Genomic DNA, 279,207 nt, shown 5'->3' on the forward strand with positions numbered 1-279,207 from the left:
AAGCAGGAAGCAGCTTTATGGAATGTGACCTCTTTGCTTCTGAGATGGAGGGGGAAGTTCTCTCCATCTCCTCTCCATTGTGTCATGGTATCTTGCATAAGAATCACTTACCTAGTAGGAGAGACACCATATCCAGTAGGAAACACACACACACACACACACACACACACACACACACACACACACGTAGTCAGAGACAAGAAATAGTTTCAAGGATCATGAGCTTTGCTAGTGGGGAGTCTGCTATCAGTTCAGGTTAAAAGTAGTCCTGAGAGTTGAGAATTGAGGTGTGAAGGGAAAAGGATCCAAGAAGTCCAGCTAAGGCTCTGTGCCCAAGAAGAAGCATGACGGATACCATAAGAAAAAAGAAACTGTAAGAGGTGTGAAGATTAAATTTAACTCTCCTCTGATTGTGAAAATGAAATTAATTAATTCTCCCTTGATTGTGAAGATTAAATTGTAACCATTGCCCATTTTTAGATTTAATCACCAAAAGTGTAAACATCCTATTCACACTTGAGTGGGGGAGGTCTGTAACTCATGTGTGCAAGAGTGGGTGATGAATCAGAATGAAACTGACTGCCCCTGGACAGTCCTAAAGCAAAGCTTCAACTGTGATTGGGACATAAAATTAGGGGAAGGCACAGAAAGTGGCACAAAAGAAAGTGTCTTTAAGAGGGAATTACAACTTCCTGAGTGATTTTTACTTGGAGTTCTGAGTTTGAGTTGAGACTGGAGAAGAATCTGCTGATTGGACCTGAGGTCCTGTTTCTGGCGAGGCTGTTCTTAAAATCTCTTCCTTTTGGACTGACATGTATTGAGTGAAAAGGCTGACTCCTTTCCTGGATATTTTCTGAAGAAACTAGCCTCAGGAGAGACCTACCTCTTGAGAGAGTTTTCCCCACGTCCTTGGCTTTGCCAAGGCTGGTTGAAACTAACTCTCCCTGCCTGGGTTGATCCAAGGGCCAGGAGTAAATTACTTAGTGCTTAGGCTAGATATCTTACCCTATCCTCTCTCTGATTTTCTTACTTCACTCTTTCTATATTTTGCAAGTAAACTGGAAATAAATCTCTTTGTAATAAATTCAATTCCTGGTGACCCTATTTCAAATATAATCCATGCCCACCTTTTTATATAATTAACCCCCTTTTTTCCCCTTGCAAGAGGTCTTATAGTGCTGGAAGTATGAATTATCTCAGCCAAATATATTACTGAAATATCTGTCTCACCACTTAATGTAACTCTAAGTTTATACCTACACATCAGGGCAAGTCACTTCATTTTGTTTGCCTCAGCCAGAGAAGGAAATGGGAAACCACTCTGGTATCTTTGCCAAGAAAACTCCAAATGGGATCATGAAGAGTGCAACATGACTGAAAGAAGTGAAAAGCAACAACAAAGTTATTGTAAAATGCTTTCCATACAGTATCTCATTTGAACCTCATCATTCTCCTTATTTTAGAGATAAGGAAATACTCCAAGATATTACATGACTTGCCCAGTCAAACAGAGTAGCATAGGTAGGAGACAGGATTTGAACCTATTTATCATGCTGACAATTCTAGCCCTATCCTATTGTGAGGGTTAAAATTAAATGGGTTGGACTAAATATATAAAAATGTGGTCACCAGAAATGATTACTCAAGTCAGAATGGCTTTATAGCAATTTATTTATAAAATAGAGGGAAAGAGTGAAAGTAAGGAAATGAGAGAGAGTAGATATTGACTACGGCCCAGGCCGAATCAGGTAGGGCTTCAGACGCCCCAGCAAAGGGGCTCGGAAGTAAATTAAACAAGGCTTCTAGCCATGAGGCCTCCTCCAAGATAAGGGGACCTCCAGAAAAGCCAGGAAAGGGAGTCAGCCTTTTTTACTCAACCACGTTGCAGTTCTAGGGGAAAATGGAAGAGCAGTCAGAGGTGCCAAGCCAGAGCTCCTTCAAGGTCAAGTTCCAAGACGTCACAGGAAGTTCTTGCCACTTTTAAAGACTCTTCCTTTTGTCACTTCCTGTGCCTTCCTTCCACTTTACGTAAACCAATTGCAGCTATAACTTTGCTTAGGATTTCCCAGGAGGAAGTCAGTGGGTTCTGATTCATCACCCACTATAGCACACATGGGTCACAGACCTCCCCCCATACGTAAGGAAAAGTGGGGTGTATACGTTTCTGGTGATTAAATCTAAAAATGGGCAGGGGAGAGTCATCCCATCTTCACACCATACTGCCTGGCTCTGTGTTTTTGCAGAGGAATGAATCTCAGGTCTTGTAGAGGGATGTTTTTTCCTTTGTCATCTTAGTAAATGCCTTTGCTTTGAATTAACTGTATCCACTGGCTGACTATCAAAGTCTCAGTGGAGTCTCATGAATTGGTTTTTAGGACCACAGACCCACAGGGTCACTTGGAACCTGTGAGAATGTCACTTCAGGGGGATTCACTGTAAATCTACTCAGGTGGTTAGAGAGGTGGTCCAGAGGGGGTACTATAGCACCAAGGCAATAATACATATTCCATATTGTGTGTCACTTTAGGATGATGAATAAAACCTGTTCTAAAAAACTTTTTCAGAGGAGCAGACCACTTTCTTTGATGAAGAGATAGCCCTCAGTGCAAGGCAGTATGGGATAATGCTAGACTTGGCAGCATGATTCATAGGTTCAAATCCTATCTCTTACATATGCTACTCTGTGTAATTTTTTGAAAATCGTGGAATTTGAGCATTTCTTTATCTTTAAATAAGGATAATGATGGGGCTCAAATGAGATAATGTATAGGAAACATTTTATAAATTTTGTTGTGGTCACTCAGTTGTTTCAGGTGGATCCCTTTCTTTATGACCCTATTTGGGGTTTTCTGGGCAAAGATATTAGAATGGTTTGCTACTTTCTTTTTCAATTTATTTTACAGATGTGGAAACTGAGGTAAACAAAGTCAACTGACTTGCCCAGAGTCACACAGCTAGTAAGTGTCTGACGTCAGATTTGAACTCAGGAAGATAAATCTTCCTTACTTTGGGTCTGGTATGCTATATCCACTGTACTACTTCGCTGCCCTGAAGCTTACAAACTTTAAAGTGCTCTAAAATGTCAAGTATTACTAAGGATCCATTTAACTGATAAATGAATAAATAGATATTTAGCAGGTACCTTTGATATGCAAAAAACTGAGGGTAAAAAGACAGAAATGAAACTGTCCCTGCCCTCAAGGAGTTTACATTCTATTGGGGAAACACATACAGATGAACAATATATTCAAAGTAAATTATTGCAAGATAACTTCAGGGGAGAGAGCTAGGGTGTCCCAAAAGCCTTACTTCAGTTTTAAGCTTTTAAGTTTTAAAAAACTTAAATATATATATATATATATATATATATATACATATATATGTACTTGGTTTATAATGTGCTTTTATATGCACATATATATGGCATATAATGAGGCAGCAGTGTACAGAGTGCCAAGCCTGGCGTCAGGAAGACATTAGTTCAAATACTAGTTGTGTGACCTTGGGCAAATTACTTAGCTCTGTTTGCCTCAGTTTCCTCATCTGTAAAATGAGCTGGAGAAGGGAGTGGAAAACCACTCCAGTTATCTTTGCCAAGAAAACTCCAAATGGGGTCACAAAGAGTTGGACACAACTGAAATAACTAAACAATATGGCATATATATACCCAGTTTTTAAACTTTATAAAGGTTTAAACTGAATCAAGACTTTTGAGAAACCATGTAAAAGAGGTTATATTTGTCTTTAGCTTTGAAGGCAATTTTGGAATTCTAAGAGGAAGAGGAAAGGAATGTATTCCAGGTATAAAAGACTGACAGAGAAATGGGACACCAAGATAGGAAATGGAACTTGCCTCTCCTATGTCATCCTCTGGAATTTTTTTAGTGGAAAGTTATCCAGACTTCCAGTTCCTTTTGTAGTTTATGCTAAAATTCCAATACCCCTTAAATGGCTTCTGAAACTATAATTGTTCTCTTGGACTTATTAAATCCCCTGTGCTCTACTCTCAGTTCTGGTTATTGTTGGCGTGAATTATTGATATATCCTTTCTAGTTTACGATGTTTGAGTGTGTTTTCAATATTTCATAGGGCTGTTCTCTGAATTGGCTATGGCGACCCAAGAGGGATTTTACTTTGTTAATGCTGTTCCTTGTATATTTGTGGTATTAATTTTGCTTGTCTCATTTAAGCCTCTTTTGAGTGAAACACCTTATTAAAAAACCTCTCTAGTCGGGCACAATATTTCCTCTTGCTCTCATCTTTGACTCTTCTTAGGGAGAAAAAGAATCTCTTTCAGGGAGCTAGCAGTACTCCATTCACCATCCATTACTTTTCTTCCTCCTCTAATAGCCAAAGGGATTTTATCTGGTGATATTTTGTAAGAACAATAGCTCTTTTTTGGTTGCAACCAAAATGTTGTTTATGGCTTAGAAAAGTGGGAATAAGATTTCCAAAATGGAAGGGCTGAACTCACCTAAATTATGCAAAAGGAAAAAAAGCCTTTCTGTTTGGTTTTGGTTTTTCAAATGAGGGATATGGGGCAAACTCCTTTCTCAGAAAAGAGCAGTGTGGAAAATTAGAGTGGTTATTGATGGGGTCCTGGGCATTTTACCTAGAATGGAGGCTCCTTTGGTTAATTCTTGTTATTGACTTCCAAGGCAACAGGGAGTGTGATCGGGACTCTACCTAAATTTTAATTAGCATTAGGAACTCCTAAATAAGGAAATTCCTTGTAACAAAACAGTTCAACACCTTCTTTAGGACAGTGTTAGAGACTTGCTTAGATCAGTGATGGGGAACCTTTTAGAAACTTTTAAACACATCTGATAAAAGGCAGTATAGACAATGAGGAAATATCAGTACTCAACATGTATGCACCAAATGGCATAGCATCCAAATTTCTAAAGAAGAAACTAGTGGAGCTCAAGGAAGAAATAGATAGAAAAACTATACTAGTGGGAGATCTGAACCTTCCTCTATCAGAAATAGATAAATCAAACCAAAAAATAAATAAGAGGTAAGAGAAGTGAATGAAATCATTGAAAAATTAGATGTGTGGAGAAAAACAAATAGGGACAAAAAGGAATACCTTCTTTTTCAGTAGTACATGGTACATTCACAAAGATTGACCATGTACTAGGGCATAAAAACATTGCAAACAAGCGCAAAAGAGTAGAAACTTTTAGACACCATGTGCCATACCCCACCCCCCAGACTGGCTGCTATGCCCTCCCCACCCCCAGAGACAGAGTGCCCTCCTCTTACTCCAGACAGGGATGGGGAAAAGGGAGGGAGTGGCCCGGTGCTCTGCTCAGGGGTTGGAGTAAAGGCTCCCGGGTAGAGGAGTGGGAAGGAGAGGTGGAGAGCAGTAAGGGAGCAGCTCCGTGCAAGTCCCTCTGCCTTTCTAGTAACTAATTCCAGTGGGCAACAGTACAGAGTGCCCATAGAGAGGTCTCTGTGTGCCATCTTTGGCATATGTGCCATAGGTTCACCATCATGGGCTTAGCCCATGGAGAGAATCACTGAATTGGCAGGAGTCCCACAGTCAATGTGTGACAGAGGCAAAATCTGAACCCAGGCCTTCCTGCTTCCAAATCTCATTCTTTATCTGCTAGACCATGATGCCTCTGTAAGGCAAAACAAAAGGAAAATCAGTCACCTCACTGTGGAAGGTAAAGGCTCTCTCTCTTTTTTTTTTCATGTTACCCCTTTTTATATCTGCAGTGATACTATCAGATTGGTAAAAAGGAAGATTGAGGATGCCTCAAAGCACATAGTTTCTAAACCATTTGTAAATATTTTTTAGTTGCATATATGTGGATTTTTTAAAAACTATTTTATTTTTCCCAATTACATATAAAAGCAATTTTTAACATTTATTTTCTAAAATTTCAAGTTCTAGATTCTATCCCTCCCCCTTTCCTTGAAATGGTAGGCAATTTGATATAGGTTATACATGTGCAATCCTACAAAACATATTTCATATTAGTCATGTTGTGGAAGAAGACATATATTTTTTAAACCCATGAAGAAAATAAAGTGAAAAAACAGTATGCTTTAAATTAGCATTTATACCCCATCAATTCTTTTTCTGGCACTGGATAACATTTTTCTTCATGAGTCCTTTGGATTAGTCTTGGATCATTGTATTGCTGAAAATAGCTGTCATTCACAGTTGGTCATAGAATATTATTGCTGTTGCTGTGTACAGTGTTCTCCTGGTTCTGCTCACTTCACTCTGCATCAATTCACCCAAGTCTTTCCTGGCTTTTCTGAAATCATTCTGCTTGTCATTTCTTATTGCATGATATTCTATTGCAATCATATACCACAACTTGTTCAGCCATTCCCTAATTAATGTATATCCCCCATGTCCAATTCTCTGCCATTGCAAAAAGGTGTTATAAATATTTTTTTTTACAAATAGTCCCTCTGCCTTCTCTTTATAAATCTCCTTAAGATACAGACCTAGCAGTCCTGTTACTGGATCAAAGGGTATACAGAGTTTTATATCCCTTTGGGTATAAAGACAAAGGCGCTTACATCTTTAGTGCTCACTCTTGGCACTCTGTGGAATGAGAGACAGTATGGAGTAAAAGAATGGAATATTGAACCTAGAGAATCAGGGTTCAAATCCTACCTCACTCATTTTACAAGGCATGTATCTCTCAGATTCTCTGAATCCTCTATAAAATAAGGAATATACTACATGGAATAAAAACCTCACAGGTGAATGAAGCCCAACTAAGATACAGAATAGATCCAAAGTAATCTTAGAGGGAAAGGATCAGATCAAATAGTGTATTGTGAATTTTAAAACTACCCCACCCTACTCAGACCTACTTTAGAAAGTTTGATTTAGCTATTTCCTGATTATAACAATGGAGATACTTGATCAGGAATGTCTGGGAACTTTACATTGCTCCACCCTACTTAAACCTTACTTTAGGGGAAAATAGAGTTGTAATCTCCTGATTGAACAATGAAGGTACTTAGTCCTCACCTTATAGTGAAGCTAGAACTTTAAACTATTTTTAGTATCCTAATACAAAAAGGTGTTAAATAACCTTTATAGGTTAAATTAATCAATAAAAGGTCAAGTAACAAAAGGTGAACTTAACAAAAGTGTTAAGTAACTCAAAAATCTAATCAAAGAAGGTGAGAACTAAAAATATGGGCAGCTCTGGAAAAAGCCTTTGATGTGATTGGTAGATGTGAAAATTTAGAGGAGGAGACACAAGGGTGAAAGGTCTATATATTTGGCTCCCTTGCTGTCTCCAAGGAGTTCTTGATTGAGAACATTCTCTTTCCCGGGAGAGGTGGATTTGGCTGATCATTTCCTGTGAGCAGCCTAGGCGCCAGTTCGATCCTAGAACTCAGCCTGGAGGAGCTCACTCAGACAGCTTCATTGAGACAGTCACATGATGAGTGATAAGACTGACTTCCTTTTCCCCTGGGCTCAAGGAGGCTCCCTTGGCCAAGACCTTTAACTCCTGCCTGGCTCAGCCTGAGCTGGAGCAGTTTAAGTTAACTCTTTCCTCTCTCTCTCTCTTCTCCTTAATTCCTTCTCTCTATATTAATTAAAATCACCATAATTTCCAGCTGACTTGGGTATTTTATTATTTGGGATTTTTCCTGGCAACCAATTAAATATAGTTTAGGTCACAATGCTAAAATTATCCTTTACAGTATGCAAACCACAGCATTATCTGAAAAAACTACACGATTTAGAATAGGTGGATGTATCGTTATATCCTGATTATCATTACAAAGTAAATACATTAATCCTGGGTTTGCTTTTTTGAAAAAAAGTATTTGTTAATTTAGAATATTTTTCTGTGGTTCCATGATTCATGACCCCTGCCCTCCTCCCCCCCAACTCTTTCCTCCCCTCTCCCAGAGCTGACATGCAGTTCCACTGGGTTATACATGTATCATTGTTCAAAATCTATTTCCATATTATTCATATTTCAATAGAATAATCATTTAAAATCAACATCCCCAATCATATCCCCACTGAACCATGTGATCAATCAGATGTTTTTCTTCCGAGTTTCTACTGTAGGTTTGTTTTGTAAAAAAAAACAAAGCACTGTTTTTTCTTAGATTTTTTTAGATTTCACTACTTACATTTTATTTTATTTTTAAAAATATTTATCCAAAGCCTTTATTGAGAATATAGAGTTTCATAACAAATGAGTATAAATCATAGATATAACTAGAATAGGTGATTAAAATTATGCAGGGAAAATATAAAGGATATATGGAATCTTTTGTCATTAGGTTACTAATTTCATTCTAACATTTGACAGCAGTGGCAGAGAATTATGTTCAGGGTGTAGATGTGTGTGCATGTGTATGTATGTGTCTGTGTTTGCTAGCTTATTTCATTTTTCTTTTTTTTTTTTACCAATTATATGTAATAAAAAATTTATAGATAAGTTTTACAAAGTTATATGATCCAAATTGTTTCTCTCTCCCCCTTTCCTCTCCCCTCCAAGAGCTGGCAAGTAATTCGATCTGGTTATAAATATATTATCCTGCAAAATATATTTCCATATTGTTCATTTTTCTAAGAGAATAATCTTATAAAACCAAAACCCCCAAATAAAAACCCAAATAAGCAGGTGAAAAATCATATGCTTTCATCTGACTACAACAGTTATTTTTCTGGAGAGTGGATAGCCACTACCTATATTATTGATTCTTTTGACTTTTTCTTAGGTTTTCTTAGATTTTAAATTATATACATTAATCCTATGTTTGAAACAATGATTTTCTTTAGATTAACATTTCTTAGTCAGGAAATTCACTGATGGTTGGTAACTTATAGCATCTGCTTTCTGAAGATTAGACTAAGTATAGAAAGGATCACAACCTATAGATTTCATAACAACTTCTTTAACCATGTAATCTATGACCAAAAAATAGGCAAAAATATCATGAGACAATCAGAATCACAATAATAATTAGTAACTCTATAGTGTTTTAAGGTTTTCTAAGCACTTCATAATTATTATCTCACTTCATCTTCACAACTCTGGCCAGAAGGTATCGTTATTATTCTCATTTTATAGATTAGGAAACTGAAGTGTATAAGGGCTAAAAATTAGGATTGGATTAAATTGGACTAAAATATGGTCACTGAAATTAATTACTCATCAGAATGACTTTTTACAGTAGTTTATTTACAAAAGGAGAGAGAGTGAAAGTAAAGGAAACATGAAAGAGGATAGAGTAAGATATCTAACCTAACACACTAAATATTTTGCTCAGGCCCCTGGATCAACTCAGGCAGGACTAATTAGTGCTCAGTTGGTGGGCCCTGTAAACCTCAAATTTCCTTAGACTTATAAATGTTGGAAATTTCACCATTGGGATATTTCATACTTGGAAAATTTCTTACTGATAGTCTTGTGGAATGGGAACTCCATTGGCATGGGAGGTTCCTTCTCTTCCCTTCTTCAGATTACTTTAGGACAGAAACCCTTTGCTGAACAATGGAAAGGACTTTGACCTATGCTTAAGCATAGAACAGGAATTTCTTTGAGTCTTGATTGATTTTAGAATTGATACAATGGAGATACTTGGAATAAATCTCCACCCTATTCAGTCCTAATAGGATTGAGTAAGGGCTGCAGCCTAGATCAAAATTTAATTATTCCAATCTCTACCATACTCAAGTTAACAGGATTTAGAAAGGGCTGTAACAAAGGAGTAAAGATTTAATCATTTGAAAAATATGACCTTCAACAGACATGTGCAAAAGCCAGAAACCTCTGGGCAGTCCTGGGTTAAGCGAGAGCCTCCATTGACAGGGAAATTGATGAAGAGTGATTGGTAGATGTGAGGACTGAGGGGAGGCAACTTGGATGGTTTCCTTAAAGATAGGAGGGTCTGGAGACTGAAGGGAGGTGGAGTTTTTGGTCGGTGTGGTTCCTGGGCTCTGAGGAAGCTTGCTCTGAAGGAAGCTGAAGGTGGGGGCCTCTGAGACTGTTTCTCCATTTTGGACACGTGAGTAATAGGGACTGATCTCTTTTCTTTGCCCCAGCTATCTAAGGGCTTGGGCCTTTTGGCCCAGCCTAAACAGAAGGGGTATTTAAGCCCTATTCCCTTCTCTCCCCTTTCTCTCTCTATATATATCTCTAATTCCTTTCTTGCTCCTATTGTAATTAAACTCCAAAAAAGGCTGACGGCTGACTTGAGTTTTTCATTTAGGAATTACATAGCTGATTCCTTGGCGACCTTAAATTAATATATATCAGTCTTTTAAAGTGATTCCCTTGTAACATTGTGGCTGACCACACGGGAGTCTAAAGAATCCTCTCAATAAAACTTTTGAAATTCCTTGCCTTTTTACTATACCGTCTCACCACTTAGTCCTTTTTCTTTTTAACAAAAAACTTGGCTTAAAGACACAGCTGCTAGAACACGTGAGTATAAAAAACTTTTTCTCTTTTCTCCTTAAGTTAAATTGGAATCAGCAGGTTTTTTTTCTTTTTCTTCCCTTTAATCTTAAGGGACAGCTGGGTAGCTCAGCGGATTGAGAGCCAGGCCTAGAGACAGAAGGTCCTGGGTTCAAATCGGACCTCAGATACTTCCCAGCTGTGTGACTCTGATAGACAGAAAACAGCTGTTTTAAATCTCAGCAACAGGACTCTAAAGTCCTGGCTGGAAGAACTGTTTCTAAATATCCTTTCCCTTAAGGAACAACTTCCTGGATTAGAAAAAAAAAAAACCCTGTGGAAAGTTTGTTGCTTTGCCCTGCTCCCCACGTGTTTTGTGAAATTACAAAATATACATATAAAAATGAGTACTACATTCTTTGACAATTATATGGCAGCTGAAGAAGTAGGGGCATTGAGGAATGAAGGATACCTCCAAATTTTTATATTAATAGGTACTGTCATTTTTGTACTCCTCAATACTATATTTAGAGATGAAAAAATAAAAAATATTGAGGATAAAATAAAACAAAATGAGGATAAAATAAAACAAAATGAGGATAAAATAAAACAAAATGAGGATAAAATAAAACAAAATGAGGATAAAATAGAAAATATTGAGGATAAAATAGAAAATGTTGAGGATAAAATAGAAAATATTGAGGATAAAATAGAAAAAATTGAGGATAAAATAGAAAAAATTGAGGATACAATAGAAAAAATTGAGGATAAAATAGGAAATATTGAGAATAAAATAGAAAAACTTGAGGATAAAATAGGAAATATTGAGAATAAAATAGGAAATATTGAGGATAAAATGGGAGATATGGAAGATAAAATAGGAAAAATTGAGGATAAAATGCAAGCCCAATTAGAAGATCTAAAAAGTTTCTTACAGGATCAATTGGCAAAAAACCACTCTACCAGAAACAGACCTGTTTCTGAACCTTTGAATGAGGAAATTTCCTTCCCTGAAATAGAGATGGAAAACACCTTCCCTATAGCCCAGTTAACAGACTGCTTCTCTCGTGTAGTGCAAATCTTGTCTGAATTTAATCCCCAAAACCCTTCCCCTGCAATCCCAGCTTCTCATGTTCCTTCTCCTACAGAAAACCAAATTCCAATGCAAGGGAGATCTTGTCCTCCTAGAGAAACCTGTCCTTGTCAAACTGACCCACAGGTGCAAAATTCAACTAGAGGCCTGTTTCCTCTAAGAGAAGTACCTGAAATAGGACGAAATGGGGATGTGGTGACTTTAAGACATAGGATACCGTTTACTCCCCAAGAAATAAATGAATTTACACGAAATATCCCCACATATGAACAAGATCCTTTTCTAGTAACAAAAAAGATGGGAGACATATTTTTTCAGTATAATCCATCTTACAAGGACGTTGAGAGCTTACTACAGGCTTTTTTAAGTGAACGTGAAAAAAATAAAATAATTGCTCATGTCAACAAAACCCGGGGGCGTAATGCAGCACATTGGCCATCTCAGGATCCCGAATGGGACTATAATAATCCTGAGGACTATCTACAACTATACCGTTGTAGAGAGGCCATCCTCACGGCCATGAAGGAATGTGCGGACAGTACAGATAAGTGGATGGAACTGGAAAAAATTAAGCAAAAGGAAAACGAAACACCCTCCAGATTTATGGACAGAATTATCGAGTTTGGGGACAGATACTTAGATTGGGACTTAAATAAAGAGAATAGTTTAAGACAAGTTAGAAGAATCTTTGTAAACAATTCTTGCAAAGTAATTAAAAATTATTTTAAAACACAATGCCCAAGATGGTCAGATATGGACCTTGAAGAATTGCGAAAAACAGCTATATATGTTTTTAAGGGAAACGAAGAAAAGGAGAAAGAGAATAATGATGACATGGAGGAAATGAAGAAAAAAATGAGATGTGTAATAGATAGGATAACTAAATTAGAAAGTGGGCATGATAATGAACCAACGACAATTGCCCCTCTCCAGAAATCCAATTATCAATCCATTACTTGCCACTTCTGTGAGAAGAAGGGCCACAAAATGATGGAATGTAGAACCTTTCTTAAGATGTTTGGAAGGAATACACAGTTTAATAATGGTTTTAGAAATAATAACTATAGAAATTATGATAATGGTTATAGAAACCAGAATTCTAGAAATTATAATAATGACTATGGAAATAACTATAATGAATATAGAAATAAGAACTTTAGAAACCAGAATTATAGAAATAGGAATTGGGAATTTAATGACAATGCTCAAATTGAAGAAAATTTTAATGATAATACTCAACAATATATGAGAAATGGCGCTCGTCCAAAAATTACTCGAGGTACTAATGACCCTCAGAGAGGTGCCCTTCAGGGGGGTGCCCAAGGAATATCCCAAACACAATGATGGTGCCCGGGGGGGGGCTGGGGCACAGGAATCAGAGGATACAACCTTTGATTTCCCAGACCCTGATGTCCTACTACCCGTTGTCCCTATCCACTGCCCTCCCCATACTAATGAACCCCATGTTACCTTAAAGGTGGGTAACACCTATTATGATTGTCTATTAGACACCGGAACTTCCTGGTCTGTATTAAAGAGAACACCTGATTTACAATGTTATTCTATTGGCTCAGAGAATGTAATGGGAGTATCAGGAATAACCCAAAGAGTTAAAAGACTTCCTCCTAGAATGGTGTCTGTAGGACCCCTAGAGGTACAACACTCCTACCTGGCTCGCCACAGCCCTCAGCCTTCAGCCAAGGGCTTGGTGATGAATAAAGCAAGGGCTCCAGCCACTAAGCCTCTTCCAAGATGGGGTCCTCTCCAGAAGCTAATCCCTCTAAGAAGCCAGGAAAGGAGTCAGCCTTTTCACTCACCCATGTGGTAATCCTAAAGGAAGGTCCAAGAGCTACCTCACCAATGTCAGAGTCTCAGGTCCAGGAAGCAAATCCTTCACCAGTCTCTAACTCAAACTCCAATTGGAATTCAAACTCCAAACTCCAGAGAACTCTCCCTTACAGGAAGTTACAACTACTTTTATTTTTTTATTTTTGTTTTTTGAAATTTTTATTTAATTAGTCAGTTTAGAACATTATTCCTTGGTTACAAGAATCATATTCTTTCCCTTCCCTCCCCCCAACCCTTCCCATAGCCAACACACAATTCCACTGGGTTTTACATGTGTCCTTGATCAAATCCTATTTTCATATTGTTGACATTTGCTTTAAGATGATCATTTACAGTCTACATTCCCAATCATATCCCCCTTGACCCATGTAATCAAGCAGTTGTTTTTCTTCTGTGTTTCTGCTCCCACAGTTTTTCCTCTTTCTCGTAAATCCCTCTGAGTTACAACTGCTTTTAAAGATGTTTCTTTGCATCACTTCCTATGCCTTCCTCCACTTTACATGGACCAATCACAGTCTTAGAATTTTCTTAGGACTGCCCAGGGGGCAGTCAGTTGTTTCTGATTTGTCACTCACTTTTAGCACACCTATGTTATAGACCTACCCCCCCCAAGTGTAAAGTGGGGTGTATATGCTTTTGGTGGTTAATTCTAAAAGAAGGTAGGGGAGAGTTAATCCCATTTTCACAAGTGACTTGTCCAGGGTCACACAGCTAGTAAGTATCTAGTGGTGGATCTGAACTTAGGACTTAAGGGGGAAAAAAAACGTTTTAGCACCTATGTACCAGACAGACTAGACTGGGTAGAGACTTGAAGCAAGAAGACCACTCAGGAAGTTAATGTAATTGTCTAAGAGAGGTGGTGATGATCTGAACCAGGAGGGTGTGAATAGAGGGAAGGGATTAGATGTGATGGAGATAACTGATTAAATCTGGGAGATCAGAGAGAGTAAAGAATCAACAGCATTAGAGGTCCACATCTGGGACACTAGAAGATTGGTTTTAAATTTAGGAAGAAGGATGGTTTTGGGATGGGGCACGCGTCCCATTGAGATGTGTCCGGTATGTACAATCTGAGATGTTCAGGAGGCAATTAATGATATAGTACTAACACTCAAGGGTCAAACTGGGGTTGAATATATACATTTCTAAGTCATCTGCATTTGTATGATGGTAAGACCTGTGGGAACTGATGAGAGAGGAAAATGGGGAAAGAAGAGGGGAAAATGGAGAGAGAGAGGAGAAGGGAGAGGGAGAGGGTGGAATATGATACTGGTGATGAGCCAGGAATGGTCAGGCAAGTCAGAGGAGAACTGAGCAAATAGAGTATCACAAGCACTCAGAGAGGAGGGAGGATCCAGGAAAAGATGGTGATCAACAAAATGGTCAAAGGTAAGGATGGGGGAAAACCTATTCAGATTTGGCAATGGGATTTTTCATACCTTTGGGGTGAGCAGTTTTAGCTAAGTGATGAGGTAGGAAACCAGATCTCAAAGGCTGAAGAGTAAGTGTGAGGGGAAGAAGGGGAAATCATGAGTACAGACAGATTTTTCTAGCCTATTCTTTTTCTATAACTGATTCTAGTCGTTGTAATGTTAGACACAGAATGAGCCTGTTAGCTCTACAGTGTAAGCCCAATGGTTTCAGTGTAAAGTAATTTCTTTAAACCTCTAAAAAAAGAAGCAGCAATCTAGGAAAAGAGTTTGAGGGGATGGTAGCATCTGAGGAATGGGGAGATTTTGACACGATTTGGAGGCAGCAAGGAAGAAAACAGTAGATAGGGAGAAGTTGAAGATTGAGGGGGAAATCTATTGGAGAAGACAGGAGGAGATGAAATCAAGTACACTTGCTGGTTGTGGCCAGGAGAAGGGCCATCTTAATTGCAGACTAGAGGTAAGAGCAACTGTGGGGCAGCTTGGTGGAAAAGTGGATAGACCATTGTCCTTGGAATCAGAAAGATTCAACTTCATGAATTTGAATCTGGCTTCAGACACGTACTGTGTGACCCTGGGCAAGTCACTTAATTCTGTTTGCTTCGGTCCCTCAAATATAAAATGAAATGGAGAAGGAAACAGCAATCCACTCTAGTAATCTTTACCAAGAAAATCCCAAAATGGAGCCACTGTGCCACCTAGCTGTCCCCTTTTTGTACTGCTATCAAGTCACAATTATTATTCTGTTCCCTCAGTTATTTACACTTTGAACATCCCAGATACTTCCAGGAAGATCTGAGCAGCCTGGATTGGGGAAGGAAGTAAAGGGGAGGAAAGGAGGGAGGTGTCACCAGTAGTGGTAAAAGAGAGCAGAATACACTGTGGATTGTGGCAAATTTTATTGGGGAATAAGACATCTAATTGGACATTCAAAGTGGTTATTACTAACAGTGATCAGACCTGTTAAACAGGCTGTCATTTAATGAATACAGTCAGAGAGAGCTGCCTACCTACAATTACAATTGTTTTCAGAAGATTTTGCCCATATTTGGGCTTGCCTTTGGGGAATTGTGAAGTATTTTAATGTTTGTCCCCTGAAACAAAGTCCAAAGAAGATAATAATATTCGCTAACATTTATATGGAGAATTTTAAAACTTGTAAAGCACTTTATACACATGATCTCATTTTAACTTTATAATCATCCTTAATTTTTTATTATGTTTTATTGGTTTATTTTTATGAGGAATTTTTTAAATTGATTTTTTTATTGATGAGGAAACTGAGCTGGATAGATGTTAAGTGACTTGCCCAGGGTCACACTGTTTGAACTCAGGTCTTGACCACAGCTCCAGCACTTTGTCCATTGAATTACCAGCAACCAGTCAGATGGAATTATACCAGTTTAGGCACATGCTCTTCAAGGATTCCTGGTGCTCCTACCAATATTCAACAAATTATGGGGAAAGAGGCTAGTGTTATAATCTAGCTAGAAATGTTGGTTTATCTAGATCTCATCATTTTGGGAAAGAAATTGAAAGAGGATGAGAGGAAAGATTAACAAAGTATTATTAGTGTGACTGCTCTAAAGTGGTTGATCTAAAAATATCAGTTTTACAGAACCTCTGTCAGGTTCATGGGTCACCTAATATCTCAGCAGGAAGTAAATATGAACTCTGAGAAAACAGGACTTTGTCTCCTGGTCATGTCTAAAGAATTCTTGGCAGTACAAGATATAGCTAGGGCTCAGTGGCTATTATTTGGAGATTTTTGAAAGTGAGAGCAGAGGAGGCAGGAAAGGAGTGGAGGAAGGAATGGATGAATTATTGGACAGATGGATAAATGGCTGTGATTGCAAACCATGTGGTTGAAAAGAATTCAAAGCAAAAGGGCAAAAGGGACAATCTGGCCATCTGTACTTGCCAGAAAGGAGAAGAAACACAAGGGATCAGGAGTTAAACATAAAAGGAACAGTGGAAAGTCATCTAATATTGCTCTCTAACAGGACATTTAAAAATGAAGAGCATCACCTGATTTAGGAGAATTTTTTCAGAAGATGAAATGAAGAAAAGACACTAGAAGAAAACTGGGTGGCTCAGTGGATAGTGTGTGAGAGAGAAATGCTGAAGGAAATGCAAGGACTGTATTTGCTGTGTTATCTCATGAAAAAAAGGAGATAGAACTCTGGCTGCCAATGAGGGATGGGAATGGAACCTCCAGCTAAGAAAAGCAGGAAGAGCAGTTGAGGATTCTTCTTCTTCCCTTTTTAACTGAGAAGAGGAAGGAGCAATTTCCACTGACCATATCTAGCTACCAATCCCTCTTGTCAACAAGAAAGATCCAGACTAACCATCTGTCTCATTGTGATTAGATACAGTCTTTTCTCCCTTCGGGGAAAGCAATAGTCTATCCTTCAGAAGATTCCTTCAAAGCTATATCTCTGTGCCAAGAAATACAATCATCTTGTACCTACAAAGATACTAAGATCATCTGGGACTTAGTCCCTAGACTTGAGCTTCAAACCCCTGAAGAAACTATAGGAGGAAGATAGTTCAGGGATTTCCTGTTCCCTCTTTGCTAACCTATTATACCAAACCCTTTATCTAATAAATAGATATTTTACCTAACTGATAAATCAGATATCTTCAATGTACTAAAGGGGATCATAAATACTATCAACTAAAGAAGAAAATAGGAGAAGAGATTGAAGGGGATTTTCTCTTGCCCTTCAGCTCTAGTTAGATCCAACTCCATTTCTCTAGACAGCTCTGCTTCGGAAGGAAGTGGTGTTCCTCTTTATCTGTTCCCTCCCTCTCAGCTACCTGTATAACTTTCGTTCATGATCCCCCACTAGTACAATAGGGAGACAAGAGGTCCTGGGTTCCAATCTGGCCTTAGATACTTCCTAGCTGTGTGACCCTGAACAAGTCACTTAACCCCCAATTCCTAGCCCTTACCACTCTTCTGCTGTGGAACCAATACATGATATTGATTCCAAGGTTTAAAAAACAACAACTGACTCTCAGAAGGAGGGGGTGGAGTACATTCAATACTTTTAAGTTTATCAACTGCATTATCAACATTTTCTCCATTATTTTCTTAAGTCTAGACAATCAATAAAACAATAAATGAAGTCCTTAGTGTAGTACTTGCCAGTTTCTGAGAAGTAAAGGCTCCCATTGAAAATTTTACAACCAGTTCTTACAAGCTGGGATAAACTGGCTCCACAACACCCCCTGGATATGCCAATAAGTTATCTACACTAAATTGACTCTTAGTCCATGGAATGGGAGTCACCAGGTTGTCTAAACAGGGATGAACTAAACCTGGTTGGAAATAGAGTGGGTCAAAGTTTCCTTGACAATTAGTAGCAGGATCAGGCCTGTGAGTAGCCCTCTCATTTCCAGCCTAGTCCAAATGGGGCTACTTATTAAAAAATGGATAATCCAATGACACATGTAAAAACCCAGTGGAATCACTCATTGGCTATGGGAGGGGGTGGAAGGAGGGGAGGGAAAGAGCATGAATCATGTAACCTTAGAAAAATATTCTAAAATAATTAAATAAGTTTTTTCCATTAAAAAATTGATAATCCAGATGTGATAGGTCCCATACAAGTCAAATATAATAGATGGCAGGAGCATGCATAGACTCCATCAATGTGCTTGGCTGATGTAACTTCTCCATGTGGAGGATGCTGGGGACACAATTTGGGGAGAATTGTGACAACATGTGAAGGAAGTGCCTTGGAGAGACTTCATAGATATTCCACAACTGGTTCCAGTTGGCTAATTATATGGTTGGAAGAAAACTTTTTTCAATTGGCTGCATAGCAAGAATGGTTAGCATCTTCCTAAAAGGCCTGAATCAGTTCTGTCCTTCTCTACACTTCCTCTGCATCTGGGGAGCTCAGTGATTCTTGTACTTGCAATATTTTTCCTATCCTCCAGTAAAGATGTTAGGGTCTTCTTTCCCCACTGAGGCCCCAAATAGCCTCCAAGAAACAGTCCTGAATCCTTGACTTCCTTTTTTTTCTCCTCCTTTCCTTGCTAGATGCAGGGAGTAGAATCTCCAAACTTGACGTTGCAAGAGTAAACAATAGGAATCTAAGAATCAGAATCCAGTACAAGGATTCTGAGCAGCTCAGCATCAATGCCCCAAGGATCACAGCGTGACCTTCCGGACCCATGTCAGCCAAAGCTGAAAAGAGGAATCCACTGGTCACAATGCTGCCTTTGGAAAGAAACTTGGGACCAAAGTTTTATAGGAATTCAGTTAAATAATGAGCCGACGTCCCCAGAGACCAAGGTGGTACAAGGAAGAGCATACTTCAGAGGGATTAGGGAAAATGTTTGTAATTTGTTGTTGTTTTTTCTGTATCTTTGAAGCAAATATCTCTTTGTAAAAAGAAAAAAGACCTACCTGATAGTAAATGGCTAAATGAAATTGGGTACCAGGCACTGGATCCTCATAAATGGATCCTATGAAAACACAGCTGGTATGGGCTCAAGACAAGGACGTTAGAAAAAAGAAGAACCCCCCTCACAAACACACACACACACAAAATCTGAGGGAGGTCCAGTCCTGAGAGAGTGTGGTCAGACTGCAAATGGGTTACGATTATCATAGTCTAGACAGAGAACCTCAGTGGGGCACTAAAAGAAGTTTGCTGGGAAATCCAGACCAATCTGTTTTGAAATATGCAGGGTTGTGTATGTTATATGTTATAGGCAACTGGTGGTTTAGTGGATAGACCAATGGTCCTAGAGTCAGGAATCTCAGGTTTGGCTTCAGACACTTACTAGCTGTATGATCCTGGACAAGTCACTTAACCTCTGTCTGTAAAATGGAGATAATAATAGCATCTCCCTTACCGGGTTGTTGTGAGAATCAAATGAGATAATATTTGCAGAAAGCATTTAGCACCTAGCAATACCATTTCTGGGATTGTTTCCCAGAGGAGTTTTTTAGATTGTTTTCCAAGGAAATTGTGGGGAAAAAAAGAAAATAACCTATATGTTTCAAAATATTTATAGCACCTCCCTTTGCAATGGCAAAGAACTGGAAATCGAGGGAATGTCCATCAATTGTGTAAACAAATTATGATATATGATTGTGATGGAATACTATTGTGCAATAAGAAATGATGAGCAGGCCTATTTATTTTATTTTATTTTTTTAAACCCTTACCTTCTGTTTTAGAATCAACACTGTACATTGGTTCCAAAGCAAAAGAAGAGTAAGGCCCACAGTCATTGGTGGTTAAATGACTTGCCCAAGGTCACACAGCTAGGAAGGGTCTGAGGCCACATTTGAACTCAGCCTAGTTCTCAATTCACTGAGTCTCCTAGCTGTTCCCCAACAGGCTAATTTAGAAAAACTTGGAAAGAACTACAAGGGACAATGAATAACAAAATAAGAGGCACCAAGAGAACATTATATACAGTTACAGATTTAATACTTGGAGAATAACTTGTGAATGTCACCTCTAGAGAATGAACTGAGAAGTGGAAACACTAAAGACACAATCTATATATTTTTCTAGATGATGCCTTCTATGGTGTGGGGAGGGGAAGGGATGAATAAACAAACAAATTAATGAATAAATAAATGAATTGAAAATAATAATAAATGCTTATTCTGTTCCTTATTTCCCTCATTCCCACTATGAGTGGCCTTCAAACCACTATCCTGTGGTCTTTTATTTTTTTTTCCTCTTTATCCTTTCACTTGGTGATCTCATCAACTCCCAAGGGTTTCAATATCATCTCTATGGAGAGGATTCTCAGATTTATTTATCCACGTCCTAATTTTTCTTCTGAGCTCTAGTTTGGAATCATCAACTGCCTCTTGGATACTTTGAACTGGATGTCTCATAAATATCTCAAACCCAACATGGACAAATTTGGAACTCATTGTTTCCCCCTTCAACCCTTTTCTTCTCCAGAATTTCTTTATTACTGTCAAGGGCACCACCACCTTTCCACTCATGTAGGGTCAAAAATCTTGTGTCATCCTTGACTTCCCACTTCCACTCATCCCACAAAGTCAGTTGGTTGCCAAATTGGGTCATTTCTTTCTCCACATTGACCTCTCTCAGACAGGTCCCTTTCTCACTAGTTAGTTGTTGTCCTTCATACTCAAAGAGGACCAAAAATGACATCCCAATGTTGGAGTCAATGTATGGTGTGTCCAGTTGTGGCCGATCAGACCAATACAAACTCAGAAGGCTCTACCAGAAGTTGGGCACAAAGAGTACATAGGAGCATTTAGGATGGAGATGTCTTTAAATCTGCTCATTTTGAGCAGAACCAGAGGAACATTGTACATAGAAAGTAAAACATTGTGGAACAATCCAATATGATGGACTTTGTTACTAGTAGCAATGCAACAAGCCAGGACACTCCTGAAGGACTTACAGGAAAGAACGCTATCCACATTTAGAGAAAGAACTGTGGGAGTGGAAATGCAAAAGCAAAACATCTGGCATCGCTTATCACATGTATACATGGGTATGTGATTTGAGGGTTAGGCCTTAAAAAAAAAATCGCTCTATAGCAAAAATGAACAATACAGAAATAGGCATCAAGTGACAACATTTGTACAACCCAGTGGACTTTTTGTCGGTTCTGGGAGCAGGGAAGGAAAGGGGGAGGGAGAGAAAATGAATCATGGAAATCTGGAAAAATATTTTAAAATAAGTAAAAAATTTAAAATAACAATAAATAAATAAACCTGCTCATTTCATGTTTCTTTTGAACTCTTACAATTCTGTTTTGCTCACAAAATATGGCACCTTCTTTGATGCAGGCAAGCCATGGTGGACAGTCTTGTGCCAGTTCTCCCATGTCTCACAGTCAATGCTAAAGTTCAGAGAGACCTTGAGAGTGTACTTATGCTGCTTCTTCTGACCTCTTTGTGAACATTCTGCTGGTGTGAGTTCTCTGTAAAATCATCTTTTAGATTTATAAACCTATGTGTGGAATTCTCCCCTCTGTAGCAGAATCTAAATGCTTGCTTGTTCAACTGGAGGAAGAACCTGTGCCTGGGGTGGTTTGTCATTTCCTTCTCCATCTCACTTTACAGATGAGAAAACTGAGGTAAACAGGGTTAAGTGACTTGTCCAGGGTCACACAGCCAGGAAGTATCTGAGGTCAGAGTTGAACCCAGGACTTCCCATCTTTAGGCAGGGCTCTCAATCCACTAAGCCACCCAGCTGCCCCCCAACTCATGTCTTTTCCAGACTCAGCACTCTATCCATGCATCTGGCACATAACAAGGGCTTAAAAAGCCCTCATTGATCAACTGATAAAATAAAGTTCAACATGACGTCTAAAGTCCCTTCCAGGTCTCGTGTTTTTGAATTCACTTATAATAGGTCAGATCCAAAGAAATGCATTGTAAAACTGGAAATGCTTGAACCCAGAAAAATACACTCACATGCTACAATCGCAGCAAGAAGCTATTGACGTGAAAAATATTTGCAGGTGGCAATTATATGACCCAAGAACGTTTGTTAATGGATCACAGCAATTTCTTACTCTGTGAGTCTGGGAAATTTGGTTAGTAAAAGATTAACTTGTCAATAAAAAGATGAGTCTGTTGAGAGGCATTATTTTATTTTACTTAATCTGGAGCACAGAAGGAGCATTCAAAATAGAAAAGAAATCAAAAGCCTAAGGTGGTTTTGGCTCCTCTGATGATTTGGGGGGGCCAAGGAGAATCTGGGTGGAAGTCAGGGACTTATATTTTATGTCTGGTCCTGACTTCCTGACCTTAAGCAAATCATTCTTTTTTTTTTTTTAACTCTCACTTTCTGTCTTAGAATCAATCTTAAGGATTGTGTGAATTTCAAAACTACTCCACCCTATTAAGACCGTTCTTTAGAAGATTAGATTTAGCTATTTCCAGATCAATAACAATAGAGATACTTGGAATAGCAGAATCAGGTCTTTGAAACTACAATCTCCACCCTACTCAGTGTAACAAGATTAGGAAGGGCTGCAGCAAACTCAAGATTTAATTATTTGAGAATATGGCCTTCAACAGACATGTGCAAAAAAAGGACAGACCTCTGGGCAGTCCTAGGTCAAGCTAGAGCCACCATTGGCACATGTGAGATGCAGGAAGTGAGGTAGACAACAGCCTCTGGAGTTCTCGGGACTTCCTGTGAGGAGGGCTAGAGGCAGTTGGAGGCTGGTGCTTGTTGTTGGAGGAGCCCCGTGGACTGTTTTTCTCCAGATTGGTCACATGAGTGATAAGGACTGATCTCTTTCCTTGTCTTGGCTATCCAAGGTCTTAAAGCCTGCTTCGGCTCAGCCTGAGCAGAGTGGGTATTTATAATGTCTGGAATAATGTTCTAAATTAACTAAAGTAATTTAAATTTAAAAAAAGAAAAAAATGTTATGTTTATGGCAGCTGGGTGATTCAGTCATAGAGAGGCAGACCTAGAGTCAGGAGGATGTGGGTTCAAATCTGCCTGAGACACTGTTTAGCTGTGTGTGTGTGACCCTAGGCAAGTCACTTAACCCTCATTACTTAGCCCTTACTGTTCTTCTGGAAGGTCAGAGTTTATGAAAAATTAAAAAAAATTAAATACAAATATTTATTATGTGGATCTGCATTCTAAAGGAAGTTTCTTGATCTGGAGTTCCCTAGCTAGAGGTGTCAAGTATTCTGCAGCCCTTAAGGTAACAGGTCACCTACAAATCTCCCCAGTGAACCAGATAAAAATGTAATTGGAAAATATTTAAAATAAGTAAATAAATAAAAATATAATGAAACACAGATAAATAAAATATAATAAAACATAGATAATGGTAATATGTGGCCTTCTCTATCAATATGTAGCCAGCAGGGATTCCCCATTTCTAGTCACTGATCTACACCAATGATCCTATTGTTGTTGTTTAGTCCTGTGCAACTCCTCTTGATCCCATTTGAGATTCTTCTTATTTTTAAATCCTGACCTTCCATCTTAGAATCAATACTGTGTATTGTTTCCAAGGCAGAAGAGCAGTAAGGGCTAGGCAATGGTGATGAAGTGACTTGCCCAGGGTCACACAGCTAGAAAGTGTTTAAGGCTAGATTTGAACCCAAGACTTCATGTTTCTGGGCCTGGCTTCTAGCTCAAGCTTGTTATTTTACAGATGAGGAAACTGAGGCTCAGAAAGATTGTGACTTGCCCAAAGTTGCCTGGGTGTTACCATAGGATCATAGCTTTATAGCTAGAAGAAACCTCCATTTTATAGATCAGGAAACTAAAACCCATAAAAATTAAAAAGAATTTAAATTAAATGATTTGGTCCAACATTACACAGTAACAGCTAGTATTTGAACCCAGATCCTTGGACTCCAAGTCTAGAACCCTTTCTACAGTCAAAATAATGAACACAAAAATAAATAATGTGAGGTGGCAGTTTCTTCAATCAAGGTCTCATATCAAATATATAGAGAATTTTGTAAAATCTATAAGAATATGAGCCATTTCCCAATTGATAAATGGTCAAAGGATATGAACAGTTTTTAGATAAAGAAATTAAAGCTATATATAACCATATGAAAAATGCTCTAAATCACTCACTAGAGAAATGCAAATCAAAACAACTCTGAGATACACCTCTCAGATGGACTAAACACAATAAAAAGGCAAACCAAGAAATATTGGAGGGGATTTGGGAAAATGCTGACACTAATATACTGTTGGTGGAATTGTGAACTGATCCAATCATTTTGAAGAGGAATCTGGAATTATGCCCAAATCGTTACAAAAACTATGTACATTGGTTATAAAATTGTGTAGAACCAGCAATACCACTATTCGGTCTATTCCCAAGGTGAACAAGAAAAAAAGAAAAGAACGTATATGGTCTAAAATATTTATAGCAGCTCTCTTTGTGGTGGTGAAGAACTGAAAATAGAGGGGATGCCCATCATTCAGGAAGTGGCTAAAGAAATTGTGGTCTAGGATTGTGATGGAATACTAATGGAATGCGCTGTAAGGAATGATAAGCAGGTTAATTTTGGAGAAATGTAGAAAGACCTACTTGAAACTATGAAGAGTGAAATGAACAGAACCAAGAGAACAGCAGCAGAAATTTTGTTTGAAGAGTAATTTGTAAATGCCCATCTCCAGAGAAAGAACTAATAAACAAGACATAGTTTATATATATACACAATCTGTCAAATGATGCCTTCTCTAGTTCTGGAAGAGAGGTGAGGACTTACATGTAACAAACTAATTTTGTTTTTATCTGAAGTGGCAGCAATCCCTATTATTAGGGGATAAGACTGGAAATAGAGATACAATGAATATTTTAATAAGTCCACTCTTTGTTGGGGGGGGGGGGGCAGCTCGATGGCTCAGTAGATTGAGAGCCAGGTCTAAAGATGGGAAGTCTGGGATTCAAATCTGATTTCAGAACTTCCCAGCTGTGTGACCCTGGGCAAGTCCCTTCACCCCCATTGCTTAGCCCTTACCACACTTCTGCCTCAGAACCAATACACAATATTCTAAGATGGAAGGGAAGAGTTTTTTTTAAACTCTTAAAAAATAAAAAATAATAGTAAATTCACTCTTTCCCAGAAGCAGTAGCTTTTCTCTCTCTCTGAATATCTAACTAGGCAATTTAGACTTCTCCCTGGGGTGCAGCCTATGCAGTAAGGTGGATACTTAACTGGAGGATGATTATGTCCAAGGGAAGAACTGGGGACCCCAAGAAAAGAGGATCTGGTTAATTTTTCAATGCACTTGAATGCTTTAACAAAATTCTTTCCCTTCTCCTGTTTTAATCCTCACAGTAATCCTTACTTATCTGTGAAGTAGATAAGATAGATTTTATTATCCACTAAAATGGAAAATTGTAAAATGGGCAAATAAGGCCGCTAGGGGGCGGAGTGGGGAAGAACTTTGGATGGTTCAAATCTCACTTCATTTATTAGCTGGGTGAGCAAATCACTTAATTCTCTTTGAGCCTCAGTTTTCTCATCTGCCAAATAGGTATAATCTGAGCGCCAACTACATGTTTGGTGAGGCTCTCAAATGAGGTAACATCTTTACATTAAACGTTGAAAATACTTTGGAGGGAGGGAGATCTGTCTGTGGGTGGGAACAGATCTCTGATAACTTCAAGGAGTTGGAATTTCTAGAATAATTTATTTCCATGGGAGTGTCCTGCTGTTTTGGCACCCTGGTACTGTGGCAGAGGCAGTGACATGGGACTCAGAAGCTTTCAAATCTTTGCTCTGAGATATACTGTGACCTTGAACAAGTCCTTGGGCAAGCTGTTTAACCCATTTGTCTCAGTTTCCTCATCTGTAAAATGGGTCTAATAATAGCATCTACCTCCCAGGGTAGTGGTGAGGATCAAGTGAAATAATAATTGTGAAGTGCTTAGCACATAGTCAGCATCATATCAATGTTAGTGATTCTTATTACTATCAAACATCACTGGGCTTTGTTTCCAGACTAGATGACCCCTCATGTCCCTTTCAGATCTAAATCGCACACACGGTTCTCTTCCCTGCTGCTGGTCTATGAAGCTGCCCAGTGGGCAGAAATTGCCCAGAAAAGTTTTCCCATCAGTAACTATGGATATCGCCATTTTTGGGGGTGGGGGGAGAGGGATGGGAAGGCTCCAGGAGCTTGGAAACAGTCTTTTAGGACCAGAGTTCCGAGACTTTATTTCTACAAACCCCATCTCAAGCTGAGGTCTGAGCTGTGGCTTTTACCCCCTGACTGGGTCACTCCAGCAGAAGCAACTGGCTTATTTATATGTTCATTTTGGCGGGGTTCGGGTGAAGGAAGGGAGAGGGGTGGGAGGCATTTGTTTGACCATCTCAAAAACAGTTTTCTGGGACTGCTCCCTTCCCCTCTAGGAAGAGTACCCAAGGGTAGGTTTTCTGTTCCCTGGCCAGTGCCCTGTTCCTGGGCGCCCCAGGTCACTGCAGCTGCCGAGGGCAGAGTGCTGGCCTGCGCGGACCCGAAGGGGCAGGTGGGGTCCAGGCCCCCGCCCGGGCGGCGGGGCAGAAGGCGCCGCTGGGGGCCGCCCGTGCGCCAGCTTGGCCGGCCCAGGGCTGAGCCGTGAGCTCCCGGCTCCGCACTCCGAGACACCGACACCGGCGGCGGCTGCGGCGGCGGCGGCAGCAGCAGCAGCAGTCTCCTCCGCTGTGAATAGGAATGCGGAACCAGCGCCCGAGCCGAGGCCGCCGGAGCCCGGGCGCCGGGGCTGCGACGATGGAAGGCGCGCCGTTCCGGCGGACGATGGCATAGTGCCTGGGTCCCCGCCCTGGCTACCTCGCGCTGCAGCCTGGAGCCTCCCCGCGCATCGGCCCCCGCCCCCGCGCCCCCCATGCCGCACCAGCGGCAGGCAATTAGGTAGCCCTTCGTCCCACCCCCACCTCTCCGTCCCCCCTCCCCCCACCCCCACCCCAAGAAGATTATTTAGAGAAGCGGTGGCGGGGGCAGCAGCGGCGGCGGCAGCAGCAGCAGCAGAAGAGACAGCGGGAGACGCCGGAGCGAGCGCCCGGCTCCAGCACCACCCATGGCGAAGGAGAAGAAGAGGGCTCTACTCGAGCTCCTGCACCGAGACGGCAACCAGCTGTGCGCGGACTGCGGGGCACCGGGTGAGCGAAGTGGAGGGGGGCCAGGGGCGGGCTGGGGTTAGGGGGGGGGGGCTCTGGGTCCCAGCCATCCCTTTCTGTCAGCCCTCCGGATACCTACCTGTATGTTTGTGTGCGCCCTCCCCTGCCCGGATGGGAGACCACCTGGGACTCCCCCCACCCCCACTCCACTGGGATCTGGGGACCAGTTGTCATGGGGGAAGGGGGAGCTCTTTGCCTTCCCCACAAGGGGAAAGTGGGTGGGTGCCTCGGGTGGATCTCTCCTAGTCCCCGCCCTTGTCCCCCCCCCCCCCCCCCCCCGCTACCTTTCTTTCTCCTCCTCACTGCGGGGGTCCCAACCTCCTCACCTTTCTCTTTCCCGTACGGGCTGAGGGACCTTCGTGCTGCCCCCTAGAGGAGAAGGTCACGTCCTGGGAACGCTGCACCTGTTTGCCCCCTTCGCAGCTTTGGGGGAGGGATGGGGTAGCCTAGGTGTGTGCACCTTCCCATCTCCCATGCAGTTCGTCTCTCTGCGTCTTGAACCAGTCTCCTCTTGGAAGTTTCTCCTCTTTCGGGCATGGAAGTTATCCTTATGGGTGGGGGCTGGGGAAAGGGAGAGCGGCCACCTCACCGCCGTCCTTAATGGAATTCCCAGAGACCCCGTCCCTTCCTCGCCTTCCTTCTTCCTCCTTCCCTTCTCCCCCACCCCCTCCTCCTCCCCTGTGTGTTTTGCTTTCACCCACTGCCCCATTGCAAAACAGCTCCACTGAAAAGAGGAAATCGTGGCGGGGTGATTAGGGAGGAGGGTGTCTGAGTCCCATGAACGTCCAGCTCCGAGAGGAAGAAAGGGTGTAGCCAACTCCTGGCCATCCTTCCCACCGCGAGCCCGAGGCTGAGCCCGGGATGACCTCTTTGGGAAAGGGTGGGGGAGAAAAAAGAGAGCTCCCTGCCACGCTCGTTTCGAAGAACTGCAAGGATGAAATCTAGAGCAGCATGGAGGCAGCTAGGGTTTACCTGTATCCCCGGGCCTACCAGCACGTGTCATTGGAAGGGACCGTCCCCGTTCTGGGCTGCTCACTAAGACCCAGTGAACTTGTTTTCCATCAGCTGGAGCAGAGGAAGCAGCGTGTTCTGGTGGGAAGAGCCCTAAATGTCAGGAAAGCTGAGCTCCCAGTCCCTCCGCCATTTACTAGCTGGGGAATCAGGCAAGGTGCTTTGCCCACAGGTGCTTGGGTTTCCCACCCACAACCTGAGATGAGTTGATCTCTCTTCCAGCTCAAACATTCTACGGGATTCTGTAGAAGAAGAGAGCTGAGTCTCAGGGCTAGAATGGGCCTTTGGAGGTCATTAATCAGTTAGGGTGGTGCAGTGTATAGAGGACTGAGCCTAGAGGCAGGAAGACCTGAGTTCAAGTCCAACCTCAGGCCTTTATTTCCTAGCTATGTGACCCTGGGTAATTCACTTACCGCTATCTGCCTCAGTTTCTTTAACTGTTAAATAGGGGTGATACTAATGGCGCTGACCTGATGGGGTTGTTGTGAGGATCAAATGAGACATTTGTAAAGCAACTGGAGAGAGTCAACAGAGGGAAGTCACTGGCATATTACCTCAGAGCTGCTTTACCCACCAGGGCCCATCTTAATTAAGAAGAGGAGCCTCTTTAGCCTTCTCCCCCATCCCCCTCCTTCTGCCATGACCTATAGGAGCCTGTACTCTGGGGCTATAGTGTGGAGCTGGACCACTTACAACCTTGCCCGCATATCCGCCCTGCTTTGGAGGATGGAGGCGGTGACTGGACTCCTTTGGGAGACATTCACCCACCAGCTCTGCTACTTGCTATGGTTTCCAGAGAAACCTTCCCTGTACGTTCCATGTTACTGAATTGGCAGCTTTCCCCGTCTTCCTTGGGCCCCCCTGCCAGGCTCCTGGCCCTAGCTTAGCGGGCCACTGGATAGGGGAATGCTGAAGGTGAGGGGCAGGCGGTTTAGGTTGCGGTCTGTTAATATGGGCCCTCTGAATGGGAGCATAAAGCGCCCAGTGCCTTTGTAGCACGACCAGCCCAGCTCTTCATACCATGGAGTGGAGGAGGAGGAAGAGTAGGAAGTGATGGGAAAAAGCAGAACCACATTCTGGGCCACATTAATATAGCAGAAATGACAGAAGTGGTTTTTTAATCCCTCCTCTTTCTCCCCAAAGAAGGCTCATTTCACTTGGCTGGCTTTGTTCTATGGTCCAGACCTAATTTCATCAGCGTGGGGAACTCTTCCTTTGGACTTTCCTTCTACTGATTCAGAGCTTTTGTTACTTAGTGTCTTAAGAAAGTGAGAAGAAGAGGAGCAGCTGGGTGACTCAGTGACTAGAAAGCCAGGCCTGGAGATGGAAGGTCTTGGGTTCAAATCTGGCCTCAGATACTTCCTAGCTATGCGACCCTGGGCAAGTCACTTACCCCCATGGCCTAGCTCTTCCTAGCTTCTTCCATGAAACCGATAGTATCAATTCTAAGATAGAAGGTAAGGGCTATAAGAAGGAAGAAAGGAAGACGGAAGGAAATAGAGAGAGAGGAAGGAAGGAAAGAAAGGGAGAAAGAAAGGAAAAGAGAAAGGAAGGAAGAGAGTTTCCCATGCTCACAGAGCCAAAATATGTCAGAAGCAGTGTTCAAACTCAGGTCGGCTTGACTCCCAGGACAGCCCTTTAAGCTACCATTATATACCATGTTAGGGGCATGTATGTTGGCCCAATGGATAGAGTATCTGGCCTCAGATCTTTATTAGCTGTATGACCTTGGGCAAGTCACTTAACCTTGTTTGCCTCAGTTTCCTCATCTGTAAAATGAACTGGAGAAAAATGGCAAATCACCCCAGTATCTTTGCCAAGAAAACCCCAACTAGAGTCATGAAGAGTAGACACTGAACAATATATCAGCCTCCTTTTCTCATGGCAATGTGGTATATAGTACTTTACATATAAAATCTCATTTTGATCTTCACAACAGCTGTGGCAGTTAGGTGCTATTATTATCCCCATTTTGCAGATGAGGATACCGAAGGAGAAAAGGGCTAAGTAATTTGACCAGAGTCACAGAGCTAGTAACTGATGGAGGCAGGAATCTAAACTCAGATCTTCTTGACGCCAAGTACAGAATTCTGTCTACTTTGCCATCTGGCTGCCTCTGTGTATAGTTCTGTGTGTGTGTATATATACAGACCCCTAAGCGTCTATATGTGTGTGTTCACACATGTTTACTTTTGTGCCTATATGTGTATGTTCACACTTGCAAGTAAGCTGAGGGATACAAGCAAGCTCCTTGCTATCTGCCTGCACACTGCTCGGGATTATATGAGCACACCTATCTTCATACACATAAATAATGCATTGCACACCTGCCTGTAGATACAGACATTTATCACATTTTTATTGAACATATTTTATCCATATTTACCTATTCCTACATCCATCTATAAATAGACTCGTCATCTTATCAGCACACCACGCAGAGGTCCCTCCAGTCTTTCTGTAAACCCTCCACAGAGAGTGAGCCCAAAGTCCTGGAGGCTTCCCCGAGTTCTTTTAATATTCCGCGGCTATCCCTGAAACCTTGAGGCTGTTCCTCTTTTATTCCTTCCTCTTGTGATATGCACAGCCCACCCCTTTATCTAGTCATGCGTGGCCTTCGTCTTCTGCCTCACTAGGTAAGTCAGGCATCCTCTCTAAAACAATGCTGCTCTGGGCTGCTTTCACCCACCGCAGCTGAGGCAAAGGACCAGAGTCCCCACCAGCCCTTGGATGCTTACTGCCTGTGGGGTGACTTTTCCTCAGTTGGACTCCATGGCCTCAAGCTTCTTCTAGCTTAACTTCCTTATCATTGTCACCCTCAAACCTACCTTACAGAGGTATTGTGGGAACCCATGATCCCTTTTTTTGTTTTTTAAACCCTTCTGTCTCCGTATCAATTCAAAGATGGAAGAGCAGCAAGGCAGAGGCAATTGGGACTAAGTGACTCGCTCAGGGTCACCCAGCTAGGAAGTGTTTGAGGCCAGATTTGAACCTCCTCCTCCATGCCTGTCGCTCTATCCACTGTGCCACCTAGTAGCCCTGGAATACATGATCTTTTTTTTTTTTCCAATTACACATAGAAAATTTTTGACAATTGTTTTCTGACATTTTATGATTCAGATTTTCTCCCTCTCTCTGTCCCCACCTCCCCAAGGCAGTCAAGAGTCTGAGGTAGGTTATACCAGTGCTTTCATGCAATATATATTTTCATATTCCCCATTCAGTGACTGGACATATATCACAAATACAATAAACTCATGAAGTCAATAAAGTGAAAGATGGCGTGCTTCGATTGCTATAAGATTACAATAGTTCCTTTTTTGGCTGTGGATAGCATTTTTTTATCATGCGTCCCTTGGATTTATCTTGGAACTTTGTTTTGCTGATCATAGTTTAGTCCTTCACAGTAATATTTCTGTTACCATATGCACTGTTCTCCTGGTTCTGCTCACTTTGCATCACTTCCTATAAGTCTTTCCAGATTTTTCTGACCTCATCCTGTTCTTCATTTCTTATGGAGTAACCGTAGTCCGTGACAACGAAATACCACAACTTCTTCAGCCATTCCTCCATTGATGGGCACCCTCTCTGTTTCCAGTTCTTTGCCACTACAAAAAGAGCTGCTAAAGATGTTTGTGTACAAGTAGCCCCCTTTCCCCTATCCCTGATCTCTTGGGGATATGGACCCCCGTACTGATTTTGCTGAGACAAAGAGCATGCATAGCTGTATAGCATGGTTCCAGATTGCTTTCCAGAACACCAACAGCGTATGAGAGTCCCAATTTTCCCACATCTCCTCCAACATTTGTTATTTTCCTTTTTTGGTCATATTAGCCAATCTGATAGAGATGAGGTGGTATCTCAGAGTTGTTTTAATGTGCATTTCTTTAATCAATAGTGATTTGGGGCATTTTTCCATTTGACTGAGGATAGTTTTAATTTCCTTGTCTGTGAACTGCCTGCACCTATCAGGACCCAGGAGCCTGGAGCCAGGAGGCTGGTTGTAAAGCCAGGGGGATGACCTTCCTTGGAATGAGGGGAGGATGTGCCCCTCCCCAGCAGGAGAAATCCTCTCTAGCACTCTGTTAGGTGATTATTCCAGCTGTAGGTCTGTGATCCGATGAGCCCAACAGCTGTAAGTCTGGTCTTGAGGGCAGAAGTATTGGGATCTGGGTGGGTAGAGGAAATAATGGGTGCAATCACCTGGATGCGTCTTAAGGAAATGTATTTTAAAATTAAATGTTCTGTTTCATTAATGTGTCTATCCAGAGAAACACAAATGTGCCATTCCAAAAGTAGTCGTGATTATTATTATTTTAAGCTTTGATTACTTATACCTACTTTCAAAGTCAAATCTTTACGTCCAGGAAAATCACACCTTCTATTGAAAAAAAAAAAGAACAAGATTTCCCCTTAGGTAATGGAGTCTTCACCCTGCCAGTCCTCTTCTCCTTAGAAATCCTGCACTCTTCCTGCCTCTCAGAGACAGAGGGAGACTTTAAGAAAATCCCTTTAACACTACACTGAGACTTTGGGGACATTCTGCATATAGCAATAACCCTGTCGGGGGTAACCTTGGGAACGGCATTTATCGTGACAAAACAGCTGTTAAAAGGGAATCGTCCAGGCAGGACAGGGTCTCAAGGGGTGCTTGTGGAAAGCTGGGGCCCCATATGTTACAGCCCCAGACTGAGGAGATGTGGACGGAGGCCTGTGAGAGGAGGGGAAGGAGATGCCCGTTGGTCATTCCCTTGTTTCCATCACACCCGACTCTTCAGGGCCCCAGTTAGGAGGATCTTTCCAGAGGTACCCCAGTGGTTTGTCATTTCCTTCTCCAGTGGAGAGCCCCAAGTGGGACCCTTCCTTAAACATCCCTGCCCTTCCTGGAACGGGTACAAATTGAGTGTGTTCTGGACCGAGGAGCCCCGAGAAAGTGAAGCGGGGAGCCAAACAAAGTCTTGGAAGCAGGTGGATTTTTCAGGGCTCCTGGGCCCAGCTCACCTGGGTGTTGGTGAGGCCTGAGGCCAGGCCCTCATCAGGGATGACATAGTGCCCAGGAACAAATTCACCACAAATTCTTACTTCCCTATTTCTTCTGACCGCCCCTCCAGACCTGGATTCTCTTGGTCCAAAGAGTGGGAGATGGGGAGAGGGGAAGCTGGGAGGCCAGGACTGCTATTTTGTGTTCTCTACCTGTGAAGATGAGGGCGTGTATGTTTGCTGTTAGGAAGCTGTTCCCTCTGTGTTCTGTGTGCAGTCACTGGGCCCGTTCCCTTTCTCCATAAGGAGGGGCCTGGTGGCTGCACGTTGGAGTTGTTTTGGGGTTTTTTTGCCCGGAAAGATACAAAGTTCACCTTTTGTGCCCCTCCCCCTGGCAGTGGTGGCGATCATGGCGAGGAAACCCAGCCCTTGATACTTTGGTTGATGCAGTAAACTGGGCTGACTCATGGCATGAGCTGCACTGTGCGTCAGCAAAAGAATGCATCCCGGTGCCTACCCAAGGCTGGCCCCGAGGCCTCGTGCCTGCTTCTCTGTCTGTGTCGAGGCGCTCCGAAGGAGGCCCCGTCTGGGCAAACCCAGGGAAGGGCCCTGGACTCGAGTGTAGACAATGTAGACCTCCACACATGTGCATGGACACCCGTGTATATCCACACAAGTGCAGAGTTAAGGTAGGGCTGGTTATAGTTCAGCCTCTGTGTTTTTGCTGCTGGATTCTCTCCTCATATCTATTCTTTAAAAAAAAAAAAATTAAACCCTTAGCTTCTGTCTTAGAATCAATGCTCTGTATTGGATCCCAGATAGAAGGGCTAGGCAATGGGGGTCAAGTGACTTGCCCAGGGTCACCCAGCTAGGAGGTATCTGAGGCCAGATTTGAACCTGGGACCTCCCGTCTCTAATTTTTAACTGCATAACATAAATAGGATTACAAAGGAAACCAATTCCATGGAAACAAAGATGTGATGTTGTTCCCCTCGAGTCAGAAACTCCTGAAATCTACCCACAGTCCTCAGGCTTTAGGGCACAGCTTAGGTGCGATATCAATAAAAATGAAGCTTCCCTCACCCAGGTGCCATTCACTACCAGAGCCCTTTACTGGTTCCAGCCTAAGCAGGGATTCTTTTATTCCTCAATCACAAGAGACACCCCAGACTTGAAGAGAAGATCTCTTCTGAGAGTTATTGGGGCAACTCCAATCTGAGCAGATCTTGGGGTGAGGAAGAAAGTGAGCATTAACTGTGACTTTCCACCCATGCCCCCCAACCCCAACCATGCCATAGTTTTACTTGTATATCTGTATCCTTGGCTCCTGGCACATAGTAGGTGCTTGACATCTATAATCCACCCAGTGATTTCTCTTCCTCTTAAGATTTTCTGTTGTTCTGTTGCTTTTTAGCCCTGCCCAACTCTTCATGGCCCCACTTGGGGTTTTCCTTTCGGGTCCTGGAGTGGTTGGCCATTTCCTTTTCTATCTCATTTGACAGATGAGGAAAGTGAGGCAAACAGGGTTAAGTGACTTGCCCAGGATCTCACAGCTGATAAGTGTTTGAGGTTAGATTTGAACTCAAAAAGAGGAGGCGTACTTTTTTTTTTTAACCCTTACCTTCTAGCTTTGAATCAATTCTAAGTATTAGTTCCAAGGCAGAGGAGGGGTATGGGCCAGGCAATTTGGGTTAAGTGACTTGTCCAGGGTCACACAGCTAGAAAGTATCTGAGGCTGGATTTAAAGAGTAGTCTTTAGACTCCAGGCCCTGACACTCTTTCCACTTTGCCACCTAGCTGCCCCATCTTAGAGTTACTTCGTATTAATTTGTATATTGCTTCTATTGACTTTTCCAGGTGCAAGTTCCATTCTCCCACTAAAAGCATAAGCTACTTAAAGATAGGGCAATTTTGCTTTTGCTTTATTTCTTCATTAGCCAGCCCAGAGCACAGTGTCTAGCCCATAATGGATGTGTAATAAATATTTATTTGAATTGAATTTATTTAAGTGTATCCCCTGAAATATGTTGATATTATTACAACACCATTCAGTTAGGGGTTGGAAGTGATGCCAATGAAGAGAAAGCAGCATGGGGCAGTGGGAAGAGAGCTGAATGAGACCTGTACCCCAGTTTTGGCTCTGTTACTAATTTACTATGTGACCCAGGGCTACTGATTTTTTCTTTGGACTTTGGTTTCCTCCTCGATAAAATGATATTAGGTAATTTCTTTTTTCTTTTAAAACATTTTCCATGGTTTTATGATTCATGTTTTCTCCCTCCCCTCATTCCCTCCCTCCCACCAGACTTGACAAGCAATTCCACTGGGTTATATATATATATATATATATATATATATAATCATTCAAACCCATTTTTATATTATTCATTTTTGTAAAAGAGCAGTCCTTTAAAACCAAAACCCCAAATCATATATCGGGCAATTTCTAAGTCTCCCTTTCAACTCTCAATACTCAAAGATTAGGGTAGCTAGATATCATAATGGAAAGAGTGCCAGAAGGGTCTGAGTTCAAATTTGGCTTGAGACACTAACTAGCTGTGTAATCCTGAGCAAGTCATTTAATCCTAAAGATCGAAGGATTTCCAGATTCTCATTTAAAAGCCTCTGGAACTTCACTCCCTTTGGAGAGACTGGAGGATCCTGCTGGCTGAGAGCTTCCCGGGAGGGTCTGAAAATAGAGAGATTTTCTGCCTATTATCTGTCTCTCCATATTGAATTACCATTTCAGTAATAGCTTCATCTCTAGCTCCCAGCTTGTGTGGCACCCTATCAAACTGGGTGGCCTTTTCTAAATCATGTGCCTGGCATGTTAGGAGGCCTCTTGGTGTCCCTGGAAAACACTTTCCAGCCCAGATCCATCGGATAGGCGTTGCAGCTTCTGATGAATCCATCTGATTGGAAACTGAATCTGCTGCTGCAAATACTGGGATCTGGTGTAAGGCAGGGGGATGGGAGGAGGAAATGTGCTATTCTCTGAGTTTTCTTACTAGAAAAGGAATGAATATAGATCCATTCCCCACCTCCACCTTCCATGTACACACACATACCTTGGATTTTTAGCAGTAGATATATGCGCTGCCCAGTTCTTTTGTAGGGAAAGAAAAGGGGTGGATTGTAATTTTTCTGGTAACAGCTTTGTTGAGTTACCCAGTTGCTTTAGGATTTTAACTGAAATAGCTTCTGAAATTTTTGATCTGGTCTGATCCCCTTAAACTAGACTCCAAGCTAGATCAAAATCTTGCTTGGGGAGGGGGGCTCAAACTAGCTAGGCTAGGCTCCCCTACTGAGAGGCAGGAAAGGGAGGTACCTCTAGCGAAAGGCAGGCCTGGAGTGACAGCAGTAAATGAGAACAGAGCTGAAGATGGAAGAAAAAAGGAACTAGGAGGGTTTTTCCCAGAACACACCCTTTTACCATACTCTAATGTTAGTGCCCTCTCCCTCTTCCACTTCCAATCTCTCTCTTTCCCCCCTCTTTTTCTCACACTTTCCTTCTCTCCTTTCTTCCCCTCCCTCTGCCTCTCTCTCTCTCTCTCTCTCTCTCTCTCTCTCTCTCTCTCTCTCTCTCTCTCTCTCTCTCTCTCTCTCTCTCTCTCTCCATCTCTTTCCCTTCGCCTCCCTCTCCTCATCCCTTTTCATCCTCTTCTCTCCTCCCATCCCTTCTTCTCTCTTCCCTCCCCTTCCCTTCCCTGGCTGTCTCTGCATCCTCTTCTCCCCAGACCCTAGCTTTGTACCTCAGCTACCATTTTGGAGGATGGAGAGAGGAAGGAATCCTGGAAGTGTACAGTAGAAGGAGTCTCCCATATGGGTCATTTCCTGGCAACAAATAAGATGCAGTAAGACCCCGGAGTGTCAGGATAGACATTCCAGATAAAGGGCTGCTTAGCAGATGGAGGCTCCTGTGTTTCCTGTAAGGGTGGCTGTCAGTACAGTTCTGTGATCTCAGTGCTTGCCGAAGGTGTTCTCCTATTGTGTCCTCGTCTCCCAAGAAACATGTGCCTTGGCACCTCCTGGTACAGTGGAAAAGACGCTGGCTTTGGAGTCAGAAACTATGGTTCACGTCCCTCCTCTGACCCTTTTTACAAGTCAGTCAACCAGACATTCTGCTAAGTGTTGACTAACACTACCTACATGACCTTGGGCAAATGACAGAGGCTTTTCCTGGACCTCAGTTTCCTCATCTGTTAAATAAACGGATGGAATTAGGTGGCAGTTGAAGTCCCTTCTAAACCTCAATGATTCCTTATGCTCCACATGGAACCACAGAGTAGAATGAAGTTTATTCATTCCTATCTCCCGCTCTTTTCTTTGTATTCCCAGCACTTAGCACAATGCCTGGCATATAGGAAGAGCTTATTAAATCTTTGTTGACTGATTGCTCTCTCTCTTCTGCTCCGACTATTGACCTCCCTAGCTTCCTACTAAAATCCTACTTTCTACAGGAGGACTTCCCCAATCCCTCTTACTTCAAATGCCTTCCTTCTGTTAATTCCTATTGATTATCTCTAGTTCTTTTGTACTTGTTTTGCATGATTGTGCACTCCATGGGACAGCTAGGTGACTCCATGGATAAAGAGCCAGGCCTAGGGATAGGAAGTCTTGGGTTCAAATTTGACCTCAGGTACTTTCTAGCTGTATGACCCTGGGAAAGTCACTTAACCTCAGTTGCCTTTCCACCCTTCTGCTTTGGAACCAAAACTTTTTCAAATATATTTTATTTTCACGATTACATGTAATAACAATTTTCAGCATGCATTTTCTGAAATTATAAGATCCAAATGGTCTCCCTCCCTCTCTTACTTCCTGTCCTCAGAGATGGTAAGCAATTTGATCTGGGGCATACATGTATTAACATACAAAACATACTTGTATATTATAGGCCAAGAGGATTTTCATATAAAACCAAAACCCCAGAAAAAAAACATAAATAAACTAATGTGAAAAGCAATGCTTTGATCTGCATTCCTACTCCAACATTTCTGTCTCTGGAGGTGGATAGAATTATTTACTAAAAGTCCTTCAGAATTGTCCTGGATCATTCAGTAACTTGGTCTTTCACAGTTGATCATCCTACAATATTGCTGTTACTGTGTACCATGTTCTCCTGGTTCTGCTTATTTCTCTCTGCATCAGTTCAGGTAGATCTTTCCAGCTTTTTCTGAAATCGTCCTGCTTAACGTTTGTTATAGGACAATATCTCATGATTTGTTCAGCCATTCCCCAATAGATGGATAAGAAGTGATACTTATTCTAAGACAGAAAGAAGGTGAGGATTTAAAAAACAAACAGGTTGTGAGGTCCTCCGGGGCAGGGACTGTCTTCTGCCCCTTTTTATGTCCCTGGTACTTTTTATGTCCATAGTACATAGCTGGTACATAACACTTAATAAATATTGATTGATTGAATAGAGATTGATTGGTCAGCTTAATGTTAGGTTGTCATCCCCTGAGGACTGGAGACCTGTTAAGTAGTGAGGGGCAGGGATAGGAGGGAATGAGCTCTTCCAAGTAAATGAATTTTTCCACATAATGGAAGCTCATCCCTTGAAGCACTAACAATTTTTGAGTTTTAGTCGTTTAAATGGAAATCTTTCTACGTATTTCCCTGTGTGCTAGGAAATATCTATTTGGTAAAGAAAGTTTATTGAAGCTGAGTTTTTGGCCACAACAACTCATCGAACAAAGCGTGCTAAACATAATTTAACCTTTTCCTCATGACTCAGGACTACCATTATGAATACCACTGCTTCCTGAAGTACTACTGTGGTTGAGTCTCTCCCCTGCTAAAAAAAAAATAGCAGTCATTGGCTACACATGGCCTGATGAATAGAGAGCCCTGACTCTCTTTTGGCATCAGCTCTCCATATTTTGGCTCCAGACCAGTCTTTCTAGTCTGATCTCCTACTAGCACCTGAACACTCCTTCAGTCTCCTGCAGCCAAACTGAACTATTTCCTGTTTCCTGAACTTGCATTCTATGTGATACAGTAGACAGGTGTTCTGACTCTACAGTCAGGTCTAGTTCAGATTCTGCCTCTGATGCCTTTGCCAGTGTGATAGTGGGTAAGTCACTAATTTCCCTGGTTATTAGTTTCATCTGTAAAATGAAAGTGTTGAACAAAATGCTTGCGCTCTCTCTCTGTGTCTCTCTGTGTCTCTCTGTGTCTCTCTGTGTCTCTCTGTGTCTCTCTGTGTGTGTCTGTGTGTGTCTGTGTGTGTCTGTGTGTGTCTGTGTGTGTCTGTGTGTGTCTGTGTGTGTCTGTGTGTGTCTGTGTGTGTCTGTGTGTGTCTCTCTGTCTCTCTGTCTCTCTGTCTCTCTGTCTCTCTGTCTCTCTGTCTCTCTGTCTGTCTCTCTCCCTTACCTTCTGTCTTGGAATTTATACCAAGTAGCAAGAGCTAAGCAAATGGGGTTAAATGATCTACCCAGGGTCACACAGCTAGTTGGAGGCCAGATTTGAACCAAGATCCTCTCATCCCTAGACCTGGCATTCTATCCACTGTGCCATCTAGCTTTTTTTTTTTGCCTGAATCAGTTATCCTTCCTGAGGCAACCTGGTGGTCCTCCACTTTAGAGGTCTCTACTTAGTTGTGGGACTTAGTGAAGACACTCATTTGGCTTTAGCTCTATCATAGCTCAGGACTCCTGAGTTCAAACTCTCCACCAACCTCAGACTCCTCAACAGCAGGTCTATAGGTACATACCAACATACCTATGAGTGAGCTTGTCAGTTTCATGGTTTAATCATTGTTTTTCATTATACAACTAGGTCTCAATTAGTGCAACATAATGAATCCCTGACATGGTCACATTATTTGAATTTAAACTACTGTAGTGTAATAATTAAAATGAGTTTGACAAATATAAGAATTTTTATAAGTCATTTATAAAAACTAACAAGTCATGAGACTGTTAGTGGCTTTAATAGCTTTATTACAGCAAGGTAGAGATAGTAAAGGGGGAAGTACAGGAAGGAGGTAGAAAATATTGACTAGCTTAAATACCCTATAATTGCCAATCCAAAGAAATCCATGACAACTCTGACAAAGGTTCCCTCAAGGTTCCGATCTCCAACCAGAAGAGCAGGAGATCAGCCTCTAGGTTCTAATCTCCAGGTGGAAGTCCACAAGAGTCTCTTCAGCCTGGGTCACCAACCCAGAATCTCCAATGCAGAGACACCCTCACAGCAGAATCCCTCTTTCAGTAAGAGCCACCAAGGCAGAAATCCAACTCAGAGACACCAACACCAAAGTAGTCCAAAGCAGAAGAATCCCTCCACCGCAGAAGACCCTCCAACACAGAAGTCCTTCCTCAGTAAGAGCCACCAAGGCAGCAGAATGAATCAGAATATCCAGGGCTGGCATTTATAAGCAGTTTTCTCCCCATCACTTCCTGTCTCTCTGGTTTCTAGTTCCTTTCACTGTGGGTCTATCACATCTCAGGAACCAATCATAGTCTCCCAATTTGCCTAGCACTGCGGGGGTGGGGGGGGGTGGAGGTGGGGATGTGTGTGAAAGGACTCCAAGTTCTTGGTTGATTAAGTTAAAATAAACAAAGAGTTTAAATTCTCTTTCACAGTAGGTTGTAATTATGGCTAAAATATGGTCCCTGACTCCAGCCTAGTGGAACTATTCAATGACAATTCACGTAATGCATCTACATCACAAGATTTATTAGTCACTCTCTCTTTAACTGAGTGAGACATCTTTAACTGATCTGAGACCTCTCTTTAACTGGTTTACTTTCCTCTGTATCTTATTTATGCATTTAAAAGCATTCTTCTAAGAAGGAATCTGTAGGCTTCCCTAGATGGCCAGAGGAGTCCATAACACAAAAAAATCCCTCTGACCCAGTTACTCAAGCTCAGTGAGACAGCTGAGTATGTGGTGGTGGGAGAGGGGGCAGATCAGGAGTGATTAAAAAAAAAAGAAAAAAGATTGCACAGGAGCTAAATAATTGATCTTAGATTTAGAAAGAATTTTAAGAAATTCAATTTAACAAGCATTTAAAAAATTTTTATCTTTAAAAATATTTTTTCATGATTCATTTTCTCTCCCTCCTCTCTTCCCTTCCCCCCTTCCCCCAGAGCCAGCAAGGAGTTTCACTGGGTTGTACAAATGTTATTAATTGATACCTATTTTTTTATTATTCATTTTTGCAGTAGAACTGTCTTTTAAAGTCAAAGCCCCAAATCATATACCCATATAAATAAGTGATAAGTCATATGTTCTTCTGCATTTCTACTCCCACGGTTCTTTCTCTGGATGTGGATAGTGTCCTTTCTCATACATCCTTCAGAATTGTCCTGGATCATTGTATTGTTGATAGTAGAGAAGTCCATTACGTTCGATTGTACCACAGTGTATCAGTCTCTGTGTACAATGTTTTCCTGGTTCTGCTCCTCTCACTCTGCGTCAGTTCATGGAGGTTCTTCCAGTTCACATAGAAACCCTCCAGTTTTACAGCACAATATTATTCCTTCACCATCAGATACCACAGTTCAGCCATTCCCCAATCGATGGACATCCCCTCATTTTCCAATATATTGCCACCATATAGAGTGTAACTATGAATTTTTTGCCCCTTTTTATTATCTCTTTGGGGCACAAACTATGGCTGGATCAAAGGGCAGGCAGTCATTTAAAGTCCTTTGGGCAGAATTCCAAATTGCCTTCCAGAATGGTTCAACCAATTCACAACTCCACCAGCAGTGTATTAGTTAACAAGCATTTATCAAGGACTCACTAGGTATGACAGCCACTGTGCTAGGCACTGGCCACACAGAGGCAAAGAAAAATAGCTCCTGCCCTCCAAGGGCTCCTGTTCTGGCATTAATTGGAAAACTGCAATGTAAGAACTAATACAGATCTCATGCCTCCGAGTGCCATCTTCCACACTTCCTTTGAAACCACAAAAGAGGGTACCTGCCTGGGCAACCTTTTTACATTAATATCTAGTGATCTAGAGTTAAGTAAACTAGATTTTGGAACAGGGACACAGTATCCTTTGTGGCTGACTATAAATCTAATCAAACCATGCAGTACCTAGCCTGTGTCACACATCAAATCCAGGACCCTGACATATAACTAGGGGAGTAGAGGGAAGGATATACTCCCTTGTATTCTGGCCATGAAGCCTGATGGATAGAATAATGGATTGACTGAAGCTGATTATTCAGTTGAACAATTTAACAAACAATTATTAAATTATTATATATATATATAAATAAATAATATAAATATATATATTTATTATATATATTATATATAAATATAAATAAATAAATTAAATAATAAATAAATAAATTAAATAAAAAAACGTGCAAGATCCCGGAGATAGAGGTGAAAAGAAGTAGTCCGTGGCAGCTAGGTGGCTCAGTGGATAGAGAGCCGGGCCTGGAGTTGTGGGGGAACCAGGGTTCAAAGCTAGCCTCAGGTACTTCTTAGCTGGGTGACCTTGGGCAAATCACTTAATCCCAGTTGCCTTGCTTTCACCATTCTTCTGCCTTGGAAACAATACTTAACGTAGATTCTGAGACAGAAGGTAAGGCTTTTTAATGTTAGGGGAGAAAAATAAAAGAAAAAGAAATAGGCCCTGATATCAAAGAGCTTACATTCTACTGGGCACATGCAACTTGTATGCCTGATCAAGAATTATAATGTATATTATTGCTCAGACATTTCTCGGTTGTATCCAACTCTTAATAATCCCATTTGGTTTTGAGGTGGGTTGTTTGTTGTTTTTTTTTTTTTTTTGTAAGTAGATACTGGCTTGCCATTTCCTTCTCCAGCTCATTTGACAGATGAGGAAAGGGAGGCAAACAGGATTAAGTGACTTGCCCAGGGTCACACAGCTAGTGTCTGAGGCTGAATTTGAACTGAAATTTTCCCAGACCTGGCACTCTGGTCACTATATCCACTAGCTGCCCACAATGTATATGTAAAGCATAAGGTAATTTCCAAAAGTATCTAACTGGGCACCAATGAGTAGAAGGCTTGGAAAGGGCTTTGGGATTATGAATGTTTCTGCCATCCACACCTTCAGTGTAGTTTCCATTCCTGACCTCCCCTAAAGGGAAGCAGGCGTGACACAGTACAAAGTACACTAGATTTGGAATAGAGGGATCTGGGTTTGAATCCTGATTGCCACTTTCTAGCAGAATGACCCTAGGCAAATCATCTCATCTCTTTGGATCTCAGTTTCCTTCTCTATACAATGAGAGGGTTGGATAGATGGCCTTCAAAATTCTTCCCTAGCTTTAAGTCTTCAATCCTTGCAGCTACCAAGCTCATACCCTATTTCTGTAGGCTTTGTTGTCCATTCTTTGCCACTAAGATTTTTAAGACTCTCTCTCTCAGGACTATTTAGATTTTAATGGGGAGCTCTTAAAGGTTGAAAATCCTTCTGAAAGCGAAGAAATGCATCTCTTAGAGGGAATGTCAGGCCCCATAAAAGGCAGCATAGGCACCATTTAGGGGATAAAGTGACATCTCAAAGCAGACCCACAGTGGCCTCCCCTCTCCACCTGTAAGCAGGTCCCAAAGCCTGAGATTTATGCCGCCTAACACTTGTCATTCGTTCTCTTTCCCTGGCACCACTGTGGTTAGAAATTCCACTCTAGTCCACTGGTTCCTTTTTTCTTAACCTCTTACTTTCTGTTTTAGTAACAGTTCTAAGGCAGAAGGGCAAGGACTAGACAAATGGAGTTAAGTGACTTGCCCAGGGTCACACAGCTAGTCAGTGTCTAGGGCCATATTGAACCCATGTCCTCCTGACTCCAGGCCCGATGGTCTATCTACTGTGCCACCTAGCTGTCTTATTCCAGTGGTTCTTAACCTTCATATATGTCGTCCATCCTTTGGACAGTCTGTTGAAGCCTCTGGACATATTCTCAAAATAGTGTTTTGAAGTGAATAAAATTTTAAAAAAAATCATAGGATTAGAAAGAAAACCAGTGGGGGAAGCTAGGTGGCTCATTGGATAGAAAGTCAGGCCCTGAGACAGTTGCTGGGTTTAAATCTGACATCAGACATTTCCTAGCTGTGTGGCCCTGAGCAAGTCACTTCACCCCCATTGCTCAGCCCTTACTGCTCTTCTCCTTGGAACCAATACACAATATTCATTCTAAAATTGAAGGTAAAGGATTAAAAAAAAAGAAGAAAGGAAGGAAGGGAGGGAGGATTGGAAGGGAGGGAAGGAAGAAAGGAAGGAAGGAAAGAGGGAGAGAGGGAGGAAAGAGGGAAGGAAGGAAAGAGGGAAAGAGGGAAGAAAGAAGGAAGGAAGGGAAGGAGGGAAGAAGGAAGGAAGGAAGGAAGGAAAAAACCCAATTATATTCAAATAAAGATGAATTTTTTTCCCTATCCAAGTTCAAGGATATGAGTCTACAGTCTCATAGACCTCAGGTTAAGAATCCTTGACTCTACTCAAATCCCCTTTATTTGTGGGTCCTAGAACAGGGCTTCAGATTAATCAGGCTTAATTGCTATTAAATGCATTCTGCCTTTTTCCTTTTTTCACTATTTGGATTTTCATGGGCATTTGAAGGAGGTGGCACATAGGCAGGTACCTCTGTGCTCATTGCAGAGGAGGTCAGGTGTGATTTCAGAGAGCAAAAACTGCAGAGCCTGGCATTTCCCTTCTGATATATGCTGCGTCACCCTCAGGTCTCTGCTGAGCATGCTTGGTCCCAGTGGCCCTGTCTGGCAAGGAGACCATGCCCTGAGCAGGTCTGCATGGCCATGGATAGGCCCATTGTTCAGGTGGAACCCTTGTTTCAGAATTGGTTGCTCTTGTCAGATGAGAGGCAATCTTTGGCCAGATCCTTTTGTTATGACAGGGCCGTGTCAACAGCATAACCTGGACAGAGGAATCCCTGCCTGCCTAAGTGCCACTTTCTTCACATCCCCAGGGAAACCTCAAGAGTAAATGTGTGTGTGTGTGTGTGTTTAAAGGCAAGGTAGACTCAGTGAGGAGAGGAGAAAATATTCTTCCTTCTCTTCCTTACAGAAGTAGGAAACTCTGGGTGTGGAACAATGCATTCGGCATCAAATCCAGTCGATGTATTGGTCAGTTTGGCTGAACTACTTTTTTCTCCCTCTTTATTGTTTATCATCCCAAGGGATGGCTAGCTGGTTAGGGGAGTAAGAGGGAGGATACATTCAGAAATGACAGCGATGTGAAAACAAATAATATAAAATTTAAAATTCTTTTTTAAAGAAAGCAAGGCAGAATTTCATAGTTATTAGGAAATGCGTCTTATAGTCTAGGTTTAATTCTGACTCATTGCTTATTGTGTGTAATCCTCTCTAAACCTCTGTTTCCATATTGGGGAAACATGCAGGGTACCCTGAGAGGGAATTGACCCCCCCTTTTTTTCTAAAACCCTTACCTTCTGTCTCAGTATCAGTTCTAAGACAGAAGAGCAGTAAGGACTAAGCATTCAGGATTAAATGACTTGCCCAGGGTCACACAGCTAAGAAGTATCTGAGGCCAGATTTGAAACTAGGTCCTCTAGACTCCAGATACACTATCCTGAGCTACCTAGGTGCTCCAAATTGACCACTTTCAAAGTGTCTCCAGGTCTCAGATTGAAAGATGTTGCAGGACCATTACAAGATCCTTGAGGGCAGGAAATAGTTTCTTATTTATCTTTGTCTCTGGCTCACTCCACTTCTAACCCTATCAGTGCATGGGGATGCTTAAGAAGTGTTTGTTGAATGAAAGAATGTGAGAATCGTACATAAAAGTACCAGAATGTTGCATTTTGGTTTAAGAATCTCTCACTCCTTTTTCCTTCCTTTCAATCTCCCCCTCCTCCCCTCAATCCCACCCCATATACATGTGCACACACATATGTATGTTGATATGGAGAGAGAGAGAGAGGGAGATAGGGAGAAAGGGGAGAAAGGGGAGAGGGGGGGAGAGAGAAATAGAGAGAGAGAGAGAGAGAGAGAGAGAGAGAGAGAGAGAGAGTCTTAAACCAAAAAATGCTTATGTGTATGGAGAGAGAGAGAGATAGAGGAGAGACAGGCAGGCAGGCAGACAACCCAGAGGGAGATAGAAATATGGAGACAGAGAGAGAAATAAAGAGACAGAGAGGAGAGAGAGACAAGGAGGTAGAAAGGGAGAGAGAGAGAGAGAGAGAGAGAGAGAGAGAGAGAGAGAGAGAGAGAAATAGAAAGGAGAGAGTCTTAGAAAGAGACAGACCCAAAGGGAGGTAGAAACAGAGAGACAGAGAAAGAGACTAACATTCAGAGAGAGGGAGAGGCAGATACGGAAGGAGGTAGAAATACACAGAAACAGAGATAGAGATAGAGATGGAGACGGAGAGAGAGAGGGAGAGAGAGAGAGAGAGAGAGGGCTTTCAGCTAAGTGTCTCCTGGGACAGTCTGGAAGGACCACTTCCTCTTCCAGTACCTTGAATACAGCTCAGACTTCAGATGCATCAGCAAAAGCATCAGTCATCACCCTGCCTCCCAGACGTCAGCTCAGGTTGATGCTCTGTGGAGAAGACGTGATTGATCTGAATCTGAAGAGGGTATCTCTTTGAGCCACAAGTGACTCATCATCAGATTTGATCACCAGACAGCATTTATTAAAGGAGAACCAAAGAAAGAGGGCACTATTTAATCTAAAAGGATGAATCACTAATGGTAGAATTTAAGGAACTGATAGAGTAGAAATATTAGGGTAAAAGAACTGAGAACAGGATTGGAAGGGACCTTAGAAGCCATGTAGTCCAATATCCTCATTTTACAGAGGGGGAAACTGAGGCCCAGAGAGGTCCAAGTGGTGCCCTAGAGAGCACACAGATAGTAAGTGGAGCAAAGCCAGGATTTTTACCCAATCCTTTGACTTCACCCTATCATGCTTACTGCTTCTTCGAATCATACCATATAGACAATCCTTTAGTCTCATGCCCTGATGAAAACCTGCTGAATTTTGGGGGCAGCTGGGTAGCACAGTGGATAGAGCACCAGGCCTATCATTGGGAGGACCTGGGTTCAAATGTGACTTCAGACACTTCTAGCTATGTGACTAGACAAGTCACCTAACCCCAGATTTTCTGCCAAACCTATCAGACTTTTGACAACTGAAACATTCTCTCTGGACTGCTGAGAGAAATTTACTCTAACCAGGGTCTAGGTGGACGTGTACTTAGTAAATTGTACCTTTGTCTCACACCATTGATACTGTTGACTTTGACCCCATGCTTGGCCAGATGTCTGGCGTCTCAGACCAGAGTGACTGTGTCAGTTGGCTTCCTGAAAGTGAGTCTGGCTTCCTCCTGCTCGTACCTCTAATTGAAGCATGGATGCCAAGGGTTGCCACAGCTGCACTTTCCCTGGAAGTCAGACGAGAGCTAAGAAGTCTAAATATTTGCCTCAGTTTACAGCCCAGGCCACCAAGGTCCCCATCACAGCAAGTGGCAAAGGATGGGTGCTGAACTTCTATAATCCAGTAGCAAAGAAAGGCATCACTTTGACATGACCGACGCTGCTGTTCTAGTAGTACAAAGAATTGAGAACTGACTTATTTCTAGATTCAATTTCCATTCATTCTTTGCCTAGGGTCTCTGGGTGTCTACCCTTCAGATAGGGTCCTGTGAAATGAGGAGGGACATTAGGACCTGGTGTAGTTCCAAGTCACTGGGGATAGAGAGCTTTGACTTGGAAGTCTAGGTTCAAATGCTGGTGCTGCCTTTTACTGGGAATGTGACACCGGAAAATTATTTGACTTTCCTGGTCCTCTGCTTCCTCATCAGTAAAATGAGAGGTTTGGGCTAGATGGCCTGTGAGGTTCCTTTAAGCTATAGGCTTATGATCCATTTTACAGGGAAGAAAACTAAGATGCAGGGAGGACAAATGACTTACCCAAAGTCACACAGATAATCTGTTAGCTCAGCAGGATACCATCATACCACACTGGGAGGAAGAGGAACAAGTGAAGATAAGAGTGGACTTTCATCTTTAACATCATCACTAGTGGAATTTTATGTATGAATTTGAGAATAAGTTGCATAGTCTGGGAAGGCACATAAATATCATTATTATTTTTTTTAAACCCTTACCTTCTTAGAATTGATACTATCTATTGTAAGGCAGAAGAGCTATAAGGGCCAGGCAATTGGAATTAAATGACTTGCCCGGGGTCTCATAGGTAGGAAATATCTGAAGCCAGATTTAAACTTAGGACTTCCTGTCTTCAGACCTGGCTCTCTATTTATTAAACCACCTAGATGTCCCTACCTTTACTATTCCTTACATTATTTATTCCTGTGTTTATTATTTATATATTATATTCATTATTATTTTATTACATTTATTTTTATACATCTATATTATATTTATTAGAAAATTCAAGACTATTTTATCACATTTTTATTTATCATTGTTTTGTTATATTTTATTCTATATTATTTTTCTTATATTATCATTTCATTATTATATTTGTTTATTATTATCTATCACCTTAATGGAGAGTAGAAAGAGTGTTAAGAGTCTCAGAAGATATTGCATGAGAAGCATGGTGGTATAGTGGATAATAATAGCAAATACAGTACTTATATAGGCTTTGAAGTTTGCAGAATCTTTTATGCATTTTATCTCATTTGTCCTCACAACAACCCTAGAAGTTAGGTTCTATTATTATCCCCCTTTTACAGATCAGGCAACAGAGGCTAAGAGGCGTTAATTGACTTGCCTGGGGATTACACAGCCAGTAAGTATCTGAAGTGGAATTTGAATTCAGGTCTTCCTGACTCCAAATTGAGCTTTCAATGCTTAGCATAGTACCTATTACATCATAGGTGTTTTCTTAAATATTTATTGACTGACCATACCCTCTGCCATTTAGTTGCTTGAAAGAAATGCTGAACTTGGAGTCAGAAAGATTTAACTTTTCAGTTCTGCCTCAGACACTTATCTGAGGCCCTGGATAAGTCATTTGAACTTCTTTGGGTCTCAACTTCCTCATCTATAAAATGGGTATAATAATAGCACCTGCCTCACAGGGTTGTTGGGAGGTTCCATGGAGATAATAGATGAAAAGCCTTTGCAGACATTAATGTTCTTTGTTCATGTGAAGTACTGCTCTTATTTCTTTGGCAACAGATTTACCTTCCTAATTGGGTTTTGTGAAAATGTATTTGAATTTCTGAGCCCACAGTGGCCAGGCAGTCTGGGGGATGGCTGAGAAATCTGCCTACTATTAAAAAAAAAAATTGGCAGCAGGCCCTGCACAGAGAAGATTTCCCCACCCCGCAGTTATATAAAAAAAAATAATGGCCCCAAGAGATACTGTCTTTGAAATCATATTGGAGTCGCTATAAGGGAGTGGAGGGTAAGTTGGAGGAGCTCTTGCCCATCCTGGCCTTAGATGAAACTTTTATCCCTGGCCCAGGGGCCTGTGACCGTTTTGTGCTTAACCTTGAAATACTTCCTGAATTGAAAGCAGGTACAGAAAGCAGGTGGAAATGCCATCTGCCTCTCCATAGTGCTTCCGTGATAGGGTGAGATCCCCAGAGTCCCACGTGTGCTTGGTAGATTTTGGTGGTTGGCATTCTGGTGTGTGCCTTGCTTTTCACTCCAAAAAGAACATTCCTTCTTGAGGACAGAGAGAGCCTAGATTTTTCATTCTATGCCCTCCACAGGCTGCCTCTTACAATGCATTGATGCTCTTTCCACCGTAGGGTAGAAATGATTGAGTCTCCACTATTTCATTTGATTTTATTATTGTGTTTATTTTGATATGCATATTATCATTTTTTGTTTTGAGACTTAGTTTCCCTATTTTGCTAAGACTGGAAGGGCAGTAACGTTCTGTGGACCTGATCCTAGTTCTGATCAACAAGGAAGATGAAAACTGCTCTGTTTTTCAGACTTAGACTGGCTCATCCCTCTTTAAGCAGCCCAGTTGTCCTCCACTCTCTGGGGCTCAACATATTAGTACCAGTCAGTAAAGACATCCACTCCCTAGGGCTCACTCCACCAGTTGGTGAGGGCTTCCTTCCCTGAGGCTCACCCTATTGGTGCCAATCAATGAGGACCTCTACTTCTTGGGACTTGCCATACTGGTACCAATAATTGAGGACCTCCACTCCCTTGTGGTCACCATATTGGTCCCAATCACTGAGGACCTCCACTTCCTTGGACTCATCCCATTGGTGCCAATCAGTGAGGACCTCCACTTCCTGGGGCTCACCATATTCGTACCAATAGTTGAGGACCTCCATTTCCTAAAGGTCACCATATCAGTGGAGACCTCCACTTCTTGGTGGTCACTGTATTGGTCCCAATCAGTGTGAAACCTCCACTTCCTTGGACTCATCATTGTAAAAATTAAAATTAATATACAATAATTTCAAATATCATATTTTATAAGATTTATTAATGATCACTAGAAGTAACAAAATAAAAAGGTAACAAAATAAAACCATGTGCCCATGGCTAATCTACCTTTTCAAATAGCCTGCTCCACCACAGTCGCTGACAGGAAGCAAAGAGGCCTAGACATGGAACTCCTCCCAATTTATCTTCTGTCCACTTCAGCATGTAATGACAGGAAGTCAGTGGGCTCCTGGGAAATGTAGTTCAAAGGCACAAGATTTCTAATTTCACACTATATTGGTGCCAATCAATGAGGACCTCCACTTCTTAGTGGTCGCCATATTGGTCCCAATCAGTGGGGACCTTCACTTCCTTGGACGCACCATATTAGTGCCAATCAATGAGGACCTCCACTCCCTGGGGTTCCCCATATCTTCTTTTTTAAAGCCCTCACTTTCCTTCTTAGAATCAATGCTATGTATTGGTTCTAAAGCAGAAGAGTGGTAAGGGCTAGGTAACTGGGGTTAAGTGACTTGCCCAGGGTCACACAGCTAGGAAGTGTCTGAGGCTAGATTGAACCCAGGACCTCCCATCTCTAGGCCTGGCTCTCAATCTATCAAACCACCCAGCTGCCCCTGGGGCTCACCATATTGGTAGCCATCAATGAGGACACCTGATGGGCTTTAGCTCCACTACTATTCAGAACTCCCAAACTCAAGTGATTCATCAGCCTTGGGATCTAAAGGGATTGGCCACCAGCCAGGTCCTCTGGCAGGTCAGAGCAGGGGAATCCCTTAGAGATGACCTAGTTCAGGCCCCTCACTTCACAGAGGAGGAACCAAAGCCCTAGAAAAATGAAATTACTGAGATAATGAGGGGAAGATCTAAATATAGGAACCCAGGCCTACCAGTTCAAAGTTTATTTCATGATGCTGGATGATGTGTTCATTTGATCAGAGCCAAAATCCCTAAGGTGAGCAATGAGAAATTAAATCCAGGTCTGTATATTGGGCATTATCCAATGAGCAGAGTGGGGAGGGCCTCCTCCGGTCAGGCAGAGGTTCCTGTAGCTCAGTGGTTGGGGGATATACCTACTTCTAATTGACTCTGTAAAGGCCTGAGAGGACAAAGAGGGTGAACCCTTTGGCTAAAATGCTTTCTGTGAATTTCACTTGCTCATCCACTCTTTTCTCTCCATTAAGTTGTCTGTAATTTTCTAACTTTTATGCCACCTCGTTTTTTTTTCTGTAACAAAAAAGGCACCTCCCCCACTTTAAAGAAAGGTTTTTTAGCTCACCAAGCATGAGCTATCAGTGTTTTCTAAAGAAGTGGTAACCTTAATGGAGAATGACCTTTTAGAAGGAGTTGGGTGACTCAGTGGATAAAGAGCCAGGCTTGAAGACAGGAGGTCCTGGGTTCAAATTTGACCACAGGTACTTCCTACCTTGGACAAGTCACGTAACCCCAATTGGCTAGCCTTTACTGCTCTTCTGCCTTAGAACCAATACTTAGTATTGATTCTAGAACAGAAGGTAAGGGTTAAAAAAAAAAAAGATAAAGACCTTTTGGATATTCCCTGGAGATGGGCATTCTGAGGAATTAAGGCTGGCACAGCCTGAGCTGCTGGGTTCTTCAGAGTTCAAGTTGAATCCAATACTTATGAAAGACACTTCAGGTTTCCTTCTTCCTCAGCCTTTGGCTGACCTCAGGATGGCTAGTGTCTGGCAACTTCCCTCAGGGATGGGGACTGGACCTGGGCTTTTGTTGCTCTAAGGAACTCCTATCAATGCAGGTTGGCACCTAAAGCACTTGCTATTTGTCAGACTCAGTCAGTCAGCACTGGTCAGAAGTGGAGCTTTTGAACCTAGAGCTCTCCAGGAGGCTCTGATGCCATCTCTTTATCTGGTACTCCAGAAATGGCTCTATACCTTCATTTTATTGTTTAGTTGTTTCAGTTGCTTCTATCTCTTTGGGACCCCATTTGGAGTTGTCTTGGCAAAATTACTGGTGTGGTTTACCATTTCCTTCTCCAGCTCATTTGACAGAGGAGGAAACTGAGGCAATGGGAGTTAAGTGACTTACCCAGGGTCACACAGCTAGTAAATATCTGAGGCTAGATTTGAACTAAGGAAGATGAGTCTTCCCTTTGCCACAAGCTGCCCTGATTTTACTCCTTCCCCTCCATGGAAATACTTGCATCTACCAGTGGATTCAAAGTAACAAGGCATACTGGGACTGTGATGCATTGTACTTGTGTTTGGGCTTTATCGTTCCCTCTCTGGTTACTTTCCCTCAGCCCTGCTGATCTTTGGTTTATGTTGGATCAGCATTTAGTGGAGAGAAAGCCTTCCGATGAGTGGCTCAGCCAGAGACATCAGCACCAGCCCTGCAAGGCCAAAGCTGGCACTGGCCATTGAGATCCCACAGAGGCAGGGAGTGGAGGCCAATGTTTGGAATCCAAACAGGCAGCTCAAGCTGGGCACAATTAGGGCCAGGTGGGACTGTAGCCAGGCATGATGGGCCTCAGGACTCCAGCCTGGACAATCTTGAGCCACCTGGTAAGAGATTTGACTTTGGAAGTAAATTGAGTGGGTGAGAGTAGATACAGTTTAGCAAGTGTCTCTGTAGAGCCCCCTGTGTAGTTTCTTAGAAGTTCTCATGAGTAACAAGATAATTTCCAGCCTTTTATCTTATTCTGAACTCTGTTTCAGCCAGGCAGATGTAGTTGTGAGAGAAGAAAGGTAGGAAGGAAGAGAGGGAAAGAGGGAAGGAGGAAGGAATGAAAAGAGGAAAGAGGGAAAGAGAGGGAGGGAGGAAAGAAGGGAGAAAAGGGGGAAAGAAGATGGAAGGAAGGAAGGAAGAGAGAGAAAGAGGGAAGGAGGAAAGAAAAGAAGAACGGGGCAAGAGGAAAGAAGGAAGAGAGGGAAAGAAGGGAAGGAGAAAGGAATGAAAAGAGGAAGGAGGGAAAGAGAGGGAGGAAAGGAAGGAAGGGAGGAAAGAAGGAGGGAAAGAGGGAATGAGGAAGAAAAGGGAACAAAGGAAAAAGGAAGGAGGGAGAGGGAAGGAAGGGAGGGAGGAAAGAAGGGAGAAAAGGGGGAAAAGAAGATGGAAGGAAGGGGAAAAGAAGAAGAAAGGGGGAAAAAAGCACAGAAGGCACTAGGTACTGTGTTAAGTTCTTTTTATAAATATTATCCCATTCAATCTTCACAACAATTCTGGGAGGTGATTGCTATTTTTGTTCTCATTTTACAGTTGAGGAAATGAAGGCAGACAGAGATTAAGAGGACAGGTCAGGGTCCCATGGTTAGTAAGCGTCCATGACTGGATTTGAACTTGCGGCTTCCTAACTCCATACTTGGTGCTCTTATCCACCGTGTCACCTAGCAGCCAGTATAAGGACTTGCACTTTTTGCCATTTAGGTTCTGGCACATTCCTCTCTTTCTGCCAATTCATGGCTCTAACACAGTCCTCCAGGAAGTCCACTGAGATTGCTTGTTCACACTGTCACAACTTTAGATTTAGAGCTGAAAGAGATTTTAAATGCCTCTAATCCAAGCCAGCTGAGGAACTTGGACCCACAGAGATTGTGTCTTGCCCAAGGTACCCCAGGTAAAGGGTCTTGCTAGAAGGCTTTTAAAACAGCCAGGTCCAACTCCTTCCTTTTCCAGGTGAGGAAACTGAGGCCCAGAGAGAGAGACTTAAGTGTCTTGCCCAGAGTTCCCTAGCCAGGCAGTTAACGATGGAGCCAGGATTCCACCATGCATCTTCCCTCTGATTCCAAATCTGGTTCTCCTTCCCGTCGCCCCAGGATGCTCTCTGGCTGCATGGCAGTGTACACCCTTGGGCTGTGCTGCATTTGAAGCAGCCTGGTGTCATTTGTCTGGGGCCAGCTTCTGCTCCGGGGAAGAGACAAGCTCCTTGAGGAAAGGGAGAGTTCCTCTGGCTCGGCAGCCACTGAGGGCTGTTCTGGGTGCCCTGATTGTTGTCTAAGCGCCCTGAACTCTTTCTAACCTGGCCTGGCCCAGCCCTCCTGTGGGGGCAGGTGGAGAAGGCGGAGAGCCGGAGGTGCTGCGATGTGCCTCCGGCCCAGAGTTGAGTCAGGGCCAGGCTCCTCACTTCCTGAAGCACTTGCTTGGGCATTTCACTTTCCCAGGACCTGGTGAACCTTGCACTTGGTTCAGGATTCTCCAGGGTCTGGCTACCTGCCTGGTTAGTGGTAGCAGCAAGGATTAGTTTACCTTCCTGGGGCTCGGGCTGAGGAGGGACTTGGAATGAATCCCGGGAGCTGTCATTTTTACAGATGAGGAAACTGAGGCACGCTCACAGTGACTTAAGTAGTGCGTGTCAGAGGCAGGATTAATTCCAGGTTTCTGTTTTTATTCTTCTTTTTTAACTTTGCCTTTTGTCTTAGTATCAATTCTAAGACCCAAGAGTGGGAAGGGCTAGGCAATGGGGGTTAAGTGACTTGCTCAGGGTCCTACAGCTAGGAAGTATCTGAGGCTAGATTGGAACTCAGGACCTCCCATCTCCAAGTTTAGAGTTCTGTCCACTACCTAACTGCCCCCCCACCCCCAGCCAGTATTCTTCCCAGTCTGGGTTCCAGTCTTCTACCTCTGGTATGCATTTAGGTGTGTGCAGCCTTGGACAATTCATGAATCCTTTCAATGACCCCCAGCAATTCTCTGAAACTAAAGGAAGCAATTATAGGAGCTTAAATCTAGATTAGGAACCTCAGGGTCCTCTAGGACAACCCCCCTCATTTTACAGATAAGGAAACTGAGGTCTAGAGAGGTGATGTGATCAAGTCACACAATTACCTGAAGTAGGACTCGAACCCAAACCTTTGGACTCCAAATTTAATATGCTTCCTGCTGGCACCACAGTGCCTCTGTGGTCATTGCCATGCCAGAAGGGAAGGGAATATATATATCTTTATGTATATATATATATACACATACATACATATATATTCACATAGATATGTATATAACCTGTTGTGTGCTAGGTTGGGAAGTTAGGCGGTATAGTGGATAGAACACTGGGCTGGAGTCAGGGAGACCTGAGTTCAAATATGGCCTCAGATACTTACTAGCAGTGAGACCTTGGGCAAGTCATCTGCCCTGATCTAAATACTGGGTGAATAGAACGTTGGGGAGGTGGAAAATCATAGATTTCAGTCAAATTGCTTACTGTTTGCTTGGAGAAACAGAAACAAAAAGGAGAGACAGCAAGGAAATCCTAAAGAGTGAAGGAATAGGGCTGGCCTGGCCTGGGAATGAAGCGAATGATATCTCCTGGCAGAGAACCATTGGGAAGGTTCTCCCAGGAGGGGGAAAGAATGTGAGTGCAGGGACAGGGGCATGAATGAACAAGGCAAGTTGGGGGGGGAGGTGCTGAGGAGATGAGCTTTGCTAGCTGGAGTTCCAGGTGAGTTGGAATGAACACCAGAGGGCTGCCATCTTGGATGCTAGCCATAGAGGTGTAGTTCTTGTGTGGGGGCCCTATGCCAAAAGGAGACAGGAAACTATGAATCAGGGATTGGGTTTTCTCTTAATTCTGTGTCTCTGCCAGCACCTAACTTAACAAGTGTTTGTTGAATTGACTTAGTTTAATTTGATCCAGCTTCTGATGGGGAGTCACTTGTTGGTTTCCACCTTGGTTTTATCAGAGAATTTCTTGGGACAGAGGGAGACCTAGGTGGCTCAGTGGATTGAAAGCCAGGTCTAGAGACAGGAGGTCCTGGCGTCAGACCCTTCCTAGCTGTGTGACCCTGGGCAAGTCACTTAATCTCCATTGCTTACCCCTGACTGCTCTTCTGCCTTGGAACCAATACACAGTATTGATTCTAAGAAAAAAGGATTTTTAAAAAAGCATTTCTTGGCTTTAAAGAGCTAGATTCAAATCCTCCTTTTGATCATTACTGTGTGTGTGGTGGGAATAGGGACAGACCCTGTTATTTCATTGGGTTAGAGAACATCAATTCAAGGAAACTCCCTGACCCAATGAAAACATTTTCTCCGCAGCTCAGTCTTACAGAGTAGCCTGGAGCAGAGATGTCAAAGTTTTGCCAGCAACACTCTTGAGTGTTGCCAGGAACAAGATTAAAATGTAATTAGGAAATATTTAACAGATTAAACAAAAAGACAATAGAATACAGTGTGTAAATATGGGGGGGGGTTAGAAGTTATTATGAGGTGAGCAGGAATCCTTATATGACACTTAGTGGCCCCCAGTTTCTATTTGGGGTAGCTAGGAGTCAGGAAGACTTTCATTTTCCTGGGTTCAAATTTAGCCTCAGACTATGTGTGTGTAGCTGTGTGACCCTGGATAAGCCATTTGACCCTGCTTTCCTCAGTTTCCACATCTGTAAAATGAGCTGGAGAAGGAAATGGCAAACCACTTTAGTATCTTTGCCAAGAAAACTCCACCTGGGGTCATGAAGAGTGAAAAGTGACTTGACAACCAACCAACAGTTTCTATTTGAGTTTGACATCACTGCCCTGGGGTAGGGAAAGGTTCATTGATTTGCCCAGGGTCCAGAATGTGTCAGAATCTGGACTTGTACTCTAGTTTTCCTGGCTTTTGAAATCAATTCCCTATCCATTATACTCCACTGGTATTCCCTAGACATGAAGTTTCATTTCCCAATTCCAAGCATTTTCTTTTCTTTTCTTTTCTTTTTTTTAACCTTTGCCTTCTGTCCTAGTAAAAACTCTAAGATGGAAGAGCAGGGGCTAGGCAATCTGGGTTAAGTGACTTGTCCAGGGTCACACAGTTAGGAAATGTCTGTGGCTAGATTTGAATCTATGTCCTCCTGACTCCAGGCCTGATTCTCTATCCACTGAGCCCCTTTGCTGTCCCAACTTTCAGCATTTTCAATGACTGTTCCTGATGCCTGGACTTCTCTCCCTTCTCATCTCTGCCTCCTAGCTTCCCTGACTTCCTTCACATCCCAGCTAAAGTTCCACCTTCTATAAGAAGTCTTTCCTGCTCACCCTTAGTGTCTACCCTCTGAGATTACTCCCTGTTTATCCTGTCTCTTTGCATACTGTCTGACTCCCTTGAGGGAAGGACTGGCTTTTGCCTTTTTTTGTATTCCCAGATCCTAGCACAGTGCCTGGCCCACAGTAGGCACTTTCATAAATGATAGTTGACTGACTGATAGCCTGCCTTCTCACTCTGTGTGACCTTAGTCAACTCACTGTTTCTCTGCTTCATTTTGCTCATCTGTAAAATGAAGGGAGGGAGTAAATGACCTTTGAGTTCCTTTCCAGTTTTTGATTCTACAGAATGGCGTATCTAAGTTTCATTCCAACTTGAAATCCTCTGATTTTATAGGTTTCTGAGTGACAGAAAAAAAAGTAGTATTGTCAGAGGACTAGTTTGGTAGTGTTGTCTGGGAGAGACAGACAGAGACAGAGAGGAAGGAAGAAGGAAAGAAGGGAAAGAAAGGAAGGAAAAAAGAAAGGAGAGAGAGGGAGGGAAGGAAGGGCGGGAGGGAGAAAGGGAGGGAGGAAGGAAGGAAAGAAGGAAGGAAGTGAAGTTAGTCTGGGTGTCAAATGATGACAGAGGAGACAGAGTAGTGGGAATGGGAGGAAGGGGTGAGTAGTCTGGGAGGATGGGGGTGGAGACAAACATTTGTTAAACATCTACTATGGTCCAGCAGTGTTTTACAAATATTACCTCATTTGACCTTCTCGATGACCCTGGGAAGTTGGTGCTATTATTATTCTCATTTTACAGGAAAACTGAGGCAGATAGAGGCTAAATGACTTGCCCTGGGTCACACAGCTAGCTTGTTTCCTTTTTTCTTTTCTTTTCTTTTAAACTTTACCTTCCATCTTACAATGAATACTGTGTATTGGTGCCAAGGCAGAAGAGTGGTAAAGGCTAAGCAGTGGGGGTTAAATGACTTACCCAGGGTCACACAACTAGACTGAGTATGTTTCTGAGCTGGGGTTTGAACTACAGACTTCTTGACTCTGGCCTCAGACACTAACTTTGTGACAATTCACCTAATCATGTTGGCCTTAGTGGCCTTATCTGTCCATTGAGCTGGAGAAGGAAGTGGCAAGATCTTTGCTAAGAAAGTCCCAGTGGAGTCACAAAGAGTCAAACACGACTGAACGACAAGGTCCAGCGCTCCATCCCCTGAACCCACCTAGGAAAGCAGAGTGGAAGGCTGGAGCTAGTTTTGTGTACACTGGCAGGACCTGAGAGCTCAGTTACTCAGAAGCCACAAATAATCCCAACTGTTCCTTTTGGTCTAGGCCCTTTTCCTCTGCCCTGCCTTTCCCTGGAGCAGCTGACCTTGGTCTTCTCTCCCTGCCTTTTAGAAGAGAAAATCAAGAAGTCTGGCAATAGAAACCACTAACCAGGGAGCCAGTAGGACCTTGGGCAAGTCACACTTCTGGTTTCTTTCTCAAGGCTTCCTTTGACTCTCCGGGGTGCATTGGGCACGGAAGCCCCTGATCTTCTTGTGCTGCTCCCATACTTAACTTTTTGTGTGTGCATTGAATCCCTCCCAGCAAGAAATATGTGGATTCTTTTTCAAAAGAATGTTTTGAAATGCATAAAATAAAGTAGGGAGACTTACAAAGCAAAGCAATTATATTCAAATACACTTACCGAAATATGTTTTTTTTAAATGAAGTTCTGTAACCTCAGAACCTGAAAGTCATCCACTAAGAAGAAGCACATCCACAAACATGTACAAAGAAGTCCAGACTTTATTGTCCTTCCACATTTAATACTTTGCTTTACAAAAAGAATCTGTGATTTTGCCAATTTAGGGAACTCCCTTGACTAATACTGATTACAACCTTTTGTGAGGTCAGAGATAGCCCTTTGGGAGTTGCCTATGGCACACAGAGATGAAAAAACTTGCTCTGGGCTGCACTACTTAGAAGTGTCCAAAGTTGGGCTTGAACTTGGGCCTTCCAGACTCCAAACACTCTATCCACTACCCCTAGGTTGTTTCCAGGCCTTACAAATGGCAGGTATTTAATAAATGTTGGATTGAATTGAATTAGCTCTGATAGGTACAGAGTGGGCCCGGCATTTTCTCAAAATGAGAGTGCATCTGTTACTTTTCCTGTAGGAAACTCATGCACCAGACCTGGAGGAGGAGGACCTAAGTATAAATTTGAACTCAGACACTTTCTAGCTGTATGACCCTGGGAAAGTCACTTAACCTCTATTGCCTAGCCCTTACCACTCTTCTGTCTTCTGTTTGGTTTTAAAAAAAGAAGAAAGGAAGAGGGAGGGAGAGAGAGAGGGAGGTAGAGAGACAGGGAGGTAGAGAGACAGGGAGGGAGAGAGAGACAGGGAGGGAGAGAGAGACAGGGAGGGAGAGAGAGACAGGGAGGGAGAGAGAGACAGGGAGGGAGAGAGAGAGAGAGAGGGAGAGAGAGAGAGAGAGAGAGAGAGAGAGAGAGGGAGAGAGGGAGAGAGGGAGAGAGAGAGAGAGAGAGAGAGAGGGAGGGAGAGAGAGAGAGAGGGAGGGAGAGAGAGAGAGAGGGAGGGAGAGAGAGAGAGGGAGGGAGAGAGACAGGGAGAGGGAGAGGGAGAGGGAGAGGAAAGAAAGAAGGAAAGAAATCTTCCATGAGGGTGGAATAGAGGGACATAGTTCACTGAGACCTGTTTGCTGGGGCTTAGCCAGAATTGCCAGGAGACTCACTCTTTGCCTCTTCCTGGTCTGCAGGTTCTGGGCAGAGTTCCAATGAAGTTTTGGTTTAGGTATTATTTTGGTGTTCTTGTTTCAAAGCTTTGGAAAGTACATCGATTTGAATTCAGGTCAAACTGGTTTGTTTACTGGATGCTCTTCAGAGAAGCTTAGTTTGGTCTGCATCTCAGCAAATCGGAGATTTAGGGGCAGCTGGGTAGCTAAGTCTGGTTCGATCCAGATTAGGCAACAATGGTACTCAAAGCACTCACCTATGAGTATAGCCAGGTCTAGAGATGGGAGGTCCAGTTAAACTCTGTCCTCCATGTGACCCTGGGCAAGTCCCTTAACCCCTATTGCCTAGCTTGTCATGTCTTTCTGCCTTAGGACCCATATGTAGGGTTGACTGTAATACAGAAGGTAAAGGTTTAAGAAAAAAGATCAGAGATTTAGAGCTTTGTTATTTTTCTTAGCTTTCCCTGGCTTCACCTTTCCTGATCCCTATGTACCCAGATTTTTTTTTTAATTGGACAGTTATTTCAGTCATGTCCGACTCTTCATGACTCCATTTGGGGCTTTCTTGGCAAAGATCCTGGAATGGTTCACTATTTCCTTCTCCAGCTCATTTGACAGGCAAGGAAACTGAGACCAACAGGGTAAAGTGACTAACCCAAAGTCACTCAGCTAGTGTCTAAGGTTGAATTTGAATTCAGGTCTTCCTGATTTCAGAGCCAGAACTTTATCTACCGCTCTAAGAGCTTTAGAAGTCATCTAGCTCAGCTCCCTCATTTTGTAAAAGATAGAGAAGGCTAAAACCCAGAAAGATTTCTCCCTGTGCTATTTGAGAGCCTCCTGGTTGGCCTCCCTGCTTGTAGGCTCTCCCCACTCAGCCCATTCTCTACTCAGCTGTCAGTGATCTTCCTAACAAGTCTAACTATATTACCTCCCTACTCAATACACTCCAGTGGCTCCCTATTATCTCCAGGATCAAATATAAAATAATTTGTTTGACTTTTTTTAACATAATTTTTTTTATTTGGTCAATTTCAAACATTATTCCTTGGTTACAAAACTAATTTTCTATTCCTCCCTCCCTTCCCCCCACCTTTCCCATAGCTGACATGCAATTCCACTGAGTATTACTTGTGTCCTTGATCAGAACCTATTTCCATGCTGGAACTAGGATGTTCCTTTAGAGTTTATATCCCTAACCATATCCCTCGACCCATGTATTCAAGCAGTTGTTTTCCTTCGGTGTTTCTACTCCCACAGTTTTTCCTCTGAATGTGGATAGTATTCTTTCTCATAGATCTTTCTGGGTTGTTCATGACCACTGATGGAGAAGTTCATTACGTTCGATTGTACCACAGTGTATCAGTCTCTGTGTACAATGTTCTCCTGATTCTGCTCCTTTCACTCTGCATCAATTCCTGGAGGTTGTTCCAGTTCACATGGAATTCCTCCAGTTCATCATTCCTTTGAGCACAATAGTTTTCCATCACCAACATATACCACAATTTGTTCAGCCATTCCCCAATTGAAGGGCATCCCCTCATTTTCCAATTTTTGGCCACCACAAAGAGCACAGCTATGAATATTCTTGTACAAGTCTTTTTCCTTATTATCTCTTTGGGGTACAAACCCAGCAGTGCTATGGCTGGGTCAAAGGGCAGAGTCTTTTAGCACCCTTTGGGCATAGTTCCAAATTGCCCTCCAGAGTGGTTGGATCAGTTCACAACCCCACCAGCAGTGCATTAATGTCCTGACTTTGCCACATCCCTTCCAGCATTCATTACTTTCCTTAGCTGTCATGTTAGCCAATCTGCTAGGTGTGAAGTGATACCTCAGAGTTGTTTTGATTTGCATTTCTCTGATTATAAGAGATTTAGAACACTTTTTCATTTGCTTATTAATAGTTTTGATTTCTTTGACTGAAAATTGCTTATTCATGTCCCTTGCTCATTTATCAATTGGAGAATGGCTTGATTTTTTGTACAATTGATTTAGCTCTTTGTAAATTTGAGTAATTAGGCCTTTGTCAGAGGTTTTTGTTATGAAGATTGTTTCCCAGTTTGTTGCTTTCCTTCTAATTTTGGTTACATTGGTTTTGTTTGTACAAAAACTTTTTAATTTGATGTAGTCAAAATTATTTATTTTACATTTTGTGACTTTCTAACTCTTGCTTGGTTTTAAAATCGTTCCTTTACCAAAGGTCTGGCATGTATACTATTCAGTGTTCACATAATTTACTTATAGTTTCCTTCTTTATGTTCAAGTCATTCACCCATTCTGAGTTTATCTTGGGATAGGGTGTGAGGTGTTGATCCAAGCCTAATCACTCCCACACTGTCTTCTAATTTTCCCAGCAGTTTTTTTTTTTAATCAAATAGTGGGTTTTGGTCCCAAAAGCTGGGATCTTTGGGCTTGTCATAGACTGTCTTGCTGAGGTCATTTACCCCAAGTCTATTCCACTGATCCTCCTTTCTGTCTCTTAGCCAGTACCATATTGTTTTGATGACTACTGCTTTATAGTATAGTTTGAGATCTGGGACTTCAAGGAGAGCCTGACATCTTTTATATGAACAGACAACCAAAAAATGTCAGAAGGAAGTTAGTGGGGCAGTATGGCCTGGGAAAGTCTGCTGGCAGAAGGTGAGATTTAGTTGTCTCTTGTAGGAAGCCAGGGAAAGCTAAGAAGTGGAAATGAGAAGAGAGAGTATTCCAAGGATGGTGTTGAGCCAATAGAAATAGTCAGGAGATGGAGTATGAGTATGGTGGGTTTGAGTGGCTTCAAGGAAGTCAGGGCAGCTGAATCATAGATTGCGTGCAGTGAGGCAGTAACAATTTCTTAAGCACCTACTACTACATGCCCAGCACTGTACTTAGTGCTCTGAATTCAGAAAGTGGAAAAAGACAGTCTCTGCCCTCAAGGAACTCAAAATCTAATGGAGGAGCCAACCATGCAAATAAATATGTATGAACAAAAGCTTTATATGGAATAAGTAGGAAATAATTAATAGGGGGAAAGCAGTAAAATGAGGAAGGATTGAGGGAGGGCTTCTTGTAGGAGACAGGATTTTAGCAAGGGCTTAGTAGAGAACCAGGATAGCTAATCAGTGGGAATGAAGAAAAAGAATGCTCCAGATGGGAAGGATAGCCAGTGGAAATGCCCCAGAGCCAAGAGATGAAGGGAAATGAAGTGGATGAAGCTTAGGAAGCCAAGAAAGGGCAAGGTTGAGAAGAACTTTAAATGCCAAATGGGGGACTTTATATTTGATCCTAGAGCAGTGATGGCGAATCTATGGCATGGGTGCCAAAAATGGCATGCAGAGGGTCTTGGGCGGAGCTGCTCCTGGCCCCCTCTCCACCATGCTTCAGGACATTTTTTCACATTTCCCCCACCCCTCCATCCAGCAGCCCAATGGGAGTGAGTTCTTTCTCCCTAGTGTTTGGTATGGGGGGGGGGGTGGGCATACCCAGCATGTGGTGGTGGGGAGGGGCACGGCACTCAGTCTGGGGAGGAGGGTGAGGGCGGAACCCAGCACTCCATCTCTAAAAGGTTTGCTATCACTGTTCTAGAGTGTATTGGGGTGGGGTGGGGGAGCAGAAGTGGTCAAGTCTACAGTTTAGGAAAATTGCTTTGATAACTGAGGGGAGAGATGAAAAAGGAAGGGAGCACCAATTAGAAGGCTTGTTCCAGTTTGAGACATGGTTCAAATTTGGAAGGATTGCAAGTCCTGGGTTGGGGACTGTCCAACTTTGTGGCTTGTAGTTATATCTTTTGGGTGCAGTTAGGTCCCTAAGGAACATGGTCAATATTGGTGAGAGGCAAGGAGAAAAAGTAGTGGAAAAAAATCCCAATTCTAGATTTAGAACTATAGATGGGTTTTTCTTCTCTCTCCTCTCCTTGCCTCTTTCCTTTCTTGGCTAGGGGTAAATCAATTAACCTCCCTGAGCTTCTGTTTTCTCCAATGTAAAATAAGCTGAGGTTGGACCACTTTATTGCCAAGATTTCTTCTACCTCTATATTATATGATCCTATAATCATCACTTCTAAACCTTGGAAAGTATCATAGAGGTCTCCTAGTCTAACCTCTCTCTAGAACAGGAAGCTCATCTTTATTATTCCTGACAGATGGGCTGCAATCTCTGCCTGAATGCTTCTAGTGATAGAGAATTAACTACTTTGTCTTGGAGCTTTTGTCTTGGAACCAATACTTAGTATGAGTCTGAGAGAGAGAGAGAGAGAGAGAGAGAGAGGAGAGAGAGAGAGAGAGAGAGAGAGAGAGAGAGAGAGAGAGAGAGAGAGAGAGAGAGAGAGAGAGAGAGAGAGAGAGAGAGAGGAGGAGAAGAAGGTGAAGGGGGAGGAGGAGGAGGGAGCACTGTGAAGAGCCACTGGGGTACAGTAGAAAGAGCAGTATTTTGTGGTCAAAGGACTTGAGGTCAAATCCTACCCCAACTATTTGTTACTTACGTGGCCTTGGGCAAGTTTTGTTCATCTATAAAGTATAGACTAAATAACATTCAAGGTTCTTTCCATCTAGGAAGCTCTGATCCTATGAAATAGCTCTTTCTGAGCAATTCTTTTTTTTTTTTAATCCTTACCTTCCATCTTAGAACCAATACTAAGAACTGATTTCAAGGCAGAAGAGCAGTAAGGGCTAGGTAATGGAGGTTAAATGACTTGTTCATGGCCACACAGCTAGGAAGTGTCTGCGGTCAAATTTGAACCCAGGACCTCTTATCTCTAGGCCTGGCTCTCCATCCACCAAGCCTTCTGAGCCTCCTTTTCCTTACCTGGGAAATGAGGAGAATGCCAGCTATATAAATGTGAGCTGTTAATACCTCCCCTTGCTTCTATTCTCTTCTTTTCTGCTCCTCACATCCAGGAGTAGCATGAATCAATCAGCTGGTATTTTTAAGCTCCTTCTCTGTGCCAGGGATTAGGGATAGTTGTACAGACGGGAGAGTGTGGCATGGCTGGGCTTGGGTATTACTAGGTGGGGTGTTGATGGAGAGTCATTGATGGTCCGCATTTGCCCTCTTCACCTTAGGTTTGCTCAGAGGGAGCTGCTCTCCCTTATGAATGGATCAGGGTGGCTGACCCTTCAGTTCCTCCTTCATCAGATCCTTGCTTCCTTCCCATAATTCCTGGGTGCTAATTGCAACCCAAACCATCCATTAAATATGTATAAAGAAAGTGAGAACAGGCTCTTGACTCCTCATAAATAATGACTACTCTGTGTAGTGTAAATGTTTAGCATAATGACTAGAACAGAATAAACAAATTATGACATCTCTGCTAGAAAGAGGATTGAAGGGGGAGTGTGCTAAGTGAGAGAGACCCAGAGCCAAGATGCTGTGTGTTTGGGGAGGAGGAACATGCTCCTCAGAAGATAATGTCTTTAAAAAAACAAACCCAAAACCAAAACCCTTACTTTCTGTCTTAGAATTGATTATAATGATCATTTCCAAGGGAGAAGAGCGGTAAGGGCTAGGTAATGAAAGTTAAGTGACTTGCTCAGGGTCACAAAGCCAAGAAGTATCTTGGAGTCCAAATTTGAACCCAAGACTTCCATCTCTAGGCCTGGCACTCTGTTCAGTCAGCCACCTAGCTTCCCCCTCTCTATGTTTTTTTTAAACCCCTACCTTCTGTTTTAGAATCAATACTGTGTATTGGTTCCAATGCAGAAGAGTGGTAAGTACTAGGCAATGGGGATTAAGTGACTTGCCCAGGGTCACACAGCTAGGAGGTGTCTGAGGCCAGATTTGAATCCAGGACCTCCCATTTCTAGGCCTGGTTCTCAATCCACTGAGCCACCCAGCTGTCCCCTCTCCCTATGCTTTTAAGGCCTTCTGCCCAGCCCCCATTCTATCTTCTACTACTATCTGATATTGATGTTTACAAATCTGTTAGACCATGAACAAATTGCTTAGCCTTCTTGGGTCTCAGTTTCTTCATCTCTAAGATAATGAGTCTGTACTAGATAGCCTCTGAGCTATGAACCTATGAAAATTTGCTCTCTGGTCCATTCATTTCAGTCACATCCTGACTCTTTGTGACCCCATTTGGGATTTTCTTGGCAGAGATACCAAAGTGGTTTGCCTCCTCCAGCTCATTTTACAGATGACGAAACTGAGGCAAGCCATGACTTGCCCAGGGTCACACAGTTAGTAAGTGACCAAGGCTGGATTTGAACCTAGGGCTCCCTGACTCTAGCCTCAGCTCTCTATCCACTGAGCCACCCAGCTGCCCTATTTCCAAATTGGGTGACATGTATTCACTGGGTCATTGGATCCTACTTCTGTATCTATTTATCCCCAGACCTTTGTCTGTCCTGCGTTACTTTGAGTGCTGCCCACTTGTGCCACCAACTCCAAATCATAGAATTGAAAAGAGTTGGAAGGGCCTGGAGACCCAGTCTGGTTCACCCTTCTCCAAACCAGAATGCACCCCATAACAAGCACACCAGACGAGCAAGCATCTCTTTTGCAACACACACTAAGAAGGAGACTGTCTGTCTCGTGCTCCTTCACCCAGGGCAGGTCATCACTCAATGACCATGAAAGACTTGTTCCTTCAACCTAGAGCCCTCATTTAGTGCTTGCAGTCACTGAGGCTCAGGATGGAGTGACGTGGGCATGTGGGAACACAAGGAGAAGCAGAGCCCAGGAACTGTGCTCATTCTCTACAGTAGCTCCTGATAGGGCTCTGAGGCATCCACAGCTGGCCTAGCTTTGGTTAGAGGAGAAGTCGAGATGCTCTCAACTGGTTTGCCTGGGAGGGAATCTGCCTGAGACAAAATAGGTGGAAATAAAAGGTTTCCTTGCATCTGGCCAACTGACCAATGAGGCCGATGGACCTTCTTCTATTTGTGGGTGCCCTGGAAATGCCCCTAAAGCAAGGGGTCTTTTTCAGCCTTAGCTAAAGGAGAGGTTGCAGGAATTGAGGCAAATCCTGCTTTAAACAGGTCTCACACATGGGAAACCTTTAAACAAATCTCATACATGGAAATCCTTATTTACACCAAAATAAAGATTTAGGGATAGTGATTATTTGTCTTAAAGGATCTTTACAAAAAGATTTATGGGGGGGCAGCTGGGAACCAATTCTAAGAAGTAAGAGGTTTTTTATAAAATATAAAATAAAGTTAGGCAAATCACTTAACCTTCTTGGGCTTCATTCAGTTCACTGAGTTAGATGTGGATAGACTACTGGACCTGGAGTCAGAAAGACCCGAGTTCAAATAGAGCCTGAGAGCACTTACTAAGAGTGTGAAATTAAGCAAGTCACTTAACCTCCACTTGCCTCAGTTTCCTCATTTGTAAAATGGAGATGATGAAAGCATCACCTCCTAGAGTTGTTGTGAGGATGAAATAATATTTCTAAATGTTTTGCATACCTTAAAGTGCTATATAAATGTTAACTGTGCCTTTTATGATCTATAAACCAAGAAGGTAGGTTTCAGCCTCTGAGGTCCCATTTCAGCACTGGATCTATGATTGTATGATCCTTATAGTCATTATTTTCACCACTGCATGCCAAGTATGAACACTTGTATTTATTTCAAATGTGAATTCAGAGAATTATGGTTAGCTTTATAAAAGGATTATCGATTTTATAAAAGAATTCACAATAGAGTTCTTTTAAATCATCAGCTTCCCCTTTGCATTTGAAATAGGATTCATTTAGCAAAAGTTTTGAGTTATGGGCAACATTGTTGGCACAATTTCAAAATCATTTATTAGAAAATGAAGGTTAAGCATCAATGTAACCAATTAAATGTGCATTGCAACTTGCACTGAAATAAATGGATCTCAGCATATAAAATTCAGTTGTGATTTTTCACTCCCCCTCCATTATTTTTCTTGGTTCATTCATTCTGTTATTCCTTTGATGATAGTTAACATGTGTGTTCTGCTTCTGCTTCTGCCTTTTTTCCTTTGCATCATCCCAGAAGTCTTTTCATTTCTTTTCTTTTCATTCCTCATTCTTATCAATCATAATGGCATTGTAGCATCCTATTGCATTTGTTGTTCAGTTGTTTCAGTTGTGTCTGACTTCAGGACTCCATTTGAGGTTTTCTTGGCAAAGATACTGGAGTGGTTCGCCATTTCCTTCTCCAGTTCATTTTACAGATGAGGAAATTTAGTCAAAAAGGGTTAAATGACTTGCCCAGGTTCACATAACTATTAAATATCTGAAGCTAGACTTGAACCCGTCTTCCTGACTCTAGTTCCAGTGCTCCATCCACTCTGCCACCTGACCTCCCTATTGCATGAATGTGGGACAATTTATTTAACTATTCCCCCCACTCCCATCTCACTTCTGCTTCTTTGTTCCCCTCGCACCCTTCATGGCTCAAGTCAAGTGCCATTTCTTTAAAAAGTTTTCCTGAGTGCTTCCCACCTCATGTCAGAGAAATCATGCACTAATATGCAGAAGAAGAAATGAATTTTGGACGTGACCAATGTGGGAATGTTTTACTTGACTGTGCTTAAATGATATAGCCCTTCCTTGCTTCCTTCCTCTTCTTTCATTTCTTTGTCCTTAGTTGTTTTCACATTTGCAAAAATATTAAGCAAATGATTACTATAAAAAATTGAGGTCTATCTTTAATAATTATATGATTGACATCAATGAGATCATAGATCTAGACCAGGGAGGGACTTTTTAGGCCACATAGTCCAATACTGTTCCCCTTTCTCCTTTTGCAAATAAGCAGGCTGAGGCCTAGGAAAATCACCCATCCAAGATCACACAGCTAGATAGCATCACAGTCCAGGTCTCCTGACCATGAGTCTCCTTCTCTTTTAAGTGTACCATCTTTGTCTTTGTTTTCATATTGACTGATACAGTTAGCTAATCTGCCTCAGTTTCTTCATCTGTAAAATGAGGATAATGATAGCAACTGTCTTCTAGACTTGTTAGAAGGATAGAAGATAATATTTGTAGAGATAATACTTATAAAGGTAATATTTGTCTATTTTAAAAGGCTATATAAAGGTGAGCTATTATTAATATTATTATCATTATCATCACTTTCATCACTTTTTATTTTTTGGCTTCTTAGATCCAGACTGGGCCTCGTACACCCTTGGAGTATTCATTTGCCTGAGCTGTTCAGGAATACATCGCAACATCCCCCATGTCAGCAAAGTGAAGTCGGTCCGTTTGGATGCTTGGGATGAAGCACAAGTGGAGGTATGAGGCCTGCCTGCCTGGCTGGATGTTGGGAAGAACACTGATACCAATCCCAGGGCTCTTCTTGGAGTTGAGGCAGGGTCAGAAAGAGCATCAAAGTCTCTTGGCTCCAGTATGGTCTAAATAACATGCTGCCTAGGGCTATGGAAGGCTTCCTATCTCCTATATACATCCTAGTGCACCCCCCAACCCCATACTCATGACTGAAACACTCTCACAACTCACCTCTGCTTCCCTGTCCTCCTAGCCCTTTTCATGACTCAGATCAAGTGCCACCTCTTTAAGAGGTTTTCCTGAAGCCCACTTCATGACAGAGAAAAGCTGCACTAATATGCAGAAGAAGAAATGAATTTTAGACATGACCACTGTGGGAATATTTTATTTGACTGTGCTTAAAATGATAAAAGACTTCCTCCCTCTCCTTCCTCCCTCTCCTTCCTCCCTCTCCTTCCTCCCTCTCCTTCCTCCCTCTCCTTCCTCCCTCTCCTTCCTCCCTCTCCTTCCTTCGGGCAGAGGTGGAAAAAAGAAAATGAATAATTGATCATTGAAAAAATAGTAATAAACTTTTTTTATTGGATCCAAGGCAGATGAGCAGTAAAGGTTAGGCAGTTGGGGTTAAGTGACTTGCTCAGGGTCATCCAGCTAGAAAGTGTCTGAAGCTAGATTGGAACCCAGGATCTCCTGTCTCCAGGCCTGGCTCTTTTTTTTTTTAAACATTATTTTATTTGGTCATTTCCAAACATTATTCATTGGAGACAAAGATCATTTTCTTTTCCTCCCCCCCTCCCCCTTCCCACCACCTCTCCCATAGCCGACACGCGATTCCACTGGGTATCACATGTGTTCTTGATTCAAACCCATTTCCATATTGTTGGTATTTGCATTAGATTGTTCATTTAGAGTCTCTCCTCAGACATGTCCCCTCAACCCCTGTAGTCAAGCAGTTGCTTTTCCTCGGTATTTTTACTCCCACAGTTTGTCCTCTGCTTATGGATAGTGTTTTTTCTCCTAGATCCCTACAAATTGTTCAGGGACATTGCATTGACACTAATGGAGAATTCCATTACGTTCGATTATACTACACTGTATTAGTCTCTGTATACAATGTTTTCCTGGTTCTACTCCTTTAGCTCTGCATCACTTCTTGGAGGTTGTTCCAGTCTCCATGGAATTCATCCACTTTATTATTCCTTTTACCACAATAGTATTCCATCACCAACATATACCACAATTTGTTCAGCCATTCCCCAATTGAAGGGCATCCCCTCATTTTCCAATTTTTGGCCATCACAAAGAGCACAGCTATTGAATATTCTTGTACAAGTCTTTTTCCTTATTATCTCTTTGGGGTACAAACCCAGCAGTGCTATGGCTGGATCAAAGGGCAGAGTCTTTTAGCACCCTTTGGGCATAGTTCCAAATTGCCTTCCAGAATGGTTGGATCAGTTCACAGCCCCACCAGCAATGAATTAATGCCCTACTTTGCCACATCCCCTCCAGCATTCATTACTTTCCTTTGCTGTCATGTTGAACAATCTGCTAGGTGTGAGGTGATACCTCAAAGTTGTTCTGATTTGCATCTCTCTGATTATAAGAGATTTAGAACACTTTTTCATGTGCCTGTTGTGAGATTTAAAATGGTTGAGGTCTTAAACTATAGTGATTAAAATAGTGGAAGATATAAATTGTGATAGATATAAGAGAGGGTGAGAAAATTTGACCGCAGAAATATGTTTCACTACAGTGTCTTGGGTTTTAAAATCAAATATAAGGTGGTCGCCAGGGAAATATTCCCAATTATTCAAATACCCAAGTCAATTGGGTTTTATAGAGATTTTTAATTAACAATACAATGAGTAATCAAAGAAAGAGAGAGAGAGTAAGAAAGGAATAAGTATGAAGGGCCTCAAAGCCAATATGGCTTAGACCTGAGTCTTAAAAGAGAAATCAGTCAGTTTTTTAACACTCACCATAAGATCTAAGTAAGGATTTCTAATGACACCAGGCCAGCAGCATCTCAGCTGCTTTCACCAGCTCCCTCCTCCATCTGAAAGTTTCAGAATCAGTCTCCTCAGAATGAGTCTCTCCAATCTGAATGTTTCAGAATGACTTTCCAGCTCTTCTCTGAGATCTTATTTTTAAGGTCAAAATCTTCTCTGTCACCTCCCCTAAGTCCTTACATCTACCAATCACTGTAGATGTTTCTAAAGGACCGCCCATTTTGAATTCATAGCTGAGTAGTTTTAATCTCTTTAGTAAGTCAGGAAAAAAATGCTGCTGTGTCGACAAATTTCATTAGAAAAAACCTCTGAATAAGTTATCACCCTTTTAGGTTTAAGTAGTTTACAAGTTGCCCCACCTTTATAGGTACTTAGTATCCCATTGTATCAATTCTAAAACAGTCATGACTCAAAGAACTTCCTGTCCCTTCCATAAGCATGGATCAAAGTACTTTTCATTGTTCTCAAGGAGCTCTCTGTCCTAAAGCAGTCCTAAGTAGGGTGGAGTAGTGATATTCCCAAGGCAAGGAGCCCTCACATTCAAGTAGAATTCTCACTATCTGCTAGGGAATTTTTTTAAGTAGAAGATTCCCCAATGGGGAAATTTCCAACATTCATAAGTCTGAGAAATTTTGAGGTTTACACTATTAATAGCTTTAATTTCTTTATCTGAAAACTGCCTATTCATGTCCCTTGCCCATTTATCAAATGGAGAATGGCTTGATTTTTTGTACAATTGATTTAGCTCTTTGTAAATTTGAGTAATTAAACCTTTGTCAGAGGTTTTTATAAAGATTGTTTCCCAATTTGTTGCTTCCCTTCTGATTTTATATTGGTTTTGTTTGTACAAAAGCTTTTTAATTTGATGTAGGCGAAATTATTTATATTACATTTTGTGACTCTTTCTATGTCTTGCTTGCTTTTAAAGTCTTTCCCTTCCCAAAGGTCTGACATGTATACTATTCTGTTTTTGCCTAATTTACTTATAGTTTCCTTCTTTATGTTCAAGTCACTCACCCATTTTGAATTTATCTTGGTGTAGGGTGTGAGGTGTTGATCAATTCCTAATCTCTCCCACACTGTCTTCCAATTTTCCCAGCAGTTTTTATCAAATAGTGGATTTTTGTCCCCAAAGCTGGGATCTTTCGGTTTATCATAGACTGTCTTGCAGAGGTCACTTGCCCCAAGTCTATTCCACTGATCCTCCTTTCTGTCTCTTAGCCAGTACCAAATTGTTTTGATGACCACTGCTTTGTAATATAGTTTGAGATCTGGGACTGCAAGGCCACCTTCCTTTGTATTTTTTTTTTCATTATTTCCCTGGATATCCTTGATCCTTTGTTCTTCCAAATGAACTTTGTTATGGTTTTCTCTAATTCAGCAAAAAAGTTTTTTGGTAGTTCAATGGGTATGGCACTAAATAGATAGATAAGTTTGGGTAGGATGGTCATTTTTACTATATTGGCTCGTCCTACCCATGAGCAGTTAATGTTTTTCCAATTGCTCAAGTCTAGTTTTAGTTGTGTGGAGAGTGTTTTGTAGTTGTGTTCATATAGTTCCTGTGTTTGTCTCAGGAGATAGATTCCTAGGTATTTTATTTTGTCTAAGGTGATTTTGAATGGGATTTCTCTTTCTAGTTCTTGCTGCTGAGCTGTGTGGGACATATATAGAAATGCTGATGACTTATGTGGGTTTATTTTGTATCCTGCAACTTTGCTAAAGTTGTTGATTATTTCGATTAGCTTTTTGGTTGAATCTCTAGGATTCTTTAAGTAGACCATCATGTCATCTGCAAAGAGTGATAGGTCTCCTCCTTGCCTATTTTGATGCCTTCAATTTCTTTTTCTTCTCTAATTGCTACTGCTAGTGTTTCTAGTACAATGTCAAATAGTAGAGGTGATAATGGGCATCCTTGTTTCACTCCTGATCTTATTGGGAATGCATCTAGTTTATCCCCATTGCAGATGATATTAGCTGATGGTTTTAGATATATAATGTTTATTGTTTTTAGGAACAACCCTTCTATTCCTATGCTTTCTAGTGTTTTTAATAGGAATGGGTATTGTATTTTATCAAAGGCTTTTTCTGCGTCTATTGAGATAATCATGTGGTTCTTGTTGGTTTGCTTGTTGATGTGGTCAATTATGTGGACGGTTTTCCTAATATTGAACCATCCCTGCATCCCTGGTATAAATCCTACTTGATCATGGTGGATGACCCTTCTGATCACTTGCTGGAGTCTTTTTGCTAGTGTCCTATTTAAGATTTTGCATCTATATTCATTAGGGAGATTGGCCTATAGTTTTCTTTCTCTGTTTTTGACCTGCCTGGTTTTGGAATCAGTACCATGTTTGTGTCATAAAAGGAGTTTGGTAGAACTCCCTTTTTGCTTATTATGTCAAATAGTTTGTATAGTATTGGGGTTAACTATTCTCTGAATGTTTGATAGAATTCCCTGGTGAACCCATCAGGCCCTGGGGATTTTTTCTTAGGAAGTTCTTTGATGGCTTGTTGGATTTCATTTTCTGATATGGGATTATTTAAGAATTCTATTTCTTCTTCTGTTAGTTTAGGCAGTTTGTATTTTTGTATATATTCATCCATATCACCTAAATTGGTGTATTTATTGCCATATAATTGGGCAAAGTAGTTTTTAATGATTGCCTTAATTTCCTTTGGAGGTGATGTCCCCCTTTTCGTCTTTGATACTGTTAATTTGCTTTTCTTCCTTCCTTTTTTTAATTAGATTGACCAGTACTTTGTCTATTTTGTTTGTTTTTTCAAAGTACCAGCTTCTTGTCTTATTTATTAAATCAATAGTTCTATCACTTTCGATTTTATTAATTTCTCCCTTAATTTTTAGGATTTCTAGTTTGGTTTTCTGCTGGGGGGTTTTAATTTGATCGCTTTCGAGTTTTTTCATTTGCATTTCCAATTGATTGATCTCTGCTCTCCCTAATTTGTTAATATAAGCATTCAGGGATATGAATTTACCTCTGATTACCGCTTTGGCTGCATCCCAAAAGGTTTGAAAGGATGTCTCGCCATTGTCATTTTCCTCGATGAAATTATTAATTGTTTCTATGATTTCTTCTTTAACTAAACGGTTTTGGAGTATCATATTGTTTAATTTCCAATTGGTTTTAGATTTGGTTTTCCATGTACCATTACTAATCATTATTTTTATTGCCTTGTGATCTGAGAAGGCTGCATTCATTATTTCTGCTTTTCTGCATTTGTGTGCTATGTTTCTGTGACCTAATGTATGGTCAATTTTTGTGAATGTGCCATGTGGTGCTGAGAAGAAGGTGTATTCCTTTTTATCCCTATTTATTTTTCTCCACATGTCTATTAATTCTAATTTTTCTAAGATTTCATTCACTTCTTTTACCTCTTTCTTATTTATTTTTTGATTTGATTTATCTAAATTTGATAATGGTTGGTTTAAGTCTCCCACTAATATGGTTTTACTGTCTATTTCTTCCTTCAATTCTCCTAGTTTCTCCATTAGAAATTTGGGTGCTATATTATTTGATGCATACATGTTGATTAATGATATTTCCTCATTGTCTAAAGTTCCTTTTAACAAAATATAATTACCTTCCCTATCCCTTTTGATCAGGTCTGTTTTTGCTTTGGCTTTATCAGATATCATGATTGCCACTCCTGCCTTCTTTCTGTCAGTTGAGGCCCAGAAGGTCTTACTCCATCCTTTAATTCTGACCTTGTGGGTGTCAACCCGCCTCATGTGTATTTCTTGAAGACAACATATGGTAGGGTTTTGGATTCTAATCCATTCTGCTATTCATCTACGTTTTATGGGTGAGTTCATCCCATTCACGTTCAAAGTTATGATTGTCACTTATGAACTCCCTGGCATTTTGATATCCTCCCCTAATTCTGACCTTTCTTCTTTAGCTATAATCTTTTAATCCAGTGATTTACTTTAAATCAGTCCCCCTAGTCCCCTCCCTTGATATGTTTCCCTTTCTAGCCCTTCCCTTTTTGTTCCCTTCCCATCCCCCCCCTCTCCTTCCCTCCCTTTTCATGTTCCCTCCCCCCCTACCCCCCTTGGTTTTCCCTTCTCCCTTATCCTGTTGGATAAGATAAAATTCAAGATCCCAATGGATCTGGATGCTCTTCCCTCTCAGAGTTGATTTCACTGAGAGTAAGGTTTAAGTAAAAACTCTCTTCCTCTCCTTCTTATAGGAGAATTCTTCCCCTCCCCTTTCCATGTGTATCTTTGTGTGAGAAAGATTATTCTATTTAGTTTTTTTCTATTTCTTAAAGTATATCTTAGTACCATCAATGATTCCCCCCTCCCTTTTTCTTTCTATCCCCCCTTTCTCCATGTCATCTTGATGCCCCAAAGTTTCCCTATGCATGATTCTTCTTACTACTCTAATGATTTATACAATTTTGAGAGTTACACATTACATTTTCCCCACATATTAATATATATAATTTGATATAAATGTAGTCCTTATAGAAGAGAGTTTGAATAAAAGAAAAAGATAACATTTTTCTCCTTTTCCCTTTCCTTCATATTTACCTTTTCATGTTTCTCTTGGTCTTTGTGTTTGATTATCAAACTTTCCACAGAGCTCTGGTCTTTTCTTTACAAACACTTGGAAATATTGTATTTTGTTGAATGCCCATACTTTCCCCTGGAGGTATATAGTCAGTTTTGATGGATAGCTGATTCTTGGTTGAAGACCTAGCTCTCTTGCTTTTCTGAATATCATGTTCTGTGCCTTATGGTCATTCAGAGTGGAAATTGCTAGGTACTGTGTAACCCTGTTTGGTGTTCCTTTATATCTAAATTGTCTTTTTCTGGCTTCTTGTAAGATTTTTTCTTTTGCTTGGAAGCTTTGGAATTTGGCAGTTACATTCCTGGGAGTTGTCTTTTGGGGATTTAGTGTAGAGGGTGTTCTGTGGACTCTTTCAATGCATATTTTGTCCCCTTGTTCTAGAATCTCTGGGCAGTTTTCTTTGATGATATCATGTATTATGATATCAAGATTACTATTTATTTCTGGCTTTTCTGGTAGACCAATGATTCTCAGATTGTCTCTCCTTCCTCTGTTTTCCAGGTCTGTCACCCTGTCAGTGAGATATTTTATGTTATTCTAATTCTTTAGTCCTTTGACTTTGCCTTATTAATTCTTGCTCTTTTGCAAGATCATTGTCTTCCAGTTGCCTGATTCTGACCTTTAAAGACTGGTTTTCCTTTTCAATTTGGTCTGACCTGTTTTTTGAGGCTTCGAGCTGTTTCTGCATTTGCATATTTTGGTCTCTCAGATTGCTGAGTTCCTTTTGCATTGTTTCCCATTTTTCCTGCCAAGGCTTCCATCATTTTGATAATTTCTGATTTGAATTCTTCAAGAGTTTGTGGAGAATTTCCATTTTCTTTGGAATTTTTTGGAGCATTTGTTTGTGTTTCCTCTTATATCTCCTCTGTATTTTGTATTTTTGCTCCATAAAATGTGTCCAAAGTCACCCCCTTCTTCTTGCTTTTCTTGTTGTTTGGAGGCTTTTGCACTTCTGTATTGTTTTCCATCTCTGTGGTTTTTCTTCCCCTTTCCAGTCAGAAATCTGAGTGAGGGGGGGACTGGCTCTTAGTGTATCTGTCTGATGGTCCCAGGCTTTAGCCCCAGGCAAATTGTCCATTCTCCTCAGCTGTACTGTCTTCTGCGTTTCCAGTGTTACTGCTCTCAGTTCCCTCCAGTTGCTTCTCCGCTGACTTACTTACACGCTCCAAGCCTGGCACAGCACTGTCCGCAAGGTACCTCAGTGCCTTTGCTGGCCCTGAGGTCCCTGTCCTTTCAGAAGGCCCTGCACTCTAAGGGGGGAGGGGTCTTGACCTCCCTGAGCTCTGAGGACTCCTGATGGGATTGGGTTCAGCTGGGTTGGTCTGGATGTACCCTGAGGCAAAAACCTCATGTGAGCCTCAGATGGAAGGACCCAGCCAGGGGGCTACAGGCTCCCCCCATCTCTCTCAGGCTGCTTCCCTGCCATCTGTATTGGACGCTCTGAGACTGACCCAGGTTGCTTTCAAGGTACGCCCTTCAAAACAACACCTTTGCAGGCCCTGAGGTTCCCGCTGCTGCTCTTGTGGGCTCAGCGCTCTGGGTTGGGGGGGAGGGGTCCTGCGACCTTCTTTCTGCCTTTCCCTTAGACCTGAGTGACCTAGGATTCTGGCTTTTGGGGGGCGTATGTTTTTATTTGAGTCCAGAAGGAGGATTCCCTGGCTCTGTCCTGTTGTTAAGTTTGAATTTCAGTCCCCTAAGAGCATTCAGTTTGTGATCGGTAAGGAAGAGTTTTCAGAGGTCTGAACTTTTGCTGCTTCTAAGCCACCATCTTGACAGGAAGTCGGGCCTGGCTCTTAATAATAATTTTTTTAAAATAATAAATCTCTCCTGATTTCCTCAGCTGTTAGTACTGCCCTTCCTCTTTATCACTGCACTTTAAACAAACAGTGGCTTACTTCTGCATCTGTGAACAATTGCTTTCCTTAGTAATAAATATAAGCTTCTTGAGGCCAAAGCCATCCCATGTTTGAATGTGTATCCTGGTATCTATCATGGTACCTGGAACATAGTCAACACTTAATAAAATATTGTACTTCCTGGTTGATTTTCCCTGAGAAAATCCTGAGGAGTTAGATGGGGAATAGAGAATGGCAGCTACTTACAGATTCCTGGAAGTTCCCCTTTTTGTGTACATCACCAGCATCTGACCACAGCAGTATCCCCTGTTTGGAAAAACCAAACCAGAACCCTGCTTCTACTTGATCTTTCCTTCTTGAAAAGAGAAGAGCCAGCAATATGCCTTTGGATTTTTAGATCCCTGGCAATTGTACTGGATCAAAAAAGGACCCTCCAAGAGCCTTCCAATAAGAACATCCTTGGAGGCGGCTAGGTAGCACAGGTGGATAGAGCATCAGTCCTGGAGTTGGGAAGACCTGGGTTCAAATCCAACCTCAGACATTTCCCAGCTGTGTGACTCTGAGTAAGTCACTTAACCTTGATTGCCAATCCCTTGACACTCTTCTGTTTTAGAATTGATACTAAGATTTAAAGGGAGAAAAAAAGGACATCCCTGCTTCTTAAGAGTTAAATCCCATCCTAGTGAAGAGATCCCTAGCAAGAAGTACAGAGAAGCAGTTCTTTTTCAGATATTCCTTTCTTCTGCTTTCTAGCTTGAGTACCCCTGTTCCTTTCTGCCATGGCGATCTGAGAATAAGACCACCAATGGCAGCTAGAAGGGTACTAGAACCAGCTGAGCCAGCTCGCAGATTTTTAAATCTTCCGTGTAAGCAGAAATGCCTTGGAAATCAGCAAATGCTACAAACTAGGACGTGATTTCTTGTTTTGTTGACTGTCTAGGCTAGTGGTATTACACTACAATAAGGGCTCAGTGGATAAAGAGCCAGGACTAGAAGTGGAAAGTCCTGGGTTCAAATCTGGTTTCAGACACTTCCTAGCTCTGTGACCCTGGACAAGGCATGAATTCCAACTGCCCAGCCTTTACTACTGTTCTGCCCCAGAACCAATACTTAGAATTGATTCTAAGATGGAAAGTAAAGATTTTTTTGAAAAAAACTCCAGTAGAAATAGGGACTACCAAGCTGTATACAAGGATCCCATTAGCTGCATGTTGATGATAGAAAAGTATATATTAACATTATCTAAATGACTCAGTGGATAGAGTGCTGGCCTTGAGTCAGAAAGACCTGAGTTCAAATTCAATCTGACTCTTACTAGCTGTGTGATCCTGGGCAAGTCACTTCATCCTAATTTGCCTCATTTTTCTCATGTATAAAATGGGCTGGAGAAGGAAATGGCAAACTTCTCTAGTATCTTTGCCAAGAAAGCCCCAAATGGAGTCATAAAGAGTCAAACACAACTGAAACAGCTGGATGCCATGATATTTTATTTTATTTTTATTTATTTTGTTAAATATTTCTCACTTAAATTTTAACCTGTTTCTGCTGCATGAATTTGGCAGCAGTTCTGCTGAGTATTTGATATCTCTGGTCTAAGTTAAAGTGATGAGAAAATATTAATAACACAAATTATACTTAAAAATATGTTATGGATACCTCTCCCCTGGTCCCATCAGCCAGTTGTTAAGCTTTGACAGCTCTTGATACCAGCTCCCGATAATATAGCCCTCTGTGATTTACAAAGCATTTGCATGTTTATCTCATTTGATCCTCAGAACTATACTACCCACTGGGTGTTTTGTTTTATTATCTGTTATCCAGATGGGAAATCTGGAGCAGAGGGAGGTTCAAGTGATTTATCCAAGGTTACCTAATCTGTAATAGAGGTAGGATTCAAACTCAGACCAAGCTAGGAATTGTATTTTATTTAGGTATTTGTTTGTTTGGTAAGGGCTAGGCAATGGGCGTCAAGTGACCTGCCCAGGATCACAAAGCTGAGAAGTGTCTGAGGTCTCTAGGCCTGGCTCTCAATCCAAGATAGAGTGCCTGAGTTCAAATGTAGCCTCATAATTTTACTATCTTTGTGACCCTAGACAAGTCACTTAACTCTATTTGTCTCAGTTTCCTCATTTTGTAAAATGAACTAGAGAAGGAAATGGCAAACCTCTCTAAAATCTTTGCCAAGAAAACCCTAAGTAGTATTGCATAAATAAGTTATGAGGGAGGGAGGAAGAAAGAGGGAAAGGGATGAAGGGAAAAAATCTGAATCTCAGAAAACAATTGTCAAAAATTGTTTCTATATATAACTGAAATAAATAAATGAATGAATAATCTGGGGAGGGGGGAAGAAAACTCCAAACTGGGTTACAAAGAGTCAGACAAAGCTGAAAAGATGGAACAGCATGATACTTTTTTTTGTATTTTTATTTATTTTGTCAGATATTTCTTAACATTTTAATGGCATCATGAAGAGTAAGACTTGACTGAAAAAAAAAGCTTCAGTCAGTAAACACTTAGGAAGCATCTGCTGTATGCCATGTACTTTGCTAAGTGCTAGGGATACAAACAGAAAAAAGATAGTTCCTACCCTCAAGGAGCTTGTAGTCTAATGGAGAAGTTTCCAATCCATTGTACAAGGTGCTAAGAGCTCAAAATATAGAGTCAAAAAAGGAAATGGCTTCTGTCTCATAGTAGCTGACCTAGACCAAGATCTAGCCCTCGCATCAGATAGAAATGAACAACAAGGCCATCTCACCCTCTTAATCCCTGTGGATGCCCTCTGGTTTTGTTTTGCTCTGGAGAATGAAGGAGGGAGGGAGGGTCCTAGCTGGAAGTCCCAGGGGATGTTTTTCTCAGGACTGGCTCAGCCAACCAACTAGACCAAAGTTGAATGTCCTGTCCGGTATTCCAAGGGTTCAGTCTGAATGCAGTTCTCATCCAGGCCAAACAAGGTGTCCTGTTTTGGCAGGAATAAATGAACAAATAAATAAACACTTGTCAGTTATTATGTGTCAAGTGTGTAATGAGAATCTGCTCCCCAGGACTCTAAATCCCAGCATCCCAGTTTTGTTCTCACATTACATCCTTACGTTTTGGAGATAAAGTTGGTGTGTGACTCTGCCCCTCTCTCTTTTCTCAGGATCACAGCTGGGAAAACTTTTCTTTACTCAGGCTTTTACTTTTGTTCTTTTATTTCTTCTATTTCAAGTGATTATTAATAAATCTTATAAAATATAATACTTGGAGTTATTGGACATTAATTTAAATCTTACACAAGCACTGGCCTAAATGCTGGGGATACAAATACAAAAGGAAAGGCATTCCCTGCCCTTAGCCTATAGTCTAAGAATCTATAATCTAAGAGAGGAGAGAAAACAGTGTGCTGGTCATCGAGTGGTGACCAGAGAGAGGAACTCTGATATAGAAAGTTACCAGAGATTGTCAATAGGGCTAAAGGGAAGTAGAATGACATACCCTATCCAGGAAGAGTGGTAGTGTTGACATGATTGTACATAGGTCATGGTTCCAGAAATGAAGGAGAAGGGGGACAGGGAGGGAAGAAAATACTCACAGGAGAGTGTCAGAAAATAGGGAATGAAAAATGGTGGCTGAAAGAGTGGCCTCGTCTTTCTTGAGAATCTTGAACAGAACATATCCAGCTCTGAGCTAGGTACCGTGGGGGCTTCAGGAAAGATCTTAAAAATGCCACTTTCAGAACTGCAATGCAGAATAGAAAAATTTGGAAACCAGGAAGCCTGGTACTTGGGAGAGGCAATGAGGTGGGAGTTGGGGGATACTGGAAGCCAGTTTGTAATTCTGGGAACTTATGGACTCACACCAAGCCCACAACTTGGAAGGAGTGGACATGAGCAGTTTTCACCTATCTGGATAGATGCCATTCCTCTCACCAGCCCTTTACCACTAGAAATATCTCTCTCTACTGTTTCCTTCAACCCACTCTGGCAGTTTATTCCCTCCCTGCTATTTTTTTTTAATGGGATGCTGAACTGGTTAGCAGCTTTTCAGAATCCTAATGCACCAGAGAATGATTCCTTATCTCTCTGCTTGTGAAAACTCATTTCTTTAGGAGAGGACACTAGTTGAATTTTGTAGACTGCCTCCATGCTACCCCTATCCCAAAGAGACATCAAAGATGGGGGCCTTGGAGAAGATTTAACACTATGGTGTCTGCTTGCCTTGGTGAAGTGGTCCAATTGACCAATATAGAATGTGCTATGGTTCTAGGTTGGAAGATGTCGTGCCTAGCGGATAGATGTTGCCATTATGGTTACTTCTGTTGTTAAAATTGATGGTTTGTGTGTTGTTTTCACTGAAGATGTTAGGATATGGGGTTAGCTTGTGTGTCATCACTGCTGGAGGACTTAGAAAATGGAATGGCTTGTGTGTCATGCCAACTCCTTTGAAGGAATTAGAATTAGGATAGATCTCCTATTGGAGGAGGTAAGGAATGAAATAGCCCATGTGCCATTTCTATTGGAGGAGGTAAGAATGAAATAGCCCATGTGCCATTTCTATTGGAGGAGGTAAGAATGAAATAGCCCATGTGCCATTTCTATTGGAGGAGGTAAGAATGAAATAGCCCATGTGCCATTTCTATTGGAGGAGGTAAGAATGAAATAGCCCATGTGCCATTTCTATTGGAGGAGGTAAGAATGAAATAGCCCATGTGCCATTTCTATTGGAGGAGGTAAGAATGAAATAGCCCATGTGCCATTTCTATTGGAGGAGGTAAGAATGAAATAACCCATGTGCCATTTCTATTGGAGGAGGTATGAATGAAATAGCCCATGCGCCATTTCTATTGGAGGAGGTAAGGAGTGGGATAACTTGTTTCAGAGTATTAAAGCAAGAGAGAAAAGGCAACAAAATGGTTCTTTGACATTCTGAAAAGAATTCCCTTCACATCGGCAAGAATGTCCTAGGCACTTTATTTGGTGATAAGAACACAAAGATTAGCTATGACATGAAATTTGTAAGCTAGTGGCTCTGTCTTTGGCATTCTTGTGATCTGTTCATTTAGAAATCATGTCAAAATAATAATAACAGCAATAATACTATAATCAAGCATTTACATAGCACTTTTAGGTTTTTCAAAGAGCTCTGCAAATATTATTTCATTAGATCCTCACAACAACCTTGGGAGGTAGGAACTGCTGTTACCCCATTTTACAGATGAAGGCTTGACCAGATCCACCCTGCTAGTAAGTGTCTGAGACCAGATTTGAACATTCAGTCCAGGTCCAGCTCTCTATCTACTATATTACCTGAATTTTTAGGCACATAAAACACGTGAATGAGCATGTCTGGCATCCACACCCTTGATGCATCACAGTCAGATCATATGTTTATTGCCAAATGAAACCTTGTAGAGGAAATGAGCATTTAAAAACATGTTTCCCATTCATGCCCCATGGCTAGCGAAATTGAGCCAAATGATTTTATAGACTCCTTAATATGTCTTAGAACAGTTTACAACATGAATCTACATTTGTATTCATGAGGTAGGGATAAGAGCCCTATAAAGACTGGACCAATGATTTCTCTGAAAAAGAAAACTCAGAGATAAGGAGACAGCCTCCCCCCAGTGCACTCCTGGGCATTTTATTATTCCTGAGAGGTACTTAGAACAATGAGAATTAAAGTGAATGACTCAGGGTCACACAGCTAATATGGATGAGAGAAACAGGGCTTGAACCCAGATCTGGCCAGCCTTGAGACCAGCTCTGTCTGCATTATGCCTTGATAACTCTTGTACATTGTCAGAGCAGTTGTATAATGATCCTAACACAGGGCTATGTGTATAATAGATACTCAGTAGATATTTGGTGATTTGGTTGTTTAAACTTTGGGATCGTCAGCAAATGATGCACCATCCGTTTTATTGTAGTAACATTGGGAATTTTTAAAAGCTACTAAAATTTTCATCCCTATAACACCTAAATGGTCACCTATATGCACTATAACCAACACTGGGGCTGGTACTGCTATGGCGTGGAAGTGAGGCGATGGGAATGTTATAGTGATCCTCTTGAGATTCCTTTTAGCCCATTGACTCAGTGCTATCTGGAAACCACTAATAATTCCCTGAACAAAGCCATAATGTTTAATCAGCCAGACATTACTGTAAGACCTTAATTATGACCCACAAATCAAGGGAATATTTCTCTCCCTCTCCCTCTCCTTCTCTCTCTCTCCCCCCTCCCCTTCTCCTTTCTGTCTCTGTCTGTCTGTCTGTCTGTCTGTCTCTCTCTCTCCGCCTCTCCTTTCTGTCTTTCTCTTTCTCTCTTTCCCTTTCTTTTTCTTTCTTTCTCTCTATTTCTGCCGTTCTTAGTATAGTATATTTTACACACATTCTTGCTCTCTATATAGAGAAAATTAAATTCATATATGTATATGTGTATATATACATTTATAATCACATGTATATGTGGAGAGTCAAATATGTATATGAATATACTGTCTATATATGTGTGTGTATATATACACACACATACAGATAAATAGATGCATAGAGATATAGATATAGAGATGGATAGGTAGGTAGAAAGAAAGGTAGGTGGGTGGATGAATGGATAGACAGATGGATACACAGATATATAGAAAGACAGATAGACAGATCGATTGATCAATATACAGACAGAGGTACACACGAACATACACACATAACCATTATATAGTAAATTCTTGGGTCTTGAAGCTACCTAGAGATAAAACCAACTAGTGGCCAGAGACAATGAATTCTGATAGCCCTCAACCTCCACATTTGACTAATTTTCTCCCGTTTTCTGCTGCTTTTCCCATTCATTTCCCTCAGAGAGAACTTTCCATCCAAGGGTATGCTGGAAAATGTTGAACAACCAGGGCCGCATGACACACTTTGAAATTTAATCTGTATTTTTAACATTTCCTCCATCACTTTCTTAACTCTAAACTATCAGTGTAAAACAATCCAGCCCTGACTTGTAGTGTTTGCAGTTTCTGAGGTATAAATACACCAAATCCAACAATCAGCTCTGCTCCCAGATGTAACTGTCCATATCTTGGAGGTGCCTCATTAAATACAGGTTATCCCTCCCCTCCCCTCCCCTTTCCTCTATTAAGATGTAAGTCCCTTAAGGAGACTATTTTTTCTTTCTTCGTATTCTCAGTGTTTCAAACAGTGACTGGCGTAATGCAGGATGACTGACTAACAGGCTGACTTCTACCAGAGGCTACCCCGTTCTTGGGAAGTCTCTACAACGTCCACACTGCCCCTCCTCCTCCCCCTTTTTATTGGGTTTATGAAATGGTAGGCTATGTGGTCTATGGTCCAGAAAGCATTTGTTTTCTTTCTCTCTCTTTTTTAAATGTCATTAGTGTGCAGTAGAAAAGAGAAAAGGACAGGATGTAAAGTTTCATAAATGTCTGTTGTTTTCCTTCTTTTGCAGTTTATGGCTTGCAATGGAAATAATGCAGGAAGGGCCAAGTATGAATTGAAAATGCCATCATTTTACTACAAGCCAACGTTTTCCGACTGTCAGTAAGTAACAAAGGGTTGGCTTTGTTTTCTTTTGCTGGGAAATGGAATTCATTTACCCTTGCAGCTGGAGCCTGTGTAATTGTACTATTGGGCTTATGCCTTAGAAAAAAAAACAAACCAACAACAAACCCTGGGTAGATTCAATTAGAAAGGGCTCTCCAAAGCTAGCTTTCTCTGGATTTATGTAGGTGGTCTATACCATGCATGAGATTTTATTTAATAACTCCGAGTGGATGTTGCTGGGAAAAGTCAATAGGGTCTGAATTCCCCAGGACCCCAAGTTATTAAGACTATAAAAATGTCAATTGTTAACTATTGTTTTCATTCTCTTTTTGGTTTCTTCTTTTGGGGGGGATGGGAGAAGAGTTAACAACCATGTAGGTCTATGGGAGCAGGTATGTGTGTATTTGTTATGTCAGATGAATGAATGAATGAATGAAAAAGAATTTATTAAACACTATGTGCTAAATACAAAAAAAGAAAAAGTTCTTGCCAGCCTTCAAATTGCTTCACACTCAAGTGGCAAAATGTGTAGTACCTATTATACCAGTAGTTTCTTTATGGACTTTGGGAGGCTCCTATGGGCCGGTGAGACCATCATCCAAGGGAGGGATCAGTGAAGAGATGATCCTTATTTATTTATTTGTTTGTTTGTTTTCTTTAAAGCCCTTACTGTCCATCTTAGAATCAATACTGTGTTTTGGTTCTAAGACAGAAGACCCCTAAGGCCTAGGCAATGGGGATGAAGTGACTTGCCCAGAGTCACACAGCTAGGAAGTGTCTGAGGCCAGATGTGAACCCAGGATCTCCTGTCTCTGGACCTGGTTCTCAATCCACTGAGCTACCCAGCTACCCCTGAAGAGGTGATCTTTTAAAAGAGACCTACTGTGTTTACTCCACAGAGGCTGCCCCTATGCATTGCACTATGGGTTCACCAAAGTTGCAAGAAGCAACCTCTGGGCAAGGACTTAGGAGAGAATCTGCCTTCCCTACATCTGAATTCTTGCAGTATTTCATGCCTTGCATGGCAATGACCAATTTCTAACTGGAATTGCAATTATTTTTGTAGCTTAATTAGACTACATCATCCTTGAAGGCTGTGGCTGTGACTTATTCCTCTTTGTGATACCCACAGTGCTTTGCAAATAATAGATGCTTAATACATATACAATGGAGGATAGAAAAAAGATTTTCTCAGAATAGAAGCATTTGGATTCTTAGATGTGAAGTGAGGATGGGGAGAAGATGAAGCTTTGCCCAACTTTCTGTCTTTAGTTCCAGAAAGTAGGTCTTAAAAAAGCTTAGTAGGGGCAGCTAGGTAGCACAGCAGATAGAGAGCCAGGTCTGGAGATGGGAGGTCCTGGGTTTAAATCTGGGCTCAAACACTTTCTAAGTGGGAGACTCTGGGAAAGTCACTTAACCCCCATTGCCTGGCCTTTACCACTCTTCTGCCTTGGAACCAATACTTTGTATTAATTCCAAGATGGAAGGTGAGAGTTACAAAAAAACAAAAGCCTTAATAAACTGATGACTGGGATACTGTATTTTAATGTATCCTTGTCACATGCTGACATTGTGGCCGCTTAGGGATCCTTTCTCCTTGCTCACTTCCTCTTCCTAAAGCCTTCCTCATGCATTACAATTTTTTGGTCGGTTACCAAGTCATGTCCTGCCTCACAGTAAACTAGATGATTTAAGTGTCTGAAAATGATGGCTTTCATTGGGATACATTTATGCCATTGCTTCCTACTGACCAAGATGAATCAAGAGCATCGATTAGTGATTGGTCACATTCTTCTCTTGAAAGTGAATGTCAGGGGGGTGGCTGGGTGGCTCAGTGGATTGAGAGCCAGGCCTGGAGACAGGAAGTACTGGATTCAAATCTGGCCTCAGACACTTCCTAGCTGTGTGACCCTGGGCAAGTCACTTAACCTCTTGTGCCTAGTTCTTGCCCTTCTATCTTAGAGTTGTTATTAAGAGAGAGAGTATATTATATCTGTTTAGTATGTTATATAAAATATGCCTTTATTATACCTAAAAGTATATAAAATATATATAATGTATGGACACATAATAAAATATATTATATATTGTATGAATTATGTTTATTATATATGATATATGAAAATGCATAAATGATACAGACTATATAAAATACATACAATATATTAATATATTGTATATAATATATAAAACCTTAAAATACTATATACATATAAAATATATATTCTATGAATTATGTTTATTATATATGTGAAATGGCATAAATGATATCAATAATATAAAATATATTGCATACAATATATAAATATATTGTATATAATATATAAAACCTTAAAATAGTATATACATATAAATATATATTATACATATTTTTTAAAGATATCTATACATACACACACATACATCAAGCAAAACAAATTCCTTCACTGACCAGATCCAGAAAAATATGTCTCCTTCTGCCCCATGACTCCATCCCCTCTCTGTCAGGAAGTGGGTGCCATGCTTTCTTGTGGGTCCCCTAAAACCACAGTTAGACATCAGAGAGTTCTTAAGTCCATAAAGTTGTTTGTCTCATCCAGCTGCCCCATTTTTCAGGTGAGGAAACTGAGGCCCAGGAGTTTGAGTGCTTTGCCCTTGGTCAGAGAGCTCAGAAGTACCATGAAAGTCTGTGATCGTTGTACCATACCGTGATACCCGTCCCTCAGTGACAGACCAGGTTTTGTACTTCCCCTAAAAACAAAAGCACGATGCTTGCACAGTGGGTTCTCTCAAGTTGGTCTCTTGTCCGTTATCTCTCACTCCTGGTCCTTCAAGAGCCAACGCAAGTCCTGCTCCTCCGTGAAGTCTTCCCTGACCACTCCAAGTCGCATCGGTCTCCCTGGCCTTATAAGCACCTCCTGTGTGCTACATATGGTGCTAGGCACTGCCGGGGAAGGGAGCACAAAAACAAAATTAAAATAGTCCCTGCCTAAGCAGCTCACATTCTATTGGAATAGGGCATCCGTAGTTTCCTAGAAGTGACTTGGCCTTCCCCCACTAGGTCTGTGGGTCTGATTTGCACAGAGATCCCCAAAGGAGAGTCCTTTTTTTTTTCTTCCCTGTAGGATAAAGCTCAGAGAGGTCCCAGTGTCTAGTAAAGGGAGCACAGCTCTGGAAATGAAGAACGCTGGGTCAGAGACTAGATCTGTATATAACTTCCAATCCCAGCAGTCCTCAAAATTCAGGTCTCCTGGACTCCCCTTTTTTAAAAAATTTTATTGAGTCAATTTAGAACATTATTCCTTGGTTACAAGAATCCTATTTTTTCCCTCCCTCCCCTCCCCCACCCTTCCCTCAGCCAACGCTCAATTTCATTGGGTATTACATGTGTCCTGGATATTTCCATGCTGTTGGTGTTTGCGCCAGGGTGTTCCTTTAGTTGACTCCACTTTTCATTCCACTTCCCTGGGAGTCGCCACAGAGCATCAGCCCCTGGGACAGCTACTGCAAAGTACAGGACAGTGTGTAATGAAGGGCTCAGGGTGGCAGGGATTCAGGACGAAGGAGGTCAAAACGGGGGAAAGCTTCCAAAAAGGAGGAGAGAATGGGTGCTAAGTCTGCCTGGGACTCAGGATGGTGGAAAGGAGAAGATTCCAGGTTGGGCAGTGGCCGGGAGCGCCCAGAGGCTCCCCTGGAGGTGGGAGAGGAGAAGGGAGTCCTGCAAGGTCCAGAAGGGGCTCGTGCAAGCTTTGTGGGCCAGAGAGAAGTCGTGTAGGCTGGTGATGGCAAAAATCAGTTTCAAAAATAGCATGGCGCTCGGGCTGAGGGCTCATCTTGATACATAACTGGAACACCCGCATGGAGAGAGCTCTATGCAAATCAAACCCACATCAGATTCTGCTTTTCCACAAGTGGGGGGGGGGGGAGTGGGGGAAGGCTTGTGGTTGGTGGCTGCTGAATCGACTTCAGCCTGGAACTGAAGACATTTTATTTTCGTCTCTTGAAGCCAAACCACCACGAGAAGTTGTTAGAATGTTCATCGTCATCGTTTGTCTCTGAATAATGGCTTGGAGTTACAGAATACATTCATAGCTCTGTTTGGCTTTGGAAACTGAGCACCTGGGTTTAAATCCTCTCTCCTACATTTACTGCTTGTGTGACTTGGAGCAAATCTCTCCTCCATGTGTCTGAGTCTCCTCTTTTTTGCTCCTACCTCTCTGGGCTTTTGGGAGGATCAGATGAGATCATATTTGAAAAGTGCTTCACACAGAGCCTGGCACATAGTAGGCACTTAATGGCTGCTGGTTCTCCTTCCTTCCCCCTTACCCAGTGGATTAGATGGCCCTCTAGGACCCTTCTGAATCTAGATCTATGATATCATCAAATGCTCACAACTAGTCTGAGTCAGGCAAGACAGGGGTTTATCATCACCCCCCTTTTTTTTTTCAGGCTAGATTTTCCATCTCACTTTAGCTGAAAGTGAACTCCCAATCCTAGTCTGACTGGCACAGGAATTTTGGCCTGCTTGGTTTTCCAGGCTGAGTTGGCTCATCTTTCTTTTTGGGGATCTCCTATTGTGAGGGGTTTCCCACATTAAGACTAAAACTTAGTGGGAGGACCTGGGTGGCTCTGTGGATGGAGAACCAGGCCTAGAGAGGGGAGGTCCTGGGTTCAAATCTGGCCTCAGACACTTCCTGGCTGCATGACCCTGGGCAAGTCACTTAACCCCCATTGCCTAGCCCTTATGACTCTTCTGCCTTAGAACCAATACACAGTATTGATTCTAAGGTGAAAGGTAAGGGTTTAAAAAAACAAAAAAACTGAAACCTAGGGGCAGCTTGGTAGCACGATGGATAGAGAGCCAGGATTAGAGTTAGGAGGACCTGGGTTCAAATTTGATCTCAGATACTTCCTAGCTGTATAACCCTGGGCAAGTCACTTAACCCCCATTGCCTAGTTCTAGCCCTTTTGTCTTAGAGATATTACTAGATCAGAAAATAAGGGGAATGGAGGGAGACCTGAATTCAGTTATGACCTCAGATACTCACTAGCTGGGTGACCTTGGGCAAACTTCTGCCTCAGTTTCTTCAACAATAAAATGGAGATCATAACAGCATCTACCTTTCAGGGTTGTCGTGAGGATAAAATGAGATTATAATTGTAAAGTACTTAGTACATAGTAGGTGCTCCATCAATGCTAGCTACTTACTATTATTATAATTATTATTCGATAATAATGATATATTAATATAGAGTTGGTTCTCTCAGGAAACACTTGGTGGCTGCTAGGCTAAATGATTTCTCCTGCTTGCGCGTAAAGAAAAAACAAACTCCTAACTGCCCAGAGAGAGTGCTTCCCTCCCCTGTTCCCCTTGTCCTAGATACAGATTCCAATAAAAATCAAACAAAAAGAAGAGTAATCTAATAAATGTCAGGCTAGGTATCTGTTGCCTGATTTCTTTAGGCCTGCCTTACATGGTAGATATTTGTGTATTAGAAAGAGAGAGAGAGAAAGAAAGAGACAGACAGAAGCAGAGACACAGAGAGGGATTGAGGGAGATCTGGAGCCTTCCCTTCCCTCTCCCACTCTCCTAACCTTCCACCTTGCCCCTTTAGGGCAGGGACTATGGTTCCACCAAATGCTACCTGTATGACCTCAGGCAAACTGCAAAATCTGTCTGGGCTCAAGACCTTATGGGTAGTATGAGTCCCACTCGGTGACCTCCAAGAGCCTTTCTTGTTCTAAGTCTGTGATTCTGTGGTTCTTTCATCTTCCTATCGCCCATAAGGCCTAGGATGAGGCATCTTACACAGTAGATGCTCCATTAACATTTGTTGTAGAGATGAGCTTCTGCCCTGGGCGCTTCGGCCCATCTTTATTCTTGACCCAGTGTTGCAGATGGATGTTTCACTTACATCTATGACCTTCAGAATCTTGGCTAGGGAAGAAAAATCTGAGAGCCCCCTGGTGGCCAGAAACCCTTTGTCTTCCTTTCCCAGAAGGGCTAAGGGGAGAATTAAATATGTGTGGACCAGCTGATGGCCTCACTTTGGATGACAGAGATTCAGACCAGCATGATGAAGGAAGGAGAATAGGATCCCCAAAGATGCCATTCAGCTGAACATTTACAGGCATACCTTAGAGCTATTGTGAATTTGGTTCCAGACTACCACAGTAAAACAAATATATTTTTTTTAACCTTTCCTTCTTAGAATCGATGCTTTGAATTGCTTCCAATGCAGAAGAGTGATAAGGATTAGGCAATTGGGATTAAGTCCAGAATATAGCTAGGAAGTGTCTGAGGCAAGTTTTGAACCCAGGACCTCCCATCTCCAGGCCTGGCTCCCCATCCACTGAGACACCCAGCTGCCTCTGCCAAGAGGGCAATTAATTGTATCCATAACTACTTCTGATACTAGGCAGGGACAGTGGATATAGGACAAGAATTGGAGTCAAGACAACCTTAGTCCAAATTCTGCCTCTAACATAACACTTAACTAACTGTGATTCTGGGCATAACCTTTCTCTACCTCAGTTTCCTCATCTGTAAATTGAGGATAATGAGAGCACCTCCCCCCCCAGGCTGTTGTGAGGATCAAACCAGTTCCTCCATTTGTAGTGTATTTTGCAAACCATAAAGCCCGTTGACATTTTAGCTAGTCATGGTAGGACTTGTTTAGAAAGGTTGCTCACTTGTTCTTAGTTTGACCTGAGACCAGGTCAAGAGTTAGCACCTGTGTACTTGTGAACTCTCAAGCTTATGAGTAACTGGTTTCTCTGGCACAGTGTTGTGTGCTGGTCTCCTCCTTAAAGTGCCATTCTTCCAAAGATCATTTTCATTCCTCAGGGGCAGAGTCTTCTGATCCATGTTCCATCTATTTCACACCCTATTTCATCATCATATCCACCACTAAATTTTCATCAACTATCCCACTCTACAGCTAAATCACAGAAACCTGGTCCCAGTTTTCTGGGAACCAGCAATCTTAAAAAACAAAAACAAAAACAACCCTTTATTGTTTTGTTATTGAGTCATTTTCAGTCGTGTCCAACTCTTCATAATCTGATTTGGCGTTTTCTTGGCAAAGATATTGGAATGGTGTGCCACTTTCTTCTCCAGCTCATTTTACAGATGAGGAAACTGAGGCAAACAAGGTTAAGTGACTTGCTGGGGATAGCACAGGCAGTAAGTGTCTGGGGTCAGATTTGAACTCAGATCTGGCACTCTAATCTCTGTGCCACCTCGCTGTCCCCAAACTTCATTCAAACCAAAGAAACAGCTTGGCATAGGGGGTTGAGAGCTGTTCTTAAAGCCAAGAGAACTGAGTTCAAGTGTGGCTATTGTTCTGTACCAGCCAAATGACCCTGGGCAAATCGTTTTAACTTCTCACAGCTCTAGGACAATACTGTCATAGAAACAATGATAGTGACAATGATGATTTACAGCATTTGCATAGTGTCTGTGTGCCAGGAACTATGGCAAACACTTGACAACGATCATCTTGTTCCATCCTCACAACCTTGGGTGGCAGAATGGTCCCTGTTTCACAATTGAAGGACCCAAGGCAGACAGAAGAAGGTAACTTCTTTAGGCTCCAACAGCCAGCAAGTATAAGATGTGAAGTCATGTCTTGCTGACTCCAGACACACCTCTGAGAAAATAAGATGCTGAGAAAGTACCCACCTTCATTAGGAGAAGCAGCTTCCTCCCCTATAGTTTCATTTTCCAATCAAATGACATCATTAGGCCTAACTAGCATCCTCCTGCATCACTCCATGCCTTAGTGGCTATTTTGGTTCCCTGCATAGTTCTCCAGGATTTCCAAGACTAGTTTTCCATCCCCGACTTCTTCCAAAGATTCGTTTCCCTGGCTCACTTGGCCGCAGAAGCTGCTCTTCCTCCTAGATGCTAACTGCTTGCCAGTTTGAACTCCTTTCTCTTGCCAGCTACTGACCTCCCCAGCTTACTCCCCAGTGTACTCGGATCTCCTAGAGCCCCAGAGGTGGATGGAACTGTGGAGAGCATCCAAGATACAACCCTTTTCTGAATTAGCATCTACTCTTCTCCAGCGTGTTCACTTCCATCGTCTGATGGAATTCCACCACCTTGGAGCCCTTGTTTCAAACTCAAAAGCCTTTTCCACTGATTAGGTAGCTTTCCATACAGCCAGCTGAAATGTGTCACCCTGTACCGTCCATACCCTTCTTGTATGTTTTGGCTCTCAGACCCAAGCGAAATCAATCTGATCTTGCTCCCATGCTACAATACATTTGAAGGCTTCTTCAGATATTTGAAGACATTGGTCACTGTCTCACGAAGTTTCCTCTTTTTAAGCTCAATGTCCTCTGTTTCCTTAACAGATCCTCTTATCAAATTAGAAATTGAATGACTTGCCCATCAATTGGAGAGTAGCTGGACAAGTTGTGGTATGTGATTGTGATGGAATACTATTTCTTTCTTTTTCTTTCTTTCTTTCTTAGAAAAATAATTTTTTTTCTTTATAAGAAATATAAAGAAATAAAATTCTTTATAAGAAATAGAAAGAAATAAAGTTCTTTATAAGAAAGAAATAAAATTATAAGAAAGAAATAAAATTCTTTATAAGAAAGAAATTTTATAAGAAATGAAATTCTTTATAAGAAATAGAAATAAAATTCTTTATAAGAAATAAAATTCTTTATAAGAAAGGAATAAGTCTTTATAAGAAAGAAATAAAATTCTTTATAAGAAAAAAACTTTCTTTATAAGAAATATAAAGAAATAAAGTTCTTTATAAGAAAGAAATAAAATTCTTTCTTTATATAAGAAATAATGAGAAAAACAGGCTCAGAAAAACCTAGAAGAGTTGTATAAACTGATGCAAAGTGAAGTAAGTAGAACCAAGAGAAAGAACATTGTACACAATAACAGCAATATGGTAATAATAATCAACTGTGAAAGGCTTAATTGCTCAGATCAGTATAGTACAGTACAATTTAGAAGGACTCCTGATTAAAAAAAAAAAAGTTACCCATCTCCAGAGAGAGCACTAGTGAACTCTTGAGTGCAGGTTGAAGCATTGTTTTACTTTATTTTTCTTTTCTCTTTTTAAAAAAAAATTATTTATTTGATTAATTTAGAGTATTTTTCCAGGATTACAAAAATCATGTTCTTTTCCTCCCCTGTGTCATTGGTCAAGACCTATTTCCATATTGTTGATGTTTGCACTAGGGTGATCATTTAGAGTCTATATCCCCAGCCATATCCCCATCGACTCTTGTGATCAAGCAGTTGTTTTTCTTCTGTGTTTCTACTCCCACAGATTTTCCTCTGAATGTGGATAGTGTTCTTTCTCATAAACCTACTTTATTTTCCTTGTCTTTTTTTTTTTTGGCAGCATGACTAACATAGAAATATGTTTTGCATGACTTCTCCTGTATTGTAGGTATTACTTGCCTTCTCAATGAGCAGGAGAAGGACCGGAGAGAGGCAGAAAATTTAGAACTAAATAGTATATGAAAAAATGAATTTTTAAAAAATCTTCTTATAGCATACTTTGGAATCTCTGCATAGCCTCCCTTTGAAACATTTCTGTCTGACAGTGTCCTTCCTATAATGTGGAAATAAATTCTAACTCAGGCAGGACTCACACCTCCCTCCCTTGTTCTGGATTCCAGGGCTATAGGACAGGAATCTGGGAATTAATTAACTTACTTGTCATGCTGCTGACTCATGTAGATCTTGCATCTTGCTAAAACCCCTCAGGTGTTAGGGTTTTTGTTTTTAGTCTGTTTGGTTTTTTTCCATGTGCATTGTTGTCTAGCCACATTTCTTCTTATCCTGTCTTTACATAATTCATTTTTTGAGCCCCAGGACTTGACTTTACATTTATTCCTCTTCAGTTTCATCTTATTAGATTCAGGTCATTTGTTCTGGCTGTGTGATAAATTCTCCAGGATATTAAGTACCCTTCAGCAAATTTGATAAGCATGCCACCTAGGCAGCTAGAAAAGCAGTAATGGGGTCTGAACCTGGAATCTGGAAGATGTGAGTTCAAATCCAGCCTTAGGCACCCTGGGAAAATCACTTAATATATGTATGTTTCAGTTTCCTCAATTATGATATGATTTGTTCAAATATAATAATTACATATATTATAAAATAATAATAATATGAGCAATAATTATAATATAATAATTAACAATATTAATCTTCCGGGGTTTTTATAAGTCTCAAACAAGAAAATAATTGTGAAGTGCTTAGCATAGTACCTGGCACATAGTAGGCACTTTAAAAATACTTGTTCTCTGGAAACATGAGGTCCTGGGTTCAAATGTGGCATTAGATACATACTAGCTGTGTGACTCTGGACAAGTCACTTAATCCAGTTGTCTATCCCTTACTGTTCTTCTGCCTTGCAACCCACATAGTATAGATTCTAAGAAGAAGGTAAAGGATTTCAATAATAATAATAAATGCTTGTTCCCTTTCCACTATGTTTTCATTCAATCCGTCGATTTAAAAGTTGAATAGAATGAGCTAAGCCCCTCTCTGTGTCCTCCTTCCCCACCGTTGAGTCCTTCCTGGATCACCTGCCTCATCCCTCTGTCTACCTGGACTCTGGCCATCCCCAGCCAGGCATGTTCTGCTACTAGCCAAACCCTGGCTGATTTTTGACAGTTCTGAACCATTCAAGTGATGTGGGCAAGACCCATAGAAGGTCCTACAGGCAAACTAAGATCTGAACAAATGAAGAAAAACCAAAATTGCTCCGTAGCGTCTAAGTAACATTTCTTTTTAAATAGAAGGTTTATGTGGCTGAGAGGAGTCCTATCCAGCCAAAAATGAAAATTTAGCCTGATTCCTACATGACCCAGATCAAGTCCTCGGATACCCAGGCAAGGGGTACGTGGGTAGCAGGCTTTTCTCCACGTGTTATTCTTTTAAAACATTCATTTGTATGTTGAGCTTCACATCTGGGAAAGGAAACAGTTGGTAACAGCCTTTTCTCACTTTTATTATTTGATGGAAACCAACGTCTTTGTTCATAGCTTCCTGTGAGATGTAGGGGCAAGTGTAATGCATTTTGAAGCTGCTTCCCAAGAGCTTCTGAGAGTAGATTCAGTTTTTATAGCTAGAAATGAGTAGTTTTGCTCCCAACCAGGGCACTGGCCTCCCCAGCCGAGGCTTTGGCAGCCTCTTTGGCATGGTGCTCCTGAATCTCTCCGTGGTTCTGCTTGCGATTTGGCTGTGGCCTGTCTGCTGTGAAGTTATTCACTATATCAGGCAGAAATCTGAGAGCTGTAAAGGACCATAGAGATCATCCAGGTCAACTTTGGTACTTTACAGAAAAAGGAATTCAGGCTCAGAGGCCCCAAGTTCTCCTAGTCACAGGAGCTGGAACTCAGGTCCTCTGATGCCGCTTCAGAATTCATATTTGCAATTCTAGGGTTGTTGTGCAGTAGAGTAAGAGAAAAAAATGTTCATCTTCAAGTCCCATCTCTGTCATTGATGACCTTGGTCAAGTCATTTGCCGGCTCCAAGATCTAGTTTCTTTCTCTGTAAAATGAAGAAATTAGATTAAATAATCTTTTTTTTTTTTCCTTTTCATTCTACACTGAGTATTGGTTCCAAGGCAGAAGAGCAGTAAAGGCTAGTCAATGGGGATTAAGTGACTTGGCTGGGATCACACAGCTAGGAAGTATCTAAAGCCAGACTTGAACCCAGGATCTCCTGCCTCTAGGCCATGCACTCAATCCACTGAGCTACTGAGCTGCCCCCAATAAAATTATTTTTTAAGATCCCCTCAAAATCTGTGAGTTTTGTTTCAGAGCTTTATGTGTATTTCATAGGGTCACAGATTTAGAAATGGAAGAGGCCTTAGAGGCCATTGAATCCAACCTCCTCACATTTCAGAAGAGAAAACTGAAGCAGAGAGGTTCAACCCCTTTGTTTTATAGTTTGGGAAACTGAGGCAGAGAGGTCCAACTCCCTTGTTTTACAACTGTGGAAACCAAATCAATATTGAGTCATATAGCTAGTAAGTGGCTGAAGCAAAATCTGAATCCATGTCTTCTTGGCTCCAAGTCTACTGCCCCATGCACATTAAATCACCTCTCATTTGATTCTTACAACAAACCTGTAAGGTAGATGACATGAGTGTTATTATATCTGAGAGGGTGTAATGTGGATACGGCCAGTTGGCTAAAGTGAAGGAGCTTCAGCTTCATTTTTTGAACATTGGCTGTATGCTCGGCCCCATTACTGGCACTGGGAAAGGAGGAGGAGATATAGAGTCCCTGCTTTGATGGAAGTCACCATCTCTCCAGGGAGGCTGGATTCACACACAGAATGCTAAGTCACAAACTAAGGTGCCAGAGAAATACTGAAATGAGTGTGGCACAGACCATATGCGTCCATGTCATAGGAAGGAGTTCAGAGGAGGGACAACACATCCCTTTAGGGCAGAGGGAAGTGCTTTTAGGTAGATGGAGAAGTAAATGAGTTTATCCAGGAGTAAAACAAAGCTGTTTGGGAGCAGTCTGGCAGGAGCAGCTGCCATCTCCATCATTCTTCAGCCTCTATCTCCATTGGGTTGAAATCTTCAGAGGTGGAAGAGTAATTAGCTATGGGAATCCAGCTATATCGTCACCAAGAATGCACCTGGTCCTCAAATTCCCCCAACACTGACCTCTTGCTAACTGCCCAGATTAACTGGTCAGGTCCCTTTGGAAATAAGATTGCCCTAAATCAGGAGAGGTTTACATTGGATTTAAGGAAGAATTGCTAAGTCCGTGGTGTAGTAAAGCAGTTTTCTAGCTGGGAAAGGGATCTATGTATAGAATTCAGAGGTTTTTACTTTCACTAGCCCCTTACTGGGATTTAGCATTTCCTTCAATTATTTAAAGACAAGGAAGGAAGGAAGGAAAGACAGAAGGAGGGAAGGAAGGGAGGAAGGAAAGACAGAAGGAGGGAAGGAAGGGAGGAAGGAAAGACAGAAGGAGGGAAGGAAGGGAGGAAGAAGAGAGAAGGAGGGAAGGGAGGAAGGAAGAAGAAAGGAAGAAAGAAAGAAAGAAAGAAAGAAAGGGAGAAGGGAGGGAGGAAGAAGAGAGAGGGAGGGAATGAGGGGAGGAAGGAAGGAAGAAAGAGAGAAAAAGAAAGGCATTGTTCTAAGAATGGGGTCCATAGGCTTTAGCCCCAAAGGGTTCTATGACTCAAGAGCATGATGGTTCTTGAAGGAGGAAAAAAGTTGAAGTTCTTGTAGAATTTGGTTTGAACTCTGACTTTGCTAGTTGCTGTCCGAGTAAAATCACTTCCCCTCCTCAGTGGGTCTCATTTTCTTCATCTGCAAATTGAAAGATTTGGACTAGATAGATGGTTAAAAGTCCCTTTGTAACTGGAAATCTATGAACCTAATAGAACCCCAAGGATTCTTTCTATAATTTATATATATATATATATATATATATATATATATATATATAGGTGCCATTTCTCTGGCACCTTATATATATATATTTTTTTTCTATATATATATATAATTTCTATAATTCTAAAATTATAGGATGAGTAACCAGTTGTAAATAAGGGAGTCCCTTTCTCGAGAGGGGCAGCAAGATGGGGCAGTGGGCAGAGCACTGGACTTAGAATCAAGAAGACTCATCTTCATGAGTTCAAATCTGACCTCAGACACTTATGAATTGTGTAACCCTGGGCAATTCACTTGGACCGACATGCCTCAGTTCCTCATCTGTCAAATAAGCTGGAGAAGGAAATGGTAAACCATTCTAGTTTCTTTGCCAAGAAAATCTCAAATGGTGACACAGAGTCAGACATGACTAAAATGATGGAACAAGAAGTTTCTCTTGAGCCTTTGAAGAAGAGAATACTCAAACCACTGGTCCTGAGTAGTTTAGGCCTGACCCAGATGACCTCGTGGGACCTCTCAGGATTCCCTGATCCAATTACAGATCCTGCTTCAGAAAGCAGCAGGGAAGCATCTATGTCCAGACTAAAGCAAACCAGGGCTGACTGATGTAAGAACCACATCGCAATTCATCATGTTCCAAGGTCTCTGGTCCTGCTAACTCAGGTTTTATAGAGCAGTGCGGACAGCTGACCTCCCCATGGAAAATGCTAATTGGAGCATCAGAGTCAGTTACTAATGAATATTTATAGGCAGTTTTCAACTCTATCCTCCCTGAACCTAAATAATAGCCCAGGCGTGTCTTGCCCTTGTGTGAGTATTTGTGAGCTTTTGTATCATGTGGCTGTCAGAGGAGGTAGATATGTGCTCAGAAGTGGTAGCTGGGAACTCAAGCACAGAGTATTTCCTGGGGAATTCTGCATAATACCATCATTATTGTGGATGCTGTTTGAGGGTTGCTTCCAATAATTTTCCCCCTCCAAAGCATTCATTTATATATACATGTGTACATGTAATATATAATAAATACAAATGTATATATAAACCCAGTTGAATAAACCCTTTAAAACACCTACTCTGTGCAAGACACCTTGTTCTGAGAATTTAAAGATAGAAATAACATGACTTCTCCCCTTAAGAAGCTTCCATTTGAGAGTGTCCACAGTATTGCACATTAAACAGGTTTAGCCCTTTTTCAGAATGCTGGATTGTCTGTGCTATTTCCACTTTTTCTTTTCTTTTTCTCCCAAAAGATACTAGTTGTTATATGGGGATGGCTCTTGGAGAGAGAGAAACTACGACAATGAAAAATATAGAATACCTTGCTAAAAGCTTACTTTCCATTAGCTGATATAAGTATAATAAGAGGAAAGTGCAGACTGAAGGGCATGAAGGAGAGAGCTAGACAGAGGCTTTTAGGAAAATTGGAGGTGGGAGAGGATGCGTTCCGTGGGGAAGATCTGGAAAGGAAGGCATGGAGCCTTGGAGTAGGGGAAAGACACTGGAAGTAGAAATTAAATGCATTCCAGGCATCAGGGATGATCCTTGCCAAGGTATAGAGGTGAGATGGTGGATCAAGTTCAAAGGAGAACAAGTGTGCAACGGAGAGCAACTCAAACTAAAACTGGAAAAGTAAATAGGAGCCAGAATGTGGAGTTAAGAGCCCATGTCACTCCTGACCTGAAACTAAAACTGAAATTATGGGGACTGGAATCATGGATTTTGACTCTTTTTGCTTCCATTCTGGACTTGCCCAAGGATCATCAGAATTGATCTCATGTCTAGGTCTCTAAAATCAATCTATCAGTCAAACAGGGAGGGGGCCTTCAGTTCCATGCAAGTAGTTGGGTTAAGAAAAGATTGAAGGGGACAGCTGGGTAGCTGGTGTAAGAAATTAATATTTCTGCCCAAATATAAATTTTATAAAGTTTATTAGAAAAGGTAGACAATCATAGTTTTAAATCTCATCATTCCTCTGAGTAACCTGACCATGCCTAGCCCGCCAGTCCCTTCCTCTTTCCCTCTTACTTGCCTGTTTTGTTCTGGTGTTCATTCAAAAAGCCCCAGTCAGTCACTGCCCCCTCACTTTTATTGATGCAAATCTGGTATAACTGTGTTATGTGAAGAATGTTGATGGACAGGTCAAGCTACTGGCGGGGGAGAGATAAAATCCCCTCGGCACACTGGGTAGCTCAGTGGATTGAGAACCAGGTCTAGAGACAGGAGGTCCTGGGTTCAAATGTGGCCTCAGATAATTCCCAGCTGTGTGACCCTGGGCAGGTCACTTAACCCCCATTGCCTAGCCCTTACCATTCTTCTGTCTTGGAACCAATACACAGTATTGATTCCAAGATGGAAGGTAAGTGTTTAAAAAGAAAAGACAAGATTGAACTTAAGACTGGTTTGATTGAGCCTATTAAAAAACACAAAGAGCTTGAACCTCAAGCCTATAAACAGTCAAGGCAACTCCCTTTCCTCTCTGTTAAGCTCCATTTCCCTAAAGGGACCTATGTAATCTCTAGGTCTTCTCTCTTCCTCCACTCCCCACCCCAAACCATCCCTTCAATGAGCAAGAATTTGAAGTGACTAGAGAATCTGCCTCCTTTCTTGGACCTACACAGTCCCCATAACTCACAGTACTAGTAAAGGCTAAAATCTAGAGTTTTCTCCATTGCTGTTACTTTGCTTTTTTTTTTAACCCTTACCTTCCATCTTGGAATCAATACTGTGTACTGGTTCCAAGGCAGAAGAGTGGTAAGGGCTAGGCAATGGGGGTCAAGTGACTTGTCCAGTGTCACACGGCTAGGAAGTGTCTGAGACCAGATTTGAACCCAGGACTTCCCATCTCTAGGCCTGGCTCTCAGTCCACCAAGCCACCCAGCTGCCCCCTATTCCTTCGCTTTGGCTCCTGTGTCTGGAGCTGCGCACGTGGGTGGGCATCTTCTAGAGAGCTGAATCCAAGCCTCAGTGCCACCTTCCTCTCTTCGGGTTTCTCTTTATAGTTCCTGTTCTCTGTGTCCCTAGTCTCCTTTTAAGATGCAAATCACAAAGATGTAGCTCAGATGAATTAGCTAGTCATGAATCAGCTGTTCTCCATAAGTTGTTAAAAGGGCAAAAGATGCACTCTGACCCAGCACTGGTCATGCCTTAGGAAAGAGAAAGAGAATTTAACTGACGAGAGAGACTCAGGAGGACCCCTGACAGGCTTCTCCTGAATCTCTCATTTGACCTCAAAAGCGGGGCGAAAAAAGGAAAGAGTCCTGTACTTGAAGTAGGGAGACATGAGTCTGAATGCTATGGATGCCTTTTATAAATTCTGTGGTCTTGGGCAAGTCTCTTTACCTGGAACACAATCGAATTATCGTTAAAATGGGAATACTAGCAGTAGTTCTTCCCTCCGGTTTGCTCTAAGAAAAGTCGTTGTGAGCCTTCAAGCACTATAAATATGTGGGTTGTCGGGATTATCCCCATTTTACAGATGGGCTTGGCCAAAATCATATAGCAAATTAGTGGCAGAGCTTCCAGATCCCTGCTCTTCACTGGCCTGCAAAAGAGAATTATTTGAAATGTTTTCCATGGGGCTTCCTGAAGCTAGACTGTTGTGATAATGGGTGGTTGCCCTCTTCGTCCACTCCCCCTCCTCCAAACCCCAGAGAATGTTTGTCAAAGCCTCGTGCCCTTTGAATCCCAGCATGCTGCACAGCAGAGGAAGCGTTGCCCTTGTCCTTGGAGACAGGGAGGCAGAGGGGTTACACAGGGGATGCTGCTTCTGGAAGGATGGCTTCCGGCTCTTTCTGCAGGTGGAGGCTCAGAGTGGTTCCTCATTCTGGGTTTTGCCTTGATGTCAGGTCACCCATCAAATTTTTTAATTTTAATTTAACTTAATCTGACCAAAAAAATACCATGTGGTCCTTTGGGAGACGTGTAGGTTATCAAATCCAACTAACAAGAGGGTGCTGGTACTCCAGAAACACCGAACTTCTGTGGCATGCACCATGTAAGCCTGGTGGTTGTCCAGCTTGTTTCCAAACTTCCCTTAGCACCCTGTCTGTGTCCCTACAACTAGGAGCTAGGAAGTTCTTCCCAGAGTCTGGTCTCTGTCCTTTAGGCTCATCCAGTTCTTCATTCCACAAGTATTCAATAGGTGAAGAAGAAGCTCTGTGAGCTGGGATGGCCCAGGAAGGCTTCCTGGGAAGGCTGAGATTCCTTTGAAGGGGAAAGAGTCAGAAATTGGATAAATGGAGAGAGTGGGTCAGTCTTCATTCCTCTAGGAAGATAGGGAACTGCTTAGAATCATAGAAAGTCAGACCTTAGATTGATCAGTGACACATGTTCAACCCAGTGAAATTGCTTGTTGGCTACGGGAGGGGGGTGGGAGGATGGGAGGGAAAGAACGTGAATCATGTAACCATGGGAAAATATTCGTAATTAATTAAATAAAATGTACAGATTACAAAAAAAAAAATGCCAATAAAAAAAAAAGAAAGTCAGACCTTAGAAATCATTTAATCCAGGGGTTGCCAACCATTTTTGGTTCCTGTATCCTTCAGCAAACTTTCCCATGCTCCATCTTCAATATGGAAGGAAATAAATTATAGAATTTACCCATATGGATGCCCATAAAAATAAAATACAGAAATTAATTTCAATAGGATTATGTCATTATTTACTTTGGCTAGAACACTAGACTTGGAATCAGGAATCTTGAGTTCAAATCCTATCTCAGAAACTTACTTGCTGTATGACCGAGCAAAATCATTTAACTTTTATCTGCCTAGTTTCCTCATCTGTAAAATGAAAGGAGTTGGCCTGATGGACTCCGTGGTCCCTTGTTGCTCTAAACCTATGAACTATGATCCCTAACCAAATATTCCTCTACCCTTTGGACAAGCTTCTCATTCCCCTGGGGGGTACATGTACCCCCACTCTGGGAAATTTGATTTAACTCAACCTTTTTTTTTTCAATAGGTGAAGAAACTGAGTCATCACTCTTTATATATCTACCTTTTATGTGTCTTTTCTTCTCTGGATCACATAGCACATAGGTTGGGGCAGCTAGGTGGCACAGTGGATAGAATGCCAGACCTGAAGTCAGGAGGACCTGGGTTCAAATCTGGCCTCAAGGGATAGCCAGGGGACACAGTGGATAGGGAGGGAGGCCTGGAGATGGGAAATCCTGGGTTCAAACTTGGCCTTAGACGCTTCCTAGTTGTAACCCAACGGCAAATACTTAATCCCAATTGCCTAGCCCTTGCCACTCTTCTTTCTTAGAACCAATTCTTAGTAGTATTGGCTCTAAGACAAAAGATAAGGGTTTTGTTTTTGTTTTTGTTTCTAAATCTGACCTCAGATACTTCCTAGTTGTGTGACCCTGGGCAAGTCACTTAAGTTCATTTGGTGAGCCCTTGCTTTCCTTTCTGTCTTCAAGTTGTTACTAAGATGGAAAAGTAAGGGTTTGGGGGGGAAAAACCCATAGAGGTTATTTAACTTTCCCTCATAAATCTTGCCTGTCATGGTATTAATCATTTCCATTTTTGCTTTGTTGGGTCTTTGCCCAAAGTTTCTCAACATCCCTCTTAAAATGGCCTAAAGGATATTGTACATGGCGGCGGGTAATCTACTTATTCTGAAAGTTGGCAGGAAGAAAAACTTAAAGTCCACTGGGAATTCCCTCTTCTATGGAGACAGTAGACACCCATTGGGGTTCCCTAGCCTCCCTCATCATATTAAGCGGCCCTGGAGAGAGAGCTTTTTCTCTAGCAGCTTTTGTGCTTATCCCCACACCTCAAGCGTGCTCTCAGAACAACTTGGTGAAAGCTCATTTCCTCTGGCACCAATTTAGGATGTGTAATCAGAAGGAGGGAAGGAACCACATTCCTCAGAGACGACAAATGGAGTTAGCTCCTGGCCGAGCTCTGATGCCTTCTTTTCAACTGCCCAGATGCTGGTGACAAGGACAGGAACTTAATAAATGTTTGTTGACTTGATTTATAACAATCTTCCTCACTTGTATGAGGAAGAGGACCTGACCTAGAGTCAAGAAGGACCTGGATTCAGATTCTGCCTATGACATTTACTAAACTCCATGGCCATAAGCAAGTGATTAAATTTTTCTGGGCCTCGGGTTCCTCATCTGTAAGGAAAATGATGCATTTGGACGCCTCTGAGATTCTTTCTTTTTTCTCTCATCCTTTTTTATTTTTTAAAATTTATTTATTAGATTAATTTAGAATATTTTCCATAGTTACATGATTCATAATCTTTCCCTTTCCTCCTCCCTTCTCCCCCATAGCATGTGTCATTGATCAAGATCTATTTCCATATTGTTATGTTTGCACTAGGGAGATCATGTAGAGTCTACATCCCCAATCATATCCCCATCAACCCATGTGATCAAGCAGTTGTTTTTCTTCTGTATTTCTACTCCCACAGTTCTTTTTCTGAGTGTGGATAGTGTTCTTTCTCCTAAGTCTCTGAGGTTCTTTCTAGCTCTAATTCTATGATCCAATACTTCTGTAATTGTGGGAAGGTTTTGGGGGAAGATACAGTTAAGAATCACACAGGATTCTCTTTTTTTTTTTTTTAAATTGGTGTGGCTTCCTAATGATTCATTTCCTCACCTTGATAGAAACCTCCCTTGAAACAAAAGCATGTGGTCAAGGGGCAGCTAGATAGCCCAGTGGATAGAGCACCAGGCCTGGAGTCGGGAAGAGCTGGGTTCAAATTTGGCCTCAGACACTTCCTAACTGTGTGGACCTTGGGCAAGTCACTTAACCCCTATTGCCAGGCCTTTACCACTCTTCTACCTTACCACTGATACTTGGTTCTAAGACAGAAGGTAAGGATTTAAAGAAAAAAAACATGCTTCTAACTGATTATCTAGGGCTGTGGTAGCAAACCCCATTGTCTAGTCCTTGCAATCTTCTGCCTCAGAATTGATACTAAAACAGAAGGTAAGGGTTTTTTAAAAAATCATACAGGATAAAAAGGCAGGGATGGGGTACCGTCTGCATCACCAGAAAAAATATTGCTGTGGAAGAGCTCACAGGTCCGTTGGAGTGTGAATGGTGTGGGCTGACATGGGTAAAAAAGAGCTGGGAGCTGATCTAACACTCGCTATCCTCTGCCAGACCTTCAAAGATCATAAACATCTCATCTCCATGTACCAATGTCTTAAAAATTACTACTTCAGGCATTCAAGTGAGAAACTGCTCATAAATCTTGAATAAAAGGGCAAAAATCCATTAACATGCAAAATCCTGGGCTCGCCCAACCCGTGCCTTTTGTCTCAGCTGCTGACTTGGTCATCCCAGGGACCTTCTCTCCCTTCTCAGCATCTATTCCCTTCTGCTTAATAATTCTGCTCTTGTGCACTGGGGCTGTGTCATTTTGAGCCTAATTGTTTAGAATCAAAAAATATTTGCATGGGGAAGCCCTAAACACAGCCATGGGCATTTTGCAGAGAGTCACTCACTCTCTGCTTAGTGTGTTCTGGGAGTGGCTGAGGTTGTTCAAACAACTTCTGATTAAGGCTCCTTTTTCCCATATGGTTTTTACAGCCCTGGTTTTGTTGGTACTCAAAAGGCAGCATCTCCGAGTCTTTTTGAGGTCAGGGGGCTTCCTGAGAGCCACTGACCTGCCAATTCATTTTCCAGGAACTTGTGCACTCAGCTGCCATCTTCCTTGTCCAATTAATGATCATGGCTTTCCTTTCAGCACCCAGACCTTGCCTCTTCTCTCTCTGTCTTCCAGACTCCTCCGAGAACAGTGGATCCGAGCCAAGTATGAAAGGAAGGAATTCATTTACACGGAGAAGCAGGAGCCCTATTCTGCAGGTAAGGAATGAAGTTCTCAACTGGAAATCATCTCCTCTGCTGGCAGGATGTTCTGTTGCCCGGGGGTTTCCCTCATCTTGCTGCAGTTAGTTAGATAAAGGGGGCGGGGGGTGGGGGGGGGGGGTGGGGGTGGGGGTGGGGAGGAATGTCACTGTGTGGTTTTATATTCCCATCTCCCTCTCTGCTGTCTTCTCCCTTTAAAAAGGAATGTCTCTTTTTACCACTTTGCGTTATTACGTCGCTAATTGGTTTGACATTGGTGTCATCTGGCTGCCTTTTGCTTCTGACCTGGATTGCTACCTGTGTTCAAAGTTCTGGGTTCAAATGTGGCCTCAGACATTTCTTAGCTATGTGGACCTTGGGCAAGTCACTCAACCCCTATTGCCTTGCCTTTACCACTCTTCTCCCTTAGAACTGATACTTAGTTCTAAGACAGAAGGTAAGAGTTTAAAGAAAAAAAAATGTTTCTAACTGATTATCTAGGGTCATGGTAGCAAACGTATGGCACGTGTGCCAGAGGAGAGGCACTCAAAGCCCTCTCTTTATTGGCACGTGGACCTTTGTCCCAGCAAAGAGTTTGCCAGGATTTGTTACTAGAAAGCCAAAGGGCCAGGGTCGTGCTGCTCCCCTCCCCCTCTCCACAAGATTGTGGACTAGTAGATTGGATCTCAGGAGATCTGTCCTGGATGAGTCTACCTTGGACCTTACTCTGGCCTGTGGCCCTTCATTTCTCCCACTTACAAAATGAGTGGATTTGTCAAGAGGATATCCAAGGGCACTTTAGGTCAAGGAAAATTCTGGGATCGTATATCTAGAGCTCAGAGTCTAAGCCATCTAGCCTGATGATAAGGAAACTAAGGCTTGGGTTCTATCTTTTGATCTTCTCATCCTTCTCCATAAGGTAAGGATCAGGATTGCTTTTTTTTTCTTTTTTTAAACCCTCTAAACTACTAAGTATTCGTTCCAAGCCAGAAGAGTGGTAAGGGCTAAGTAATGAGGGGTAAGTGACTTGCCTGGGGTCACATAGCTAGGAAGTGTCTGAGGCCACATTTAAAGCCAGATCCTCTTCACTCCAGGCTAGGCTCTCTATCCACTGAGCCACCCAACTGTCCTGGTCTGGTTACCATTTAAGGTAATCCTTAAGAGCCTTTGGACTCACAAATATTTCAACTTCTAGGTAGATGTGTCTACCCTAACCCTTATTAAATAAGGTTTGGGAAATGCCTTTGGATCTTCCCCATCTAGTGTACATTTCTGATGGGCTTCCTCTTCCAAAGAGTTCATTCCCCAGAGTAGTTTGTGATGATTTAATGTGAGACAGCTCTTCAAAGGGTTTCTGTGTTAGGGAAAGTCACTTGAACTTCAGTGCCAGATCCTACCCAGGGGGAATTTGTTCATTTGAATGAATCAACTGATGACAGGAGTTGAACAGATTCTCTACCTGCCCTCTGGGACAGATATCATTAAGAGCTTTGCTTTATGTGTTCCCAGATGCCCATAGAAAACAAGCAGCCCTGCTTAGGATGCTAATTGGCCTGAGGTTTGTGCAAGTGGATTCTGCAGCATGTAGAGACCACCATGTTTTGCTACTCATGCTTCAATAAAATTGTGCTCTCAGTTGCCCATAGAGGCACATTCTCCCAAGGGAGCTTAAACTCTTAGTTCCCTCAGAAAACACTAAGACTAGAAGTTATATAGGACTTTCCATTTGCATTTGAAGGGGGTTTCCACACTGAGAGTTTTCTTTGCCAATGGAATCCCAAGCCTAGCTGTCAAAACTGTAAGAATATAAAAATTTAGGTTTTTATGCCAATATAAAAGTTCTAAAGTAATATTGTGGTCACTGATTTAAAGATATAACTTAAGTCAAAAATGACTTTTAGTAGCTTTATTTACAAAGAGGTAGAAAGAATGAAAATGGAAAAGGTAGCTAAAGAGACAGATTTTAACAAGCCTACTAGTCCTTCTCCAATGAAGTGAGACTCAGGTCCACTGGGGCTTCCCCACATCCAGTTGGTGTCTTCAGCTAAAGTTCCACCAATGCAGCCTCCTCCAAAGACACAGCAGGGATCTCCGAAAACAATCTCTCCAAAAGCCAGGAAAGGAAGGCCAGCTACTCACCCACCCAAGAGGAACTCCAAAGGAGAAGACCAAAGGCCAAGACCCAAGGCGAAGTCCTCCAACACTGAAGTCCAAAGGAGAAGATCCAGGAGCAGTCCTCCAAGAAGCAGTCCAAGAGCCAAGGTGGAAGGTCCCTTGGACAGGAAGTTCAGAATGTTTTATAGTCCTTTTTCCATATCACTTCCTGTCCCTTCCTCTACTATATGGGAACCAATTGCAGTCTTCAATTTACCTAGCACTGCCCAGTGAATTCTCTTACTTAGTGTTAAGTAAGGGTATCTTAGTTATTGACTGATTAATTTAAAAATTGATGATTTATAGACAAAGAAAGTTTGATTCACTCTTCACAAAACCAAAACAACAGCCAAAAAGAGCTTTAGTTCAGAAGTCTTTAGTTTCCGTTTAATCACCAACCCTGAAGGTGAATGTATTTTAGTAAAGAGATTGGTCTAGATCAATGACTAATTTCCCCTCCCCCCCCCAACCCTTACAGCTTCTGTCTGTCTATCTATCAAGTCTAAGCCAGAAGAGCAGCAGGGGCTAGACAGTTGGGGTTTAGTGACTTGCCCAGGGTCACACAGCTAGGAAGTTTCTGAGGCCAACTTTCAACTGAGGTCTCTAGACCTGATTCTCTATCTACCATGCTACTTGACTGCCCTAAGTGGATATGTTTTGAAGCTAGGGTTTCCACTAGAATCCAGACCAAAGAGGATCAATGGAAAGGGGAGATGCAGATTTTCTCAGAGGGATGATATCTTGGGCTCTTGCAGGCCTCCAATTTAATGACTGAATCCTTCAACAAGTACAAGGTGTGCCAGCAGTCTTAGTGCAGAGTAACGCTATCAAAGAACAGTTTTTAGCTTTGCACTGCCCTCAGACTTTTGGGATAGCCTATATAAATGTGAGTTGTTTTGTTGCTAGCATGGAAAGTCCAGTGTTCTTGTAGCCTGGCTAGTGTGCTTCCAGCAAAGATATCCCCTGCTGCCTGGGAGTATGGGAAAAATAACAAGACTGTGTTAATAGCCTTTTACCCCCATGACACTAAACAGAATCTCCCTCTGGGGGATGCCCCTTCTGGTCCTACTAGCTGTTTGTTCTTACCCCATCTGAGCCTGGCACTATTCCTTGAGTCCTTGGAGCAGCGAGTTTAAGGGCACAGGGGCAAAGAAAGATGGAAAGCTAAAATATTATGGTGGACAGAGATATCAGCCCTGCTTCTTCATGGCTGTGCTATTATTGATCATCTGGAATGTTTGTGTACGTACACATGGAGCCTGACATATAATAGCCACTTAATAAATGTTATTAACAGATTAATTGCCTCTGGGAAAACCTAATTTTTAGGTAAAACAATATTATGGGATCTGGTATTCTATCCTGGAGTCAAGAAGACTTGAGTGACCTCATGCTCTTATTAACTATGTGACCCTGGGCAAGTCACTTAGCTCTGTTTGCCTCAGTTTCCCCATCTGTTAAACGAGCTAGAGGAGGGAATGGCAAACTTCAAAAGGAGTCACCAAGTGTGGGAACTACTGAATGACAACTTTCTGACTCCAGGCTCGTGGCTCTGTCCACTGCATCCCCAGAAAGTATAAAAAGAGATAGTCAAATAGGTAGAAAGTAGCAAAAATAGGATTTGAATTTAGCTTCTTGGACTTTTAAGCTGTGTTCTTGAATTTCCCATCATACCCACACTACTTCGTAATATAGCCCTGGTGACTAGTAAGGGGAAGTATGGCCCAACTCACCCCAACCAATACACAGAAAGTGGGGAAATTGGGGCCAAGCTTGGCTAGAAATTCCCTATACTCCCACACAGGGAGGAAGAGTCTTTCATGTCATCAAGGACTGGCTGTCCCTCCAGTGCCTCTAGAGTTGCTGGATATATCCAATTTTCTGGCCTTCAAATCCCATCAAACTCCTCCAGCAGGCCTGCTCCTTTTCAGAGGGCTTGATCCTGATTCAGAAAAGCCAAATTCTGTTCTGAGCAGAGAAAAGATGAATTTAAATGATGGCAAAGTGCCTCAGCGATCGACCATTGATCCTACATAATACCTTGATTCCTCTTGAGCCAGTCTAGCATTAAAAGATGAATAATGGGGTTACCACCATCTGAATTCAATGACACAAAAATACCATTGCCCTAGTAATTTAGGTAACTGTGAGGTGGCCCACTGGTGGGTTTATTACTGGCCTCAAATGAAGCTTCCTTTGCAATCAGGTTTTAATTTTTTCCTCTTCTCAGGACTCATCCTCTCCCCTTCCCCTGGCCCTGCAATCAGGATGTATCTTTTAAATTAAATTACCATTCATCCACAGCCCCTATTTCCTGTTATTATTTTTAATGTTCCTTAATGAATCAGGAGCAATATACTTGTGTACTTGGTCAAAACACAGATAATTTCCGGCTGTAGAAAGATTCTTAATTAGTTGCTGAATGATCACATTTCTAAAGATGCTTTTTTATCTAAAGAACTGTGCTAGATGGCCATTTAGCTGCATTAGCTTGCTTGGAGAGTAGGGGAAAATAGACCTCAGAGCTTCCTTTGGCTTTGTTTAGGAATAGAGACTTGCACCTGTGATTTCAGAGGTACAGCTGAGGAAATTCCTTTTACTAATGCAAGTTGGCACCTTTTTCTGCTAAGTCTTAGAGAACTGCCTAGGACACTTTGAGGTTAGGTGACTTATCCAGGGTCACACAGCCATTATTAGTCAGAGGGGAGACTTGAGCCTACATCTTTCTGACTCCAGGACCAATTCTCTGTCATTACACCATGATGCCTTTCATATGTTTTTTGTTGTTGTTGTTTTTTTTAATCTGGGAAATTCTAGGTGTTGTCAGGGAGATTTGGTTTTTCTTGATTCTTTTTCCTCAACCCAACTTCCCACCAAGAAATTCTACTAGAGATTAAAGGTGGTTGTGATATAATTGTCCCAATATAGAAGCATTCCTGAGTGGTGTTGTATTAATCAATGCTTAGCAAGCGCTTGACACATAGTAAGCATTTAATAACATTTTTACAATATTGAATAGTCGTGATGATAATGGACATCCTTGCTTAACCCCTGATCTTATTGGAAAGGCTTCTAGTTTATCTTTATTGCAAATAAAGTTTGCTGATTGTCTTAGGTAGATGCTAGTTGTCATTTTTGAGGAATGTTCCATTTATTCCAATATTCTCTGGTGTTTTTAATAGGAATGAGTATTGAATTTTGTCAAAAAGCTTTTTCTGCATCTATTAAGATACCTATATGGTTTCTTTTGGTTTTGTTATTGATGTGGTCAATTATGCTGACGGTTTTCCTAATGTTGAACCATCCCGACATTCCTAGTATAAAACCCACCAGAAATAAATAAATGCTTGTTTACTTGGCTCATTTTTCTTTGAGCTCTTAAAAGATTGTAATGTTTTGGAGCAAGAAAGAACCCTTAGAAGACAGCCAGTCTTTTACTCTTGATCTAAGGCAAAATGCAGTGACATTTTAAAAAATTAATGAGCATTCATTTTCTTGTCCTTCCATCATTCCCTTCCCTCAAAGAAAATCAAAACCCTTGTGATAAATATGCATCATTAAGCAAAACAAATTCCCATGTTGGGCATGTCCCACAAGGTACATATGATTCTCTATCCAGAGTTTCTCAGCTTTCTGTTAGGAAGTTGGTATCACCTTCTCCTAAGTCTTTCGGAATCATAGATGGTCATTGCATTGATGAGAGTTGTTGTCTTTCAAAGTTGATTATTTTTTGTAATGTTATTGTTATGGTGTATATTATTCTCCTGGTTCTTCTCCCTGTATTCCACCTCATTTCATACAGGTTTTCCCAGGCTTCTCCAAAACCATTCCTTTCTTGATCTCTTATGGTAAAATAAGATTCCATTACATTCATATACCATAATTTGTTCTGTCATTCTCCAATACCCTCATACTCTAAAGTTCTTTGGCACTACCAAAAGAAAAATCTACCTCTCTGTCTCTGTCTCTCTTTCCCTCCCTGCCTCCTTCTCTGTATCTCTCTCCATATCTCTCTCCCTCCTCCCCACCAGTAGTGCTATAAATGGGTCAAAGAGTATGTATAGTTCATTAATTTTTTGAGTGTAGCTCCAAATTAATTTTCAGAATGACTAGACCAAAAATTCACCAACAATGCATTATTGTGCCTATTTTCCCACAGCCCCTCCAACATGTCATTTCTCCTTTTTATCGGTTTTGCCAATCAGCTAGGTATGTGGAGTTATCTAGTCTGAGATGGAAAAAATCGAGGACCCGTGATAGAAGGGGCTTAACCATGAGTTGGTAGGTGGCAAAACTGGGACTAGAACTCATCTCAAGTCAACAAATTTAAACATTTAATAAGTACCAGTTATGTAAAGGGTAGTGTGCGAGGCACTGGTCTTCAGATTTCTAGCTCCTTGATCCATTCTGTACAGATTTCTTCTCTGTTCACGATTGGTCATTTTTTCATTTGGAGGATATTTGTTTCTATTTAAGCATGTAACCTAAAGATTAAGGGTTCTGTGTGCTAAGCAAGCGTAGTCACTCTTGAAACTTGATGTCAGAAGGTTCTGGAAAGTCCCCTTCCCAAGAGAAATCCCCCACCTCCTCCCTCTAAATTCTGCCATTACATTAACTAAATCCTTGACCAGATATTTTGTTCTTTGTATCCCCATTTGTGCAATTTTTAAACCCCTTCCTTCTGTCTTAGAAGGAATACTAAGTAGCCATTACAAGACAGAAAAGGTAAGGGCTAGTCAATTGGAGTTAAGTGATTTGCCCAGGGTCACACAGCTTGGAAATATCTGAGGCCAGATTTGAACCCAGGAGCTCCTGTCTCCAGTCCTGGATTACTATCTTCAGCCACTTAGCTGCCCCCTCTCTGCTAGTTATTATAATCCACATGATTGTCTTCCAGTTTGCCTGTCCTGGAATGGAACCTGAAACCTTAGTATCATATTTTTGTTGTTCAGTTGTTTTTCAGTCACGTCTGCCCTTTTGGGGTTTTCTTGGCAAAGATACTGGAGTGGTTTACCATCTCCTTCTCCAGCTCATTTTACAGATGAGAAAACTGAGGCAAACTGGATGAAGTGATTTGCCCAAGGTCACACAACTAGGAAGTGTCTGAGGCCAGTATTGAACCCATGAAGTTGTACACATCTTCCTCATGCCAAGTCCAGTACATTCTCCACCACACCACCTAGCTGCCCTAGTTGTGGATTTGGTTGTCACCTAGGACTTTTGTCTCTGGCTATGAAGTTAGAGTGGGAGTAAGAGACTTCCAACAAGTGTCTGTTCTCCAGGTTCCCTCTGTTTGGCCTCTGGATATTTGTGGGTTGAAATGAGGAAGTGAAATTGGTGACTAGCCCCTAGGGAACAAAACTGGAGTATTGAGTGGGTGTTGAAGAGTCAGATTTCAGCTCAAAGAAAAAACTTCCTAAAAAGCGAGGTCCCTAGAGAAAAAAAGGGAGAAGAAGAGGTGAAACCAATTAATGGCCAGCAATTGAGAGCCCCCTGTGTGGCCCTCAAAGTAGCAAAAGGCGTACTTCTCTGTCCCAAGGAGTTTACAAGGACAGAAGGCTAATGTCCACAAGCAGAGATTGTTAGAGATAGAAGGTACCTTAGAAATGATCTGTCCCATCCCTCTTATTTTTACAGATGAAGAGATTAAGGGTCAGAGAGGTCACATAGTGGCAAAATAAAGAAGAGAATCCAGATTGTCTTTCTGTCCACAGTGTTCTTTGCACATGATGCAATGGAAGAGGAGCTGGTTTTGAAGTCTGGGTTCAGGTCCTGGCTTTACCACTTGCTAGCCATGGGTTCTATGTTAAATCACCCAACTTCCCTATGCTTCCATGTCCTCATCTGTAAACTAACAGGGTTGGATTCAAGGTCCCTTTGCGATCTAAATCTGTGATATTTCCATTAAGGATAAACAAGATTCATCTAAACGGACAATTGAATTACTGTATTCCAATATGGGATAATGTGGTTTCATCAAAATTGTTTTTCTTTATGTTTTTGATGGATCAGGTGAGAGGAGCAAGCCTTAAATTAAAGCAGGAACATTTCAGGTGGCATAAGTAAGATCTTGATTGTCAAAGGAACAAAAGGTGATCAAGGGCCTTGAGCTGATTTCATACAAGGACCAAATGAAGTAAATGGAGGTGTTTAGCCTGGTAAAGAGAAGACTCAGGAGGGGAATGATAGCTATCTTCTGATATTAGAAGAGCTGTTCCGAAGAAGAAGGAGGATTAGATTTGTTCCATAGGGCCTAACTTGGGGGTGGGGGCAATAAATAGAAAATTAAGATGATGGCAGCTAGTAGCACAATAGATAGGTAGCCAGTCCTGGAGTTGGGAGGACCTAGGTTCAAATTTGGCTTCAGACACTTCCTAACTATGTGACTGAGTAATTCGCTTAACTCTGATTGCCTTTCTGTCATAGACCTGTTACTAAGACAGAAAGTAAAGGTAAGAAGGAAGGAAAGAAAGAGAGAGAGAAAGACAGGAAAAACAGAAAGAAAAGAAGGGAGAGAAAAAGGACAGAAAGGATGGAAGAAAAGAAGGAAGAGAGAGAGACAGAAACAAAAAGACAAGAAGGAAGGGAGAGGAAGGAAGAAACAAAGGAAAGACAGACAGACAGGAAGGAGAAGAGAGAGACAAAAAAGAAAGGAGGGGAAGAAGGAAGAGAGAGAAAAAAGACAGAAAGGAAGGATGGAAGAGAGAAAGACAGGAAGGAAGGAAGGAAGGAAATAAAATTAATTGAAGATGGACAAATTTAGGCAAGATATCAGGAAAAAGTATCCAACATTCCCAAAGTGGAAGGTGCTGCTGAGAAAGGTGGTGGGTTTCCCTCCTTGGAGACCTTTAAGCAGAAATTGAACAGCCTCTTGTTAGGCATGTTATAGTGGACATTCCTTTCTTGTTGAACCAGAGGACCACTGAGTTCCCTTCCACCTCTTAGATTCGGTGATTTGAAGGGGAGGATATGGCGTCTTCATTCCTAGAGATTATTCAGAAGAGAAGAGACAAGAGTTTTGAGTGTTGTCCGTGTTTAACTGGTTGAAGAAAGGACATCCAGTGAGATGACCTCTACTCTTCCCTTCTGTCTCCTCCAAGCTATGAGCCCCAAGTTTTCATTTCCATCATAGTTGAGACTTACTGTGTGACCTTCAGAGACTCACTTGTCCTCTTCCATGGCTGCTTCCTTATCTTTCAAATACCCACAGCTCCTTCTAAAGGACTCAGTGATGAAACGAGCCTTGGAGATTACAAATTGCTCATTAACTCACCCTAAGCTGTTGGTTTTTCCTTTAAGTGCAGAAGGTGGCCCATGCCCCCCATGCCTCCCTCCCCCATTTCATTCTGAGCTAGGCCTCCAAAGGAAAAGGGCTGGGGATGCTAATCTCTGGACCTTCTGGAAGGAACCAAAGGCTGTGGTATGGATTAATTACAGAGATGTTTAATTATGTATTTATATTCCATTCCTATTCCTTTTAAACCATTTCTAACTAGAATAATAATGCGTCTTCCACGTGAACCCATGCTAATGCCATCTCTGTCCCCGCTCTCATGAATATTCATGCCTGTAACTCTTTCCCTCACACATCTTGCAAGATAATGACATGGGGACTAATAAGCATCTGAGTCTTCGAGATTCAGAAACCATTAATTGTCCCATATTTTATGGCACACACAAATAATTTCCAAGCAAAGCAATTACTGTTTACTGAGTTGCATGGGTATAGAGTTTGCCCCAGAAAGGGACCCACATTGGTGATATATGGTCCATTCCCTGGCCTTTAGGCAGGTCCACATCCAAACCCATCTTGAACAGATGGGCCTCTGCTCATCTTAAAAGCATCCTACACTGTAGAAGGCCTTGGTATCCTCTAAATTCTCTTAAGCCAAGAAGTCTAAAAACTAAATTGAAGGGCAGCTAAGTAGCATAGGGGATAGAGCACTGGGCTTAGAATCAGGAAAACTCCTCTTCCTGAGTTCAAATCTGGCTTTGGACACTTACTAGCTGTATGACCTTAGACAAATCACTTCACCCTGTTTGCCTCAGTTTCCTCATCTATAAAATGTGCTGGAAAAGGAAATGGCAAACCATGGTAGTGTCTTTGCCAAGAAATCCCTAAACAGGATCATGGACAGTTGGACGCAATTGAAAATGGCTAGGTACATTTATTGTAAAAATAAATTCATTATTATTATTTTTAAAAACTTAAATTGAGTTCTACTTATTCTGACCTTAGTGGAGATAAGAACAGGATCACAGATCTCGAACTGGAAGCAACCTTAAAGGCCATCTGGTCTATCTTCCTTAAATAGCCAGTAAGTGGGAGAGCCAGGATTTAAACACATGTTCTGGGACTTCAAGTTCAGTTCTATTTCCACTGAACCACAGTGAATAGTGGCTTCCATCCCATCTAAAATTCTTTCAGAAACTTGACTATAAATAAGTTGCCCCTCAGAGGTACCCTTAAACTCCTTATTAATTGATTAAGGAGGCAGCTAGTGTTGCAGTGGATTTAGGGCCATACCTAAAGTCAGGAAGACCTGAGTTCAAATCCAGTCTTAAGCACTTGCTAGCTGTGTGACCATGAGTAAGTCATTGAACCTGTTTCCTCAACTATAAAATGGGGATAATAATAACACCAACCTCCCATAGCTGTTGTGAGGATCAAATAAGATAATATTAGTAAAGCACTTAGCACACTGCCTAGTACATAGTGGGTACTATATAAATGCTTATTCCTTTCTCCTCCCACAGGCATAAACCAAATTGTCAGCTGCATTTTTCTGAAGGTAGGAAAGATCTGTCATGGATTGTCTCAGCCTGGAGGAAGTGATTATCATTTTGGAGATGAGGGTTGTCCTGGCCACACTTCAGGGATTTCTTGCTAGAGGACTCCAACTTCAATTGTTCCTCTTAGGAGCCAATGCTGCTTTGACTATAACTACATCTTTGTCCTTTTGATGGGATCAGAGATGTATATCTTTGTCATTTCCTACTCTCTGACTGGTCATGAGGACAAAACTAAGAGCTAAAGTGAGGGGAGATTAGATACCTGGATTCTCTACTTCTAGATTTTCCCCATGGAATGGTCTTGGTTCTATCCTTATACTTCTGACCTTGACAAAAAGATTTTATAATTCAATTGCTAAAATAGAGATTATAGGGGGAAGGGAGAAATGTCCCTCTTTAGCAACTGTTATTAGAAATATAGAGAGGCGAAGGGGTGTTGTTTTAGGACAGAAAAATTCTAATATATTGAGGTAATATGGCAACAAAAAACACCTCTGGGTTTTCAGCCCTGAAGCTATCAGAATATTCTTTATTTCCAGTCTTCTTATCTGGAAAATGCTTAGCACAGTGACTGGCATGAAAGAGTAATAGTGGTAGTAGTAGTAGTCATCATAGTAGTTGCAGTAGTCATAGTACATGTTTATTTTATTCCCTTCTAATCGCCCCTCTATGGAAAAAAGTCTCCAAACAATTTGACATAGTCCCTGCACCCATGGACAAAGGTCCAAAGTGTCTAACATGAATAATGAGCCTTTCCCTTGTGTCTAACCCAAGTGCTTCATGCTATAGTCTGAAAACAGTCCTGCCTCTTCTGGGTTTAAAAGAGGTGATCACAGTACTATTTCCTATATAATGACCCTTCAGAGAGGCAGAGTGGTATAGTGGAGTTGGCCTTGGAACTAGGAAGACCAGAGGTTGGACAAGTCACTTAATGTCTCAGTGCTTTAGTCCTGTAAGATTTAGAATTGGTTTGACTAAATATAAGAGTTAAAAAACATAAGATTGTGGTCACCATTTATAAAATTAACTCTAAGTCATGAGTCTGTTAGCTGCTCTTAACAATTTAGTTTAATAGAGATATAGTAAAAGAGAGAAATGTAGGAAGGAAGTAGAAAGTATTGCCTAGCTAGTCCAAAGAAGTCCAGCTCACCACCTGGCAAGGACTCCTTTCCTCAAGTCCCAGGCTCCATGTGGAGTCATAGTAGTCTCTTAAGCCAGAAGTCCTGGTGGTGTCTTCAACAAGGTTTCCACTAATGCAAGCTTCTTCCTTCAGCTTCAGTCACTCACCCAGGAAGCCTCTCCAGTGCAGCAATCTCCAACTGAGAACAGGTCCAGGAAAAAGGTCTCTCTCAAAAAGACCAGAAATCAATCCACAAGAAAGTTCTCTCCCAAAAGACCAAGAATGACTGAATCTTCTTTTTGTGTCTTGCCTTTTATACCCCTTTTTCCACATCACTTCCTGTCTCTCCCCCTCTTCACAGGAACCAATCACAGCTTCCCAATTTGCTTAGCACTGGGGGGGGGGGGGGGAGGGGGCACAGTGCTTGTGGCCTTTGCTTTTTTCTACTAAGTGATTTGTAAACTCTCTGACCTACCAAGTGCTAAGTAGGGGCACTTCAAATATTGCTGATTAAAGATTGCTGATTGATTACATTAAAAATAAGCAAAGAGAGTTTAATTCTCTCTTCACACCAACGGTGTTAAACTCAGATAGAAATGGGGTGTTCACTAAACCATACAGAAGCATCCCTGGGGGCTGCTTATCGACCTGGAAAACTATATAATATGGGCAGCTTGGTAGCACCATGGATAGAGCACCAAGTCTGGAGTCAGAAGGACCTGGGTTCAGATCTGCCCTCAAACATTTCTTGACTATGTGACCCTGGACAAGTCACTTAACCCTGATTGCCTAGCCTTTGCTATTTTTCTCTCTTAGAATTATTACTAAGACAGAAGATATTGATCAATGACGCATGTAAAACCCAGTGGAATTGAGCGTTGGCGTAGGAGGAAGGAAGGGAAAGAACATGAATCACGTAACCATGGAAAAATGTTCTTAATCAATTAAATAATTTTTTTAAAGTCAGAAGGTAAGGAGAGAGAGAGGGAAAGAGAGAGAGAAGAAAACCACACAATGTTTATATGGATCCTTTTTACTTTAGTTCGTTAACTGTCTCATATACATTTTCTTCTGGTTCAGGCTGCACTTGGGAATGTGGGGTCTCATGCACCTGTATGTTTGACATCTCCTCTCTAATTGCAAAAAAGGTGCAGCCCTGCATTGGTAAAAGTCATTCCCTCATCCTAGAGTTCCCTATATGCATGAAATCACAGATCTAACTCCTGCTGACCCTATTGGAGGTTTGAAGGCAACAGGTGGTCCAAATAGACCTTCTCTGGGGTCTGGGAATGGAGCTTAGCAGCTAAAGGTCACATAAATAGCTCTCCTGAAGTTGTGATACAGGTCACTGCTTAGATTCCCCACTTTTGAAGTATACTCTGAATCCTAGGAACAGAGTACTGACCACCCGCCTCTTCCAGGGGCTTAGCAGCCAGAGTAGAGAGGGAAACTCCGAGGAACCCCAGACTACTACAGTTCCATTCCTCCACTGTGCCTCCAATAGGCCTTTGTACCCATGGTCTCCCTCCTACGGAACAAAAAGTAAATATTTCCCAAGGTTAGCCAGTGTGACATTGGCATTCCAGCTCTGTTCAAATCTCTAAATACATTGGCTAATGGTAGACCCTGGTGGAAGTGCTATTGCAGTTGTCCCAAGCCTCTACTCTGCAGAGCATCAAGGCAAAAAAAAATCTCCTGTGGCACCCCAATAGGCACACAAACCATCCACCCTTCTGGCAGTGCACCCCAGTGTGTTTTTCTCTAGTCCTCAATCTGAGCTTGAAGACTGGTTGGTACAAAGAAAGTATTTTTTCCTCCCATTCATTTATTCATTCAAGAGAGACATCAGTAGATTGAGAACCAGATTCACAGACCACTAGATCAAGAGCCATATCTAGAGATGGGAGGTCCTGGGTTCAAATCTGGCCTCAGACACTTCCCAACTGTGTGACCCTGGGCAAATCACTTAACTCCCATTGCCTAGCCCTTACCACTCTTCTGCCTTGGAACCCATACACAGTATTGATTCTAAGACAGAAAGTCAGGGTTTAAAAAAGAGAGAGAGAGGGAAGCATCATGTAAAATAGACACCTGGTCTCAAAGAGAGGCAGATCAAGGTTCAAATCCTGTCTCAGACTCATGCTGTTTGTGGAAACCTGGCCAAGTCACTTAACCTCTTAGGCTGCTCTTTAAGTTGCTGAGGATGTGCTGACTAGCAGGTAAAGAGGCAGGCAGCTAGTGATGATCAGTGAGCAGATAGAGAGCACTGGGCAGAGTCAAGAAGACTTCAAATCTAGCCTCAGACACTAGTTGTGGGTCTTTGGCAAAATCACTGAACAGCTATCTGCCTCATTTCCCCCAGGGGGAATCATAATAGCAACTCTTGGGTTTGTTGTGAGGATTAAATGAGAAAACATCTGCAAAGCACCTAGCATGGTGCCTGACACATAGAAGACATTCTGTAAATGTTAACAATTATTCTGGTTATTATTGATATCCTCACCTGGCATTCTCATTACCAATGGAATCTCAGGTTCAGTCCCTCTCCCGTTCATTCACAGGCAATTCTAGTTGCTAGATCTTGTTTTTGGTGGATAACTTTGGAAAGAGGAAGGATCACGGCATTTGAGCTGACAGGGCTAATTTGGCTTCCCAGATTTTGGAGGGAATCAGTTTCCTATACTACCTTGGAGCCCAAGGGAGAGGTTCTGGTCACTGTCCATTTAATCTTTGATAAGGATGTTGTGAACTTTAGATTACTACACCCTACTTAGTCTAACAAAATCAGGAATGTCTACACCCATACTTAAGGATTAAGTATCTAGGAGGATGGCCTTTGATAGACATATGCTAGCAAATGACTAATCAGAAACAACTGACAGACCCCTGGGCTGTCCTAAGTCAAGCCCAAGATATCATTGGTACATGTGAGATGCAGGAAAGTGATGTAAAACCATCTATATATTTCACGTGACTTCCTCTCTCTGGCTTTTTTGACGGTGGAGAGGTGGATGGCGGCAGCTTGCTGAGCGTGGTGGCATCTTGGCGTGGCGGCTGCTATTGTCCGGGTTTAGCGGTCAGTTTTCCTTGATACCATACTGGAGGAAGCCTAGTAACCTAGTTCAGGTGAGGCTCTTTTCTGAGATCTCTCAGAGTTTAGGCTGATTTTTCTCTCCTTTACATTCCAAACACTATCCTCTTAGAGAAAGCCTCTAATCTTCAAGGACCTTGTGGCAGAGGACTTTGAACTCACCTGGCACAGGCCAGGCAGGAGAAATCCTATACCTTTCCCTTTCTCTTCTCCTTGATTTCTTCCCTATATATTGATTAAACCACCATAGATTTCCAAACTGACTTGGGTATTTTATTTGGGATGTCCCCTGACGACCAAAAATCAAACTTAGATTAGGTCACAACCCTAAATTATCCTTACAATGTCTGGTTGCCAGGGTGGGGAAGGAGGTGCCTCTACTTAGTGGAAAGATCCTAGCAACATAGCGTTACAGCTGGAAAGTGCCTCAAATGCCAATGCCCTTATTTTACAGATAAAGAAATCAGAGTCCAAGGAGGTTAAGTAACTTCTCCAAGGTCACACAGGTTGTATGCATCAGAGATGGGATTTGAACCCAGGTCCTGTGGCTACAGAGTCTTGTAATAGCACTTTCTTCTCCAAAGAGAAAACTCCTTACCTTTCTTGATTTCAGAAATAGGAATGAACAGAAAGCAAGAAACAGGAACATGGATTACACCTTAACTCTGTTACAGAGGATTTGGAGAGAAACTAGAATTGTCAAGTCTTAGGAATCCAGATATTAAGACCCATGGACATACGATAAGTTGGTTTGTGCTATTTTGTGCACATATGCACAGGATCAAGTGTCTTCTCCAAAAGAGATTGGGCAAATCTACTTGCCAGGTAGGACAAGGATTCTTAATTTAGGGTCCATGGATAGATTTAGAAGGGTTTGGTTTGTATACTTGAATAGGAAAAAATTACATCAATGTAACTGGTTTCCTCTGTAATCCTATGATTTCTATTTCAATCATATGTGTTAAAAATATTCTCTCGAGGAATCCATTGGCTTCTCCAGTTTGACAAGGGAGTCCCTAATGCAAAAAAGGTTAAGGACCTGCATGTTAGAGCTTCCAGCCCACTACTGATCCCCTTCTCCCTTCCCTCCCCACTGCTGGGTCCAAAGGAGGGGTTCCTTCACAGGCCACCTGGGATATACCCTACTGTCTCGTGAGATTCTGACTGCACAGGCTTAGTAGTTTGTCCTTCATTGCTCAAGCTTTTGGCCTTTCTGTGTGGACCTTGACACTCTTCTCCCTTCCCCCTAAACATCCAGGGCCTCAATAGCCTCCTTTCACTGGGAGCCCCCAAACAATGCATTGTTGTCAGGGGGTAGGCAGTGGGTGGGAGGTGGGTGGGACTGGAAATGCCACAGCTGGAGGCCTGGGCCACTGCTCTATTAGCAAAAACACTGGGTCCTTCTTATAGGACAAGCCAATAAAAGCCTCCAGCTCTATAGAATGGGTTTGTGTCGCTGTTGTTGTTGTTTGGATTTTTTTTTGTTTCTGGTTTTCCTTTGAGGGAGTTTATAAAGTCTTCTCCTGGCTTAAAAATAGATCCTCATTATGGTACCCTGTTGTACAAGGCAAAACTTGTTTCTGGAAATACCATTTCTCCTTTTTTCCTTTCCTTCAACCCTTGTTTTGTTCTAAAAGACAACCAAACAGTAGGTACTCTCACTGGGAGAAGATGCAGAAATTGCAAGTGTTGTGGTGGTCACAGGTAACTAGAAATCAGTTTTAGATGGAAAAAAGTGGTAGCCATCATGGAGCCCCTCTCTGCTCCTGACAAGAGTAAGACTTCATGCCTAGTTTAAACGAGTTGGCTCCATTTAAGTAATTCATTCTTGGTATTCCTTTCTAGAGGGTGCCCTTGTTGGTGGCACTTCTTGGATCCTTTTGGATTAGTCTCTTCTATACAACCAGTTAGGTATCGCTATGTACTGTTCCTTAAAAAATTCTTAGCCAAACTGAAGCACAGTATCAATTCTAAGACAGAAGACAGAGGTTTTTTGGTGGTGGTTGAATAGGGATTAAATTGATTGGAGAAAACATTTTATACAAGTTCAGTCATTTATGAGAATATTGAGATTATATTAGGTCTTCCTTTGAACACAGAGATAAACATAAAAGAAGATGACAAGCCAATAACATTGAGTGTGTATGGGGATGAGTTTACTATGGTTGTCCTTGAGTACACCTGCTAAGAAGATAAGTGTTTAAAAGAGTTAATGCAATTATAAGAAACAAAAAAGAAAATTACAGGACAAACCTATGTAGAATAAAAAGCACACTGTATATAAGAGGCCTGTAACTTCATTTACTCTTTTTTCCATTCTACTAGGCATATGAAAATGCCCATTTTAGTTGGTGGTTAAGTTTGGATCAAAAATCATTTTTGTTTGTTTTAAAAACAATAAATTAATAAATCAGAAAAAAAAAGAATCCTAATCAACATCTACCTAGGTGGAGTGAAGGGAGTGGAGTGCACTTTTCTAACTATATTGGCGCTAAATATAGACTAGAGTCTGGGTATTTTTTATAATAAGTGAACAATTGTAATAAGTGAACAAATAGGACTTCCCAACATCTTTAGCATATGAAAGTATGTTTGCATTTCATGCTTTACATCCGATCACATTACCCAAAGCCAGGCTCTGAAAAGGAATTTTGTGTGGGAAAAGCCTTACTTAGATAAGCCTTATAAACAGAAGAATAAACCAAAGCATAAGAGACAAATTTGCTAATAGTCTTACTTCACCTGAGACACCTTGGTGTACCCTTTCGTCCCTACTTCCATTAGCAAAAGAATTTGGTGTACCAGGAAGCTGATGGATTAGAACAAGCAGCAGCACTAGCTAAGAGTCCAGCTACAGTTGTGCTTAGGTAATTCTAGAGAAATTGGTCTAATCTGTGGTTATAGCCAGGTTTCTGGGGGTAGGGAAATGCCCAGCTAGATCCCCATCCTGGGCTCATTCTGGATCAGGGTAATAAAATCTGAATGAGGGGGCAGCTGGGTGGCTCAGTGAACTGAGAGCCAGGCCAAAAGATGGGAGGTTCTGAGTTCAAATCTGACCTCAGACACTTCCTAGCTGTGTGACCCTGGACAAGTCACTTAACCTCCATTGCCTAGCCCTTACCACTCTTCTGCCTTGGAACCAACACAGAACATTGATTCTAAGATGGAAGGTAAGGGTTTAAAAAAAATCGAATCTGAATGAATCCCAGATTGTCTTGCCATTAGAACACTAAGGCAGCAGAGAAGAACCTAGAGTGATAGACTATAGGGTTTATGTCTTACCCAAACTTTCTAACTCTCCAAAGGGTATGCTAAGCATTGAGCTCAGCACACAGGCACTTATTATAAATGACTTGCTGACAGGTCACACAGCTAGGAAGTGTCTGAGGCCAAATTTGAACCCAGGACCTCCCGTCTCCTGGCCTGAATCTCAATCCATTGTGCTACCTAGCTGCCCCTGGAAAGATTTTTTTAAGTGTGCCAGGCAGTATGCCAAGAACTTAACAAATATTTGTAATAATAAAAATAGTGGAAGACATAAACTGTTGCAGATAAGAGTTGGAGCCTTAAATTGTGACCGCAGAAATATGGTTTCAAGACAGTGTCTTGTTTTAAATAAAAATATAAGGTGGTCACCAGGGAAAAATTCCCAATTATTAAATATATCCAAGTCAGCTGGGTTTTATAGAGATTTTAATTAATACAAGTGAGGAATTAAAAGGAGAGAGAGAGAAAAAGGAAATAATGAGAAAAAGATAGGCTGGTCCAGGCCAGCCCTGGCCAGCCCAGGCCCAAGCCCTAAGAGAGAGATCAGTCAGTCTTTTATCCACTCACCACAAGATTTGTCCAAGCAAGGATTCTAGCGTTCAGAGAGACACCAGTTCAGTTTTGGCCAGCTGCCATCTCCAGAGAGAATTCTTTGAGAGAGAGTCCCTCAAGGCAGCTTTTCCTCTCCTTTTAAAGGGAATTTTCTCCTATGTCACCTCCCCTAAGTTCTCACATCTACCAATCACAGTAGACGTTTTCCAAAGGACAGACCATTCTGAATTCACACCTAAGAAGGCTAAACTTTTGAGTAATTCACTCCTGAGTAAGTTCTCACCTCTTTACCTTTTGCAAGTTCACAAGTTGCCTGACCTTTATAGGTACTTAGCACCCTTTTGTATTAGATCTAAAAATAGGCACAGCTTAAGAACTTTTGCCTTACTATAAGTATGGGTTTAAGTAATTTTCATTGTTCAGCAAGGAGTTTCTTCCCCTAAAGCAGGCTTAAGTAGAGGTGGAGTAGAGATCTCACATTCCTGATCTAAGTTCCTTCATTGTTTAAAATGGGGAATGGTCTTAACCAAATCTTATGAAGTAGGGTCTGAGAATTTTTAAGATTCACATATTATTTTATTTGATAATTAAATAGATAAATCATCACATAAAATTTGATTAATTAATTTGATAAATATGAAAGTAGGTGCTATTATTATCCCCATTTTATAGATGAGGACATTGAAGCAGTTAGTGATTAAATGACTTGCTCAGGATCACTGAGTTACTAAGTGCCGAGGCAGGATTTGAACTCACCGAGGGCAGCACTTTCTCCCGCTGATTCCTCTAGCAGACTTTCAGAGGTGAGTGATGGTCAAAGCTCAGTGATGTAGTTCTTCCAAGAGGTAGCAGAGCAGCAGGACAGATAGCAAGAAGAAGGCCGGGGGAAACGTGATGAGGCTAGAGATCCCTCACTAATCAGGACAGCATGGTGATTGTCTGCCAGGGCTGTAAGGAGGAGATTGACCAGGCTGGAGCCCACCGAGTCTATGAAAAGCAGTAGGACAGCTCGTATGTTGTATGCAATTACCTCTTTTGTAGGTGCCTAGATATTTATATATAAACGCCTTGGGGACAAGAATCATTTTTGCCTTTTTTGGTAATCCCAGTGCTTTGTCAGTCAATAAACATTTCTAAAGTGTCTACCTGGTGCCAGGCATTCTGCAGAGCACCAGAAGCACACAGAGACAAGCCTGGTGATTTGTACATTGTTGTTCAGTTGTGTCCAACTCTGCATGAGCCCATATGGGATTTCCTTGGCAAAGAGTTGCCATTTCCTTTTTTTTTAAATTTAATTTTTTCCAAATTACACATAGATACCCCCCCTTTTTTTTTCTTAAACCCTTACCTTCCGTCTTGGAATCGATACTGTGTATTGGCTCCAAGGCAGAAGAGTGGTAAGGGCTAGGCAATGGGGGTCAAGTGACTTGCCCAGGGTCACACAGCTGGGAAGTGTCTGAGGCCAGATTTGAACCTAGGACCTCTCGTCTCTAGGTCTGGCTCTCCATCCACTGAGCTACCCAGCTGCCCCCATAGATACCCTTTTAATAATGTTTTCTGTTGTTTTGTGATCATGTTTTCGCACTTCATCCAACTTCTTCCTCAGACGTAAGGCCATGTGATCTAGATTGTACATGTGCTGTCACACTATGTATATTTCCATGTCAGTCACGTTGTGAAATAAGACACGTCCCTCAGAGAAAAGGGACTAATGGCATGCATCGGTGCGCGTTCAGACCCATCCGCTCCTTCTATGGAGGTGGAGAGCCTTCTCCATCCTGAATCCTTGGAATTGTCCCAGATCCTTGCCTTGTGATAATCATTAAGCCCTTCACAGTTGCTCATCCTACTTTGTTGCTGTCATTACATATACAATGTATATACAATGTGCCGCTCCCTTCATTCTGCCTCCGTTCAGAGAAGTCTTTCCAGGCTTTTCTGAGCTCGTCCCGTTTATCTTCTCTCCTGTTGGGATCATATTCCATGACAACCAGACAGAGCAGTCTATTCATCCGTTCCCCAATTGATCGGTGTTGTGGGGTGCTAGAGGGGAACCCCTGGGGTCCGGGAAGGGTGCCTTTGGCAAGAACGCAGGACTCGGAAACTTCGCTTAAAAAGAAAAAGAGACATTTATTCGTGTGGAAGGTAATGTGGAACCTGGCCGGGAGGACAGCATAGGTAGAGGCCTGCCTCCTAGATGAAACAGCATGGATGGAGAGCTGTTATACTCTTTACAGCAATGACCAAGAGACTCTGTAGCCAGGGGCTGGGGAGGAGGTGGGCCTAAAGGCATGGGGGTGGTTCTGATTTGGAGGACAGATGGCTGAGGTGTGTGGCCGTCCATCTCAGATCTATGGGAGGACAGTCCAAGGAGGGTAACCCTCAGGGTCCGGTGTTTGGGTTGGGAGTCAGGAGGGCCTAAGGGAGCAGAGGAATTTCCCTGAGTTTCTGGGGGTGCAATGCCCATGCCAATGGACCTTCCTTCAGTTTCTAGTTCTTTGCCACCACAAAAAGAGCTGCTCTACCTACTTGTGTACACGTAGGTCCTTTTTAAAAGATCTCTTTGGGATCTAGATGTAGTTGTGGTATTCTGTACCAGCGGGTGTGTGCAGCTTTAGAGCCCTTGGAGCACTGGGCCCAATGCCCGTCAGAACAGTCACATCAGTGTATCTGCGTCCCTGTTTTCTCTCATCCCTCCAACATGCATCATTTTGACTTCTTGTTGTATGCGCCAGTGGGAGATGGGACCCCATGCTTATTTTAATTTGCATTTCTCTGATTTGGAGCATTTCATGTGACTAAAGACAGTTTTCATACAAGAACTGCCTGTTTGTGTCCTCTGACCATTTGTCCATTGGGAATGGTTTGCCATTTCAATCTCCAGTGGATTAAGGCAAACAGAGGTTAAATGGCTTACCCAAGGCCATACAAGTAGTGCGTGTGTGTGTGATTCCACATCTGAATTCAGCCCTTTCTGACTCCAGGCCTGGAACACTTTATCTATGGAACCATCCAGCTACCTCTGTGGCCTCACACTCATAAGAGTTCATTGAATGCTTGTTGACTGATTGACTAGATAGTTTGTCTGGAGTCAAACTATGAAAGGCAGGAAGTTTGTCCTTTATCTTGAAGACCTTTGGAATTGGGGGGGGGGGGTCAGGGGTAGGGAAGATTGTTAGGGACTTTTGAGAAGGGAATAACAAGTCCAGATCATGAGAGCATCTTTGTGGGTACAAGAAAGGACAGAGAGAGGAACATAGGAGTAAGTCATCCTCATGGACCATTTTTCAGATTCTGGATTTTTCTCTAACAGAGAACGCTCTGCTTCTTCTCCACTCCCATCCAGGAGCTCATTGTACAGAAGCAGTTCAGTGGGACTGAGTCCAGACCAGGCTAGGAAGACCACAACTGGCCTTTCTCAGCTTTAGCCGAGTACTTACTGTAGGTGGGAGGGATGCACAGTGCATCTCCGTAGAAAGGCAGGGAGGATGGCTTCTCCACTTTCAGTATGTCTTGTTTAAACTCTAACCAGATCCTTTCCGATACAGACTACTCGGACAGCAAAAAACATTCAAGGTCTTCATTAGAAATGATTCCAAACCATTTCCTGCCTTTGGCTTTCATAAAAGAAAGTACTTTTAACACCCTAGGTAAAACTCACGCTGGAGGTTGAAAGCTGCAGAAAGCAGTTGCTTTATTTGATAGTACAAATGTTGTTGTTTTAGCCTCTTCAGATCACAGGATTAGAGGATGTTTTAGTCTCAGGGGACCTTGCAATGCAAATCAGGTTGATGAGCATTTATTAAGTGCCTACTGTGTGCCCAGCATTGTGCTAAGCTCTGGGACTACAGAGACAGTTTTACCATTAAAATCATCTCTCAAGACACTGATTTCTTCATTTTAAAATAATTTATTAAGCCAGGATCATAATTATGGTCAAAAGATTCTCTTGAGGGACAGCTGGGTGGCTTAGTTGATCGAGAGCCAGGCCTAGAGATGGGAGATCCTGAGTTCAAATCTGACCTCAGATGCTTTCTAGCTGGGTAAATCACTTAACCCCATTGCCCAGCCCTTAGCACTCTTCTGCCTTAGAACCAATACATAGTATTGATTCTAAGATGGAAGATGAGGGTTTTTAAATAAATAAATAAAAATAAAGATTCTCCTAAATTCTCCAAAGACCCAGGAAACTCCTTGTTCAGGTACCTATATACACTCTGGAGACCTTCTTCCTTGAGCATCCCAAGACATCTGTAATTGGTAACCAGCTAATTAGGAGGGTGTCCATCAAACCCTCAGCCCTTCCCCACCCCAGAGATGAACAGGTGATTTATTTGTCACTTACACAGGGAAAAGAATCATTGCAAAACTTTCCTGTTAGCCAGAACCTGTGAAAGGCCCACATTCCTACAGACAGAGAGAATACAGAAGGCAGCAGATTGGATATAGTCTCCCACCCAGACCCTAGAGACAAGAATACACAGTCATTCTCCCCAATATACAGGAATTGGGACCTTCCTCCTCCAAGGCCAAGGCCCTGATATAAGATTTAATACAGCATATGAAAAACAAATTCTCACAAAAGACAAAAAATTAGTCTGCTCTCAAGGATCTCACAGTCGAGTTTTAGAGCTGAAAGTAACCTAAGAAGCCAACTGGTCCAATTACCTTGTTTTGCAAGTGAGGATATTGGAAGGATAGTGGCTTACCTAAAATCATATCAATACTACTACTACTACTACTAATAGTATTTATATCTGGTGCTTTAAAGTTTGTAAAGAGTTTTTTTGGTAACATTTTACTTCCCCCACCCGTTATACATAGAAGCAATTGATAACATTCATTTTCTCACCTTTTGAGTTCCAAATTCTTTGCTTCCCTCCCTCTTCCCTGAGAAGGTAAGCAATATGATAAAGGTTATACATGTGTCCTCATATAATGCACATTTCTATATCTATCATATTGTGGAAGAAGATGCATCACTACAAAAACAAACAACTCTCAAAAAAAAAATAAAGCCTGCTTCGATCTGCATTCAGACTCCATCAGTTCTTTCTCTGGAGGCAGACAGTATTTCTCATCATGAATCCTTTGGAATGATGCTGGATCGTTGTATTGCTGAGATTAGCCAACTTGATCCCAGTTGATCATCATACATTATTTCTGTTACTGCATATAATGTTTTTTTGGTTCTGCTCACTTCACTTTGCATCAGTTTAGGTAAGATTTTCCAGATTTTTTTTCTGAAATCCTCCTGCTCATCATTTCTTATTACACAAAAGTATTCTATTACAATCATATACCATAGCTTATTCAGCCACCCCCCCCCACCCCAGCCAATTGATGGACATCCCTTCAATTTCCAATTCTTGCTTGCAAAGTATTTTACAAATATTATCTCATTTTATCTCCATAACAGCTGGGGGGGGCAGGTAGGTGCCATTATCACCCCCATTTTATGGATGAAGAAAATGAGGTAGATAAGGGTCAAGCGACTGGTCCAAGGTCACATAGCTAATAAATATTTAAGACAGGATGGGAATTCAAGTCTTATAAAACAAACGAATGAACCAAAAAACCTTACCTGCTATCTAAGACTCAGTATTGTTCCAAGGAAAAGAGGCAATGGGGGTTAAGTGACTTGCCCAAGATCACAAGGCCATATTTGAACCTTCTGAAGAAAGAAAGGAAGAAAAATGAAAAAGGAGAGAGAGAGAGAGAGAGAGAGAGAGAGAGAGGAGACAGAAATATCTTATTATGTTGTTATTTGTCCTTCATATTCTTTTTTACCAATTTGTCCTTCATTTTCTAAGAGGTCCAAATCACATCACAGGATGATATCTTGACTTGCTGGTGAACTGGATTTAAGTGACTTTGCACAGAGTTGCACAAAGTCCTCAGCCTCATTCTCTCTTCCAGTCATTGAAGTCCAGTGGCAAGACAAAAGTCAGGATGACTGGTGATAACTTGGGATGCAGTGGGTGATCCTGGCACCTCTAGTGTCTGACCAAGCAGAGTTCAAAGATGCCTCCTTGTAGAGACCCTTGTTAAGGTCATTTCCTGCTAAAAGAAGTCTTTTAGGGGCAGCTAGCTGGCTCAGTGGTGAGAGGACCAGGTCTGGAGACAAGAGGCCCTGGGTTCAAATCTGGACTCAGATCCTTCCCAGCTGTGTGACCCTGGGCAAGTCACTTCAAACCCATGACCTAGCCCTTGCCACTCTTTTGCCTTGGAACCGATATTTAATATCAATTCTAAAACAGAAGGTAAAGGGTTTTTTTAAAAAAGAAAAGAAGTCTTTTAGAGGAGGACTTTGCTTAACACAAAGGAACATTTCTCTCGTGGGAGAATTCCTGGCAGCAATGGGAAGAATATATTTGTTGTAGAGAATGATATTCCCAGCATCCCTTGAACCACACCACGATGTTAACTGCCTATTTTATGCCCATTCGAAAGAGCCTTTCTTTACTCTGGTCTTTAGATCTTGCCTTGAATTGGGTCTAGCTGCTTTTAGGGGTAGAACTGTATTCCTGAGCCCCCTACTCTGAGGAATTAGGCTCCGTCACTAGACACATCTCCAGTCCCAGGGGCTGAAGACATATTAAACTGCTTTTCCTTGAGAGGAGCTCAGGAGGAAGCCTTGCCCACAGTTAAAAACCCCACCCTGCTTTTCAACCGAGGGGTGAGCTACACTGGCCACATCTTTAGTGCAGCCCAAGCATTCAGTCCCCTGAACTTCTAGTCAATGTGTCTGTGGTTAACATCTGCCTTTGTCATGCAATGGATGAATTGTTCTCTCTCTGCCTTTGTGAATCTGTAGAAGGGCCCCTGAGGTACCTACCTCAGTCAACAGGATGTAGAAGGAGACCCAGTTCCAATACTACCAAAAGTTTGCCAAACTAGAGGCAGGATGATCCACTGGGAAGCGCACTGAACTGGAGCTCAGGAAATCTTGGGTCTAATCTCAGTTTTGCCATTAACCAGCAGAATGATCTTAAGTAAATCTCTTGACCTATTCCACTCTCAGTTTTCTTATCTGCAAAATGGGAATAATAATCCCATTCCTGTTTATTTCACATGACTGGTTCTGAGGATCAGTCTAGAAACTAAATGCAAGTGCAAACACCCTGGCAAGTTTAAAATGCTATGTGAATGTCAGATTATTATGATTATTATATTATAACACAATTATATTATGTATACACACAGTGTACATGCATATGTATATAATTAACCAAGTCTTTTCTTTCCAAAGTTCTAAACATACATGTGTACATGTGTGTCTGTATGGGGAAAACTGTGGTACCCTGGATCTGCAGTTTACTACCAGAATGACTTGGGACAAGCTACTTAAAAACTTTGGGTGCGGCTTGCCTCAGACAATTCCTAGCTGTGTGACCCTGGACAAGTCACTTGACCCCCATTGCCTAGCCCTTACCACTCTTCTGCCTTGGAACCAATACACAGTATTGATTCCAACACGGAAGGTAAGGGTATTAAATAAAAAATAAAATAAAATAAAAAACTTTGGGGCTCAGTGAATTGAGAAGGTCCTGGGTTCAAATCTGGCCTCGGCCACTTCCCAGCTGTGTGACCCTGGACAAGTCACTTAACCCCCATTGTCTAATCCTTACCACTATTCTGCCTTAGAAACAATACAGAGCATTGATTCCAAGATGGAAGGTAAGAGTTAAAAAAAAAACAACAACAAAAAACAACTTTGGGGCTAAGTTGCTCTATTTTTAAAATGATGGGGGTTAAGGGAAGCTGGGTAGCACAGAGGATACAGTGCCAGGCTTAGAGACAGGAGGTCCTGCGTTCAAATGTGGCTTTAGATACTTCCTAGCTGTGTGACTCTGGGTAAGTCACTTAACCTAAGTAGCCCTTACTGCCCTTCTGCTTTGGAAGCAATACTTAGTATCAATTTCAAAACAGAAGGTAAGGATGTTAAAAAATAAAATAAAATGTCAGGAGTTGGACTAAGTCACCTATAAAGTCCCTTGAAGTTCTCAGTCTGTGATCCCCTAATCCTGTAGCTGCTGAAAGTAGGACCAACATAGTTGCAGTCATGGGTTTAAAAACTGGATGGGGCGAGACTTTCTCAGTTTATGCCCTTTTCTGATGCCTCCTGAAAGGTGGAGTCTTTGAAGACTTTGGCAAGCCAGTCAACAAACATGTAAGTGCCCACTATGCACAAGGAAACGTGCTATACACACACTGGGGATTTTTATCCAAAAATAAGGATGGTTGTTGTTCAGCCATGTCCACTCATTGTGACGCCCTTTTAGGTTTTCTTGGCAAAGATTTGCCACTTCCTTTTCCATCTCACTAGACAGATGAGGAAACTGAGGCAAACAGGAGTAAGTGACTTGCCCAGGGTCACCATCCTAGGAAGTGCTCTCACTAACTGGTTGGCTTTGAGGCCAGATTTGAACTCAGGAAGATGCTGTGCCACCCAACAACCCAAAAATAGCGCTCCAAAAGAACAAGGATTCTTTTTTATTTTTCAATCTATCTAGGAGACTGGCTAACTTGACAGATAAATTGAACTCCAGATTTGTCTCCACTTTACAGCACGAAATCCTTATTAGAAGCCCCCAAGGCCTGGGGGCAGTGTCGGGAATTGGCTAGCAGCCAGCGTCTCCCACTCGCTGAGCTCCAAAAACAGCCTCAGTGACAATACAAGCAGCTTGGGAACCTGCTCCGTGCTGCAGGCTGGGGATCTGGCTGGAGAGTGCTCTGTGTTCTAAAGTCAATTACATCATTCTCTTGGGGGTGGGGGAGAAGGGCAATGATTCATCTGAAAAGCTGATTTGAAAGTCTTTGGAAGGAAAGAACTGGTACAGCTACCAAATTACCCTGCTCAGATGCTGGAAAGGGGGTGGGAGAACTTGAATTGTTTCCAGGTGGGGAAATTTTTAATCTATTCAGTATACTTTTTTCCTTCCTTCCTTTCTTCCTGACTTCCTTCCTTTCTTTCTCTTCCTTTCTCCCTCCCTCCCTTTCTTTCTTTCATCCTTTCTTTCTTTCATCCTTTCTTTCTTTTATCCTTTCTTTCATCCTTTCTTTCATCCTTTCTTTCTTTCGTCCTTTCTTTCTTTTGTCCTTTCTTTCATCCTTTCTTTTGTCCTTTCTTTCATCCTTTCTTTTGTCCTTTCTTTCATCCTTTCTTTTATCCTTTCTTTCTTTCATCCTTTCTTTCTTTTGTCCTTTCTTTCATCCTTTCTTTTATCCTTTCTTTCTCTTTCTTTCATCCTTTCTTTCTCTCTCTTTCTTTTGTCCTTTCTTTCCTCTTCCTTTCTTCATTTCTTCCTTCCTCTTTCTTCCTTTTCCTTCTCTTTCTTTTTTCTTCCCTCCCTTCCTTCCTTTCACTTAAAAAAAAAAAAACAATGGAATCACACGTCGGCTATGGGGGAGGAAAAGAAAATGATCTATGTCTTTAACGAATAATGCTTGGAAATGATCAAATAAAATATATTTTAAAAAAAAAACCTCAGCTTCCATCTTAGAATCAATACTATATATTGTTTCCAAGGCAGAAGAGCAGTAAGGGCTAACATTGGGATGTTAAGTGACTTGCCCAGGGTCACACATCTAGGCAGTGTCCAATTTGAATCCATATCCTCCTGACTCCTGGGCTGGAGCTCTATCCAGTGTGCTACCCAGCTGTCCTTACATCTGTGGCCTTTTAAAGTGATTGGGTTTGGCTTAAGTAACCGCTGAGGTCCCTTGAAGGTCTAATCTCATTGTATGTGCTGAAGGTGAGACCAAGGTAGGGGGCAGCCAGGTGAGTTCCGGACCTGAAGTCAGGAAGACTCACTGTTCCAAGTTCAAATCCAGCTTCAGACACATACTTGCTGTGTGGCCCGACGAGTCATTTAATCTTGCTTGCCTCAGTTTCCTTATCTGTAAAATGATCTGGAGAAGGAAATGGCCAACCACCCCAGTGTCTTTCCCAAGAAAACCCCAGATGAGGTCATGAAGAGTGTGAAATGACTGGACAACAACAGTCGGGGGTTTCAGAGCTGGGTGGAACCAGACTTTCTCAGGGCCTCCTGGGATGCCTTACTGAGGGTGGAGGTGGAGGGAAGGAAGCGGGAGGCCCCCGGGGCAAACATCTCCCAACATCTGGGTTTCCCGAGCCGCAGCCTTTGGTATCTGGAAAGGATCATTCTGCCCAGCCTGTGCTTGGGAGTAAGCGTTAGCGCTTTGTGGGCCCAGATTTGGTGAGAAGATGCCTGCGGTGGAGGCCACAGGCCAGGCGTAGGTGCTGAATGGATGCACTATATTTAGAGGCAGGCAGTAAATAGCAGACACTTTGAAGGCTGTCAGCTGCCGCCCCTCTCCTTCTTTGTGGCCTTTTTCCTCCCAGCAGCCAGATTCTCCAGCTTCTGATCTGGGGAGATGACCAAAGGAGGAGCAGGCCTGGTTTGAGCCTGGCCTGAATGCGGGTCACCCCAGCCCCCATCCGCTCCCCTGGCCTTGGGCTAGGAGGACCGGCTACATCAAGAGAAAGGCACCCCGGCTCTCCTGAACTCCAGGAGGAAGCCGAAAGACTCAAGACCCAGGAGTCCCGGAAGTGTTTGTTGTTAGCCCTGGCCTTGTGTCTCCGCCTCCGCTTAGGGCCAGGCTGTCCCCTGAAGTGACATGCCTAGGGTTACAGTTAGGAACTATCTGAAGGCAGATTGGAACCCAGAACCTCCCAAGTCCAGGCCTGGTGCTCCATCCGCTGTGCAGGTTGGCTGTCCCAAGTCACGGAAATCGTCCCAGAGACCAAGTCACCCAGGGCCACGATGGATGCTAGAGGGAAAGCAGAGGTCCCAGAGTCCAATCCCGGCTTTGCAGATAAAGCAAACGAGGCCCAGAGAGATGTAAAGACTTGGGGGGTTTGTTGTTGTTTCATTGAAAAACTTTATTTAATTTGGAATATTTTTCCATGATTACATGATTCATGCTCTTTCCCCGCCCTCCCAGCCGACCCACAATTCCACTGGGTTTTGCATGTGTCATTGGAGATGCAGAGATTTGTGCCAGGGCATACTAGCTTGTTTAAAAAATAAACAACAGATTTGAATGCAGGCCCTCCCATGACCAATCCAGCTCTCTCCTCATGGCATTCTAATTAGAAAGCATTTATTAAGCGCTGCTAGTGAAAAGGGGGAAGGCCTTGCCCTAATGGGGGCGGGTGTAGAAGAAACATGGAAAGCATTTGGGTCATAAAAGGTCATCGTAGAGCCCATGGAACCCTTGTTGGGGCCGGGAATGGCTCCTTGCAGGCAGGGAAAGGCAGGAAAAAACACCGAACTGGTAAATGGTCAGAAAAACCAAGGCTTTAATTGGGAGAGGGAGAGTGTTGGGCTTCCACACAGAGCTCAAGGCCCTGGCACTCTGGTACTCTGGCTCCAGGGAACAATAGAATTTGGGAATCTGAGGACGGGAAATATGGCTGACCATGGCCCCAAGCTAATGGATACTATAGGGCTGGACTACCTGGGGATGGACTGTGATACCCAGGGAGAAAAGAGCACTTAGCATTTGATTAGGTCAGCTAGCTCCCCCTAACTAGGGCCTTTAGGTATCATAGGTCTATAGTTAGTCTGAAACTCCAGTGTCTGGGATCTCCCTCCAGGAGAAACTTCTCTGGGGACCAGGTCAAACTTGGGATTTCTAGATTTCAAGTTGCCCAAGCAAAGGTGCAGATGAAGAGCATTCTAGACATGAGGGACAGCCAGTGCAAAGGCTTGGAGGTGGGAAATTGGGTGTCATATTCAAGGAAGAGCAAGGAAGCCAGGGTGACTGGATCTTAGAGTGACAAGCAACATATAAAGTCAAACTTGGAAACCATCTAGGTCAGCCTCCTCATGTAAGAGCTAAGTAAACTGAGGCCCAGTGTCAGAACCAGGATTTGAACCCAATTCCTCTGACTCCCAATCATACCATTGTTAAACTGGGAAAAAAACCACAACTATTAAATAGTTGGGAAAACCACATCTTTAATTAAGGAGAGGGGTTTGGCATAATTCCTCAAGGCCTCCACGCAGAGCCCCAAGACTCTGGCTGCTCTGGCCACTGACCTCTGGGAGTGCCAAGCGAGGTAGATTGGCAGCTCCAAAGAATAAAAGAATTTGTGGAGCATTTTCTTTTTAGGGGCAAGAAGTATAGTTGATTGGCTTTATAACAGCTACAAAAAAGATGGGGAGTCCTAGCAGGATTATCAGGGAGAGGCTGGTGCTTTACAATGGACACAAAAGGGAAAGGCTCAGCAAGGGCTGAGCCACCTTGGTTAAGGACTTTGACACAAAGGAGGAAGCTACTGAAACAAAAATCAGATTTAACACTTGATTGGATTAGCTAGCTCCACCTAAACTACTTTAAAGTCTAATGTTCATCTGAGATTGGGCTTTCCCTCCAGGAGAAAGTCTCATGAGACAAGGTCTCTGACTTCTTGCTGCTACAAACTTGGGGTTCCCAAGATCTCAAGATTGAGGTTTCTAGGAGGCAGCTGGGTAGCTCAGTGGATTGAGAGACAGATCTAGAGATGGGAGATCCTGGGTTCAAATTTGGCCTCTGACACTTCCCAGCTTTGTGACCCTGGACGAGTCATTTAACCTTCTCTTACCACTCTTCTGCCTTAGAACCAATACAAAGTAATGATTCTAAGACAGAAGGTAAGGCTTAAAAAAAAAAAAGATTGATGTTTCTAGATTCCAAGTTGACACCATATTGCCTTTCCTTTTATCTCTCTCCCTGCCCCTTCCTCTCTCTTTTTCCTTCTCTTTCCCACTTACCCTTTTCCTTGTCCTCCTCCCCCTCCTCTCTCCCCTCCCTTTCTCTCCCTTTCTCCTCCACCCTTCATCCAACTCCTTATCTTTCTCCCCTTCTCCTCACTCCCTCCTTGTCCCTCTCCCTCCCTGCTCTCTCTTTCTCTCTCTCTTTCTCTCCCCCTTTCCTCCTGCCCCACCCACCCCATTGCACCCCAGCCTAGTAGTTTTCAAACTCAGCTCTTTGCCAGAAGAAAAATGGGTCCTATCACTAGTTACTATTTGAAACTAGTCAGTAAGAAACCCGACCACAACTTATGGTTTCCATCTTTGTAACCAAGAGGCAAAGTAGTTCTTTGGAAAAACCATTAATCTTGGAGTCAGAAAACCCAAGACCGAATCAAATTCTAATTCTGATTCGTAGTGACCACTTAGTCATCACTCTAAGCCTTAGTTTTCCTGATCTAAAAGTGGGAGAAATAATCTACTTACAGACTAATGGGGAAATTGCTTTTAAAAAAAAAACAAACAAACAAAAGGTAAGTAGCAATTATTGTTGAGCTCAATAGCTTATTGGGCACTTAAGCTTTAGAGATAGCCTTGGCAAGGAGTAGGTTAAAGTAAGGGCTGAACGGGAGGGAAAGAGCATGAATCATGGAACCATGGAAAAATATTCTTAATTAATTAATTTGATTAATTGATTTTTTGAAAAGAAGAAAACAGGGTCATGAATCAAGATCAGGCTAAAGCTTGAACAACAATACACCGCAGCCTTAGGCAGAGCTAGAATCTGACCAGCTCCTCCTTTTACAATGGAAACTGCTGCTTCCAAAGGAGAGATGTTTGAGTTACTCTCCCTGATAAATTATCTAAGGAGACCCATTAATGTCAGGGTGAATATTTTCCTGGTAGATCATTGTGGCTACAGACACCTATCTGGAAGTCACTGTGAAAAATGGCCCATTTTAACACTCATGACTAAGAAGTTGTATCTTTATCTTAAATTACCTTAAATTTTTTTAAACCCTCACCTTCTGCCTTCAAATCAATCCTGTGTTTTGGTTCCAAGGCAGGGGAGTGGTAAGGGCTAGGCAATGGGGCTTAAGTGACTTGCCCAGGATCACATAGCTGAGAAGTATCTGAGGTTCAAATCTGTTTGAACCCAGGACCTCCTATCTCTAGGCCTGGCTCTCAACCCACTGAGCTACCCAGCTTCCCTTTACCTTAAACTTTTTAAAAAAGGCAAAAAGAGTAAGATTTTTTTTTAAATAAAAATCATCTAACTCTATGGCCTTAGGCAAGTCACTTATCCTCTCTAGACCTCAGTTCCTTATCTACCAAATGAAAGAATTGTGCCTACCAACTTTGGCATCATTTTCATTCATAGCTAACATTTATATATAACACTAATTATGTGCCAGGCATTGTGCTAAGCACTTCACAATTATTCTCTCATTTCATCCTTCCAACAACCCTGGGAGAGAGGTGTTATTTTTATCTTTATTTTATAGATGAGGAAACTGAGGCAAACAGAGATTTAAGTGACTTACCCAGTGTCACACAGCTAGGAAGTATCTGAGGCTGATTTTGAACTCTATTCTTCCTTATTCTAGAGCAACTAGATGGCACAGAGATATGCTAGTAATTTTAATAACTCCTACTTATATTTAAAGCTGCTGCTTCCAAAGGAGAGATGTTTGAGCAAGTCTCCCTGATAAAATTATTTAAGATCTATTAATGTCAGGGTGAATATTTTTCTGGCTAAAGTTTCCAACTTTTCATGATCCCATTTGAAGTTTTCTTGGCAAAATATTGGAATGGTTTGCCATTTCCTTCTCCAGATCATTTTCCAGATGAGGAAACTGGGGCAAACAGGGTGAAGTGACTTGTCCAGGGTCACATAGCAGGTAATGTCTGAGGTCAGATTTGAACTCAGGAAGAGGAATCTTCATTCTGGCATTCATTCTATTCACTGAGCCACCTAGCTGCCTTGTATTTGAATATAATTGGTCTTCTTCCTATGTGTTTTATTTCATACATTTAAAAACATTCTCCTAATAAGGAATCCATGTCACACAAAAAATGGTTCAGAACTCTTGACCCAGACCAATCCTAACTCACTTTACAAAAAAGGGAAACTGAGGACCACTTTAAAAAAATTGGTCCAGACCTTTGATTTAATTGATGTGTTTTTCTTCCTTTTTTCTTTCCTTTTTTTCTTTCTCTCTTTCTCTTTCTCTCTCTCTTTCTCTCTCTCTCTCTCTTTCTCTCTCTCTCTCTCTCTCTCTCTCTCTCTCTCTCTCTCTCTCTCTCTCTCTCTCTCTCTCTCTCTTTTTCTCTCTCTCCCTCCCTCCCCCCTTCTCTCTCCCTCCCTCCCTCCCTTTCTCATCTTCTGTCTGTGTATTCATTCCAATGCAGAAGAGTGATAAGAGCTAGGCAATGGAAGTTCAGTGACTTACCCAAGGTCACACAGGTAGGAAGTGTTTAAGGTGAGATTTGAATCCCAGACCTCCCATCACTAAGCCTGGCTCTCAATCCACTGAGTCACCTAACTGCTCCAAGGCATCTATTTTCTACCTTGGCGACTTACCTGAGCATAAAGAGAATGACAAGGGCACTACAGCCAGTGTGTGATTGGCAGGAATTGAAACCATGTCTCCATGAGGGGAAAATCAGTTCCCTTTGCACGACTGACATGCTATAGTGCTTTTCAAGGGTCACTAAATGCTTTGCAAATGGCCTTAAGGGAAGAAGTTGGTTTGGGATTATTAACTGGTCACAGACACTGCTTGAGGGAGATGATAATCTCCACATTTATCATAGAGATTTGGCTGCCCATTCAGAGCCTTATTTTAGACCCACTGCCTAGTTTTTCTGAGACCCAGGACACATGGATCTGTGCTTATTCCCATATCTGGATAGATAGAAACAAGGAAATGTCTCTTAGGTCCCTTCGCTGGGCCTACTTGGCTTCCTTCAGGGGGTTGGTGAGACAAGGTCAGACAGAACAATCTCTCCACCTGTCCAAGTGTTGATTTTATACAGTTGGAATGAGAGTGGGGAAACATGGTGCTAGGCATCAGAAGAACAGGGTTTTTAATCTCAGTTTTGCCACTTCCATGAGGCCCATGTGAATTAGGGAAGGTCATGGCCCCGCCATTTTTTAGAAGGGACAGCTAGGAAACACAATCCCACCTAACCTTCCTGCATCCTTCCTTCTTTCCTTGTCTCTCTCTAGCCTTCCTTTTTTTCTATCTAAATTGAGATTCCTTCCTTCCTCCTTCCCTCCATTTTTTCCTTCCTTGTCTCTCTCTATCCTTCCATTTTTCTTTCTTCCTTCCAAACTGAGACTCTTTCCTTCCTCCCTCCCTCCTCTTCTTCCCTTTCTTTTATTTTCTTCCTTCCCTCCTTTCTTCCTCCCATTTACCCATTCTCTCTCCCTTCCTTCTCTTCCTCCTTCCTTCTTCCCTACTTTCCTGTCACTTTCCCTTCTTCCTTTCTTCGTTTCTATGGGAAAACTGAAGCACAGGGCTTGGTACTTGCCCATGGTCATACAACTAGTCACTAGTGGAACTAAGACACAAAGCTCCAAGTGTTTTATTCTGTACTTTTTGTAGCCTATAATGACAAAGTGCTCATTACAATGTGCTCCTGGATACAAGTTCTAGAGTGTATAAATGGAGTTTTTGAGCCTTTGGACTTCATCCCCCAGAAGTCCCTTAGTATTTCCCAAAATTCCCTTTTCTTGAGTCCCAGTATTTTGCATGATTGTATTTAAGTGGCTGTAACTCCTCCCTCTTCCTCTCTTGGACCTGTGATCAGGCTGAAGTCAGGCAGTTCTTTTGTTTTAGTTATTATTAATAAAACTTTATAAAATATAATATTTAGTTTTTGATTATTAATTTTAAAACCCACAAGAGCCTCTCTAGGTCTCAGTTACTTTATCTATAAAATTAAGATAATAACTGACCTGCCTGAAGGCTACCTACACCCATTGATTTCTTGAAGGCCCCTCTAGACCTAGAGACTAAGGCACAATGCCCGGCACCTTTCCTTGGACAGAACTGCAGACCAGTAGCATGAGCTGTACTCTATTTGTGTGGCTGAGGTCAGTGCCAAATGATTGGAAATGATATTTTTGGGTTAGTCATGGGGAAGGGGAAGGATGATCAGGTCTCTCTTATGTCTCCTCCAATATGAGTTTAGAAGGAGGTAGAGGCACTTGCCCAGAAAGATGTGCCAGGTAGATGAGGAGGCACTGAAAGAAAACAAGATGGAAAGACCCTGGATCTCAGATCAATAAACAGGGTGACTTCACAGAACTCTTGGTGACATGGGCTTCTCTCAGTGGAAAAGGTAGCAACCTGTAGGTCTGGAATGAGGCATATCTTATCGGATGTGGCCAGGCTGGTGATCTGTTTTATTTCCTTGTTGGTTTCTCTTAAGAAGTGGGGAATGGGGTAAGTCATTAGGAAGAGACAGAGTGTAGCATCAATAAAATAATTATTTAACTTTAAATTTTTTTTAGTTTTTTTAAACCTCTACCTTCTGTCTTAGTATCAGTTCTAAGACAGAAGAGTAGCAAGGGCTAAGCAATGGGGGTTAAGTGATTTGCCCAGGGTCACTCAGGTAGAAAGTATCCAAAGTCAGATATGAGCCCAGATTCTCCTGATTCCAGATCTGGTGCTCTATCTACTATGCTACCTAGTTGCCCTTGATTATTTAATATATATGCATATATATATATATATAATTTTTCCCCAATTACATGTAAAAATAATTTTTGACATTCTTTTTTTTTTATTTTTGAGTTCCAAGTTCTCTTTCTATTTAATTTTTTAAGTAAAAAAACTAAACTGGATAATTGGGAGAAGATTCATAGATTGATTCACTCCCAAAAGTGAACAATTATATGTTGCTTCAAGGACATGAGCATAGGAAATGCCCAAGGGTTTGAGCACTGACTCTGTGTTATAAGGTCAATAACAACTTCATCTTGGGGAGAAATGTCTGCATAAGGAACTTTTAAGTTTGTTTGGCATTATTCACTGTCATTTTCTACAGTCTAGAAAATCAACACATTTAATCCAGCCTTGACTTACAGCATTTACCAATTTCTAGGGTAGAAATGCTCACAATGAAAATTTAACAATCAGCTCTGAGCCTGGATGGACAGGTTCCAACAAACTCCTGGATAAGATGATGAGTTTAGCTTCATTTGGCACTAAGTTCAGTCTCGGGTACCTTGCAAAATCTGCAAATAGCCATCAGCAAAAATTATTTCATTGTAAGAAGGAAAATAATATACAGTATGACCACATTGTAAATGGAAAGAATGACAAATGAAAAGTGATGGTTGTAAAATTGTAATGATTGTGCTGGGTGCCAAAGAAGACATATGAGTTGATGGTATAATGTCAGATTTGGTTAATGAGCTGGCCAGTTTTGCTGAACTTTTTTTTTCCTTTTTAAACATTTTTTTCAGGAGATGGCTCTTTGGTAAGGGTAGAGCTGGGGGTGGGGGGAAAGATACATAGTGTGGGGGGCAGCGAGTTAGCACATTGACTAGAATACCAGGCCCAGAGTCAAGAGATCCTGGGTTCAAATGTGGCCTCCAGGGCTTCTTAGTTGTGTGACCCTGGGCAAGTCATTTAACCCTATTTGTTTCACCCTTACTGTTCTGCCTTGGAATAAATACTTAGTATTAATTTTAAAACAGAAGATAAGGATTTAAATAAAAAGTATCAATGCATATTGTGATAATGTCCATTCACTGAGGAGATTGTCCTGCCCTAAATCATGGGAAATATAGTACTTATCATATTTCCTTCTTCCCCAGTCCTTTTTTATAGCCATTTTCAGTAACAAATGATAAACCACAGATTATCAGACCTTTGATATATATATATATAAACTTGTTCATTGAATCCTAGGATGTTAGATTTCGAAGGAGGCAATTTCATCCAGTTTTTCAGAGGATTATAACTAAGACCAAAATGGTCAAGCGACCTAGGTTAGTTCCTAGGATCTTCTCATTTCCATTCGTGGGTGCCACACTGCCTCTTCTTAGACCCAGTGGTTTGCTGACTGTAATCATTAACTCATACTGGAATCTCCTGCTAGGAAGGTAATTAACTAGAGACCCTTTGGACTTTCTGATGGTGAAAGTAGGAGGAATCCTCCATAAGATCATAGATAAAAGCAGTAGCTAGCCCAATTCCTCATTTACGGATGAGGAAAATTAGGGGAAAATTAGGCCTGTCAGAAAAGTGGAAGTAACTTTCCCTAGGCTCACCCAGATTTTAAATGACAGATCCTTTGAGTTTCCAGTTCAATGTTCTTTCCCCTGTTGCTTGAAGGAGACTCTGGAGTTTTTTCATTTTTTGCTAGGGGCACTAAAGTTCTTAGTCTATGACAGTGATGGTGAACCTTTTAGAGATGGAGACACAGGGAAGGGAAAAAGCATTTCCATTGAGCTACTGAATGGAGGGGTGGGTGAAATGAAGAACGTCCTCAGCAAGTGTAGAGAGGGAAAGGGAGTGACCCGAGCACTCTGTTCCCCTCCAGCTCTGATGTCTGTGAGCTATTGACCTTATCCCCTGTGTGCTTCCATTGGATTGTTGGGCAGAGGGGTGGGGGATGTGAAAAATGTCATCAGGCAAAGTGGAGAGGGGGATGGGAGCAGCTCCACCTGAGTCCCTCTGCCTTTCTAGTAATTAACTCAGAGGGTGGGGAGGGGGGCAGGGAGGGAGAAGGCTGAGTGTCCACAGAGAGTGCTCTGTGTGCCATCTTTGGCACCTGTACCGTAGGTTTGCCATCACTGTTCTAAGAGAAAAAGCCAAGCCTGTTTTGAGGAAATAGCTCTACCCCGATAAATACCATGAAGTGGAAGAATTTCTGCATTGGAAGGCACCTCAGAGGAGTAACCTTTCAATGGAGCCCTTACCTGGAAGCATGAATCCCCTCTGTGGATTTGTGGCCTGGTATAGTGAAGAGAGTTTTGGATTCATAGACAGAGGTCCAGAGTTCAAATTTTAGTAATGCCACTTAATACTTGTACGACCTTTTGGGGCCTCAGTTTAGTGAAAAGACCTGAGTTCAAATCCTGCCTCTGGTACTAATTGTGTAACATATATTCTGATTTCTCTATGTTGTCACCATTAGAATGGAAGCTCCATTATGTGAATGTGTCTTTATTGGAATTTAAGCTCCTTGAGGGCAGAATCAAGTCCTTGCCTTTTTTTATATTCCCAACACTTAATTCAGGACCTGATCTATAGGAAATGCATGATAAATTCTCTTTGACAGGAGGAATTTGATTCAAATCTAGCCTGATATCTATCTTAGCTGTGTGACCCTGGACAAGTCACTTACCCTCATTTGCCTAGCCCTTGCCCTGCTGTCTTAGAGTTTTAAATGAATGAATAAATGAACTGTTTGTTGAATGGCTTGATTTAAATAAGCCACTTAACCTCTCTGGACCTCAGTCTCCATAAAATGTTGGAATAGATGGCTTCTAAAATTCCAGTGACAACTTCTGATCCTAAGGTTGAGTTGGATTCGCAATGACTTTCAGGGGCCATTCCAGTTCTAAATCTTGGATCCTCTAAGCCTATATTTCTTTTTCTTTTTAAATCCTTACTTTCTATTTTAGAAGTGATACTAAATATCAATTCTGAGGCAGAAGAGCTATAAGGGCTAGGCAACTGGGATTAAGTGACTTGCTCAGGATCAAACAGCTAGGAAGTGTCTGAGAGTAGATTTGAACCCAAGACCTTCTGACTCTAGGCCTGGCTCTCAATCCACTGAGCCACCTAGCTGCCCCTTGAGCCTTTATTTCAAATGGCTTGGAATTTCCTGAATATTCAGGACCATGGAGAATTATTTGGTTTTAATGCTGGTTTCAGCACCCTGGAGAGAAACTCCCAAGTTGTTCCTAGTTAATTGTCCTCTAGAGATCAGGCTACTGGAGGTGGTTTCAGCCTCTGGCCAGCCATCCTGAAGTCTGCTTTGCACATAGTTAACATGGAGCATCCTTAATCCAGAGGATTCATCATGGTAGAAAGAGCACTGATATCCCAGCTTCTAATCCCACGACTGGCCCTAACCAGCCATCCTGGCAGCAAGAACATTGAATTTGGAGTCAGAGGACCTGCTTTCAAATCCTAGTTCTGCTACCTAACCGTGGGACCTTGGCCAAGTCTCTTTACATCTGTAAGTCTATCTCCTCTTCTATAAAACGAAGGGTAGTCAATTAACAAGCATTAATAAGTGCCTAAAATGTGCCAGACACTAATGCTGAAAATACAAAGACAAATGCATAATCTTTGCCCTTGGGAAGCTTATGTTCCACCAGGGGAAACAAACAATATATAATATGCACGTATCATATGTGCACATTATGCCACACATGCATGCATACATAGAACACGTGTATTCATGTGTGTTGGTTGTTTATATACATGCTTAGATAGGTTTATATGTGTATCTATATAATGTTTATTATATAATATATTGTTTATTATATTATTATAGTATATCTATAAACAGGTGGTCCAGCAGATAGAATGCTGGCCCTTTAGTCAGAAGACTCATCTTTCTGAGTTCAAATCAAGCTTCAAATACTTGCTAACAGTGCAACCTTGGCCAAATCACTTAACCCTGTTTTCCTCAGTTTCCTCATCTGTAATATGAGCTGGAGAAGGAAATAGAAATCCAAAATCTCCACCAAGAAAATCCCAATCGAGATCACAAAGTTAGACACATCCAAAGGCAACTAAACAACCACCACCACATATGTATATATACTATATATAAATAAACCTTATTAATATGTAAATACAGACATTTTAGTAGGGGTGGTATTATCCCCTGGGAAAATCAAAGAAGACTTCTTGTAGGAGGTAGACATTGAGCTGAGCATTGCAGGAAGCTAGGGATTCCAAGAGAAAGAGAGGGAAGTAGGTTTTAGCCATGGGACACAGCCTGTGCAAGAACAGAGATGAAGACAATAGAATATTGGGTGTGAGGAACCTCAAGAGAGTTACTTTGAATAGGATATATTACATATCTATACTAATATATAATGTAGCACATAATAAGGATGGTAGTTCCAGTCAGGCTATGAAGGACTTCCAATTCCAAACAGAAGAGTTTCTACCTGATCCCAGAAATAACAGGGAGCCATTTGAGTTTATTGAGCAATGGGTTGAATTTGGTGCCTGCCAGGCTGTCTTCTAGGTCTAAATTGGTGTTGCTATGGACAGCTAGATCACTCAGTAGATAGAGGGCTGGTTCTAGAGTCAGGAAGATCCAAGTTCAAATCAAGCCTCAGACACGTACCAGCTCCATGGTGCTGGGCAAGTCCTTGAACCTCTGCCTCAGTCTTCTCGAATGTTAAATGTGAAAAGTTAATATACTACTTCAAAATATTATCTGACTTAACTGTTAGGTTAATTCCTGTGATATGGAAATCACTTTAAAAGACTGATATATATTAATTTAAAGTCGCCAAGGAATTCAGCTATGTAATTCCTAAATGAAAACTCAAATCAGCAGTCAACCTTTTATGGAGTTTTTAATTACAAACAGGAGGAAGAAAGGTATTAGAGAGGGAGAGAGAGGGAGAGAGAAAGGGGAGAGAAGGGAATAGGGCTTAAATATCCACTCTGCTTAGGCTGGGCCAAAGGCCCAAGGCCTTGGATAGCCGAGGCAAAGAAAAGAGACCAGTCCCTATCACTGACGTGACCAAAATGGAGAAACAGTCTGAGGGCCTCCACTCCAAGCACCAGGCTCCAACCACCACACTCTCCTCCACCCAGGAAGTTCCAGCACCCCTGAGCTCTCCTCTACCTCACTTCCTGTGTCTCACCTGTGCCAATGGTGGCTCTAGCTTAACCCAGGACCGCCCAGAGGTCTGTCCCCTTTGCACATGTCTGTTGAAGGCCATATTCTCAAATAATTAAATCTTGAGCTTTGCTGCAGCCCTTTCTAAATCCTGTTACCTTGAGTAGGGTGGAGATTGTAGTTTCCAAGACCTGATTCTGTCATTCCAAGTATCTCTATTGTTATCGATCAGGAAATAGCCAAATCCTATCCTCTAAAGAATGGTTTGAACAGGTTTGAGTAGTTTTGAAATTCACATTCCCTACTCTATTTCTTCCTAACCCAAATCTACAATCCCTAATGTTAACTAACCCTCACTTGACAGAATTAAGGAAAAGGGTCTGTGTAAGGATTTGCTAAGGCCAGGTAGGGTCTTGGATCCAAAAGGACCCAGACTTGATCTCATGGTCTTGTAGCTGGATCAGGTTCACCAGAGATAGCCTCAATGTCAAGCAGCAAAACAGGAAATCAGGAAACCAGGAAAAGGGATAGACTACAAGAAAAACTACAGTTGGTACCTCCAGAGAGTTTTTTTTTTCCAGCAACCCCCCAACTGTCTTTCTCTCAGCCTTTTTTCTCTTTTCTCTTTTCTCTTTCAACATTCTAGAATCTTCTTACTGGTTTCATGCCACTTCCCTGCAAAATCTCACTTTTTTCCTTACAACAAATAGGGGTAATCATTGCCCCACCAGGATTGGGTTGTAAGGATAAAATGAAATAAGATTTGTTAAGTGCTTAGTGCAGTGACTGGCACATAGCAGACACTTCTTAAAGTGCATGTTTCCCTTCTGTTCCCTCCTCCCCATGCATTGTGGCTCTGAGACCTTGAGCAAGTCATTTCCCTTTCTATGACCTCATCTGTAAGACAAGTAGGAAGGACTAGATCCTGTCTCTGTTCCCCTTCCACTTCTGACATTCTGGGATTCCTTGGAGATTAGAGGGGCTGCAGCTTGGAGGAGGGACTGGGTGGATGTGCCTTTCTTTTCATGTGTAATTGTTTGCTACATAATCATAATTTCCATGGAGTCTGGAATAGATATTGATCTTCAATTACAAGAGAAATCCTTAGAAAGATGCGCCCCTCCCCTCCTGCGCCAGCGCCAGCCAGCTCCGAAATGTCACAAGCGTATTTTTTCCTCCAGGTCCATGTCTTTCTCTGTCCCTCCCCCTGCCGGACACCCATATTCTGGAAGGCTTGGGGTCAGATGGAAATGGCCAGAGCGAGCTTCTCTGGGAATGCTTTACAACCAAAGCTTTTTTTCCTCCAGCTCAGATGGGCCTCTGTCTTTGAGCCTGGGCTCTGGCCCGCTGTGTCTTTGCCTCTGACCTTTCTTTTCTAATTTACTGTGTCTGATTGGCGACGGTCTAAATGGCAGAGGACTGAAAATGGATGATGTAGGCCCTAGGTGCTGGGGTAGGATGGCGACTTGGGTGGAGGAAATGGTTTCACTGTAGATTTATTACACTCTCTTTGGAAAGGGGACACTTTCAGCAAAATATCATTGGGGAAAACGCAGCCCATAAAATCTACAGCCTAAGGTGAACTCTGGGAAAAAGAAATAAGCAATCTGAAAATCTCTATTGAAAAAGCAGCTCAGGAGAGAATCTTATTCCAACCATTAGATATTAGAAGGAAAAGAAGCAATTTGTTCAGGCAAGGAGGGAGCAGTGGCAGCATCCGTCGGGCCCTCTCCAGAGGGAGAGAAAAAAGGTAACTCGAGGTGAACAGAAGGATTTGAAGTGTTTTTCGTGGAGAGGATAGCACATAGCTTATGCCTGTGCCCATGGAAAACTAGTAGAGAAAACACGCTTGAATTAAAAGCAAGAGTCCATGATGATGCGTTCTGCCTCCTTCCTGGTGGGTTATGGACTCAGGGAGCAGGTTGAGAATTTTTTGAACATGGACAAATTTGAGAAGTTGTTTTGCTTAGCTGTGCATATATTAGTTGGATTTTTTTTTTAACCCTTACTTTGTCTTGAAATGAATACTAAATATTGATTCCAGGGCAGAAGACTGGCAAGGGGGTAGGCAATTGGGATTAAGTGACTTATCCAGGGTCACACAGCTAAGAAGTACCTAAGGTGAGATTGAAACCTAGAACCTCCCCTCTCTAGGTCTGCCTCAACTATGCATATTTGTTATGAGGATTTTGTTTTAGTTTCTTTTTCCCCTTCCCTCCCCACTACAGGAAAGGAATAAGAGGTAACAGGAAGAGAAAACAGATTTTTCTTCATTGAAAAAAATTAAAATGAAAATTTTTGTAACATTTCCCCTAATTATGTGTAAAAACAATTTTTAAGACTCACTTTTTAAAATTGTGAGTTCTGAATTGTCTTTCTTCTTCCTATCCTCCCTCTTAATTTGTTCCTCCCTCCCCATCCCTGAAACAGTAAACAATCTGATATAGATTTTACATGTACAATCATGTAAAACATTTTCCCATAAAAAATAAATTTCTTACAAGAACCAAGGAAAAAGAAAAGCATTTATAAGTACCTACTGTATTGCAAGCACTGTGCTGAGTACTTAACAAATATTATCTCATTTGATCTTCACAACAACCCTGGAAGGTAGGCGCTATTATTATCTCCCTTTTATAGCCAAGCAAATGTGAGACCCAAGGTCACATGATAAGTATCTAAGTCTAGATTTGAGTTCAGGTCTTCCTAACTCTGGGCCCAGTGTTCTAGCTACCATGTCATATAGTAGAAATTGTGATCAAATATAAGTAATAATGTATTAACCTGCAGAGGACGCAGACATTAGAAGGGGCAATTGAGGGAGGGTATGCTATCCTCCAGAATTGGAGAAATGCACTTCACCAATCACTGAGTCCAGTGGCCTCATTTTACAGATGAAGCGATGAGCCCAGGGAAAGATCTTGTGATTTACCCAAGGTCAAACAATAGTAGATCTTCTGACCAACCTGGCACTTTCCTCCTACACTAGGCTGCCCCATCCTGTGGAGAGGACGAACAAGGTCACACGGCTAGATTGTGGCCAGAACCCAGGTCTCAACTCTGAGTCCAATGCTTCTTGCCTTGTGCCATGCTAAAGAAGAGACAGCCACCTGTGCTGGTTGGTGTGGACACCTGGCCAAAGGCAGGGGGCTCACCAAATGATCTCTCAACATCCATCACTATTATTATTCTAGAGCTCTGGCACATTCCTTAATTCATTTAGCCTGGGAATTCTTAACTTTTTTATTGAGACGTGGACCCCTTTAGCATTCTGATGAAACCTATGGGCCTCTTTTTCAGGATTATGTTTTTAAATGTAGGAAATAAAATACATAAGATAACAAAGGGGCAACAATTATGTTGGATTTAGTTATTACAATATTTTTTTAAAGTTCATGGCCTGGGGCAGCTAGGTGGCCCAAGGGATAGAGCACTAGGTCTGGGCAAGTCTCTTAACCCGGTTTTCTTCTTCTGTCTTAGAGATTTTACTAAGAAAAAAGGAAGGAAGGAAGGAAGGAAGGAAGGAAGGAAGGAAGGAAGGAAGGAAGGAAGGAAGGAAGGAAGGAAGGAAGGAAGGAAGGAAGGAAGGAAGGAAGGAAGGAAGAAAAAGAGAGGGAGGAAGGGAGGAAGAAAAAGAGAGGGAGGAAGGGAGGAAGAAAAGTAGAAAAAAGAATGAAAAGAAGGAAGGAAAAAGAAAAATAGAAAGAGAGGAAGGAAGAAAAAAGGAGAGGAAGGAAGGAAGGAGAAAAACAGAAAAAAGAGAAAGTAAGAACAAAGGAAACTAGAGAGGAAAGAAGGAAGGAGAAAAACAAAAAAGAGAAAGGAAGAAAAAAGGAAACTAGAAAGAGAGGAACGAAGGAAGGAAGGAACGAATTAGAAGGCAAATAGAATTTTCAAAACAGTTGCACCCTCAGGGACTAGTTTGTGCCCACCTGTACTGCTGGGGAAGTGGTCAGAAAGCAGACTTCAGCAGAATATCAGAATTGGCAGGGTTCAGCAGCAAACACCATCCAACTCTCAACAGATTTAAACAGTGGCAAACATTATAAGCTTAAAGAATTTGGATTTGAGCATCCGAGTTTTGTTGGAAGCAATTGAGGTATTTTGCTCTGAGCCTGGACAGCTCACATCTGAGGTTGTTGACTCCACAATTAATCTTTGAAACACAAATGTTATGGAAAGGCATGTGTTGCTGAAACCAAGAGGCTACTCAAATCCAGTGACATTTAACCCTGAGAATGGAAAGTGGCTCTTCGGCCCTATCCCATTCACTGCCATATCTCTTTCCTCACTCCCCCTAGGAGAGTGCTTTTGCACAGGGTGGGCACATATCAGAGAGGCTACAATTGCTTAGCAGGAATACTTTAGGGCTGAGAGTCAAAAAGCCCCAATTCTATTCTTCTGGCACTAAACTAACCCTTTGACTTTAGCCAACTTACTAAACTGCCTTGCCTCAGTTTCCCCATCTCTGAAATGACAACAACAGTATGTGCCTTACCTTTTACATCAAGTGGTTGTGGGCTTAAATACAAGGTGTAAGCATACTTGAGAAAGGACTGCCCAAATAAGAAGAATCTTCCACTGAAGTCCTCCTCCAGTTGTTTCATAATGGCATGTGCCTGACTTGAATTCTTTTATTTAATTTCATATTTTTATTGATGTTTTCTTTTCACATCACCTTCAATTTCTGCTCCCACAATACCCCTCTCAAAGAACCAGCCTTTATAGCACAGAATTAAGGGGAGGGGGGAGCAGCTCCACAAAACAGACAAACATATCATTTGAGTCCAACAGGCTAATGGTCTCCTACTTTTTCCAGTAAAGGAAACAAGCATTTATTAGGCACCAACTATGTGCCAGACACTATGCTACAACAATCCTGCAAGGTAGGTGCTATTTTAAATTGAGAAAACTGAGGCGCAGACAAGTTCAGTGAATTGCCCAGAATGACACAGCTGTTAAGGGTCTGAACTGTGATTTGAATTCAGGTCTTCCTGACTTCAGGAATATTTGGATATTTTCTAGCCATTGTACCATCTAGCTGTCTCTAGAGAAAGATACATTCAGTCATCTATTTCTGGGCTAAGTTTAGACTAGGGGGATTTTTTTCAAATAAATTTCTATTAATATCTTTTGGGTTTATGTCACCCAAATTTCCCCGATATTAATTCTAAAATACTAGAACAATGGAGTGTATATTTGGGAAATCCTATTAAGTTGGAAAAGTATTCTATGCAAAACTCAAGGACCAGGAGAGCCAGGATAGGAGGGACTTGCCACAAAAATGTTGAGCAGCAGACAATGGACCATTTTTTGGTCATAGCAACTCAATAACCATTCTTTTCTTTGAATTTTTAAATAGTTACATTTACTATTATTAGTGTTATTGATAATATATTTAAGTATTTATTTATTTTTTTAAACCCTTCCGTCTTGGAGTCAATACTGTATATTGGCTCCGAGGCAGAATAGTGGTAAGGGCTAGGCAATGGGGGTCAAGTGACTTGCCCAGGGTCACACAGCTGGGAAGTGTCTGGGATCAGATCTGAACCTAGGACCTCACATCTCTAGGCCTGGCTCTCAATCCACTGAGATACCCAGCTGCCCCCTTATTTAAGTATTTATGATATATATATCGTGTAAAAATTTACAAAGCACTTTGTAATTATCTCATTTCCAAATATATCTCTCCCCTTTCCCTGTACATAGAATCATCCTTTATAACAAAGATTATGACAAAATTAAGGGTCAGCTAGGTGGCTTTCTGGGTAGAATGCTAGACCAGAATGACCTGGGTTCAAATCCGACCCCAGACACTTCTTAGTGGTGTGACCCTGGGCAAGTCATTTAATCCTATTTGCCTAGCCTTTGCCCTTCTGTCTTAGAAGTAAGAGTTTAAAAGTAAGGGTTTAAAAACAAAAACAAAGTGGGGAAAAATTCAGCAAAGTAATAACTGAGACTGACATTGCATACACTATTCCTCACCCATTGTTCCTACCTCTGGGAGAAGAAAAAAAAGATGGAAAGGCATTTTCTCAGCTCTTCTACAGGGTCAAACTTGGTCATTATAAAAATCTGTCCAGGGCTACAGACCTAATAAGTGGCAGAGTCAAGATTTGAACCCTAGTCTTTTGATTCCTGTAGTGTATGGTTCTTTCCAATAGCCTGTTGAAGGTCATATAGCTTAGATAAACTTCAAGTCTTCTGGCTCACTTTCATTTTATTTGTCTTCTGATTTACTTCATCCTATATACTGTGTTTGTTGTTTTCCTGGTTCATAGAAGTTTTCCCATGCTTCTCAGAATCCTATATATTCATGTGATGCCTTGATAATTGATTACATTCAATTATCAGTTAGTTGTGTCCCTAAAATAGAGGAGCTGCACTGATCATGATGCTTTTCCCAAGACCGGTTATCAGTATCTTTTCCTTCTTGATAGTCCTTGGTAGAAAAAAAAAGAAAAAATAAGTATAATTATAATGATCAAACTTGTTCCTGAAAAAAAAAAGAGAGAAAATGTGCCTACTTTCCTTTGTTTGCAGAACTGGTGGATTATGGTACAGAACATTGCGTACATATGCTAAAAACCACAGTTAATTCTTCAGTTAGTTTTGCAAAATTGCTTCACTCCTCCTCCTTTCTTTTGTATTATTTGTTACAAGGAATGATTCACTGGGAAGGGATATATTTGGAAATGAAGGTGATATAAAAATAAATGAGATCAATACAAATATTTTTAAAAGATGAAATTATGTGAAACACATTTTTTTGTCTACTTAATTGTGAACTTGTTGCATCTCTTCTTAATAGAGCATAAGCCCCTTGAGAGCAGGCACTGTTTCCCTTTTTGTCTCTATTTCTAGAACCTAGGGCAATTCCTAGACTGTAATATTTCTTGAATTGAATCACAAATTCTTTAAAGTAATTAATAATAGCAATGACACAATTGTAGATTACATATTCAATTATTCAATCAGTATTTGTTCAGCATCTCCTATGTGGCAGACATGGTACTAAGCCCTGGGGATAAAGGGGGAAAAAAGACCAAACAACAATGAACCTACAGTTCCTTCTCTTCCTCAAGGAGCCCACCATCTGATGGGAGAGAACCCACAAACAATTCTGTACAGACAGCCTTTTTTATGTGTGTGAATTTGAAGTTATATATTCTCTATGCATTATATTTCATCTATAATATAGACATATAGTAACATATCATAAGACAATATAATATTAAAGATAATAGAATAGGTTGTATCCTATTCTATTATCTTTAACAGATAACATGTATCATATGTATCTATAACATATATTATCTGACAGATATATAATAGAAAATATATTATTTTAATAGCCCTTGTATATAATCATATTATATCTTTATATATTATCATATATTTGTATATCATCATATATTATCATTTGATCTTCATAACTGACTTGTGAGACAGGCGTGACAGTTATTTCTTACTATACCCATTTTACAGAGGAGGACACAGGTTCAGAGACTTCTCCAGGGCCACAGTTAGTCTGTCTCTAGTTCTGATATCAGTGTTCCTTCCATTGTCTTGCAGTGTATTTTTTTCCCCAAACCTTTACCTTCTTTCTTAGAGCAATACACACATGCACGCCTCTATATACACGGATGCATTCATGCATCCATATCCCCGCCATACACTTGTTTACCATTGCTCTCTGTTTGCTCTGTGTGGCTGCGCCTCCAACAAGATCCTGAACTCCCTGAGGACAAACTGGATCATGACAGACATTTGTGAAGCTGACAAGGCGCTTTACAGTGACTGCGCCCTTAAGCTTTACAACCCCCGGGAGGGGGGCACTCCGGGAATTGGGGAGGACCCTGGGCTGTAGGCTGGCCACCTTGCCTATAGTCGCAGCACCAGGATGCATCCCAGACCCTCAAACCCATGCTGCATGGAGTAGGTTCTCAGTAAATGCTTGTTTTCCTTTGGTTTCCCTTTGAAACGGGGTGTCCCTGCCTTGTCTGGGCTCGAAGCTGCAGGAGCAGCAATGGGTCTTCCCCCAAAGGAACTTCGACACAGGGTCTGTCCCACTTCTGACCAGCGTGGGAGATTTGACCTAGTTTGCGTTAGGTTAGAATGCCCCAGCTTGGTGGTTCCCCCATCCCGGAGACTGAGCATATCTGGGGGATGCTTAGTACAGACACCCCGTTGGCTTAGGGCGGTACTTCTCACAGGGCTGCTAGGTGGCTCAGTGAATAGTATGACCTGGAGACAGGAGGTCCTGGGTTCAAATGTGGCCTCTGACATTTCCTAGCTGTGTGACCCTGGGCAAGTCACTTCACCCCAACTGTCCAGCCCTTTCTTCTCTCCTGCCCTGGAACGGATACTTAGCATTGCTTTTAAGATGGAAAGCAAGGGTTAAAAAAAGAAGTATGTTGCAGCTCAGAACTCCTGAGCCTGAGAAATCCTTGGAACCCATACTTGGTATTGCCTATGGGATGGAAAGCAAGGGGTAAAAAAATAAATAAAAATGATGAGCTGAGAAATCCACTGGTCGTAGCCTTGCGGGTCTCTGGGGTTGCGGATGTCCGCCTCCACACCCGAGCAAATGTTCTTTCATTGGGTGGAGCGTCCCTTGGGTCTGAGAGAGAGAGGAAGGAATAGGGGAAAGAGTGCCATGTACAAGAAGGATCGGCTCTCTTGGGGGAGCACTCGCAGGCACCTGTCCCCTCCGGAGGCGCCTCTGCACAGTGGGTGCCACCTTCCCGGGCGGCTCCTTCACAGGCCAGCCTGGGTCTTCCATCGCTAATTGCCTCTGATGAAGTCCGTTAGCGGCTGAGGCAGCAGGTTAATTGGGTATTGTGGAAGCAATCAGGCTCATCGTCTGCTTGTAAGTGGGGGAGCTGTGCGGCGGCAAGACTGTAATTGGCTTAACAAGCCCCAGGAAGGAGGAAAGACCACTCGTGGAAGCAGGAAGCCCACCCCCAGCCCCTACCCCAAAGTGGCCTTCTGGAAGGAATTTGCATGTTAAGTGCTCATTAAGGAAGGAAAGATTATGTCAGAATTGGAAGGCACTTGTATGTGGGGGTGGGCACAGCATCTGGACAGGTAGGCTTGTATCCTAGGAAAGAAAGCCTACAAGAACCAGTTTCCTCTTTTATCCCAGGATAAAGATGTCTGTGGCTTCTTTTCTTTTTTTTTAAATCCGTACCTTCCATCTTGGAGTCAATACTGCCTGTTAGTTCCAAGGCAGAAGAGTGTTAAGGGCTAGGCAAAGGGGGTTAAGTGACTTGCCCAGGGTGACACAGCTGGGAAGTGTCTGAGATCAGATTTGAACCCAGGATCTCCCATCTCTGGGTCTGACTCTCAACCACTGAGCCACCCAGCTGCCCCCTCTCTGTGGCTTCTTGCTGAACCTTTCCTTGAGCAGAAAGACCCCTGAACTGGGAATTGCCCCCCAGAATTCTATTCCTAACAGTTGCTGGCTCTGTCATATTGGATGAATCATTGCATACCTCTTGGCCTCAATTTCCCCGTTCTGCAAAATAAGAATAATTCTTTCTGAAGGCAGCAAACATGGCATAATGGCATGGATGCTCACTTCAGAATCAGAGGACCTAGGGAGGCTCAAACTCTGGCTCTGCCATCTCTGTGACCAGAAGCACATCATTTAGCTTCTCTGGCCTCTCATTGACTCATCCACCAGATAAGGAGGCAAAGGGCAGCTAGGTGGTGCAGTGGATAGAGCGCCAGGCCTGGAGTCAGGTGGTCCTGGGTTCAAATCTGTCCCCAAAGGCTTCCTAGCTGAATAACCTCAGGCAGGTCCCTCCACCCTGTTTGCCTCGCCCTTGCCTTTCTGTCCTGGAGCTATTACTAAGACTGGAGGTAAGGATTAAAAACTGAAAATAACAGAGTGGACTTAGTGGAAGGGTTCTTAACCTCATTAGTCTCCTAGAACCCTTTGGCTTTCTAGTAAAATCCACGTCCCTTCTCTGGACAAAGTTTGGTGCTTATACATGTATTAGAATGCAATGCTGAGTTTCGGTTAGAGGTCAGAGAAAATAAAGGCGTCACTGGTTTCCCACCCCAGCTCACCGACCCCTTGCCATCTCTGTGAAGTCGCTGGATCCCAGCACCAAGGCATCTCCAGGGCTCCATCCAACGCCACATGTGTGATCAATGAAACAGTCGATGAACCTTTATTGAGGACTGGATGTGTGCCAGGTGCTGGGCAGTCAGTGAAAGGTGAAAGACAATCCTTGCTCTCGAGGAAGTCACAATCTAATTGGAGCTACAACATGCAATAACTATGTACAAACAACATTACATATACAGATCTATTTCCAATTTATACTATTTTTTTTACAAAAGATAAAATTATCCTACAAGTATATCGGATAAATTGGAAATAATCAATATAGGGACGGCACTGGCATTAAGGGCAATTAAGAAAGCTTTAAAAAATACACAACCCTTACCTTCTGTCTTAGAATTAATGTTAAATGTCAGTTCTGCAGCAGAAGAGCAGCAAGGGATAGGGGAGGTAAGTGACTTGTCCAGGGTCATACAATTAGGACGTATCTGAGACCAGATTTGAACCCAGGACCTTCCTTTCTAGGCCTGGCTCTCTATCCACTGAGCTCCCTGGCTGCACCTCAAGAAAGGCTTTTTTGTAGAAGATGAAATTTTTAGCAGGGATTTGTAGGAAACCAGGAGACAGTGATGAAGAGATAAAGTTTTCTAGGAGTGGGAAGCAAACAGTGAAGAATGAGAAAGGGCAGCTAGGTGACCCAGGGGATAGAGAGCCAGAACTGGAAACAGGAGATCCTGAGTACAAATCTGGCCTCAGACACTTCCCAGGTGGGTGACCCTGGGCAAGTCACTTCACCCCCATTGTCTAGCCCTTACCATGCTCTTCCACCATGGAACCAACACCTAGTACTGATTCTAAGATGGAAGTTAAAGATTTTTTTAAAGGAAAAGAAAAGACAGTAGGAAGCCCAGAGTCTGAAGACAGTGTCTTTGTTTGAGGAACAGCAAGGAGGCCAGCGTCATTAGATTACAAAATATGTTGTGGGGGTATGTGGTGGGTGAGAAAGAAGATCTAAAAGGACCAGAAAGGCAGGAGTGCTCCAGGTTGTGATCAGCTTTGCATGTCAGACTGTTGGGGAAATGCATAATCCTAATGAGATTATCCAAAAAAAAGAATTTCTTTTTGGCTTTGAGATGTCATGGTTTGGTTTGGTTTGGTTTTTACCTTCCAATAATAGAACCACCTAACTAAAAAGGATCTTCAGGCATTCTGCAGCGCCACCCCACCATCCCCTGCCACATCATTTCCCTCCCCAGTACAGCGGGTCCCTTTGTCGTCTTCCACTCTTCCCTCTCCCCACTCATCCAATCCGCTGTCAGTCTCATCAGTTCTTGTTCGTGGTTTTGTCGTTCAGCTGTTCCGGTCATGTTTTCTTGGCAGAGATACTAGAGTGGTTTGCCATTTCTTTGTCAGATGAAGAAAGTGAGGCAAATGAGGTGAATTAAGTGACCCCTAGTAAGGGTCTGAGGTCAGGTGAGCCTTCCTGACTTCCGGCCTGGCGCTAGCCACAGTGCCACTTGGCTGCTCTTCATTAGTCTCCAGACACGGTGTTTCTCTCTATTCCTTTCAACTTTTATGACGGGATTGATTAGGGGAAAGAGACAAGAGGGACACATCGAACTATTTAAGTTTATCGATGGGGAATGGGAGAGGAAGGAGGGCAACAAAGGAGAAGGAAAAGTTCTTCATCTTATCCCCAAACCTAAATTCCCTTAATACTATCCTAATGGCTAACTTATCAAGGCTAAATAAGTTAAGTTCCCCCAAACAGAATCCAGTAAATGAGCCAAGATCCAAGAGGTAAAGTCCACATAGGTTCAGCAGAGAAGGGATGGCTTGGTCTTCTCTCTAGCTGCCTGCAGCCAGTTCAAGCAGGTTTTCTCCTCTCAAGCTGGCATCTCCAAAAGGGGCCAGAAAACTTGTAGAAAGATGGTAATCACAGCTCCTCCAAACTTCCCCCGGAAGCCTGGTTTCAGTTGGGACCACAACCCCCTTGGAGTCTTGACCCAGGCTCTCCTGTGATTCTGTGTCAGATGCACCTGCCAATCATTTTGCAGCCAGGAGTCGTTGCTTACTACACTACTTACTGCAACCACCAATCTAGTTCAGGCCTTCATTTCTCCTCTCTTCCTCAATCGTCTCCTAAATGGGCTTCCTGCCTCCAGCATCTTCTCTTTACAAACCATCCTTCACACCGTTCTCTCGTTATTTGTCCTAGTAAAGCAATATCACTCCTCTGCTCAAAAAACCCTCATTGGTTTTTTCCTGAATAAAATACAGCCGTGTCTGGCCTTCCATAATAAATCTCTCCTCCTGCCTTGTCTTATAACCCTCCTTTTTACCATGTTCTTGGTCCAGGAACACTCTTACCTCCCTCATCATTCTCCATATCCAGAATAGACTCTCTTTCATCCATTCCCTTCCCCAGAACAAGTTCTAGTGAGATCCTTCCCTTACTTGCTCTATTAGATTGTAAGCTTTTTGAGGGCAGGGACTGGACTTTTAAAATATCTTTGTTTCTCCAGCCCACAACAGGTGCCTATTAAACAAAGGGTGTTTCATAGATGTTGAGCTGGACTAGTGATCATCTAACCCAAACCCTTTATCCAACAAATCAGAAAACTGAGTCAGAGAGAGGTAAAGGGATTTGCCCAAGGCCGTGTGCAGATCCAGAGAAAGAAGAGATCTCAGAGGCCATTTAATTCTCCCAGGCTTGGTTCAAACCCTTATGAAAATGAGTTTGCAATCCCCGTTGGCTTTCACAACTCTTAATGGTGAACATTCTGGAAAACAAGCAGCATCAGTTTGGGATTAGAATTTCCCTTTGAGGGAGCTGCCTGCCCTTTGATCCAGCCATAGCCCTGCTGAGTTTGTACCCCAAAGAGATCATAAGGAAAAAGACTTGTACAAGAATATTCATAGCTGCGCTCTTTGTGGTGGCAAAAAACTGGGACGTGAGGGGATGCCCTTCAATTGGGGAATGGCTGAACAAACTGTGGTATATGTTGGTGATGGAATACTATTGTGCTCAAAGGAATAATAAAGTGGAGGAATTCCATGGAGAATGGAACAACGTCTAGGATTTGATGCAGAGTGAAAGGAGCAGAACCAGGAGAACATTGTACACACAGACTGGCACAATCGAATGTAATGTGCTTCTCTACTAGTAGCAATGCAATGACCCAGGACAATTTTTTTAAAGCTCTTACCTTCCATCTTGGAATCAATACTGTGTATTGGTTCCAAGGCAGAATAGGGGGTAAGGGCAGGGCAATGGGGGTTAAGTGACTTGCCCAGGGTCACACAGCTGGGAAGTGTCTGAGGTCAGATTTGAACCCAGGACTTTCCATCTCTAGGCCTGGTTCTCCACCACTGAGCCACCCAGCTGCTCCATACCACACAAATTCTTGTTGGCATGGTGCCTCATACATAATGAGGGCTTAATAACTGTTCATTGGTTGATTATTAATTATTATTTAAGTGAGGGGGTTGGGATATCCATAGTATTGACACCTGTCTGAGTCACATCTCTAGAGATGGGTACTGGGGGGGGGGGAGGAGGGAGCAGGAGCGGGTACCAGGCAACCCAACACTAAAGGCTGTTTGGACTGATTTAGGCACATCCAGAGAAGAACCTACCTTGACCCATCAGCCTAATTCTGGAGGAGTCTGTCAGCAGGCTGCCCTGCCAAGTTCAGAAATTCTCTCTCCTCTGCTGCCTTAAAGGCACATTCCAAATATAGCCATCTCTTTAAACCCCCACCCCCAAGAGGCTGAATCTGTTGGAGGAGTTTCTGGGAGGTTCTGGGCTCATTTGCTGTTTTTTCCCACTTATCACTGCTGGCAGGAGAACAGCCACTGCCTTCAGGCAGTACACTGGGACCCAGATGACTTCCCCTGGGGATCAGGTCCTCAAGGGGAGAGACAGAAAGCAGAACTGAAAGAACGGAGTGGTGCTGCCCTGTCAGGTCACTGAATAGCAAAAATAGTGAAATTGCAGCATTCTGGAGAGATGCCTCAGGGGAATGAATGAGTCTATCTGAGGAGCCAAGAGATACCAAAACTTTTTCTTAATCTTAACCATTTTGGATGGGTGGAAATTTTTATTAAAAAAAAAAAGAAAGAAAGAAAAGTTATGCTTTCTTACCTTCTTAAATATAACTTTAGCTTATCATTTCAAAATTGTGTCAATTATATCAGTGTGGGCACTCCTCCAGCCTTCACACAATCTTGAGAGTTGGAAGGGGCCTCAGAAGCCACCCAGTGGAACCCATTCCTGAAAAGGACCATTGTCAAATGGTTGTCTAGCCTCTACTTGAAGACCTCCAGAGAGCAGGCACCCCTTCCCATTTCATTTCTGGATAATTCTGATTATTTGGAAATTTTCCCTGATGTCATCTTTCTTTACAACTTCTACCTGTTGCTTCCCTTTGGGGCCAAGTGGAATAAATCTGATCCCTCTTCTACAAAGCTAGGCTTCAGTTACTTCAGATACAGCTACCTTGTCCCTCCCAGAATCTTCTTTTCTCCAGGATAAACAGCCCTAATCTCTTCTTAGGGGCATGACCTCAGGTTCCTCATTTGCAGAAAGGAGGAGATTGGACTAGATGGCCTCTGAGGTCCCTTTCATAGCATGAATCTATATGATCTCTTCACAATCTTGATTACTCTTTTCTGGATATTCATCTTAACAATGTCCTTCCTAAGCCATGTTCCCCAGAACTGAGGACAATGCTCTAGATCAATGATGGTGAACCTTTTAAGAGATGGGAAGGGCAGGCCCCCTCCAACCCCCAGACAGTGTCATGCCCCTCCCCTCACTGCAGGCTGGGAGGGAGGAAGCCCTCCCATTGGGCTGCTGGAATGAGAGGTGAGTGAAGTGAGGAATATCCTCAGTGTAGATAAAGAGGGGGAATGGAGTGGCCTGAGCACTCTGCTCCCCTCCAGCTCTGCTGCCTGTGAGCCGCCCCCCTTTACCCCCTGTGCACTCCCATTGGGATACTCATAAGAGGGGGGGGATGTGAAAAAAATCTCATCAGGCATGGTGCAGAAGGGGAGGGGAGCAGCTCTACCCGAGTCCTTCTGCCTTTCTAGTAACAAACTCTGGGAGGGGTGGGGAAGGAGGGTGGCTGAGTGCCTGCAGAGAGCACTCTGCATGCCATTTTTGGCACCTGTGCTGATGGTTCACCATCACTGCTTTAGATGATGGAACAAATAAGAGTACAAAATGAAACTCACTTTTTTCCCTAGAAGCCACCCCAGTCTTAATGCTACTAAAGATCACATTAGCTTTTTTTTTTTTGCCAGCCACATCACATCCATATTATCTCTTGCTGAGTCTGACATTCACTAAAATCACTTAGTTCTTTTTCAGACAAACTCCCATCTCATACAGTCTTTTCCCATAAGTCTTTTCTCAAAGTCTTTGCTTTACAGTCTCCACATCCCAGACCATAAACTTCATGGATCAACTTTCCTGTTGGGCAACAACTGGTCTAATCTTGGGAAGGAGGGAGCAATGGGAAGAAAGAGGAGGGGTTAAACTAAGCTGAGCAATTTAAATTAAATTAAATTGTATTAAGTGACTTCTATGTATAGAACACCATGCCAGGTGCTGAGGCAAGAACAGATTCCAGATAAGACCCAGGTCCTGCTGTTATGGAGCTCATGGACTAGGGGGAGGATATAATATTCCAGTGACTAATACAAAATAATAATATATCAAGTTATTTTCTATTATACAGTAACTATATGTCATGATATATATCTCTGATACATCCTGGGCTGCAATTCACTTAACCTTGAGGGCAGGGACTGTCTGTTTTATTTACAGAAATCCCTAGTCTTTAGCAGAGTGCCTTAAACATAGGTACTTAACAGATGTTTATTGAGCAGACAGCTAAGTGGCTCAGTGGATAGAGCACCAGGCATGGGAAAAGGAAGTCCTGGGTTCAAATGTGAGGTCCTCAGACACTTCTTAGCTGTGTAATCCCAGGCAACTCACTTAACCTTGCATAGTTCTATTTTTTGCATTGAATAGCTTTTATCTCTCTTCTGCCTTGGAACCTTAGAGCCTTACACAGTATTGGTTCTAAGCTGGAAGGTAAGAATTTTTAAAAAATAAAATAAAAGTGATATGTCTTGCCTCTGACTAATACGTCAGAGGCAAGAACCAACCCATTTTCCTGACTCCCAAGACCAGCAGTGCACTTGCATGCTGGCATATGTAGAGTTGTAGCTCAGGCATCTGGCCAGCATCTGACCCACTTCCCTCAGAGAGGAGAGGCAGAGCTCATTGTTCTAGGAGCTTCCTAATATCCCCAGGACCCAGAACAGTTCCAATACGTGGTTGATGCTTAATAAATGCTGATTGGTCGCTCACATCATGGTCCCAGTTTTGGCAAAGAATGCATAGTGTAGCTGCCCCTACAGCTGGTGCCACAGCATCTGGCATGTTCACTCTCCACTCCCCAGCTCTGACCCCATCTCACATACCCAGGAACAGAAAGTGTTCACTAGGGAAGCAAAAGGAAAGGAAGAGTTCCTGGAGGGTCCTGGGTGCCAGAGTGGATAGCGTCAGGAAGATCTGAGTTTAAATTCAGCCTCAGAGATTTACTAGCTCTGTGACCCTGGGCAAGTCATTTATCCCTGTTTGCCCCATTTTTCTTATCTGTAATATGAGCTGGAGAAGGAAATGGGGGTCACAGAGAGTCAGACACTAGTGGAATGACTGGACAATAACACCAACACTGGTATATTTGGGGTGACCCAAGGGGCAATGAGGTTGTCTGATGTTCAGAATATCGCCCCTATTGCTTGTTATGGTTCCTGAAACTCCACCATTAATGATTATTTTTATCTTTAGGGTCACCTTATTAAAATACAAGCACAGCTGAAAATTCTATTCAAGCAACTAACATCTTAGTGAGAATTAGAGTTGAAATGACTATTGATCACAGGACCACAAAATGGGAGAGATGAAAGAGACCTTAGGGATCACCTAGTCAAACCCTCTAATTTTATTTTTCCTTAATTACTTAGATTTTTTTCAAACAAAGATATGCCTTCTCTCCCTGGATCACCCCATCAAACCCTCTCATTTTATTTGTCTTAGTAATTTTTTTCAGACAAAGATCTGCCTACTCTCTCTCCTCCTCTCCCTTTAAGACAGGAAGAAGAGGGGCAAATAGATGACTCAGTGGATAGAGAGCCAGGCCTGGAGACAGAAGATGCTGGGTTTAAATCTGGCCTCAGTTACACCCTCGCTGTGTGACCCTTGCCAGGTCATGTAACCCAAATGCCTAATCCATACCGCTTGTCTCCCTTGGAATCAGTATTTAGTATCAGTTAGTATATAAGGGTGGGTTTGTTTATTTTTTTTTTAAGAAAGCAAGAAAAACAAAATCCCTGTTACAAGCATATTAAGTCAAGCAGAATAAATTCCTCTATTGGTCACTTCTGTGTCAGGAAGCCCATGTCTCATCATGAATCCTTTGGAGTTGAGGTTGGTCATTGTAATGAACAGGGTTTTTAAGTCTTTTTTTTTTTTAACCCTCACCTTCTGTCTTGGAACACTGTGTATTGGTTCCAAGGCAGAAGAGTGGTACGAGCTAGGCAATGGGGGTTAAGTGACTTGGCCAGGGTCACCCAGCTAGGAAGTATCTGAGGTCAGATTTGAACTCAGGACTTCCCATCTCTAGGCCTGAGTCTCCATCTACTGAATCTCCCAACTGCCTCCCAAGCCCCTTTTTTAATAAGTAAGGGACTGAGCTCCAGAGTGACAAGCCCAAAGTCACCCGGAATAATTAGCCTGGTGGGGAATTGAAGCCAAAGTCACCGTGGCAGTCGACAGAAAGGCGGTGGGGGGGGGGGGAGTGTTAAAGGGCTGAAACTAAAGGGATGCCCATCTTCCTGTCTTCGTGGGGTGTGTGTGTGTGTCTTCTACCATATGGCCAATATGGAAACAATGTGTTTTTAGGAGAGCACATGCATAACCAATATAGAACTGCTTAGAGTCTCAGGGAGTGGAGGAGGGGAGGAAGGGAGAAAATGGTGGAAAATGAATGCCAGGAATTGCTTTTACTTGTAAGTGGGAAAAAATTAAATAGGACTGAAGGATAAAAAAAAAAAAGTGAGTGGTGGGGGAGGGGAGGTGGCTAGAGAATGCCAGGCGGGGAATGAGGAAGATTCCTCTTCCTGAGTTCAAATCTGGCCTTAGTTGCTTATTAGCAATGTGACCCTGGTCAAGTCACTTAACCCTGTTTGTCTCAGTTCCTTCATCTATAGAAATGAACTGGAGAAGAAAATGGCAAATCAGCCTCAATATCTTTGCTAAAAACCATTCCCTTCTTAAATGGGCCACAAAGAGTTGGACAGGAGTAAAAAATGACTAGATAAAGCCAGTCAGAGGCCAGATAGGCTGGGGTAGGGGAGGAGGGTCAGCGAGGGTCGAGTACAGCCGTCACATTGGGTCCAGGGATCGGTTCGGTAATAAAGCAAAGACAAACGTCAGGGATTTCACCAGTATGAGGTGGGCTCTGTGAAGGGACGTTTTCCAAATCATGCGGCCTCCAGGGCTAGACTTCAACCCAGCTGAACTGAGAGCACCAAATTTGGATAGAGACAGAGACCCATCTGAAAGCAGGCTGGAGGGGTCCCAGGTCTTGAATTCAGCTTCAAGCCACACACGCTCCCCACAATTGGCGCCAGCTACCTCCTCCCCCTTTCCTTCCCCCTAGACGCCTGGCTGGGGATTGTTTACTGGAGTTTGTCTCCAGAGAGAAGGAAAAAATAAACCTCCTTTCTCTGGCCCAAGAAACCTTCTTTCTTTGGCCAGCAGAGCACGTCAGCAGACCTTGTGCCGGGCGGCTGAGGGTCTGCTCTGGGGGGGTCAGGTCGAAGGGGCATCTTAAAATAAGATGGAGACTCCGTTGTCAGTGTGGTCACTAAGCCATATACAGTCAAAGGGAAGAGGAGAACTATTTCAATCCTTACATCATTTTACATCTGTATCAAGTTAGCTGTCTCATGGACAGCCCCACATTCCAGCCGGTCTGATGGGGATTGGGGATTGCTTTACGTTGGAGAGCTGAAAATGCAGAATTAGCAGCAGTGGCATGTCTCTGTTAGGATTTTCCTGCCCAGACTGTTCTTACTAATGAGGACTAAACCCTTTCAGATGCAGATTTCAGATTCCCATAGCCCTAAACTGCCCAATGCCTCCTTGTGAGGAATTACATTTGAATTGCACACCAGCCCTGTGAGGCAAAGGAAAACTCCTGTAAGATTGGCAGAATGTCGGCTTCAGAATTGGGAATGGAATTGGAATTTCTTCTCATCTGTACCATGTAATCAGATGCTTAATTCAAGGCCGTCTTACTTTGTTCTCCAAATATTCCCCATGTAAATCTGGTCCCCTTCCCTAGACTGTAACCTCTCCCCGAGAAGCTGAGCAGCACGGTTCTCTTTTATTCTTCTCTTCTTTCCCCCAACCCCACTCTGTAAGGTGGGTGGGACACACAGGCGGTACTTGATGGAGACCTGTCAAAGCGGGCCCAGTGGCACACATGCCTACAATCCCAGCTACTGAGGAGACAGACTGGTGCATCTCTTGAGCTCAGGAGTTCTGAGCTGCAGAATTAAGTCTTTTGGGTATTCAAACTAAGGGTGAGGACTACCAGGTTGCCCAAAGAGGGAGTGAACCAGCCTTGGTCAGAAATTAAATAGTGTAGCTCGTTTACCAATCAGAGTGAGATTGAGCCCTCAGTAGACTCTGTGCCCTTTCACTTCCAGCCTAGAAGAGAGAGAGATCTAGTTCCAATGGTAAATAGATAGACAGACAGATAGATGGATAGATGGATGGATAGATAGATGGATAGATGATGGATGGATGGATAGATAGACAAACAGATATGGATGGATGGATGGATGAGAACAGATAGACAAACAGATGGATGGATGGATAGATGGATGGGTAGATAGATCGATGGGTAGATAGATCGATGGGTAGATAGATCGATGGATAGATAGATCGATGGATAGATAGATGAATGGATAGATAGATGGATGGATAGATAGATGGATGGACAGACAGATAGATGAATGGATGGATGGATGAGAACAGATAGACAAACGGATGGATGGATAGATGGATGGATAGATAGATGGATGGATAGATAGATGGATGGATAGATAGATCGATGGATAGATAGATCGATGGATAGATAGATCAATGGATAGATAGATTGATGGATAGATAGATCGATGGATAGATAGATGGATGGACAGACAGATAGATGAATGGGTGGATGGATGAGAACAGATAGACAAACAGATATATAGATGAATAGATGGATAGAGAGATAGATAGATGGATGGATAGATGGAGAGATAGATAAATGTGGGTAGGTAGATAGATGAATAGATTAATTTAATTAATAAGCTAAGATCAAATAAGACAAAAATATTTGTCAACTAACTGAGGCAACATGGTCTAATGGAAAGTGCTAGAGTGAAGACAGGAAGAACTAGTTTTGAATCCTGCTCCCAACCCTTATTAGCTATGAGAACATGGGCAAATCACTTCTATTTAAATCTTAATTTCCTTATCTGTAAAATGGACTAGTAAAACTTATAATACCTACCACTCAGTTATAACGGTCAGATGAGATACTAATACATGAAATTGTATGCAGTCATTTCTTATTTGTGTCCAACTTTTTGTGACCCCATTTGGGGTTTTCTTGGCAAAAATACTGGAGTGCTTTGCCATTTCTTTCTCCAGCTCATTTTACAGATAAGGAACTGAGGCAAACAGGGTTAAGTGACTTGCTCAGAGTCACACATCTAAGAAGTATCTGAGTCTAGACTTGAACTCAGATGACTAAACTCTTTCTGACTCCAGGCCAGACACTATCCACTGAGCTACCTAGCTGCTCAATATATGTAATATATGTAATTAATGTAAAATGCTTTGCAAATATGCAGTCATTATACAAATGCCATCTGATAAGACTACCATCACATAATGTATGGTATAACACTTGGGGAAAAGTCACTTGAAGTCATATCTGACCTTAACAGGAGACCCAGCAACCATTGTGGTGAAGCCCTTTCCTTCTGTGAACAACCCAGTACCTCCCAACCTGGATCTTCTGTATTTAAGTGATTTGCCCTCCTCAGTGCCACCCACTGGTTTCCTTGGCTTCCTTTAAGTCCCAGTTAAGATCTCACCTTTTACAAAAAGTAAACTTCCAACTCCCCGTAATTCTTATTTATCCTGAATATAGTTTATTTGTACACATTCATTTGCTTTTATTCCCCTTTTTAGCTCCTTGAGGGCAGAAGTTGTTTAAAAAAAATTTTTTTAAACCTTCCCTTCCTTCATAGTATCTGTTCCCAAGCAGAAAAGCAGAAGGCTAGGCAATCTAAGTTAAGTGACTAACCCAGGGTCACATAGCTAGGAAGTATCTGAGGCCAAATTTGATCCCAGGACCTCCCTACTCCAGGCCTGGTGCTCTATCCACTGTGCTATCTAGATGCCACCAGAGATTATCTTTTGACTCATTCTGAATCCCCAGCATTTAGCTTGGTACCTGGCATATATATAAGTGCCTACCACTTAATAAATGGTTATTGACTAATAGATTCATGCTGTTCTCCAATCAATGAATGAATGAATCACTTACTCTCTGGGCAAAACACTAAGTAAAGTCCTGAGGACACAAATAAAAATGTTTGAAAGGTCTTGCCCTTAAGGAATGCACAGTTCTAATGAGGAAGGCAGTACCTATAGGATGATGTATTTAGCTAAAAGTCATATGGAAAAGTCCTATGGTCCTTAGGATACAGCAACCAAAAAACCCCTATATATATATAAAATATAAGCATAATATATCATATTATACATATAATATAAAATATAAACATATATCTATAAATAAATAAATATATATATATATATATATATATACATATATATATATATAAAATGCCCCTTCTTTAATGTCATTTCTACTGATAAAATCCTATTGGCCTCTAATGTTGGATCATTTGACAGTGCTAAGGACCTTGGTGAAAGAACTTTCTTTTAAGGATCTTCAAAAGATATGGCTGGAAGGGCAACTAAGTGGCTCAGTGGATGGAGCACCAGGCCTGGGGTCAGCAGGACCTGGATTCAAATCTGGCCTCAGATACTTTTTAGTTGTGTGATCCTGGGCAAGCCACTTAGTCCTGATTGCCTAGCCCTTGCCCTTCTGTCTTAGAGCTATTACTAAGCCAGAAAAGTAAGGGTTAAAAAAAAAAAGATATGGCTATAGTATCAATAGGAACCGTTATCAGGCTGTGTCTCTATGCTGGCTGCTGTTACTCTATTTGGGCTCAGGGTCCTGGGCTTTTTCCATCAGAGTATGAGGGGAGATGATGGTTGAGGCATATTGGTATGTGACTGGTACCTGCTACTTCCTGTCTGCCCCTCAGAGTGCCCTGTTGCCTCAGCTAGGTTGACTTCTCTGACCTGTGGCGATAATTAGTTGGCAGTTGGTAGGGATGGCTATCTTCTCTGCAAGCTCTGAGGACTGGAAGCAGGACCTGTGGTCCGGCGGGCAGAGGTGCCATCGTTACCACAGATTAGTCCTGTAATGTGCCAGTTGGTGACAGTCAGCAGTTGTGATGAGCAGTAAGTGGGCCTGGCTTGGCAACTCCCCCAAGGACCAAACCACTCATCAGAATTTCTAGGGAGTCTCAGTCTTTGTTGCTCTCCCTATAAACCCCACAACCTATAGATTCCCCAACAAATACCAAGGTAGAGAGCTTTCAGAGTGGGTCTTCTGTTGTCCAATACCTCCTCTCTCTGCAATGAAGCTATTCTCGGCTGGAGGCTCCCTAAGAATAACTTCTGATTTCTAGCAACATGTGACTACCACCCAAGTGGAATCGACTCCAGACAGCTAGACAGACGCCACATACTGACTGACTTCTTGGGGCAATTGGGAGGGGGGGGAGTGGAGAATGAGCTCAGCCTGTACTAGTCAGAGAGGTGGCTCTAAGCTGGATGTGAAAATAACTTCATTATCATTGACTTTTCTAATTTGGGGGCACGTTGTGTGTGGGCTAAGGAGCAGCGTCATCCAGAGTCCCAAGACAAACAACCCGTCATCCCCAGGAGCCACGGCGGTGATGGAGAAACAAAAAGAGCCAACCCTTTGTGCCAAAGAAGCCACAGTGACATGGCTCTTCCCAGAGCAGGGCTTCTTAACTGAAGGGCTGGAGACTTCCCCTCCCCCTCCAGTCCTGTGACAGCTTTATTGCCTTTTACAAGTTTCCATCGATGGCCTCTGTTTCTTATGTCCTCATAGTTATGCCCTTCTTCCCAGAGTCACCACATGTAACAAATCGCATTTTTTAAGGGGAAAATTAATCAGCACAATTGATGGATACATAAAGTCCCAGAACATGTGTAATTGTATAACACCTGTGGACCTCCCACTTCTTTGAAGGGGTGGCTTCTCAGACCATTTCAATTAAGTTCATTAAGGTTGGCATGTCTCCTATGTCTTCATTTCATCCTGTTCAATCTTTTTTTTTTTTAACCTTTACCTTTCTTCCTTCTTAGAACCAATACCCCATATTGGTTCCAAGGCAGAAGAGCCACAGGAGTTAAGTGACTTGCCCAGGGTCACATAACTAGGAAGTGTCTGAGGCCACATTTGAACCCCAGAGCTCTTGTATTTAGGTCTGGCTTTCAATCCACTGAGCCACCCAACTGCCCCCATGCTTGATGTATATAATTTTATTGCATCCCACTTTGGATTGCTTTGGTGTGGGGTGATTTTTTCCCATTTCATTAGTGTAGTTATTGTATATATTGTTGTTGTTTTATCAGCTCTGCTTCATTTCATAAAATAATTTCACTTCAATATAATTGGCTTCCTTTGTAATCCTTTGTGTTTTAGTTCTGTTTTTTTCAAAACATTTCTCAAAAAAAGGAGCCCTTAGTCTACACCAGCCTGCCATGGGAGTCTATAATGGTTTTTCCTCTCCATGATGGCTGCAGGGCTGGGCTGGAAGCAGCAGGTCTGATGACATGGAGCTCACTGCTATTCCCAGAACAAGTCTTGGGTGCAGGGTCCTGAGCTGTCTCCATCCAGGTCGAAGAAGAGATGGTGGTGGTGGTTTGACTTACCTTACTTCAAAGAGTTCCTTGACAAACTGATGAGAGGCAGTTGGCATTCGGCAAGATTTCTGGAGTTTCCCAGGCAAAGTGCTTCTGAATTGTTGTTTCATAACAAGGGTACAGATAGCAGCTCCCCTTCTGAGAGCCAAAGAATGGGTCTGGCTCCTTATAAGCTAGAAAATTCTTCACTTTAAAATACTCAAGTGCTACTGAACCAAGGAAGACTGGGAAATCTTTCTTCTTGTCCAGGAAAGAACCAAAAGAATGGAGAAGCAACTTGAAGGCATTTTAAGCTGGGCTGGAGTCCCATTTATGAATGTGATCACCTGGCATGGTGGAGAATCTTGGCAGCTACAAGTTTTTCCTGGGGCTAGTGCCCGGGTCGGATATTGTTAAGTAGAATAATTGGACCATTGCTTTACACCAAGCAGGGACTTCAAAAGTCAAGGCCAACCCTTCCATTTTGCAAATGTAGAAACCAAAGCCCAGCATGATGACCTGACTTCTCCAGGGTCCCCCACCCCCAGTCTAATGCCCTACCCACTTTTCCACACTACCTCTCTTGAATAAGAATTCTCTGACTGTGTTGCTCTCAAGATGGAACAAACGCGAACTGCCCATAACAGAAACATCCAATTTCAGGTTTTGCTGAGTCATTTCAGTTGTGTCCAACTCTTCCTAAACCCATTTGGGGTTTTCTTGGCAAAGATACTGGAGTGGTTTACCATTTCCTTCTCCAGCTCATTCTACATATGAGTAAAATGGAGTCAAACAGGGTTAAGTGACTTGGCCAGGGTCACACAGCTAGTAAGAGTCAGAAGCCAGATTGGAACTCAGGAGGATGTCTTCCAAACACCAGGCCCAGCACCCTACCCATTGCACCACCTACCTGCCTGTTTTATGTATAATCCTCTTACTCTGTTCTCCTCTTTTTAAGGAAATGCCTATTTTATTTTGTATTGGCTAAGTTCAAACTTTTTTTTTTTTCCCAGTATCTAGAACTGGAAGGGACCAGAGTCTGGTGGCTTGCAACTTTATAAGGAAACTGAGGTCCAGGAGGTTTAATGGCCAGCCTGAACTCACACAGGAAATGGGCTTCAGATGTGGTATTTGAACCCAAGTCCTTTAACTCACAAGCCAGACTCATTTCCCTGGCCCACATGACCTTTGCACAGTTCTGACCACAATAATAGCTGACATTTACATAAATGCTTTAAAATCTCTAAGGTGCTTTGCATTCATTTTCTCATTTAACTCACAACATATCTGTGAGGTAGGACTTGTAGGTATAATTGTCTCCATTTTATATATATTTTATATATAAGGAAACTTATATATACCCAGGGCTAAATGATGTACCCAGGGACAGACAGCTACTAATAAGTGTCAAAGGCATGAGCCCAGGGCTTTCCAAATATAGTTCCAGCACCTCTATCCACTAGGCCATAAGGCTTCTCTGCAGTAATGGTTCTCTGATTGTTATTCCACTGCTCAAAAACCTTCATTGGCTCCCCATCGCTTACCCAGTCCCCTTCAAATTGCTTATTCCTATCATATCAATACACTTTTGCAGATTCTCCATTCTTAGCTTCCCCCATGTGTGCAATGTCTTCCCTGTATCTCTACCTTCTGAAACCTTTCCCTTCCTCCATAAGGCAGCTTAAGTGACACCTCCTCCAGAATGTCTCCCACACACACACACAGTTATTACTGGTTCCCTTCTTAAATCTTTTACATCTTCCTGAGTCCAAATCTGACCTCAGATGCTTCTTTGCTGTGTGATCCTGGACAAGTTCTTTAATCCTGTTTGCCTTAGTTTCCTCATCTGGAAAATGATCTGGAGAAGGAAATGGCAAATGACTCCAGTATTTTGGCCATGAACTCCCTAAACTGGGATCACAGAGTTGGACGTGACTAAACAACAATGGCAAAAATCCATATCAGCTAATTCATAGTGAGGGCCTGTTGAAGCAAATGAACTACTACCATCCTTGTTGGTTTTCTCACCTGGATCCCTACTGCCTTTTATCTCTTCATGAAACGTTAGCTTCTCTTCTTTGCTCATATTTCCATTTTAGTCTTATGATATGAATATTAGCATCTATAGAACACTTGAAGGTTTGCAAAGCTCTTTACAAACAACCCTAGAAGGTAGTGATGGTTGTTGGGTCTCCTCCAAAGAACTGATCGATGACTCACACTGACTCCATTCCAAGGAAACCAGCTTTATTATAAGCGAAAATAATAAGTAAGTAATTAAGATAAGGTGAGGAAAAGAGGTATGATAAGCAAAGGCAATGGGAGAGTCAAGCGCGTTGAGGGAAGAGTGTGCAGAGGTTCTCAGGAAGGCTTTTTTATCGTGTTGGGGCACTTGTTGCCCTGTGCCTCCATGATGGCCCTTTACCCATGGTCCACTTTGGTCTGTGTGACTTTACCCATGGTTCACTCTGTTTGCCCAGTGGAGGAGGGGAGAACAAATTGCAATGGGAATGGGATGCTGATGATATGTTAAGTACCCTGGAGCAACTCTAGGTCAAGTTTTGCTCTTTTCTGCTCAAACTCTAAGGAAAAGAGTGAGTGTGGAAATGGGGCATTGTTTGAACCTAATCCTGTGTGACTGGGAAACTAAACCACCTGTACTTACTGTCCAGAGACCCCAACCAATGACCTAGATTATGTCTAAAAATGGAGTGAAGAGTTCTCTGATAATTGTGAATTTAAGCAACTCATACGGCTCCCATGAAAGATGGCCCCATTCTAATCAACTAGTTGTTATTTCTATGTTCTTTTGATTGTGTACAGCTACTTGGCAGGGTTTGGGAGGTATTTCAGCCCACATCAGTAGATACTATGATTATTATTTATCATCTCCATTTTCCAGATGAGGAAATTAAGGCAGGTAGAGGTTAAATGACATCACCAGGATCACCCAGCTACTAGTATCTGAGAAAGGATTTGAACTCAGGTCTTCTAGTTTCCTAATCTTGTGCCCTGTCTGCTCTACCTAGCAGTGTAGTTTTCTCAATTAGACTGTAAGCTTCCTGAAACCAGACTATCATTTTCTTCTTTATTTTCCCAGCATTCACATGGAGTTGGGTATATAGTGGATCTCTAGTCAGTGTTTGTTTACTCAAATATTCTCTATGGCTTCTCTACACCGTGGGAGAAAATTAATGATACAATAGTTGCCAAAACACACATCAGACAATTATTAAAGGCTTTCTCAACTTTCTGCTATTTAGACATTCCCTCCTGCCCCCTGTCCTTTTCTCTTCTCCTCTTTACTTAGTCACTATCTGGGGTCTGCTACTTCCCTCCTCTTCTCCTTAGCCTCTCTGGGGCTCTTCAGGACTAAAATGGCTGCTTGGACACTGTGTGTGTGCCAGAGGTATGGGAGAGATAAGTCACAGATCATGCTCTGTAGCAAAAGTGTGATTGAAAGGACATAGGCATAGAAATTTGGGGGAGGAAGGAACTCACTAGCACTCCATGTCATTTCCATCTCTTTTTTTTAAAACCTCACCTTCCATCTTAGAATCAATGCTGTGCATTGATTTGAACCTAGGATGTCCTCCCGTGTCTAGGCTTGGCTCTTCATCCACTAGCTGCCCCCCACCCCCACCCCATCTCCATCTCTTGGGCTGCTCCCTGCCCCTTTCCTCTTACATCATCTCTTCTCTAGCTGCACACACCCCACCCCACCCCACCCCTGCCCTTTGTCATGTAGATGTCAGAATATGAGGTGAGCCAACTTTATTTCTGCCCGGTCCCCAACAGTTGTGATACATGCCAGGGCTTCAGAGGAGCGTATCAGTGAATATGGTGTAGTATTAAAAAATTAATATCATACCAAATGTAATATTTAGAAATTGGTTTGGAAATATACTATTAGTTTTTAAAAAAGAAAAGATTGTGGTCACTGTTTTTAAAATAATTAACCCTTAAGTCACGCAGATGATAGTAGCTTTTAACAATAAAATTTTAATGTAAATATAGTCTAAGAAAGAAATAAGGAGGGAAGGAAATAAAAAAATATTTCCTAGCCTATCACCCTAATCCTACCCACCCACAAGAGTGTCTTCTACCTGTGCCACTAACTTCCAGACTGCAGAAAGACTCCTAGCCAAAGACCTCCAGAAAAGCACCCAGCCTCCTCTACAGTCTCATTTTTATAGTCCTCCTTCTCCATGTCACCTCTCTGCACTGGTCTTCCACATGGCAGGAACCAGTCAAAGTCTCTCTGACCCAGACCCCAAACCCCTAGTTCTGAGTCACTAATGGGTTGGCTGAGCTGAGCAGAAAATTCATGATCCTGGGAGGAAGGGACTCCCTTTACACCATGCTAATAGGCCCTCTGGTTCTGTTACCAGAGGTTTGTACTTCATGTGGGCTAGCTTGGCTCAGCTGAAGTCTGGGGAACCATCTGTTGGACTCTTCTTGCCATATAGAAAACCATGGAGTTTGGGGACATCAGTGGACTCGGTGGGGAGTAACATTTTCTACGGAGGGTCTTGAGGTGGGCTTGGAGAGGTCATTAGTGACTGTTGGTGAAATAGGAAGAACAGGGTAAGAGGGCCCAAGAGGGCCTAGGTAGAGGCTGGTGTATTTCACTATAAGTTCTCCTAGGGGATTTTTGCAGGAAAGTAGCAGAACTGAACTTACCACAAGAAAGAGCTGGATTGAAATGCTTGCTTATTAAGGTATTTGGTAAAGCTAGCTAGGGAGAAGTCATGGGCTTAGAGTTAAAAGGGGCTTCTGACATCATCTAGTCACACTCCCTCCTTTTATAGATGAAGAAACAGAGGCCTAGAAAGGATACTTATTTTCCCAAGGTCATAGAAGGAGTAACAGTATCCGAAATTGAACCCAGGTCCTTGAATTTCAAATCCAGCCTCCTTCGCTCTAGACTACATTGCTTACATCTTAATTTAAGCCAGCCTACACGTAGCAGCAAACACAGGATATGATGAGGTAGAATGAATGCAGGTAGAGAAAGATGTGAAGGCTCACTTTAGAATAGGGATTCTTTTTAAATTTGATTAGATTTGTTTTACTTTTCCCCTAATAACATATTAAAACATTTTTAAAATAGTTTTGAGTCTCCAATTCTCTCCCCACCCCCAGGATGATACTCAATCTCATTATAAGACTTTACATGTGCAATAGGATAGCAGTTTAACCATTTTTATGTCATCGATCCTTGTGGAAGCCTAGTGAAATCCATGGACTCCTTCTCAAAAGAACATTTTACCTAGGTGGGTGACCTTGGGAAAGTCACTTAACCCCCATTACCTAGCCCTTACCACTCTTCTGTTTTGGAACCAAGACACAGTATTGATTCTAAGACAGAAGGTAAAGGTTTAAAAGTGGCACAGTGGCTAGAGAGCTAGGCCTGGAATTGGGGGAACCTGGATTCAAATCTGGCCTCAGACTTTTCCTAGCTGTGTGACCCTGGACAAGTCACCCGACCCTATTTTTCTAGCCCTTACCCTTCTGTATTAGAGTTGTTACTAAAATATAAAAAAGAGACTATTTTAAAAATCCATAAACTAAAATGCACAGGATTACAGAGGAAGCCATTTATATCATGTGAAGCTATCACATGAATTGATTCAGAATGAAGTAAGCAGAGCCAAGATGATATATACAATAAATATAACAATGAAATGGAAAGAACAGCCACCCACAAAAACAGTCCAAAGTGGGACGTAACAAATTATAAAGATCAAGCGGGACCTGAATGAAGAGGTATGAGAAGACATCCCCACGTCACCCATGGAGGCAGGAGGTCCACAAGTGTTATAATTGCACATGTTTTCAGACATTTTTCAAAGCATCCATCAGTTGTGCTGATTTTTCCCCCTCTTGAAAAAGTACTATTTGTTATATGGGATGGTGCTCTGAGAAGGAGAGAGGGAAGGGCACTGGGGAGCCCTATGATTGTATGAGAAACAAAACCTCAATAAAAATGATAAAAACATAAATAATGCTATCACAATATTGTTTATTATTTATTATTTACTTGTGTTATGAATATTATTATTATTATAGATTCTTTATTATTTTTAAAAGTTTAGGATCCCCCAGTTAAGAACTCCTGCTCTGGGAGGAGCCATGTAACTATGGCTCATTTGACATTAAGGGCAAGTTCTTTTTGCTTTTCTATCATTATTGTGGCTCCTCGGGCTGGGGAGTTGTCTTGACACTGTGGATACTGCTGCTGAGAGCACACATGGCATGTACCACAATTAGAAGGTAAATGACAATGAAGCTTTTTCCACATCTGGCTTAGAGCCATCTATCTGACTGGACTGGCCATGCTCATTCTCCCCCATTGCCCCCCCAAAAAGTTGCCGCCAAACAGTTAGCTAGTATGTGGCATCGGTCTAGATGCCTGAGGTTGATTCCATTTGGGTGGTTGTCTTGTGTTGCTAGAAATCAGCTGTCATTCTTGGGGTGCTTCTAGCCCAGAATAGCTTGGTAGGGGAGGGTGGGTATTGGAAGAGAAGGTCCACTCAGAAAGCTCTCTATCTCAGTGCTTCTGGAGGAATCTATACTTGTCAAGTTAAAGAAAAGGGGAAAGAAAAACTAGAGGAACAAATGCTAAGACTCCTAGCAATTCTGACTGGTGGTTTGGTCCTTAGGGGAATTGTCCTACTATCTGACGGGGACACATTGCCCCATCCTGATCTGCACCCACTTCAGCTCCACCCCAATAACTCTCACCCTGAAAGTGGTAGGTAAGAAGACCATGGGAGACTTGGATAAGGAGAAGGAGGCCCATATATCATCTCTGTGGCTCAAGTTGAGTCAGTTGCTGTGTTGTCTGCTATCTCTTTCACAGTTTTGATCTCTGTGCAAAAATGAAGTAGCATTTTGGTGTGTCATTTTGTCCTTTTTTTCTAGTGCCTGGTGAATTGTCCTACAATTACAACATCATTATTTTTCCTCTTAAGTGATAGCTGAGAAGCACTTATGTTGAGAGTATTATTAGCTATTTAAAGCCCTTAGAAAAAAAAATACTAAATGGGAAACTTCCCAGGCTCAGTTTAGCTGTATCTACATGGCACAATTAATTATTTAATATTTTCTCTCATTTCAAGAGAAGTGGCTTACTGGGAAAATTTAGAGTCTGAGGACATGAATTTGAACCCTAATTCTCTCACATATTACCAGTGTGACATTTTGTTGTTCATTTGTGCCCAACTCTTCTTGATTCCATGTGAGGCTTTCTTGGTAAAGATACTGGAGCAGTTTTCCATTTCCTTCTCCAGCTCAGTTTACAGATGAGGAAACTGAGCCAACCAGGGTTAAGTGATTTGTCCAAGGTCACACCGCTAGTAAATGTTTGAAGCCAGATTTGAACTCAAGAAGATGAGTCTCCCTGACTCAAGTCCTAGAGACTATCTACCACACCGCCTAGCTGGTCAGTGTGATCTTTAGAGGGGCAAAAATCACTAAATATTAGTACTCCCAGAGGCAGCTGGGTGGCTAAGTGGATTGAAGTACTAGACTCAAATCTGGCCTCAGACATTTCCTGGCTGGGTGACCCTGGGCAAGTCACTTAAACCCCATTGCCTAGCCCTTACTCTTCTTCTGCCTTGGAACCAATAGACAGGATTGATTCAAAAATGGAAGGTAAGAGTTTTAAAAAGAATATATAAATAAATATTAGTACTCCCTGGGCTCAGTTTCCTTTTCTGCAAAATGGAACTAATAATACCTCATAAGGATATTAGTAGGCTCAAATTATATTTATGTACATATTGCCATTTGTGAATAATAAAGCACTATAAAAGTATTGCTACTCTTGTTCTCAGCATCTCAACCAGCTGGGGTCTTAAAGTGGGTTAGATCCTTGGTGAGGAGTAGTCAGTTGTAAACAATTGTGTGTTTCCATCCATACTTTCCTCCTTCTTCCCGTAGGATACCGAGAAGGATTTCTCTGGAAACGAGGTCGGGACAATGGGCAGTTCCTAAGTCGGAAGTTTGTGTTGACTGAACGAGAAGGGGCTCTGAAATATTTCAACAAAAATGATGTAAGCCAAGGATGGGTATGGGGATCAGAAGGGTTGGGTGTTGGGTAAGAGGACTTTCTAACTGGGGACCATTCAACCTGTTGTATAAATGGAGATTCTGAACCTTTGACTTCATTCCCCAGAAGTCCTTAGTATTTCCCAAAATTCCCTATAATCTCTCCTTCGTCTCCATGTTGGTGAGATCATGTTGTTGGTATTTAACTGGCGGTAACACTTCCCACTCCCTTTTTTTTTTTTGGCATGATACAGCAATCAGCAGTGATCATGGTGAGTGGGGATTTTCAAAAATGGCTAACCAGCCATGGGCACATGGTTTTTATTTGTATCCTCTTTATTCCTTGATTTCTAATGATCTTTAATAAACTTCCAAAACTATAATATTTTTATTATTAGAGATATAATTATAATTTATATATATATATATATATATAGAGAGAGAGAGAGAGAGAGAGAGAACGGACACACTTTGTGTAATATATATATATATATATATTACACAAAGTGTGTCCGGTCTCTGCCTGGGACACAGCTTCCTCCTTTTCCAAAGTAAAGAAGAGTCTTGGTCTCCTTCTGCCCCAAGTTCCTCTCAAACACCTCAGCAGGAACAATCTGAAACTGAGGGTCTCCCTTCTTTCCCCCAGCCTAAGCTGGTGACTAGACTAAGACAAAATGCTTGGAGCTTTCTCTACCTGAGCTACAGAGATTTGGAGAGTTGTGGGTTTAAAGAATATTCACGTCAGGGGCAGCTAGGTAGCACAATGGATAGAGCACAAGAATTGGAGTCAGGAAGTTTTAGGGTTCCAATCTGGTCCTAGACACTTCCTAGCTGTGTGACTCTGAGCAAGTCACTTAACCCCAGTAGCCTAGTCTCTCTTCATGACCTTGTTTGGGCTTTCCTCAGGAAAGATACTAGAGAAATTTGTCATTTCCTTCTCCAGTTCATTTTACAGATGAGGAAACTAAGGCAAACAGGGTTAAGTGGCTTGTCCAAGGTCAGTAAGTGTCTGAGTCCAATTTTGAACTCAGATCTTCCTAATTCCAAACCCTGTATTCAATCTAATTCACTACCTATCTCTAGGTACTATGTAAATATTCATTAGTTAGCTAGGATCCTGGATTGAGAGCTGAAAGAAGACTCAGATAACCATCTAAGGTTCACCTTATGGTCAGCTCTTTCATTTTACAGATAAAGAAGCTGAGTCATGGAGAAATAAAATTATACATCTAGTTAGTACAGAAAGTGATATTTGATTTAAATCCACTTCTTCCTGACTCCAAGTCCAATGCCCTATTCATTTATGCCCTGGCAACTCTCAGTTTATTTAGATAAGATTGGGGGCATAAAAGGAGATTGAAGGGAAAATGTTGGGAATCTATATTCCTTGACTGGCCTCACCTGCAACTCCATCAGAGGAGATCATAGAGCAGTGATGGTGAACCTATGGCATGGGTGTCAAAGGTGGCACATAGAGCACTCTCTGTGGGCACACAATCACTCTCCTCCATTCCCCAAGCCTAGAGTTCATTACTAGAAAGGCAGAGAGACTTGGACAGTGCTGCTTCCCTCCCCCTCTCCACCATGCCTAAAGGCATATTTTCACATCCACTGCCCCTCTGTCCAGCAGACCAATGGGAGCACACAGTGGTTAAGGTGGATAGCTCACAGGTGGCAGAGCTGGAGGGGAGCAGAGGACTGGGGCCACTCCCCTCCCTACTCACTGAGGATATTCCTCACTTTACCCACCCCTCTGCCAAGCAGCCCAATGGGAGTGAATTCTCCCTCCCCTGTGGGGGGTGGGGGGGCATATCACTCAGTCTGGGGGGAGGGGCACAGCACTCTGTCTGGTGGGTGGGTAGGGGTTGGGGCTTGCCCTTCCATCTCTAAAAGGTTCGCCATCACTGTCATAGAGCTTTAAAGTTAAAAGGGACCTCAATGGCCACCTAGCATATTATGATTAAAATTCTCTGGAGACTGTATCTTAATTTATAATTATTAAATAAAAATAAGAAGGCCAGAGGAAAAGTAGACACCAACCACATGTGGTCGGCTGCCTTCCCTTCTAAGACCCTGGCCAACAGGCACCTACTTGCTCTGGATTCCCAGGAAAAAAAAAAGTCCTTGCTTCCTCCTGGTTTTCCAGTTTATGCTCAGCCTCTCTGATTGGGGCACTCCAACCTCACTTGGACAAGAGGCAGGTCTTTTGGAAGTCAGAAGTCCATAGATCCCCAGAATGGCTGCAATATATAATATATACCCTTCTCGAAGGGTATCTTTTCTCCACTCCACTCTCTTAAGAGGTTTATTTGCAAATAAACAAAAAACTTTGTCTCTATTCTTCTTCAACAAGATGGTGGCCAAAGAAGCAAAATTGGGGCTTTAATCTTAAGATTAAACCCTTTTCTCTTTAAAATTCAAAAGATGGATTTGGGAGATCTTTTTGCTCAAAGAGGTCTGAGAAGGGTCTCCTCTATGTGATGACCCCTCTAGGCATCTGGAGTGCTCACTGGTGATACCCTATCCTACTTTCCTTCCCTCCCCCTACTTCCTACCTCAGTCAGAGACTCTAAAAGAGTATTGGATGGAAAATCCCCATTAAACTTCCCAGAAGGTATGTGAAATCACCTAATCTATAAAGAGTCAGCTAGATGGCTCTGCAGTCAGTGAGACTCGAGTTCAAACCTGGCCTCAAATATGCACTACCTGTATGACCCCGGGCAAGTCACTTAACCTATGTTTGCCTTAATTCTCTGGAGAAGGAAATGGCAAACCACTTCAGTATCTTTTTCCAGGAAAACTCCATGATGATATGGTCACAAGGTCACAAGGAGTCAGAAATAACTGAAAAATTATAGTGTATTGTTGTATATTGCAACACTGTAATTCGATCAGTAAGCATTTATTGAGCACCTGCTGTTTGCTGTGGATGCCAAAACAAAAATTAATCCATCTCTACCCTCTGGAACTTATGTTGTGTGTTAGGATAAGGATTTTAATTAGCTTAATTAGCTTTGATAGAGCAAGAATATAGGAGAGAGGGTTTTATATAACGTGTCAGGAGGAAACAATACATACACATGTAAGTATATACAAAGTAAATATAAAGTCATTTTTTTTTAAAAGGCAACAGGGGTTAAGTGACTTGCCCAGGGTCACACAGCTGGGATGTGTCTGAAGCCAGATTTGAACCTAGGGCCTCCCATCTCTAGACCTGGCTCTCCATCCACTGAGCTACCCTGCTACCCCCATATAAAGTCATTTTAGAAGGGAGGTATGAAGCACTGAGTGATCCCTTGCTGTTGTTTTTAAATAACATTTGCAAAGTGCTTTGCAAAGATCTCTCATTTGATCTTCATAATAACCCTGGGAGGTAGATGCTCTTATTCTCTCCATTTTACATATGGGGAAACTGAGGCAGACAGGATAAGTGTCTTACCAGAGTTGAATAGCTAATGAGTATCTGAGTCTGGATTTAAACTCAGGTCTTCTTTATTCTGGGTCCTCAGGTCTTCCCAGCACTAATCTACCTACTTCCTACTAACTTACCAAATGATCTTTTTAAAGTTGAAACAAACTTTTCCCCAAACTAGGATCCGTTTTTATATTTGGTTCACTAATCTTTGATTTGAGTGGTGAGGTGGTGCAGTGGCTAGAGCACCAGGCCTGGAGTCCGGCAGATTCCTCTTCTTGAGTTCCAGCCTGGCCTCAGATGCTTCCTACCTGTGTGACCCTGGGCCAGTCACTTTACCCTGGTGGCCTCTGTTTCCTTGTCCACAAATAAACTAGAGAAGGAAGTGGCTGACCACTCCTCCAAGAAACCCCGAAATGGGGTGGCTGGGAGTCCAACATGGCCGAAAAGAACTGAATGACCCCCAAGGGCCTCAAAGGCTTCGGATGTTGCCAGCCCCCCTTGATTATATCTTGTATCACCATGTCCAGTTTGGTGTTTATTTCTGGCTTATCTGGGAGTCCAATTATTCTTAAATTATCCCTTCTCCCCCTATTTTCCAGATCTATCACCTTGTCGGTGAGATATTTTATGTTCTCTTCTAATTTCTTGGTATTTTGGCTTTGCTTTATTGATTCTTGCTCTTTTACACGATCGTTGTCTTCCAGCTGCCTGATTCTGGCCTTTAAAGCCTGGTTTTCTTTTACAGTTTGGTCAAACTGGTTTTGTAGATGCGTGAATTTCTTTTGCATTATTTCCAACTTTTCCTCCCAGAAGGCTTCCATCTTTTTGGTCATTTCTGATTCAAATTCTTCATAGGTTTGTGGAGAGTTTCCATTTCCTTTGGAAGGTTTTGGAGCATTTTCTTTTATATTATCTTCTGTCTGCTCTGTATTTTGTATTTTGGCTCCATAGAATGTGTCCAAAGTCGCCCCTTTCTTCTTATTTTTCTTGGTATTTTGGGGCTTCTGTGGTTCTGTGGAGTTTGTCATCTCTGAATGTGGAGGATTAGTTTTTCTTGTCTCTTTCTGGTGTTCAGAGGCAGTCCTGGGCAGATAGTTCTATGGGCTTTCCCTGGGTTAAACTGAATATGCCTCACTGGAACTGGAATGGAAGGGTCGGACCACGAGGCCACACTCTCCCCCCGGCTCGCTTTCCGGAAGTTGCCTTCAGAATCGCTGGCCGTGAGGCTGTTTCGTCGGCCTGCGGGGGGATGGGCTGCCGCTTCCCCAAGCTCCGAGAGCACAGACTTTCACTGAGACTTGGATAGCAGGATCCAGCCCGTGAGGCTGTCTTGCCCGCCCTGAGGGTTGCTGTTGTTTCGACCAGCTCTCTGCAGCGGAAGCCCCAGGCAGTAACTTTCACCGGGACTCGGGTAGAAGACCCTGAGGGTTGTTGTTCCGAGGACCCTGCTCTCTGAGCCCCACCGGGCTGCGGCTTCCGGGAGCCTTGGACTCTGCGCTCCTACCCCTGAGGTCCGAGTGATCTCGGGTTCTGGCTTTTAAGGGGAGCCGTACCTTTTGAACCGGGTCCAGGTCCAGGAGGAGGGTTCCCAGGGTCTGTGCTGTTGATCGTTTTGAATTTCGGCGCCTTAGGAGCTTATCGTTTGAGATTGGTCGGGAAGGGTTTTCCGGAGATCTGAGCTTTAGCTTTCTCTAAGCCGCCATCTTAACCGGCGCCAGCCCCCCTTTCTTGAGCTTGAAGGAGGCCTCTGCCTGAGACAACGGAGCACTGGGGAGGAGAGGGAGTCCCTTGAAGCGTCCGAGCACCGGGAGCCGCCTGGGTGCCCCATCATGACTCCCCTAAACATTTCCCTAAACCGCCGCCTGCCTCAGAGGATGCTGAGGGGTTCGCGGGCTTCTAACGACGTCCGGTTTTGTTTTCCAGGCAAAGGAGCCCAAAGCAATGATGAAGATCGAACATTTAAACGCCACCTTCCAGCCGGCCAAAATTGGGAACCCGCACGGCCTGCAGATCACCTACCTGAAGGACAACAGCACCAGGAATATTTTTGTGTATCATGAAGATGGCAAGGTAAAGGCCAGCGTGAAAACCCGAGGGAGATGGCCCTGGGGGGAGGCAGGAAACGCCTGGAGAAGGCCTGCCCTGGCTCTGAGGGCCTGGATTGGGGGACCCCAATTCCCTCTTTGTCTTTTCAAAGCCTCTCCTTCCATCTTAGCGTCAAGGGTGGAACCCAGGACCTTCCATCTCCAGGTCTGGCTCTCTATCTACTGAGCCACCTCACTACCCCAGGATGAGATCTTTAAAGACAATAACAAAGAAATTAACCAAAAAGTTTAGTAATTAATAATTAATCTAGCACATTCTGTTTACAAAGCTCTTCACAAATATTCTCTCATTGCAGTCTTACAACCCTGAGAAGTTGGGGCTATTATTACTCCCATTTTTACAAGCAAAACTTGAAACTGAGGGGGGGAAGAGGTTAAGTGAATTGCCCCAGGGTCACACAGCTAAGTATCTGAATTTGGATTTGAACTCAGGTCTTCCTGTGCTCTATCCATCGTTCCACCTGGCTGCCTGGCTGAAATGAAAAAATTCCTCTCCGTTGGTATTAACACAGAGCCCCCATCGCTGTGTGCTCCAAGGAGTGAAGGGAGGGAGGCAAAACTCAGAACAAGAATAAAAATATAGAGGAAAGAAACTGGGGCTGAGGGCTGGGTTCTAAACTTGGCTTTACTGCATGACCTCCCCGGGCCTCAGTTTACTCATCTAAAATGAGGGGGTTGGACTAGTTAGCCTGAAGGTCTCTTCATGGCTTAACTGACCCTTGAGTAATTGACACTGTAATGAGCAAGACATTCCAGTCATGTGGAAAAGACATGAAAACACAAGGACACAATACATGTATGTAATCAAGAGTGAATGAAATATATTTATTGATAGTTCCTTTTTCTTTTCTTTGGGGCAGTGGATAGAGTTAGGGTCTGGAATCAAGTGAATCTGAATTCAAGCCCAGCCTCAGACCCAAACTAGCTGTGTGACCTTAGGCTAGTCACTTACCCTTTGTTTGCCTTAATGCACTGGAGAAGGAAATGGCAAACCATGCCAGTATCTTTGACAAGAAAATACCATGGACAGCATCACAGGATCACAAATAATTGGACATGATTAAACAAAAATCTTACTTTCCACATGACCTAGCTAAGCCTTGAAACAAAAAATAAATAAAGGGGTTGGGGGAGCTGGGGGAGCAGTTTCGCCAAACCAGCCAATACATCCAAAGGGTCTGACAGTATGTGCATGTTCCATACTCATCATCCTCACCTCTGCAAAGATGGGAGGCAGGCACATTTTCTCATAGGGACTGAGGCCTTGGCAAGCCTGGAGCAGGTGGGGTTAGGGCTTTGTGGAAAAGGCACAATGTCTAGTTACAATAATAGCTAGCTAGCATTTATGTGGCACTTCACAGTTTGCAAAGCACTTAACAGATATCGCATTTGAGCTTCATACCACCTGGGAAGAGAGTACTGTGAATAATGTGCTCATTTTACAAATGGGGAAACTGATTCTGAGAGAATTGCCCAAGGTCACACAGCTAATCTGAGTCAGGATCTGAATTCAGGTCTTTCTGATTCCAAATCCAGTGTTCTATCTATTTTGTTTACTGCCTTATAAGGGACAATCATCATCCCAGGTGTGTTCCCTCTGTGATTTCTGTATGGGTCCACTTAGAAAGTGTCACCTAATTGAGAACCATCACAAAGCAAATTCTTTCTTTGTCTCTGTCTCCCCCTCCTGTTCTTTTTCTGGCCCTCTTTCTTTCTCTTCTCTCTCTGTCTCCGTTCTCTCTGTCTCTCTCTCTTTCTCCCCCCACCCCATTCTCTCTGGCCCTCCTTTCTTTTTCTTCATTTCTCTCTCCTCTGTCTTTGTCTCTTTCCTCGTCTCTAATTCTCTCTTTCCATCTCTCTTTCTCTCTCTCCCCCTATTCTCTCTCTGTCCCTTCTTTCTTTTTCTTCACTTCTCTCTCCTCTGTCTTTGTCTCTTTCCTCTTCTCTAATTCTCTCTCTCCCTTTCTCTCTCTCCCCCTATTCTCTCTCTGTCTCTTCTTTCTTTTTCTTCACTTCTCTCTACTCCTCTTTCCTCTTCTCTCTTTCTTTGTGTCTCTGTCTCTCTCTGTCTCTGTTTCTCTCTCTCCTTTTCTCTCTCCCCTCCCTCTCTCCTTCTCCCTTTCTCTCTCTCTGTCTCTGTCTCTCTCTTCCAGAGAAGAATAACAGTTTACTGAGGTTCTTGAAGCAAATCTTTATATGCAGTTTGATTTCAGCAGGAGGTCATCCAATGAAAGTTGGCAGGAGAGCCGAGCAAGCCGTGGAATTCCCTTGTAGCTTTATTATATCTTGAAATGATTCAAGCCCCTTTCATGAGGGAAGTTTGCCTCCTTCCCCCTAATAAGGTTTCCCTCTTGTTATTTTATTTGTGCTCACACCATGTAGGGCACAGAAATGCTCTCCACCCCAGCCTTTAGCTTCTTCAAAGCTCAGGTCTAAGGAGGACAAAGAATCTGGTCCTCAACCATCCAGGATCCTCTGCAATGAAAGCAGATTTCCTACTGATTTCTGCTCCCAGGGACAATAGGAAAAGCTTTAAGTCGGGAGATTGGAACTGCCTGCCTCTTGGGGGTAGTGAGCTCCCCATTATAAGAGGTACTCCAGCTAAGACTAGAGGATTTCCTTTTGGGTGCTATGGAGGAGGAGGTGGTCTTTTTTAAAAGAATTTTTTTATTATTCTCTTGTTTTTATATCTCGCCCACCTCCCCTCCCTCACAGAGCCATCCCATATAACACAAAATATTTTAAAAGGAGGTGAAAAGAAAACCAGCAGAATCGATCAGTATGTCCAAAAAGCCCTCAGAACGGATGCAGCACTCCTCACCCATGTCCGTCCCGCCTCGATCGGGGTTCTGACCTCTTCTGGGACACGGACCTCTTTGAGAGTCTGCTGACTCCTGGGATGCCTCCCTCTCCCAGTAGTGTCTCTAAATGCATAAAATAAAATCCAGAGGAAACTGGATTGTGTTGAAATACAGTTACCAGCTATTCAAAACAGTAGCAACAACTTTATAGAGCCTTCTGAAAGCGATTTGAGGCTGCCTGGGGCCTCAGGTTAGGAACCCCTGCCAAGTGGATAGAGTGGCAGGCCTGGAGTCAAGAGGACCCGAGTTCAAATCTGACCCGGACTCTTCTTAGCTGTATAACCTGGGCAAGTCGCTTAACGTTCTATCCCATCCTTCCCCCCCCCCCCCCCCCCCCATTGCTTAATCCTTAGAGTGCTATGACAGAAATTAAGGGTTTAAAAAGAATAACCTTGCACTAGAATTATTGAATGGGGATGGGGTGAGAGGGCAGGAAGCACTGAACTAGGGGCCCTTCAAGGGGCTCTTTTATGGCTCCAAACCCTCATTTCACAGAGGGCCAACGAGGACTAGGACATCCTTGAGACTGCAGAGCTGGTTAATGGCCAGCCAGGAGTAGACCTAGTGAGAGAATTGGGGGAGCCCTTTGAAACCTTTATGAGCCAGCGGAGTAGGATCTATTCATTATCCAATATCTCCTCGTTTTGGCACCGAGCTCCACTGCAGCCTTCCTTCCACCCTCCGAGCTCCCCAAATTCCCAATTCCGGGTGCCAGTTACAGCCTCTCCTGCGGGGCTGGAAGTAACCCTGCCGCGTGGGTGGAAGCTCTCAGCTGCTACAAAATGGATTTTATAAATAAACTCCCTCCCCTCCCCCCTCCCCCACCTAGGCAACCCAGAGATTGCACAAACAATTGAAATAAAGATCTTCTCTGGAAAATAGTCAGATGGGGGGGAGGGAGAGAGAGAGAGGGAGAGGGAAGGAGGGAGGGGGAGAGAGGAGAGAGAATGGGGGAGATAAATAGAGGAAGAGAGAGAGGAAGAAAAAGAGAGAAGGGGAGAAAAAAAAGGAAGGAAGGGAGGAGAAAGAAAGGAAAGAAGGAAGAAAGAAAAGAGAAAGAAAGGAAGAGAGAGGAAGAAAGGAAGGGAAAGAAGGAGAAAGGAAGGAAGGGAGGAAGAAAAAGAGAGGAAGGGACAGAGAGGAAGAAAAAGAGAAAAAAAGGAAGGAGAGAGAGGAAGAAAGAAAAAAGGGAAGAGGAAGGAAGAAAGGAGAGAAGGAGAGAGAGAGTCCAAAGGGTTTTAAAAGGAGAAGCCATTTATCTTAAATAATTAGGCAAACTGCTAAGCAGCTGGGACTAGGCTCATTGGCACAGGGCGGGCCAGAGCAGGTTACAAAGGATGGTTGTGTTTGGGGGTGCTACTGACAACAGGGTAAAAGCCAGCAACCTCTCCTAGGCTCCCTTTCTAAATGCCCTCTTTGTGTCCCTTGGCTCCCCTCAACTACAGGCTACCCGGAGCCTTCGTTGGCTCCTGACCCTGCTTAGCTCAGCTTGCCCTTGAATGTCAATGGCCAGTGTCAGTGGCTGTTCTCCCATGAGCTTTACCAGACTGCTTCTTCCAAGCATGGCTATTTGCTAAATGACCAGCCACACCCAGTCTTTGCTAGGACATTGAGGTGTGAACATTTTGCCAGCTTAACACCATTTGTAATTTGAAGTTTTCATAAATGATATTGGGGTGGTCTGGGCAGCTGGGTGGCTCAGTGGATTGGCAGGAGGGCCTGGGTTCAAATCTGGCCTAAGACACTTCCTAGCTGCATGACCCTGGGCAAGTCACTTGACTCCCATTGCCTAGTTCTTGCCACTCTTCTGCCTTGGAACCAATATACGGTATTACTTCCAAGGTGGAAGGTGAGGGTTTAAAAAAGAAAAGAATAATATTGGAGTGTAGGGAGGTACTTGTATGTGAGGTAATATGATAGATTTCCCAATATTCTGTGGAAACTCTCATGGGATACTGTACCCATGGAGCCTCTCATTAGGAACCTTTCTCCATATATTGTGATCGCCACGAGACTGATTAGATTCCTGTTCTAACCCCTTATGTAATAATCCTAGGAATCAATGACATTTATTACAAAACTTCAGCATTTACATATCACTTTATTTTCATTACTTTAGCTCATCCCTGTGAGATAAGGGAGAGGAGAGGAAAGGCAACAAGCATTCATTAAGCACCTGCTGCATGGTGCTCTAGCAGCACTTTACAAATATTATCTCATTTGATAATAAAGATATCCGACAGCATCGCCCTCATTTTACAGCAATGGAGACTCAGGCACAATGATTTGCCCAAACTCATAGAACGGGTGAATGACAGAGTCCAGACTCAAACCCAGCACCATTTCCTCTCCCTGACAGTTGTCCATTCCCTGAGTCAGACCCTCAGTTCACTCTACATTTTTACACAGAAGTTTCTTGTCATCACAGATGCATTCTCTCATTTGATCAGTGAAAGAACTGAGAGAGAGCTATTCGACATCCTGTTATCCTCCTTTTACAAATGAGGAAACTGAAGCTAATTGGCCTGCCCTGGGTCCTGCGGTAATCAATTAACCCAGATGGGCTCATCAAAAACTAGCCTACACTCCCCAGGTAGTCAGAAATAGTGTTGGACAGTGTGCGTTACTAGCTTGTAAGAGAGAGCAGGAGAGGGAGAGAGAGAGATCTTACCCGGTAGTAGCAAAACCGCCTGGTTCTGTGTGTGTGTTTGTGTGTGTGATACGGCTGGTCTATGCATGTACATACATAAAGACAGTTGTAATGGACAGCTGAATAACTCAGTGGCTGGAGGTCTAAACCCAGAGGCAGCAAGACTCAAGTTCCTATTTGGCTTCAGATACTTACTAGCTTGTAGGATCCTGGGCAAGTCTCTTAACTTCTGTTTGCCTCAGTTTCCTCATGTGTAAAATGGGGATAATAACAGCCCTGACCTCTCAGAGTTATTGCAAGAGTCAAGGGAGGTAATATTTATAAAGCACTTGGGACTTGGTAGATATTATATAAATGTTAGATAATATTTTTACATATATGTGTATCTCTCTCTCTCTCTCTCTCTATATATATATATGTATATATATATATATATATATATATATTTCTGTATTTATGTATGGAAGAAACCTTTACCTTCTGGCTTAGAATCAATATTACATAACACTCTTCCAAGGCAGAAGAGCAGTAAAGGCTAGGCAATGGGGGTTAAGTGACTTACCCAGGGTCACACAACTAGGTCATGTCTGGGGTCAGATTTGAACCCAGGATCACCTGTATCTAGGCCTGAATCTCAGTCAATACACTGTCACCTAGCTACCTCTTGTGTGTGTGTGTGTGTGTGTGTGTGTGTATATATATATAAATATATATAAAATAGGTTGTATGTAGGAAGAGTTTACAGATTCCTTTAGAAGCCTCCTCCATGTTCTTATTTGCATTAAAATGTTAAAATGTTTGTGTTTGTTGCTGATTAAATTAATCATTAAAAAGTTAATTTAAGTCTCTTTCTCTCTTTATTCAGTTTTTTTCTGTCTATTTTTTTCTTCCTCCCTCCCCTCCTTCCTTCCTCCCTCCCTCTCTCTCCTTTCTTTTTCTTTCTTTTCTTCCTTCCGTCCTTCTTCCTTCCTTCTCTCCCTCTCTCCCTCTCTCCCTCTCTCCCTCTCTCCCTCTCCCCCTCTCCCCCTGTCTTCCTCTCGTCCTCTCTTCCTCTCTTCCTTTCTGTCAGCATCAATTCTAAGACAAAAAGAGAAGTAAAAGCTAGGCAATCAGGGTTACATGACTTGCCCAGGGTCACACAGCTAGGAAAGTGTCCAAGCCCAGATTTGATTCCAGGTTCTTAACTCCAGGCCTGGAGCTCCATCCACTATGATACCAGGGCTTTTTTCTAACCACAAAAAGAACTACAGAGAACCAAAAATGGGATTGGAGCCAACCAGTTTCTAGTCATCTCTCTCCATATTCTCTGGAAGGTGTTAGAATGCTATTATTGAAGCAGCTCGATGGCACAGTAGACAGAGCACTGGACCTGAAGTCAGGAAGACCCAAGTTCACATTCTGCCTCAGACACCCACTAGCTTTGTGACTCTAGATGAGTCTCTTAACCTCTGTGCGCCTTAGTCTCCTCATCTATAAGAATGGGGATGGTGATAATAATAACACCTACCTCCCAGGGTTGTTGTAAAGACCAAATGAGGCCTTCATAGAGCACTTTATAAAGCTTAAAACGATATAAATGCTGGCTACTGTTCTTATTGAATTGGTAGAGATAAAAAGTTAAGGGTTATGGGGCAGATAGGTGACTCAGTGGATAGAGTGCCAGGCATGGAATAAAGGAAATCCTGGGTTCAAATCTGAGCTGTGTGACCCTGGGCAAGTCACCTAATCCCACATGCCTAGCCTTTACCCCTCTTCTGCCTTGGAACCAATACTTAGCATCAATTTTTTTTTAATATCCTTTACAATTATAACCTTCTTTATTTTCTCATGTCTGAATAATCAACAAGACAATAAATCAAGTCTTGATGTGTAGACAGTGATGATTTCCAGTGTATAAATGCTCAAACTTAAAAAAAAAAAACTAGCAATGGGTTTTCTTGAGGCTTTACCAGCACAGCCCTACTCTCGGCTCTACATGCAGATCTCAGACGTTAGGCGTCTCAGTGAGTATCTTAGCATCAGTTCTAAGACAGTAGGTAAGAGGAAGAAGAAGGTGGGGGTTAAGAAAAGTGACGCCACCAACAGTCAGATATTGCGCTGTGTGACATGAGAGGCCCTGCTGCTCCGAGTTAGTCCCAGAAGTCTTCAAGGGAGATGGGGGTGGGAGGACGCCAGCCAAGCACCTGAGTGGAGGTAGGGGCGGCGGGAAAGTGTTATGGAATGCCCTTGAGAGGAGTCACCTGGAAATGGCATCTTGCCCACGTGACGGGCTCCACAAGCGTTCAGGATAATACAGGATGATTCCTGAGACTTCAGTTCATCAGACTCCTTTATAGAAAAATCACCCCACAGGATTGCAATCAGCTCTCTTTAGAGACAAAGCCTCTCGGGGAAAGTGCTTGAGGGAGAGAAGTAAAGCCAGCATTAGCCCCTGGAAGCAGAATTAGCTCCCCGGTGTGGAAGATGTTGTTCATTAGTTTCCAGTAAATGTAGGCTCGTTGGACTCCTGCCTTCCTGTCCTCTCTCCACAGCTCCCACTGGTCTCCTGGATGGAAGAAGCCAATCTAGGTTCTCAGGAGAGCCTCCTGACCCCATATCTTTCCTCACCCTGGTTTCTTTTCTCCCCAGGAAATTGTGGACTGGTTCAATGCCATCCGGGCAGCCCGATTCCATTACTTACAAGTGGCGTTCCCCGGGGCCAGCGATGTTGATGTGAGTTGTTCTATTTTGCCGGCGTCTTGTGGCGGGTGACGTGGGTGACGTGTCCTCCTATTCTCCAAGGCGGCTTCTCTCGCCAGGGCCTCTTCCCACCCTCAGCCTCCACTAAGCAGCTTTTCTGAGAGAGTGGAAAGGCCTTTAAGCCTTGAGAAAAGTGTATAAACCCTGTGTCCTTGCTCAGTCACTTCTGCTGCAGTCTGCAGTAGCCTTCTTGGACCCAAGAATCCGTTCTATCTTGTCGACGTTCATCCGTGAGCATAAACTTTTTTTTTTAAGTTTCATCAAAAACTTAATATTGAACATAATTCCAAGGAGCAGCTGGGCGGCTCAGTGGATTGAGAGTCAAGCCTAGAGATGGAAAGTCCATGGTTCAATTCTGGCTTCAGACACGTCCTAGCTGTGTGACCCTGGACAAGTCACTTATCCCCCATTGCCTAGCTCTAGCCCTTCTGCCTTAGAATTGATACTAAAAGAGACAGCTACCTGGCTCAGTGAATAGAGTACCAAGACTGGAAACATAGGTCTTGGATTCAAATCTGGCCTCAGACACTTCCTAGCTGTGTGATCCTAGACAAGTCACTTGACCCCCATTGCCTAGCCCTTTCCTCTCTTCTGCCCTGAATCCAATACACAGTATCAATCCTAAGGCAGAAGGTGAGAGTTTAATTAAAAAAAAAAAGAAAAGAAAATGAATATGTAATAATGCCATATGGAGGGTAGTACCGGTAAAAAGTAAAAGTAAAACAAAATTCCATAGGAGATCTGAGAGGGAAGATTGTACCTAAATGGAGAAGTTAGGGAGAACTTCATGAAAGAGGTGGGGATTAGAAGAAATTAAACTTTTCAAATTTAAATGTTATTATTTTTTAATTATAAGCATTTATTTCTTCTTCCCTCATCTATTGAACAAAAAAGGAAACCTTTTTAAGCACAGTCAAATAAAGCAAATGCCCACGTTGGCCACGGCCCAAAACTCCATGGCTTGAGTCCATCCCCACCCACCCACACCAGGCTGGAAGTGAACAGTATTTGGTCACCTGGAATTGTGATTGGTCATTACATCAGTGAAGTTCCCAGACTTCCAGAGATATTTTTTCTTTTTCTCTTCTTTCAACCCTTCTATCTTATAATTATAATTAGAGTTTAAGACCTTCTGTTTTAGAATTAACACTATATATTGGTTCCAAGGCAGAAGAGCAGTAAGGGCTGGGAAATGGAGGTTAAGTGACTTGCCCAGGGTCACACAGCTAGGAGGATTATGAGGCCAGATTTGAACCCAGGATCTTCTGACTCCAGGCCTGGTACTACCTAGGTGCTCCTTTGCTATTTTTTTTTAAGATCCTATGAAAATAATATCTGAACCACAATTTCCAGCACCTCACTCTCCTCCTGTCATTAAATGTTGACATAGGCAGGATATAAATTCTGTGTAGTTCCACCTCTCACTCTCTTCTTGTCCTGTGGTGGCAGCTGTGGACGTGAGGTTTTTGAGCAGATAGAAAAACTAGTCCTAAAACTAGGTTTTATTTTGTTAGATAATTACCCTTTTATTCCTTTACTTCTAGTGACTATTAAACTTTATAAAATCTAATGCTTGGAGTATTAGATATTTAAATCCTATAACCCTTACCTTCTGTCTTAAAATCAATCCTGTGTATTGTTTCCAAGGAGGAAGAGTGGTACGGGCAAGGCAGTGGGGGGTGAATTGACTTGCCCAGGATCATACAGCTATATTTTTTCTTTATAAGAAGAAACTCAACCTTAAAAAAATGAAGGTGAAAGAGAGAACATTCCAGACATAGGGCATAGTTTGAGCAAAACAAGGAAATGGAAAAGACATGTTCTGGGGTCAGCAGTCATTGGACTGGAACCTAGATTATGTAGATGGGAATGCTATGAAATGAGACTGGAAGGAACTGGAAAGTGGCCAGACTTCAGAGAAGCCTGAACGCCAGACAAGGAAAATGGAATTTTTATTTTTTAAACCCTTACCTTCTGTCTTGGAGTCAATACTATGTTTTGGTTCCAAGGCAGAAGAGTGGTAAAGGGCAATGGGGATTAAGTGACTTGCCCAGGGTCACACAGCTAGGAAGTGTCTGAGGTCAGATTTAAACCCAGGATCTCCTGTCTCTAGGTCTTGATCTCCATCCACTGTGTAAATGCCAAAACCGTAAGGATAATTTTTAGTGTTTTGACTTAAAATCTAAAATAAGTGGTCGCCGTGGGAAATTTTCAAATGTGAAAATACCCCAATCAGCTGGGATTTATGGAGATTTTAATTAATAAAGAAAGAAGGGATTAAGGGAGGGAGAGAGAGAGAGAGAGAGAGAGAGAGAGAGAGAGAGAGAGAGAGAGAGAGAGAGAGAGAGAGAGAGAGAGAGAGAAAATTTAAACTGCTCTGGCTGAACCAAGCAATAGAAAAAGGCCTAGACCAAAATGGCCTAAGCCTGAGCCTAAGGGAGAGCAATTCAGTCTTTATCACTCACCGCAAGACCATCTCCAAGCTAGGTTCTTCCACTCTGAACTGAAATTACTCTCCAAACTGAATTCAATTGTCTCCTGACTTTTTACCCCTTCCTTTTAAAGAAATTTTCTCTTATGTCACCTCCCCTAATTCTTCACATCTACCAATCACAGTAGATGTTTTTTTCCAGGACTGCCCATCCTTAGTTTTCACCTTCTTTGGTTTTCACCTTCTGTGGTTAAATTATATCTTCTGAGTACTTCACACCTCTTTGTTAAGCTTGCCTTTTGTAAGTTACTTGACCTTTTTGTGTACTAATTTAACTTTTACAGGTACTTAACACCTTTTTGTATTAAATCTAAAAAATAGACCTAGCTTAAGGTTCTAGCTTTACTATAAGTTATAAGTTAGGGACTTTCATTGTTCAATCAGGAGTTTACAACTTTATCTTCCCCTAAGGCACTGTCTGAGTAGGGTGGACGACTTTCCAAGTTCACAACTGAGCCACTCAGCTGCCCCCAAAGAAAGTGGAATTTTAATGGACAATGGGCAGCCACTAAAGATTTCTGAGAAGACGAATGACCCAATCAGATCTAGGCTTCAAAACAAGTTTTCAGGCAACAGTAGAGAGAGTTGGACTATAGGGAAGAGAGGGAGGGAAGGCACGAAGACCATTTAGAAATCTCTTACAGGTGGTAGCCAGAAAGCCAGGCCTTGAGACAAGAGGTTCTCGGTTCAAATCTAGCCTCAGATACATCCTCGCTGCCCCGCCTTGGCACCAATACACAGTATTGAATTTAAGACAGAAGGGAAGGATTAACAAAAAATAGAGCCTGATCCAGTAGCCCTGGATAATGGTACTGAGAGCCCCTAAGCCCTGGGCTGACCAGTAAGGGCAGGTTCTGTCATTTGGCCCACTGCCCTTATCTGTAGTAACTCCAAGAAAATCTCCACATGGAGATGAAGTCTAGCTTGTGTCTGTGTTTCCCCAAATGTGCCAGCAGCCAAGGGAACAATATGGGCATCAAGTACAGCCTCACCTCTATTTGAACCCCTAGAAAATGAGGTCAAGCAAAAGGACTTGCAGGAGCCCATACACGGATGCAAATATCCCCACACATATACATAGTAGGCAGCTGGGTAGCATTAGGCTTGGAATCAGGAAGATTCATCTTACTAATCACTTCACCCTGCTTGCCTCAGTTTCCTCCTCTGTCAAATGGGCTGGAGAAGGAAATGGCCAACCACCCAGTACCTTTGCCAAGGAAACCTCAAATGGGGTTAGGAAAAGTCAGACAGGACTGAAACTAACTGAATAAAGACAATATATAAACAGATATCCATATATGTCTTGTATATATCATGTATGCCTATTTTGCCTGCGCATACATTACATATAATGTAAAAATAATTCACCATCACCCAAGTTTCAGTATTAGAGTGCCCTTCAGAGATCTTCTGGGCTTCTCTAGAGAGAAGAAGCTAAGCAGAGATATCTTTTCACGTTAGACCCATGTCCCAATGATTACTAGAATAGCAGGAGTGAGGAGTCCAGACTTCTTGTTCTTCCTTCCTAGAAGTTGAGCTCCTTAAGGACTGGAAGAATTTAAACTTGGGGTAAGGTGTGGCTCTCACCCCTCAGCTGCAGGGCCCTGTGGGTGATTTCTTTCTCCAAGGTAGGATTCTGTTCAGAAATCGTGTGGATCGTTGAAATCTATTTAAGAACCCCTTAGAGGCCCATAAACCCAAGGCTAAGGGTCCATGTTAAGTTAAATAAAATTTAAAAAATAAGTGTGAACCAGATGACCTCTAAGGGCCTCTTAAGGGTATTTTTCTCCATTTTATAGTTTAATTTTTATTTTACTCCATTTGTTTTTTTAAATCTTTACCTTCTGCCTTAGAATCAATACTGTGTATTGGTTCCAAGACAGAAGAGTGGCAAGGGCTAGGCAACGAGGGTCAAGTGACTCACCCAGGGTCACACAGCTGGGAAATATCTGAGGCCAGATTTGAACCCAAGACCTCCCATCTCCAGACCTTCCTCTCTAACCACTGTGCTACCCAGCTGCCCCACTTCATTTTATAAATGTAGAAACTGAGGGCCCGAATAGATGTGATGATATTCTGAAGATTACACCAAAGATCACCTTCTTTCTCAAGAATATCCAATGCCTTGAGGATGTAGACTCTAAGCAATCACCTGAGTGCAAATATCAATAATATGGAAATAAGTCTTGATCAGTGACACACATAAAACCCTGTGGAATTGCTCATTGGCTACGGGAGAGAGGCGGGGGGAGGGGAGGGAAAACATGAATTGTGGAACCATGGAAAATTTTTCTTAATTAATCAATAAAAAAAAAAAATATATATATATATATATATATATATCCAATGCACTGGACATTTGAACTGGGAGTCCCCCATAAAGCAACCTACAAGGCTGGTGCTTCTTAGATTCTCACTAGGAATTCCACTGCCCAGAAATTTTTTTAAAGCCTTCCACCTCTACACCGAATATATAACCTCATGAAGATTGCCCATAAACTATCCTCAGGAGCCATGTGGATGAGCACATGCTCACTTCCGCCATGTGCTTCTCCGGGAAATATGTCAATTCCTTTGTTGCTGCAGTTTCTTGGGCTGGAACAAGTCCACCATTCAGCTATTTCCTTTGGAGGAGCAAGCAAACTTCATATGGTTCTGTCCCATGGCAGCCATTGCCAGTTGCTTGGCATTGCCCCCTCTGCTTCCAGGCTCTTCCCCACTTTTATCTGTCCTCCCCTCAGCTGGCCAAGTGATCTTCCTGTAGGGCAGCTGTGAATGTTGGGCATCCTGTCGACTCCAGAAGGCTGGAAGAATTTAGAATCTCTCCATCTTTTCGAAGTTGAATTCAGATGCCAGCTCTTTTCCTGATTCCTGTACAACTCTACAAATATTTTGTTGTTCCTACACACACCCTTAACCTCCATTAGAATAGAGTGCCTTGAGGTCAGGGACGATTTGCTTTTTTGGCTTTGAGCCCCTCCTCCCCAGCCCCTGGTTTCATCATATGGGAGTTCCTCTCCCAGTGAAATCCAAGTCCCATTCCCAGCCCATAACACCAAGCGCGGGGCCTGGCGCAATGCTGTTGTTCATCTTTTGTTCTCAAAGAGGAACTGTGTCGTCTCGGTCAGTATTCAATAAATGGATGTTGGTATCATGGTAGAGTCCTGAAGGAAGTAGATGGCCTATCCTGGAAGGAGAACAAAAAATCTGTTCCATGAAACAAATGCATTTAAAAATAATAAAAAATCAAATTGGAGCCATTTACTTTACCCACTTCTTGGTTTTACATGAGCCTAAAGAAATGAGGAGAGAGTTCAAAAAACAGGAAAAAGAGATGTGCCAGACGGAGGGGAACAAAAATTGAAGTAAAAATCAGAACCCAAAGTGAGCAGATCAGATTACGTCATGATGCGAACATGCCGATAAAGCCCAAATTGTTTCTAGCTGGAGACGATTCCTCTTGCCAGCGGTCACCGAGCTCTGCAGTTGGTCACCAAGTAGTAATTATTTTGGCTACAGCTTTCATGACATTGGCTTCCATTTCCTTTCTCCGCCTGAGATATCCAGCCATATGCATGACTTGGGCCCTGCCCTCCCTCCAGTAGTCAGTAAATACTATGTGCTAAGCACTGGGGGGGGGGGGGGGGGGCAGAGAAAGGTGAAAACGATCCCTGCCCTCAAGAAGCTCTAATAGGAGAGACAACATATAAAAATAACTTGGTATATTACATATATATGTGTGTATGTTTGTGTATGGGGAGAGAGAGAGACTATGGAAGGTAATCTAAAAGGGGAAGGCATTAAGAATCTATTATGGGGGGACAGCTAGATGACTCAGTAGATTGAGAGCCATCCTAAAGACAAAAGATCCTGGATTCTAATCTGGCCTCAGATACTTCCTAGTTATGTGACGCTGGGGAAGTCACTTAATCCCCACTGCCTAGCCCTTACCTCTCTTCCACTTCCACTTTGGAACCAATACATAGTACTGATTCTATGATAGAAGGTAAGGATTTTTTTTTAAAAAGAAGAGGTGAAGAAGAGGAAGAAGAACAAGAAGGAGGAGAAGGAGAAGGAGGGGAAAGGAAGAAAGGAAGAAAGAAAGAAAGGAAGAGAGGAAGAGAGAATCTGTTTTCTTCCTCCCCATCAGGAGACTGGACGCAGAGCAGTCAGGGTAGGGAATCTAAGATACTTAGAAGGCATTTTGTTAGGACAGATAACTCAGAACAAGTAAATGTAGCCACAAAAGGCTAGCCTCCCCCAAGGTGAGCCTACACACTCCTCTTGCTGCCAAGATGCATGATGGCCACTTATCTTTCAGTGTTACCTCTAAGTGACCACAGCCAAAGGCCTCAACTAATTCTAGAAGCTTTCAATTATATTTGGAAATGTAAACGTAGGAGTTCTTTCCTTTTTTTATGTCATGGACAGACTAGTGAAGTCTATTGACCCCTTCTCAGAATGATGTTTTTCAATGGATGAAATAAAATACAAAGTGTTACCAAGGAAACCAGTCATCCCGAGATTCAGTATATAGATAGGAAGAGTCCAAGCACATGTTCTATAACTAGAGTTCATTTCAAAGTAATGATGAACAAAAACTATTTCTGGTTATCTACCACAGTGGTAATATGATATGCAAATATCTATCATTTCTATTGGCCACAAAGTCACAGGAACAGTAATACTATGGCGGTTTGTCTACATTCATAATTTAAGGAGTTACTTGATTTCAATTGGAGGTTAGTAGAAATAAAGATGAATTCATTTCCCAAGCTCGAGGATCCCTGAAATCTTTCCCTAGACCTCTTGGGAGTCTGTGAATCCAAGTTAAGACCCCCTGGCCTAACTTCATAAGTCCCCTTGGTCAGACTGCTGTCTCAGCCCCACATCCCCCAAGGCTTTATGAGCGTCCTGTCACCAAGTAGCTTCCAAAGGCTGTCTGTCCTCTTTCATGTGCCACAACACACGGGAGCCTCTTTGATCTTTGAATCCTGGTCCCACTAATCCTATCTGTTCACAGCAACTCAACCTGTGACATTTGACCTGCTTCTTGAGCCTCTGTGGCCAGATAGCAGCCCAAGTGGTTCCTTTAAAAAGGCCAGCTGTTCACGTCATTAAAAAATAATCCTGGGGCAGCTGAATGACTCAGGGGATAGAGAGCCAGGCCTAGAGAATGGGAGGTCCCAGGTTCAAATCTGGCCTCTGATACTTCCTAATTGTGTGATCTCAATTGCCTATCCTTGTTACCCTTCTGCCTTGGAACCAATATTTAATATTGATTCTGAAACAGAAAGTAAAGGTTTAAAAGGCAATAATAATGATCTTAGGGCAGTTAGGTGGCTTAGTGGATAGAGAACCAGAACTGAAGAATGGGAAGTCTGGGGTTCCAGTCTGATCTCAGATACTCCTAGCTGTGTGATCCTGGGCAAGTCACTTAATATCCAATTGCCTAGCCTTTACCATACCACCTACTACTTTGGAACCAACACATAATCAATTCTACAACAAAAGGTAAGGGTTAAAAAATGAAGGTAAAAATAATCCTTCCCTTCATTTCTCACTCCCCACCCCCTCTAAACAACAAAACAAAACAAAAATTACCCTGCCTACCAAAACTCTAATATTGACACAAAACACCAGGAGTCAGGGGAAGTGAAGGGGACTGGGGAGCCAGGCTCCCAGGAGTAAGGAGGTTAGCAGAAAGAAAGGCAGGCTGAGAAGAGAAGGGGAATTAACAGCCAAATACAAAGCAAGTATATCCCTTGGGTCTACCTGATACTATGTTCTTTGCTTTCTTTTGTTGACTACAGCTTGTGCCAAAACTGTCTAGAAACTACCTGAAGGAAGGCTACATGGAGAAAACAGGACCAAAGGTGGGATATACTCTTATTTTCTACCACAAGGACAATTGGTTATTTTCATTGCTTTTTGTTGTTAGTGATGGTGGTTCAAAAGTGACGGCAAGATTAGAGGCAGCCGGATGGTATTATGGATAGAATACCAGACCTGGGTTCAGGAAATCTAACCTTAGACACTTCCCCGCCGTGTGACCTTGTCCAAGTCATTTAACCTTTGCCTGCCTCTGTTTCCTCAACTGTAAAATAGACATCACAATAGCATCTACCTACATCATGGACATGTGCAAATTATAATTTCAATGTATATACTATGTCAGTATTGACTAAATTTACTTTTTCTCTTCATCTAAAAAAATTTGTTTAATATTTTTAAAAAATTAAGAAGTGTTGTTGTGACGATCAAATGAAATAATACTTGGCAGCTGAGTTATTGAGAGCCAAGCCTGGAGATGGAAAATCCTGGGTTCCAATATGGTCTTGGACACTGCCTAGCTGGGTGAGCCTGGGCAAGTCACTCAACCCTATTTATTGAACCCTTGCTGCTCTTCTTCCTTGGTTCATTTTAAGACAGAAGTGAAGGGGTTTAGTAAAATAATAATAATATTTGTAAAGCATTTCACATAGTGCTGGGCACATAGTAAGTAAGCCCTCAGGGATTGCTCATTTCCTTTCCTTCCTTCTCCATCATGGGGGATAGGTAAAATGGCCTTTTTACTACCCAAAACCATTTCACCATGGAGCCCTCTTTTCTTCAAACAAACATTGGTCAATTGCTTATCAAGTGTGTTGCAGAGGGGATTTATGTCTGGGAAAGGGCTGAAGGAGATATCCCCTTCCGTCTCTTTTGACCGGAAGTTTCTGTGTTTCTGTGGCTAGCCAGGACTAGAAAACTTCCAAATTTGGCAACAAAAGATTGAAATTTCCTGACAGCCCGATCAATGGTGAGCTGGCTGGGAGAGGGAGAATATAGATCTTAGAATCCTACATGCATAAAATCCCTGAGCTGGAGGGGGCCTTTACAATCCATCCTCTAGCTTTTTTTATATTCAAGGAAATGGAGGCCCAGCGTGAGGGACTGCCCAGCCACATAAGTTGATAGAATGACTGAGAGCAGAACCCAGTTCTCTTGACTCTGAGGCCAATGCACTCAATCCTTTATTTCTGTTTCTTCAGCAAACCGAAGGCTTCAAGAAACGCTGGTTCACCATGGATGATAGGCGGCTCATGTATTTCAAAGACCCTCTGGTAAGGCCATGGATGGTGCCATGTTTCCTTGACTTGCTGACTTCTGACTCTTACTTCGAGAGAACAGAAAGAATGAAGACCATCCCCCTTTCAAAGAATGAGAGCAACATGTCTTTGGCCCTTCTCCCTTCCCTTCCCAAAGGGCAGCCATATCTGTTTTACTCCCTGCTCTCTACAGCCACCCAAAATGGGACTGATGAATGTTAACGCTCTTCTTCTCTAAAAATGTGTGCCTTGGACGTCTTATTCCATCCCTTGCCCTCCCCTCCAAGATGAGCACCTCCCTCCCTCCCTTCTTCACCCCCCCACCCCCCATGGCACTCCAGCTCCCTTCTGGCCCCTCAATACTATGAGAAACCTTGAGATACCTCATCTCAGCCTAAGTATAAGCTGTGGCTCAATGCTAATTTGCAGGAGACTTTCCTTATTGATGGAGATGGATTACTCCATGCTCTTAACTTACATGAGGGGCAGAATTGGCAAGAACTTAAGAGAGATTTGGTCTTCTGGCTTCTGCCTGCAGGAGAGAAAACTCTGGATTCTGGATTCTCTCTTAAAAAAAAAAAAGCCTTTCTTTCTTAGTAACAGCTCTGAGACAGAAGGGCAAAGGCTGGGCATATGGAGTTAAGTGACTTTCCCAGGATCACACAGCTGGGAAGTGTCTGAGGTCAGATCTGAAGTCAGGTCCTCCCAGCTCCAGGTCTGGCTGCCCCAATTCCATATTCCCTTCAAGGAAAAGTCTCTAAAAGGAAAGAAATGGGGCAGCTGGGTAGCTCAGTGGATGGAGAGCCAGGCCTAGAGATGGAATGTCCTAGGTTCAAATTTGGCCTCAGACACTTCTCAGCTGTGTGACCCTGGGCAAGTCACTTAACCCCCATTGCCTAGCCCTTAACACTCTTCTGCCTTGGAGCTAATATTTAGTATCAATTCTAAGACATAGGGTAAATTTTTTTTCAAAAACTGGATAAGACTTAAAAGGCAACTTAGTTCAACCCCCTCATTTTTCATAAAACCTAGAGAGGTTACAGTCACCCTAGGTAGAAGAGACAGGAATGGAATCTGGAATCTTGTTCTGTTCTGTGTTAGAGGTGGTGGGAAGGAGAGAAAAGAAATGCTTATTAATTTTAGTAATGATAAAATTAATTTTTTAAAAGAATGCTAGAGCCAAAGGAGATTTAGAAATCATATTGATGTGCGAGAAGCACACCCAAGTTTGTAGTAGGGTCTCACCCCAAGAATGAAAGACTCAACTCCACTCAATCCAGAACTCAAAGAATTTTATTTAAAGAAGAAATGGTTTCTGGTGGTAGAATAGCTGGTAGAATAGTCTGGGGGCTAATCAGGCAGCCGTAAGGCTAATGGATAAGCCCAGGGGCTAGTAGAGCAGCCTTTTTGGAGCTGATATATGAAGTAGCAGCTCTGCTGTAGAGTGGTAGCTCCCACCCAGGAGTAGCAGCTTCCCTACCCTGTGCATTAGGATTGGCACGTTTATTGGGGTCTGATAGTTTGGCATCTCCCATTCTAAACTCAGGCGAAGGTATGTTTTGGAGTTTGTTGCCATAGGGAATATGGAGCAAGTACAAGATTGAGGGATTCTGGAATGCCAGAGTCCCCAGTGTGCAGGTTCCGTGTTCCCCCATTGTCCACCTTGTCATCATTTGTCAACGTGGGAAAGGTCTCGCTGCCCTTCTAGAATGAGAACTTTGGGGGAGGGAGAGATGCAGTACCTCAAAGGACCACTATAGGTAATTAATTATGTCTTTCTGTTCTAAGAGTAATTAATAAAACAGATTAGGCATAAAGCTGATGCCCAGTATAGAGTATTACAGATCCAGTTCACAGAGTAGGTAATTGGTCAATCTTCAATTCATGCCTGCCTATATGCTGAAACTACAGGTTTTGCAGTTGATGTTTAACCAGTGTTTACTAGTGAGAAATGCAAGGTTTCAGAGTATGAGGGTCCCATTCCTATGACTATCTCTCACTACCCATCCCCCCTTTTAAAAGCCAAGAAATTAAGAAATCTGAGGAGAATGGGCAAAGGTCTCGACTTTTGTAACTTCTTCAGGCTGAGCTGGGACATTGTGCTGGTCCTGGTCACGTCTTTGGAAAGAATCGATGCACTTGATCCAGGGGGTGAAGAGTGGTGGCAGTTGGGCTGGCAATGGATGGTACCATCTGAAATCCAATAGAGTGTAACTAAGAAGAAACAAAATAAATGAGAATATTTAGAAGACAGGGACCAAAAAAATCAGGAGGAAGAATATTCTCAAAGGAAGAATCAGGAGGAGGTCCATGGGGATCCTAAGTTTGCAGGTTTCTGTTCCTTTGCACTCTCCTGGCTTGTGGGTGCTCACAAGATGATGTGGATCCCTCGAGAGCCTGCAGGAAAACTTTGACAATATGGATTAGATTTTGCCTTGCTCTTTCTGATGGACAGACAAATTTGTGAACCTCTTACCTCCCTTTTTGAGGAGAGAGGTAGAGGCAAAATATCAGGCCATTTGGTGTAGATTTTGGTCTATGGTGTCCTTATCCTGATCTTAAGTCCCCTGTAGAACTATGGAAGAAGCAAGTATGCAGATACAGTAATGTAGAAAGCAAAGATGATACAATAACAACTAACAACATTAAGTAACCTCAGGCTCCTTTGCATTTTAGTAGCTTATCCCCAGTATCAACAAAATTTCATCTCAGATCTCACATGTCTCATATAGTTATCTGAACTCCAAAAACCATCTTTTCTCTGGCAGTCAGGGATAGGTCTCTCTTTAGAAGATTTGCTTCTCTGATTCCATGTTGCTTGCAGAGATTCTTTAGATGTTCCTGCTAAAATCTTTTACAAAGCAGATCTCATTACAGATTAGGCCAGCTTTTATGAACACATACATTACAACTTTCTTGTAGATAGGTTTCTCCACCCCATGTTTAGTAATTACACCAATGAATTAACATGGAAGAGATTAATTCTCAGACATTTCTTAGCTGTGTGACCCTAGGCAAATCATTTAGATTGCCTTAGAACCATTAGGGTTCCAGAGAGAGAGAGAGAGAGGGAGAGAGAGAGTACTCCAATTGAAACCAAGATTTGGAGTGGGGTACAGATACTTAGGTAAGTAGTAGAATATATTTGGTTGCTACTCACATTCAAATTTCAGGGACCTCAATTACCAATTCACTTGGTTGTTTGGCATATGGAATGACATATAAGACTGAAAACAACCACATCTTACAATTTGCCTCATGCTCACATCTTCCTTATTTTATAGAAAAGGAAATTAATATCCTGAGCAACTCCTCTAATTACCTTGAACTTTCCTTTCCTCATTTGTAAAATAAAGACATTAATACCTGCTCTATTGAGTAGCAGCTGGGTAAAGAAAGAGGTTTGTAAGGGGCAGCTAGGGGGCTCAGTGGATAGAGCAATGGGCCTGGAGCTTGTGAGTTCAAATTTAGTCTCAGTCACTTATACTAGTGTGTGACTCTGAGCAAATCATTTAACCCCAATTGCTGAGCCTTTTCCACTCTTCTGTCTTAGAAGTAATACTAAGAAAGGGAGGGTTTAAAAAGAGAGAAAAGGGGAGAAAAAGAATATAATGCTACTTTGCATGTATTGGAAATATGAATTGTCATTCCCTTGTACTTCTAGCCTAAGTGCCTGGGCACATAGTATAGGTCTTAATAAATCATTGCTGACTGGCTGATCTTCTCCTCCTCAGGATGCTTTTGCCAGAGGGGAAGTTTTCATTGGCAGTAAGGAAAACAGCTACACGGTTCTCGAGGGTCTTCCCCCTTCCACCCAGGGCCACCACTGGCAACACGGCATCACTATCGTCACCCCCGACCGAAAGTTCCTTTTTGCCTGTGAGACAGAAGGTGACCAACGGGAATGGATGGCAGCTTTTCAGAAAGTGATTAATAGGCCAATGCTGCCTCAGGAGTATGCAGGTGAGAGAGGCTGTTCTTGACCACCTGTGAGGTCACTGGAGACTTGAGTGGTTCTAGTAGTGGAATGATTATTTGACCATAATGGGAACAAGGATGCCAAGGAAACTTTCCTCCTGATCCTTACCCTGAGCTTCCTAGACCTATACCTCACTGACTGCCCCACTTCCATATGGGTTGGGATCCAGCCCCTCTCAGAAGAGTTATTTTTCAGTCTCCATTTAGGTGCCTAGAGGAGAAGGAGGAGTCAACAAAAGGACTTTTACCTACTTTCTTTTTTTTCCTGGCCCTCTTAAAACATTTCTCTTTTATTTCCTCATTAAGTCCCCGTGTTCTCCCCCTTTTTGCTGGTGAAAGAGAAAGGAGAGAAAGGGTAACAAAGGAGGGGGGATGCTACAATTCCAACACCCTAGGTCTGGCTCTGTGAGACAGGACCATCCCCTGGGAGGATGGTAGCCATGGAGACCGAGATCCTGGGATGAGTGGCTGAGGGGAGCTGAGGTCACCAATATCTTGGCTGTTGGCAAGAGGTCTTGAAAGCCCATCTTCCCCATCTCCCCTCTGTTTGGGCAGCGAGCGAGCAGGCCCCTGGGGTAGGAAGGAGATGGGAGCCCAGGAAATTAAGGTCCCTCAAACATCCTCTCTGAGTTTCCAAAATCGAAAGGGGAGAGCCTCCTTTCTGGGGAGACTGTTGGCAAAGCCATCTGAATGGGGGGTCAGAGCATAGTCTTGCTGTCATCGGGATGGTTATGTCCCCATCAGACAAAGAGGGCATTGTGTTCCAGTTGTATCTCACTGTAACGCAATGTGTATGTGTTTGTTTTTCCCATTCCAGTGGAAGCCCATTTCAAACATAAACCTTAAAGAAAGATTGACTTTGAGGGATCCAAGGACACTCAATTCTGTTTACAGAACAACCCGGTTTTATTTGACATGTAAAAAAACAGAGGAAAAAAAAGGACAAGCATCCAGCTGATCCTGTTGGGAGCCAACACGGGGAGTGGGTTGGTGAAGGCAGATGTCCCAAGACTGATGAAAGAAAATGGAGCAACCTCTTCTCCCTGGAATATCTCCCCTGTTGTCACAGGGCCTGATTTTTTGCAAGCATCTGCTGTTTCCAGTGGCTATGTTCTCACAACCATTGTGTATGCCTCACTCTATTAGAAAAGGGACACTGACTGACGGCCTCACTGCCTTGCATCCACTTTGGGGAGGGGGTAGGAATCTGAACTCAAGGTCTGGGGCTGCCCCTGGGTCTTGATGCCCAGTTCTGCTTCCAAGTTCTGCCCCTGCCATTGGACCCAAGTTTTTACTTTATGGCAGTGGCTCTTAGGAAGTTCAAGGATGAAGGATCTATTTATTGGAAACCTAATTAGCTCAGACCTAATGCTGCTGTCTGGGGAGGGAGGTGAGGGAGTCTGGGGAACTGAACCTTAGGGATTGGCCATGATACTTGGGAAACTCCTCTCTTCCATTGGCAAAAAGTGCTTCCTATCTGGGTCTGTGTGAATGCCCTCCAAGATCAGATTTATTTTAGCACAGTCTCAAGAGTGAATTCTAGAAATGAATCTTGCATATGTTCTAGTTGTGGTGAATGATGGGGACACTTGTGGGCCAAGAAGTGAAGGAGATAGGCATGGAATTTGTCCTGCCCCAAAAGAAGCTCTAGAGGGTACCTGGGGAGTCCAGGCTAGTTTTCCTAGAGATAGGTCCCAAGGTTGTGTAAGAACTGATTGGAGAAGAACTGTGGGGAAGACAGGAGTTTGGTATAAAGTGGGCATCTAGGACCACCCCCTCTCTTGTCAAGAATTAGAAGGCTAAAGGGAAAAAAAATAACTTTAAGGTATTTGTGTGCCTTTTCATCTTGCATGCATTTACCTATGCTGGTTACACCTGGGCAGTTATTCACATTGGTCCTCGGGCATTTTTGCATCTCCCTGTCAAAAAAGAAAAAAGAACCTGGCAGGAGAGGGGATGCTGGAATCCCTAAGCTCCACTTCCTGCTATATTTGATGTGTATGTGGCCAGGCCAGGCTTTGCACATCAAAACAGTAAATCAGCAAGAAAAGGGGCATTTGGGAGACCATTGCAGCTTTCTCACTCCCTGTGGCCAGTCTTAGGTCTCTGTGCTTGAGGGTTTTCAGCTCCCTCCATAAGTGTGATGTGGGCATTAATAAAGATGGACACTTTCATGATGAGAAATGCTCGGAGCTTGGACTTGTTTGGGCTGCTGCTCCACATGGGTGATGTCCCAGCTGCCCCTGATTTCTTCATTTGCTCCAGCCTCTTCATCCATCCTCACTTGACCAATAATTAGTAAATGTTCTACACCTGCCAAGGGATTATTTGGTGCTTTGGGGGTAGTCGTCATTCTGCTGCTCTTTTTGGGAAAAGATGATCAAAAGTAGGATGGGATTTAGACCCTCAGCAAGGATTAAATGTAGAAGATGGGCCCAGAATCAGGGAATCTTCCACTTCTCAATTAGTATGGATGTGCCAGTGGACCCAGAGAAATGACATGATTCACCCAGAGACTTCACGGAATTTTTTTAAACCTTTACTTTCCATTTTAGTAATAACTCTTTAAGATAGAAGGGCAAGGGCTGAACAACGGGGTTAAATGACTTGTCCAGGGTCACACAGAGAGGAAGTGTCTGAGGACAGATTTAAACCCAGGTCCTCCTGACTCTAGGTCTGCCTCTCTATCCATCATGCTGTCTAGATGCCCCTTCTCTGAATTCTAAAGAATTCCTTTTTGAATTTCATACATGTATTCGTATGTATAATGTAATCTTGATGTTCTCCAGGGGTAAATTTTCCTCTTCTCCCAAGTTCTCCATTTTCTACCATCTGAATTCATAAGCTTCCAGTTTCTCAGTAAAACCTCATCCCCGAAGCTCCAGTTAAGCCAGGGATCTGTAGACAGCAAAGCTTTACTCTCTTCCCCAGCTCTTGTTGGCCCAGATCAGTACAGACCCTGTTAACCACATGGGTTGATCATTCCATGGGCCTCCCTGACTTGCCTCCACCTCTCTGATCTGTCTCCTGACCAAAGAGCCCATCCCAGGGGAAGAGAAGTAGTCATTTAACTGAGAAAGTTGAAAATGGCTTACATTGATGGGCAGACCCTTCCCATGAGTAACTCTGGCCTTGGTCTCTTTTATCTGAAGTGCCCCAGTGACAGGCACGTATTCCCATCTGAATTATAGGGCGGAGCTCAAGGAAAAAGATGATGTGCTTTCCAGACTATGGAAGTACCCACAGTTGTCTTTGCCATCCTTAACTCGCTCCAGCGCTTAGCACAGTGCCTGGCACATAGTAGGCGCTTAATAAATGTTTATTGGTTGATTAAATGATTTAACTAGACCCAGTTGTTAGTTTTCTCAGTTGTGGCAAACCCATCTGCCTTCTCCTATGTTTTACAAAGATGGCACCATCCAAACAGACTACAGTCCCTGGCATGCTGTGCCCCATCTTGTTTCGGCTACCAGACCCTCGTGTCTTTAATAGAACTGGCTATGATTCCATTTGGCAAAGGTCAGGGGGCAAGGACCTTTCATAAGAGGCCTCTGTACTCCCACTGAAGAGAGCAGACTTTTCCCTTTTTTTTTACACTGACTCATGGAACTCTTATTACCCAGCTGACCAACAGCTAGCTGGCCTTGAGTTGATCTTTGCTTTTGGAAAATGGAGTTTGGATGCGATTAGTGGAAGGAGGAGTGAAACCAGATCAGTGGGAACAGATTATAGCAGTGATGGTGAACCTTTGGGGGGGGGGGGGGGTGATGTCCTCAGGCACGTGGAGAGGGAGAGAGGAGCAGCCTAGCCCCGCATCCTTCTGGCTTTCTGGTCACACACTCAGCCGACCTGTTTGCTGGGGCTCTGGCACACGTGCCATAGGCTCACCACCACCGGCTTATAGATTCTTCTCTTCATGAACTCAGCAGCAAAAAGCCAACTCGTGCTTGGTAGAGAGCTCACCTTCATACAAGAAATATTTCTTGAGGGCCTACTGGGTAGGTGGGCTCAGCGCTAATAAAGGATCCTGAGGAGCTGTGGGTGCAACATCCTGATAGACTTTGCCCTCTTTTCCTTTTCTAAACACTTTGGTCAGAGAAAAACCAGGGTCCACTCAGGAGAATTGAGGGAATGTGGGGGTGATTGGGGGGATTAGCCAGCTGGCCTAGGCTCATCTCTCTGCCCTGTTAGGAGAGACACATAACTTTGCTGTATACTTCAACCGATGGCCCGGGGTCAGTAATCTTTATTTCTGGCAGGCCAGTAGTGACAAGTGTTGATCTTATTTATTTTATTCTCTGTATATTTCAGCCTGTGTAGCATGGGGAGAAGATGGACTGGTAAAATACATCATGCATATATATATATATATATATATATACATATATATAAAATATATATATACATATATATTATATATATGTATATATACATATATATTATATATATATATGGCACCTTGCTCTGATCTTGCGTCCCTTCTAGTTGAAATTGCCTTATAACCAGGGCCTCTTGGTACTTTGGTAACGAAAGCTCTGCAGATGGGGCTCCCGATGGATTAGTAAAGGGTATGTTGGACTCAGGAGCCAGGACACTTGGTTTCTAGCCCCAGCTCTGCTGCTGTGAGACCTCAGCCACTCAGTTCATCTCTCCAGGCCTCAGTTTCCCCTTTTATAAAAACGAGGGGGTTGGACTTCTCTTCCATCCCAGCTGTGGCCCCAACACGGGGGTGGGGGGGATGTAGTTATGCATAGGTGCATTGGGTACTGGTCCCTGGCACTGATCCACAAGGCTGGTTGAACCCTTGCTGCTGCTAAGTTTGACAGAGAACCGAACTGACGGCATGATGGACGAAACTTGGCTCCCAATTCCAGCCCCCGGGGGACCTTGGTCGGAGTGAAGGGCTTTGGACAACCTTCCCCAGCCTCCCCTCCGCTGCCGGCCTGAGACCTGCAGGACCGGTCTTGTCCTTGGCTCATTCTCCACAAGGAGTTATTCCGCGTTTGTGCCTTTGGGCTGAGCGTGTGACCCCGGATGCTCGAAGGAGGCGCGCCGGTCGGTGGGAGCCATCTCCCAGGCCAGTCGTGGACGCGCCTCCTGAGCCGCTGAGGGGGAGGGGAGTGCAGAGATGGGCCTTGTACAGAGCATGTCGGAATTTTTCTCTCTTAAAAAAAAGGAAAGAAAGCGCAAATGAGATCTGTCCGTTTAACCTGGGGGGGAGAGGAGAAGGAAACAAACCGTTTTCCATTTCTAGGGTTCGTACTCATCATCGAGAAGGCGTACCCAGCCCCGGTGTGCACGGTACGCCGGAGCTGGGCTTTCAAAAACCAGGAAGTACAGGTTTTGCTCCGGGGGGGGGGGGGGGGGGAGTGGGGTGGGGGGGGGATGGGCAGACTCCATTTGTGGAGGAACGGCGGCGGCGGCGGCGCAGGGAGAGCCGCTGCTCCAACTCGGGAAAAGAACGAAGCGTCAGTGGAGCCAGAGCAAGGAGGGGAAGGCTGCCTAGGCTGGGCAAAGGGCAAGATGCCCGCCCTAGCCACGGCGCGGTCACTGGCTGGTGGGTGAAGCCCTCTTCTGGGGCAGGCTCGAGGCAGGAGGGTGGAGGGGAATTCTTACGCACATCCCAGGTCAGTCCCCAAACTGACTGGATTGATTTGGGCTGGGGGAAGCCGCGGCACTCCCCATGCTCCCGCTCGCCGCGTCCCTGTGGATGGCAAGTTCGAGAACAAGCCGCACCCCTCAAGGTTCTTGGCATTGGTATCCACGAGGGCCGAGGCCACCTCGATGCCCAGTGACTGCCCTGAGGGATGGCTCTCTAGGGGCAGGCAGGCACACGTCGACCACCCTCAGGACGCCTCAGCAAGGCCCCTGGTGCGGGACCCTCACCGCCCCTTCTCGGCCCCTGGGCCAGTCCCTGCAGCATGCCTCAGACCCCCGACCCCAAACTTGTTTGAGGCTGAGCAGATCGTGGGTCTGACACCCAGACAGGCCTTTTGGAGAAGCCGGGTGGAACCATCCCCCCTCAGGCCAGCATTGGTTACTATCGGGCTGCACCTCCTTTCTGTGGCCTCCGGGGTGCTTGGGACCTAAGAGGCCTCTAGTGCTGCCCTCTTCTTCTTCTGCTGCTGCTGCTGCTGCTGCTTGCCACCAAGACCCCTCCTCCAGTGGCAGCACCCATGTTGTATAAATTTGTTATGTCACTGATAATAAAATCGTGGTACTAAATGTTGTTTAAATCAATAAATCATGTAGGATCAACAGAGCAAGCCAGCACTGCATTCAGTCTGGCCAGAGGTGAGGAGGATCTCCAAAAGGCCAAAACCTGAGCTAGGAACTGCTGCCAGGAGACCCTGGGTTTTTACATTTCCCAGAGCCAGGAACCATGAAAATAGCACATCTGGACCTGGATAAATGGCCTTAGGGATCAGCTGGACAAGAAGTGCTAAAAATGAGGCCAGCCCTCCTCCAAAGCAGGCCCAAAACAGATTAAAATGTAATTGGTGGATTCAAACCTCAGACACTCCCAGCTATGTGACCCTGGGCAAATCACTTCATCCCCATTGCTTAGCCTTTACAGCTCTTCTGCCTTAGAACTAATACCTAGTATTGATTCTAAGACAGAAGATAAAAATTGTTTTTGTTTTTGAATGTAATTGAGGGGTAGCTAGGTAGCTAAGTGAATAGAGAGCCAAGCCAGAGATAGGAAGACTCGGGTTCAAAATTGACCTCAAACACTTCCTGGCAGTGTGACCCTGGGCAAGTCACTTAACCCCCATTGCCTATCCCTTATCTCTCTTCTGACTTAGAAGTAATACCTAGTATTGGCTCTGAAACAGCAAATGAGGATTTTTAAAAATAAAAATTTTGAACAATAATTGGGACATGTATAACCCAGATCAAATTGCTTACCATCTCCAGGAGTGGGAAGGGAGACAATATGGATCTTAATCATCTTGGAAAACATTGAAAATTATTACATGTAATTGAGGAAATAAAATATTTTTTATTTTTTGTCAATTACATGTAATACATTTCTATATATATTTATATATGTATGTATATATATTAGACCCTTGCCTTTTGCCTAAGAACCAATACTGAAGGCAGAAGAGTATAAGGGCTAGTCAATGAGGGTTAAGTGACTTGCCCAGGGTCACACAGCTAGGAAGTGTCTGAGGCTAGATTTGAACCTAGGGCCTTCTGTCTCCAGGCCTGGCTCCCAATCCACTGAGCTACCCAGTGCCCTCTCCTAGAAAAAAATTTCTTTTAAAGATTTTAAACACTTAAAAAAAAAACAACCAAAAACATGTGATAGAGATAGGGTTGGGGCAGCCAGGTGGCACAATGAACAGAGTACCAGGCCTGGAGTCAGGAGGTCCTGGGCTCAAATAGGACCTCAAACTCTTCCTGGCTGGATGACCCTGGGCAAGTTACTTAATCCCATTTACCTAGCCCTTACCCTTCTGTCTTCGAGTTGTTATTAGGTTTTGGGTTTTTTAAATGTAATTGGGAAATACTTCACAAAATGATGGCTATAGCACTTTTGATGTGCCAGGCACTATGCTGAACATATTAGTTATTTCATTTGATCCTCACAAGGACCCAAGGAAGTATGTTATTATTATCTTCTCTTTACAGTTGAGGAAACTGAGACAAATAGAAGTTAAGTGACTTGCCCAGGATCACACAGTAGGTGTCTGAGGGTATTTTAAAAATTATATACTTACAGATATACATATTGTTTAGTTAGAATTTAAACTCCTTGAGGGTGGATTGTTTTATTTCTTTTGTGTGTAGTATTCAATAGGTGTTTAATAAATATACTTGTAGATTGAGAAGCAGCTTGGTGTAGAGGATGAGGCTCTGAAGCTAGAGACTGGGAGTCCTGAGACACTCCCTTACTGTATGACCCTGGACAAGTCATTTAAATCACTCTGCTTCCATTTCTTCATCTATAAAATGAGGGAGATAGACTGGAAGGTCTCTGAGATTCCTCTAAGGTCTAAATCTCTAATTCTGTGAGCCATCCGCATTACCCTAATCTATGAAAGGGGTCTTTGTCTTTTCCAAATATCCTGAGCTTTTCCTCCTCCACACGAATCCTGGAGTATCTAGATAAAATTAACACACCACAGTTTGCAGCCATCTGTTAGGAAGCAGAGGGGAACTGGAGAGCTTTCAAAGCACGCATCTAAGCTCCCCACCTTCCTCCTTCCCCCCCCCCCCCCCCCCTGGTCTGAGTGAAGTGAATTAAGTTTCCTAGCACCGGTGCTCAAAATAGCTCACAGAAAAGGAAAGAAAATGCAGGCCTGCAAACAGCATGTCACCGCACTCAACCAATTACATAAATCCAAGGAAGAAAAGCCTACCATAGACCAGTGAGCAGGGAGGAGGAAAAAAAGAGATGGCAGTGATGATCTAATAGAAGCAGGACTGGAATGGGAGATGGGAGTCCTGGGTTTTAGTTCAAGCTCAACCTCTAACAGACTTTATCTTTGAAGTCCCCCTACGATGGACATCAAGGTAACACAATGAATAGGTCTGGGAATCAGGAAGACCTGGGTTCAAGTGTGATCTCAGACACTAGAAGGGTGACCTTGGACAAGTCACTTAACCTAGTTTGACTCCATTTCCTGAACTGTTAAATGAGCTAGAAAAGGAAATGGTGAACCACTCCAGGATCTTTGCTAAGAAAATCACAAATAGTTGGATGACTAAACAACAATCACCTCCCCATCCTACAATTTTTATTAAAGCTGCACAGCCAACAGGTCAGTCGGTGCTGCAGGGAAAGACATGGCAGGTACAGAGAAGTCCTGGAGACATAGTGGTTATTCAGTCTACCTGATCCATTTCCAACTGGGTTCCTAGATTTCCAGATCCAATGGCTTCTTAGTCTTGTCCACATTAAAACTGCTCATAATAATTAACATCATTGCATTTTGCTTCCAAGGTAGTTAGGGGGCACAGAGGACAGCGTGCTGGGCCTGGAGTCAGAAAATTTTGAGTTCATATCTAGCCTCCCTTACTAGCTATGTGTCCCTAAGCAAGTCACTTAACCCCGTTTACCTCAGTTTCCACATCTGTAAAACGAGCTGGAGAAGAAAATGGCAAACCACACCAGGATCTTTGCCAAGAAAACCCCAAATGGGGCCACGCAGAGTTAGACACAATCGAACATCATTTTGCTTTTAACTTTCTGTAACACTTTCAGTCCTTGGTAATAACAATGGACATTCACATTAGCAGTCTAAAGTCTGCACATCATTGTATACAGTATCTTGTTTGAGCAACAATTCTGTGGTTGCCCTATAGATATTATTGTAACTATTTTTTAGACATGAGGGGAGGGAGACTCCAGAAAATTCAAGTAACTTCTCCAAGGTCACACAACCAGCTTCAAAGGAAGGATTTAAGCCTTTGTCTTCCTGACTCCAAATCCACTGCTCTATTTAGAGGTGTCACACTTGAGGCTCAAGAGCCCCAAAAGGTCTACAAAACTCCAGAGTGTGGCCTGAAGCATATTGAGCTGTAATCGGGAAATGATTAACAAATTTAATAAATATCATGCAACATAGATAATGCTCATTTGTGGTTTTCTTTCTAAGTCAATATGCTGACCTCCAGGAACAGTTTCTATTTGAGTTTTAACATCACTGGATTATGCAGTGTTCCTACTCCTCCTTTTATCCCACCCATAGATGAGGAATTTTAGGCACAGAAAGGTTAAATAACTAGCCCTGGATCACACAGCTAGCTGGCAGCAGAGTCAGGATGACAATTTCCAGTCTCTGATTCATATTCTGTGGTTCCCACTTCCCACAGAGTCTGAGGTCTTTTCCAAGCTACCTCTAGTCCTAATGAGGATAGGAAAGAACAACTAAATGTGCATCACATCAGAAGAGGTGGGAAGAAAAGCAATGATAATACTTCAAAATAAGTATCTTGACTTGAGAAAATGGTTGCATGGGTAGGCGCCTTCCTCAAGCAAAACTCCCTGCTGCCTTTAAAGTGTTACATGATTTGCAAACAAATATTTTTAGAAACAAGCTTGATATGTGTGGAGAGCCATCAGTGATGATAATGTTTACAATTCATGGTAGTTCTAGAGAACCTTATTCTCTTCTAAATTCAGTCACCCACCTGGGCCTATTATCTCTGTGAAGGGATAGTCTTGATCAAGTCACTATTTCTCATGGCCTCAGTTTCTTCATATGTAAAATGACAGGGTTGACATTCAAGTGTTCTTAACCTGGAGGCAGTGAACTTTTAAAAAACATACATGTTGGTTGCCATCTGCTTCCATAGAAAGAACTGATGGAATCTGAATCCAGACCCAAGCAAACATTTTTCACTTTCTTTCTTACATTTTTTTTTCTTTCCTTCCTCAAGAGGATTAATTTGAAGAAAATCTATATAAGATTGTTTAACCATCACAGTGAGGGGGGAGCAGGCAGGGAGGGAGAGAATTCAAGACTCAAAATTCTTTGTAAAATGTTGGAAACTTTTTACATGTAATTGGAGGGAGAAATTAAATTAAATTTATATATGTAAAAAGAGAGAGTGATGTGACTCTGGGCAAGCCCTTAAGCCTGTTTGTCTACTCCTTATCCTTCTGTCTTAAAGAGTTGTTTCCAAGACAAAGTAAAGAGAGAGAGAGAGAGAGAGAGAGAGAGAGAGAGAGAGAGAGAGATGGATAGATAGATAGATAAACAGACACAGATCAACACACAGATAGATAGATAGATAGATAGATAGATAGATAGATAGATAGATAGATAGATAGATAGATAGATAGATAGATGGATAGATAGATGGATGCATAGGTGGATGGATGCATGGGTGGATGGAAGAATAGATAAACCAATAGACAGATAGACAGATGGATAGAAAAAATAGATAGGCAGACAGACACAGATGGATGCATGCATGGATGGATGGATGGATGGACAGACATGGATGAATGGATAGATAGATAGATGGATAGTTGGTTGGATGGATGGATGGATGGATGGATGGAAGAATAGATAGATCAATAGACAGACAGACACAGATGGATGCATGCATGCATGGATGGATGGATGGATGAATGGATGGACAGACATGGATGAATGGATAGATAGATGGATAGTTGGTTGGATGGATGGATGGATGGATGGAAGAATAGATAGACCAATAGACAGACAGACACAGATGGATGCATGCATGGACAGACACAAATGGATGGACAGACAGATGGATGGATAGATAGATAGACATAGATACAAAGATAGACAGAGATAGATAGAGGGACAGACTGACAGATGGATGGACATGGATGGATTGATAGATAGACAAACTGGATTTCAATATAATTAATTTCCTTTATAATTCCATTTTGTTTTATGCATTTAAAAACTTTTTTTTTTTGAGAAGGCTTCCATGGGCATCACCAGACTGCCAAAAGGGGGTCCATATCACAAGAAAAGGATAAGGACTCCAGGATAAGATGCTTTCAGAGGTCCCTTCCAGCCCTAAATATTAAATCTTTATAGATCAGAATCCAAAAATTCTTGAGTGTATTTTTAAAGTTGTATTCCCATTTTACAGATGAGGAAATAAAGACCAACTTCAGGTGACTTGCCCCCAGAACTACTCATCTAGATTAACACAGTTTTAAGTTTGTGGAGATGAAACCCAAGTCAGGATTTGTTTCTCTGTGGGCTTCATTAGACTGGTATCTCCCAGTGTAGAAAAAGATTAAGGGCAAATTGATGTGGGCCTCAATTTCCTCATCTGGACTAGAGGACTATAAAGTGTTTCCTGTGCCATAATCCTGTAATTGTGAGGCAATACAAATCCACAGATGAGGAAACTGAAGTCCAGGATCTTGCAGGCAGTCACATGGCCAATTTATACTGCACTTTATGGTTGGCAAAACATTTGATCCTCACAGCAACCTTGTGAGGTAGGTGTTCTAATTATACTCACTTTACAAATAAGGAAACTGAGGCTTAAAACAGATTTTCCCAGATTCACACTGCTAATAGGTATGAGCTACTGTGTGTGAGCTTCAAAACTGTATCCCTCAGTGCAAATCCTATGTCCTTGCCTAGAGTCTGGAGTAGCCTCTCTGTAAGAAGCAGCTGGTGACACAATTGATAAAGGACTGGACCTAGAGTCAAAAGGCCTGAGTTCAAATCCAGCCTCAAATACTTACTAGCTGTGTGATCTTGGTCAAGTCACTTAATCTCTGTTTGTTCATCTCCTCACCTGTAAAAATGGGGAAATAATAGCACCCATTTCCCATAGTTTTTTGAAGTCTTTAGCACAGTACCTGGAACATATGAGTAGCTATATAAATTTTTATTCCTTTTCTCCTTTCCCCAGGCTTTTACCACCACCCCCTACCCCAAAATGATGATGGTTATCCAGATAAGGAATTAGAGCATATCTCAGAAACAAATTGCCCACCCTTCAGTAAGCCATGTTATATGTTCTCTCTGTCTACTACTCAACCACATGTGATTAAAAGTGAATAGAAAGGAGACAGCTAGGTGGTTCAGTGGATAGAGAGCCAGGTCTAGAGACCAGAGGTCCTGGGTTCAAATCTGGCAGGAGACCCTTTGTAGCTGTTCAACCCTGGGGGCACCACTTAACCCCCATTGCCTAGTTCTTACCGATTTTCTGCCTTAGAAGTAATACACAGTATTTACTCTAAGATGGAAGGTAAGGGTTTGTTGTTGTTTTTAAAGTGAATGGAAGGAGTTCAAATCTGGCCTCAGACACTTCCCAGCTGTGTGACCCTGGGCAAATCACTTAACCCCCATTGCCTAACCCTTATCAGTCTTCTGCCTTAGAACTAATACGAAGAAAGAGGAGGAGGAGGAGGAGGAGGAGGAGGAGGAGAAAAGAAGAAAGAAGAAGAAAAACAATACACCTTTCTCTTCTTGGGCAAATAAGTCCTTTATCCACCACCATCTTGATTCATTGCCTTTTCACATTTCCCAGACTCACTTTGTCCCAGCCAATTTTCCTCTTGACAAACCAGAAAAGCTGTAAACTCTTGGAATGTAATGCCTTTCCTTCCTGCTCCTACTGCATAGTTCTGCCCCTACGAGGCAGGGAATACAGTAAGACAACTAACTTGAACCCTCTTCAAAATTCAACTGTGATCATTCTTCCCAGTGTCGGGAGGAAGGTTATGTCAAGGCTAATGGATAGAGCAACAGACTCAGCATCCAGGTTCCAAATCCTACTGTGTGACCCTGGGCAAGTCACTTCACCTTGTTTGCCTCAGTTTCTCTATTTGTAAAATGACCTGGAGAAGGAAATGGCAAGCCATTCCACTATCTTTGACAAGGAAACTGTAAATGGTTTCATGAGAGATTGAACACAACTGGAAAATGACTGAACTGTTTTTTATGTTGTTACATAACATTTTAAGACTCACAAAGCACTTCTCCCCATCTTGCCTTTAACCCAGACTTTCTGTTCTAGTAACAATTCTAGGGCAGAAGGATAAGGGCTAAACTTTAGTGACTTGCTCAGGGTCACACAGCTAGGAAGTGTCTGAGGTCAGATTTGAATCCAGGTCCTCCAGACTCTAGGTTTGGTACTTTATCCACTATACAACCTAACAATGATCCTAAAGTAGATGGAATAAAATGGAATTTGAAGGTACCTCAAAAATCATCTAGAGTTGGGGGCAGGTAGGTGGCATCGTGGATAGAGCACCAGACCTGGACACAGGAGGTCCTGGGTTCAAATATGGCTTCAGACATATCCTACCTGTGTGATCCTGGGCAAGTCACCTAAACCCCATCGACAAGCCCTCTTTGCTCTTCTGCCTTAGAATTAACACTTACTGTCCATTCTGACAACAGGTAAGAGTTTTTTTTTTATCCAATTCACATGCAAATCAAACCATCAACAAAAATAGAAATACATACACATATATGAGCTGCTATTATTATTTATCTTTTTCTTTTACTTGACCTTCATTTCCAATTTTATCCCTTCCTTTTTTGCTACCCATTGAGCTATTATTGCCTTGTAACAAGTGCAGCAAAACAGAAAGTTTAAAAAAAAAAGCAGTTAAACAAAATTAAGCAATTCATGACCTCAGTCTAGCAAAATATGTAACATTTTGCACTCAATAAATAGTTCCTCACCTCTGCCAAAGTAGGAAGGAGGTACAGACTGTGAGCTGTGATGAAGTTCTTTGTCCCCTCTGGACCTCAGCTTCCTCATCTATAAAATGGACACAGGAGGGAGAAGGACAATTCTTGGGGAAATTCTGGTTATATTAAAAAAAATAATAAATGAACTCAATAAAAGTGTTGGGTTTTTTTTTAATGGAGAGAATACTATATGGGAAGAGAGTGATGAGTAACCAAAAGGCACTCTGCAGATATGAAGGGTCATTTTGTGGGTGTGCCTCGGCAAAGTGAGGGCAGCTAGATCTATGATTTTATCCATGGAAGGAACAATAATTGCAGAGCAGCCACTGCTCTGAAATTCCTGATCTTAGAGCATGTAAAGGGTTAAATAATTTGCTTAAATGTGTGGCAGGATTTAAACGTAGGACTTGCTAGATCTGGGACCAGTCCTCTATCCATCAAATCAGTACTAGCTCCCGAGTTATCATCATTATCTTCTTTTACTCTTCCCTCTTAACGTCCTTCTTTTCATCTTCCTCTTCTCATTGTTATTCTATTAGAGTTGACACTTGGTATTAATTCTAAGAGAGAAAGAGAAAGAGAGAAAAGAGAGAAAGGAGAAAGAGAGAAAGAGAGAAAGAGAGAAAGAAAGAAAGAAAGAAAGAAAGAAAGAAAGAAAGAAAGAAAGAAAGAAAGAAAGAAAGAAAGAAAGAAAGAAAGAAAGAAAGAAAGAAAGAAAGAAAGAAAGAAAGAAAGAAAGAAAGAAAGAAAGAAGGAAGGAAGGAAGGAAGGAAGGAAGGAAGGAAGGAAGGAAGGAAGGAAGGAAGGAAGGAAGGAAGGAAAGAGGAAGGAAGGAAGGAAGGAAGGAAGGAAGGAAGGAAGGAAGGAAGGAAGGAAGGAAGGAAGGAAGGAAGGAAGGAGGGGGAGAGAGAATTATTATAATATTACGTTTCATGTATTATATTGAAGGAGGTCAGAACAATCTTACATATGATACTATATGCCTCCCCCAGACAGAGCTTCTCACAAACTGTTCCAAGACCTCACTAGCAGAGGACAGACCCTGACAGGCCCTATCAAGCCAGGTCAGATTCAAAAAAGGTCAGATGGGAACACCTGAGTCAGCTCCTTCTATTGTACAATGCTGCCTCAGTTTCCCTATTTAGAAATAGAAATAATACTACCTAGCAAACAAACCTGACAGGAATTGAAAAGATATGGGAAGATAATGAACAAGAAAATGCTTTTCTTAAAGCATAGAAGTCTCATTCAAATGAAACACAGCATTTGTCATTGTTCAGTCATTTCAGTCACATCCTTCTCTCTGTGACCCCATTTTGGGGTTTTCTTAGCAATGATACTGGAGTGGTTTATCATTTCCTTCTCCAACACATTTTACGGATGAGGAAACTGAGGCAACAGAGTTCAGTGACTTGCCCAAGGTCACGCCACTAGTGAGTATCTGAGCCTGGCTTTCAACTCAAGGCTTCAGACCTGCACTATCTACTGTGCCATACAGCTTCCCTAAACACAGCATCGGAGGACTCGCTCTGTCTGTCCTAACTACTGATAGGAGCTATGAGATCTCATTGCATCCTCACAGCTCTATGAAGCTAAAATTGAGGCTTGGAGAGACAGTTTTCTCCAGGGTCATACAGGTATTAAGTAGTAGCGGGGAGATTCAAACTCGGCCTTTCCTGGCTATCTATGGGCTGACCCTCTACAACCCTGCACCTTGGCACAGACCCAAGGTTTGAGAAGGGGCAGCCGTCTACAGAACATTGGCTCTTCATGGGAGTAGCAGAGCTATTTTTCAGAAGGGACCTTTGACTGAGAATACTTTGGGGAATGGGCCAGAGAGTTTCACAGCTAGGAGTTTTGAAATGCAGGGCTGTTTGGAAGCAGAGGTGGTTCAGTAGATTGAGAGCCAGACCTGGAGAAGGGAGGTCCTGGGTTCAAATCTAACCTCAGATATTTCCTAACTGTGTCACCCTGGACAAGTCACTTAAGTCTCATTGCTTAGTCTTTACCACTCTTGAAACTTATGCACAGTATTGATTCTAAAATAGAAAGTAAGTTTTGGTTTGTAAATAATAGAAGGAATTAAAATCTGGCCTCAGATACTTCCTAGATGTATGACCCTAGGCAAGTCACTTCACCCCATTGCCTAGCCCTTACTGCTCTTCTGCCTTAGTACCAACACATAGTATTAATTATAAGATGAAAGGTAAGATGTTTGGTTTTTTTTTTTTTTTTTAAGTGAATAGAAGGGGTTCAAATCTGGTCTCAGACAATTCTTAGCTGTGTGACCCTGGGCAAGTCACTTTTCCCTCATTGCCTAGCCATTGCTGCTCTTCTGCCTTGGAACCAGTTCCTAGTTTCTAAAACTGAAGGAAAGGATTTAAAAAAACAAGCAAGGCTAAAAGAGAAATCCAAAGCGTTCCTTCCCATTTCTCTCTTCTCTGCATTGGGCTGTGAGAGGTGGTAGCTTATGGCCCTGAGTGCAGGTCAAGTCCAGGGGAAGCCTCAGGAACCACAGACACCCTCAACCCCTTGGGGAAATAAAGGAGGGGGCTGGCCCAGGGGCTCTGGGAGAGGAAGTTGCCTCATTGCCCAGTTTCACAATATTCAGGGTATTTCTTAAGTGCTTTTTGACTAAGGTCCAACTCTTGATTCTTGGACCAGGAGCCGTCTGGAAGGGGATGAGATAGCCGAGGTGAAACCTAGATTTCTAACTTAGTGGATAGAGAGTGAGACCCAGAGCCAGGAAGTCCTGGGTTCAAATCTGTCCTCAGACACTTCCTAGCTGTGTGACCCTGGCTAAGTCACTTGACCCCTCATTGCCTATGTAAAAATGGAGATTTTGAACCCTAGACTTCATTCCCCAGAAGTCCTTGTTATTTCCCAGAATTCCCTATAATCTCTCCTGAGTCTCCACATTGTCTAGATCACCATTATTGGTATTTAACTGGCAGTAACACCTCCCACACACTCTTCCTTTGCAATGATGCAGCAAGTATAGTGGTAAGCTAAGTGTGGGGATTTTAAATGGGCTAATCAGCCCCAGGCACGTGGTTTTTATTTTGTATTCTCTTTATTCCTTGATTTCTACTATCCTTAATTAACCTCATAAAATATAATATTCTTATTATTAGAGATATAATTTAATTTTTTACACCTAGCCCTTACTGCTCTTTTGCCTTGGCACCAATATGCAGTATTGATTTTAAGATAGAAGGTAGGGTTTATTAAAAAAATATATATATATATATTTATACTATTATACCCCCTCTCTCTGCCTCCCTCTCTCTCTCCCTCCTTCCTTTGTCTCCTCTCTCTGTCTCTCTGTCCCCCTGTCTCCTCTCTCCCCCACTTCCTCCCTCTCTCTTCTCCTCTACCCCTTACCCCTCTCTCTCTCTATATATATGCATATATTTATTTGTACAAGCACCCACATTCATATATACATACATACACATATCTGTGTGGCCTCAGACAAGCCTTTGGGCTTGAGTTTCCTTTTCTGAAAAAGGAGGGAGTGAAACTAGCTGACCTAAATCCATGCTGTACTATCTAATATTAGATCTAATGACGCCTCCACATGGCAACCCTTCACATACTTGAAGACTGCCAAGCCACCCATCACCCCCAGATCTTCCCTTCTCTCTGCCAAACCCCTGCAGTTCCTTCACTGACTCTCAAACCACTGACGCTGTTTCCAGTTCAGACCCCGGAGCCATCATTTGGGGAGAAATACCTCAGGGGAAGAGCATCCACCTTCTTCAACCACCTCCAACATCGACTGTTGGCCAACTGGCCCATCAGTTCAATGGCCTGAGAGTGGCAGCAACCCCCAGGCCAGTGTGCCGGCTTCCCACTCAGTCCCTGCCATCATCACCCTGGGAAGCAATATGCCGGGGAGGGACGCCACCCAGAAAATGCTCTGCTGGGGAGCCCCAGTTACTGAAGACCCAGAAGAGGACACCATTACCACCAGAGTCCTTGGCACCAAAGTCAATGGTTCACCTTTGGAAACTGATAAGATTTTTGTCAGTGGTGAGGAAATGAATATCGAATTGTATTATTTATTAGCCATATCTTTTTTTTTACAGAAATGAATAAGCTACACTTTGTTCTTTCTTTTGAAGAGAGTGCTATTTAAATCTAGGCTTGGCCACTAGATTCAGGATTTTACTAGCCATATTCTTACATGAATCCATTCCTTTTCTCAACGCCCAACCTCTGCGAGCCAGGCAGTTCAGTGCTCAAGCGAATCTAATTACTTCTAGGCCACAATCGTCTAACTGGTCATCTAACTAACCTTTGTCTTTTGTTGGAGGCAGGGTAAATGCCTCTACTCTTTCTTTATCTGTAAACAAGAATCTGGCCTCACTTTTTGTCCTTGCTAAATATATCATCTTGAAGCAGCTGGGTAGTTCAGTGGATTGAGAGCCAGGCCTAGAGATGGGAGGTCCTAGGTTCAAATTTGGCCTCAGACACTTCCCAGTTGTATGACCCTGGGCAAGTCACTTCACCCCCATTTGCCTAACCCTTACCACTCTTCTGCCTTGGAGCCAATACACAGCATTGATTCTAAGATGGAAGGTGAGGGTTAAAAAAGTCACAAATCTATTTGGAGTAAGAGAAACAAATTCACTATAATTAGAGAAGGATACACTATACATTGGCATAATAAATGCTATAGATTTGAGCCCTCAAAAATGTTTCTCTTTTCTGAAGTTCTTCTCTGGGTTCGGACACCTTGGTTTGTGCCACAGATAGAATGCTGGACTTGAAGGCAGGAAGACTTGAGTTCAAGTCTTGCCTCAACTACTCACTGTGAGCTATGTAGCCCTGAGCAAAACCCTTAAATCTCTCTCAGCTTCATCTGTAAACAGAAGACAATAATAGCACCTTCCTGATAAGACTGATCGGAGCATGAAATGGGACAATGTATGTGAAATTTTTTGTGACTCTCAATTTGCTGTGCAGTTGTTTTAGTCATGTCTAATTCTTCATTCTCCATTTGGGGTTTTCTCAGCAAAGATCCTGGGATAATTTGCCATTTCCTTTTCCAGCTCATTTTCCAGAGGAGGAAACTAAGGCAAACAGGGTTAAGTGACTTGCTCAGGGTCACACAGCTAGGAAGGGTCTGAGGCCAGATTTGAACTCTTAAAGTGCTCTGCAGATAATAGTTATTATTATGACTCTAAATTCAGTACTCTTTCTACCATACAACATTGTCCAGCTCTCCTCTCAGCCCTGACCCTGACAAAGCCCTGACAAAGCCCTGACAAAACAGTCTTACTGTTTTGTCTGGATTGCACCTTTCAGGGAAAGTAGCATAATTCAGTGGAAAGGTTGTTGAACTCAAAGTCAGGAAAGATCTAGGTTCAAATCCTGGCTCTGATCCTTGGTAGGTTCTTTTTCATAGTATAGATTCAGTTAGTATGAGAAGGGACCTCCAAAGACCATCCAACTCCCTCATTTTACAGAATGAACACAGAGAGGGAAATGAACTGCAAAAGATCACACAGATATTAAGTAGAATGTGAACCGAGGACTTTCTGACTCCAACTATCCTCCTCACCAAATGTCTTCATTGACAAAATAGGATGTGGGTTGTTTTTTAAGCCTCCGAAGTACCACATATTCTGTGCCTGGGACAGCTAGGTGGCACAGTGGATAGAATGCTAAGCATGGAGTCAGGAAGACTCTTCTTCCTTAATTTAAATCTGGCCTTAGATACTTCCTAGCTGTGTGGCCCTGGGCAAGTCACTTAACCCTGTTTGCCTCAGTTTCCTCAACTGCAAAATGAGCTGGAGAAAGAAATGGAAAACCACTTCAGCACCTCTGCCCAGAAAACTCCAGTTAGGGTCCCAAAGAGAAGGATATGATGTAAGATGATGTAAGAGTAAGATGACCAAACAACAATAACAAATTCTATGTCTAGACCTCGATTTATTCATCTGCAGAAATGTGGATAGAAGAACCTGTCATCTAGCCCTTTAGCCAAATAAGCTGGAGATGAGGACAAGGTGGTCAGAGATCCTGCAGTCAGAGGACATGGGTTCAAATTCCTCCTAGAGTGTTTACTGTTGAATGTTGAGTATCTCATTCGGTTTTTCTGAGCCTCATTTTCCTCACTTGCATAAGAGGATTGGGCTAGGTGAAGTCCCTTCAAAGTCTACCTTTTCAATCCTTTAAATGTGGCCGGAGCCTTCTGTTCCCAGGAATTTTCCTGGACGGGAGATCCAATCTTTCAGCTTTACCGCCATCTAGTGGTAGGGATGAGGCTAGAGAAAGGGGAAGGTCTGATAAGGCTCCAAGGGAGCCAGTGGGACTGGGGGGAGCCTCATCAGCCAAAGGCCTAAGTGGCGACAAGCTGGCTTATGGACTTTGGATATTGGAGGAGAATGGATGGGGCAGATTCTGATTAATTTCCCAAAGCCTGGCGACATCTTAATAAGAGCCTCCCACGGACACATGAAGCCCCTCAGAGGACCCTCAGAGGTTTCTTATTCCAGGGTCACATTTTCATCTTTTTAAAAAAAAAAACAAAAAAACAAATCTTTACCTTCTGCCTTTGAATCAGTTCTGGGTATTGGCTCCAAGGCAGAACAGCCATGCAATGGGGGCTGGCTAAGTGACTTGCCCAGGATCACACAGCTAGGAAGGTTCTGAGGCCAGATTTGAACCTTTTTCATTTACTTTTTAAAAAACCCTTGCCTTCCATCTTCGAATCAATACTGTGTGTTGGTTCCAAGGCAGAAGAACGATAAGGATTAGGGGTTAAGTGACTTGCCCAGGACCACACAGCTAGGAAGTGTCTGAAGTCAAATTTGAACCCAGGACCATCAGTCTCTAGGTCTGGCTCTCAATCCACTGAGTCACCTGACTGGCCCTTATAATCACACTTTATATGTTACAGCACCAAATGAAAGCTGGGAAGTAAACACAGTGTATGTAATAAATTGGGGAAAGGCATTGAGTAAGGGATGGCAAAGCACTCCAGTATCTTTGCCAAGAAAACCCCAAATGGAGTCATGAAAAGCTGGAAGTGGCTGAAAACCACTAAATAATTGGGGATCAGGCACTGTGAGATAACACAGTGGAAGAAGCAGAGAAACACTTCAGGGGAAGGAATCCTCACTAAACAAAATTTAAAAGACCCATTCCCATATGGCCACAGCTAGGTGGCACAGTGGACAGAGCCCTGGGTTTGGAATCAGGAAGACTCATCTTCATTTTTTTTTTAAAACCTTTTTGTCTTAGAATCAATACTGTGTATTTGATTTGAACCTCTAGGCCTGGCTCTCCATCATCCACTGAGCTACCCAGCTGCCCCCAAACCTTATCTTCATGAGTTCAAATCCAGTCTCAGATACTTACTAGTTATGGGACCCTGAGCAAGTCACAATCCTCTTTGCCTCAGTTTCCTCATCTGTCAAATGAGCCAGAGAATGAGATGGTAAATCACTCCAGTATCCTTGCCAAGAAAACTTCCAAATGGGATCACAGAGTCAGACATGACCAAACAAGGACAGAATAGTAAATTCTCGTAAACACCATGGAATCCTATTCTCATGCCTTTCCTTGCATCTATTTTTTTAACTTTTATTTCTCAAACCTGATTTTATCTTTTCCCTGAATACTGTGTATCCATACATTCCTATGGGACTTACAATATCTTTGAGGGATCAGGTGGGGTATGAATAAATCCCCCAGAAGTTCCTTTCCCCTTTGACTCCTTTATGTCCCTTCTGCTCCTTTCAAATGCTGCACTTTTCCATACATACCCTGCCTCTTTTATTTTGACTTATTGTATGGGAGGTGGGTGCTTTCCATGGTGGACCAGTTTCCTTCTCTTTGACTTTTCTTGATCTTAAGTCCCCGTGTTCATAAATTTGTCCTGACACCAAGCTTAAATGAACCTCTTTGCAAATCCCACCCATTTCCTCTTGAAAGGGATCAAGTCTAATCTCTCCTCCACATGATATTTAAAGGCAGCTCTCAAATGCCACCCCACAACTCCCCCCCCCAATCTTCTTTTCTTCAGATGTAGAACTAGACTAGATCTTAGATCTTAGAGGCCATCTAGTTTGGCCCTCACTTTACAGATAAAGATGCTGAGACCCAGAGAAGACAAGGGAGTTGCCCAAGGGGTAGAGGCGACTTTCCTCATTTTGGTTTTTATATAAAACATAGATTGGCATAATAAATTAAATGAAAATTTGGGGGGAGATTTGGGGAAGCTGCAGACAATATGCAAAGGCCAGCAGATGACATGGAAAAAGTTTAGAGACTCAGAAATGCATACTTAAATCAAATTTTATATCCAATATCCTATAAAATGATCTGGAGAACAAACTGGCAAATCACTCAAGTAATTAAAATTTTATATCTAACTTCCCATGAAAGAAAAAGAAAAAATGCAGACTTCTTCTCTGGTATGAAGGAGAAGGCCAAAGAATTTTACATGGATTTTCGGGGGGGGGGGGGTGTACCAGGCCCCTAACCCTAGCAATATGGAAGGGATACCTGTATGTGTGTGTGTGTGTGTGTGTGTTGTCAAAAATAACCAGTAGCCTTTTTCTTGGTACTCTAAGTTGAACTTTGGATTCTAAAAAGGGAGAGTTTTAAGTTTGAAATATCCCACTCTCTGACTGAATTTTTGAGATTCACCCCAACCTTTGATTGAATTAAGAACAAAGCCTGTTGCTTAGCTGCTGTCAAAAAACTACTTAAGATAATGTGAGCATACCCACTTTGCTGCCATCTTAAAGGACACACCAGAGGACTCCTGGTGTCTTGAAGACACTTGTCTCTAGTCCCTCCTGATTCTCTAGTGTCCAGAAAACCAGCCCAGAGTAAGGTCAGAGTCTTCCAATCAGAGCAACTTTGAAAAGGGACATCACAAGGAGTATAAATAGGATTGGAGAAAGCAAGAGAGGGCTCTTTCACCTGGGAACCACAGAGAAAGGAGGTGGCTTGGAGAGCCCGCTGATGGTACAGCCACAGAGCTGGCTACAGAGAGTAAATGAGGTATGGTAGGCAGCTAGGAGAGTGTCAGTGCAGGGGAGCCCTGGTGTATACACAATCAGGCTCAGGGCTGCCCATGAGAGTGCCAGTGCACTGGAGGTCTGGCTGTGAAGCTGGCACAGTTTGGGGAAGAGATTTGCCAAGGGAACAGTCAACCTCATGTGGCTGGTGCCTTTTCTTTCTCTCCCCTATTTTATATTAATCAATAATTATACATTAAAATGCAGTCTCCAAAGAATTTTAATCCTAACAGTATACACACATACGTATATGTGTATCTTTAATATATGTAGTTGCCCTATATTACCATGTTACCATTACCAACTCTGAGATCAGAGACTGTTTTTGCTGATGTAGTTTTTTGCTTGTTTGTTTTTGGTTTAAACCCTGACCTTTTATCTTGGAATACTGTGTGTATTGGTTCTAAGGCAGAAGAGCAATAAGGGTGAGAAATAGGGATTAAGTTACTTTTCCAAAGTGATACAACTAGGAAGTATCTGAGGCCAGATTTGAACCCATGAAGCATCTTCAATTTTTTTTCAACTCTTGGAATCAATCTTGGAAGTCCATCTTGGAATCAATACTGTGTATTGGTTCTAAGGCAGAAGAGCAGTAAGGGTGAGGAAGTGGGGGGTTAAAGTTACTTTTCCAGAGTGATACAGCTAGGAAGCATCTGAGGTCAGATTTGAACTCAGGACCTCCTGTCTTGAGGCCTGGCTCTCAATCCACCAAGTCATCTAACTGCCCCTGACATTGTGGTATTAATGACCATTCTATGAATCTCATCATTCAACCAGTTCTGACTCCTTCTGATGGATACTGTCCAATTCATGAGATATTTTAATAAAAACTTTGTTTTGTGACCCTCATCTTCTACGGTGGCAATATGGTCAAAAAGAAAAAGAAATGAGATTAGTCTGGTGTGGTCTGTTCTTGAAAAGTCATGTTGGCTCTTTGTGTTCATTGCCTTTTTTGTGGTTCAGTCATATCCAACTCTTCTTACCAATGAGGAAACTGAGGCAAACAGGGTTAAGTGACTTGCCCAGGATTGCACACCTATTAGGTATCTAAGGCCAGATTTGAACTCAGGAAGATGGCCAGTACTCTATGCACTATGCCACCATCTAGCTGTTAGATATATCATGATCTCTTTAATGATCCATTCCAGAATTTCAGCAGAATTTGAAGTCAAGCCCTCTTACTGACAGTTTACAAACTTTCTTTTCTTTCCTTTTTTGAAAATCAGGATGTTTGTCTGTCCCTAACCTTATAGTAGCACCTATTTTCCATAAGCTTTTAACCATTGTCATGACTGGCAGCTGATCAGGAATCAGATATACCAGGACCGAGGATGTAGACCATTTGAACAAGGTGCCTTGAATTCCTCAAGGGCAGCTGATGCTCTCTTATTATTTCTCTGCTTTTTATCAGGGCCAGGATCTAGCTTCTCCTGCCCATTAGGATGGAATAGTGGGCCCCAATCTGTATTGTCTGAGACCCTTTTGGTGAGCTTCCCTTCCACTGGCCTCTCCTATGCATGACTGTGGAGATCATTAAGGCCAGCAGGTCTGGCCCAGGTCAGTTTGCTATGAGTTTTCAGAGCCCCTCTACCATATAAAAGATAGATCACTGCTCTCAGTTCACCATGCATGCTGGTCATCTTCTGGGCATGCTCTAACTTGCAAAGTCCAATACCCCACACTGGACAGAAGCCTCCAGATGTGATCTAATGTGGGCAGAGTACAGGGAGACAACTAAGTCCTTTATTCTAGATAATATGCTCTCCAAAGAACTGGAAATTGAGAGGACATCCACCAATTGGGGAATGGATGAACAAACCATGGTACACATTGGTAGTGGAATACTACTGTGCTGTAAGAAATGATGATTTCAGAAAAAGCTGATGCAGAGTGAAATAAGCAGAACTGGGAGAATGTTGTACACAGCAACAATAATATCAGTGATGATCAGGTGTGAAAACTTGGCTTCTCTCAACAATGCAAAGATCTGGGACAATCCTGAAAGACTTATGATGGGGAATGTGATCCACCTCCAGAGAAAGGACTGGTGGAGTCATCTTTCATATCATGGCATTTTTGGTTTTATTTTGGGGTTTTGGTTATGTGTGAGTATGCTTTGACAACAATGACCAATATGGAAAAAAATAGATATGCCATTCCATGAAGACTAGGATAGGATTAACTTTTTGATTTGCTGTGCCACACTGTGGGCAGTTAAGTGGTACCATGGATAGAGAACTGGGCTTGGAATCTGGAAGATTCATCTTCATGAGTCCAAATCTGGGCTCAGACCCTTATAAGCTGAGTGACCCTGGACAGATCACTTAGCCCTATTTGCCTCAGTTTTCTCAGCTGTCAAATGAGCTAGAAAAGGAAATGGCAAACCACTCCCATATCTTTGCCATGATTTGGGACCATTTGGGACCCCAAATGGGGTCCCAAAGAGTTGGAAACAACTGACCAAAACTAATCACACTCCTAATTCATGCTGAGTTTTCAGGACCCTAAAGTCCTTGTTGTTTTTTCAAATCAGTTTCATTCTTTTGAACTTTTTTCTTCATCATCATACAAGGTTGCTTCAGTTTTAGTACTCAAACCTCGTTAGCACTTTATGCACTTGAAACTTCTTGGAACAAAAGGGGGAGCAGAGAATTCTTTCCCAAACCTCCATTTAAGGAGAACACCCAGGCTAGTAATTTCATTTCCCACCTGGCTGCACTCCTTTGAATTCCTCAATTATGCCTTTGCTACCAGGTTAACTCCTCACCCTCACCCTCTCCCACTTCAAACCCTCCTCTCACCCCCTTAGACTATAAGCTCTTTGAAGTCAGGAGTTATCTCTTTCATATATGTATCCCTGGCACTTAGTACCTGGTAGACACTGAATAGATGGCTATTGAGTGACTAAACCCTAAAATATCTTCCATGGGAAGATGAATTCTTCCTGCTTATAGGCCTGGCACTCTATCCACTGTACTACCTACCTGCTAAATCTCTTTAATTACCCTTTCCAGAATTTTGCCAGGATGTGAAGACAGGATCATTTTCAATTTCCTTCTCCAATCATTTTACTGATGAGGAACTGAGGCAGAGTTAAAAGACTTATCCAAGGTCTGAAGGGTAAAATTATGGCTGAGACTGAATGTAATAATTATTTTTGCCAAGGATTTAATTTATAAAATCCTAATAAAAAAAACCAAGTCAGATGGAAATTTTATGTTGTTTTAATTGATAGTGGAGGAGATTAAGGACAAGGAAGAAGGAAAGGAGTAGACTCCCCCCCATCCCCAGCTGGTACCTAATGGGGAAAGAATCAGCCTGACCTCCAAAGGGGCTCAGCTAAGATGCCCGAAAATGAAATCAGCTCCAGGGCAAAACTCATCACCGAACTCAGACAATAGCCACCATCATACCAAGATGTCTGAATGCCTAGCACGCTGCCAGCCAGAGTTCTCTCTGGGGAAAGAGGAAGAGACAGGAAGTGATATGCCTCATGTAGACAGTTTTACATCACTTTCCTGTGTCTCATCTGTACCAATGATGACTTAGCTTGACTTAGGACAGTCCAGAGGTCTGTCCTTTTTTTTGCACATGTCTGTTGAAGGCCATTTCCTCAGATAATAAAATCTTGAGTTTGATGCAGACCTTCCTAATCTTATTAAGCTAAGAAGGGTGGAGAATCAAGACCTGATTCTGTTATTCCAAGTATCTCCATTGTTATTGATCAGGAAATAGCTAAATCAGATCTTCTAAAGAATGGTCTGATTAGGGTAGAATAGTTTTAAAATTCACAGGGCACACCTAGGGTCTGAGGCTGGACTTAAACCATGGCAAATGAAGTCAAACATTTTCCAAGGGTGGTATGCTTCCCTTCATCTTGTATTTATGAATTCAATTATTTTAAGCATGATATGTAATTCTGAGCTAAAGAACAAAAGAGAAAACCAGAATGGACTTGGGCAGAACAAATGTTATGAATAAGGCATTATGGGGGGATGGGTAATATACCAATGTCATCAGAAAAACAAAAAGACTGACCCACAAAAAAAATATTACCAGTAGTGCACTAAGTATGAGAAGCAATTAAAGGAGAGCCCTCAAGATGTCATCAAGAGGATTCATTGAAGGTCCCCAAGAGAAATAGATGGATATGGTTTACTCCATAGCAGAATTCACAGAATATTTGATAATTACAGTAAACAGATAGGCATGAATGGGTGGCAATCTGCTCTTTTGAAAAGTTTACACAGAACGATGAGATCACAGATCCACTGAAGTACTGGAGGAAAGCATTATTACTAGTGGATAGAGAGTTCTGGTTAACAGGCTGCTGCCTAAGAGAGATTACTTTAGGGAGCAGCTACGTGACTGAGTAGAGAAGCAGGCCTGTGTTCAAATGTGACATAAAACATTCCTAGCTGTGTGGCCTCAGGAAGTCACTTAACCTTCAATGCCTAACCCTTCCTGCTCTTCTGCCTTGGAACCAATACAAAGTATCGATATTAAGATAGAAGGTAGGAGTTAAAAAAAAAAAGATAATTTACCTTGCTTCATTTTCATTGTATCTCAGAGCTTGGTGCATGTAACTTCCTGCAGTTACATAGTAATATTTTCATGGGTTTTTCATCTGAGAAGGAATGGGAAACTGAGGGAAAATGGATAGAAGAGAAAGAAAGAATGAGAGAAAGAAATAAAGATGCAGAGACAAAGATTTAAAAATATAGGTTACATTGTGTGTGCCACTCTGCTAGAATTGAGAAAGGGCTCTACATGTGCCCTCACACTTTTATTGAAGAGTTTAGGAATGTGGAGGTGGGAGGTAACTAATTAACATGTGACATGGCATAGGCTTTAACATTGGCTCAATTGACAATCACATAATCAAAGAGGAGGAGGTTAATCAAACATATGACTTGGTAAGGACTGTGGTCTAACAAGGTGGGAGCTAGGACCCTGTGGCAAATAATGTCCTGTTTCAAGAATTCTTTTGTCCTTTTGGACTGAAGATTTGGAAATACAATAATCAATAAGTAACATGAACATGAGTCTGCTATATGAAGACATAAAATACAATATCAATACACCAATCATACTTTCAAGATGCTAATATGCCTGGTATGCTACAGTGCAGATAGTAAGCACCAAATAAATGATTGATTGGTGAAATGAAAATGAGATCATTTATGCAAAGTACTTTTCAAACTTTGAAGTGCTATATAAATGAGTTATGATTGTTATCATCACTGTATGATCATTGTGATTATGGTAGAGAATTGGTCAGCTTGATGCTACCATGGGCAAAGGCTGACTGATAGTCTGAACTTCTAGATGGAGACTAATGAATTCTCCAAAGTCCCTATACTTACCTTATACCTGCCCTCAAATGTTTCTTATACTTTAGCCCCAGTGCAATTTGAGAGAATCATGGGTAGAGCTCACTGCCAAATATAGGCTGAGAGAGCCAAAGTGGGAAGGAACCTTAGAAGCTGGACGGATCTAATTCCCCCATTTTATATATGAAGAAGCTGAAGCTGTAGAAAGTGAAATGACTTGCTTAAGGTTACATAGGGAGAAGGCATGGGGTGGAGTATGTAAGGTAAGAATCTGAAGCCAGCTTCTCTCCCTCTGGAGTTAGCAGTTTCCCTATATCATATAATATAAAAATAAGTTAGGAATAAAAATGAGATTTAAAAAAATGCATATAGAAGAATTTGGAGCAGATGGAAGGTTTCTGAAATAACACTTGGCTTGGGAAAACTCGAGGTGTACATGTGTGTCGAAAACATAATGGAAAGAAAGAGAGGAAGGAAGGAAGGAAGGAAGGAAAGGAAGGAAGGAAGGAAGGAAGGAAGGAAAGGAAGGAAGGAAGGAAGGAAGGAAGGAAGGAAGGAAGGAAGGAAGGAAGGAAGGAAGGAAGGAAGGAAGGAAGGAAGGAAGGAAGGAAGGAAGGAAGGAAGGAAGGAAGGAAGGAAGGAAGGAAGGAAGGAAGGAAGGAAGGAAGGAAGGAAGGAAGGAAAAAAGAAAGAGAGGGAGGGGAGAGAGAGAAAGGAAAAGGAAGGAAGGAAGGAAGGAAGGAAGGAAGGAAGGAAGGAAGGAAGGAAGGAAGGAAGGAAGGAAGGAAGGAATGAAGGCAGGCAGGCAAACTTTGGGAAGTGGGGAAAAGCTATTTCTTATACCTGAACAGACAGATGGTAAAAAGCTAAGAAGTCTTTCTAAGTTGTCAATACTATAATTTCTATAAAGAAGCAGTTCTCAGCATAGTATAGGGACCCTGGCTAGGGTCCCTGAGATTTTTTTGAAGAGGTTCTTAAGGTCAAAACTAAGAAAGGAGCAGCTACATGGCACAGTGGATAGAGCATTGGGTCTTAAGACAGGATGACCAGAGTTCAAATCTGACCTCAGGCATTTCCTAGCTGTGTGACCCTGGGCAAGTCATTTCACCCCATTTGTCTAGCCCTTATCTTTTGTTACTAAGGCAGAAAGTAAAGGTTAAAATAATAAGATATTTTAATTTCTAAGGTAACAAATATTGATATATATGACTCATAAATGGAAGCTATTTTGGCAGTCATCAATAATTTTTTAAGAGTGTATAGTATTAGATATCACATGTATAACCCAGTGAAATTGCTTGTCACTCTGGGAGGGGGGAAGGAAAAGGGAGAGGGAAATGGACAAGAATCATGTAATCTTGGAAAAAAATAAAAATTTTTAAAAAGAGTATATAGTATAAAAAGTCCTGAGCCTTTTGCTATAGAGATCAGGAGGTGCTTAAAACACCAATTTGCTTTTTCCCCCACCCCCACCCCCATCTTATAATCAATACTGTGTCTTGGTTCCAAGGCAGAAGATAGGCAATTGGGATTAAGTGACTTGCCCAGTATCACACAGCTAGGAAGTGTCTGAGGCCAGATATGAATCTAAGACCTATAGTCTCTAGAGTTGGCTCTCTATTGTAAGGATGATATTAGAAAATAAGTATTGTTTAATTAGTTTAGGGATAAGAAGTAAAGTGGGTGACTTGAGAAAAGAACTGGAGTTTGAAGCAGATCTGAGAGAGTGTATTAATTTCAATTGTTGACAGTTATAACTGTTTTTCTGTGTCAGTTACTCCCTCTGGCAGTTGGGAGTTGGTCTCTGGCAGTTGGCAAAAACACTCTCAGGGACTCTCTCTCAGGGTTGGAGGAGGTATATCTTTGCCTCTCTGTCTGAGTGCCTATCCACTGAGCCACCTAGCTGCTTTACCAATTTACTTTTGAAAATATTTCTCAACCCCCCCCCCCAACTATAACAAACCCACTTGGACCTTCCCTGAATTTAGAATTAATACAGGCACTTTCTGAGCCATAGAGTACATTTCAACAGGACCAAGAAAAAAATTACCGAGGCACAAGTCAAGTGCCTGGATTCAATAAAAGACAAAAACATGGTCCCTGCCTTCAAGGAACTTACATGTTATTGGGGGGAGACAACATAGAAACAACTATGTATATTAAAGATATACATAAACACACATATATGTGTATACTCACATACACACACTGAGAGCAGAGGGATAGCACAATGGATAGAGAGCCAAGTTTGCAATCAGGAAGACCTGAGTTCAAATATGACCTCAGACACTAGTACTAGCTGTGTGACCCTGGGTGAGTGGCTTAACTCTGCCTCAGTTTCCACATCTGTAAAATGAGCTGGAGACAGAAATGATAAACCACTCTAGTATCATTGCAAAGAAAACCCCAAAATGGGGTCACAAAAGGTCAGAGTACTAAAATGACTAACAATAGCAAACCTCTGAATGGAGGATAGATAGGCTGGAGTTTAAAAAAAAATTGGAATATAATAAAATGAATCCCACAGAATAATTAATAGCAGTGGGGTGTAGTGAAAAAGGCACTAAAGTTAGAGACATGGGACCTAATTTAAATCTCAGATCTCTTACTTACTAACCTATGGGTAAATAATTTGCCTTTGGGGCAAAGCACTTAACCTCCATGGGCTTCTGTTTCTTCATCTTCAAAATGAAATGGTTCAGTTAGATGATCTCTAGGGATTAAGATGCTAAATGCATAAAACCATATGCTCTTATTTTCATCTGAAATAAAAAACAAGCAGTTTTCAGATAAAGAAATCAAATCTCTCAATGACCACATAAAAATGTTCTAAATCACTCTTAATGAGAAAAATGCAAATTAAAGCAACTCTGAGCAACCTAACACCTCAGATTAGCCAATATTATAGTAAATTGATAATGTTGGAGGGAAAGGGGCAAAATTGGGAAACAAATGCATTGTTGGAGTTGTGAACTGATCCAACCATTCTGGAGGGCAATTTGGAACTGTGCCCAAAGGGCTATAAAACTGTGTATACCCTTTGAAATAATAATACCACTATTAATTCTCTATCCCAAAGAAATTTTTAAAAGAGGGGGAGGGCCTACTTGTAAAAAAATATTTGTGGTAGCCCCTTTTGTGGTGGCAAAGAATTGGAAATCGAGGAGATGTCCATCAATCAGGGAATGGCTGAACAAATTGTGGTACATGTTGCTCATGTTACTTGATGCTAGTATGCTATAAGAAATGATAAGCAAGATGATTTCACAAAAAGGTGTTAAGATCTAAATGAACTGATACAGAATGAAATAAGTAAAATCAGGAGAACATCATACATAGTAACAGCAATATTGTACAGTGATCAAATGTGATAGACTTCACTCCTCTCAGTGATACAATGATCTAGGATAATTCTGAAGGATTTATGAGAAAGAATGCTTTCCATCTCCAGAGAAAGAACTGTTGAAGGAGGAAAGCAGATCAAAGCATACTATTTTTCACTTTAGTTTATTTGGGATTTTATTTTGGGATTCTGGTTTTATATGAATATTCTCTTAGGGAGACAATTTGGATCTTATAACATCAGAAAACATGTGGAAAATTGTTTTTACATGAAATTGGGAAAATAACATATTAAAAAAAAGGACTGAGGTCCCACCTCACTTCCATAAGATTCACTAAATTGACCCCTCCAAAAAAGGAAAACGACAAATGCTAGAAGGATTGTGCTTTTAATGCACTGTTGGTGGAGCTGTGAATTAATCCCACCATTCTGGAAAGCAAGTTGGAATTATGCCCCCAAAGCTATTAAAACTATGAATACACTTTGACCCAGTGATATTATTATTGGGTCTATACCTCTAAAAATCAAAGAGAAAAAAAGGCATATATATACAAAAATATTTATAGCAACACTTGTGGTAGCAAAGAATTATAAACAAGGGATGCACCCAAATTGGGGAATGGTTGAACAAGTTATTGTTTATGCCTGGAATGGAATACTGCTGTGCTGTAATAGGATGATGAAGGAAATGGATTCAGAAACATCTGAACAGAGTTGTATGAATGGAGGCAAAGTTAAGTGAGCAGAACCAATGGAACAATTTATATATAACAACAACAATACTGCGAAGAAAAATAGACTTGAGAGCCAGGTCTAGAGATGGGAGGTCCTAGGTTCAAATCTGGCCTTAGACACTTCCCAGCTGGGTAACCCTAGGCAAGTCACTTAATCCCCATTGCCTAGTCCTTACCACTCTTCTACTTTGGAACCAAGTATTGGAACCAACCAGTATTGATTCCAAGATGGAAGGTAAGGGTTTTTAAAAAAGAAAGAAAGGAAGGAAGGAAGGAAGGAAGGAAGGAAGGAAGGAAGGAAGGAAGGAAGGAAGGAAGGAAGGAAGGAAGGAAGGAAGGAAGGAAGGAAGGAAGGAAGGAAGGAAGGAAGGAAGGAAGGAAGGAAGGAAGGAAGGAAGGAAGGAAGGAAGGAAGGAAGGAAGGAAGGAAGGAAGGAAGGAAGGAAGGAAGAAAGAAAGAAAGAAAGAAAGAAAGAAAGAAAGAAAGAAAGAAAGAAAGAAAGAAAGAAAGAAAGAAAGAAAGAAAGAAAGAAAGAAAGAAAGAAAGAAAGAAAGAAAGAAAGAAAGAAAGAAAGAAAGAAAGAAAGAAAGAAGAGAGGGAGGGAGGAAGAAAAAAATAGACTTTCAAAGACTTAGAATTCTGATCAACACAATGACCAACCATAATTCCAGAGGGCTCATAATAAAACATGCTCCCAGTCTCTAGAGAACTGATAGATTCAGAGTGCAGACTAAAGTATATAAGCTTCTCTTAGAGAGGGAGAGAGAAAGAGGGAGGGAGGGAGGGAGGGGGAGAGAGAGAGAGAGAGAGAGAGAGAGAGAGAGAGAGAGAGAGAGCGCAGAGGAGAGGAGAGGTAGAGAAAGAAGGAAAGGTGCAAAGAGAGAAAGGTGCAGAGTGGGGAGGAAGGGAGAGAAAGGAGGAAAGAGATAGAGAGAGGGAGAGAGACTGCAATCATAGGTCAAGAAATCATGAAAGAAAACAGAAATAATCTACCATTTACCTCCTTAAAAACAAACAAACAAAAAAACTAAACTAAAACACCTAAGAACATCAGTGCCTAAAGCTAAAACTTTCAGGCCAAAGAAAGAAAAATACTGTAAGGAGTCAGAAAGAAAGAATTTAAATACTGAAAAACCACCACCAGAATAATGTAAGACTTAGTAGTTTCCAATATAAACATGGGGATAGGATGGAATATGATATTCCAAAAGCAGATGATAAAGGTTCACTATCAAAAACAAAATATCCAGAAAAACCAGTATAATACTACAGAGAGAGAAATGGACTTTTAATAAAATAGGCGAATTCTAAGCACTCTTAATGAATAGGCAAAAGCTGAGGAGAAACTTTGAAATATTAAGAAAATGGGAGAAACTTAGAAAAGTAAATACATTAGTGCAATAAGGAGGAACTACATAAATAATTGATTATATTCTAAAAGGGAGAGATGATACAAGAGTCTCCTTAGAATGACCAATGTCATCAAGGGTCAGAATACCTGAAAATAAATCAGAGGGTAGGCCTGCAAGTCATTTTGCTATGTTTTGATTATTTCAGAAGGAAAAGGGGGTGGGGGACAGCTGGGTAGCTCAGTAGATTGAGAGCCAGGCCCAGAGACGGGAGGTCCTGGGTTCAAATTTGGCCTCAGACATTTCTTAGCTCTGTGATCCTGGGCAAGTCACTTGACCCCCATTGCCTCATCCTTACAACTCTTCTGATGAAAGGTAAGGGTTTAAAAAAAAAATAAAAAAGGAAAATGGGTGAAGATGAGGAGAAAGAATACACTTGGGGGGAAAGGAAGAATATTAGGAGAAATTATCTCACATAATCAGATGTACATAAATAGAAGACAAACAAGAAGAAAATAGTCAACTGAGAGGCAGATCTCAGAGAAGGCAATGGTAAAAATTGACTGGACTAAAAGAGATAAACAAAAGTTATATTATGTTTAAAAGTACCAAAAACAGTGAAATGTATATCAACATTTAATATATAGCATCTAAGTACTTAAAGGAAAGCTACAGAAATTACAGGGAGAATAATAAAACTAATGGAGTGACAATCCTAAGACTTCAGACTTAGATAATTACAATGAAAAATAAACAGAAAAGAAATTTAGGATTTAAGAAGAACTTTAGAAAAGTCATTTGAAAAATGCAAACAATTCCTAAGTGGAATATTAAAGAAGTATATATATTTCTCAGTTGCATATAGCATTTCTACAAAAACTGACTGTGTATTAGGTCATTAAAAACTGCACAAAAAATGCAAAAAAGAAATACTAAGCATATTTTGATAATAGTAAAAACAACAGTGATATAATAAAATTAAATTCAATAAGGAGCTTCTAAAGAAGTAAAAATTAGTTGGAGGCTAAATAAATTATCCCTAAAGTTCTTGTAGTCAAACATAATTTCCTTAAAGATAACAAAAGTAAAATAACATAACATAATAAATAAATAACATAGATAAAATAATACTTTTTTAGAGAAATTTATGTCTCTAAATATTTTCCTTCAAGTTAAAAAAACTGATTAGAAAACCAAAAAACATGAAACTAATTAAAAACAGAAATAGAAATTCTGAAAATCAAAAAAGATTAGCAACAATGAAAGCAAAATAACTCAAAACATTTTTAAATTATGTGCTTTTTAAAGAAATATAACAACACATAAAACTGATTAAATTTTATTAAAAACAAATGGCCAGTATGAAACATGAATAAGGATAAATTGCAGGTGGCCTACTAGTACTAGCTGTATTATATTATCAAGTAGTACTCATCAAAACAATTAAGATGCTGGTTAAGAAAACAAGAAGTTGATCAGTGGTAGAGAATATTTGAGAAGACTAAAGGTTCCAATGTATGTTGGAAATTGTTATTACATATAATTAGGAAAACAAATCTTTTTTTAAATTTCCATTCAAACCCACCCTAAAGGCTCTAGCTATTGGGTTAATTCTGCCAGAAGTTTGTTAGAAAGGAGGTATAGACAAACATCTCACACCATACACCAAGAGAATGAGACCAAATGAGACCTTAAGACATACTTAAAAAATAAAAGGTGGCAAATCAGAGAAGCAAAGAAAATACTATTTTTCAAGACTCCGGATAGGGGAAGTATTCATAACTAAACAAGAGATAGGACAACCAAAGGAAAAATGATCAATTTTCATGACAAAAATTTGAGAGCTGGGCTAGGAAGCCCCTGAGGGGCTGGCGTGGATCAGGCCGCCAGGCCCCACCAGCCCCACCAGCCCCACCATGGCAGCAGAGCTGAGGCTGGACTGCGCTGGACCCGGAGCCCTCCAGCCGTGGCGGCCAATCCTCTCTCTCCCGCTGCTGACCTTCTCGGGCCTCAGTTTCTCCCTTTTGCCAACATGCTGGAGGCGGTACAATGCCTTTGCCTTTTGGTCCAGGGCTCCTCAGGGCAGGCAATCCTTCTCAGAGACGTCCTGCCCCACCCCCGCCCCACCTCCGCTCTGCCCCGCCCTGTCCCGCCCCGCAGGCAGCCACCTCCGGCGTTCACCACTCTCTTTCCCTCCCTCTCTCCCCTCATGGCTGACCACTGGCTGGACTGCCCCACGCTGGGCCCAGGCTGGAAGCGCCGAGAAGTCCCCCGAAAATCGGGGACCACCTGCGGCCGCACGGACACCTATTATCAGAGTCCCACAGGAGACCGAATCCGAAGTAAGGTGGAGCTGACCCGCTTCATGGGCCCCGACTGTGACCTCAGCTCTTTTGATTTCAAAAGTGGGGTTCTACGGTATTTGCCCACCAAGGCTTCTTCTCAAAAGAAAAAGAGACCAGCCCGGCTGGAGAAGCGACCTCTGGAGTCCCTGGGAGCCCCCATTGCCGAGGCCTCCAAGTTACCGCCTGCCCCCTGGAACTCCCTGTCCAAATGGTGTGAAAAATGTGGAGCCCGAATATCTGGGGACAGTGCGGGGCGGCAGCGCCTCAGGTTTCTGTGTAAATGCTGCCGAGCCCAGAGAAATGACTTCAACCGGGAACAGAGAATGTTCAAGAGAGTGGGCTGTGGCGACTGCAAGGCCTGCCAGGTGACCGAAGACTGCGGTGTCTGCCCGGCCTGTGTTGCGCAGCTGTCCCAGCCCGGTGGCCCTCAGCTTCCTCAAAGCCGGTGTGTCCAGCGCCGCTGCCTCAAGATCGTTAATAAATCCTTCGGCTGTGGTCTCTGTTCTGGCTGTCAGACCAAGGAAGACTGCGGAGCCTGCCGAATTTGTGAGAGGCGAGGGAGGCCGGGCCTCAAAAGGCGATGGAAATGCCTTCAGCGCCGCTGCCTCAGGAGTACCAGGAAGAAACCCAGAGGGTTAGCTGCCCGGAAGCACCCAGGCAGGAGGCGCCGAGGCACAGGGCCACCGCTGCTGCCTCCATCCCATTCCCCAGCTGAAGCTGTTGGCCCTTCGGGCGCAGCTCAGGAGTATGAGCGCCCAGGCCTTGGGGCCCCAGTGAAGCAGGAGGTGGAGGAGGGTTATGTGGCCCAGACTCCTGGTGTTGCCTCCCCACCCCCTGGAGGCGCCTCTCCTGTCTTCCCCAGCAAGGGAGCTAATCAGGCCCAGCTCCAGCATTCTCTGAAACACGAAGGGGAAGCCGAGGCAGCCGCCAGCACTCCTGTGATCATGGAGATTTACAGTTTGAGTGGAGCTATCCCGACAGTGGCGGCAGGGCCCTGTGGAGGCCTGGATGGCGTCCTGCAGGAGTTTCTGATGGAGCTGAATGAGCTGCCCCTGCCTGCCCACTGGGAGGTCCTGCCGCCCAGAGGGCCAGAATTGTGTATCACCCAGCGGTCCCCCCTGTCTACAGTGGCAGCTGCAGTCATCCATATTCAGGCAGGCCTATACTTTCACGTGGTGGTTCAGGACATCAATGTGCCGCCCACCCACGAGCTCTATTCAGCCCACCCATTGCGCCTCACCACTGTGGATGAGGTCATTGAGCTTATCTGCCACCTGGAGGCCTACTGCCTGTGCCCTGGCTGGCCTGGCAGCTGGGGTAGGGGCTCACGGTCCCCGGACTGCGAGGTCCTCGTGTATGAGGGCTCTTGCCAGGCCTGCAGCCTTGGAGAGCGGCAGTAGCCCCGGAACTCCATGCACTGTGCTGTTCCTTCCCCTAACTCTCTCTACTATGCTGCATAGGAGTCGGTCTACACCGGAAAGGCTGAGGGGAGGGTATCCTGCCTCCCACTATGGACTGTTCTGAGGATCCCCACTTGCCTGTTCTGGTCCTCCGTGACTTTCTGAGAGAACTGTCACAGCCCTGTGCCTATTGTCACACACACACACTCACTTTTGTGTAATTAGAATCTCCTCCCCAGGACTCCAATTCCCAGCATCCCACTTTCCTTCTCACATTCCCTGCTAAGTAAGGTAGGGAAGATAAGTTTTGTGTAGCCCCATCCCTCTCTCTTTCCCCTTAATCTCACTGGGGAAGGTTGTTGGCTGCAGGCAGGAGGAGAACTTACTCATGTGAGTTTATTTTTGTTAGATAATTAGGTTTGAATTTCTATTTCTTTTAGTCTATTTTCTTTCTACTGCAAGTGATCATAAATAAACTTTATAAAATATAATACTTGGAGTTATTTATATTAATTTAAATTTTACACTTTAAACTCGGGGACATCCACATAGGGAAGAATGAGGGGCATTTGGAAATTTGCATTGGAGTTCAGGAAATGGAGCCATTGTTAATCTGGAGACAGAAACTCCTGGGGAGGCGGATCTGCAGGGCCAGAAGCAAAAGGATTGGGTTTGTGTACCATAGTAGCCTTTCTTTGCTAAATTTGTTAATTTGTTAAATTTGTGGGGTAGATGTTTAAACAAAAGTCAGGAGAGTAGTTTGGTAAAACACAAAACACTTAGTTTATTTTGAGGAAAGTTCAGATAGGAAATAGAAAGGAAGAAAGTGAGAGAACTCTTATACCTATACCTAAAATCCCAATCCTAACTAAAATTTCTAAAAAACGCCCTAAATCTATCTGCCTTTGAGGGCAGTGTCTTCTGCTAGGTCAAGCCCAGCCTATCTACCTACTCTGTCTATCTAAGAATGTACCACCCACTATCTAACTACCTAAGTTAATCAATAAGCATTAATTAATCCACCTCCTTATATCCATTTCTCTTTACCCACTGTCAGTTATTTTTCCAACTGCCAGTTTGTCTCAGAGACACAGACATCTCTGCTCTCTAGGGAACCCAGAGACAAAAACCCCTTTCAACTGCCTGCAACTCACCTACCAACTGTCAGCTACACCCTCCTGTCATCAACTGACTGCCTGCAGAGCAGGGGGGCTCTTCCTCAGAAATCATTTTGCTCCCTTGCCTCTTAAAGAGAAAAAGAGAGAGATTAAGAAAATTCTATTAACATATTCCCCCTGAGATCCAATGGGGAGACCAGTCTCCCTAATGGATCTTTCCAACAAAACTGTCCTATATTAGAAGGGAGAAGTGAAGAGAGAAAGAAAGAAAGCAAAGCAAATCTTACAACATGCAAGTCTCAAATAATATACAATTACAAATATTTACAGTTATAGAATTATAAAATTCTTACTATACTCTAAAGAAATAAGAACCTATTCTTATTATACTCTACAGAAATAAAAACCTAAAGATATTAATCCAAATTTACCCTATAGTTACTATGTACAAAAAAATAAACAAGAACTTTATATATACATTATATACATCTAATATCCACCTTATATACATCTAATATCCTCCCTGAGGTGGATGTTGATAATACTTTATCATTTACATATCATTTATTTTAAACTTTTCCTATAAAAGTATATCTATAACTTTTTCTATAAAACTATAAAAGTATATGAATAATTATTTCTACTTAGAAATCCTAAATCCTATAACATAATATATAATAAATAACATAACATAATAAATATCATAACATAAATTATACACTTACCTATTAAATATTAGTCTTCTATTTTAAAATTAAATCTTTATGTAAAAGAAAATCAAACCTTTTTTTATTGAACAGCAAATTAGAAGTCCAGGAGTTCAATGTCTTTGAAAATATCTTTGTAATCTTCTCTTCTTCATTTTTTAAAAAACCCTTACCTTCCATATTGGAATCAATACTGTGTATTGGTTCCAAGGCAGAAGAGTGGTAAGGGCTAGGCAATGGGGGTTAAGTGACTTGCCCAGGGTCACACTGCTGGGATCAGATTTGAACCTAGGATCGCCCATCTCTAGGTCTGGTTCTCAATCCACTGAGCCACCCAGCTGCCCCCTGTAATCTTCTTGATGGGTGCAATTAATCTTTTCCAAGTCTTTGGTTCCGGTCAAGATGGCGGTGTAGAAGCAGCGAAAGTTCAGACCTCTGAAACCCTTCCCTACCGATCGCAAACAGAGTGCTCCTAGGCCACCGAAATTCAAGCTGAACAACAGGATAGACCTGGGGAAATCTCCTCCTGGACCTGGATCAAAAGGTACCACACCCCAAAAGCCAGAACTCTAGACCACTCGGATCTAAGGGGTAGACAGAAAGAAGGTCCCAGGACCCATCCCCCCCAACCCAGAGTGCTGAGCCCAAGGCAGCAGCGGGAACCTCAGGGCTCTGAGGACTCACCTTGAAAGCAACCCGAGCCAGTCTCCGGAGTGCCCAACACAGACGGCAGGGAAGCATAGAGAGAAGGGGGAAGCCTGTGGCCCCCTGGCTGGGTTCTTCCCTCTGGGTCTCGGGGGAGGTCCCAGCTTTGGGGCCCCAGCTGAGCCCAATCCCATCGGGAGCCCTCAGAGCTACTGACAGGACAGAGGGCTCAGGGCTGGCAAAGGGGTGGCTCCGAAGAGCCTACCTTGAAAGTAACCCGGGCCAGTTTCTGGGCACTCAACACAGACTGAGGAAGAGGAGGTTGCTGCTTTTCTTTTTCTTCTTTTTTTTGGCTCCAGGATCATTCAGCCCACACTACCTGAACCTAATCCCATCAGGAGCCATCAGAGTCCAGGCAAGCCACTACCCCTCCCCCCTTAGAGAGCAGGGTCTTCTGAAAGAACCAGTTGAACCTAATCCCATCAGGAGCCCTTAGAGCTGCTGAGAGGACAGAGAACTCAGGGCTGGCAAGGGGGGTGCTCCAAAGAGCTTTCCCTGAAAGTAACTCGGCCAGTTTCTGGGCACTCAACACAGACTGTGGAAGAGGAGGTGGCTGCTTTTTTTTTTCTTTCCTTCCCTTTTTTGGCTCTGGGATCTTTCGGCCCACACCACCGGAACCTAATCTCATCAGGAGCCCTCAGAGTCCAGGCAAGCCACAACCCCTCCCCCCTTAGAGAGGTGGGTCTTCTGAAAAAACAGAAACCTAGAGGCGAAGTCAAGATGGCAGCCTAGAAGGAGCATAGACCTGGCAGCCTGGCCAGAGCTTTAGAGATCCTCCATATCTGCTCCAGCCGTCCAGGAAGTTTAAAACTCAGAATAAACCCATCCCAAATAAGCTGACCTCAATCCCATCAAAAGTCTCCAGAACACAGGGAAGCCCAGGCTCCCCATCCATCCTCACTGACTGCTGAACTTTAAGCCAATCAAAAGCCTCCAGAGGACAGGAAAGCTTAAACCCCCAACAACCCTCCCTCAGAGATTACACCAAGAGATCCTCTGTTAAAGCTCCAAGAGGGGAGACTGATAGAAGTCCCTAAAAAACAAAAAAATGAGAGGAACAAGAGCACAGACAAATACAGGGAGGAAAGAAGGGGTGAATTTGAACAAACAACAGAAACAGAAGAAAGAAACTACAATAGACAGCTACTACTCACCAAATGGAACAGAGGGGTCGAGATCAGCAAACGATAAACCAGAAATCCCAGCGAATTGGATACAGGCTGTGGAAGAACTCAAAACACAACTAAGAGAGGCTGAAGACAATTGGGAAAAGAACTTAAAAATTAAGATAAGTCATCTGGAAACAGAGGCACTTGAACTAAAACAAGAAAATAGTGTCCTGAAAGCCAAAATCATCCAGCTGGAAAATGAGGCAAAGGAGATGAAAGATGAGGCAAAGGAGATGAAAGACAAGATAAAGAAGATGAAAGACAATCTTCAAAGAAACTCAGACCAGAAGGAAAAAGACGACCAAAAAGCCAAAGATGAAATCCAATCTTTAAGAACTCGAGTAAAACAACTAGAATCAAGAATCAAGTGACCTCACAAGGCAGCAGGACACTATAAAACAAAACAAAAAGAATGAAAAAATTGAGGAAAATGTGAAGCATCTCATTCACAAAACAGACGATTTAGAAAATCGTTCAAGAAGAGACAATTTAAGAATAATTGGACTACCAGAAGACCACGACAAAAGAAAAAGCCTGGACATAATACTAGAGGAAATTATCCAGGAAAACTGTCCCGAAATCCTAGAACAAGAGGGGAAAGTGGAGATTGAAAGAATCCACAGATCACCCCCTGTTTTTAATCCCCAACTGACAACACCAAGAAATGTTATAGCCAAATTCAAAAACAATCAGATAAAAGAACAGGTATTACAAGCTGCCAAAAAGAAACCATTCAGATACCATGGAAACATGGTGAGGATAACACAGGATCTGTCTGCATCCACACTGAAGGACCGAAAGGCATGGAATACGATATTCCGGAAAGCAAGGGAACTAGGCCTACAGCCAAGAATAAAATACCCATCAAAACTGACTATATTCTTACAGGGGAAAGTATGGTCATTTAACACAACAGAGGAATTCCAAGCATTCATAAATAAAAGACCAGACATGAACAGAAAATTCGAAGTCCAACCACAGAATTCAAGAGAATCATCAAAAGGTAATTAAAAAAGAGGGGAAAAACAACAACAACAACAAAGGTTTTTTTTAAGAGACTCAATAAGTTAAAATGATATGTATCCCTATAAGAAAAGAGGTCATTGGCAACTCTTAAAAACTGTTGCTATCACCTAAGCAGCTAGAAGAACTACACTCAGAGGGAACAGTGACAAACTGTATAGGATGAAAGGACAAGACATAAATAGGTATATAGAGATATGCATGCATAAATACATATACATGTGTATGTATATATATATATATATACACATGACTAAAGCTAAAAAAGAAAAGAGGTTATGACTAAAAGAAATGGGAAAAGAAACAAATGGGGGTAAATTTATATGTCACAAAGAAGCTCATGGCGGGAGGGGGGAGAACATCGATACACTGGAGGGGTAAAGAGGTTAGAGACAGGAAATATTCAACTCTTACGTACTTTGAAACTGACCCAAAGAGGGAAGAACAATCCAATCCATTGGGGAAGAGAATAGATTTGCGCCCTATAGGGGAGTAGAAGGATAAAAAACAGACTGGTGGGGAGGGAAGCAGTACAAGGGAGGGAGAGGGTGGGGGTGGGGTTTAAAAAGACTACAGGGGAAAATAAGGGAGGGAATAAGAAGGGAGGGGGGTAGAAAGGGAAATACAAGGGGGACTGATTTAAAGTAAATCACTGGACTAAAAGGTAGAGCTGAAGAAGAAAGGTCAGAATTAGGGAAGGATATCAAAATGCCAGGGAGTCCACAAGTGACAGTCATAACATTGAACGTGAATGGGATGAACTCACCCATAAAACGTAGACGAATAGCAGAATGGATTAGAATCCAAAACCCTACCATATGTTGTCTCCAAGAAACACACATGAGGCGGGTAGACACCCACAAGGTCAGAATTAAAGGATGGAGTAAGACCTTCTGGGCCTCAAGTGACAGAAAGAAGGCAGGAGTGGCAATCATGATATCTGATAAAGCCAAAGCAAAAATAGACCTGATCAAAAGGGATAGGGAAGGTTATTATATTTTGTTAAAAGGGACTTTAGATAATGAGGAAATATCACTAATCAACATATATGCACCAAATAATATAGCACCCAAATTTCTAATGGAGAAACTAGGAGAATTGAAGGAAGAAATAGACAGTAAAACCATATTAGTGGGAGACTTGAACCAACCATTATCAAATTTAGATAAATCAAATCAAAAAATAAATAAGAAAGAGGTAAAAGAAGTGAACGAAACCTTAGAAAAATTAGAATTAATAGACATATGGAGAAAAATAAATAGGGATAAAAAGGAATACACCTTCTTCTCAGCACCACATGGCACATTCACAAAGATTGACCATACATTAGGTCACAGAAACATGGCACACAAATGCAGAAAAGCAGAAATAATAAATGCAGTCTTTTCAGACCACAAGGCAATAAAAATAACGATCAGTAATGGTACATGGAAAACCAAATCAAAAACTAATTGGAAACTAAACAATATGATACTCCAAAATCGTTTAGTTAGAGAAGAAATCATAGAAACAATTAATAATTTCATCGAGGAAAATGACAATGGCGAGACATCCTTTCAAACCTTTTGGGATGCAGCCAAAGCAGTAATCAGAGGTAAATTCATATCCCTGAGTGCATATATTAACAAACTAGGGAGAGCAGAGATCAATCAATTGGAAATGCAAATAAAAAAACTCGAAAGTGACCAAATTAAAACCCCCCAGCAGAAAACCAAACTAGAAATCCAAGTCTTTGAAAATAATGTCCAGTTATCTTTGTAGTCTTCTTCTTGATGCATGCAGTTAATCTTCTTTGATGGCAGGTACTCTTTTCACATGGGAACAATGAATCCATGATGTCCTTTCTCCTAGCTTAATTGTTGTAGAGGTTATTAAAAGTATTTAGAATGGACCTTCCCAGGTTGGTTGAGTTGCTTCTGTTCACTGAAAGTTCTTTACATAAATTGTATCTCCAGGATTGAAATCATGAAGAGAAATGTCTATAGGTCCAGTTTGCACTATAGCTCCTGATTCATGAAGTTCTTTTATCTTGTTTTGCAGATCTCTTATATATGTAGCAATAGTTGTATCTCCTCTTAGCAACGACGTATATACAGGGTTAAATAGTTTTATATGAATAGGTGGATGACCAAACAACATCTCAAATGGTCAAATGTGTAAAATTTAAATCTCTAATAAAATATTATATTTTAAGAGACTTATTAATGATCATTAGAAATCAAGGAATAAAGAAAATACAAAATAAAGACCATGTGCCCATGACTGATCAGCCAGTTCAAACACCTGCCTTACCACCACCAAGCTTGGGACCGGAAGTGAAGAGATGGGACCTTCCATGTCCCCACCTAATATTTCCTATCTACAGGAAGTACGTAATGACAGGAAGTCAGTGGACTCCTGGGAAATGTAGTTATTTTTTTTAGGGTAACAGATTTTCAATTATACAGATCTCCCCCTGGTCTACTTCACAGGTAGAACAATGCATCAGGCCATTTTAAATGTGTCTCAGTACATAATTTTCCAATCATGGGCTTTAATTCCCTCTTCATTCTCTCTACTTGTCCTGAGCTCTGTGGGTGGTATGGCACATGAAATTTTGGTGTTAGGCATGAATATATTTATGCTAAAACCAAATCTGTAAAATGTGTTCACTTGTCTGAATCAATTCTTGTTGGTAACCTAAATTGAGGTATTATTTCTTTTAGTAATATTTTGGCTACAAATGCTGATGTGGCTCTTGCAGTTGGAAATGCTTCCATCCATCTTGTTAGCTAGCCTACTATAACTAAATAAAAATTGTAATGTCCAGCTTCTGGCATTGCTATAAAATCAATTTGGAAAATTGCACAAACTGCACAGACTTTAGAGGCGGTTTGTTATACCAGGGCTATCCATACTTTCTTTACCGAATCTACAATGCTTTGTGTTCCAAAATGACCATTTTTATGAATTGATTGGCAGATTTGTTGATAAAAAGTTTTAGGAAGTATTGATTTACCTTCTCATGTCACCCATACACCATTAATTTGTTTAGCCTTAAAATTGTTTCCATTTTTTAACCTCTTTCTCATTATATGCAAGGGATAAATCTGCTTCGTTTATAATTGTCAAATTTTATAGAGCAGAGCAATGTACTACAGCCAGGCTTTAAGGTAGTTCTAATGCAATGTTACCATCTTGAGTATGTATTATTGTGGCTTTCAATTTACACATCAGATCTCTCCCCAATAAATTCATAGGGGTTTTAGGCATTAGCAGGAATCAATGTTCCACAGATAAAGGTCCCACAGACACCATTCGTGGTGAAAGCTTTTGGACTTCCAAAGGTGTTCCAGACACTCCAACAACACTAATAGTGCCAATCAAATTATAATTAGGATCAGGTGTACTCATTAGCAAAGATCTTCATGCCCCAGTATCTAAAAGACAATCATATAATGTGTTCCCTACTTTCAGTGTTACATGTGGTTTGTTACTATCTAGGGGAGAATGGACCTAGATGCCTGGTGAAATTATATCTATGTCCAGAAAATCAAATGTTTCACTATTTGATTCCATAGTGTTTTCTCCCCTGGTAAACCTTCATAAAGGTCTATTTGCACCTGAGATTCCTCTCATTGAGAAAGATTTACATTTTGGCTTTTTTTTTACATTGTGGACATGCCCCACTATGGATATTGTAACAGTCATTTGCCTCAGTTTGGTTACTATTTCTATCATTCCCATAGTTTCCAAGATTGTTATTTCAGAAATTGTTTTTGTTCTTATTATTATTTCTAAAATAGTTGTTCCTAGAATAGTTATTCCAAAAGTTCCCACCATTATTCCTAAAATTGCTGAAAATTTGATTCCAGCATCTGCAATTCATCATCAGGTATCCCCTTTTCAGCACAAGTAACAAGTTGGTCTCTGGTTTGTATATTCTGTTTGGATTATATATTCTCAGACTGGAGCCATAGCTAACCCAAAATCTGCATCTCCTTTTTCAAGTCTTTCAATTTTTCCCTTCAATACTTTTATATCTTTTCTTAATGCGTCCACCAAATCACTATCATCAGTATCTTTCATTTCATACCTATTATAAACATAAACTGCCACTCTCCTTAATTCATCAAGGCCCATATTCATTCAGTTAGGGCAACTGGTTTTAAAATAGTCCTTGACTACCTTGCAACAATTTTTTACAAACTGCCTTCTCAGTTGTCTAATATCTCTTTCTCTGGTCAAGTCTATGTCTATGTATCTTCCTCCCAGTTCTATAAATTTGTCCATTAACTGTGAAAGATTTTCTATCTCTTGCTTTAGCTTTACAAATTTTGTCCAGGTATCAGGTCTATCTGAATAAGCTCTCATTGCATTAAGAACTGCCTCCCTAGCCTGGCACAATCTTGCATAGTCCCTTTCATTGTTAAAAGTCCCAATGAGGGTCATTCCCAGTGAACTGTGCCCCACTCCTCATTAGTAAGCTGGATAACTGTATCCTTTTCCCATTTTGTTAGTAACTCATCTTGACAATATTCAAATCAATTCAGTTTGGATCAAATTGCCGGCATATAGTTTCTAGCTTTTTTTTTTTCTTATCACAGCTATGGGGGTTCCTCCTCAAAAGAAGGAATGCTGTACTTAAAATCCCTCCATATTCTGAGGGGGTAAATGGTATGTAGTGCCTAAAAGTTACTAATTCTTTCTTTTTTGGATTGAAAATTGGTACTTCTCTTAAAGGGAGTAGGCTAGGGTTGGTATCTTCTTTCTTTTGGGTTTTAGTTTTAGCTGCCTTGGTGGGAGAATTAGAAACAGTAGGAGAGGCAGGTTGGGTCATGCAAGGGATAGTTTCATTTTGTTGGGCAATAGTTTTAGTCAATTGAGAGATACAATCCTCTAAAAAAAAGATATACAACTCTAGCCTCCATAAATTTCTCTTAGTTGTTTCCTTTTCTTAGCAAGCATTAAACTAAATACTTGATACCATTGGTACCCTTGTGTAGACAGCACAAATACTCCCATAAGCAGTATTAACTGGAGACAATCCAAAACTTCAAGCTGTAAAATCTCACTGAAGGTCTCAGGTAGTGGGAGTTGTCTGAGGTAAATTGGCACCACCTCTTTTACTACCCTTTCCAGGATATCTAGCACCATGGTTACACTTCTACTTGTTCCTAGTATTGATAAGGAACAGGAGATTAACAGATTAATCAAACTCCTACCTGGCTCACCAGGCTGTGAAGGGTTAAATTTTGGGGTAGGAGTTTGAACAAAAGTCAGGAGAGTAGTTTGGTAAAACACAAAACACTTAGTTTATTTTGAGGAAAGTTCAGATAGGAAATAGAAAGGCGGAAAGTGAGAGAACTCTTATACCTATACCTAAGATCCCAATCTTAACTAAAATTTCTAAAAAAGGCCCTAAATCTATCTGCCTTCGAGGGTAGTGTCTTCTGGCAGGTCAAGCCCAGCCTATCTACCTACTCTGTGTGAATTTTAAAATTACTCCACCCTACTCAGACCTTACTTTAGAAGATCTGATTTAGCTATCTCCTGATTAGTAACAATGGAGATACTTGGTTTAACAGAATCAAGTCTTGGGAACTCTACCCACCCTACTTAGTTACAAGGTCAGGAATGTCTGCACTATACTCAAGGATTAAGTATTTGAGAAAATGGCCTTCAACAGACATGTGCAGAAACAGTAGACAGACCCCTGGGGCTGTCCTAAGTCAAGCTAAGCTAACATTGGTACAGATGAGATGTGTCCATATAGGGTAAGTCACTTGCTCTCTTCTCTTTTCCCGGAGAGGTGTCTCTGGCTGGCAGTGTGCTAAGTGTTCCGACATCTTGGCGTAGTGGCAGCTATTTGTCTGGGTTTTGGCAGTGAGTTTTCCCTTGAGCTAATTCAGGTTCAGGCATCTTGCCTGAGCCCTCCTGGAGTTCAGGCTGATTCCTTCCTCTTTCACACTCCAAACCCTTACTTTCTAGATCCCCAGTTTTCCTGCCCCATCAAGTCAGGCAGGAGAAAATCCTACACCCTTTTCTTCTCCCTTCTTCTTAATTTCTTTCCACTATATTAATTAAATCGCCATAAAATTTCAGACTGACTTGGGTATTTTTATTTTATTATTTAGGATATCCATGGTGACTAATAATTAATATAATTTAGGTCAAAATGCTAAAATTATCCTTTACATCTGTCTAAGAATGTACCACCCACTATCTAACTACCTAAGTTAATCAATAAGCATTAATCAATCAGCATTAATCACCTTCCACCTCCTAACATCCATTTCTCTTTACCCACTGTCAGTTATTTTTCCAACTGCCAGTTTGTCTCAGAGACACAGACACCTCTGCTCCTTAGGGAACCCAGAGACAAAAACCCCTTTTAACTGCCTGCAACTCATCTACCAACTGTCAGCTACACCCTCCTGTCAACTGACAGCCTGCACATGTAAAGATAATTTCACACACAGCAGGGGGGCTATTCCACAGAAATCATTTTGCTCCCCTGCCTCTTAAAGAGAAAAAGAGAAAGATTAAGAGAACTCTCAACATGTTTTTATTTCTCTAAATAAACTGGTAACAATACTCTGATTTGAGGAAGGGTGGGGGTCATCCAGGCATATGCCAAAAAAAATTGAAAAGGTTTGGCACAAAAATTACTGTAGCTAAAATGAAAACTGAAATACATAAAGCAGAAAATGTACCTTTAATTGAAAAAAAACAAACTTATAAAAGGAATTATCTTACTACTAAAGAGGCCACTTGGCATAGTACAAAAATCTAGAGATGGCAATAAAGAGGTATATAGCATGTGTAAGCCAACTATAACATAGTGAGAAATTTGAAGAATGAGTTTAAAAGACTAGAGAAATGTATGACTGTAAGAGATGATGGTCATTCAATGAGGATGAGAGATGATAGGTGGACATCATCTCAAGAGATCCATTGGAATCTTCTGAATGTAAGGAGAAAGTAAGGAAACCTATGGCACAGTAAGTGTCCTGTGATGAACTTTTGTAGTGCAAGGATGAGTTAAAAAAGATAGGCTAGTATTCAAATCAATGAGATAAAAAATTATCTGAATATCTGAGTTCTATCTATGTCTGGTTGGAATAAAGAATATATCCCTAGGAAATATCCACTAATTATAGTGCTAGGGGATTAAAAAAATAATACTCAGATTCTAAAAGGATCAAGTAAGAGATCATTTCTGGGGTTAAAATTATTAACAAAAAAAAAGAAAGAGGTGGTTGTAAGAGACAAAATATACAATTTGAATTATATTAAATTGTAAGCTTTTGTACAAAAATCAATGCAACTAAAATAAAGAAACTATAGGTTGGGGAAAGTTAATGACAAACATTTATGATAAAGGTACAAAGTACATAAGGAACTGAAAACACTAAAGAAATAAAACTACTCCTCAAAATATAAGTTTTCAAAGAATATAAAGTTTAAAAAAACTATCAATCATTTGTAAAAATGCTATCACTATTAGAGAATGCAAAGCAAAATAATTGATTTTCCTTTCCAGCAAATTTGCATAGATAATAAAAGATAAAAAGTGTTGGAATGGCTGTAGGAAAACAAAAGGAACACTAAGAATACACTGAATTGGTTCAACCATTCTGAAAATTAACTGACATGTACCGTTCAACTCAAAAAAGGTCAAAGATAGAGGGAAAGTTTCCAAATACTACTAATAATGTTGAAGTTACTCATATCAGCTTTTCTCATATCAAGTGTTGATATTATTCATTTTTTTGTGTGATAGCAATAAACTGGAAACAAAGTAGGTAACAAGTTAAGAATGGCTAAATAAATAGTGGCATACAAATGTTATGGATTACTGCACCATAAGAAATGTTGAGTATGTGGGCAGCTCGGTGGCTCAGTGGATTGAGAGCCAGGCCTAGAGCTGGGAGGTCCTGGGTTCAAATGTGGCCTCAGACACTTCCCAGCTGTGTGACTCTGGGCAAGTCATTTAATCCCCATTGCCTAGCCCTTACCACGCTTCTGCCTTAGAACCAATATAAGTCAGAAGGTAAGGGTTTAAAAAAAGAAAAAGAAAAAAAGAAATGATGAGTGTGATAAATTCAAGGAAACTTGTTTGAGACCCCAAAAGATGGAGGACTAGGACAGACACTTTCTCATCATGATCTCTCATATTCCTAATATAGGATTTAAACACACAAGATAAAGCAATTTCCGTTTTCTCCAAGGTCTAAAGAAGCTAAGAAAATAAACATGATGAATGAGTAGTAGAGAAGACTAATCCCTAGCCTCATCACACATAAACCCTTTTCCTACAAGTCACCAAACTCTGGCAGGGCTGCAAAAGCCAATCAACCCACAAGTTTACAATGAAACTCAATTTTATTCTATTCCTCTTCTCCTGGGAAAAAAACAAAGGGCAGAAGTTTGCTCTGTCTGAGATGGTAGTATGGTAGGACTCTGTGCTACAATACTTGTTTGGGTGACTGCAGCAGGTCACTGGAGTGTGTGACACTCCATTACTGTGACACTGAGGGAAGGGAAAGTGGCATTGAATGAGGGCCATTTATGGCCCCTAAGAAATAGACCAATGCCCACAGAATAAATGCCACCAAAGAGAAAGGAGCAAGAATGTGAGCAATAGCAGAATAGAAGGGGGAAAGGTTGGGATTGTTAAATTCAGGTGGAAGAAAAGTTAATTAAATATTTTGACTAAGTTGTGCCCAGAGTTAGAAAGCTGTATATACCCTGTATTACTGGGTCTGTTTCTCAAAGAGATCAAGAAAAAAAGGAAAAGAAGCCACATGTTCCAAAATATTGATAGCAGCTCTCTGTTGTGGCAAAGAACTTGAAGTCAAGGGATATCTATCAATTGGGGAATGGCTGAACAAGTTGTGGTATATGGTTGTGATAGAATATTACTGTGCCATAAGAAATGACAAGCAGGTAAATTAAAAAAAAAATTTGTAAGACCAACATGAAATAATGAAGAGCAAAATGGGTAGAATCAAGAGATTATATACAGCTACAGAATTGATGTTAGAAGAACAATTTGTGACTGTCCACCTCCAGTGAAAGAACTGATAAACAGAAGAAAGAACGAGATAATTTACAGACTTTTTTTGTTGGTTGATGACTTCTTTGGTGCAGGGAGGGAAGAGTGGGTGCCAGGGAATTCATTTTTTACAGTATAAATAAAGAAAAAAAATTTAAAGACCTTGACCAGTGGTAGATAAATCAACTGGGAATAGATAAATAAAATAAGGGAATATGCAGACAAACTGAACAATTCAGATAGCTGTGAATAAACATTGTAAAAAAAAAATGAATCAGGATCTGATCAGACAGAAGCTCTATGGGTTTTTCAAGAAAGCAAGAAACTGCAGCAAGATGGTCCCAAATAGTTCAAGAAAAAAATAAGAATCATAAAAGCATAATTTATGGCCTTCACAACAGAAATAATGGCAAAATTGAAAAATTTATATATAGTGGCAAATCTCACAAAGAAATAGAAGAGGATGATTAGGAATAGGAACATACAGAAGTAAAGAACAACCTGGAGAGAGGCAAAAAGCTGTGACACTAACAGAAAACATGATCTCCATGCAATCAAAAAGACATTGATCTAGAAGACAGGATGCATAGAGACAAATTAAGAATTATAGGTCTCTCAGAAGAACAAGTAAAAAAAAAACCCTTACCACTAAAATGCAAGTAATAATTCTAGAAAAATGCCAACATCTTAAGAGAGAAGATAAAATATCAATTGAAAAAATCCACAGATTGCTTCTGAAAAACAAAAGCCTATGTGGCAAACTCCATGACACAGTTTCGTTATAATTCCAATGACAAACAACAAATTCTGCCAACAACCTTGAAATATTAGGAAAAAAAACAAAGGAAATTTACTATTACAGATATACCAAAAACTGTAGGGAGGAATGGAATAACATGTTTCAAAAGCCAAATAACAACTCAAGGTGGGGCAGTTAGTTGGCTCAGTGAGTCAGACCTGGAGATGGGAGGTCCTGGCTTCAAATCTGATCTCACACACTTCCTAGCTGTGTGACTCTGGGCAAGGTACAATCCCCCAATTGCCTGGCCCTTAGTGCTTTTATGCCTTGGAATCAACACTTAATATTGATTTTAAGAGAGAAGGTAAAGGTTAAAAAAAAGAGAAGGTAAAGGTTAAAAAAAAGAGAGACATACAATCCAACGTAACATATCCTATAAATCCAAGCCTAATCATTAATTTTAAAAAGTATGTCAATTTTTTAAATGCCTAGACCTGAACAATTTGCTTTGCAAACAGCACAGATAAAAGAAAAAATACAAAAAAGGTAAACAAAGCCTGGCAACCAAGAAAGACACAATAAAAAATTATCTCAGAAAAAAGTGAAAGACATCTCACTTAATAACATAACAGAGAGACTTCTAAGAGATCGTTAAAAAAAATGTGTATTAGTTCTAAGGCAGAAGGACAGTAAAGGCTAGGCAATGGGAGCTAAGTGACTTACTCAGGGTCACAAAGCTAGGAAGTGTCTGAGGCTAAATTTGAACTCAGGACCTCCTGGCTTTATCCACTGCCCTCAGTGATTTTTTAAAAATAATACAAGGAAACAAGTTGAAAGTAGAAATCAGATGATGGTAGAGGAATAGGTCTTAAACAGGGTAGACTATACTTCACAACCCCTTAGTTATAGTAGTAGTCTCTCGGTGACCAAGAATGACAATTGTCTTTGTGCATTATCATTTACTGATGTACCCTCATGTGGCTTTGAAGTCCAAAGGCTGAGGCGCACAGTTTGTGGCACATGGGGCATGGGACGCCAGTTGTTACGGGAGGTGCGGTTGTGGCCTGGTGTCGGCGTTCACGCGCAGCGGCAAGACGTCGACATCGCTCATCTTCAAAGGTGGTGGCGGCATGGTGAATGTGGGTTCGCCAGCTGCTTCTGACAGAGGCAGCGAGTTCTAGTTGCTTTGGTGTAATGCCAGCCCATTTCAAGTTGGACTTTAGCTGATCCTTGAATCTTTTCTTTGGTCGACCTTGTTTCCTGAGTCCAGCTGACAGCTCACCATAGAATACCTGTCTTGGTATTCGCTGTGGGTCCATGCGGATGACGTGTCCAGACCATCGTAGCTGGGTTCTGAGGACCATGACTTCGATGCTGGTGGAGTTGGCTCTGTCGAGGACTTCCTGATCGGTGATTCGGTCCTGCCATCGGATCCTCATGATTGACCGGAGAGAGCATTGGTGGAATTGCTCCAACTGTTTCATGTGCTTCCGGTACAGTGTTGTAAAGATTAAAATTTAGGGGAGATGGGGAGACTGAGGCAGGTAGAAATTAGTTTCTCTCTGCAAGGAGTATTATATTTTTTAGAGGTTTATTAAAGTTAAGGATTAAAAGAAAATACAGGATAAGAAAAAACACGTGTCTAGGCCCGAGGCCTAGACCTCACCTACATTATGGAAAGAGCCGTGTCTGCTCCAAAAGGGAAGTCCAAAAAGAGCCAAGACCCCTCAAAAGCCTTTGAATCAGCTTAAATGTCTTCTCGATCTCGGCCCAGGTGAGATTACAAGGCATCCTGGGGAAGTGGAGCAAAGGCTCATGGGGATTGTAGTCCTGTATTCGAGTCGATTTTTTACAGTGTCCATGTCTCACAACCGTACAAGAGCGAGCTGAGGACCACTGCGTTATACACTTTGAGCTTCGTTGCAGTGCTTACACCGCTGTGATGGAGGACTTTGGAGCGCAGCCACCCGAGTGCCTAGCTGGCCTTTTGGATCCTGGCATTGATCTCATGGTCTAGGGACCCGTCATTGGTGATGGTGCTGCCCAGGTACTCGAAAGTGTTGACGTTAGAAAGCTGCGTGCCATCGATTGTAATGCACGGCTGGTTCGTTGGCCTCCCTGGTGCAGGTTGGAACAGCACCTCTGTTTTGCTGAGGCTGATAGTCAGGCCAAACAGTTTTGATGCGGTGGAGAACCTGTCCACAATGGTTTGGAGATGATTTTCTTGGTGGGCCATGAGAGCACAGTCATCTGCAAAGAGAGCTTCCAGGATGAGTCTCTCTGTTGTCTTTGTTTTTGCAGTCAGGAGGCGAAGGTCGAATAGTGAGCCATCCAGTCGGTATTTGATGTAGATGCCCAGGTCTAGATCCATCACAGCATGTCATAATACTTGGGTGAAAAATAGTTTGAATAGTACCGGAGCGAGGACACAGCCTTATTTCACGCCATTGGAGATGTTGAAGCGATCGGAAGTCTATCCACCAGATAGGACTTCCCCTGTCTTGTCAACATGAAAGAGCTGGATCAGTTTGACGAAATTTGCTGGGCAACCGAGCTTGCTGAGGATCACCCACAATGCGTCCCTGTTCACTGTGTCGAATGCCTTCATCAGGTCTATGAAGACAATGTAGAGACTCAGGTTCTGCTCAAGGCATTTTTCCTGCATTTGCCTCACTGGGAAGACCATGTCGATGGTGCTGCGATCTGGTCGGAAGCCACAGTGTGATTCAGGCAGGTTCTGCTCTGAGACAGATGACAAGAGTCTATTGAATATAACACGGGCGACGATCTTTCCAGCAGTAGAGAGTAGTGAGATGCCTCTGTAGTTGTCACAGGCTGCTCGTGAGCCTTTGTTCTTGTATAGGGCTATGATGGAGGCATCTCTGAGTTCTGGGGGCATGTCTTCCTCTTCCCATATGCTGGTCAGCACTATGTAGAATTCCTGAAGTGCCTTTCCATTTAAGGCCTTGTACACCTCGGTTGGGATCCTGTCTTTACTGGGTGCTTTGCCTGCACTCATTTGTTTAATGACTTTTTGGACTTCCTCTATTGAAGGAGGGATGTCAAGTTGTTCAATGGTGAGGTTTTGGGGGATCTGGTCAAGGAAGCTTTGGTCGACTGAAAGTCGGTTGAGAAGCTGAAGAAAGTGTTCTTTCCACCTGTTGCTGATGCCTTTTTTATCTTTTATAAGAGTGTCACTGTCAGAGGATAGCAAGGGAGTGGTGGTGGGTTTTAATGGCCCATAGACAGTCTTGAGGACACTGAAAAATTGTTTGTAGTTTTTCGTATCAGCAAAGCGCTGGATTTCTTCTGCCTTTTTTTCCCCACCATAAGTCTTGCATTTTCCTGATCTCACACTGCGCCATGGCTCTCTCAAGAAAGACTTGAATCTGTCCTTTTTAGGAGCAGATTTTGGGTTATTTTGCCACTCCATAAAGACTTTGTTCTTTTTGCTCAATAGATCTTCAACAGCAGTGTTGTTCTCGTCGAACCAGTCCTGGTGGTTGCATTGTTTGGGGCCTAGGACTGCCTTTGATGTTTCCTTCACTGCATCTCTGAACTAGTTTCATTTCTCCGTTGAGCTTCCAGTGAGTGGTCCCTTGATAGACAGCTTGTCGTCCAGGCAGGACTGGAATGTTTGCAAATAAGATGGATCTCTAAGACGACTCATGTTGTAAAATGCGCAAACTGTCTGGGTGCGTTTTGGATGGTGAGGCGCAATGCGCATTTGAAGAGTCACTCTAACCAATCTGTGGTCTGTCCAGCATTCAGCTCCTCTCATGGCTCTGGTGATCTGTACATCCTGGATGCCTCGCCGGCGTACAATGATGTAGTAAATGAGATGCCACTGTTTTGCTTGTGGGTGCATCCACGTTGTTTTATAAGTGTTTGCCATTCTGAACACAGTGTTCGTGATGGTGAGTTCGAACTCTGAGCATTTGCTGAGTAGCAGTAGGCCGTTGTTCATTTTGCCCATGCCGTGTTTTCCGAGCACTCCTTTCCATCTTTCATGGTTCTGGCCAACGCGGGCGTTGAAGTCTCCCAGTAGTATCAGCTTGTCATTTGTGGGCACTGAGTGCAGGACAGCACTCAGGTCAGAGTAGAACTGCTCGATGGTCTCCTCTGTGCTGGTCAGTGTTGGGGCATATGCGCTAATGATTGTGGCATACCGGTCTTTGTTGAGAGGCAAACGGATATTCATGAGCCTCTCGCTGATGCCCACAGGTAAGTCTGGCAGCTGTTTGAGCAAACTGGTCTTGATAGCCAGACCAACACCGTAGATTCTGTCTTCATTTGAGGCTTTACCTTTCCAGAAGAAGGTGTATCCAGTGGTGGGTTCACTGAGTAATCCCTCTTCTGGTAAGCGTGTTTCGCTTAGGGCTGCGATGTCGATGTCATATCACGCCAGTTCTTTACCGATTAGAGCTGTTCTCTTAGGTCTTGGGGTATTCTCTCTGTCAAGTAATGTCCTGATGTTCCATGCTCCTAGTAGGAGTTTCTTTGTTTTTTGTTTCTTTTGATTTCGACCGCTTAAAGGGATGACCTGCCAGCCACGGTGTGCTGACCGGATGTTTGTAGGGCAGGCAATGTTTGGGACACCTTTTCTAGTCCCCTCCCTTGATTAGGGTAAGCAGTGCTGTCTTAGAGAGGGCTGCTCAGTCGTCCAGGATGCTGCTGAACGTCCCTGCTGCCCTACAGGGCCGAGCGACCACTGGTCTGTGGGCCGCCTACGTGCAGGATCGTGACTACAACTGCCAGTGGTCACCTCCACCTGTTGCGTCGCCACTCCCCCATCGCTGCAGGTCTTGAAGAGGGTGGACGGGGTTAGGATAGATGAGTGTGCACAAAAGATGAGTGTGCGTGAAGGCGATTTAAGTGGAAAAGTCTATGCACAGAGACAGTCCCACTCTCTTGGCGTTGGAAGCCTGGGTCTAGTGGCACGAAAAGTCGTTATACCTGGAGGCTTCCTCAGCTGCATTGGATGGTCGTGTTGTTATCCTTTGTGCTCCAAAACGCCCTAAGCACTCCACAGTGCTTTGCTGTGTCTCCATCTCAGCCATTGAACCTTCTTATTGGTTTCTTCTGCCTGTTCTGCCGAAACAGTCTTCACATGCTGGGTGAGCAAAGCCCTGGTTCACCAGGGGTCGATGACCTGATGGCTACCCTCACAAGGTTTAGCCGGCCTGTCAAAGTTGTTGCCCGGGGTGTGGCCACTGCCGCATGCTAGCAGCTACTGGGAGCCACAAATGAGAGCTGGGTGTCAGAGGCTGGAGAGCTGCCCTAGGAGGGCATGACAAGCCCTCCAAAACAGAGATACTACCCCTCCCTGAACACACCATACACCCCACAACCCCTTACATGTATGTTAATCAATGTATTTTGTGTGTCTAAGTTGAAGAATGGGAAGGTGAATAAAAGGGAAGAAGAGGGGAATAAGTGATGTATCCTAATCAGGTCAAAAGTTAACAATAAAGGAAAAATAACTCTTGTAGTTTCTCAAGAAGAAAATGGATGAGAATGCAAAAGGAAGGAAGGAATGGAAGAAAGAAAGGGGAAAATCTTATTTTAGTGGCAGAAGGGGGTCCACTGAAGAACATTTCCGTAGAGAAAGATATATTCTTAAATGGAGATGAGGATCTTGGGAACGAGCATAATCTGCAGGGATCGGGTGTTTAGAGTGATCATCTACCCACTGTGATTGCAAAAATATGGTTTCAAGACAGTGTCTTGAGTTAAATAGAAAATAAAGTGGTCATGATGGGAAAATTCCCAAATATGAAATATACCCAAGTCAGCTGGGTTTTATAGAGATTTTAATTAATACAAATTAAGGAATTAATGAAAGGGAGAGAGAGAGTAAGAGGAAATGATGAAAAAAGGGCTAGGCCAGCCTAGGCTTAAGCCTTAAGAGAGAGATCAGTCCGTCTTTAATCTACTCACCACAAGATTTGTCCCAAGCAAGATTCTAGTGTTCAGAGAGACCCTCCAGTATAGCTCAGGAAGCTCCACTTCAGCTTCCAAGGCTGCCTTCCCCTTCAGAGGCCTTCTGGCCTCCTTTTAAAGATAATTTTCTCCTATGTCACCTCCCCTAAGTTTTCACATCTACCAATCACAGTAGACGTTTTCACAGGACTGACCATTCTTAATTAACACCTGAGTAGACTAAAACTTTTGAGTAATTCACACTTGAGTAGACTAAAACTTCACACCTCTTTTGTTAAGCTTATCCCTTACAAGTTTGCAAGTTGCCTGACCTTTTAGTGATTAATTTGACCTTCACAGGTACTTAGCACCCTTTTGTAGTAGATCTAAAAATAGACCTAGCTTAAGGGCTTGGCCTCACTATAAGTATGGGTTAAGTACTTCTCATTGTTCAGTAAAGAGTTTACAACTTTATGTTCCCCTAAAGTATGCTTAAGTATGGGTGGAGTAATGTTAGAGTTCTCACATTCCTGATCAATTACCTTCATTGTTTAAAATGGGGAATGGTCTTAACCAAATGTTCTAAGGTAGAGTCTGAGAGTTTTTAACATTCACAACTCTGAGAAATTTTAAGATTCACACCACCTTACCCCAGGAAAAGAGAAATTAAGAGTTTCTTGAGGTAACTGAAATCCGAAAGAGTTGAAGGGCATGGAACTAGAGAGATTTCATAACAAAATAGGAGAAAAAGTATCATGGGAGAGAATACGGAGAAGCAATAAACTGCACAACTGGGGACACAGGAAAATGTCTACTATGGGACAATATTTTTTTTTTCATTTTTAGAGATATTTTATTTTCTCAATTACCTGTAATTTTCAAAATACATTTTCCAAAATTATAAGATCCAAATTATCTCCCTTCTTTCAGAGATGGTAAGCAATTTGACTTGGCGTATGTTGTAAAAGAATACTCATAAAAACAAAATCCCAAAATAAAATAATAAATAAACTAACATGAGAAATAGTATCCTTTGATCTAGCAGTTCTTTCTCTGGTCGGATAGAATTCTTTGTCATAAGTCCTTCAGTTGTTTTGTTGAGATTAACTAATCTTTCACAAGTGATCATCATACAATATTGTTTTTATTGTTTATATGTTCTCCTGGTTCTGCTTATTTTGCTCTGCATCAATTTATGTAGATCTTTCCACCTTTTTTTCTGAAATCACCTTGTTCATCATTTCTTATAGCACAATAGTATTCCATCACCAACATATACCACAACTGGTTCAGCCATTTCCTGACTTTTTTAAATCAATTCTTTAAAAATTTTTATTATTTATTTTTTGCCTGTCTTTAATTAATTTAGTCAATTTAGAACATTATTCCTTGGTTACAAGAATCATTATTTCCCTCCCTCCCCTCCCCCTACCCTTCCTGTGGCTGACGTGCAATTTCACTGGGTATTACATGTGTCCTTGATCAGAACCTATTTCCATGTTGTTGTTGTTTACATTAGGATGTTCCTTTAGAGTCTACATCCCCAGCCATATCCCCTTCGACCCATGTATTCAAGCAGTTGTTTTTCTTCTGTGTTTCTACTCACACAGTTTTTTACGGGACAATATTTCTAACCTCTTGATCACTGGTAGAAATTGGCATCTGTAAGAGTGAGACACAACAGGAAAAGGAGCCTGGGAAGCAAGGTCTATAAGACTAATAATCTAGGAACTATTTGGAAAAGAAAACACAAAATAAAAGCGTTAAGTCTCTCAGACTATACACTATACAGAGACTAAAGAAGGAATAAACGTAAGAGTCATGAATGAAAGAAAAGTCTAGAGTAGAGCAAAAAAAAAGAAAAATGAAGAGAATGAGATGAAGTCTTTTTTTTTTAGGAAAAGGCATAGAAAATCAAAATTTAAAACTAGCAAAAATGAACAGTGAAATGAATAGAACCAGGAGAATATGATATATATTTACAGTATTAATGCTGCAAGAATAAACTGTGAATGTTACCTCCAGAAAGAGAACTGAAAGATGAAACATAAAAGACTGAATTTAGATGAACATATTGGTCTCCCAGACGATACTATACTTTCTGTGATGCTGGGAGGGAGAGTGGAGAAAGATTGAACACAAAGACAGGATTTATTATGTAGATAAGAAACATAAGAGATTGGTGATTTTATTCATGTACAATCTTTTTTTTTTTTTTTGCATACAGAAATGCTTGTTTTATTTGGTTTTGTAAAATTTGGGGAAAAAAATTAAATTTAAAAAACAAAGACTTCTGGTTCATATGACCAGCAAGATGGCAAGCAACATTTTCTCTGATCTCCCAAGACCTCTCAAACCTCTCCAAATCAGAAATTATGCACCAAAGATAAAACAACTTCAGCCACCTTCAGGATGTAGGACACATTGAGGAAGTCCAGAAAAAGGTTGAACAAAAACAAGAATCTATCCTAACCTCACCTAGCACCCTGTCCTCTGCAGCCCACCATGCTAGAGCTGAGTCTGAGAACTCCAACCTCTATAGGCTTGCAAGAAAACCTAACCTCCCCCTCCAACTTCTCCCCACTCCCTTTCCAGGGCCATGGAGCTCCAGGCTGCAGACAACTGGGGTTTGCTAGGGCCACAACAGGCAGTGCTCTGGTGACAATATTCTGTGCTGCTAAAGAGCGATGCAAGAAAACAGAACAAGGGAAAGGGGTAGGACATATGCGTGAGCTTGAAATGGATCTCAATCGCCACTTCTCTAGCACCTACAACCTTTCTTCTTGGACTCAGATCCACACTAGAGAAATCAATCCTTTAACACCAGTCTGACAACACTCTGGAATACTGATGCCTGGTCAGAGAACTGAGAAAAGAAGAGACTGGGACAGAACACCAGGAATGTGGGGAGCTGTGCAACATCCCGCTAAGTCTGAGGTAAAGAGTCCAGCAGTCATCTGGGGCCAGTTCCATTCCCATAAGTCTCTTGGAACAGAGATCCAGGCTAGTGAACCATGAATCACCCAGCAGAAGAGGCTGAGATGCTCTGAGACTGAACCCTCCAGGGAAACCACAGAGGGGAGGGAATCAAAAAGTGAGCAATGGGAAGATATAAGGGATGAAAAGAAATCAAATCTTTTAAGGAGAGGAAAATGGAAAGACTGAATATAAATAGATTAACAGGGAAAACATGAACAACAGAAGCAACTATGGCCTTCAGATCTAGTTAGGTGTATATAAAAAAATAGTAAAAAAGGAAGGAGGGGGCAGCTGGGTAGCTCGGTGGATTGAGGGCCAGGCCTAGAGACGGGAGGTCCTAGGTTCAAATCTGGTCTCAGACACTTCCCAGTTGTGTGACCTTGGACAAGTCACTTGACCCCCATTGCCTAAAAAAAAAAAAGGAAGGAAACTGATCTAACACTGGATGATATGGAAGACTCTGGAATGTGAGAATAAGAAACCACAACTTACTATTCTTGGGTTATTTTAAAAGAAATGAGAATTATGAGAACAGAATTTATGGCTTTCACTGAATGAGTAAATAGTCACAATGACAAGTCACATAAAAATATTTCACATAAAAAAATAATTGAGAATACAAATACAAAGTGATGGATAATCTATGGCAGAGGTATTAAATGCACTGCAAAATTACTGAGTACAGTTCAAACAAGATGAAAATATAATTGGGCAGTAGTGGGGCAGCTTAGTAATATAGGGCCAGGGCTAGAGATGTCCTGGGTTTGAATATGCCCTCAGACACATCCTAGCTGTATGACTTTGGGCAAGTAACTTAATCCTCATTGCCTAACCTTTATAGCTCTTCTGCCTTGGAAACAATATCCAGTATTGATTCTAAGACAGAAAGTAAGGTTTTAAAAAAATACAATTGGGAAATGTTTAACTAAAAACACAATATAAATGTTAATTTGCAGTCTTCCATAATGCAGCCTGTAGGATCTGTTTTGAGTTTCACCATTGATCTAGAAGAAAAGCAGAAATATTAAAAAAAGATATGTTCACTAAGCAAGAAAAACATACTGATCTCAAGGACAGGCCATATACAATCTAAAGATCATAGGTTTTCCAGAACACAAGTCAAAAAACTTGGACATCATAATACAAGAAATATTACAAGAAAAATACTCAGAACTTCTGAATGCAAAAAAAAAAATGAAATATCAATGGAAAGAATTCAAATATCACCTGAAAAAAATCCAAGGCTATAAACTCCAATATACATAGTAGTTAAATTTAACGATTCAACTCGGAAACAAGCTCTGTAAATGATCAGGAAAAAAGATCAAGTTGCAAAGTAAATTCAAACAGCATAAGGTTATTCTGTACTCTCCAGGAAATGCAGGAGGAAATAAGACTAATGTGTCCAAAAGAGTGGTAGAGTTTAGAATGTAGTCCAGGGACATACCCTGCAAATGTGAACTTAACGAGACATTTTAAAAGATGGATATTCAATAATAAAGAGGTATCTGAAACATTCTTAGAAAAACAGACTAGAAGAGATTATTTGTTTCTTGAACACCCGAGAAGACTGAAATACAGAAGTGGATAAAGGAATATAACTGCCGAGGACAGCAAGAGAGATGACAGACCAGTAAGCAACTTCTTTTTAAATGTACACAAATGCAGTACATGGTACATATACAAAGATTGACCATGTATTAGAGCATAGAAATATTGCGAACAAACAGAAAAGCAGAAATAATGAATGCAACGTTTTCAGGTCATAATGTGATAAAAATTATAATTAAGGGTCCATGGAAAGGCAAATTTAAAATTAATTGGAAACTAAATAATTGAATCCTTCAAAACTGGTGGGTTAAAGAAGAAATCATAGAAACAATTACAGACCTCATTAAAGAGAATGACAATGAGGAGACAGCATATCAAAACCTATGGGATACAGTCAAAGCAGTACTCAGGGGAAAATTTATCTCTCTGAGTGTCTATACCAACAAATAGAGAGGGAAGAGGATCAATGAATTCAGCTTGCAACTTAAAAAAAATAGAAAAAGAACAAATTAAAAATTCCCAGATAAAATCTAAATTGGAAATCCTAAGAACTAAAGGAGAAATTAATAAAATTGAAAGTAAAAGAATTATTGAACTAATAAGACTGGGTACTGGTACTTTGAAAAAAAAAACCCAAATACAATTAAGTACTGGTTAATCTAATTTTAAAAAAGAAAGAAATCAAATGAATAGTATCGAACAGGAAAAGGGTCATCTCACCTCTAATGAAGAGGAAATTAAGGTAATTATTAATAACTATTTTGCACAATTATATGGCAATCTAAGTAAAATGGGTAAATATTTACAAAAATATAAATTGCCTAGATTAACAGAAGAGAAAATAGAATACTTAAACAATCCCATCTTAGAAAAAGAAATTGAATAAGCTATTGAGGAACTTCCTAAGGAAAAAATCCCCAGGTTCAGATGGATTCACAAGAGAATTCTATCAAACAGTTAAAGAACAACCAATAAGGAAAGGAGTTTGCCAAATTCCTTTTAGGACACAAATGTGGTGCTGATTCCAAAGCTAGGCATACCAAAAACAGAGAAAGAAAACTACAGACCAATTTCCTTAATGAACATAGATGCAAAACCTTAAAGAGAATTCTAGCAAAAAGATTCCATCAAGTGATCACGAGGATTATTCACTATGATCAAGTTAGATTTATACCAGGAATACAAGGATGGTTTTATATTAGGAAAACCATTCACATAATTGACCATATTAATAATCAAACCAACAGAAATCACATGATTATCTCAATAGATGCAGAAAAAGCCTTTGATAAAATACAACATCCATTCCTATTGAAAACACCAGAAAGTATAGGAATAGAAGGGCCATTCCTCAAAATAATAGACAGTATATATTTAAAATCATTAGTAAGTATCTTCTGCAATGGGGACAAGTTAGAAGCCTTCCCAATAAGATCAGGAGTGAAGCAAGGATGCCCATTATCACTTCTATTATTTAATATTGTTCTAGAAATGCTAGCGATAACAATTAGAAGAAAAAGAAATTGAAGAGATTAAAGTAGGAAACAAGGAAACTAAACTATTACTCTGAAGAAGATATGATGGTATACTTAAAGAAAGCCAGAAAACCAACTAGAACAGTAGTGGAAATAAGTAGCAACTTTAGCAATGTTGCAAAGTACAAGATAAACCCACATGAATCATCAGCATTTCTATATATTTCCAATAAAACTCAGCAGCAAGAATGAGAAAGAGAAATTCCATTTAAAATCACCCTAGACAATATAAAATACTTGGGAATCTATCTGCCAAGACAAACACAGGAATTTACATGAACACAACTACAAAACACTTTTCACACAATTAAAACGAGATCTAAACAATCAGAAAAATATTAATTTGCTCATGGGTAGGATGAGTTAATAGAATAAAAATGACAATCCTATCCAAATTAATCTACTTATTCAGTGTCATATCTATCAAACTACCAAAAAATCTTTTTTTATAGAATTAGAAAAAATTATAACAAAGTTCATCTAAAGAACAAAATATCAAGAATATCAAGGAAATAATGAAAAAAATGTGAAGGATGGGGGCCTAGCAGTACCAGATCTTAAACTGTACTAAAAAGCAGTGGTCATCAAAAACAATATGGTACTGGCTAAGAGACAGAAGGGTGGATCAATGGAATAGATTAGCAATAAATGACCTCAGCAAGCTAGTGTTCAATAAACCCAAAGATCCCAGCTTTGGGGACAAGAACTCACTATCTGACAAAAACTGCTGGGAAAATTAGAAAACAGTATGGGAAAAATTAGGTTTAGATCAACATCTTACACCCTATACCAAGATAAATGACTTAAAGAGTGAAATCATAAATAAATTAGGTGAACATAGAATAGTATACCTGTCAGCAAAGGAAAGTAATGAATGCTGGAGGGGATGTGGCAAAGTAGGGACATTAATGCATTGCTGGTGGAGTTGTGAATTGATCCAACCATTCTGGAGGGCAATTTGGAACTATGCCCAAAGGGCGCTAAAAGACTGTCTGCCCTTTGATCCAGCCATAGCACTGCTGGGTGTGTACCCCAAAGAGATAATAAGGAAAAAGACTTGTACAAGAATACTCATAGCTGCACTCTTTGTGGTGGCCAAAAATTGGAAAACGAGGGGATGCCCATCAATTGGGGAATGGCTGAACAAATTGTGGTATATGTTGGTGATGGAATACTATTGTGCTAAAAGGAATAATAAAGTGGAGGAATTCCATGGAGACTGGAACAACCTCCAGGAAGTGATGCAGAGTGAGAGGAGCAGAACCAGGAGAACATTGTACACAGAAACTGACACATTGTGGTACAAGAGAACTTAATGGACTTCTCCAGTAATGGCTTTACAATGTCCCTGAACAACCTGCAGGGATCTATGAGAAAAACAAAACAAAACAGGAAAAGCAACTGCCTGACTACAGAGGTTGAGGGGACATGATCGAGGAGAGACACTAAATGAGTGCCCTAATGCAAATACCAAATCGCCCATCGGTTGGGGAGGGGTAGGGGGGGAGGAAAAGAAAATGATCTCTGTTTCCAATGAACAATGTATGAAAATGACCAAATAAAATAATGTTTAAAAGAATAGTATACCTGTCAGATCTGTGGAAAAGGGAGGAATTTAATACCAAGAAAGAGACAGAGAACAGTACAAAATATAAAATGAATGATTATGATTATATCAAATTAAAAAGGTTTTGTACAAAAAATGCAATGCAACCAAAATGAGAAGGAAAGCAACAAACTGGGGAAATATTTTTATAACAAAACTCTGACAAAGATTTAATTTCCCCAATATATAAGGAACTAAGTGAAATCTACAAAAAAAAAAAAATCAAGCCATTCTCCAACTGATAAATAGGCAAGGGACATGAATAGGCAGTTTTCACATGTTGAAATCAAAATTATCAATAAGTACATGGAAAAGTGTTCTAAATCCCTCCTGATTAGAGAAATGCAAATTAAAACAACTCTGAGGTACCACCTCACACCTAGCCAATAATACATAGCTGGTAGAGTTGTGAAGTGGTCCAACCATTCTGGAAGGCAATTTGGAATTATACCCAAAAGGCTTTAAAAGATTGCCTGCCCTTTGACCCAGTCATACCACTGCTGGATTTATACCCCAGAGATAATAAGGAAAAATACTTGTACAGATTTATAGCCTCATTCTTTGTGGTGGCAAAAAAAAATGGAAAATGAGGGGGTGTCCATTGTTTGGGAAATGGCTGAAGAAATTGTGGTATCTGATGGTGATGGAATATTATTGTGCTGAAAGTAATAAAGAAATGGAAGAATTCCATGTGAACTGGAAAGACCTCCAGAAATTGATGCAGAGCAAAAGGAGCAGAACCAGGAGAACAATGTACACAGAGACTGATACACTGTGGTACAATTGAATGTAATGGACTTCTTTAGTAGCAGCAATGCAATTATCCAAGACAATTCTGAGGGACATATGAGAAAGAAGCTATCCACATCCAGAGAAAGAACTGTGGGAAGAGAAATGCAAAAGAAACAAGATTGATCATATGGTTCAATGGGGCTATGATTAGGGTTTTGGCTTTAAAAGATCACTCTACTGCAAATATAAATAACATGGAATAGGTTTTAAACAATGATACATGAATAACCCAGCAGGAATTGCCCTTGTTCTGAGTCAGTACAATATAAAAGAATAATCTTCATGGTAAGCTCTACAAGGCAGTGGCAGAAACTGCCTAAAATGGAGAGGCCAGAATGGAAATCTCTGAAATTTTGATTCCATTAGGAAATCAGATAATAGGAACAGCTCAAATAATAATGGGGGGCGGGGGGGGGAGGGAAGATAAAAAAGAGAAACAATCTGAATAATGAAAAACAAGTGAAACTCCCTCTAGAAAGGGGTGCAAAAATGAAATTTTAAAAATTTAATGAACAGGACCAATTGAAGGGGAAGAGAGGAAGGAAGGATCTACTTTACTGAGAGGAACAAAGAATTAAATAACTAGATAAAAAGCAAGCAAGGAAAAAAATTAGTAAGTGTAAGAGAGGAAAGCAGACTCATCATGGTGGAAGATCAACTTGAGTGGGGAAAGGGCAGGAAGGAGAGAGAATTCCAGAGAAGGAACAGAGGAACTGAGAATATACAAACGGTTGAACTCACTTTTCTTTGGGAAGCCACCAGGGAGGTTGATGAGTGGACCTCTGAGCCTGGAGCATCCTCTTGTGAACCTGACCCCAGTATCCAATCCAATCCAATTCAATCCAAACCAGAGTTAATAGGACTTTGCCAGAAAGCTATTCACCACATGAAGACTTCCTCTCAATGCCTCTAGACAGCCTTGAATTTGATATCATAGCTAGGACAGGTAGGAATTAGGACAGCCTCACAATTGACCCCAGAGGGTCAGGCAGGCAAAGCCTGACCCTGCAGGATTTGGGGAAAAGGGGTTCAATTGTTTAGGGACTTCCTATTTCCCACTTTCCTATTGCCTTAACCTACAACTCACTTGCCCTACCTTTCATGTGATCCTTTACAATAAAGTTGTTTACCAGATCAAGTGCCTGCTTCATAGTATCCAAGAAGGGAGACTTGGAATTTGGGGGAGAAAAGTTCTCCTCAAAGAGGGAGAAGCTATCTGTCCTATAATTTCAACCAAGTCTCTGAGGGAACAGTAACCTGTGATTCTGAAGGCAAAAAGAGTGGGATTTACCAGGGAAAGAGAGAGGAAAACCAATCTATCCCCTCTCCACACCTTAGCTTCATTTCATCTATACCACACTCTGGTCCTGAATTCAGTGGTGGAAGACTCCATTTCTCTCCCTCCATTATATAAGCAAAACTCAAAAGGGAAAAGAGTAACAAATGGGAGGAGAGAATCTGAGGTGTGAGAAAGATAGGAATGGGAAAAAAATTTAAGCTAAAATAACTAAAGAAATATAATATTGTTTATAGCTGAAGAGGGAGGAAATGTAACTTTAAAAATCCCCAATATTTGACTCAAATAGAGGAAAATAAATCCAACTCACAACTTTGAATGTAAATGAATTAAACAATCCAATAAAATGGAAAAAGTGACAGACCAAATAAGAAAACAAAACTGTTGCTAACAAGAAACTCACTTAAGCAAAAAATGCACACAAAATTAAACTTAAGGGAAAGCAGTGGTCATCAAAACAATATGGTACTGGCTAAGAGGCAGAAGGAAGGATCAGTGGAATAGACTTGGTAATAGACAGATACAGTAAGATAGTGTTTGATAAACCCAAAGACCCCAGCTTTTGGGGCAAAAATCCACTATTTGACAAAAACTGCTGGGAAAATTGGAAAACAGTATGGGAGAGATTAGGTTTAGATCAACATCTCATGCCCTACACCAAGATAAATTCAGAATAGATGAATGACTTCAATATAAAGAAGGAAACTATAAGTAAATTAGGTGAACATAGAATAGTATACCTGTCAGATCTATGGGAAAACAAAGATTTTAAGACGAAGCAAGAGATAGAGAATATTACAAAATTTAAAATGAATAATTTTTATTACATTAAATTAAAAAGATTTTGTACAAACAAAACCAATGCAATAAAAATTAGAAGAGAAGCAACAAATTGGGGGAAAAAAAACTTTATAACAGAAAACTCTGACAAAGACCGAATTACTCAAATTTATAAGGGGCTAAATGAATTGTACAAAAAAATCAAGCCATTCTCCAATTGATAAATGGGCAAGGGACATGAATAGGCAATCTTCAGATAAAGACATCAAAACTATTAATAAGCACATGAAAAAGTGTTCTAAATCTCTTTTAACCAAAGAGATGCAAATCAAAACAACTCTGAGGTATCATCTCACACCTAGCAGATTGGCTAACATGACAGCAGTGGAAGATAATGAATGCTGGAGGGGATGTGGCAAAGTCGGGACATTAATTCATTGTTGGTGGAGTTGTGAATTAATCTAACCATTCTGCAGGGCAATTTGGAACTATGCCCAAAGGGCGCTAAAAGACTGTCTGCCTTTTGACCCAGCCATAGCATTGCTGAGTTTGTACCCCAAAGAGATAAGGAAAAATAACATGTACAAGAATATTCATAGCTGTGCTCTTTGTGGTGGCCAAAAAATGGAAAATGAGGGGATGCCCTTCAATAGGGGAATAGCTGAACAAATTGTGGTATATGTTGGTGATGGAATACTATTGTGCTAAAAGGAATAATAAAGTGGAGGAATTCCATGTGTACTAGAACAACCTCCAGGAATGAATGCAGAGTGAAAGGAACAGAACCAGGAGAACATTGTACACAGAGACATTGTGGCACAATTGAATGTAATGGACTTCTCTACTAGCAGCAATGCAATGGCCCAGGACAATTCTGAGAGACTTATGAGAAAGAACGCTATTCACATCCAGAGGAAGAACTGTGGGAGTAGAAATGAGGAAGAAAAACAACTGCTTGATCATGTGGATTGATGGAGATATGATTGGGGACATAGACTCTTTTTAAACAACCACTCTATTGCAAATATTAATAATATGGAAATAGATCTTAATCAATGACACATGTAAAACCCTGTGGAGTTGCTTGTTAGCTATGGGAGGGAGGTGGGAGGAGGGGAGAGAAAGAACATGAATCATGCAACCATGGAAAAATACTCTAAATTAATTAATTAAATGCTTAATTTTTAAAAAATTCTCTACCTTAAAAAAAAACTGAAGAGATGGAAAAAATATTAACCATGTATCAAGTGAATACAAAAAAAAAGAAGGAGTTGCAGTTATGCTATCTGACAAAGCAAAACATAAATAATTCAAAAAATCTTAAAAAGGGTTAAGGAAGCTACATTATGCTGAATGGAATTTCATATAAACAACAAATAAGTGTTATGCTACAAATGCCATAGCACTTTTCCTTAGCAAATTGTCCAAGGAAATGCCCTATCATTTTAGTTTCAGTAAATTTGTAAATTCATAAAAGAAATATTAACTGAGCAATAAGAAGATACAGACACAAAAGTGACAGGAGATTTCAGTATCCCTCTCTAAGTTTTGGTAAGTCCAATAGAAAGACAAACCAAAAGGAAAATACAGAACTGAACAAACTGCTAGACTGTAAAGGCATATACATATTTCTCAGTTCCACATAAAACTTAGAAAAACTGACTATTCATTGGGCACAGATTTTGTAAACAACTATAAAAAGGCAGAAATAATGAGATCTTTTTTATACCACAGTATAGCAAAAAGTCATTAGTTTAGAGACAACAAACAAAAGCCACATACCCAAATGGAGATTTAGCAATGGAATCCTAAATAATGAATTGGTCAAAGAATAAATCATAGAAATAATAATTATGTGAAACAAAATAATAATGATGAATACACTAAAACTTTTGGGATGCAACTAAAGCAATTCTCAGAGGAAAATCTTATCTTTGCAAATATATAAACAAAATGGGGGGGAGGGTTAATGAACTGAATATGTATTCAAAAATTAGAAGGAAATCGGTAGAAGTAAATTGGAAATAAAAACCTCATAGGAATATATAAAAATAAAACCTGAGAACACAAAAGAAATGCAGGAATGTCTTCAAAACTATAAAATACCCAAATTATTACAAGACCAGAGGTAGATCTTAAATAATCCAATCTCCAAAAAGGAAATAAATGTTGCTATAAAGGATCTAACAAAGAAAAAAACTCCTGCTTGTGAAGGAAAAAATTTCTACTCATGATGGATTCCTTGGTAAATTCTATCAGACTTTTAAAGAACAATTAGTACTCATACACCACAAATTATTCTGAAAAACTAAAAAAGCACTCTATCAGAATACTTTTATGAGACAAATTATAGTCCTAATTCCTAAACCAATAAATAATAAAGGAGAAAAGGAAGACAATAGACCAGTATCATGCCGACCAGCATTTAAGCAAATTCTCATCAGACTAAATTTTAACCAAGAAATCATTCATTGTGACCATGAAGAAAGGATAGTTTGACATGAGGAAAATAATAAACACAATTAAAACAC

At 42.0% G+C, this 279,207-nt stretch overlaps 2 protein-coding genes and 1 long non-coding RNA gene across 4 annotated transcripts; 2 read left to right on the forward strand and 1 right to left on the reverse strand.

Annotated features, from left to right (window-relative positions):
* Positions 1-26,700: 26,700 nt before the first annotated feature.
* Positions 26,701-210,190, forward strand: ADAP1 (ArfGAP with dual PH domains 1). The gene is made up of 11 exons (XM_056804318.1): positions 26,701-27,399; positions 69,489-69,619; positions 85,516-85,607; positions 106,749-106,831; positions 180,569-180,681; positions 186,015-186,161; positions 194,336-194,419; positions 202,751-202,813; positions 203,972-204,043; positions 207,763-207,991; positions 208,824-210,190. The coding sequence occupies exons 1-11, from the start codon at positions 27,318-27,320 to the stop codon at positions 208,850-208,852; spliced, it is 1,125 nt and encodes a 374-aa protein (XP_056660296.1). The 5' UTR covers positions 26,701-27,317; the 3' UTR covers positions 208,853-210,190.
* Positions 205,310-207,876, reverse strand: LOC103099282 (uncharacterized). 2 transcript variants are annotated; one of them, XR_008913346.1, is made up of 4 exons: positions 207,741-207,876; positions 206,748-206,879; positions 206,505-206,603; positions 205,310-206,242 (listed from the first exon to the last, which is right to left on the reverse strand). It is a non-coding gene; the product is annotated as an uncharacterized LOC103099282 (long non-coding RNA). The 2 variants fall into 2 exon arrangements; XR_008913345.1 differs by lacking the exon at positions 206,505-206,603.
* A 33,928-nt stretch (positions 210,191-244,118) lies between the features above and the next one.
* LOC130455402 (methyl-CpG-binding domain protein 1-like) lies at positions 244,119-246,204 on the forward strand. The gene has a single exon (XM_056804319.1). The coding sequence runs from the start codon at positions 244,178-244,180 to the stop codon at positions 245,711-245,713; it is 1,536 nt and encodes a 511-aa protein (XP_056660297.1). The 5' UTR covers positions 244,119-244,177; the 3' UTR covers positions 245,714-246,204.
* Positions 246,205-279,207: the final 33,003 nt, after the last annotated feature.

The sequence above is a fragment of the Monodelphis domestica genome, chromosome 7, assembly GCF_027887165.1.
Source record: "Monodelphis domestica isolate mMonDom1 chromosome 7, mMonDom1.pri, whole genome shotgun sequence".
Classification (NCBI taxonomy): Eukaryota; Metazoa; Chordata; class Mammalia; order Didelphimorphia; family Didelphidae; genus Monodelphis; species Monodelphis domestica.

Coding starts and splice junctions, on each gene's coding strand:
- ADAP1 (XM_056804318.1), top strand. CDS start 27,318: ATGGCGAAGGAGAAGAAGAGGGCTCTACTCGAGCTCCTGCACCGAGAC. Junction 85,608..106,748: donor CCAACGTTTTCCGACTGTCA/GTAAGTAACAAA, acceptor TCTGTCTTCCAG/ACTCCTCCGAGAACAGTGGA. Junction 202,814..203,971: donor TGGAGAAAACAGGACCAAAG/GTGGGATATACT, acceptor CTGTTTCTTCAG/CAAACCGAAGGCTTCAAGAA.
- LOC130455402 (XM_056804319.1), top strand. CDS start 244,178: ATGGCTGACCACTGGCTGGACTGCCCCACGCTGGGCCCAGGCTGGAAG.